The sequence below is a fragment of the Ovis canadensis genome, chromosome 18 (assembly GCF_042477335.2).
Source record: "Ovis canadensis isolate MfBH-ARS-UI-01 breed Bighorn chromosome 18, ARS-UI_OviCan_v2, whole genome shotgun sequence".
In the NCBI taxonomy this organism is placed as follows: domain Eukaryota; kingdom Metazoa; phylum Chordata; class Mammalia; order Artiodactyla; family Bovidae; genus Ovis; species Ovis canadensis.
Genome location: NC_091262.1, coordinates 73,410,932 through 73,699,289, shown reverse-complemented (window position 1 = coordinate 73,699,289; position 288,358 = coordinate 73,410,932). Strand labels below are relative to the sequence as shown.

At 46.3% G+C, this 288,358-nt stretch overlaps 2 protein-coding genes across 7 annotated transcripts; both read left to right on the top strand.

Annotated features, from left to right (window-relative positions):
• The first annotated feature begins 51,587 nt into the window (after nucleotides 1-51,587).
• CLMN (calmin) lies at nucleotides 51,588-196,001 on the top strand. 4 transcript variants are annotated; one of them, XM_069559711.1, is made up of 14 exons: nucleotides 51,588-51,926; nucleotides 133,299-133,360; nucleotides 137,098-137,193; nucleotides 139,544-139,627; nucleotides 142,282-142,374; nucleotides 143,255-143,445; nucleotides 145,464-145,657; nucleotides 149,133-149,215; nucleotides 154,030-155,664; nucleotides 159,450-159,646; nucleotides 164,017-164,077; nucleotides 164,690-164,760; nucleotides 165,198-165,294; nucleotides 167,509-167,709. In XM_069559711.1, exons 1-14 carry the CDS (start codon nucleotides 51,845-51,847, stop codon nucleotides 167,671-167,673), a joined length of 3,111 nt encoding a protein of 1,036 aa, XP_069415812.1. In that variant the 5' UTR covers nucleotides 51,588-51,844; the 3' UTR covers nucleotides 167,674-167,709. The 4 variants fall into 4 exon arrangements, with proteins under 4 accessions (XP_069415812.1, XP_069415813.1, XP_069415814.1 ...); XM_069559712.1 differs by lacking the exon at nucleotides 165,198-165,294 and having other exon boundaries at nucleotides 167,505-167,709; XM_069559713.1 differs by lacking the exons at nucleotides 164,017-164,077; nucleotides 164,690-164,760; nucleotides 165,198-165,294; nucleotides 167,509-167,709 and adding an exon at nucleotides 194,194-196,001.
• Nucleotides 196,002-202,917: 6,916 nt separating this feature from the next.
• On the top strand, nucleotides 202,918-275,926 carry DICER1 (dicer 1, ribonuclease III). Of its 3 annotated transcripts, XM_069559391.1 has the most exons (30): nucleotides 202,918-203,268; nucleotides 225,831-225,894; nucleotides 226,934-227,034; nucleotides 227,564-227,591; nucleotides 230,926-231,114; nucleotides 231,918-232,080; nucleotides 233,052-233,182; nucleotides 234,347-234,481; nucleotides 234,930-235,090; nucleotides 237,260-237,428; nucleotides 238,721-239,193; nucleotides 246,274-246,406; nucleotides 247,677-247,919; nucleotides 248,464-248,615; nucleotides 249,500-249,632; nucleotides 250,605-250,680; nucleotides 251,360-251,499; nucleotides 253,380-253,559; nucleotides 253,802-254,015; nucleotides 254,216-254,369; nucleotides 256,110-256,292; nucleotides 256,558-256,663; nucleotides 257,176-257,351; nucleotides 258,314-259,097; nucleotides 261,543-261,698; nucleotides 264,714-265,602; nucleotides 267,284-267,552; nucleotides 270,685-270,847; nucleotides 270,952-271,027; nucleotides 271,373-275,926. In XM_069559391.1, exons 5-30 carry the CDS (start codon nucleotides 230,971-230,973, stop codon nucleotides 271,536-271,538), a joined length of 5,769 nt encoding a protein of 1,922 aa, XP_069415492.1. In that variant the 5' UTR covers nucleotides 202,918-203,268; nucleotides 225,831-225,894; nucleotides 226,934-227,034; nucleotides 227,564-227,591; nucleotides 230,926-230,970; the 3' UTR covers nucleotides 271,539-275,926. The 3 variants fall into 3 exon arrangements, with proteins under 3 accessions (XP_069415492.1, XP_069415493.1, XP_069415494.1); XM_069559393.1 differs by lacking the exon at nucleotides 227,564-227,591 and having other exon boundaries at nucleotides 202,926-203,268; XM_069559392.1 differs by lacking the exons at nucleotides 225,831-225,894; nucleotides 226,934-227,034; nucleotides 227,564-227,591 and having other exon boundaries at nucleotides 202,923-203,268.
• The last annotated feature ends 12,432 nt before the right edge of the window (nucleotides 275,927-288,358 follow it).

The following is a 288,358-nucleotide window of genomic DNA, read 5'->3' as shown; positions in this document are numbered from 1 at the left end:
CAGCAATGAAGACCCAGCGCAGCCCAAACAAAATTCATTAAAACAAACAAACACATCCGTCGTCCTGCCCTTTGATGCTGAAATACAAGCCAGCTCCTTCATTCTCAGCTTGCCATAGGTACAGACACTTCTTTGGAGCGAAACGGGAAAAACTGAGCTGCATCCCTATTCAGTCCCACAGAAACTTGTGGAAACCAGCCAGAATTATGCCCATTTTACTACATAAAGAAACTGAGGCTTCAAGGAGGAGGAAAGTGCCTCAGAGGAGCAAACACAGACAGTCTCATTCTTCGGCGATCTTGTCAGCAGAAAAGAAGAGGGGAAAGAGTGATTAGCATTATCTTGTAGAAGAAACCAGCAAATTCCTTCCACGCTGGCTGAAACAGGAAATAAAGCGGACTGCTGATTTGTAGCTGTTAGAAATCCAAATACATCACTTGGAATAGAATTCTAGCAATTAATAGGGTCAAACAAGCAAAATAACCGAAGACACACACATGTAGTTTCTTAGGTGATGGTATCGATAAAACAGATACTAATCCAAATCACATCTGTTATTTTAGTTTTTAATTATCCTGATGAATAGTTCCAAGCGATAACTTCCCACACTGTTGATTAAGCTGACATGGCTCCAGTTTCAATGTGAATTGTGTTAGCTATAATTGTTTAGTCGCTAAGTCGTGTCAGACTCTTCTGCAGCCCCATGGACCATAGCCTGCTAAGCTCCTCTGTCCATGGAAATTTCTCAGAATACTGGAGTGGGTTTCCATTCCCTTCTCCAGAGGATCTTCCCAACCTAGGGATCCAACCCATGTCTCCTGCACTGGCAGGCAAATTCTTTACCACTTAGCCACCAGGGAAGCCCTAGCTACAGTCTTTTGCATTTTATTTTAAATTACACTTAATTAGAGCTTCCCTGGTGGCTCAGACAGTCAAGTTGACTTGCAACGTGGGAGACCCAGGTTTAATCCATGGATTGGGAAGATCTCAAGAAGGAAATGGCAATCCACTTCAGTAGTCTTGCCTGGAAAATCCCATGGATGGGAGAGACTGGAGGGCTACAGTCCATGGGGTTGCAAAGAGTCGGACACGCCTGAGCACAGACATGACTAACATACACAATCGCACTTGCATTTTATTCTGTTATTAATAAAATGGTATTATTTATTGAGGATCACCTACTATATATCAGCTGTATAGTCTTTGGTAAATCTTGCATCACCTGTATGAGATAGTTACTGTCATTATGCCCATTTTAGAGATGAGGAGACGGGAGTCAAAGGCATTCTTCAGCCAGAAACCAGAAAGTTGGGATCTGAGCCCAGCATTGCAAAGCCAGGGTTTCTTCCAGAACACAAGTGCCCAGAGCAGCACATGTGCTGAACTTAGCAGGAAATGTTAAAGGGGGTGTAGGAAAGAGTCTTCACCGCCTCCTCTATCCCAAGGGTGTGTACAGAGGTCAAGGGCAAGTCCAGGCACAGAAGGAGATCCCAGTGACGTGCTAAGTCCTGACCTGTGGTCTGGCTGGTGACTCTGACTCTGACCCTGACCCTCGGCTCACTGTCTGCTCATTGTGATCACAGTGGTCAGGGTCGGGGGCAGGCCGCCGGCCCCTCAGGGGGCTCTGATGAGAAAAACACAGGCAAACAGAGCTCCATCTGAAGCCTGACTTTACTACTCACCAGCTGTGTAGCCTTCAAGCTGGGACCACCTCTCCCTAAACCACAGAAGCCTCGTTATAAAGTGTGGATCAGTAAGACCTTCCTGGCAGATAACACTGTGAGATGAAATGCTAGTTCCCTTCCACGCCCCAGCCCTGAGGAGCAGGTAAGCACAAAGCTGCAGCCCTTCTCCCCGAGACAGGGGACTGACTGCACAGAGGTGGTCACAGGTGTGTAGTGACAAGGGATCAGGGCAGGCTCCTGCCCCGCGCTGCTGGATTACTGGCCATCTTCATCGCAGGAGGGAAGAGATTGCTCTTCCTCCCTTCTCAGGAGGAAGCTGAGCTGCCACTGAGGGACTGAGCACAGCACCTCCTCCTCTGACAGCTCCAAACCCCAGGCCTTCCTGGACACTTGGCATGAACTCGCCACTTCTGTGTGCCCCCCAGGCTGCTATTTACTAAATACTTTCCTTTAGGTCGATTTGGTATCTTTACTGAAACTCTCATTCAGAAGAACTTGTATTGCTGTGAATAGACTATAGCGCCAACAAAGCATTGGATTGATACCAACCAGGGTTCTCAGCCTTCCCCAATCAATAGGAATTGATGAGAAGCCAGACGAGAAATTCAGGTAGGGCTTTGCTGGGGCTCCTGTGGCTGCAGGAGGAAGAGAAAGCAGGTAAAGGGTTCCCTTGCTCCTCCCCATGGGGGGTGAGCTAGTTCCTTACATGGGGTGAGGGTAGGGGTGTGTGTAGGGGTCAGGCCGGAGGGCTGGCTTAGGTGGTCTTGTGTGTAGGGGGCGTGTGCAGAATGCTGCTTTTATTCCCAACCTACTGTTTGTGCTCCAGCTCTTCAGAAGTGGCAGTTGGTCTTTCTGGTCTTTTTGAATCTTTTGTCCAGAATTTGCCCCAACTTCACATGCATGCAGTGGTTCCTTATAGTTTCTTAGTATTTTGCTGCAATCCAGGAGCAGTTTGTCCAGGTTCAAGCACTGCAGCAAAGGGTCCCAGGTCCCAGCCTGTCTCAGGATGACAGGAAGTCCAGGTTAATAAATTCCAGCCGGACAAGCCACCGCCTGCCCATGGCTCTGAACTTGGGCCTCCCCACTCCAGGTTTGAACCCAGAGGGAGATGAGTGAAGGTCAAAGGAGCGTTCAGGACAGAGCAGCACTAACAGACTTTCTCCTCGACTCAACCAGAGGTTTGGACGCAAACTCAAAAGGGAACAATTACATCCTGGTGTGGTCCCCTGTTATTTAAAGCGACGGTCCCCGAGTCACCAAAATCATGATTGGGCTTCCAGAACCAGCCCACTCTTTAGGAGCCACTGATGGACAGGACCCTCCTTAGGATTGGGATGTTGAGCGGCCTGCCCAGTGGCACACAGGAGGAAAACAGAGAACCAGCTTTTGCTGCTGGCCTCCGGTGCTAAGTCCAGCTAAGCCCTGCTGCCCACAGGGTCCAGAAACGCTCAGGGAAGGACTCAGAAGGCTTCGCTTGGCCAGGAATTCTGTTTCTGGATGTGGCAGATACAAATTTTCTTCCACGGATCATCCCCAAAGTGGGGCAATCTGGAGCCCTGGTGGGTTAGAAGCAGCTGTCTCCTACATGGAGATGCTTCATCCCTCATGTCTGCTAATTTAGACCAGCATTTCTCAACCTCAGCATTTGAGGCCAGATAGTTCTTTGTTGTTGAGAGGCCTTCCTGTGCACAGGGGGATGTTAAACAGCAACCCTGTGGCCTCGATCCACTTGATGCCCATAGCACCCCTCCAACTGGGACAGTAATAAATGCCTCCTGGGGGGCACACACTCCCCACCCCATTTGAGAATACTGCTGTCTATCGAATGAATATGGTCTTTAGCTCCAGGGGGGAAATTCTCATATTAGTGAGGTTTTAAAAAACCTTTTAAGAAAAAGGATGAGAAATGTGTAAGTAATGTTTATTATTCTTGCTACCTGAAAGTCATCTGTGTAAAGATTGATAAGCATGCAGGGTGCAGTCATGTATTACTTATGTCACTTGAGGCAAACTAAAAGCTAAAGAGAATGGACCAGAGGGTGGGGGAGGAAGGAAGGAAGGAAGGAAGGAAAGGAACAGACATTTAGGAGCATCCACTATGTGCCAGCTGCTTGACACACCTGCTCTCCTTTAACTCTTGTGAAAATCTTCAGGGAAAGGATGAGGAAGGGAGATTGGAAAGGTGGAATCTTCTGCTGCTGGGAAGCCCACGCTCCCTGCCCCAAAGGACAGAGAGGAAGACAGTGTTGGTCCCCATACTTGGAAGGACTTGGAGCCTGGCTGGTCCAAGCTCCCCAAGCTCAGAACAGTGATGGGATGTCCCGGAGGCCATCAGCTGATGTGACTAGAACCCAGTCTGTCATCAAGAGAGCAGAGAGGTTCATTCGTGATCGTTCTCCACTCCCCTAAAGCCTCACACAACCCCATGAAGCAGACACTCTCCTTACTCAATTAAGGGAAGGGGAAGTCTTTGTCCACACAGCTCGTCACAGCGCTGGAGGAGGCAGAACATTACTACCTAGACGGTCCATCTCGTTGTCCTCTGCACCAGACTCGGCTCAACCAGATAGCCCTTCCTACAATTATGCACAGATGGGGATGCACCTGGACGGAAGGCATATGAAACCACTCGATCCCTCATCTTCTCTCCGTCTCCTTTCAACTTAGCAACTCACTGCTTGATGGCAGAAACTGATGTCTGATGGAGAAAACCTTTGCATCTGGAAAGCCAGAGCCCACACACGGGTCACTCCTCGGGTCAGGAGAGCCCTCCGCATTTTTAGCCAGGTTAGGAGATAAAGTCCGGCTGCCAGAGTGAGGACCGCATTTGCTCGTTAAACAGCAGGAGAGGAGTCAAAGCTACTTCCCACCTGGCCATCCTGACATCAGAGTGAGTGTGCCGGGAACCTCATCACTGCCCTCAGCTTCTATGGAAACACTCAGCGGACTAAAAGGGGTCATCATTTCTAGTGAAGTTCTACCCAAGAGACACTCACCCTCCTCCAGGATTCTCTGAGTGCTAGGTGCCCAGCTTCACACTTGCTCCATGGCAAGCTATTAAATATTAGCTGAAAAGGACTTGGAGAAAGAGGAACACTATCTCCTTCCTGTGATGGGAGACCTTCTCAGCAGAGGAACTTGCTCCGGGGCCCAGAGCCCTGCCCAATGCTCATGGAGGCCACGAGCAGACTCTGCCTGCTACATGGAGCCCCACTCATTTGTGAAGATTTCTGTCTACTTTTGTTCTCTAGAGGAGAGATGCTGGCGTTAACTTAGAGAAATGGGAGAATGAACCGGGGTGAATCAAGGAAGGCAGTCCTTGGCAGGATGCGGCTCCTCCGGCCAACACAAAAGGATTCACCTGGGAAAGGGGCCAGCTCAGGAAGGGCTTTGTGAGCGGCTCCTTGGCCGGAAGCTTCTGCCAAGCCGGCCAGTGGAGTGCCAGCCAGGCCATAGGTCACTCCTGCAGGAGCATTGGCCGAGCAAGGTGGCCGGTCCCTTCTCCAACTTGGCCAGCTGTCCAGTAGGGGGTGCTGTGGCCTCCACACTGGCAGAGCTCAAACATCTGCCTCTGATGGACCCTGCACTCCCCAGGACTAGGGGCCAGTTGCCAGCCCTGCAGCTGGCAAAAGGAGCTGATGCTTACAGGCTGCCCAGGCCAGGCCTCCCTGGCAGTCCTGCATCCTTAGGGATGATACATTACATGATACATAGTCATCATTATAGCGGCTGTTTACTGAGTACCTAATGTGTGCCAGGTGCTTTAACTCTGTTACTTCGCCAAAATTTCACATGAAGCTCCTGGATTAAGTATAATTATGCCCACTTTACAGATATGAAAGGCAAGGCTCAGAAGCCACATGGTCAGTGAGCAACAGAGCTGGGGCTTTATGGACAGGTCCAGGCTCCTTCCACTACCCACAGAATCTCACATCTTGTCATTCCAGCTAGGTTGCCTCTCCTCTGGGATCCAGGATTTCCTCTACTGGCTAGCGCAGCCTTCAAGGGTACCACAAAAGGGAGTCAAATAGATTCTGGGCCCCAGAGGGGAGAGATCAGGTTCTAAGTGGCCGCATGAGATTGGGCAAGTCATGTCCCATTTCTGATGGAACTTCAGATCTCTCATCTGTAAACATCATCTCCAAGGGCTATTGCAAGGCCAAGGGAGATGATGTCTGGAAGGGCTTTAACTTAGCCTGGAGAATCTTGAGGGGTTCTTGGAGGTGGTGATGCCTCATCTTGAACCTTAGGTCCCACTAGGGTCTGGCCTGGAGAAGCCACCTGGTGAATCCCTGCAGAACTTGTTTCTTGTGTGAATGCTTATTGAGTGTTGCAAGCTCTGGGAGTTGGTATGGACAGGGAAGCCTGGTGTGCTGCAGTCCATGGGGTCACAAAGAGTCAGACACGACTGAGCAACTGAACTGAATGGAACAGAACCTGAAGATGAGGTCCCTGTGGTCATGCTGCCTGCAGTCCCCAGCAGAGCCTTGGGCACAGGTAGGTGTTGCCTGCTCCTCATCTGCTCTATAGGCAGAAATGGAACATCACCTTACTCCAGGGAACACTTGGCAAGGTCTGGGCATATTTTTCTCATCGCAAACAGCAGAGGTAGAGGGTGCTACTGGCACCGAGTGGGCAGAGACCAAGGGATGCTGTTCAGTAACCTCTGATGCACAAGACAGTCCCCACCGCAAAGACTGACCCAACTTTGAACTTGAACTAAAGTGTCCATCTTGTTGATGGTGAGAAGCCCATTTGAGTCCAGGTTTACTGCCTTCTAGTATTTTACCGAGGGGGCAACTGAAGTCCAGAGGGGGCATCGGCTGACTGGGCTATGTTGAGGCCCACGTGTCACAGTTCTGAAGGTCCCTTTGTGAATCCTCATGACCAGATGCCCATGAGCTTGGCTCTGTGTACAGGTTGGGCATGTGTTATCTCACTGAATCCTCACAAGCAGCTTGTGAGGCTGGTACTATTATAAACCAAGCACAGAGAGGTTAGACAACCTTCCCAGAGTCACACAGCTGTAGCAAACAAAGCAGGGATTTGAACCTAGGAGTACTGGGATCCAAAGCCCATATTTTTTGCTTCACCTGGCCCACCTGTGGCAGAGTCCCCATCAGAAACACAGCAGCCTTGTTTTCCAAAATAAACAGAAGAATCCTAGAAAGGTTCTTAGGATCTTCATCCCCATTGCTCTCAGGGTCATTAATCACTGGGCTCCTGCTGTTTGGGGACTTTCTGGTCCTTTTCAGGATCAGCCACCCTCATGTGGCCTTGGCCAAATGCTCTGGCCTCTCTGAGCCTCAATTTCCCCACCTGAAAACAGACTCCAGGGCCAGTGCCTACTGGGTGCTCTCTGGAATGAGATCACACATGCCTGGTCCAGCCCCCTGCAGAGGACAAGCCAGCTCTGTCCCTCTTCAAAGCCCCTCTCCTTCCTGGTAGCAGCAGTTCTGGTTCCGGCTTTGGAGTGACCTGGTGGGCTTTTCCATGGCCAGGATTAAGGAGTCTTTACATATTTGTGTGGGCGGCTGGGTAGCTGCCCTGCTTTGCTCCTGAACAAAGATGCCTCATAGCACTTTCTTCTGCTCCCGCCTCCAGGGTGCTGGGAGCTGGCTCAATGGAGTGCTTGTGCCCTTGTGAGCAGCATTGTGCATTGTCAGAGGCCAGACCCAGCTGCCTGGGGGTCCGCGATCAAGGTCACATGGGGCGGGGCGTGCTGTGCACAAATCACGTGGGCTGCCTCCCAGGCAGCCTCCCAGGGCTGTGGATTGGTCCCAGCCTCTGGGCCGCGGGGACTTCCACCAAGCACGCCTTCCCCAGCCCCTCTCTGAACCTAATTAAGGCACCCTTTGCTGGCTGACTGCAACCCTGCCCAGCTCAGGCGAAACCCCGCATTCCTTAACGTAGCCATGGACTGAAATGACCCAGGAAGCCAAGGGGGAATGAACCCCTAGCTGAAGCCAAATGTTTGTTTTTCACTGAACTGGAACAGCACTTGTGCGCTTTCTAAAGTCATTCACTCGGAACGGTCGTGCATTTGTTTATTCATGGAACACACACTTAACTGGCCACTGTCCTGTGGATCAGACCCGGTTGAAAAGCACAGGGGATATGCAAGCGGGGAGGAAGGCATGGCGTCTGCCTCAAGTTGTGGAAACAGATAAGGGGAAACATTTCGAGACATGGCAGGCGCGTCCACCCTTAATGCAAGGGTAGCAGCTGCTTCTTGGAGCTCAGTAGGGAAAGGCAGGTAGAGGAAGCTGGGAGAAAAGTGGGGAGCAGGTGCCCCTATAGAGTGTGACCAAGGGCTAGAGGAGCAGAAAGGGGAGGCGATCTCAACCTGAAGCAAACCGGAATTTCACCTCCCTGAAGGGCAGGAGGAGCTTCCCTGATGGCTCAGCGGGTAAAGAATCTGCCTGCATTGCAGGAGACACGAGAAACGTGGGATGTGACCCCATGGGCTGTATAGTCCATGGAATTCTCCAGGCCAGAATACTGGAGTGGGGAGCCTTTCCCTTCTCCAGGGGATCTTCCCAACCCTGGAGCCAAACCCAGATCTCCCACATTGAAGGAGGATTCTTTCCCAGCTGAGCCACCAGGGAAGCCCAAGAATACCAGAGTGGGAAGCCTATTCCTTCTCCAGCGGATCTTCCGAATTGGGGTCTCGTGCATTGCAGGCAGATTCTTTACCAACTGAGCTATCAGGGAAGCCCTGTGGATCCCTGCGTAGGAAAATCACCCAGAGGAGGAAATAGCAACCCACTCCAGTATTCTTGCCTGAAAAATCCCAGGGACAGAGGAGCTATAGCGCAAAGGGTTGCAAAGAGCGGACCAGGACTGAGCAACAGAGCACACACGCGGGAACTGCAGGAAACTGTGCAACACGAGCAGGATAAGGGATGCAGGTGAAACTTTAAAGGTCTGGAAGGTATCCTGAGCAGAATGCTGGGCTACTCACTCATTCATCCCCCATTCTTTCATTCAAGCAGCATTTATGGAGCACCCACCCTAAGCCAAAACCTGCCCAGTCTTAACCCCATGCCCTTCCAGTTTCCATAGCAATGCAAAAGCATCTTCTAGGCAAGCCATTCAGTCAGTGGGGCTCGCAGACCTGGGTTCAAATCTCACAACAAATTACTGGAATAAAAATTTTATTTTATTTATTTTTTATTTTTACTTTATTTTACTTTACAATACTGTATTGGTTTTGCCTTACATAAAAATTTTAATTTGAGGTTTTGTCCTCATTTGTAATTCAACCTGCCTGACGGCAATGTTGGGAGAGTAAAGTGTGAAAAAGAGCATAGATCTAGAATCTTGAAGTTTGACCTGATGCTGTTACCAAGCTTCATGATGATGCTGGGAGGCTCTGAGGATTGATACTAAAGTGATGAGTCACACCTGACATCTGAGAGAGACTTGGGACCAAATATCACGCATCCCACTCATTAATGGCATGTTAGTGGCTAAGGAATGTTCTAGGAGGACTGCCTGGTGAGACAGATTTTATTTTCCAAGGGTGATCACAGCAGTATCTCCTTGTCTGCATTCTCTGCTGTAATGTGACTTTTCCAATCTCCCATCATGACATGGAATCTAATTCCTCTCTCAGAATCTGGCCTGGCCTTACCGACTTGCTTGACTGTAGAAAGTGGCTAGGCTGTAGGGCTAGGTCATAAGAAACTCTGCAGCACCCACTGGGGTTTCCTGAATTGATCTGGGAGTGATCTCAGGACCCAGTCTCCATGCAGGAAGAAGTCCTCTCATGGACAGCCCATACTGGGATGTGCTTGCTGCTGTCCCACTTGACAACCAGCCTGCCATCATGCTGTATAAGCTCTCTCAGATATCTGCAAGGTAAAGTCTGCAGATAATTTCAGCCCCAGCCAAATTCTGATATGCAAACAGCATGAGAGCCTATAAGCAAGAACCACCCAGTTGAGCTCAGTCAAATCACTGAATCACGAGAGATGCTTCATTATTTTAAACTAAAAAGTTGTGGGTTTTTTTTTTTTTTTAACATACATGGTGATGGCTAACTGGAACACCTAGGGGTAACTTTCAGGACATTTTGATTAAAGAGAATTAAGGACAAGATGTTAATCAGGGCTTCTCCTCTAGGCTCCCAGAGATCACAATCAGAGTACCCCGAACCCAAATCATTTGTTTACTTGTCTTTCTCACTAGACTGTGGGATCCTGGAGGGCAGGGAAGATGTTAGGATTCTGGGGTTGCTAACAACAGAAATTTTTGGCTCCAAAAATTTGGGGCTCCAAAATCACTATAGATGGTGACTGCAGCCATGAAATTAAAAGATGCTTGCTCCTTGGAAGAAAAGTTATGACCAACCTAGATAGCTTATTAAAAATCAGAGACATTACTTTGCCAACAAAGGTTCATCTAGTCAAAGCTATGGTTTTTCCTGTAGTCATGTATGGATGTGAAAGTTGGACTATGAAGAGAGCTGAGCGCCGAAGAATTGATGCTTTTGAACTGTGATGTTGAAGACTCTTGAGTCCCTTGGACAGCAAGGAGATCCAACCAGTCCATCCTAAAGGAAATCAGTCCTGAATCTTCTTTGGAAGGACTGATGCTGAAGCTGAAACTCCAATGCTTTGGCCGCCTGGTGCAAAAGACTGACTCATTTGAAAAGACTCTGATGCTGGGAAAGACTGAAGGCGGGAGGAGAAGGGGACAACAGAGGATGAGATGATTGGATGGCATCACCGACTCAATGGACATGAGTTTGAGTAAACTCCGGGAGTTGCTGATGGACAGGGCGGGCCTGGTGTGCTGCAGTCCATGGGGTCGCAAAGAGGTGGACACGACTGAGCAACTGAACTGAACGACAGAAACAAACAGTGGTTTATACATGTGAAAACAGAACTGATCAGGAGAATCTGGGAGAACTGGAAGAGTCTCAGTAAAAATCTAAAACTGGGTTCAGAAAGGAGTGGGGGAGCTCTAGGCAACAGAGGTATCAAGAGAGACCTTCAGGTGCCAGCACCATAAATGAATAGCCCTTTGTCATCCTCATGTCGCTCTGTGTGCGTGTGTGCTAAGTCGCTTCAGTCGTGTCCGACTCTTTGTGACCCTATAGGCTGTAGCCCTCCAGGCTCCTCTGTCCATGGGATTCTCCAGGTAAGAATACTGGAGTGGGTTGCTGTCCTGGAGGATCCTCCAGGGGATCTTCCCAACCCAGGAATCGAACCTGCGTCTCTTATGTTTCCTGCATTGGCAGGCAGCTTCTTTATCACTAGAGCCACCTGGGAAGCCCTCCTGTCTCTCTGCTCAATATGCAGATTCCAGGGGAAGACTCTTGGTTCACAGAAAAACAGGCCCAGCTGGACGACAGTCCCACCGAGGCTGTATCTGTTAGATGGAGCTGCTTCCTAGACAAAAGGCTGGGGAGTGGGTACTGAGCAGGCAAAGCTGAGTCCCCCATCATTTACCTTAGAGACCCCATTACTTGGCTTGATGTCTGGCACATAGTAGGTGCTCAAGAAATATTTGTTTAATGAGTGAACAATTGAATGAATAAATCTGCATGAATGAATGAATGGAAAAATAACTGAGTGAATGTGGGCGGGCAGTGTGCTGGCCTGTGAAGATACTGGCCAGATATTACAGCAGGCCTTTCTCCTCCACCCAGCCAGACTTTTCTCCTCTCAGGAGAGTTCCCAAGGCTGGATTCTAGAACAAATAGAATTTTAATCCCCTTATCCTCTCTTAAGAACATTACACACTTGGAACAGTGTGATAATTCCCGATAACACTCCAGGAGCAGCAACTTCCTAGCCTTGCTTGATTTTAAGTTAAGTTTTCAGGGGAAGGACAGTGATGGAGACAGATGTGAGGAAGAGTAGACTCTGAGGCTGGAAACTGGAATGTCTGATGTTTCTTTTGTGGAACCAAGCAGCTGTTAAGCAGAAGGCAGGTGTATGATGCCTGGTCTGTTGGAGGCTACACTTCACCCAAGACAGGTGGGTCATCCACACATCTGCCCAAGATCTGCCCATAAAGGACGTCAGATGGTGCCTCAGCCTTTACACGGTCTCCTGAGAATAAATGGATGGATTTCATTAGCCCCTAAACAAGATCCTGCAACTTCTGTTTATTTTGTATGCTCTCAGACTCCTCCTAAGTGTATAACACAAAGTGGACACACAAGAAGTGTTTGCAATATGAAATGAGTCTTTGATGCCTTCACAATTCCTTACAGCATACACAATGGAAGAAAAATTAAAAAGCAATTTGGCTCAAATGCTGGGGGAAAAAAATTTGAAAGCAAAAGGAGAAGGGGGTGGAAGAGGATGAGCTAGTTTGATAGCATCACCGACTCAATGGACATCTGAGCAAACTCCAGGAGATAGTAAAGGACAGGGGAGCCTGGTGTGCTGTAGTCCATGGGGTTGCAAAGAATCCGGCAGGACTTTGTGACTGAATAACAGCAACAATGTATCAATATTTAGAAACATCCTAAATTAATATACCTAGAGGTAAGTTGATGGGCTTCCCAGGGGGTGCTAGTGGTAAACATGCCTGCCAATGCAGGATGGGTTGGATCCCTGGGTTGGGAATATGCCCTGGAGGAGGGCTTGGCCACCCACTGCAATATCCTTGCCTGGAGAATCCCCATGGCCAAAAGACCCTGGATGGCTATAGTCCATAGGGTCGCAAAGAATCGGATATGACTGAAGCAACTTAGCACACACCCACATGCACTGTAAGTTGACAGCTCTTCTCCAGACAGGAGGAAAAGAATGAAAGGAGGGAAAGTCAATCATGGCGGCACCTACCATGCCAGCAGCTGTGCAGGGCACTTTCACTGTCTTATGTCCTTTTATCCCTACAGTAATCTGGAGATTCCTGTTAACCGCATTCCATGAGTGGGGAAACTGTCCAGAGAGGTTAGGTACATTACTCAAGGTCATGAAGCTGCTAAGGGGCAGAGCCAGGATTTCGACTTGGATCCAGTCAGATTCTGTGGCCTGCTCCATTTCATTACATCACACTGCCTCCAAGAAGTAAACAAATGAGGCTTTTGAGCTGAAACTCAGGGACCTTATTCATGAGTGAGTCTGCCAGAGCCATTTAGCCTTGCTTTTACACAACTCTCACGAGTGTGATCATCTGATCCCTTAGTTCACAGACTTTCTGAGACAGCAAATAAGAAACAGGAGAGAAGGCTACAGAAGAAGACACTCTGGTAATGACAAATAGTGAAGCAGGGCTTACATTACAGCAAATGAATTGGTTGAATGAGAGTAACTCTCCCGATTGTAACAACTAAAACCTCTGGACAGCGTATTTAAAAAAAAAAAAAAAATTTGAAGGCACTGAAAAGAAAAAAATAGAATACAACTCTTGGGAAGAAAAGAAAACACACAATTTTATTAATCTCAAAGATAAAGCTTTTGGTTTCATTCTTTGCTTTTCAATTTCATTGGTTTCTAATTTTACTTTATTACTTCCTTTCTTCTTCTTTCTTTGACTTTAATTTGCTCTCCCTTTTCTTGTTTTCAATGTGAAAGTGTGGGTCATTGCTTTGAGAACTTTTCTCTTTCCTCCTGGCAATTAGTGCTATAAATTTTCCTCTAAGCCCCCCTTTAGCTGCGTCTTGTGAATGATTTCATTTTCATTCAGTTCAAATTACTTTCTGGTCTCCCATTTGATTTTTTCTTTGGCCTATGTGTTAGAAATGTTATTTAGTTTCCAATACTATGGGACTTTGCAGATATCTTTGGAGTATTGATTTCTAATTTAATTCCTTTACCACAGAACATACTTTGTGTAATTGGAATCCTTAGACATGTATTGAGACTTGGTCTGTAGTCCAGGCCTTGGTCTACTTAGGTATATGTTTATTGTGCTTGAAAGAAGCCTGTATTTTACGGTCCTTGGGGGAAGTGGTCTATAAATGTTGACTAAGCCATGTTGGTTGATAGCATCCCATTTGGCTTTTTGTTCCCTTTTTTCTCTTTTTCTGCCTTCTTTGGATTATATATTTTTTAACTCATGAAGTATTTATTTCTAGGTTTATTCAGTGCTATTAAAGTTCAATCAAAATGTAAAGCTTAAGGACTTCCCTGGGGATCCAATGACTAAGATGCCACACTCCCAACACAGGGGGCCTGGGTTCAATCCCTGGTCAAGGAACTAGATCCCACAGCCACAACTAAGAATTAAGACGCCACAACTAAAAAAAATTCCACACGCTGCAACTAACCTGGCACAGCCAAATAAATATATATTTATTTTAAAAAATGTAAAACCTAGCAGACAGCCCCCAGTAGTTAGGATTATCTCGAGGGACATCGAGTTGGATATTGCAAGTCAACATAACCTGAAACGAGCTGGACTTAAGCTGTTGGGTCAGCCTCTCCAACCAAGAGTCCCTGCTTTGTTCCACCTGGAGTGTTCCCAGGCCAGCCCCTCAGTGAGAGCTCTGGGCAGCAGCAGTGGGGTGGGGTGGGGTGGGGGTAGGGGGTTGGAAGCTATTGGTATTGACATTTGCTTCCAGATGGATTGTACTTTTTATGATTCCATTTTATCTTTTTTGTTAGTTTCTTAACAACAAAGTTAGTTTCTTTCTCTTTGATTTAGTGCTTGCTTTAGGGTTGAGGTACACGTTTTTAACTTATCACAGTCTTACCTTCAAATGATATTCTATCACTTCAGGTACTGTATAAAACCTTAAAACAGAGTATCCCATTTCCTCCTTCCTGGCCTTTGTGCTAATGTGCCATACAATTTTACTTCTATATATTATAAACCTTAGAATAAATTGTTAGTATTTTCACTTTAGTCAATTATCTTTTAAGCACATTCTTTAAAAAAGAAAATACATATTTTACATTTACCTACATATACATCATTTCCAGTATTCTTCACTCTTCCAAAAGAACTAACTAAATCAAGTATTGTCAGCAATGTGAAGCGACTAGAACTTCCATGCACTGTTGATGGGGAAATCATATTGTGTAACCATTTTGGAAAATGATTTGGTGGTTTCATGCTAAACACACACCTACATATCTAGATATTCTCATAAGAATTTATACAAAAGAAATATAAGCATATTTCCACACAAAGACAAGTAGATGAATATTCACACCTGTTTTTTCTATAACTGCCCCCAGCTGGAAGCAACCCAAGTGTTCATCAACAGGTGAATGAATAAACAGATTGTGGACATCCATACAACAGAATACTACCCAGCAATAATAATAAATGCATGAGGTCACCTATGGCAGTATAGATGAAGTGCAAAATAATTATGATCTAAGAAAAAAAAATCCAGAAAGGAAAAAAAATGCATGTCATACAATTCCAATTATATATAATTCTAGAAAATGCAAACTAATTGGTAGTAGCAGAAAGCAAATCAGTAGCTGCTTGGGAAGGAGAGTGAGAATGGGGGATAGATTTCAAAGAAGCACAAAGAAAGTTTTAGGGGTGATGGGTAAATCCATTATCTTAATTGTGGTGATATTTTATGGTTGTTCCATATCTCAAATTTCATCAAAGTTTACACTTTAAATATGTGTAATTTACTGTATGTCGATTATACATCAACAGAGCTGTAAAAATTTATTGGATGGCTTTAAAGCCAATTGGACACAGCAGAAGAAATGATCAGTTAACTTAAGGAAAACATATTGCTTCCACTGAAGAAAAATGAGAGACTAATATTGAAAAACAAAGAAGAGATCCTAAATGATGAGTGGGACAGATCCAGCAGATTAACAGATGTTCAGCTAAAGTCTTGTAAGAGGAGAAAGATAAGGAGAGGGAAAAAACCAGAGCAAAACAGGAAGAGATAAGGGCCACATTTCTCCTTTTCAAACTTGCAGTACATTAGAGGTCCAAAAAAGATCAACAAACCTCAAGCAGGAAAAAGATAAAGAAATCCACATCGTGGTCAAATGTCTGAAAACTAAAGATAAAGAGAAAACCTTTAAAACATGTAGCATAAAAAAGGATCCATTCGGTACAGGAAAAGACCAACAGGAGTGACAGGTACATTCTGTTCTCTATAGAAACACGGGAGAGACAGAAGACAATGGAATTACAGCTTTAAAAGTGTTGAAAGGAAACAACTGCCAACCTAGAATTCTATATCCAACAAGAACTTTCTTCAAAAATACAGGGAAATAAAGACATTTTCTGATAAACAAACACTGAGAGAATTTACTGCCAGCAGATTCACACTGCAAGAGATGTTACATAAAAGGCCTCTGGTTAAAGGGGAACTGACAGATATGGAAAAACAGATCTAAAGGGGAAAAAGAAGTGTCCTGAAAATGTTGACGATGTGGGTGAACGTAAATGACTAGTTTAAAAAAGATTTCTTTAAAATATGATTAAGCATTTCAAGCAAAAAATATTTAAATGTGTAAAAGTTTATAACGTAGAAATAAAGTGGATGACAAGAAAAGCACAGAAGAATAAGAAAATAAATGAATTTATGCCATTGTAGTTCTTACATTTTACATGAAGTGGTAAAATATTAATTTAAGGTCAACTGCAAAAGTTCAGAGTACATACTGTAATAACTGAAGTAACCACTAAAAAATAATACAGATGCCAAAGTGTCAATGAGAAGGGAGAAAACTGGAACACTGAAAAATACTCAAGAAATTACCCCCAAAGAAAACCTGAAAGGAGTAAGAAAGAAAGAGGAAAAGAGACAAAAAGAAAACCAGTAGAAAATGAAGGCTTACACCCAACCATATCAGTAATTATTTTACATGCATAATAAACACTCCAATTAAAAGATAGCAGCTATCGGACTGGATTAAAGAGTAAAGAATAAAAAATTAATGCAAGACACAACTCTATGCTGTTGACAAGACAGAACTTTTGATATAATGAAGAAAACAGACCTGAAGTTCCAGTGACAGAAAAAGTATGTAACATGAAACCATTAAGCACAGAAAAGCTAGTGTGGATACAATAGCAAAGTCAAGCTTACGACACGATGTGTTGCCAGAGAAAAAGAGGAACATCTCATGTTAAAATCTTTGATTAATAAAAACATCATAGCAACCTTCAGTATATATGTATGGATAATAGAGTTTCAAAACAGGTGAAGCAAACATTCAGAGAATGAAGGGGGACAGTAGGCAGCTGCAGTCACAGTTGGAGGTTTTAACAATTACTTTACCAATAACTCATTGAAACAGGGCCAGGACCAGGGAAAGACAAATGAAGCATTCACCTTGGGTACAAAATTTAAGGGGCATCAAGAAACCTTGTAATCAAAGAAAATGATATTTTAAGATAGTATTTAAGAAAATCGAAATTAGTTCAAGAACTTCATAAGGAACAAAACGTCAAAATTTTAAATAATGCCAGCGTCAGTGTTCGTGCATTTTTTGAGCAAAGAGTCAGACACGACTGAGTGTACACACACCAGTGTTCCAGATGTTTCCCTTTTGCTCCAGGCTACAGTACAGATCAGAAGAGCGTCATCACTGGCTCTCCTTTAATAGTTTTATTTTTCCTCTCTCCATGATTCAGAAGAAATTACAAAGAGAATTAGAAAGTATTTCAAACTGGTTGATGATGACATATATCATAGTAAGATATGAGGGATGCTGCTAAACCACTTCTTATGGGAAAACATACATCTTTAAATGGCGATATTTGTGTGACTCAGGGAACTCAAACAACAACCTAGAGGGGTGGGAAGGGGTGGGAGGGGGGAGGAGGGTTCAAGAAGGCGGGGACAAATGTATGCAAGTATGCTTGGTGGCTTCAGTAGTGTCTGACTGTAGCCTGCAAGGATCCCCTGTCCATGGGGATTCTCCAGGCAAGAATACTGGAGCGGGTTGCCATGCCCTTCTCCAGGGGATTTTCCCAACCCAGGGATCCAACTGGCGTCTCTTATGTCTCCTGCACTGGCAGGCATGTTCTTTACCACTAGAGTCAACTGGACCTGTGGCTCTTTCATGTTGATGTATGGCAGAAACCAATACAATATGGTAAAGCAATTATCCTTCAACTAAATAAATTTTTTAAAAAAGAATAAAGTTGTAAAGTCCATGACCTATGCTTTCAAGTTAACAATACAGGGAGAAAAAGAACAGATTAAACTTTAGCTAGCAGAAATTTATTCTAAAAATGAGTCAAAAGCAATGAAATAGACAGCAAGCAAAAAAATAGCAAAAATCAACAAGGTCGAAAGTTGTTTCCATGAAAAATTAATAAAGTATATAAATCCCAAGCTAGGTTGACAAAAGAGTGGGAGAAAACACATTTATCAATATCAAGAATAAAAAGGGGAATATTGCTACAGATACTATAAACATTAAATGGATAATAATGAATAACTTTGGGCCAATGAATTGGACAATGTAGATGAAATGGATAATTACTCAAAAAGTGAAACCTATTAAAACTGATCAAGAAAAAAATAGAAAATCTGAAATTATTTTCTTCTGCTCTTGCACACAACTCCCTTTCCCTCCGGCTCCAGGATTCAGATAAACTTTTCTAGACCCTGGGAATTTTATATCTCAGGGTTCCCTGGCCCTCAGCCCCTCCTCTGGGAGATATAGTAAATAAATGTTTTTATTGATTGTGTTTTATAGCTCTATGTCATCTATATTATTCCGTCATTAATTCAGCAAAAAGTTTACTGAGCATCTTCTGTCAGACACTATGCTAGGTATTGGAATTACAATAGCTAATTGCATTAATTAGTGTGAATTGAATGTGATCATTTGTTCATCTTATTAAAAAGTGGGCCTTGGCTCCTTGGTGAGGGATGTAGCCCATCATTATGACATTGTTTCCATAGAGAAATCAGACTCTTATTTCCATAGAAAAATCAGACTCAGTGGATGTTATTTCAAGGCAGTATCTTTGTATTGGAAATGAAGCTTATTCTAAACATGAGGGTTGACTGCATTCTATTGAGGCAGTAGATACATGCATGATACTATTTAGAAAGCTTTTTAACCAAAAACACTTGCAAGGTGGTCAAGGCTTTAAAGGAACTGTCAGTTACCTGAAAAATAAATATCTCTGATTCTCCAACAAGATGCTTCTAGATTGCCAGCATCGTGTGATCCACCTGCTGTGGTGGCATCTCAGGTTCCACAGGTGTGTGGGTGCTGGTGAGGCTGGGAAAGGGGGTGGGTGAGGAAGGAACCTGGGCTGAAGGGGAGCAGGACTGAAATCCCAGCTCTGCTACTCAGCAGCTGCCTGTGTCTGAACAAGGCATTTCCCGTGTAACAGCCGGCTCAGGGTGGATTGGAGGAGTATGGGCAGGTCTCCGTGCAGGCTCAGAGGTGCCTCAGCAGATCTGCCCTGTGTGTGACCCAGCCACCTTTTATCACCTGTCCCCTGGGAACCAGAACAGCTAGCCAGGAGGGTCCCAAGAACTCCTCCTTTTTGCGTTGTATCCCCACACCCGCACCTGTGCGGGACCCAGTCACACGCAAACCCCAGGACCTCCATCAACCATTAAGAGGGAGGTACTTGTAAGTTTAGAACAATATCCACGTCTTTACCTGGTCATGCCCTCCACCGCATGTAAAGCCCTAGCTCTTCTCTCATTTAACTTTCAAAACCACCTCCTAAGACTCCAGGATGAGAATCACTTGCTCATTTCACAAAAGGAAAAATTGCTTGTCAGAAGGAAGTCGCGTCTTCCCCAAGGACCCACAGTCATGGATACAGCTGGGACTCCACGCCTTCCCCAATCTTTGTCCCCCGTGACCTTGGGCTGCAGGAGATTCCACTGTCTCCCTCTGATGTGCAATATTATTATAGATGCTAGAGGCTTAATTGGTTTTTTTTAAGCCATATAATGAACACTTGTAAATATCTCTGGAGCCAGGTGGAGCCATTAAAATGTTAAACAAATAAGGGCTATCTTTTAGAATCCATAGGTTATTTCCTGGAGTCCGGGCCAAGCAGACACGATGGCGGTAAGTTTACCCCTTCTGCTGTGAAGGAGCTCAAAGCAGCTCTTGGGGATGGTGAGCTTCTATGATGGGCCTGTGGTTTCCCTCTTCAAACCTGTGTAAACCTCTGAAGGGTGTTCTAAGGCCAGAGTGGTGTTTCTTAGAGTGATGCTGCTATACAAAGAGGGAGCTGTGAGGCAACTAGTTCCATGAAGACGGGGTGCTATGAGAAAGGGGGTGCTGATGAGAAGGGGTGCTATTGAGAAGGGGTGCTGAGCAGCTACTCCGGGCTGACATTTGCCCACTGTGTGCCATCTCCCCAGCTCCCGCCTCTTTCCCTGGGACCATGCAGATGACAAAGGCACCCAGTCTCCATTTCCCAGGGGCTTCTGTTTCTAGATACTTTGTTAGTTTCCCCTCTATTTCTCTAAGGCTGCTGAACACGTGGTTGTTTGACTTTTCTCTGTGCCTACATCAAACTTGCTTCTTTTCAGAAGCAGTGATCTCTGGATCTTCCTATAACCTCTCTTCTCTCCAACCCTACTCCAGGGTAAATTTCTAGCCTTTTGCTTCTGTTTAGGGTCTGAGTCTTCAGACCCACCCAGGATGGCTGCACTGCCCTGGATCTCACCCAGTGGGAGTCCCAATGCCAACATTGTGGGGGTACTTCACCGTCTCCACTCCTAATCTCCACCAGCCTCCTCGCTCCACAGAGCCACCCTTCAGAGGTTTTCACAGGTTTGAAGAGGAAACCACAGGCCCATCGTAGAAGCTCACCACCCTCAAGAGCTGCTTTGAGATCCTTCACCAAGTCACGCCACAGAGACATCCATCCAGGAGGAGAAGAGCCTGCTTGTCACGAGAACAGCTTCAGTATGAGTACAGTAAGCCCTCTACATACGAACGTTCAAGCTGTGAACTTTCAAAGATGCAAATGTGCGTGCCAGCCCCTGTATGCTATAATGCTGTACTTTTTAGTACAAGGTAATGGACTATCAGATTAAAGATGTTTTCTTTGTTTCTTGTGTTTGTTTGTTTTTTAGTGGCGTAATAGTGAAAGTTGCTTAGTCATGTCTGACTCTTTGTAATCCCCATGGACTTGTAGCCTGCCAGGCTCCTCTGTCCTCGGGCTTTTCCAGGCAAGAATACTGGAGTGGTTTGTCATGCCCTCCTCCAGGAGATCCTCCCAATCCAGGGATCAAGCCCATGCCTCTTACATCTCCTGTACTGGCAGGCAGGTTCTTTACCACTAGCACCACCGAGGAAGCCTCTCTTGGATAATACCAATACTGATAGCAATCCTAGGGTCACAGGGGTCTCCTGGCCTCATTTTTGTAAAGACTATGTTCAGTCAATGTAATAACCAATGCTTTTATCTTCATTCAAAGTTAAAGCTCCTCCCTCCCTAGGCTAGCACCTGACGCAGGGAACAAAGGCCCGGGAGCACTGTGGTCCCTGTGGAACACTTATGCATCCCTTGTCCTGTTATCAACACAAGTACAGTTGTACTGTCCCCTCCTCTGCTGACAAAGCCACTTCAAGTAGCCTCTTAAAGCCCTTGAGATTTCACAAGGGCGGGTCACACGCCAGTCCATGGTGTCTCTGAAGCTGTGAATGACACGTGTCATTCGCTCTGAGATCTTCTCAAAGCCCCTCCCAGCTAGCCTCAGACAAGAGGAAAGCACCCCCTACTCCTCCTAATTGGAGAAGGGATTAGGGGTGTGGAGGTGGGAAGGGGCTCCACGCATATGGACCACCCCAATGCGGTTCATTGAACAACTCCTCCAATCTCCCGGCTTTTCCTTTATGTTCTGGGGCAGATGGTTGCTCAGTCGTGTTCAGCTCTTTGAGACTCCATGGGCTGTACAGTCCATGAATTTCTCCAGGCCAGAATACTGAAGTGGGTAACCATTCCCTTCTCCAAAGGATCTTCCCAACCCAGGGATCGAACCCAGGTCTCCCACATTGCAGGTGGATTCTTTACCAACTGAGCTACCAGGAAATCCCAGGTGAGCCTACAGAGGTCACAAAATCAGTTTCTACCAGCTCCTTGGCAAGTTTGACCTAGGTAGTTTGGAATCCATTCTAGAACATGGGAGTCTATTCCTTGAAGCCATCATTTCAGGGCCTTGATAAAAATGAAGAATAAAATAGTTCTGCCTAAACACTCCAGGATATAATGCTCTCTTCATTTAAAAAGGCCTAGCGCACAGCAACCATGCAATAAGTGTTGCTGTTCGACTAAGTGAATAAATGTTAAGCAGAGCTGTTATTACCACTAATGATTACTATTAGGACCTGGCCGGGCTTAGCACTTGCAAAGCTTCTTTCCACTTATGGTCTAAACTTTCCAGATGCCTTGCAGTTTCTTGCCTTTGCCCATGCTGTTTCACCTCCCCTGGATGCTTTCTCATCCCACTCACAGCCTGGAGAATTAACCTCTTCCTTCTAGCCCTTGTCACCTCATAGTCACACTGGCGGACGATTCAACTTCCCCAGACAAACCTGGCCCTTCTCTTATTCTGATGCTCACAGCAACTAATCTGCCTTCATCCTGGCACTGATCCCACCCACTGCATGACCTTCGGCTGATATCTCACTCCCCACATCTACACACACACACACACACACACACACACACACACACACACACAGGATTTCGAACCATGGCTTATGTATTTACATAGCTCTAGTGGACCTGTACTTAGCAAGGATTCTTGAATGATTGTGTGATGAGTGAATGCAGAATGGATATGTCAAGGAAGCAAAAAAAAAAAAAAAAAAATCCATCCATCCATCCATCAGTGAACTAGGAGAAGTGAAATTTTCCTCAATGAATTTTGCCCAAAGTTACCACCCCTACTGAGTATTTGTTTTTGTTTTTTCAATGTTTGTTTATTTATTTGGCTGCACTGGGTCTTCGTGGCAGCACACAAGATCTTTGCTGAAGATGAAGGACCTTTAGTTGTGGCAGATGGGATCTAGTTCCCTGACCAGGGATGGAACCAAGGCCCCCCTGTGTTTGGAGAGTGGAGTTTTAGCCATTGGACCACCAGGGAATTCCTCCTGCCAAGCATTTGAGTGGTGATTTTGTGGCTTAAGTAAAGCTTGGGGATTTTCTCTGCATAAAATTGTATCTAGATTTCACTATGCCGTTCACCTGGAAGTGTAGACTGGTGGGAGCAAGGGTGTGGTTCATCTCAGGTCCTCAAAGCAAGGCAGCCAATTGCCTAGACTCTGGCAAATCCCCAGGTCCTGAGACTAGTATAGTCGGTGCTTTGAGTGGTGATGGTCATTCCTTCGCTTTTCACTGAGATTGCCATTCTCATGATTCAAGAGATGGGAGGGACCTATTCTCTGTGGAGTAACAGTGATTGTGATCTGTGAGTTCTGCATCGGACACTGATCCTTGACAGTTTGACAAGGAAATTCACTTACCCAGTCTCACTTTTAGTCAAGTCTTTACACTTCCAATTTGCCAAATCCAGTGATCAATATTCACTCCCATCTTCCTGGCAGCATTTAATAATAACACTGTTGATCACTGTTTCCTCTGCCTTGAGTCACTTTCTTGGACACCACGTTTTCCTGGGTTTTCCTCCTACTTAGCTGGCTTCTAATTCCAGATTCTGTCCTCCTCTGGACTTTTCCCTTCCCTCCCTCTACTCTTTTCCCCTCTCTTCTCTCTTTTCCTCTCCTCTTCCTACAACCACACCTTTAGTGACCTTGTCCATTCTCAAGGCATTAAATATCTTTTTATACTGGTGACTCTAAAATATTTATCTCCAGCCAGGCCAGCTCTTTTGAGCTTCACAAAGCCAACTGCCTATTTGATATTGCCTCGCCTTGGATGGGCTTCCCTGGTAGCTCAGCTGGTAAAGAATCTGCCTGCAATGAGGGAGACCTGGATTTGACCTCTGGGTTGGGAAGATCCCCTGGAGGAGGGCATGGCAACCCACTCTAGTATGCTTGCCTAGAGAATCCCACGGACCGAGGAGCCTGGAGAGCTCCTCTGTTGTTGCAAAGAGTCAGACATTACTGAAGTGACTCAACACACACACACCTTGGATAGCTCAGACTTTGGATTCTTGATTCCCACTCCTCATCTAACCACATTAAGTTCTCCTGGCCTTGTTCATCTCAGTAAACAACAGCATCATTCATCCAGACCAACAACTTCACATGGTCGTTCTTACCTTTTTTCTTCCCCCTTATACTCATATTCTCATAAGAGATGGTTAGATGCCATCTCTGACTTTGTGTACATGAATTTGAGCAAGCACCAGGGATTGGTGATGGACAGGGAAGCCTGGCATGCTGCAGTCCATGGGGTTGCAAAGAGTTGGACACAACTGAGCAACTGAACTGAACTGAACTGATACTCATATTGGCAAATTCTATTGGCAATTAGCTGCTTTATTCTATTAGCTGCTTTAATGGCAGTTGACTGCTTGTCTCCTTTTTGTTCCTGCCCTGGTCCATGTCACTGTGATTTCTCACCTGGTTTATTGCAAAACTCTAACTTGTCCCCTTACTGCCACACCCTGTCCCATTTGTTCTCCATAGAGCACCCAGAAATATCTTTTAGAACAAGTCATAACATGCCTTTCCTTTGCTTGCAACTCTCAGGTTATGTCCTAGCTGATGCAATAAATCAAGAAAAATAATAAGATTGTAAAAAAAAAAAAGAAGAAGAAGCAAAAATGGCACGATAGAGTCTGGTCATAAGAAGCCTCAAGGTGCGTTTGGTTGTCATTTCTTTTCAGGCTCCTCTGGTGTGAAATGGGCTCTCGTTCTTTCCCTGCCTGTCACATCCACAACAGTTATGTGGGATGATCCTCAGCCTGCGCCTGCATGATGAATTTATCACTGACATATACAGTATGTTCAGTTTTAGTAGAAACAGTCAAAAAGTTTTCCAAAGTGGCTGCACTTACCTTGCATTCCCACCAATAGTTTGCTGCACATCTTCACAAACACTTAGTATTTTCTGTTTTGCTTAATTTCAGTCATCCTGGTGGATGTGTAATAAAATCTCAGATAATTTGGACTGGCATTCCCCTCATGACTAATGAGGTTGAACATCTTTTCACGTGCCTACTGGCCATTTGGAGGTCCTCTTTTGTGAAGATCCTATTCAATAATTTTATTCACTTAAGAAGTAGATTTGTCTGTACTTTTTTTTTAAAAAAAAGCTTTTTATTTTGTATTGAAGTATAGCTGCAGGTGAACACCTGAATAGTGTCAGGTGAACAGCAAAGGGACTCAGCCATATGTATAAATGCAACCTTTCTCCCCCAAACTCCCCTCCCATCCAGGCTGCCACATAAACATTGAGCAGAGTTCCATGTGCTATACAGTAAGTCTTTGTTAGTTATCCACTTCAAATATGACAGTGTATACATGTCCATCCCCAAATCCTAACTGTCCCTGCCCCTCATCCTTCCCCTCATCCTTCCCCCCAGCAACCATAAGTTTGTTCTCTAAGTCTGTGAGTCTCTTTCTGTTTTGTAAGTAAGGTTATTTGTAAATCATTTCTTTTTAGATTCCAGATAAAAGGGATGCCGTATGATACTTCTCCTCCTCTGTCTGACTTGCTTCACTCAGTGTGACAATCCCTAGGTCCATCTGTGTTGCTGCAAATGGCATTACTTTGTCCTTTTCGATGGCTGAGTAATATCCCTTTGTATATACAAAGTATATACGTACCACATCTTCTTTATCCATTCCTCTATCAATGGACATTTAAATTTCGTCCCTGTCTTGGCTATTGTAAAGAGTGCTACAATGATCACTGGGGTGCGTGTATCCTTTCAGACCTTTTTCTTATTGATTTGCATGAGTTCATTATATATTTTCAATATGCCTTGAAATGTTGAAAATAATACAATAATGTTTCTAGAAGAAGCAATATTTTTATGTAGGCAAAATTTTATTCAAATTGTTTAGGCAAAGATTTCTTTAAATCAATATCGAAAGCTCTAACCATAAAGGAAAAGATTGATAAATTGAGTTACACTAAAATCAAGAACTTTTGTTCACTGAAAGATATTACTGAGAGTCTAAAGGCAAGCCATAAAATGGGAGAAGATACTTATAATACATACATCCAATAATGACATTTGGGGGCCATATTTACTAAAATTGATCATTTCTATATACTACGAACTTGTACTAAACATTCCTGAGTACATATGTAACAGAAATGCTTACATATGTGTAACAAAAGCAGGAATAAAAATGTTATTAGCAGAATTATTCTTTTTTAATTTTTAATTTTTAAAAAACTCTTTATATTATACTGAAGAATAGCCAATTAACAAGTGGACAGCAAAGGGATTCAGCCACATATATGCATGTATCAGCAGTATTACTCTTAATAGCTGCAAAGTAGAAACCACCCAAATGACTAGCAATGATAGAATGGATAAATAAATCAAGGTATGATTATATAAGGGAAAAAATATATAGTTATGGGGGAAGAAAGATCTAATTGCTGCATGTACAGATAAGGATGAAATCTCATAGACAAGGTTGGTCAAAGAAAGACAGGCACAAAGAAATATGTACAAAGTATTTGCATTTATATGAAGTTTAAAAGTAGGCAAAACTGCTTTTTACTTTGTAGAAACTTATCACTGATGTGTTGTATATGAATTGTATAATTCATAGTACATGAAGTATTTTGATTAAAATTAAAAGAATGACAGTGCTCTAGCGGCTTCCTATCACACTCAGAAGAAGTCCACATTCTTAGCAAGACTGTATATTATTGGATGCCCTGGTCACTCACCTCTTTGCACCTCATTCACTCCACTCTAGCCATACTGACCTTGTGGCTGACCCTTAGGCACATAAAGCTCGCTTCTGCTTGTGATAAATAGCACCACTGTTCCCAAGTCTGCACCTTCTCTGTATCTGTGCACTTTGCCACGTGACTTTGCAATTGCTTTCACTATAAATAAAGTATATCTAGTATATTTCTCTGCCCCACGGATGTTAGCCTCAACATGGGATGTACTCTGCTCAATGAAATATGTTTAGAAGCCACAGTGTGCCAGTACTAAGCCTAGACTGTAAGAGAACTCATCTCTTTCTGCTCACCCCCTTGCTCTTCTACCGCCATCTTGAGAATATATCCTCCTTAGCCTACTGATCCAAAAAGGATGAGAAACACAGATATGTACCCTGGAGCCAAGCCCAGCTGAGGCCGCCCTAGATCAGCTACCTACTAGTGGATCTGCCAAGGCGTCATCAAGAATAAATAGTTGTTGTCTTAAGCCACCTCATTTGGGGATGTTTGTAGCAACAGTTGACGAATACATCACTTCAGGGTCATTACCTTCTGCCAGAAAAGCTTGTTCTCCAAATACTCACATGGTTCACATCCTTATTCTAGTCTTTGCTCAAATGCCACTTCTGCAAAGGTACCTTCCCTAACTATTCTATCGTAAATATCCCCATTCCATCCCTTCATTCCTCTCCAGCTTCCTACCGTGCTTTGTATTGCTACCTAACATTTTATTGCACAGAAAATGCAAAGTGATCAGATGTTAGGTTAGTAGAAGAAAAAAACAGTAGAAGAAAAAAAAATACTAAAGCAAAAAAAATCTGCAAAATCCACAAACTGTCATACCAGCCCCTGGGAAAACAGTTCCATCATAATGATTGGATATGAGCTACTGGGTGCCCAGGGAGTCCAGTCCCTCAGTCCATTCTTCCCAGAGCCCTTTCTGGGCTTCGCTGCAAGAGAACATGCCCCAGGCAGGAAACAGCTACCCATCAGTGTGGCGTTGTGCATTTGCCAAACACCACCCACATGCCCAATCTTTCCAGAGTCCAACCGCTGGCCATAAAGAGGAGTGAGTGCCAACTATGTGTCTAGCCCTATGCCAGGTTCTTTGTGGGCTTTATGACACAATATTCCCAAGATCTCACCAGGTAAACAGCATCAGCGTTACTATTTACCAAGGAAACCACAGCCAGGGTGGTTAAAGAGCTCGTCAAAACTGGCAGAGCCAGGATTTGAACCTCAACCTGGACAGGGCTGAAGCCCAGGTGACCACCACATTGTCAAGCCCCTCTGCACAGAGAGAGACAAGGGTGGCTGCGCCAGAGCTGGTTGAGTCTCAGGGCTGGGATTTGAGCCCCTACAGTTTCAGAATCAGGACTTTGATTTTTACATGTTCCTGGTTCTGGAATTCAGTGTTGTGACAGCATCATCTTGAACCTGACCTGCTCATTGTGAAATATTTTCGAGGTCTTAGGCGGATAAACAGACAGTTCTCAGTTGTAGCTTCAGATCCCAGCCTCCTCTTGAAACGCTTAAATAAAGGCAAGGGAATAGCACGTTCATAGCACCTATAAAGGTTGGTGCAGGCATAGTTAGAAAGATGTACAATGGTTGAAAAGAAAGGAGGAAGTGGCCGTGGACATATTGAGGGGGAATTGACATAGAAGGAAGGGAGAGAATAAAAATTGCCTTGGCTTCTACAAGGAAATAGCACAGCAGTGTGCAGAGTTATGTATGCCGAAGCCTAGGGCAAGAGGAAAAGGAAAAATGCAAAAAGTTTCTCATCAAATAACTTTCCCAAGTATGGTACAAAGGTCTCTGGGTGTGTGCCCAGCATACCTCAGCCCAGAGGGCAGCAGTGGGAGCTGGAGGGGGACCAGGACAAACTCGCGAGAACAGGCAGTTCCGGTCAGTGCTCACCAGCCTGGGAGGCAAGAGACAGTGGGTCCTGAATCAGCCCTGGAAGAAGGAAATCCCATATAACTTCTTTGCGGCTCCATAAACCTCCCATGTTGGTGGCCCCGTTTAGTGGCTGAGAGCTGGTGCAGATATTTATTACTGCATGTAAATTGTCGTAATCTTTGTGGTACTCCCAAAGAACCTTCCTATTTGCAAATTGTTCATATCGTTCGCTATTTGTCTGTAGGAGACCCAGGTTCAATCCCTGGGTAAGGAAGATCTCCTGGAGCAGGGAATGGGTAACCCATTCTGGTATTCTTGCCTGGGAAATCCCATGGACAGAGGAGCCTGGTGGGCTACAGTCCATGGGGTCGCAAAGAGTCAGATATGACGGAGTGTCTAAACCACCACCACCACCATCTGTCTATCCCGGTGGAATACCAGCTCATCATTCTGAGGAGTGAGGATGTTGAGTCCTGGGCTGCATGCTGAGAACCTGCCCAGGGCCGCACACAGCAGGCATACAGGAAGGGCTTGGGGGTGGTGGTGAACATGTGTACCCTCAGGAGCTAGGACAGGCCCTTTGATGGGATCAACCCCCAGTGGACACTGGCCAGCTTGCAGCCCCGAGAGCTCTGCTACCTGCCAGTTGTAAACTCCTGACAGCACTATCGATAGATTCAAGGTTCAGCCTCCTGGAAGCTTTCCCATCCCCCTGTCCCCAGTCAGAATGAATCCTCCTGCCCAAGGCTCCGGCCATGGCCTTTATCAGATTGCACTTGCCTTTCACAGATGCCAGGCGCTTGGTCAGTGACCTCCATGAATCTCCCCCTGGCGGAGCTGGGAGCCACAAGGTTGAAGCAGAAAAGCGTCCACTTCTGAATGAAGTCTTAACAGGATCTGTCCGGCTGCTGGGCTGAGCTTAGTCTGCGGCGGGCCGGCAAGGACAGACACAAGGAGGCTAATTCAGAAGCAACCGCAATAATCTCATTGTGAGAGGATGCAGCCAGCGGAGGGGGGCGGGGGGAAGAAATGATTGGATTATGGATTGTTAATTTTAAGGTAAAATCAATAGAGCGTCTTAGGCACAGAGAGAGTACCCAAATACTAAGATCTGGAAGATGCGGGGGAGCTAGTTTTGGAAGAAAAATAAGGAAGTCAGTTTGGGATGTGTTGAATTTGAGATGTCTGTAAGGCATCAAAGTAGAAATATCAAGTAGGCAGTTGGATCTATGAGACATAAGTGTGGGCGCTGTCAGGGTGGAGTTAATGTAATAAAGCCAGGAGCCTGCTTGGGATCACTGAGAAGTGAGGGTGAAGGAAAAAAGGAAACCAAGGAACTGATCCCAGGGCTTGACTACACCTCGCTGAGCCCAGCTCTGTACTAGGAGCCAGGGGGGTGCACAGATTTAAATGAGATGCAGTTTCTGCCTTCAAGGAGCTCACGGCCTGGCTGGGAAGATGGAGTTTGCGTCTCACCCACAGATCTAATGAGCTGGGCAACATGGAAAGAACTCCAGCCCCAAGCCAGGCAAATCTGGGCTGGACGTCTCCCTCCACCATCCCCTCCCCACCCACTGGCCTGCCTTATCCCTGCTCTACAAGGATCTCTGAGCCTCAGGCTCTTCCTCTAAAAGCAGGGATAATTATACATCTTGCAGAGAAGACGCTGAGAGATGTAAAGGAAAGAGAGGTGCTTGGCACAAAGAGGGCCTCAGCATCCTGTGTTTTATGATTTGCTAGCATGTTCCCCTCCCTTAACCCTCCTCTCCAGAACCCCTTCTTAGCTCATAGTCTCAGTTGGGTTTCCACGGGGCCTGGTCCCCAGGAATGGGCCCTGGGACTCCCCTTGCCTGCTGCCCACCCTTCCTCCATGGCTGCTGCTGCCCTGTGCAGGCTGGGGACGTCTGGTGGCAAGGTCAAGGCCACAGCTGCCCCTTGGAGTAATTGAAGATGACAACAATATTTCGTGTCTCAGGGAGACTGGTAGAGATCAAAGGCATTGCAAACGAGCTGCTGCGACAGGCAGGAATTCCCTGGCAAAAGCCACCAATTACCCCAAATTGGCTGCAGTTATTACTATTACCATTAAGGGCTGCCTGACTTCCCCCAAACTGCCGCCGAAGCGCCCTTTTGATGGTCTGTGTAAGAACATCCCGGCCGGGCTGGAGTGGGAGGGTCAGAGAGAATCCCAAGGGTGTCCACCTGCCACACCTCAGGCTTCAACATGGATTATGGGCCAGAGACAAGCAAAAGGGAATCTGGAAATGTTCTCTGAGCAAATAGGATTCGGGGGTCCTAGAAGAATGTGTGGGGAGAGAGGCTGAGCTCTTGTGCCCAGCAACAAAAATAACTGTGGGCTCTGGACTTTATCTCCATGAGCTGTGGCTGTGCCTCACCAGAGGGCTGGGTATCAGTCCTCGGCCCAGGGTCCTGACCAGAGGGCAGGGCTCTAAATGTTGCGGCAGGATGTGGCCTCACTCTGGACCTGAGAACAAAGCAAAGGGCACCTTGACAGGATGCAGAAACCTGAACAGAGCTACAGGGCTCTACTGGCATCTGACGCTGCTTCACTGCCTTGTGGGCCTGGCAGTGGCTTTGGAGAGAGGGTCCTGAAGACGATGGGCAGCCAGAGAGTGATATCTAGGCCATTGACCTCTAGGCCAGCATATCAGAATTCCAGCAGGTGCCAGGGATGAGGGAATAGTACAGAAGCAAATAGTTCCTTCAAGGCTTTCTTCATTCTAGCCATGAAATATCATGGATCTGATCTCTGCCTCTAACACCCATGAGCTGTGTGACCTTAAGCAAGTTCCCTGACCTCTCTGAACCTCTGATTCCATGTGTGAAAAGTGAGCAAAATAATACTGACATCAGAATCATACAAGATGGCACCATAATATGAATCATGAAATTATTATCGCTGCTAAGAAAAGGTCCAAGACTAGCTGCTGCTTGGTGATCTGAGAGGGGTCCTTGCTATCCACAAGAAACACATAGACCACTGTTTCTTGTGCTATCAATCAGCTAGTCAACGGGGATTGAATGCATCATCCTGAGAGTAAAAAGCAAAATGACTTTGTGTTAGGATGCTTTGGGGTGCAAGTAACAAGACGCCTAATTGACAGGGGCTTAAACAATGAAGATTATCTCGGCCAGCAGCTGAGGGGGTGGGTTTAACAGCTTGACAAATCAAGAATCCAGTTCCTTTCTCTCTTTAGTCTCTGCTATCTCCAATTAGTAGTCTCAGCTAGCACCAGCTATATAATTCATAGAGCTCGGGGCAATGGAAAAGAAGGACCCCTTATTATAAAACAGGAAGAGAAGCTCTGTAAAGGGTACTAAAACATAAAACATATTCCTTTCTTCCACAGTCTCTTTCTTGACATATGGTGTTTTTATTTGCTATATGCTGCCATGCTTCATCATGAGGGCCTGGGGGTGGTAGGGGTCCTGCCCTGCCACTGGACACTGTCGGGCTCCTCGCCCCCAACCTTGGATTGACATTTGGTGGCCAGATGGGACCTGGAGCAGCAGGGGAGCAGGGAGCCAAGAGACCCCTTGGGAAGGCAGTGGGGAAAATCAAAGATCCACTCCTCCAGGACATGCTACATTGTCCCAAGAGACTTCACTTACGAAACAAGAACTCAAAGATAAAATGATTCAGAATTTTAATACAGCAACTACAGAGCAAGAAAACACAAGCACAGTTCAGTTCAGTCGCTCAGTTGTGTCTGACTCTTTGCGACCCCATGAATTGGAGCACGCCAGGCCTTGCTGTCCATCACCAGCTCCCGGAGTTCACCCTAACTCATGTCCATTGAGTCCGTGATGCCATCCAGTCATCTCATCCTCTGTCGCCCCCTTCTCCTGCCCCCAATCCCTCCCAGCATCAGAGTCTTTTCCAATGAGTCAACTCTTCGCATGAGGTGGCAAAACTATTGGAGTTTCAGCTATAGCATCAGTCCTTCCAAAGAACACCCAGGACTGATCTCCTTCAGAATGGACTGGTCAGGGCCCTTTAAAATGACTGCACTGGCCACACACCCTTGAAGCCAGCCCTGGCCTGGGCTCTGCCCCCAGTGTCTTCACTTGAAGACATCCACAGGTAAGGAGAAAATCGGCTTTCTCTACAGCCTCTCACTTTTGCAAGGGGGAAATAAATATTTCCCTGAAGCCTCCCATGGGCCAGCAAGATGAAAGAGGATCTTCTGTCATCTCATTGGCTAAACTAGGTCATGTGACCCCCCTGGTAGCCACAAAGCAGTCTGGGAAAAGGAGTATTTAGGATTTTCAGCTCTTGGAGGAGGAAGTGGTCAGGGAAGAAAAAGCCTGGCAACAGCTGCTGCCTAGACAATCAACAGTGTAGACCACAGGCAGGTGTGGGAATTGTTCCTCAAACCCAGCTCCTGTGACCTAGATCCGCTTCTGGCTGATGGGTCATCAGCTGTATGGAGTTCAGGTCCACTGACCAGAGGGAGGGGCGCCAGAGACTGAGCAGGCAAACCTCACGTGCTAGGTTCCTGGACACAACGCGTCTTTCTCGCCCCAGCCTGGGGGACAGATGGTGTTAGTCTCACTTTCTGCAGATTGGAAAACTTGAGACTCACAGCTTCAAGTAAATTGTCCTAAATTCACAACAAGTGAATTAAGTGAGAGGTTGATAACACGAGCAGACATTTCTCTGACTCTGAAGCCTCTGGCGCCTCCCCTGGCTGGTCCAAGGCCAAGCCCCCGAGGACAAGAAAGTTCCAGTGACTTGTCTGAGAGATGGGGACAGGGCAGGGCTCCAAACCAGGAAGGGTGTGAGGGAACGTTCTCCAGAATGCCACAGCTTAGTCAATATTTACTGCCCCATTGTTAAGTGAAATGAGGAAACCTGACTCAGGATGCTCTCCACTTTTGCTTTTAAAAATATGTGACAAGCTGAGGACTTAAATAGCGAAATAGTTTGCTGGAGGGAGCAGTAAAGACAGTCTGTGAAAAGGCCACAGGAGAGGGTGTGGTGACAGGAACTCTCAGGCTTCCCAAACCTGCCTCCTGTGGCCGCTGTCAAAGTTCGCCTGCCACACGTTGGCCTCACGACAGCTCTGTGACCCTGAGGGCACGTGCGTTCCCATCACCGGCCTTTGCTGATGCCGCTCCCCCAACCCCTCACTGAAGGCTCTCCCCAAGGCCACTCATGTGGCATGGTGGGAAGAGCACTGGCCTGGCAGCCTGGTGACGTGGGCCTTGTCTTGACTCTGCCACGCATCCATTTGTGACCCTGAGGACTCACTTCCTGTGTCAGTCAGAATTTGGGGGCTGCAAGCAACAGAAACCCACCTGGCGGACTTGGGCAGTAAAGGGCAGGCCATAGATGGTTTCAGAATTAAGAGGAAAGTGAAAGGACCAGATTCTGAAGGCAGGATAACGCTTCCCAGGGTGGGGCTCTAAGCAGCAGGAACTGACAAGGGGGTCTCCTTCACACACTACCGCACCCTTCTCTTCCGGCTGTATCAGCTCCAGCCGTCTTCAGAGCTTGAAACTCTGGGGTTTGAGAGACAGAGCTTCTAATGAGTTGAGCTGGGCCCCACACCCATTCCTTGGCCAGAAGATGTGGGCACCTTGATAATTCCACTGGCCAGCCAATCACGAGGAGGAGGTAACTCCTCCCAAAGAAGTCAGAGTACTATTTTCAGAAGAAGCGGGAAGCGATATTGGTCAGAAGAAAGTCAACACATGTCTACTACAAATCCTGCTTCTGGAGTCTCAGTTTCCCCATCTGTACAATGGAGACAGGCTTCCCAGGTGGTGCTGGTGGTAAAGAATCCACCTACCATTGCACGAGACATAAGAGATGTGGGTTCGATCCCTGGGTCAATAAGATCCCCCTGGAGGAGGGCGTGGCAACCCACTCCAGTTATTCTTGCTTGGAGAATCTCATGGGCAGAGGAGCCTGGCAGGCTGCAGTCCATAGGTTCGCAAAGAGCTGGACACGACCGAAGCGACTTATAGCACACACACAAAGTGGAGGCAGTGATACCCATCTGACCTGAAGGCGGAGCTGATCTGGAGTAGCTGTGCGTGCCCCACGCCAAGTAAATAGTGACTATTCATACAGTAGCCAAAGGGGTGTCATGAGATACCAAGACCATCCTTCACGGGGATCTCAGCTGGATGCCCGTGCAGTTGGGACTGGATAAGGACTCGGTGTTCAAGCCCGCTTATTTGGGTCCAGAAGGTGTTTCCTTCCAGGAAGAAAGAGGTGAGCCATGTGGATATTTATGCTCACGTGCTCATCATGTCCAGCCCATTTTCCAGATGGGACCCAAGTCTCAGAGGACCTAAATAGCTTGTTAGCGTTAAGCGCTACTGAACCCAACTCAGGTCTACATGACTCCAGCGCAGCGATGGCAGTCACAGCTCAGGGTCTCACTGGCGCCTCTGGGGCCACCGCCTCCCTCCAGAAGGACCTTGTGTGGAATTTCTCACTGAGGCTCCCTGGGCTCTGCAGATGGTTCTGCTTATTCTCTAAGGGAGTATTATGTGGATTCACTTGCAGTCATTTTCTGGGGGCAGGCAAGTTACCAGATGCTGGTACGCGGCCTCCCCCACACTCTTCCTGAGAGGTATGAAGCTTTAATTTTTGCTTTTTTTAAAAAAATAATGGTTCTGGGGGCAGGAGGACACATAAAATCAAAAGGAAATTGCAGGCAACGCGCAGACGATTCTTGGTTTCCAGATGCCTATCAGCCACCTCAGGAAATGGGCCCTCCTTGCAGGTAGGAGCTGCCAGAAACCCTTTTCTGTGGCGCAACACCCTGGTGGAGAATTAACGAGAACTCTGCCTTCTCACCAGGGACCCTTCTTCGTAGTGGCATTTAAGAAACAATTCCCCATCACTGCTGATTAAAAGGGACATTAATTTTACTGGAGAGGTGATACCAATGTTTGGCCACCTGCCCTTGCTGGAAGAGGTCACCCCCTTCTCTGAGTGTCTGAATTTCTTTCCTTTCCAAATTAGGACCGAGTGTGTGAGGAGGCAGCCTGTCACTTCATGGGACCTGGGATCCTCCTGGCAAAGATACCCAGTGGCAAGAAGGGTCCATTCATCTGTACAGGGCTGTGGGTCGGGAGACGGGTTACAGATTTTTCTGGCCCTGAGGTGTCACCTAGAAACTCTGGGAAACATGATCACCCCTCCTCCAACCACAAATACTCCTTGTGTGATGCTCTCTCTTGGGTTATGTCACGCCCACATGCATTTCCAGCAATCAGGCAAAGCTGAAGGCATGCAGATTGCAACTTTCCCAATTTTGAGCCAGTCAGTTGTTCCATGTACAGCTCTAACTGTTGCTTCTTGACCCGCATAGTGATTCCAAATTGGGAAAGGAAAACAGCAAGGCTATATATTGTCACCCTGCTTTTTTAACTTTTATGCAGAGTACATTATGCAAAATGCCAAGCTGGATGAATCACAAGCTGGAATCAAGATGGCCAGGAGAAATATCAACAACCTCAGCTATGCAGATGATATTTAATGGCAGAAGGTGAAGAGGAACTAAAGAGCCTCTTGATAATGGTAGAAGAGCAGAGTGTAAAAGCTGGCTTGAAATTCAACATTTAAAAAACTAAGATCATGGGATCTGGTCCCATCACTTCCTGGTAAATAGAAGGGGAAAAAGTGGAAGCAGTGACAGATTTTATTTTCTTGGGCTCCAAAATCATTGCACATGATGACTGCAGCCAATAAATGAAAAGACACTTGCTCCTTGGAAGGAAAGCTATGGTAAACCTAGACAGCATATTAAAAAGCAGAGACATCATTTTGCCAACAAAGGCCCATATGGTTTTTCCTATAGTCGTGTACAGATGTGAGAGTTGGACCACAAAAATGGCTAAGTGCCAAAGAATTGATGCTTTTGAATTGTGGTGCTAGAGAAAACTCTTCAGAGTCCCTTGGACTACAAGAAGATCAAACCAGTCAAAACAAATCAACCTTGAATATTCATTGGAAGGACTGATGCTGAAGCTGAAGCTCCAATACTTTGGCTGCCTGATGGGAAGAGCCGATTCACTGGAAAAGACCCTGATGCTGGGAAAGACAGAAGGCCAAAGGAGAAGGGTGTGGCAGAGGATGAGATGATTTGATATCACCATCGACTCAATGGACATGAATCTGGGCAAACTCTGGGAGATAGCAGAGAACAGAGGAGCCTGGTGTACTGCAGTCCATGGAGTCACAAAGAGTTGAACGTGGCTTAGTGACTAAACCAGGACCTGGCTTCCTTGGTGGCTCAGATAGTAAAGCATCTGCCTGCAATACAGGATACCCAGGTTTGATTCCTGGGTCGGGAAGATCCCCTGGAGAAGGAAATGGCAATCTACTCCAGCACTTTTGCCTGGAAAATCCCATGGATGGAGCAGCCTGATAGGCTACAGTCCATGGGGTTGCAAAGAGTTGGACATGACTGAGTGACTTCACTTTAGTGACTAAACAATGACAACAAATTGCAACTTGTAAATCGAAGAGAAGTTGAATAATTGAATGGAAACCCAGTCTTATGCTGCAAGTTTCCCGCTATTCTCTTTACCAAAAATTTGCTGAGGCCCAGTGAAGGTATGGATGGGTTTATAGCAAGCAAGAAATGGAGAAAGAGAATGGACACCCTGTGGCCATCAGTCCTGTTTAAGTTCTGTGAAAGGCTTCATTCATGCTAATCAGATGCATTGGTTATACTGTTGTAGTTCATAAATCCAAAAAATAAGTATTGATAAGAAAAGGTCATTCTACATTTACGGTAGAACATCCATGCTAGCTATGATGCCAAGACCTAGGGATGGATTGAGAAACTAAACAAATGCAGGAGATGAGCCTGGAGTCGTTTCTTCATTCATTCATTCGTTGTGACTCATTCATTTCCCCAACCAACTTGGAGGGCTTCCCAAGTGCCAGTCAATTTTCTAAACAATGGGATCCAGAGATGAGTAAGGCAGACAAGATCCCTGACCCCGTGGAGCTGTAGCTCTGGGGTTGCAGCACCAGGGCCATGGAGGAGAGAGAAAACAAAAAGAAGCAAATATTCACATCTTATGGAAAAACCTTAACAAACTTCTTGGCACACTAGCCCGTGAAAACTGCTAACAAAGACCCAGGATAGTATGATAATGGATTTCTTACTGCAGGTTAATGCATATGGATGTTACGGGTATAGAGATACACGTGCATGGAGTCTAATTCTCCATACTGGGGAAAAGAAATTGGGCAGAAAAAGCTTCCCAAAGATAAGTACCATTTTTGGAATGTTTATTATGCAGCAGAATTTGTATCAGGTGTTTAACATGTATTTTCTCTAACCTGTACAGTTACCATCATCGTCCTACTTTGCAGATGCAAAACACTGAGGTTCAGAGAAGTTGAGTCACTTGTCTAAGGTCACACAGCAATATGAAGCCAAGTGAGGGAGGACCCTAGGCCAGTCTGTGTCAAAGGGCACAGGCTGTTGAGTCTCGCTCTTTTTGCAGAGGTTGTAAGGCCTGAGTAGGTGTTAACCTACTGGGCTGTGACTGCAGGGGTGGGAAAAGCATAGTGAGTGAGTCAGGTAAGCAAAGATGGTGGTGTGTAATTGTCTTGGTATATCTTTCCTTTTCTCCTTGGCCTTTAACTTCTCTTCTGGGGAAACAATGGACACAGTGACAGACTTTATTTTCTCGGGCTCCAAAATCACTGCAGATTGTGACTGCAGCCATGAAATTAAAAGACGCTTGCTCCTTGGACGAAAAGCTATGACCAACCTAGACAGCATATTAAAAAACAGAGACATTACTTTGCAGACAAAGGTCCGTCTAGTCAAAGCTATGGTTTTTCTAGTAGTCATGTAAGGATGTGAGTTGCACCATAAAGAAAGCTGAGCACTGAAGAATTGATGCTTTTGAACTATGGTGCTGGAGAAGACTCTTGAGAATCCCTTGGACTGCAAGGAGATACAACCAGTCTATCCTAAAGGAAATCAGTCCTGAAAATTCATTGGAAGGACTGATGCTGAAACTGAAACTCCAATACTTTGGCTACCTGATGCGAAGAACTGACTCATTGGAAAAGACCCTGATGCTGGGAAAGATTGAAGATGAGAGGAGAAGGGGACAACAGAGGATGAGATGGTTGGATGGCATCATCAACTTGATAGACATGAGTTTGAGTAAGCTCCGGGAGTTGGTGATGGACAGGGAAGCCTGGTGTGTTGCAGTCCATGGGGTTGCAAAGAGTCAGACACGACTGAGTAACTGAACTGAATTGCCTGGTGTGATCCAGGAGCCCAGTGTGGCAGGGAACAGGCATGTGAGATGAGGGGCAAGGCTGGAGGGCCTGGTGAGAGCAGGAACCAGTGTTCAGCACCAGAACCATGGAGGGTATGAAGCCAGGAAGGGACATTTGTAGGTCTTTTCCTATCTTAGCCTCCTAAGCCTGTTTTTTGCACAGGTCCCTGGTGCCCAGCTGCAGGATGGAGGCTGCCCCATGTCTGCAGCCTGTATGGACAGGATGCGCAGACAGATAGCAGTTCAGTTCAGTTCAGTTAAGTTGCTTAGTCGTGTCCGACTCTTTGCGACTCCATGAATCGCAGCACGACAGGCCTCCCTGTCCATCACCAACTCCGGGAGTTCACTCAGACTCACGTTCATCGAGTCAGTGATGCCATCCAGCCATCTCATCCTCTGTTGTCCCCTTTTTCTCCTGCCCCCAACCCCTCCCAGCATCAGAGTCTTTCCCAATGAATCAACTCTTCGCATGAGGTGGCCAAAGTACTGGAGTTTCAGCTTTAGCATCATTCCTTCCAAAGAAATCCCAGGGCTGATCTCCTTTAGAATGGACTGGTTGGATCTCCTTGCAGTCCAAGGGACTCTCAAGAGTCTTCTCCAACACCACAGTTCAAAACCATCAATTCTTCATTGCTCAGCCTTCTTCACAGTCCAACTCTCACATCCATACATGACCACTGGAAAAACTGTAGACAGACAGCAGGGCCAGGTTCAAATCCCAGCTCCAGCCCCTCCTTACCATGATGCCTTAGGAAAGGACTTACTCACTCCGGGCCTTGACTTCTCCCTTTGTGATCTGGGTGGTCATAGGGTCACAATGAGTTGTTGTTGTCTTTAAATAGCCTTTCATTTTCTTTAAGCAGTTTTAGATACAGAGCAAAACTGAGTGGAAAGTACAGAGATTTACTGTGTACCTCTGACCTTACACATGCACAGCCTACCCTATTATCAGCAGCCTCCCCAAAGATTGGCACATTTATTTTAATCATTGAACCCACATTGACAAGTCATCGTCATTCAAAATAGATACTTTACATCAGAATTTACTCTTGGTGTTGTACACTCTATGGGTTTAATGTTAATGTATGTAGCCATCATTATTGTAGTATCATACAGACTAGTTTCACTGCCCTAAAAATCCCCAGTACTTCCCATGTTTATCTCTCCCTGTCCCTAACCCCTGGCAACCACTGATCTTTCTCTTGGCTCCATAATTTTGCCTTTTCCAGAAAGTCACATAGTTAAAACCCTACCGTGTGTGGCCTTTTCAGATTGGCTTCTTTCACCTAGTAAAACGAATTTGAGTTTCCGCACGTCTTTTCATGGCCTGGTAGCTCATTTCTTTCTTAGTGCTGAATAACATTCCGTTGTCTGGAGGGACCACAGTTTATCCATCACCATGGTGAATCTTCGACAAAGTAACACATAAACATGGAGAATGGTTCCTGAATGTAGGAGCCACATGTAGGCAGACTGAGGACAGCTTGCTGTCATTTAAGGCACCTGTCAAGTGCCCTATAGAGTGGAATGGCTTGGTGGCAAGTTTGACCCTCTTCTGAGAACCGGACACCAAGTGAAGGTAGGGTCTGAGGTTCTCAGTGATCTCAGAGTCCCTGCCTAGCAGGTGGTGCAGCCCCAGTTAGAGCCATAGGCTGAGTGCTCCTCTGAAGGTGTAAGGCTGCTGGGTGCATAGTATCCTTGAGCTCAGTTCATTCAGAGAGACAGGGCCTGTGCCGTATTCATCACCAAACAGAATTCTTGTGTACGGATAATCTCATCAATGGAAAGTATTTGCAATATCGCCCCTGCTAATTAGCTAAAAATTTTTGGTATCAATTCTGGGCTTCCCAGTTGGCGCTAGTGGTAAAGAACCCACCTGCCAATGCAGGAGACGCAGGACACGTGGGTTTGATCCCTGGGTAGGGAAGATTCCCCTGGAGGCATCCCACTCCAGTGTTCTTGCCTAGAGAATCCCATGAATAGAGGAGCCTGGTGGGCTACAGTCTACAGGATTGCAAAGAGCTGGACATGACTGAAGTGACTTAATCTCACATGCATGCACCAGTTCAACAAACTGTTTTTAAGGCTTACTGTTCCGTGGAGGGTGATTCCTAAATATATTACTTTGAAGACGTGCCCTAGGGTGTAGGTTCTAGTTAACCAGCGCACCTAACATGCATCCAGCAGCTTAAACCAAAGCTCAGTTCTAAAGATAGTCACAGGGGTGTCACAGAGGCTGATTATGGAGTCCACCCCAGACAGTATCTGCCTGCTCCCTCTGCCTCTCCCCTCCCTCCCTGACCTTGGGAACTGGCTCTCTCAACAACTCATTCCCCTGGACCGGTCACCAGCCAGGCTGAAAGCTGGGTGTGGAGGCGGGCAGATGGGAGTTGTGAAGGCAGTAAGGAAGGACAGGGCGTGAGAGAAAAGCCCCGGCCTCCGTCATGGGCCCCTGGGGTTGCCCTAATTTGCTGTGTGTCCTTGGAAACCCCTTCCCCTCTTGAGAATCACTTCTTCTCTGAACGAGGCGCGGGGCTCTCTGATGGCCCACAGAGTCGCAGAGGCACTCCACCCACAGGGCATCGCCTGGGGAGCTGTAGGTGTGGCCCGGGGCCCGTCATCCCAGGACCACCTCTGGCTGGCCAGGAGATGGCAGGTGCCTCCTTCTCCCTGTTGGCTCTCTCTCTCACCTGCTCTCACCCAGAGGGAGGGGAGAACCCAGGTCCTCAGGCTCTGGCATCCATGAAGGCAAACTGCTCGTGCCTCCCGCCTGCAGTTCCCTCTGCCCTCAGTGAACCCACTCCCATCCAGACAGAGGAGAGAGCCTCTTCCTTCGGGGGTGTGGAGTCTGACTCTGGGCATCAGAGTTTGGGGATCTTTGAGCCAAGCGGACCAACACTGGATCCCAACACCACCTCTTCCTGGCAGGTGACAATAGACACAGAGATTCCCTGAACCCCCTGTTCTTACCCATTTAATAGAAATATTGACATACCCAGCCCAGATTTCTCCTGGGGCTGGGAGGGTGTTGAATTGAGATTATGAAGAGCCATGTGTTCGTGACAGCGTGGGCAGTTAATTCTGGGGATCCCTTGAGCCACGATGATGATCAGGAGGAAGGCAGGAAGGGGAATGAATGTTGCTTGGGTTAGATGAGGAACCTTCAGCTGCCCACTGAAAAAGCCAAGGGCTGAACACGCAGAAGAAAGAAGCAGGAGGGCAGCCAGGAGGAGGAACAGGGTGAACCAAGACGCAGTGGCTGACCTGCGAAGAGTGAGTTGGAAGGATACAAAGCATGCCCAGCCTCCCAGAGATGGCCAGTCTGTCCCCTACCAAAGAAATGCCTCCATTTTCCCAGGACTTCCTCCCTCTTTCCCTCTTACGCATTTCTCCTCCCTTCTCCTCCTTTTCTTCTTTTGTGCTTCCTTGTCCAAATATTTATTGGCACCTAACATGTCCCAGCCACTGTGCTGGCCACAGTGACCACATACCAGCCCCTGCTTGTTCAGAGTTAAAGGCAAATGGGAGGAGCTCTTTTCATGAACAACGCACTTTTCAGATAGTCAATATAGTCAATTACAGGGGGCTGAGTGCCCTGCAGGGCAAGTTCAGGGAGTGTGAGAGCATGTAATAGGGAAGCTGTCCTCTCTGTGGGTTGAGGGCAGGGTGGATGGTTTAGAAGACATGGCCGTGACTTCTCCCATCCAGAGGTGGAGTTTATTTCTTCACCTCCTGAATCTGAGCTTGGTTATGTACCTTGCTTTGGCCAATGGACACTAGCAAGTGCAACACAAGCAGAGGCTTAAGAAGCTCTTGTGTGTTGAGACTTGCCCTCTTTTTGTGGCTCCTGGGATCCTGAGATGATAATGTGATGAGCCAAAGCTGGCCTGCTGACCACATGGAGGAAGACTGAGGTGACCCCATCAACAGTGTGCCAACTGCCATGCATAGGTGGTCACGCTAGGGCATCTAGCCCAGCCAAGGTGCCAGCTCACTGTGGATACCTGAGAGAGCCCAAGGGAGACCAGTGCAAGGCCCACCCAAACTGGCAACTATCGAGTCACTGGCTCATTACTGATTGTCGCTTTAAGTCACCACATTTTGGGGGTGCTTTGTTACACAGTCAGGACTGACTGATACAATAGGAAAAGAGTTTCCTACTGATGAAAGGTCTGGGTTAGATCTGAGCATCTGGTAAGAATTAACCAGGGAAAGACTAAAAGAGGGCAGAGAATTCCAAGTAGAGCAAGAGCTATGCAAAAGTGGCTTGGCAGGAGGCAGAGCAGAGCTCTTACTTTTGAACACTTTACGGAACTTGCACTCTGAAAATGCACACATTAACGAGCTATCAAGGAGTGAAGAAACGCTTGTACAACATGACAAGCACCCCCAGAGGACCCCTCAAGGTCCCTTCCCATTCGCCACCTCCCTCCAGAGCTGTTCACTATCCTGACTTCCTTCATAGAAAGAAGTGCTTTTGAACTAGTTATTTTTAAACCTCACAGATTGTTTCTGAACTTCTTTTTAAACTGAAGTGATTTATAATATTGTGTTAGTTTCCAGTACAGTGATTCAGTTTTTTCAGATTGTATTGCATTACAGGTTATTATAACGTAGTGGGTATAATTCCCTGTGCCACAGAGTAAATCCTTGTTGCTTATCTATTTTATGTAGAGTCATTTGTATCTCTTAATCCCATAGCCCTAATTCATCCCTCCCCTCCTCCCTCTCTCCTTTGGTAACCAGGAGTTTAGACTGTGAGTCTGTTTGTATGTACGTTTGTGTTGATTTTTAGCTATCACACATAAATGATACCATACAGTGTTTGTATTCTGTAGAGCACTGCAGATGTGGGAAGGAGGCAGTTTTTCATGAAAAGTGTGATGGGAAGCCGGGAAATCCTGATGCCATCCAAGATTGCTCTGGGGACTTGTGGGGAATACACATTGGGATGTGAGGTTGGGCACAGCTGGGGAGCAAGGAACCCAGCACAGGAGGGGTGGAGGTTGTGGAAGGGAGGGATGCTTTGGCCTGAGTCAGGATGCCTGGGGAGGTGGAGCGCCTGGCGCTTTGGTTATCTAATGCCGCACAACACAACTTAATGACTTAAGACAGCAACAGTGATGCTTTTTCTCCAACAAGGTTGGGGTTGACGTGGCTCTCTGCTTGGAGGTTCTCACTTAAGGTCTCTCATGCGGTTACTGGCAGACGGTATCCAGGGTAATCAAGAGTTCAGCTGGACTGAAGGTGAGCATCTGTTCAAGACGGCTTTTTCACTCTGGTGCCTGATGGCTGGAGCAGCTGAGAGCTCTTAAGGCCTCTCTCTTCCTCTCTCTCTCTCCTCCTGGCTGCCCGTGACTAGCTTGGCTTCCTTACAGCATGGCAGTTTCAGATTAAAGGACACCTGGCTCCTCCTGGAGTTAGTGTCTAAGAGGCCAAGACCGGAACTGCAAGGCTTCTTATGACTCAGCCTCAGACGTCCTAGAATATTGCTTCTACCGTATTGTCCTGGTCTAGCAAGTCATTAGGTCCATCCTAGGTTTTAGGGAAGGGAAATTAGACTCTACCTCTCCATGTGGGAGCAGCCCACACATGCATGGAGGGAAGGGTTGAGAGCAGCCATCCTTGGACGCTAGCAACCAAGAAAAGATTGGGGAGACCAGATAAAATCAATAAGACTTATATCACTGGTTTAGATCAAGGCTTTTGTCCTTACTCCTTAAGACTCTATCTGTTAAAATCCATGTCAACTACCCGAAACATACATCTTTCCCAGCAAAGCTACACTAAGTGTTCTTTGCAACGAAATGCTGCCCTTTGAGATGCTTAGGGGTCAGAAGTAGAAATGCCGCTCAGCATTTTACACAAACACAAGAAACCTCCCTACAGAGGGCAATGGACAGAGTTTTTCTACTCCTGACCTAGCAGGAAAATCTCACCCCCGGTGGTCTTGTTTACCTAAGGCCAACACTTAGCTGACAGATTTTATTTTCTTGGGCTCCAAAATCATTGTGGACGGTGACAGCAGCCATGAAACTAAACGACATCTGCTCCTTGGAAGGAAAGCTATAGACAGTGTATTAAAAAGTAGAGACATCATTTTGCCAACAAAGGTCTGTGGTTTTCCAGTACTCATGTACAGGTGTGAGATTTGGACCATAAGGAAGACTGAGCACCAAAGAATTGATGCTTTCGAATTGTGGTGCTAAAGACAACTCTTGAAAGTCCCTTGGATTGCAAGGAGATCAAACCAGGCAATTCTAAAGAAACTCAACCCTGAATATTCATTGGAAGGACTGATGCTGAAGCTGAAGCTCCAATACTTTGGCCACCTGATGGGAAGAATCTACTCATTGGAAAAGAGCCTGATGCTGGGAAAGACTGAGGGCAAAGGGAGAAGGCGGCAGAGGATGAGATGGCTAGATAGCATCACTGACTTAATGGACATGAATTTGAGCAAACTCTGGGAGATAGTGGAGGACAGGGAAGCCTGGCGTGCTGTAGTCCGTGGGGTTACAAAGAATTGGGTGTGACTTAGCGACTGAAAACCAACAACAAAAAAAACGGTTAGCTAAACTCATTTCCCAGTGAATCTCCAACATGAACCATTCCACTTAGTAAGCTGGGCCAGTTCAAAAGATTCTAAAGCTGCAGCCATAGAGAAGAAAGATCAAACTGGTTTTGGCACAGTATCTGGGGTTGAGTACTTTCTGTACTAACCTATGACATGTGTGACCTTGGGGACATTCCTGAATTTCTTTTTGTCCTTAGTTTCCTCATCAATAAAGCCAGGATGATAATCATACTTCCTTCAAAGGGTTGTTGAGTGGATTAAATGAGATAAAGCAAGACGTCTGATAAATTCCCCCGCTCAAGACTGATTTTGTGGTTAATCTCAGCTGCACAGCAGGTAAGAGAGGCAATAAATTTGTTGAAATTGATTTGTCTGTGCTGGGACAGGGGCTGATCCAGGGACTTTTATTTGCACTAACTTTTGGCGTCTAAACCACCCTTCCTGAGCTTATCATCAGGGAAGTTTTCTTTTGATTTCAAAATGTTAAATTCTATATATTTCCCCAATGTTGTTGCAAGTACCTCATACAGGGTGTTTATTCTTCCTCGCTGCATCCTGTCCCTCCCCACACCATCACATTGCCAGCATCTCACACTCTGGGGGGAGAAAAAGTTTCATTATTTGCTTTACTGGAAAATGCATACTCCTTAAATAGTGTTCTAATGCCTGCAAAAAAAAAAAAAAAAAAATTAGCAGAGCTGTCTCCAGGGAAGCAGCCTTTGACTATTTAAACCTGGAAGAAATGAAGGGTTTTATTTGTGGAAATTGGGACATCCGGTGGTGTCTACTTAGGGAAGCAAGATTTTTTTTTTTTTTTAACCACCCATCAACACCTCCACACTCTAAAAAGTAATAAAATCCCAGAGAATACATTAATATTTTATATTATGGGGAATCTCCCAAATTCAAGGGCAGTTCATTTTATGCCACAGAAATGATCTGAATCTTACTAAAGCATCTCTTCTCTATATGCATATCTTTGAGCTCACAGTAACTTTGCCAGGTAGCGACTCTGGGTCCCATTTTACAGATGAAACCCCCAAAGGCCCAGAGAGGTTAAAAACTTGCCCCAGGTCACACAGCCTGAGCCTTCACTGTCTGCTTACACACACATATCTTCCATGCTTTTGCTTAAACCTGAATTCCTTCTGTTTTTCAGTGTCTCTCTCTGCTACCAGCCCTTGTATAATGCCCTTCAATATTCCTGGAGGCAGGTAGCAATCAACATGGAGAATTTAATTTAGCAGCAAAAAATTAGCAAACAGCAGACACTTCACATTCTGTGGGGTCGCAAAGCGGAGAAGGCAATGGCACCCCACTCCAGTACTCTTGCCTGGAAAATCCCATGGATAGCGGAGCCTGGTGGGCTGCAGTCCATGGGTCGCTACGAGTCGGACATGACTGGGCAACTTCACTTGCACTTTTCACTTTCATGCACTGAAGAAGGAAATGGCAGCCCATTCCAGTGTTCTTGCCTGGAGAATCCCAGGGACCGGGGAGCCTGGCGAGCTGCTGTCTATGCGGTCACACAGAGTAGGATAGGACTGAGCGACTGACACTTTCAGTTTCACTAGCATTCCCAAGGCATAGAAGACACCCCCTTTTATGGCCACGCTGCATGGCATGTGGGCTCTTAGTTCCTAGATGATGTTGTTTAGCTGCTAAGTTGTATCCAACTCTTTTGCGACCCCATGGAGTGTAGTCTGCCAGGCTCCTCTGTCCATGTTATTTCCAAGGCAAGGAACCTAGAGTGGGTTGCCATTTCCTTCTCCAGGGGATTTTCCTGACCCAGGGATCGAACCTGCGTCTCCTGCATTGGCAAGCAGATTCTTTACTACTGAGCCACTGGGAAGCCTCATAGTTTTCAGACCAGATATCAAACCTGCATTGAAAGTTTGGAGTCTGAACCCCTGGATTGCCAGGGAAGTCCCAGATCCCGATTAGAGGAGCCCAGGGCTCCAAGAGATTTTAGAGTTACTGCTTCACGGAGTTAAATACACATTTCTTCATTCACACATGCAGCTGAGCTTTACCAACCGGCCGCTATGTGCTCAGGATGGTATCGGGTTCTGGTAAGGCAGAGATGAAGTAGGCAGTCCTGCCTGCACAGCACTTCTGAGAAATGTGCAATAAAGTGGATTTAAGAGACATGCACAAGGACGTGGACAGACGCTTCAAAGTCAGGTACTGTCAACTCCACTATCTGAACAGCCAGAGAATCTGTCTCTGCAGGAGTTGCTCTGGTGTGGGCCATCACCATCTCGCACCTGTGTCACTGAGACCAACAGGGCCTCCCAAGCTGTGATCCCTTCCCATGCCACAACAAAAGGGAAAATCTGACCCCTTCTCATCCTACAAAGGCTCCTCTCTGCCCTTAAAACAACAAAGTCCAAACGCCTGTGCTGGAACACCTGCTCACAGGCGGAGTCTTGGTTTTGTCCTCTGTTGGGTCCTCCTGCAGGGCCAGGCCATGGGCATTGAACCAATGTTTTTTACATGAATAAACGAGGTCAGGAAGTGGGTGTCTACCCTACAATGCAGCCTTATGACATCACAATGCAGACTCCTTGCCCAGAAGATGTTCTTGGTCTAGTTGAAGCATGATTAGATAGGATTCACCACAATTTTTAAACTGGACTTGATATGAAATTGCTAACAGTTTTATATGCTGATGAGTGCTCTGATTTTAATGGAGCTATGATTTTTCAAGTGTTATATAAACATGACAAGGCATAGGTATGTGGGATTGATGTGGGTGGGCAGAGAGGACAAAGTCTGGCTTTGGCATACTCTGAATTTGGACAGGTTACTAAGCAGTTTTAAGCCTCGTCTAAAAGTGATGTCTGCCTAGCTGGCCTAACAAGGTCATGGTGAAGACCAGATTAGCTCTGACTGAGAAAGGACCAGCCAAACCCTAAAGAACTGTGCACACAAGCAGGGCGATGGCAGTGACCAGAGAAAATGATTTCCTGATGGGACGCCCCCATCACACTCCTCTCCTGGAAGTGGGTGGGAGGGTCCACTGGGATTATCTTTGTTGTTTGTCTTCTCTGCCAGTGGGGGTGTGGATGGGGTGATATAAACCTCTGTCCAGATGACCTGCCTGAAGTCATCAGTCTCTGTTAGCAGAGGCAGGAAGACTTGACGTTTCAAAGTCCTTCTGTGGGCAGGGATGTTGGGTTTGAGGCTCTCTGAGGTTCAGACCAGGGATTCTCTACAACTCCTTTCACTTGGCAGAAATCAGTTTTAAACAATGACAAGGATTCTAGCAGAATTGGACAATTTCTAGAAAATTAGTTTCTGGAAAGTCCCGAGAAGTCAAGCCTTCAGGCAGAGTACTTTTCCTCCTCTGAAATGAAAGTGCAAAAGAAAAACAACATTGTTAATTCATGCTAGAGGGCAAATAACCTAATCCCCCTTGCAAGTCACATGGCCCTCCCTCTCAGCCAGAATTCCAGACCCCGGAGGCTGCCTGGACCCGAGAAGGCAGGGACCTTTCACAACGTGGTGCTTCCCTGGTACCCAGCAGCATGGGTTTTACCCACTGCCAATGCACAAACATTTTTTGATGGCCTCCCCAGAAGTTTACTTGGGCCCAAGACCTAGGGATCAACTGTTTGCCATTTGATCCCTGTTTTCTGAGTTCCAGCCAATAAAAAAAGTCATTTATTCATCCATTCACTCAGTATTGAGACCTGTCTCTAAGCCTAGCATTGTGCTAACTGCTCAGATAGAGAAATTAATGAAACATGGCCCTTATTCTCAAGTTGTTCACAGTTAAAGTGGGGGGAACCTTCAAGGAAAGCTGATTATAATGCAATGTGGAAACCCAACAGCAGGGTCCACGGGACATCGTGAGATTCTACTGAGTACTATGGGAATTGTATAAGATGGGCACTCAGCTGGGTCTAAAGGTTTTGGAAGAGGTTCTCTTATGGTAGACATGATAGAGCAGGAATTAAGCCAGGTGAAGGTGAAGGGCAGGGAACAGGGAAGGGATCGGGCATTTCAGAGGGAGCAGAAGGAATCAAAGCCTGGAGGTGATTGGACAGGACCTGAACTTGATCAAAAAAGTGGAAAATCAGGATGGATGGAAAAGGAGGTGGCATAGGGACCAATCAGGGAGGGCCAGAGTCCAGAGACCCTGAAGGGAGGAGGGAGTGATATGGACATATGAGTTCAGGGACTCTTCTTGGGCCTTGTTGAGGCCAGCATCATGCTCAGTGCTGAGTCAGGCTTCCAGCCCACTTTAAAAAACCATCTAAAAGTTTCTTTCCACTTGGATACAAAGAAAGAACTTCTTTGGGCTGGCAATCCAACATCTGGTACACAGTTGGTTCTCCACCAATGGTGACTGAGGCCCCTCCTCGCCAGGGAGGGGCTGCTGCCTATGCAATGGCTGCCAAAAGATGAGGTGTTCCCTTCACAGGAAGAGACATCTTTTTATCATGAAAGATGGCCCATCCCTGCAGCTAACATCCACGACGCTTGTTTAAAGCCCTCTGTTTCCTGAGATCTTGATGTCAAGGAAGGCTGATTCTCTTGGCTCTCGACTGGGGAAATAAAATGACTTTCGGCCTAACTTAGCCCATGACAATTATGAAAAATAAATTGAAGTGTAAAAACAGGTGATGGCTAGCAGATGGGGCAAAATTTAGGTGAGGCCTGGCTTCTTGCACCCTGCTCTGCAGGACACAGACACAGACCCTGCTCCCTGGAGTGTGAAATGACCATGCATTTTCTAATCAAATCAGGAAGAAGGCAGCACCAACCTCAGCCTGGGGGCATGTGCCCGGACACCAATGGGCTCCCGTTGGCAACATAGGGCCTCCATTGGGCTTCTAGACCCTCAGAGGAGGAGAGCCAGGGCAGGCTGGGAACTCCTGGGAAGGGCCTCGAGAGGTCAGAAAAGAACTTATTGGTTTTCTGTCTGATTGTAAAAATATATGCTCGTGGTGGGGAACTTGGCAAATGGAGAACAAGGAGAAAGAGAAAGCAAGCTAGAGCGGTGGACTGGACAGTTGGCTTCTCATTCATCTCCAGATGAAGTCCCCCCATGGGAGTGGTAGTGCATTCGGGCAGTCACCTCTGCCCCTGGCTGTGCCCCGGGGCTGCCTCCACTGACCTCCTGCCCCCGAAGCTGGCTCCTTTCATGTTTTAGGCTCAGCTCCAGTTCAGTCCTCGGAGACCTCCCTGACCCCTGTCTGCACCCCAGTTACTTAGCCTGGGTGGATTTTTTTTTTTTTTTTCCTGGAACTCACTTCTGTTTGTAATTGTCTCATTTCCTTGTTTGTTGGCTGGCCACCATTCCCAGGAATCTACCTGAGGGCCCTGCCTCAAGGGCAGAGGGTCTGTGCATGGGTAGGGCTTCATTGTTATTTCTTAATTAGGGAGTAGCCCACCGAGGTTTCTAGTATTTCAACCACATGAATGTGGCAATGATGAACATGGCCCATATGTATAAATATTCACTGAGCCCGGCCTGTTTTTTTTCCTCTCTTGGAATATCTCATATATACGCCATTCTCCTCCCCTCTCTTTCTCTTTGTGTCTGTTTGTTTTCTGGAAAGGGTCAGAGTACTGAGCTGGGGGCAGGGACCTCACGTCCCTAACTCCCTCTCCAGTCTTTGGCAAATTTCAGGACTCCAGTGCCTCTTTTTTCTTTTCTGTGTTTGAAAAGCCAATAAAGTATTCTGCCTAAGGTATGAGTTGTGCGCCCCAAATAAGATCCTGGAACTCTCAAGACTCAAAAGAAACAGGGAAGAAACACACACACACCCCACGGAAAAGTCCATACTCTTTCGTTTTCAGTAAAGCCCCAGAGAGGGTCGCTTGGAGACTGAGGTGCCCTAGTGTTGGCCGCTTTTCCCTCCTTCCTAGAATCTGGGGTTACTTCTGTACTGGATCCCCGCGGAACAGGTTCCCAATATCCAAACCCAGAAAAGAAATCTGGAGAGAGAACCCCCAGACTCCATCTGCACACTCGGCTGGCCCCTTTCCCAGGCCCTGGCCAGTGCCCGAGCGTCCCAGGGGCGGATGGGCACGGCTTGGGGCGCCCCCACTCCGTCGGGGGCTGCCTCCCCGAACTGAGCGGGGGCAAGGGGCCTGGGATACAAGGGTGTGCCTGTCAGGGTCCTAGGTGGGACGGGAGCGGGGTGGGGGGAGGCGCTGGGAGTCAGGGTGGAGGGCGTATCAGGGACCCGCGGGGTGGCGTCACGCGACTCGCCGCCCGCTGAAACATCACAATCTGGGGGCAGGGACCCCGCGCCTCATCACCAACCCTTTTGCAACCACACAATCCCAGCCACAAACACCCCGGAAAAAAAAAAAAAAAGGAAAGAAACCGGCCGGAGTCCAGCCTCCCTCCCCGCCCCGCCCCGCCCCTCCCCTCGGCCCCCCGGGCCCCCGCCCCCGGATGGGGGAGTGAGCGCTCGCCCGGCGCCCCGCACCCGCCGCCCCGCGCCCGCCCGCTGCCCGCCCGCGGCGGGGGCGGCCCGCCGCGCGCTCGCCCGCCCCGCCCGCGCCCCGCCCGCGCCCCGCCCGCGCCCGCGCTCCTCCGGCTCCGCGGCGCCCTCGCCGGGTGCGTGCCGCTCGCACGCCCGCCCGCCCGGCTCTCCGCGCCCGCCGCCCGCGCCCGGCCGCGGCGCCCCGGCCCTCCCGCCCGCGCTTCATGGCTGCGCAGGAATGGGACTGGTTCCAGCGCGAGGAGCTCATCGGACAGATCAGCGACATCCGAGTCCAGAACCTGCAAGGTAGCGCGCCCCCGCCTCCCCGGAGAGGGGCGCCGATCGGGGGGAGCCCGGCGCCCCAGGGGCCGCTCCCCGCCCCCACCGACCGAGCTCCGACCCGCGCCGCCCCCAGCCCGCTCCTGTCTCCGTCCTGTCACTTACTGGGGGCCCTGGCGGGGGGCGGGGGTATGGCGGCGAGACACCGGCCCTCAAACCCGGGCATTGCCGCCCCCGGGCCAGATGAACAGGGACCCGGGAGTGGGGTGGCACACGTGTGTGTGTGTGTGTGTGTGTGTGTGTGTGTGTGTGTGTGTGTGGTGGGGGGCATCCCATTTGCTTTGTGGAGGGGACGTCACGACTCCCCCTCCAGCCACAGCTGCGAGTTTGGAGAAGTTTGTACTTGGGCTCTTGGGGGTGGTGGCCCAGGTCAGGGAGGGGAGGAGAAAGTGCGTTTGCGTGTGTGTGTGTGTGTGTGTGTGTGTGTGTGTGTGTGTGTGTGTGTGTTCGAACACAGTTCCTAAGTACCTCCAGGGCTAGGGGAATTGAATGGGGGGCGGCGCCTCGCTGTAGCCGAGGAGAAGGAGGTCAGAGGCACGGATCCGTGGGGTCAAGATACCGCTTTGTTCCGGGAGCTGCGGCGGGGGGTGGGATAAGGGCGAGAGGCCCGCCCGCGGCGCGGGACGCTGGGACCTGTGTGTATCTTGGGACAAGGTGAAAGAGAAGCTTGGGAGCCAGCAAGTCTGACCTGGGCTGGGAGGGGGGCGGGGGGCGGTGGGGCGTCTCCCGCCACAGATGAAGAGTCTTTATCTTCCCGAGGAGTCTGTCCTTTGTGGAAACTTAGAAAGCACAAACATATTTAAAGGAAAAACTTCACCCACAGTCTCCTCCTGGTAACCCATTCATGCACCACACATCCAAAGAAAGCTGCTTTTTGTGGAGGTGTACTTCCAGCCTATCTCTTTTCACATATGAACTCTGCCGAACTGGACCGAGTTTCACCTCTGGGCTCTCTTCACTCATATAGACCCTGGCAGGGAAGTTTAGCAGCTTCCTCTTCAGGCTTGGATTTCTAGAGATTCTGTGGTTAGGGGGTGACTCAGAGAGAGCTGGGAGGCCTGGACAGAGAGGTAATGGGGTGGGGTGGTGGGTCCCCCCTCTCATTCCAAGTGGGCAGGGTGCAGTCTTGAAAGGGGTGACCAGGCAGTCAAGTTTAATTAAACATTACACCTGGTAGAATATTTCCTGGGAGCCCACATGGTCTGCTCCACCCCTAGGCTGGGCAGGGACAGTGTAGGCAGAGGTGACTTGAAGTGGGGAGGAAGGGAGCCCTGTGCACTGGACACTGGAAATCGAGTTTGTTCTGGGCTCCCCTGAACCTTTTCTGCTGTGATTGGTGTAAAACAAGGAGGATTGAGCTGGAGATACTGAAAATCATCTTTTTCGATAAGTCTCACATCTGGGTCCTGTTGCCTGAGAACAGACATCCTGTTTTGGGGATGGGCGTTAGTATCTTTTGCTGAGATGGCATCTAGTTTGGGCTGTCGGGAGTGTGTGTGTGTGTGTGAGGCAATCAGTGGATGTTTAATAAGCACATACCAACCAAATCTTGGTGCAACAGTTCCCTGCACTCCTCAACTGTCAATGTGAAGGATATCAATTTGTGAAGGGATGTTCAACAATATGAGCAGCTAGTTACACTGGGAACGGTGAGAGAGGGCTTTGCTGAATGGGGGCAATTTGAAATGGATCTTGAGGGTTGAGTAGGAGCTCACTGAGTGGACTCTTCTCTCTCAGTTCCCAGTGAACTGCCCTCACTTCTACTGAATTGCCAATTACAGTTTGAGCATCAGTGGGCTTTGCTGTTTTAAAAAAACAAACTTTTAATGTTGTGTGTGTTATTTATGTTTATTATGTGTATACGAAATATGCATTAATCTCAAGGACAAGCCCAACATATTTTCATGAGTGGATACACACGTGTAACCATTACTAAGATCATGGTGTAGAAATTTTCTAGTACCCAGATGGATGTTTTGTCTCCCTTCCCACCACCCCCACCTCAATAAAGCAACTACTATTTTAATCTTTATTGCTATAGTTTTGCCTCTAGAATTTCTTACAAAATTGAAGAGTACAGTGTATGTACTCTTTTGAAATGGCCTTTTTTGTTGTTCCGCATTATATTGGGTACTTGTATCACTTTCTTGCTTGTATCAGTAGTTCCTTTCTTAAAGTTTTTTAAAAAACTACTTCATTGAAGTATGATTTACATATCATAAAATTCAAACTAAGTTTATAAGTCAGTGATTTTTAGTAAATCTGCAGGGTTTTGCAAACATCCTAACAACGCAGCTGGGGAACCCTTTCATTACCTGCTAAAGGTCCCCAGTGCCCAGCCATCTCGCTGTGTCAGTCGCGCTCCTAGCCCGAGATCAGGCAGAATGTACTTCCTTGTTTTTGCCGAGGACTCATCCACTGTATGGATGTACCACAGTTTGTTGATGTGTTCTTCAGTGAGGCACCTTTGGGTTGTTTGCAGTTCAGGCTGTCCTGGAGGGCTGGAGCTGTCAGTCCTGGGGGCTGCTGTGGAGTTGCTGGCCTATAGTTGTGCAGCTCTGCCCAGCCCTGCCCAGCATCTCTGAGAAGAGGCTGGAAGAGGAGGTGGGGACAGGAATCTGTCTTGTCTCTCTCCATCTTTCTCTTGGCATCCCTATCTCTTGAGGATGCTAAACGGCTGTTTTCTCTCCTCGTCTCTCTGGTGCTCAGGAAGTCCAGCCAAAGGGCCAGGTCTGGAAGGCAGCCTTCACCGCGCTTAGAGCATCTGCCCAAACCAGCTGGTGGGTGTCGGCCAGCCCTGGACGTGTCTGGGTGACATGTAGGCCATAGGTGGGGGCCTCGATCATCTGAACTTGGTTCTAGTCCAGAGAGGCAGGAGTCCAGGCAGAAGGGTTATTTTCCAAATTCTGTGCTTCCTTCGAGCACAGGTGGGCAGCAGTTGTCGTGGTGATGGGATGCCGGGTACAGTGGCATTTCACAGATCTGCATCACAGGGACTGAGGCGGATCCTCAGCCTCCAACAAGCTTTTCTCTATGTCCTCAAACTGTGGAATTCTGGAATCCATGCAAATATGATTGTAATGTCACCAGACCATCCCCCCTGGAATGCTGGAATGAAGACTTCCTGACCTGTCTCTGGAGGTCAGGGTGAGCAGGGCAGGAAGCATAGCCTCTCTCAGGAGGGCTGCGACGACTCCCTGTACCTGACACATGAAGTCCTTTCGATGTGCTCGCATCCATGGGCTCTTAAAAGTGTCTGCAAATGAAGAACTCTCTGGCCGAGAGCGCAGAGGTCCATCTGGGCGAGAAGCTGCCAGTGTCACCCCCACAGGGTCCGTCGCAAGGAAGCGGGGGCGGCCCAAGCTGTTGACCTTTTCAGAGGGGAGAACATGGAATTGCAGGATGTGGGCAGCTGCCACCTGGTGGCCCCCAGTTCCCAGGAGCCGCGTGGGGTGGAGTGGAGGTTGGAGGCGGCCGGTTCAGGTCTGCGCCTTAATTCTCAGCCCAGCTTCCGGCAGCCATGGGCTGGGTGCCTTTCCGATGACAAGGCTGCCCTGACTGCCCCGCTTTTGGACTTAGCCTCAGGGTCCAGCTGAATGCTGGACCAGTTCTGAGGTCCCCTGACTGTTGGTCCAAGGCTGGTGTCAGGCCAGGATTTGAAAGATGCCCCCGTTTATATAGGGAGCCTCCACCACCCCCAAGATTCACAGCCCTTTTCCTGTTGAGTTTAGCAAACATGTGCCAAGAGGATCGCGTCATGCAGACTCCAGGGAGCGCGGAGTTGGTTCCTGTCCCTGCTTTGAAGGAGCGTAACACCATCATGGCACTCAGCCAGACTGGGACTCCAGTTTTCTGCTTCTGGCAGCAAAGTCATCCGTTCAGTGCGGGACCGTCTCCTATTGCACGGGTGCCTGTTGGGTCTAATGCTGTGAAGCTTGGCCTCATTATTCCTGAGTGACCTGGCCAAGACCTGGCACCCAGAGTTGGAGGTGGATGGAGTTAGGTAGGGCTGGGCTTCCTAGGGGGCGCAGAGGTGAAGAATCCGCCTGCCAGTGCAGGAGAGGTGAGAGTTGCGGGTTCCATCCCTGGATTGGGAAGATCTGCTGGAGTAGGAAATGGCAACCCACTCCAGTATCCTTGCCTGGAAAAATCCCATGGACAGAGCAGTCTGGCGGGCTTGCAAAGAGTCGGGCACAGCTGAGCATGTACGCTGTGCAGCAGCGGGCATATGTAAGCTTTCCTCACTGCATCTAGGGGAGCCTGCTAGGTAGGGGTGTCCAGCACTGCCAACTGGGCCCTGCTAACTGGGGTTCCCTAAGCAGCATCCCCGGCTTTGCTTCAGTGTCTCTCTCAGCCAGGATTTATCGGAGAGCAGTATCACCCAGGGTTAGCAAAACAAACTGTGTCTCGGGACCCTTGGATTGACTGCCAAACAGAGGTGGTGACAGTTCACTCAACTTTGAGCAGCCTGCTTGCCAGGCAAGGCACAAACCGCTCTTTAGAACTCTTTCCACAAGCCTTGGAGGCTGTTTGGGAAGTGGAGAGCTAGAATGACTTGCCTCCAAGCTCATGGGCTCGTAAGTGGGGCTGAGATCTGAACGCAGGTCAGACTAAGCCACGTTTCCCATCTCAGTGGCTCTGTAAACCTTGGGCAAAGGCCGCCTGGGTGAAGGAGCTGGTAGCCTCAGGGTGGGGAGCCGGGAGGGCCTCTGGGGGGAGTCGACACTGAAACCAGACCTTGAGTGTGTGTGCTAAGTCGTTTCAGTTGTGTCTGACTCTTTGCGACCGTATGGACTGTAGCCCGCCAGGCTCCTCTGTCCATGGGATTCTTCAGGCAAGAGTACTGCAGTGGGTTGCCAGGCCCTCCTCCAGGCAATCTTTCCGACCCAGAGATTGAACCCACGTCTCTTAAGTCTCCTGTATTGGCAAGTGAGTTCTTTACCACTAGTGCCACCTGAGAACCCAGACCTTGAGGGCAGAGCAGTAACTTGACAGCATGAATTCCGTTGTGTTACGCAACGCGGAAGGCAGGAAAGTGGCCCAGGATTGCCTGAAGGCAGGCTCAGGGGCAGGACTGTGCCTGTGTGCTCAGGAAGATCGGCCCTGGCCTTTATAGCTGCTTCCTCCTCTCCTCCCGTTGGCCCATGCCCAGGCCCTCCTCACGCCAGCCCAGACTCCATAGTGACCTCCTCCAAGTCACCCACCACCCGGCCACCAACACACGTCCCTGCTAATGCCTTCCGCGGGTCTCCACGGCCAACTTGAGGGCGCAGGGCAGCTCCCATCCACCCTAGGATAAGCATCCTTATCCATGAGTGCTGGGGTGTGGAAAAGGTCAGGCTGCGCTGGTTTACAAGGTTAAGTTCAAGTCCCTTCCCTGGTGGACGAGGCCCTGTGGGGTCCGGTTCAGGTTGCCTCATCAGCCTCCCCTCCCGCTCCTCGCACCTGGCACCCTCCCGAGGGCAGGAGGAGAAGGGGACGACAGAGAACGAGATGGTTGGATGGCATCATCGATTCCATGGACATGAGTTTGAGCCAGCTCTGGGAGACAGTGAAGAACAGAAAAGCCTGGTGTGCTGCAGTCCATGGGGTAGCAGAGAGTCAGACATGACTGAGCTACTGAACAGCAAAGACCTCTTGCGCAGACAGCCATGGGATCAGGAAATAACGCCATGGCCCAAGCTGGTCAGCACCCAGAGAAGCCAAATTACAGTCAGGGAATCTCTCCTGCTTCTGCCATCCTCAGCTCTCAGAGGGCGCAGCAAGCGTGCTGGAGGTTTGTCTACAAAAAAACCACCAAGTAAATCAAATTCAGATGCTTCGCATCCTTCAGTAACTTGCTGCCCATTAAGGCTCTGCCCCCCGGGGCTGTGTGCTTGGTTCTAAAGGATGAGTCAGTATGTAGAACATGGCTTTCGGCCCCCCAGCTGGAGTCATGCCACCGGCTTTGAGTTAACTCTGGATTTTGTCCACGAAAGGCTGTGTTCCAGCCCTGGCTGCCTGCCTCCCTCCGGGTGCGGATTCTTCTCGAACAGCCTTTCCAGGTGGAGCAGGTGTGCAACTGGGGAAGCCACAGCCAGGACAGGGCAGCTGCAGGCCCGGGTCTGGGTCCTGGCTTTGCCCGCTCGCTTGCTGTGGGATCCTGGGAAATCTCTTTCCCCTCCCTGTGCCTTAGTCTCCTCATCTGCCGAAGGAGAGGGTAGGACTGTCAGGGGCTCACATGGGGCCCCAAAGGTGGTGCAGGGCGGCGGGGCGGGCCCTGGACACGGTGGGTGTGCATGCCAAGTTGCTTCAGTCATGTCTGACTTTGTGCGACCCTATGGATTATATATAGCCCACTAGGTTCCTCTGTCCATGGAATTCTCCAGGCAAGAGTGCTGGAGTGGGTTGCCATGCCCTCCTCCAGGAGATCTTCCCCACCCAGAAATTGCACCCAAGTCTCCTGTGTCTCCTGCACTGCAGGCAGGTTCTTTGCTGCTGAGCCCCCAGGGAAGCCCCCTGGACAGAGCATCCCCACGTAAAGCCATCCTGGTTCCAGCCCATGGCACACATGGGTGGGTGGCCATCCTGAAGCTCTTGGCACCGCTGAGCACAGCTGGCTGCGTTCCTGAATTCTTCTCACTGTCAGGAGCGGGAGACTCACTCCCATTTAGGGTCCTGTGTAGAAGAGGTCACAGGTCATGAGCTCTGTTAGAAACACACACGTGGGTAAATGAGGTGCCTTCTTGGTTTATTCTTGGGCTGCTTAATCATGGTTCCTAGAAGAGCCCAGGAAAGATCTGGGACACATACTCTGAATTAGCTGGGCAGAATTGAAGGTTGACCCCGGGGAGGTTCAGGGACCAGCTCACGCATGGTCCCTGCCCTACACATGGGCGTTTGTACTGAGGAATGTTCCAGACCATGTGGAGCAGAAGCCCATCACTGAAAGGGCGGGTCCACAGTGAGACGGAAGCCCTCCATCCAGATGGCGACCCCAGAAGAGCTTTCTCCCAGAATCCCTTGTTAGTAATTGGCCTTGACTCCATCAGAGCAGTTCCAAGGTGTGGGGGAGGCTTCTGAGCAGATCCAGTGCTCTGAGGAGCCAGCCCTTTGCCCAAGAGGCCCAGGTTACATTAACTGCCCTCCCGGAGCCAGGGAACACTCTGGCATTTAATTTTTGACCGAAACAGCTGAGACAGTGGGCAGAGTCCTGTCTGACCAGCCAGAGGTCATGCCTGCCCTGCCTCAGAGGGGAAGAGAGAAGAGGAAAGTAATTGTCTTTGTAGTGGTTGAAGCATTAGAAACCTTTTCTTACTCCCCCCACCCTGTCCCTGCACCTCTTAATTTTTTAAACAGTGGTGGATTGTCTCAGTCACAGAAGGAATTAGAGGCAGCGTCAAAAATCACAAAGGGTGGTTTTAAAGGATCTTTCACAGTTTTTCCCTGAGTAGTCTGTCTGCTTTTCTTTCATTAATTTTTTTTTTTTTTCGTATCAAGGCAGGGATTAGTGAACTATGGTCTGAAGGCTGGATACAGCCTGCTGCCTGTTTGGGGGGAATCAAGTTTTATTGGAACACCGCTCTGCCCATTCAAGTGTATCACAGGGACAACTGAGAAGCTGTGGCAGCAGAGACCCACAAACCCCAAATGGTTGCTCTCTGGCCCCTTCGGAGTGTGGGAATCCCGGGAGCTTCCTGTGGGGTGGTAGGGTCCTTTTGTTTTCTCAACCTAGACCCAGGTCACATGGCAAGTCAGAGATGCTTGTGAAGGGTTGTTGCATGTACGCAGCCCAGCCTTATTCGCAGAAGGTTGACACGTGCCTGGGGTGGGTTCTATGCCTGCTTTAGTAATGGACTTCCCCCTGGAAGCCCAGCCGTTTGTTCAAATAATCGTTGTTGAGTCCGCCCTGGAATGTGGGAACTGGGATGCAGGGATGGATGGATGCTCAGGACACCGTGGACAAGGGCATCTTGAGGCTAAGATGAGCACTTTAGGACTGAGGATGCTAAGGTGGGTGCTACCAGGAGTAAAGGGCCAGGGGAAGCCTGATCCAGCCTTGAGGATGTGGGCCTGAAAATATCTGTGGTCCCAGAGGCAGACAGTGTGGGACTACGGGGTAGGGGAGTGTGGTTGAGGGTGGGAGAGGACTCTCTGGTGGGGTTGCAGGCAGGGTTGGGGGGGGGTTTGCAGTGTAGGGGGTGGACTCCAGAGGTGGCCCATTCAGCTGCATTCTGCTTGCCCTTCCTGAGCACCAGGATCCACTGCTGCTTGGAGGTTATAGTCCAGAGCTCTGAGGACCAGGAAAAGCCAGGGAGGGATTACGGAATTTTGTAGAGGCCTTGGAATCGTTCTGGTGTCAACCAATGAGACCTTCTGCTCCTGCAGAACTTGGGGGGGTTTAAGTGGAAGGCATTAGGGCTCAATGATGTCATGCCCCACCACGCTTACCCCTCCTAGGGGGGTGCACTCCATGTAGGCAGGAGCCTTTGCAGTATTTATATCCCTTTTGATATCTTTTTTAAACTATTTTTAATCTTCTACGGTATGACATACTTAAAAAGCAGCGTTCTGTGGCCTTCTTGCTGGGAACTGGGGCAGGGGGTGGGGAGGGGGCGTGGAGGTGACCTAACAGTTTGGTGGTGAAATGACTGGGCTCTCAGATAGGGCCCTCTCTCACCTCCCGCAGCTGTCAGTCCTGACCCTCAAACACCTCTCTTGTCTACGCCTTTGTTTGCCTCTCTTGCCTGCTTTTGCAAACATCTTCCTTGTCAGTTGCCAGGACCACTGTTTTCTTGCTTCTTGCTTGGTCCCACTTGAGCCCTGCCATCCGGAGGTCTGGCTCTCTCTGTCTTGTCTGTCTCTCTTGCCAAGTCAGTCCTCTACCAAAACTTTTTGCCCTCGGGCAGAAACCCTGCCGTGTCCTCTGGGCACCCTCACTTCTGTGTTTGATGGAATCAACCAGCTGCATCCAGAATAGCTGGGTCCTATTTCTCCTTTCTCATCTCTGTACCTTGGTTTGCACGTCTCCTTCTGCAGAGAATGGCCGTGGCTATATCTAGGGCAGCACCCTGCCTGCGCCCGCCTGGGGAGGAATTCACAGCCACCTCCCCTGGACTCCCAGCCACCAGCCCTGAGTAGGTCCCCAGAGGAGCGCATGCATCTTTGGGCTGCCAGCTCTCAACTGCAGAACTGTTTGCCGCAATGCTATAGGCTGAACGATGGCCCCCAACATGTTGCCAGAACCAGGGACTGTGTTCCCTTGCTTGGTAAAAGGGACTTTGAAGATATGATTAAGTACAGGATCTTGGGATGATCACGGGTTACCTGGCTGGGTCCCCCTAATCAAAAGCATGCTTGTAAGAGGGAAGCAGGGGGGTTGGAGAGGAGCTGTGTGAAGCAGAGGCTGAAATGATGCCATTGCTGGAAGGAGCCGTGAGCCAGCAAGAAAAGGATTCTCCCCTAGGGTCTCCAGGAGGAGCACAGTCCTGCTGACAACTTTGATGTTAGTCTGTCACACCTGTTGCAGACCCCTGACTTCTGGAACTTTCAGATAATACAATTGTGTTGTTTTAATCCTCCGTGTATATGGTATTCGGTCACAGCAGCAACAGGAAACTCACACATGAATGAACTACAGGTGGCTTATCAAGCCTTCTCCTCTTTCCTGGAAGAGACACTCCTGGGGAACATGTGCACACCTGGAATACCCTTTCATTTCCAGGGGAGTGTGATGGACACCCAGGGTGGTGGTGCTGAGCCTGAGTCAGGAGTGCAGAGGCCTGGGCTCTAGTCACAGGGCTGGCCCCCCTCGGCTGTGGAATCTGGTGGGCAGGCTGCCTGGCCAAGGGCAACAGGGCAGGACTTAAGGGGACAGGAGATGGGGGCCTGCCTAGGCCTACAGAGACTCTTTGCCCAGAGGTCCGCGTGCAGTAGTGGTGCGATCCGAGATGCACGCAGGGCTGTGAATGACTGGGGGACGATGCTCCGGGTGGCCCTGGCAACGTGCGTGGTGAGGCAGGAAGAGGGTGACGTCACAGCAGCCTCTAGGTACCCCCTGTTACGTGGACCCTGCGATTCAACATGCTTTGACAGCCATACTGTCTCCATTCTAATCCTTGTGTTCCTTTAGAGTTGAGATACAAGAACTCCGGAAATGCTGATAACCCTGAGTGAGTCAAGTCTTGGATATTCTGAATAAACACTCTTCTATTTCATGGGAAATATCAAAGTCTATTTAGAAAACCTGAGAGCATCATTAGAGGATTGGCTTATATGCAGTTCGTGATTTTTGGCAACTTTACATCGAGCTTTAAAAGTTCAAACATAAACATACAATTATGAGGAACCTAAATTCCCAGAGAAGGGAAGGAAAGCCCTAATCACTCTTCACTGTTTAAGCATGGTTCAATGACATCATGCTGTATTTCTGTTATCTCATTTATGTCCCTGAACTTCCCCTCTCTGCTTACTTGAAGGTCACCCCATTATCTTCTTTGCTCTGGTTCCATCGGCTCCACAGTTAAGTTTATGAAACCAGTACTGCTCACTGATAATGACACTTTTATTGTTTTCTATTCCTGCTTATGTTTATAAAACAAGCAGGAATTGCAATCGGATGTTCCAGGAATTCCCCAAACATGCAGGACAATGAGGATGGCAGTGTAGCTCAAAGGCTCCCCTGTGCTGTAGCTTGTCCCCATCCTTGTCAGGCTGATTTAGCTGAGACCCAGCTTGCGTGACTAAGGATGATTTCAGGCATCGATGTTGTAAAAATGTATAATGTAGAGTACAGGCTGTGTAAAAATCAGTCAAGTCAGGGATACATAGGGCTTTGATGTGATTATGGGGAGTGTGGGGATGGAGGGTCGACTCCTTGCTGGACCCTGAACCTCATCTTCGAAATAACCCGTGTGATGGGCATTATTAGCTATCACCCCCAAACTAAGGCTGAGCAAGAACATCATGAATGCCAAGGTCTACTGAGCTAGTAAGTGGTAGAACCAAGAAATAGAACCAAGTCTGGGCAGATGGAGTAAGTTGAGGGGAGGGGATGTTAATAGGGGAGACTGATGGGACTTGGATTTGGCGGAAGGGGGAAGACTTGGTGAGCCCTGGGTCAAGGCTGGCTGTAGAGAGGGCAGTTGATTTGGAACCCAGGAAGAAAACGGCCAGGCTAAAGGCTGTTTGGCCAGCTGTCAGCCAGCCTTGGGTACTGCTTCTTATCAGAGTGGGCTCAGTGACTCAGCTGTTTTATAAGTCACATACACACCAAGCTCCTCACACTGTGACAAAGTCAAGTCTGAATTCCCAACTGATGGTTCCTGACTAGTGGGTCCCAGGGGCAGCTCTGAGAAGAGCCGGGACCAGGATCCCCTTTCAGAGGCTGACAAGATGAAATCCCTATAACCTTGAATTATGGCTGAAGCGGCTAGAGGCAGCCATGGGAAATCAACCTGTCAGCCTCACCCTGCGCTGTATTGTGGTCACGGCAGATTATAAAGCACAGTCAGAACCCTCTGAGGTTGGTGGTGTATCCCCACTCTACAGATGTGGACACTGAGGCCCGGCGAAGTTTGGCTACTTTGCCCCGTCCTGCAGCTAGTGACATGATTTTAAGTCAACTCTGGGAGATAGTAAAGGACAGGGAAGCCTGGTGTGCTGCAGTCCATGGGGTCACAAAGAGTCGGACACGACTGAGTGACTGACCCTCCCCACTCTGGTGTCTGAGCCTTACACTGGCGCTGCATGCCTGTCAGTGCCCGCCGAGGCCCGTCTGCACAAGGGACTGTGTCTGTGGACCTCTCCCTCGGAGAACTGGTCTGGCCTTTGAGCTTGACTCTAATCTAAAACAAAACAAAACGTGATACCTTCCAAATCGAAGCCGAAGGCCGTGGACCTGGGTGGCAGCAGATTGGCAGGCCTGCTGATGGCCTGTTGAGTTCCCGAAGTGTTGTGGGCAAGTGCGAGGATGAGGCATGTGATGACTCCCCTGTGCAGGGGGTTGGGGAGGACAAGGTGCCATGATGCTGTGGGACTGATGGTGGGCTGGCAGAGGAGAAGGCCAGGAACCAGATGAGCAAAACCCTTGATAAACTGTAACCACCCAGGGTGGGCACTTCCAGGCTTGGATTTGGTATTAGTTGTGGCTTGTTGACTGTTGGTTTGCCTTGGTAGACCAGAAGGCTCAGTGCGTCAAGCACTGGGACCTGTCTCATCCACTGCTCTATCCCAGGGCCTCGCCTTCTGTCCCAGGCTCAGTGTATGCTCAGTTCATACTGGTTGAATATATGAATGAAGACTCAGAAGGAAAGTATAGATTCTGGGGTCTGGCAAAACTAAGATTTAGGCTTCAGCTACCTTTAAAAATTGCCTAGCTGTAGATGTCTGGGCCTGACTATCTTTTTGGTGAAAGAGGGATAATGCCAACTTCTCTTAGCTGTGAGAACATTCAGTGATGTCACCCGTCTTCATCCATGTCTGTTAATCCCTCTCCCTTTGCAAGGCATCTGAGACTGTAGTGTTCCCCAAGATTGACACGCAAACCGGTGGTGTCCCTTGTCACTTTTCCTAGAGGCAATCGCTCATAGATTCTCCCAGCTGATCATTATGCTCTTTTCTTCCGTGTCTGTAAATAACATGCATGTGTTCCTTCATCTTGATATTTTGGTTCCAGGCTCTGATTTCATACTATGGAAAAGAAGGAGGTAGGTCTCCTTTATACCTCTTTTAACCACAGATCTTTCCTGTCTTCCTCACTCTCTGATATATTGGCATCATCATTTTGGTAAGATGGGTAATTGAAGTTACCAGTGATCCTACTAGGCTGGTGCAGTTCAGAGCTTTGTCATGAAGTAAATTATAGTCACCGTTCCTGCTTTGCTTTCTGACTTCCTGGAGTTGCCTGGTGGTGTTGGCGTATGTGTTTAAATTATCCTCAAACTGGGTTAGTGTTCTCAAGAGTCCCTGACATCGTTTGGATGCAGCAGGTAAATTCCCTCAGTTTCCTGTTCTTCAGCACTTCAGGATCCTCTGACCTGTCCCCCGTCTGGACTCATTTCCCCCACCCCTGGGACCTGGTTGTCACCAGAGGTCTCGTCACCATCGCCCGTGGCTCCCTTCTGTCCTGGGTCAGATCTACCATTTCCTGTCTGCCTCTAAGGCTTTGCCCGTTGACTATAGGAGCACATCCTTCCTGAGAAAGAGTGATCAGAGGGGTGAATTTTCTGAGAATTTGCATGTGGGAAAATTGGGTTTCTGCTCCTCTAATTCTTGATTTGCTAGATTAGCTGGACATCAAATTCAAGGTTGGAAATAATTTTCCTTCAAATTATTGAAAACCGTGCCCCACTGTCTCCTGGCTTCCAGGGTTGCAGTTTTTTGATTCTTGGTGTGGCCTGTTTTTGTTCTCCCTGAAAGTTGATAGAATCCTCTTTTAGTCCCCAGTTCCCTGAGACTTCCAGGTCACTTGTCCCTGGTGCTGGCCTCTTTTCCTCTGTCATGCCGAGCTCTTATGAGATCCTTCCATCTGGAATTATGTCTTTCAGTTCTAGGACATTTTCTGGAATTCTGTCATGGTTTTTGCTTTTTGGTTTTCTCTAATCTGCTAGAACTTTCTTTTATTTGGATATTGGTCCTCCTGAATGAATCTTCCAATTTTCCTATCGTTTTCTGTTTTCCATCCATTTTGCTTTTTGCTCTACTTTCTGCGAGACTGCACCAGTTTAATGCACCACATTTTAATCTATCACATTCTTAATTTGCTACAGTTCTTTCTTATTCTTAAGAGGAGTTCAGTGCCTTCTCTTTCCCACCGAGAATTGTAACGATGGACCGTTGGTGGCTGGGGTGATGCTTTGAAAGGTAGTGGTTGAAAGCACAGAGCCACACGGCCCGGTTTGAATCTCACTTCTGCCACTTCAGTTTGTGACTTTGGGAGAGTTATTTAACCTCATCATTCTTCAAATGCCTCATCTGTAAAACGAGAATAATCAGCCTGGTATCTGTCTCAAGAGCTACAGTGATTACAAGAACGGCCAGAGGTGAAGGGTTGAGAGCTGACCGTGCACACTGGGTGTGCTGACACGTGTGTGTGCTTTCTGCTTCTCCCTCTGTTTACTGTGTCTGTTTGATCTGGAGCTTTCACTTTAGAAACTTCTTTCTTTAGCTGACTCATTCACAGTCCTTGGTTGGCTTCTCAAATTTAAGAGTTGGGGACTAAAAAGTGTCCTCTGAGCACAGGGGCCAGGGCTCCTCGACCAGAACTCCTCTGGTGGGTGACCTGTGGGTTGTGTCGTGGGGAACCCCAATGCCACTATGTTTGAGTCTTTCCTTCTGTCTGAGCAGACCCCTCATGGAAGGGTCTTGCAGTCTCCTGTCTGGAGGGTCAAAATCAGACTGCTAGGGGTAAGGGCTGGAGGTCTGGGAGCTGAAAGGAGGAAGAAGGCTTAGGACAGGGTGGTCTTCTGCATCCAATATGTGTAAACTCATTTAATCTGCCTGTTTTTGAGTACAATTTGCATTGAGACCTCTCTTTCCCTTTTTAGAGAATAAACTTCCAGTCTTATGCCTGGTGGAGGAGGGACAGTCACCCAGCTAGATGTGGGGAGAGGGTACCAGGACACACCTGGTTCTTTCCTTTCATCCTCTTTTTTTGTTCTTCAACCCCAACCTGTTTCCAGAGGTACCTGTCAGCACTCTTTTCTGAGCCTTTGACATGTCCATCTTATACATGGAATTGGTTTTTGTCCCTTCTCACTGCCATTTGATTTTGTAAAAATTTTTTCTTGGAGTCCAGTTGCTTTACAATGTTGTGTTAGCTTCCGCTGTGCAGCAGAGTGAGTCAGCTGTACATACACATCCTCTCTTTTTGATTTCCTTCCCATTTAGGTCATCGCAGAGCACTCAGTAGAGTTCCCCGCGCTGTGCAGTAGGTTCTCATTAGTTGCCTGTTTTATACATAGTAACGTGTGTATGTCAATGCCAGTCTCCCGGTTCACCACCAGCCCTGCCCTTTGATTTCTTGAATCTAGTAAACCGGGTATCAGAGGTCAGTCTTTTCCCTGACCAGAATTTGTCACTGTGTCGTCTTCTGTCCTTCCCATCCTGGAGGGTTTCTGTTCTCTGTATGTAATACATCCACCAGGCAAGATCCCTTTACTCTACGTTTTATAGCATTTCCAGATGAACTGGATTAGAGTCCATGTTCTGTCTGTCCTTTTTTTCCAAGAAGGCACTCCCTCACTTTTCCAAGAGTCTCAGGACAGCCTCGGAGGAAATTGGCAGGCAGGTGCTGCATTCACCTTAGCCTGGAAGATTCCAAGCATGAAGATGCTTGCTTGGCGATGTTCCCTTCCCTTTTGACTGTTCTCCAGAGCCCACTGCCGAATACTCATTCCAGGCGACCTCGGGGAAGTCAACGGTGCGGGGGGCGGGGGGCGAGGTGGGGGGAGGTGGGCATGCCCACCTGATGGCTGTTTTCCTAGCCACACACGATGGATACCTGGGGCTGGGGACCCAAGGGAGTCAGGGGTCTGCACAGGCTGCATCTGTTCAGGCGGAAGGACTTTCTCCCTTGAACTTGCCACCGAGGTCCCCCCAGGCATCAGCACCCTGATCAGTGGGCTGAAAACTCCTCTCAGCTTGGCAGGTGGGGTTTTAATTGGACCCCTGTGCTAACCTTTATGTGCTTGTTTTGCTGTTTTTGTTTGAAAGCAGCTGCCTCTGCTGCCCACGAGTTGCCTTGGTTCCTTGGAAGAGAAAATCCAAACTGCTGAAGGAACAGGTTGTTTGGTTTCTACGTTGTTTGATGTTGGAACCCTGCCTGCTTTTACAAAAGCTTCCCAAGCCCAAAGCCACAGGCTACCTGGGGGAGAATTGGCTGGGGCTCGGCTTTGAAAGTTAAGCTATTCTTCATGGCGTGATTAAAGATTATCCTGCCTGAGCCTCCATCAGACACTGCCAGGCTGACTTGACTTGACTGTCCAGATTTGTGAGTGGGTCGGATTACAGTGGAGAAGGAGCGCAGGGGAAACATTCTTTGGCGAGTCCAGTAAAGACCAGAGCAGTACATGACCCCCCAGGACCCCTGAAATCATGCCTCTTTGTCCTGCAACCCTTATCAAGTAAGCACATTTGATAAATATGAACAAAACCAGAGAAAGAAGAGCCTGTCTGGTCATGGCAGAATGAGGCGTTGGAAGCCAGGAGTGAACTTGAGTTTCAGTTCCTTCGCTTTGTAGCTGTAGAACATTAGCCAGATTACGTGTTCCTGTGGAGTTTTGATCTCTTTCACCTGTAACGTCTCTTTGATCGCAGGAAGGCCCTCCCAGGGTTGTTTGGAGGATTCCAAGAAGTTGTGAATGCTGAGTGCTTGCCACTAACCAGGACCTTTGAATAAATGTTTCCTTCTTTATTTTAAGAAAAAGAGGAGTTGTGTTGATATGGTGGTCGATGTTTTGGTAGGGGTTCAACTGAACAGCCATGAATGAATCCATCACTTAGTATCTTGAGGTCAGATTTGGTGTCTGTACTAGGTGATTACATTGTGGAGACCACGGGGCAGTAGGCAAGCACTAAGTGAGTTGTCTAGCTGGAGGCTGGAATCCCTTGGAGATGGGCAGGATGATGGGGGCCAAGCCATCCAGCAAGGTGCCGCGTAGCAGGACCATGTGTTGGGTGGGCACTGTGGATGGTTAGGTGGTGAGGCAGAGCGTTGGTACAAGCCTAGGTGCAGAGGCAGGAATGTGCTGGAGTGTTCAGAAGGAGACTGGTCCAGCCTGGGTCGGAAAAGGGTCCAGAGGGTGTTAGTGGATCCTCATGAATAGCGAAGTGATTTTTGGACTCATTTTTCCCCTTGCCACTGTGTCACCTGGAGACATGGTCTGGGCTGGGTTTTGGCCAGAATTCCACAATGTGTTGGTATTGGGGGGTTGCTGTTGGGTTTTGGAGCAGATGGTCTTCCTTGGTGAGTTGTTCCACGTGTTACAGGAGATTTAGCATCCTTGGTTGCACCCACAAGATGCTAATCATGTGATGATCAAAATCTCCTTCTACTTGGGGGAATTGATGCTTTTGAACTGTGGTGTTGGAGAAGACTCTTGACAGTCCCTTGGACTGCAAGGAGATCAAACCAGTCAATCCTAACAGAAATCAGTCCTGAATATTCATTGTGGAAGAACTGATGCTGAAGCTGAAACTCCCATACTTTGGCCAACTGATGTGAAGAACTAACTCATGCTGGGAAAGGTTGAAGGCAGGAGGAGAAGGGGACGACAGAGGATGAGATGTTGGATGGCATCACCAACTCAATGGATATGAATTTGAGCAAGCTCTGGGAGTTGGTAATGGACAGGGAAGCCTGGTGTGCTGCAGTCCATGGGGTCACAAAGAGGTGGACATGACTAAGCAACTGAACTGAACTGAACTTGGGGGAGTGTTACCACCCATCTGAGAACTAACAGGGCACCATGTATGCAGATGAAAGGGGGAATGTTGTGTTTTTCTAAAGAGCCATCTCCACTCTCGGACACAGAGGAGCTGTGGTGACTACGTGTGCCCCTCACTCAAAAGACTCTTTGATAGGACACCCCAGCTTTGAGGCTCTTGGAAAATCAATAGTTGATGTAATACTTGTTCTGTGAATTGTGTCCATTATAACCAGAGTGCTCTCCAGTTCTTGCAAGTGTCCAGAAAAGTGATGTAACAACGCACCACCCTTTGGACTATTCACGGAAAATGGCTTAATGCCACGGGTGCAGATGCTCCAACTTTTATTTATTTTCCAAAGTACTGCCTCTTCTCACCAAATCAAACCAACCAGAATTCTTCTGGTTCCTGAGTGAACTTCATGCCACAACGACTTGCAACAGGTACTTGTTGAGTATCTGCTTGATGCCAGGTGCTCTCCCAGGTGCCAGGGAGAGACAGCCCTCATCTCTGGTCCACGGCAGGGAGTCAGTCCCCAGGGTCCCACCAGGATATAATGACGAGTGTGACAGTGGACAGGTATGAGAGCGTCCAGCAAGGGAAGCCTGCGGCAGGTGCTGTGAAGGACTTTCAGACGAGGTGACGTTTTAAGTTGATGTGAGAAGGATAAGTGGGAATTAGCCAGATGGAAGGGGAGAGTGACATTCCAGGCAGAGGAGACATCTCACCCACAGGCTGAGGTAGGCAGGTGCATGGCTCTACCGACTGGAGGGGCTGGAGGTGGCCTTGGGGGCTGTATTCGATCTGGAACACGTTATGCACAGAGCTCTGGGCGAAGGTGGGCATGTTGAGGCAGGGCTTTGGAGTTGAGGCAGGGCTTCTGGATTTTTACCATTCAGCGAAGCGCTAGACTGGGGCGCTGTGCTATTATCACAGGGGCCAAAAGGTCTGTGATTTGCTTGCATGCAAATAGGCTCAGCTCTGGGACTTCCCTGGTGGTCCAGTGGTTAAGAATTCGAGTTTCCACTGTAGGGGCACAGGTTCGAGCCCTGGTCAGGGAACTAAGATCCTACATGCTGCACAGTGTAGTGAAAATAAAAGAAACTGACAAATGGGCTCAGCTCTGAGGAGGGGCTCCCTGCCGTTGGTAGAACATGGGTTGGCTCTCGTCCCTGGAGTTGTGGTGCCTTGGGCACAGCAGGCACTGTGGTTCTGGTGTCCTGTGGGTATGTCCTCTCTTCCCATGCCCATCTCTCTCATTTCCTTTCCCTGCACTGTCCTAGGTCAGGCAGATCTGCCCCTGCTAGGATGGGAGAGGCTGCTCCCTTCAAGCGTCATTTTTCTGGGTTGGGGATGATGAAAATGTAAATGATGAAGGCAATGTATTCACCACCTATATAACCGTCCTGTCCCCATATTGAATGCCTACAGTGTGCCAAGAACTCTGTTGGGTATTTCCTATTTAATTCTCACTGCTGCTGTATGAGGAGGGGAATTACCTCACTTTTCATGTAGGAAATTGAGGCTCAGAGAGGTCAAGAGTGAGGTTCATGGTCACACAGCTGGAGAGCAGCCGGATTGGAATTTGGCTTCGGGTATCTCTTTCTCTAAAACCTGTGCTCGTTCGTCTAAGCCACACTCATGCCAAGATCGTGTCGGGCACTGCAGTTAACATGGCTCTGGCCTCATTCAGCCGCCTCTGTGGACCTTAGTATCCTCAGTGCAAACTGAGGGATGAGACTCACACTACCTGTTGTGGTAGCCACCAGTCACCTGTGCCTACAAGTGCGTGTCCGACTGAGATGTGGTGTGAGTGTAACATCTGAAGACTTTTGGAGAAATGTGAAACATGAGTAGTTTGACAATATTTTGTTTTCATGTTGAGATGAAGATACTTTGGATATAGTAGGTTAAAAAAAGTATACTATTAAAATGAAGTTCACCTGTTTCATGGGACTTTCTACAACATGGCTACTAAAAACTGTAACTTCACACGTGTGGCTTGCACTATATCTTGACTTGGCAGGACTGGGGTAGACTATGATTCTGGAGGGCCTTTTCATGCTTAAATGTGCAGACTCGGAGGCTTGTATTGCTCTTCTTCCTCTGTGGGGTCTTTGAGCCCCAAGCCGTTTGACTTCCTTACTCTGTGGTTGACTCTCCAAGTGAGGGCTCTTAGCCTTGACTCCTGCCTGACTTCTGCCTCCATTGCGGGAAAGAAATTTACCTGCTCCAGCAACATCTGCTGCTCTGGAGAGGTTGTTTCACCTTTCTGAGTCTCAAATGCCTCACCCATCAAGTGGAGGTGGATCTTGTCCTCCTTATAGGGTTGTTCTGATAAAACAATGTCTGTAAAGCCCCGCACCTAGTAGGAGCTCTGCACACACCCACCCCCACTCACAGTCTGCAGCTGATGTTTGTCACCCTCGCAACAGAGTCCAGTTGCGGTTGGCATCGTCCCTGCTGTCACAGGTGTTCATTTCTCTAGCAAATTTGTTGGTGATGGGATGCGGCAGAATCAAATGAGCCTCCTGCCCTGCTGGACCAGGAGTCAAGAGTTGGGGGAGGAGGGCGTTGCCCCACCCTGTGCCCTGGAGGCCAGGATGGAGTCTCGATTTGACTTTGCATCTGATGCGGGGAACTGAGCAAATGGGTCAAGTACCCACCAAGAATCCTGTCTCCAGAGACCATAGATCCCAACTCTGGTCCATCTCTTTGGGCTTCATGGGCTCAGATCTAGAAGCCCCAGGGTTAAAGAGTTAAAGTGGGTCATTAGGGTGCTGGTGGGGGGATTCTGGTGGGCACAGATGGTGGTGATGAGGGGGCAGGTATAGGAGAGGGGACTGTGCTATCTGAAACAGAGCCCTCATGTGCCACTGAAGCCGTGGGCTGCAGGATGAGCCCCCTGACCTTCTGGGCTCTGTTCCCCAAAGTACCTAGAGGAAACCAAGTCCTGATTTACTGACAATGTATGCGAAGCACTTGGCACCACCCCGGTGGCATAAATCTGCTGTGTTATCTTCTGTGGCAATGACTGGTTTCGGTTTCACAGGGTTGTCAAAGTCAGGCAATCACATTTGGGGCCACTGTCCTGTCACACCTGCCGCTGTTAGTTTTGTGTGACCCCTCCTGGTCTTTTTCACATAAGTTTGTGTTTTCCTCACTTGTATCAGTTACCTGTTTGAGTCCTGCTTTTTTCTGCTCCCTGTCCTGTCTGATCCAGCACCTTCTTCCGTGCTGTTGGGTGGCCGCCCTGGTGCCCCGTGCTGGGTGAGGCCCCCTCTGCCCTTGGCATCAGGTCTCAGCTTTTGTCCCTTCGTTGTCACTCTGCTATGACTTGTCCCCTCCTTCATCAGACACGAGCCCTTTGCGGGAGGGTCTGGTCTGAGCCGCCCCCGTGGGCTGGTCCAGCAGTGCCCAGAGAATAGACACACCACGTCCCACCAAGCGCCCAGGCTGGACTTCTTGAACCAGCTCTGTCCTGGGAGGCGTGAGGCTGCGCTCCAAGCAGAGTTGCCTTCTTGAGCCTCTTGCGCTCTGCAGGCATCTCCACTTTGGGTGATGTATCAGGATGCGTGCTCAGTCGCTTCAGTCACGTCCGACTCTTTGCGACCCTCAGAACTGTAGCCTGCCAGGCTCCTCTGTCCATGGGCTTCTCCAGGTAAAAAAATACTGGAGTGGATTGCCATGCCCTCCTCCAGGGGATCTTCATGACCCAGGGATCGAACCTGGGTCTCCTGCTTCTCCTGCACTGCCGGTGGATCCATTACTGCTGAGCCACTGGGAAAGCCCATTCTCAGAATAGGGCCCCTGAAAAACGATGACCGGGTCAGACATGATGTGGCTCTTTGTTCACCTTGATGGTGAGAGGAGCCTGGCGGGGCTACAGTCCATAGGGTCGCAAAGAATCGGACACGTTGAGGGGGAGTCACATTCCTGTCACTAAGGTTACCATCTTTTTGCACGACTGACCCCTTCCTCCCTGAGGTCCCTGGGCTAGTGACTCTGTGGCCCCTTGAACAGTCTCTTGTCTTCTTGATGCAGTTGGTCTCCAAGAGTGGCAGACGGCACGAGAGAAGGCTGTGGTGGCTAAAAGGGGAGAGCCCTTGTCAGGCAGCGAAGGGTGACCTGGGACGGGACGAGCTGAATCCATCACGACCCCTCAGGCAGATAGATCTTTCTGTCCCTAATGACAAGAGAGAACAAGGCTCCCCGAGATGCTTTGTGGTTCACTGGGGCACAAAACTTGGGGAGAAGTGGGAGAGGAGAGGGGGTGCTGCAGGCAGGAACCAGTTGGGAAACAGGTGCGGCAGGGGTGGTCAGGTGGGCTGAGTCTGGGCGGTAACTGACCTTGCAGTTGGAAGGATTGTCTAGAATACTGTCCTGGACCATGGTCCTGTCTCTGCAGGGGCTGGCCTGGCTGTGGCGCAGCTGGACTGCTCCTCCCCTGCTGGTGGGAATGCCAAATAGCACAGCCGCTTTGGCAAAGTTCGGTTGTTTCTTATTTTTTTTGTTGTTTCATATTTATTTATTTATTTAGATGCATCGGGTCTTAGTTGTGGGACACAGGATCTTTCATTGCAGGGCAGACACTCTACTTGTGGCGTGGGTTTAGTAGTCACAGTGCTTAGGCTTACTTTCTCCAAGGCACGTGGGATCTTGGTTCCCAGACGAGGGATCGAACCCAAGTCCCCAGCATTGTAAGTGAATTCTCAACCACTGGACCAGGGAATCCTGGTAGTTTCTTAAGTGAAACATATACTTTTTCCTATTTGACCCGGCAATTCCCCACCTTGAGGAATGCGTGTGCATGTAGTGTATATGTGTATGCTCAGTCGTGCCCAACTCTTTGCCACCCCATGCACTGTGGCCCGTCAGGCTCCTCTGTCCATGGGATTCTCCAGGCAAGAATACTGGAATGCGTTGCCATTTCCTTCACCAGGGGATCTTCCCAACCCAGGGATCAAACCTGCGTCTCTTGCGTCTCCTGCACTGGCAGGCAGGTTCTTCACGACTAATACCACTTGGGAAACTCTGTGAAAATAGTTATAGCTGCTTTAATCCCAAGAGCCAAAAGCTGGACATGATGCGAATGTGCCTCAGTTGGTGAACAGTGGAACAACGCTGAGAAGGAGAAAGTTCCTGCACACGTGACATACCTGGGTCTCCAAATCAGAATTTTTAAATGGCCCTGTGGTTATCAGCTGCCAAGAACCAGGCAGGGGAAGAAGACTGGCTACTGTGGGGCACGGAGGAGCTTTGTGGGTGGGTGGGGTGATAGAAGAGTCTATATCTTGAATGTGCTGGCTCCATGATTTCATTCACTGAAACTTAGAACATTGTACACGAGAGGGTACATTTTACTCTATGTAAATTGTACGTCAATAAACCTGACTTCCAAAAGAGACAAAGAGTGAGAAACCACTGACAAGCCGATAATCTCTGTATCGTTTTTTTTTTTTTTTCTTGATTCTGGTGTGCTCATTTATTCAGGATGGCATAAGAGTGGTCTTTTATGGTCCTGTGACCACTGGTGTAAGTAAGCACTTTCTGGGCTGATCTTTGAAATCTCTTTCTTGTAAAAACCACAGAACCCCACTGAGCCCCAGGCATAGATTTACCTTGTAAATGAGACTTTACAGACTTCTTTCACATCTAGTAAAGTGAGACCCGCAGGGAGGGACACAGGTAGGAGTCTGACAGCACCTTTCCACTCTGGGCCCCACAGGCACCAAGCCCAGAGCCCTCCCTGGGAGTATGTTAGCTGGCCTGCCTTTGCTTTCTCTGCCTCAGAGAGAGACAGACCTGGGGGTGACTCTGGATCTGTCTTGATTAGGCTTGGCTGTAAGTTACTGAAAAACCCAGATAACAGTGTTGTAAACAGATATTTGCTTCCTTGAGGGCAGTCCAAAGCTGTTAGGCAACTATCTGCCACAAATATCTTGGTGACCCAGGTATCCTCTGGCCCATTCCACTGCCATCTTCCAGGGTAGCTTTGACCTCACAGTCCAAGATGGCTGCTAGAGCGCCAGCCATTGCATTAGTGTTTCAGGCAGCAGGATGGAGGAAGGGGCAATAAAGAATGGTCAAGGGGTGGATTCTAGCTCTTTGTTAGTGGAAGTTTCAAGAAACTGCCTCTTGGTGTTTCTGCTTTCATCTCATTGGCCAGCACTTGGTCACATGGTTATGATTTACTGCAAAGGAGGCTGGGAAAAAGTCTGTGGTGCCCACTTAAGAACAGGCAGTCTATTTTTATGGAAGAAAGAGAGAAGGGATATTTGAGGTGGGGAGCAACCAATAGTCTCTATGACGCCTCTCAGTTTTGCTGTGTCTTAACAGTGTCAGACTTTATTTTTTGGGGCTCCAAAATAACCGCAGATGGTGACTGCAGCCATGAAATTAAAAGACGCTTACTCCTTGGAAGAAAAGTTATGACCAACCTAAATAGCATATTCAAAAGCAGGGACATTACTTTGCCAACTAAGGTCCGTCTAGTCAAGGCTATGGTTTTTCCTGTGGTCGTGTATGGATGTGAGAGTTGGACTGTGAAGAAGGCTGAGCGCCAAAGAATTGATGCTTTTGAAGTGTGGTGTTGGAGAAGACTCTTGAGAGTTCCTTGGGCTGCAAGGAGACCCAACCAGTCCATTCTGAAGGAGATCAGCCCTGGGATTTCTTTGGAGGGAATGTTGCTGAAGCTGAAACTCCAGTACTTTGGCCACCTCATGCGAAGAGTTGACTCATTGGAAAAGACTCTGATGCTGGGAGGGATTGGGGGCAGGAGGAGAAAGGGACGACCGAGGATGAGATGGCTGGATGGCATCATGGACTCGATGGACATGAGTCTGAGTGAACTCCGGGAGTTGATGATGGACAGGGAGGCCTGGCGTGCTGCGATTCATGGGGTCGCAAAGAGTCGGATATGACTGAGCGACTGAACTGAACTGAACTTGTAGTGAGGCATTGAACCAATCTCTAAACTCTTGAGGTCTTAGTTTCCCCCCCCCATAAAATGGGCACATAACTGCTACGTGACAAGACAATGTATATATAATCCTTGGGACACAGTTTCCCCATGGTGACTAGTTTTATTATTTCCACTGTGTTTCCTGTGAATGGTCTCTGGTTATTAACTTCTGGGCTGAAAGGGCACAGCGGAAAACAACATAAAGAGGGGACACACTTCGCAGTTACCATAGTCAGTCATCCAGTCAGATTTACTCCGCAGTTAACTCTGATAGGCCCTGGGGACCAGGCTGCTGCATACTAGTGTCTCCACTAACTTATCCTGTAGCGGGCGCACTCTGCACAAGGATGCTCTTGACATCCCTGTTGGGCAGAGGGGAAGCCGGAAGCACTGAAAGGCTCAGGGACTTGTGTGAAGTCACATGGCCAGTGAACGGTGGGGCATTTGCGCTCAGGCCAATGCGGGATGGGGTCCCGAAGTGTGTCGTGGTTGCCCACGGCTTTGTGCTGGGACAGACTGCACAGCAGGGCAGGACAGTGGTGCAGGGTGAGCAGGTGCATTACATGGGACCCCCAAGATCGATGTCCCCCTTGAAAGCAGCTGAGTAGAGAGGTGGTGTAGGTGGAGGGTGGAGGGCATCTCAGACAGGGGGAGAAGGTGGCAGTGATGGAGTGAGGGGGGTGTGCCATCGGGGTGGGCTGGATGAGGTCATGGCAATGTACTCCATTTCCCACTGAGCTGCTGGTCTTCATGATTCCTGCATGTGGAGGCGTGTCATCAAGACTTGTTTACTGGGTCATGTGTATCCCAGCTCCGCCACTTGCTGGCTGTGTGACCTGTCTGAGTTTCTGATGTATTTCTACCCCCATATCTTGGGCCCTACACTAAGCCTGGGTGAGAAGGCAGGCCATAGGCCCTCAGGAGGCACCTGGCACTTCTTGGCAGGGGCCTGTCCTCATCTGGACCCAGCTGGCCGTGGCCCTCCCCTGCACTGTGACCTCCTCTGCGCCCAACTGGGGATCTGCTCTGTGGACAAGCCCCCTGATGTGTCAGGATCCACAGTGCCCATTTCCTTGGTTCCAGAGTCAGACCCTTATCCTTCCTCTGAACAGGCCCCTGCCTCCAGGTGGTCAGCCAGGACATCAAGGTGGGAAGAGGGGCCCCCAAGCCCCCACATAGCCACATCAAGGACAGTCCGGTCACATGGCCTTCAGTGCCTTTTCTCTGCAGTTCCCTCCCTTAGAGACAGCAGGGGAGGAGCAGTTTGCTGCATTTGAAAGCCCGAGGATGGGGGCTTCCCTGGCGGTCTGGTGGCTTAGACTCTGCGCCTCCACTGCAGTGGGTGTGGGTTTGATCCCTGGTTGGGAAACTAAGATCATATGCTGTGCGACCAAATAAATAAATCAATTGTAAACAAATAAACAAAAAACATTCTTTATTTTTAAAAAAATAATTTAATTAAAAAACAAAATAAAAGCCCAAGATGAACCACAGGCCATTCACAGCAGCCCTCTCTGTGTGCTGGACCAGTGGGTATCTGACACTTTCCTTTTTCACTATGTGCTCCCTAATTTTTCTACAAACAATATGTTTTAAGTTTTGACTAATAAGATAAACAAAGGTTTTGAAGGATGAGCTTCCAGCATTCTGCCTGGTACATGGGAGACAAACCTTTTTCTGAGCCCTGCCCCAAGACCTGCCTTCTCACAGACACTTCCACCCAACTAGAGTTTCTGTCTCCATTTTAACCCACTCAGTGAAAGGGGAATGTATGAAAACTCATCAGTAATTCACATTACAAAAGGAATGTTGGCTTTACAGCAGTTTACTTTCAGAGTTCACTGACAAAGGCTGCCTGGAAAACCTAAGACATTTGCAGCCAGAGAGTGGAGACACCTACTCTGCTCACTTGTCAGCGGGTCATTCTCTCCTGGGCCTGTTTCCTCACCCAGAAAATACAGGGTTGGATGTTGCTGTGAGGTCTGTCAGTTGTGCCTGCCTGGATAAAGGATGGGTTTCTTGGGTGGCTCGGATGGTAAAGAATCCGCCTGCAATGCAGGAGACCGGAGTTCAATCCTTGGGTTCAATCTTGGGAAGATCCCCCTGGAGGAGGGCATGGCAACCCACTCCAGTATTCTTGCCTGGAGCATCCCATGGACAGAGGAGCCTGGAGGGCTGCGGTCCATGGGGTCACAAAGAGTCAGGCACAACTGAGTAACTAAAACATAACACACACACACACACACACACACACACACACACACACAGGTAAGGGATAGGGCCAAGTCTTGGCTCCATGGAATGGCGTGCTGGATTTGATTAGCAATGTCTGCTGTGATGCTCTTTGAGAGGACTTAACATGAGTGAAGAATTGACTGTCCCAGGGCTAGATTACCTCAGAAATCTCTTAGACACTCTGTGTATCTATGAGCCGTCCCCAGGGCCAGCTACATAATTGGTGGCTGCTGCTGCTGCTAAGTTGCTGCAGTCGTGTCCAACTCTGTGCGACCCCCTAGATGGGGGCCCACCAGGCTCCCCTGTCCCTGGGATTCTCCAGGCAAGAATACCAGAGTGAGTTGCCATTTCCTCCTCCAATGCATGCATGCATGCATGCTAAGTCTCTTGAGTCGTGTCTGACTCTATGTGACTTTATGGACAGCAGCCCACCAGGCTCCTCCGTCCATTGGATTCTCTAGGCAAGAATACTGGAGTGGGCTGCCCTTTCCACATAATTGGTGACTGCTGCTGCTGCTGCTGCTGCTGCTGCTGCTAAGTCACTTCAGTCATAGGCAGTAGCCCACCAGGCTCCCCCATCCCTGGGATTCTCCAGGCAAGAACACTGGAATGGGTTGCCATTTCTTTCTCCAATGCATGAAAGTGAAAAGTGAAATTGAAGTTGCTTCGTCGTGTCTGACTGTTAGCGACCCCATGGACTGCAGCCCAACAGGCTCCTCCGTCTGTGGGATTTTCCAGGCATGAATACTGGAGTGGGCTACCATTGCCTTCTCCATAATTGGTGGAATTCAATACAAAAAAAAAAAAAAGTAGGCTCGGGCTGGGAGAGCGGGGCTGGCAGTCTCCTCCCCGGGAGCTCGCTGCCCCAGGCCCTCCGGTGCAAGCTGGGGGCCTGGGCCATGCTTCCTGCGGGCGGCGGGCCGCTCCTCCTGTGTCTTCAGATGTCCAGGTCTCTGGCCTCCCAGCCCCACGCTTGGGATCGCTCTCCCCCTCCTTCTCCCCCTTCCATTAGGTCCGTTGCCACCTTGTCCTTGGCACCCGCCGCCTCACCGTGAACCCTCCTCCATTGGCCCTCCTGTGACTGCTCTTTCTAGCCCGCGAACTTTGGCAGCTCCGTGAGGAAGCTTTGCAGACTCAGTGCCTGTGACCTACCTGAGTCAAGAGCCCGGCTTTGGAAAACGCTGCATCCCAGGGGCAGGGACAGGGTGGGAGGCTTGCCAGGGCTTGACTGACATGTGGCCCTCACTTGCCCGCCCCCCTCTCTCCTCCCAGCGCATCTTAGTTTGGGCATCTCCTGTGTGCCAGACACTGTTTTCAGTGCTGGGAACACGAGGTGGACAAGACAGGCTAGACCTCACTCCCCTCGAGCTTCACGTCCTAGTGGGGGAGATGAGCCGTACACAAGTGCACAAGCAATCAAAATCTGGATGTTAGAAATGCCGGTGGGGACATCCCTGGTGGTACAGTGGATAAGAATCTGCCCGCCAGTACAGGGCACACGGATTCGATCCCTGGCCTGGGCAGATCCCACATGCGGCAGAGCAACTAAGCCTGTGAGCCACAACTACTGAGCCTGTGTGCTGCAACTGCTGAAGCCTGTGCGCCTAGAACCCGTGCTTTGCAACAAGAGAAGCCGCTGCAATGAGCAGCTCGTGCCCCACAACTAGAGAGTAGGCCCTGCTCGCTGCAACTAGAGAAAGCCCGCATGAACCAACAAAGACCCAGGGCAGCCAAAAATAAATAACTTATTTTAAAAAAAGAAGTGCCTGGCGGAAAATCAAGATGCTTTAGGGACAGAGGGTGATGGGTGGGGAAGGAGGAGATGTGGGAGCCAGAATTTTGGTCCCCAGAGAGGCCCACGTTCTAACTCCTGGAACGTGCAGATGTGTGCCTTCCCAGGACAAAAAGGCCTTTGCAAATGTAATTAAGTGAAGGATCTTGAGGTGAGAGATTATCCCGGATTATCCGAGTGGGCTCAGGGTAATCACAAGGGTCCCTCCAAATGAAAGAGGGCGGCGAGAGGTCAGTCAGAGAGAGGCAGCTTGAGAAGGACTTGACCAGCTGTTGCCGGCTTTGAAGAGGGAAGAAGACCGCAAGCCAGGGAATGTGGGTGGCCTCTCAAAGCTGGAGAAGGAAAATGGATTTTCCCCTAGAATCTCCAGACCGAACAACGCCTTGATTTTGGCTCAGTGAGACCCCTTTCAGGGTTTGACCTCTAGAACTCTGAGATGAATTTCTGTGGTTTTATATCGCTGCGTTTGTGTTGATTTACAGCAGCCAGATGAAGCTCATACAGGAGACTCTTTGCAGTCAGGGGAAGCCTCTGAGGAGGTGAGTGATGACCAGCAGCAACTCTGCAAAGATGGAGTGAAAAGTACTCCAGGCAGAGGAAGCTGCAAGTGCAAAGGGCCTGGGGTAGGATTGGTTTGTGTGGCTCTTCTGACCTGGCCAGCGGTCATGTGGACTGACCTGGTCCTTTGGTCAACATGAGAACTCTGTCTTAAGTCCTTGTCTTTGCTCATGTTTTGCCCTCTGCCCTGTGTGCTCCTTTAGCCAGCAAACTTCTATACATCCAAAGAGGCCCAACCCAGTGTCTCTGAAGCCCCTCCTGACATCAGGGCCGTACAGACTGGCAGTTCCGCTCTTCGCTGTCTCGGCTCTCATCACCCTTATTCTGTGCACACCAGTCACTTGTTTACACATCTGTCCCCTCAGCTGGGCCATTCCCCAGGAGGAAAATCTGTCTCTTATGCTGCTATCTTTAGCACTTGGCACAATGCCTGGGGTGTTTGTTGAGTGCCTGCGAGCTTTGACCTCTGAACGGGTTTTTTGTCTGCAGCCTCTCACTTACTCTTTCCGGCTACCAACCTCTGGGATTAGCCAGCTTGTGGGCGTGGCAGCCTGAACACGTTTTCCCGAGGGACAATGTCCTCCACCCCGTCATCAGCACTCAAATGCCTTGAGCTTATCCTGAGGCCTTATCAGCCGGGAGCCCAGCAGGAAACTCACAGGGGAGAGTCTGCAGGGTTTGCTGAAGGGCTGTTCACAGTGGTGGGGGTGGGAGAAGGGCCCAGGCAAGGGAGATGCCGCCCTGGGGACTCAAGGAGACGGGGTGGAGCTGTGGGGACCACCCCTCCTCACCGCGCAAAGCACCCTTTACAGCCTGGTGAGGGGTCCCTGGCAGGAACTGTGGGTCAAGGAGAATGAATGAAACACTGGCATGAGAAGAAGTGAAGTGGAAGTTGCTCAGTCATATCCGATTCTTTGCGACCCCATGGACTGTAGCCCACCAGGCTCTTCTGTCCATGGGATTCTCCAGGCAAGAATACTGGAGTGGGTTGCCATTCCCTTCTCCAGGGGACCGTCCCAATCCAGGGATCTGAACCCAGGTCTCCCGCATTGCCGGCCGATCCTTTACCATCTGAGCCACCAGGGGAGCCCGTGAGTGCCGGGGCTGAATCATCAGACCCCTCTCCATCCCCACCTGGTCCTGCCAGGAGGTGGCCAGAGGATAGGGGTGCCCAGTGCTGCAACCTGGGGAGGGTCAGTCTCCAAGATGGGCATGAACTGGGGAGAAGGGGAGGGAGGGCACTGCCTGGGGAAACCACACGCCACCACGCCACGTCCTGATCCTCAACCCGGCGCTTTAACATGTGTCCTTTCTGCACGTTATTCGAGACCAAGAGTCACTTGTCCAGGATGGAGCCGCTGGGAAGGGCTAGGCGAGGGCAGGAGCTGGACTGTGGATGTGGGTCTGTCTCCCAGCTCTTTCTGCTCCACCTCATCCTTCCACCCAGATGCCAGTGGGTGTGGGTCCCTGAGCACCGACTATATGCAAGGTGCATGCCCGACAAGCACCCCAGCCCACCTCCTTCCTGACGGACCCCGGGGTTCCATCTCTTAGAGCCTAACTTTCTTCATTCATCCTTGCAACAATCCCTCTTAGTGATTCTATGGCTGGCTGTGTTTTCTAGACTAATGTCTGTCTTCCCTTGGCAAGCAGGACCCAGGCATCTTGCTCATCACTGTGGCCTCATTCAGTGGCTGGCATATAGTAGATGCTTAGTAAATACCTCTAGATGGAAGAATGCGTCCTACCCGTTCATTGCAGGTCCTTCAGCAGGCGGGCTGCCCTGCAGTCCTGGCTGCTTGGGGTGTAGTGAGTTGGTTGGGTGGTGGGGGGTGGTTGCCTAGGGCGGTAGGGCAGCTCTTCAGGGCCAGACTTCATACCTCAAGTCCCCCACCTTCACCCTCCCCCCTGCTGCATCCCATTGGTCTGTTCTCAGTGAGGGTGTGGACCTCTCCCACTTCCTCCATTGGCAGCCCACACCCACCCCCAGCCAGGCAGGGGACTGGCACCCTCCCTGCTGGCATTCAGCAAGCTTTGGCTGCAGCATTAAGTGAGAGACGAGTGGGAGGGATTTGTTTTTTCCCTCTTCCTTTCTTTATGTTGCCTTCTTCCTTACCATGTGGAAGTCTAGGCCTGGTTTCTAGAGATCGCAGGTTTGTCTCGTGGCCCCAATGTGGGAAGGAAGGAGCCCAGGCTGTCATTCTCTTTCAGGGACAACTCCGCCTGGAGATGTGTTGTTGCCATGAATGTCTTTTTTCATTTCATGAACGAGAGAGGGCTTCCTGGGGGCGGTGCACCAGCATGGTTCTGCCCTTCCCTGCTGCCCCTGACACAGAGCCAGTTCCAAACCTCTCCTGGGCATGGGCCAAAGGGAGCGGTGCAGACCGGAGCCTGGCGGACTTCCCAGGAGAGTTTCAAAAAATATCTGTTTATTTGATTTGATTTCAAAATAAATTAGGGAAAGCTTAGAAGGCAGAGGGGGAAAGAAAGGAAAGTACATTCAGGCCCATTCACTCTGATATAATTAGTGTCATTAAAAAAATTTTGTTTTCATTTCTAATCCTTTCCCAAATACATTTTTATTTGTTCTCACAGTCACGAACAAAAAATGAAAAGTGTTAGTTGCTCAGTCGTGTCCGACTCTTTTGCGACCCCATGGACTGTGGCCCACCCGGCTCCTGTGTCCATGGGATTTTCCAGGCATGAATACTGGAGTGGGTTACCATTCCCTTCTCCAGGGGGTCTTTCCCACTCAGGGATTGGACCTGGGTCTCCTAGACTGCAGGCAGATCCTTTGCCTTCTGAGCCGCCAGGGAAGGCTACGTGTAAACTTTCCTTCTGCTCTGTGTCTCTTGTAGATTTCTTCTTCCTGGTACTTAGTTGCCTCCATCTGATCACCTCTGATGGCTGGTTGGGTGTGCTGGGATTGAATTAGCTGTGACCTTGGAGAGGCACAGACTCAGGGCCTCTGGTCCCCACGCCCCCATAAGCATCCATCCTGAGCTCTCACAGGCCTGACCTTCCGAGCCTTATCTTGCCCTCCCAAGCTTGTCTGTGCTAATCCTCCATGATTTTTCTCTTGCTCCCAGCAAATCCTGGCTCCTGGGAAAGCTGGTGTTTTTGCAGGGTCGGGGGTGCAAATGGAGTCCTCCCCACCCCCCTACCTCCATCACTGGCCTGGGAACCTGGAGACTGGGTGAAACCAGAGGGCTCCCCTCTGCCCCCGGACTGTAGAAGGGAAGCACTGTTGTCAGGCTTCTGACTTGAAGCTCTTCAAAGTCAAGGGCATCTCCTGGGAAGGAAAATCAATGGGTAAGACAGTACGGCTTTTGCCTGTTCCAAGGTGGGGGCAAGGGGAGTCAGTCCTGGGAGGGCAGATCTCTCATTACTGGTCTTTGTGTCATTGTTATTTAAGCCATTCTAGGGGACATTATGACATCTCTGGAGGCCTTTAAAAATAGCAGAGTTTCTAGGTTTAAAAGTAGCACATGTCCGCTGTATAAAATTTGAAAAATACCCAAAGTATAAAGAAGATAAAAATCATTTCAAATGGCACCACGCAGAAATGACTGCAGTTAATATTTCAATACATCTGCTTTTCTGGCTTTTTTTCCCCTTAAATCTATTGATGGTTTGAGGATAAATGGTTTAACATACAGTCATTTGGACCTGCATTCTGGTTACAGTGTCATCACCTCCAGGCCAAGGAATAATTGAACTAAAGATTTCTCTCCATGTCTCAGTCCCTTAGTCTGTGAAATGGACCTAAGGTGGAACCTTCTTTGGAGAGTTGCAGTGAGGCTAAATGATGTCGTATAAACACATGTTGAGCTCCAGCCCAGTGCCAGGCACACAGTAGTGCTGAGTTGCTTCAGTCGTGTCTGACTCTGCGACCCTATGGACTGCAGCCTGCCAGGCTCCTCTGTCCTTGGGATTCTCATAGTAAGGCACACAGTGAGTGCTCAATAAATGCTTGTCGTCCTTTGGTCAATCCTGTACACAACTTTGTGTGCTTATCAGGTGGCACTAGTGGTAAAGAACCCTCCTGCCAATGTAAGAGATGTGGGTTCAATGCCTGAGTCAGGAAGATGCCCTGGAAGAGGGCATGGCAACCGCCTCCAGTATTCTTGCCTGGAGAATCCCATGGACAGAGGAGCCTGGCGGGCTATGGCCCATAGGGTCGACAGATAGTCAGACACGACTGAAGTGATTTAGCACACACAGACACAATATTGAACCCTGCTCCTTTTCGTCTTGTATTAGGATCTCAGAATTTTCCCATGTCTTAAAAGCTGGATAAACACCATTTCCATGGCTGCATGAGACTTCTCCCTATGACTTTTTAACCACTGTTTACCATTCAGGGCTCCTCCAGCTTTTCACTGTTTTTGATACATCCTGCTGTGATGAAGTTCTGTGTCCGTTCATTCATTCTCCTGGTTTCTGATGATCTTTAGGATAATTAAAGAGATGTAAACATATTGGGTTGCTGGATTTAGGAATTTCTTTCTGGAGCTCCAGATAATGCAAGACCTGATTACTTTTTTGGGAGGGCAATACCACTTTACATTCCTTCGATGCCTTTGCTAGGACCAATCTCTCCTTCCCTTCACCAGCATTCTGGGGGGGTTGATGTTTATTTGCAAAAGTGACCATCCCCAGCCATGCCTGTAACCAGGAACCTCTGGGATGAGAGGCAGACACTCCGGCCAGGGGCATTTTCAGACAGGATGAGGGTGTCTGGTTTCCGTGTGTGTGTGTGTGTGTGTGTTTTGTTCTGTTGGCATCGGTACTCTGCAGCAGAGGTATTAGCTCCCAGAAGGGCAGGAGCTGTGGGAACAGGAGGATGCAGACTGGCGTGGGTGGGAGGAGGCATCTGTTTACAGAGCATTGCTAGGCAGCTGGGCTCCCATTGAACGCGGCGGTCCCAACAGGTGGTTTCCTGGAGGGCGAGCCAAGTCCCAGGCAGTCTGGAGGCGCCACGCCTGCCGCTCGGTGCGTGGATGTTGTCATCAGTAACCAGGGACATGGAAACGTCCCCGGTTCCGCTCCAGCCAGCTAAAACCCATTCCAAGGTGGTTTCTTTTTTGGTTGTTCTGTTCTTTTGGAAATGAAGAATTCAACACAACAGCTTGGTCAGGCCGGAGCCTAGCAGATAGCTAGGAGGCTATTAATAATAATTAAACTAACACAATGACCATTTCAGAGAGCTGGGCCCTTTCCAGCCGTGTTTTCCTGTGACCTGCTCCGCAACCACGTGGGATGCACGCATGCCCTCTCGTATCCTGGCTTTTGTGCATCGTGATTCCTGGACTGCTAAAACTTACTGGCCCTGTACTGAACACCAGCACTCACCCCACCCTACCCTCACCCCCAACTGCCAGTGAACTCTTGGAATCTGAGCAATACAGACAAAACAAAACAGACATAGAATAACACAGCACCCATTTTTTAGGTGAGACTCAGGTTAGCTTGTCCCAGCTCACCCAGCTGAGAAAGGACAGAATTAGGATCTTATCGAGGTCTACCTTCAAGCTCTGCTCTTTCAATGTCCTCTGTATACTCCCTTCATTCAACTGGTGTGGGTTTTTGTTTTAAATTTTTTTTTTTAATGTGGATCATTTTTCAAGTCTTTGTTGAATCTGTTACCACGACGTTTCTATTTTATGTTTTGGGTTTTTTGTCTGCAAGGCATTCAATCAGGGATTGAGCCCATGTTCCCCACATTGGAAGGTGAAGTCTTCACCACTGGGCCTCCAGGGACGTCCCACAACTGGGGTTGATGGGGCACCCGCGGCTGTTCCACTGGGTGAGGTTGAGAAATTCAGAGAACAGCAAAGCTGATCTGACATTCAGCTCCTCACAGCATCGTAAGGAGGCTTGTGAGTTTCCTGTGGACGCTGTCTCAAATTGCCACACTTCCTGGTTTCAAAGAACATGGCTTTATTTTTTCATTAATTCTTATTTTAGCTGCTCTACGCTGTTCTGTTGGTTTCTGCCGTACAGCAAAGGGAACCAGCTCTACGTTTACACGTATCCCCTCTCTTTTTGGATTTCCTTTCCATTTGGGTCACCGTGGAGCGCCGTGTCTGGGCTTCCCAGGTGGCACAGTGGCGAAGAATCTGCCAATGCAGGAGACACGCATTCTGTCCCTGGGTCGGGAAGATCCCCTGGAGTAGGACATGGTGACCCACTGCGGTACTCTTGCCTGGAAAATCACATAGAGGAGCTTGGTGGGCTGCAGTCCGTGGGGTTGCCAAGAGTTGGACACGACTGAGCAGAGCACAGAAGCACAGCAGGGCCCTGGGTAGGATCTCCTGTGCTGTCCGGCAGGTTCTTATTCGTTATCTGTTTTATACTCAGTAATGTACGTGTATCAATTCCAGTCTCCCAGTTCATCCCACCCCCTGCCCCGCTTCCCCCTGTGGTGTCCATAGGTTTGTTCTCTATGTCTGTTTGTCAAATAAGATCTATATCATTTTTCTAGATTCTACATGTATGCATTAATATATAATATCGGAGAACATAGCTTTATTATCTGATGGTTCTGGAGGTGATGTGGTCTCTCTTCCAGGGACCAGCAGGACGGTATTCCTTCCAGAGACTCCAGGAGAAAATCTGTCTCTTTGCCTTTTCTTGCTTCTGGAAACCACCTGGGCTCCTTGGCTCGTGGCCCCTTCCTCCAGCCTCACAGCCAGCAGGGTCTCGCCTTCTGTTGCTGACTCGGTTAGTGGCTTTCTCTTCCGTCTTCTGTCAAATCCTTCTCTGCCCCTCTCTCATAAGGACCTTTGTGACTCCACTGGGCCTAGCCAGAACATCCAGGATCTCTCCACATCCAGATCCTTAATTTAGTGGTCATGGGATAGGGGAAGAGATAAAGTAAGAGTTAGGAATTAATATTTAACACTGCTGTTTATAAAATAGGTCAACAACAAGGACCTGCTGGATAGCACAGGGAAATCTACTCAATATCTTGTAATAACCTATAATGAGAAAGAATCTGAAAAAGAATATAAATATATATGTATAGGTAGACATATGTATATATGTGTGCATTACTGAATCCGTCTGCTTCACACTGGAAAATAACGCAGCATTGCGCGCTAACTGTGGTGGTGGTTTAGTTGCTAAGTCATATCCGACTGTTTGCTACCCCATGGACTGGAACCCACCCGGCTCCTCTGTCTATGGAATTTCCCAGGCAAGAATTCTGGAGTGGGTTGCCATTTCCTTCTCCAGGGGATCTTCCCAACCCATGGACTGAACCCATGTCTCCTGCTTGACAGGCAGATTCTTTCCCACTGAGCCACCTGGGAAACCCCAAGGGTTGCATGTCAGGATTCTAAATAACCATACGTGGGTCTGACTGCTGCAGAAATCCATCCCTCTGATTTTAACTTAGTGCTGTTCTCTCTGTAATTTCTCCTATTGGTAGGGGGAAAAAATCAAGGTGTAATATGGATACAGTAAGAATATCACTCAATAGGTTTCTTTTATCGAGTGTAATATGTATACAATATGATGTACAGATTGTTCAATTCTTCAGCTTGTGTGTGCTCGGTTGCTCAATTGTGTCTGACTCGTTTGCGACTCCATGGACTGTAGCCTACCAGGCTGCTCTGTATGTGGAATTTTCCAGGCAAGAATACTGGAGTGGGTTGCCATTTCCTCCTCCGGGGGAATCTTCCTGACCCAGGGATTGAACCTGTGTCTCTTGTGCCTTCTGCATCGGCAGGCGGATGCTTTACCACCTTGCCACTTGGGAAGCCCAACTTTCAGCTTACAAATTGGTGAATTTTAACAAGTGCACCATCTGTGCAACTACTGCTCAGAATCACAGAAAGGAACTTGTAGAACCCCAGGAGCTTCCCCCCTGTGCCCCTTCCCTGTGAACACCAGCCTCCAGCAGTAACCTCTGTTCTGAGTCCTTTCACCATGATGAGCAGTCCTTGTTCTTGAACTTTATATAAATGGAATCATGCAGCCTTCATTCTATGTGTACACGCGTGGCTTCCGCTTGATCTGTGTCTGTGAGACTCATTCAGGTTGAAGGGAGCAGTCATTCGTTTTCTTCACGTCTGTATATCTCTTTGTGTTAAAGCAGCACTTTTTTCCTTTTTTCTTGTGGATGGACAGTTAGATTGTTTCTGATGTGGGGCTTCTACGAATGCTATGATTAAGAACATTTCTTGGGCATGCCTTTTGGTGAACTTTAGCACTTGTTCTGGGTTATACTCAGAGGTGGACTTGCTAAATTGAAAGGTTTGACGTGTTTCATTTTTGTAGAGGTGTCCAAACAGCTTTCTAAAGAGTACTCACTCATACTGCTGCCCGTGATGGATAAGATGAGCCCAGACTCCATCGTGTTCCTCGTGAGAGCCCCAAGCACAGAATCCACCTGTCCCTTCGACCTCGCCCTTACTCACCTGGGAGAACCGGTGCTCCGGCTGCTCGAGTTTCCGTTGCTCTCTCTTGCCTCTCATCCTTTGCATCTCCTATCCCCTCTGCTGGAGCACTGTTCTTTGCAGCCCTGCCGCCTCATTCTGCCTAACTTCCCTTCATCTTACCTCTTTCGAGACACCTCCTCTGATCCCCAGCCTTCATTCAGGGCCCTTCATGGGCTCCCTTGCCACCAGAACTGGCCAGGTCATACCTGTGGCCACTCTGGGCTGTATTGCCCAGGTTAGTCCTCTCCAGGTGGGGGATCTGGTGTGAGTGAGGCCTTTGAATACAGGACTTCTAGGGGGATGTTGCTATGGTGATGTTGAAATCCTACAGGGTTTAGAGGCCGAGGCTAGAGACCTCTCTCAGGCCCCTCTGTTCTTCAGCTGTGAGATCTTAGGCTAGTCACTACCTTCCTGAGGCTGTTTTATGAGCTGCAAAATTGGCATCAAACCTGCCTTGAGTCAGACACACTGAAAAGACCCACCAGCTAATGGTCAGGAAATGCTTTTGTAAACTGGTAAGTGGCATTTAAGCACGCACACAGAATCTTGATATTCACTAATTGTTTTGGGGTTGATTGAGAAGGGAAACTGCAGAGAGCTGGCCAGGAACCCCTCTGTCCCCTCAAAACACAGGAGGATGTGGAGATAGAAGAGAATGGGTGGTTTTGGTCTTGAGTGGTGAGCTATGGGATCCCACCAAAGACCCAGAATCCCAGAACTTCTCGGGCGCCTGAGTCCTGTTGAAGGTTTAGTTTATGGAAATCTTACCTGCTAAGCTGTTGGAGCAGAGGTTCTTAAAGTGTGATTTCTGGGCGCCAGCTTCATCATCACCTGGGGATGGATTAGAAATGCTGGTTATCAGGCCCCACCCCAGGCTGCTATATCAGAGACCCTAGGCATGGGGCCAGACAGGGTTGGCAAACCTAGCACTCCAGGAAGGGAAACTCACAGACCCTCCTCTCACTCTTGGAATCATTGGAAATTATGGATCCAGTTACTGCCGGCTGATTCACCTGGCTCCCCTGAGATTCTCTGGGCTCCAGACCTGTGCTGAGGAGGCCTGCAGGTTTAGGCAGGCCCCGCACACCCGGCCGTCTGGTTTGTGTGAGGCACTGGGCTTTGGTGGAGACTGACCACAGGCTGAGCTAGGAGAGATGCTGCTATCAGACCCAGGGTTTGTGGGCAAAGGACCGACGTGAGTGGAGAGGTTTTTATTTATTCACGTAGGCACAGATGTGATGCTCAGATCCGTGCTGGTTTGCACAGTCAGCTCATCAGAATCACTTCTCACTGCTTCCGCAGATTCGCAGGAGAGGAGTGTCAGAGGGGAGGTGCAGGGACCGGCTAAGGCGGGGACTGGGATTCGGGGAAGGTCTTGGAAGCAAAGTGCAGTGGCCTGGGAGACGCGGCCTGAGAAGCCGCTTAAAGTGTGACCAGTTCCTGCTCTTGTCCAAGCTCCCATCACTTGGGCCTGGACTGAGACAACTTCCTAAATGCCTTCTTGACTTGTTCTTGCTTCCCGTCCCATCCTCCTCTCCATAGGCCGCCAGAGTGATGTTCTTAAATCTGATTTGGCCATCTCCCATAGTTGTGTTGAAATCCAGATCTTAGTGCAACAAAGACCATTCAACATCTGGCACTTGCCTTCTGCCCATCCTCTGCTCCTGCAAAACCAAACTGCTCAGGTGTTTTGTACACACTGTTCCCTGGTCATTCTCTTCTCTGGCTACTGTGGCTGGTGAACTCCTATTCACCCTTCAGAACCCAATTTCACATATTCTCACCTCCTCATGCAGCTGCTGCTCTGAGGAAAATTACTACCCTTGACCAGAGACACACAACCACGTCCAGAGGGTGTGGCCCATCGCAGACAAAAGTGGAGAGTTCTCTGGTGGATCAAGGGATGGAGAAACACACCCACACCTGCTCCCCTGTCTACTTCCATCTCTCAGTGTTGGAGTAGCCCGTTTCTGTGCAAGGAAACATCATGTTGTCACAAACCATCATCGAGGGTTGAAAGTCACAATTTCTAAAACCTGCTTCCAAGTGTCCAGATAGGAAGATTTCAGCTAAGAATGGCTTTGAATAGGGCCATCTTAATTTCAAGCCAACATATGCTGCCATAGCAGATTCCAAGAAGTCTCACAAGCGTTTCCCAGTATAGACTTAATTCTGGTCCTGTGTAGTAGTTTACTTGTTTGTAAGCATGAAATACCTGTTACTGATTTCCCCGAGGCCTAATGGAGCATCTCTGAGCAGAGAGACTGCTTTGCCTTTGCCAGGCCAAGAGGTTGCTGCATCCAGAAGTCTCCTGATGCTGGCAATTTCAGACTGACCCAGAGCACTGTTTGGGAGAGCACCTATGTAGCCTTTAAAGCTTAGCTTCTCCAGACATCACCTCCTCTGGGAACCTTCCTTGATTTTCCCCCAGTCAAGGGAATGAGGAGCTTACTGCTGCCAGAGATGGTAGCTTGGACTTCCTTGCTTTTAGACCATGAGCTCCTGGAGGGTGGGGATGCTGAGTTTTCATCCTGTGAGTTCTTGTGTCTAACACAGTGCCGGGCACAGAGTTAATATTCATAGTTTGTTGAATGAATGAAAAATTCCTCATTGATTGATTAGTCTGGATTTGTGGGAGTCCCTGACCCCCACCTGATTCTCTGTGCTTTGCACTCATCTTTCCATTTCATGTTTTCATTTCCTGTTTCTCTTCTGTTCTTGACTAGCCCAACTAATCTCTAAGCACTGCCGTGAACTGCTTAACCCAAGTGACTGTTACTTTCTATTTGAAACACCAGGAGGAAAATTATTGAGCTCACCAAAATTTCCATCAGGAGACGTTCGGATCATCAGGAGATAAGCTTTGGTTATCTAGGACTTGTGTAACTTGGGATAGCTTTGTCCTGATGACCTCTCTATATGCTGTTCTTTGAATTGATTCACTGAGGTTGCAGGTGGGACATGAACTCGCATCTAAGACTTCCGGTCCTCATTTGTTTGCATCTCCAGCGTGTCAGTTAATCAGAAGTCTGACATCTAAGCTTGATTCTTCATCTTTGACCTGGACCAGGTCCCCATCCGTAAGATGCTGTTGGTGGCCTGGGATTGGGAGTGGGTCCTTGGCAAAGGCTTCTTGGCACATACAAGCTCCACTTTATTCTGAGAGCACCTTGAGATGGTCTATCCAAAATGCTGGCCTCTTATTAAGGCCTCACTCATCCAGGAAATTAGTGAAGGGGGTCCCGGCAGCAGGGGCACGTGACAAGACCCTCCCTTCTTCTCTCCCTGTGCTCACGGCACCAGGAAGCACCAGTTCAGGACCCCAGGGTAGACTCCCGCACCCACGTCTGCCTACCGGGAGGGGATGACGAAATTGATTCCCCAAACCTTTTCCCTCAAGTCTCTTACGTCTCCTGAATTGGCAGGCAGTTTCTTTACCACTGGCACCACCTGGGAAGCCCACCATATATTTTAATTCCTATTAATTAAAAAAAATGTGATTATAGAGTATTTCAAGCATTCACCAAAGTAGAAAGAATAGGAAGTGCACCCTTCGCCCTTTAGCTTCAGCACTAAAACAGCTGCGACCTCCCGTGTGTCACCCTGTGCCCCGAGCCCGCCTCCCCCCACCTCCCCCCAGACCTCAGATCATTTTATCCACAGATGTTTTAGTCGAGAACTCCAAAAGAAACATTTTTAAACCATAGAATGGCAACATCATCACACCTAACAAGTCAAACAAAATCCTTTTAATATCGTGGAACACCACCAGCACTGAGATTTCCCTGTCTCCGTGGATGACTTCGGTTTTGCCTTCTGCCATTGTTGTTCAAGCTGGGATCCAAACAGGGTCTCCCGCTGCACCTGGTTGCTCTAGCATCCAGGTCTCTTCTAATTAGAGGTGCTTTAAGGCAGAGATGTGAGAACCCTTTTCATTATTATTATTGTTGTTATTTTTATTGGAGTAGATGCTTTACCCCATTGTGTTAGTTTCTGCTGTACAGCAAAGTGAATCTGCTATGCACGGTCCAATATCCCCTCTGGATTTCCTTCCCATTTAGGTCACTACAGAGCGTTGAGAGTTCCTGTGTGGTAGAGTACGTTCTCATTAGTTATCTGTTTTCTACGCAGGAGAGTATATCTGTCAGCTCCAGCCTCCCAGTTCTTCCCACACCTCCCTTCCCCGCCTTATTGTCTGTAGGTTTGTTCTCTGCATCTGGGTCTCTGTGAGATTTGGCCATTCTGCAAGGGTTTAGAGGGGTCAGTCCATCCGGCCCCGCTGACCGCCTTCCCTGCCCCTCCAGCCACAGCCTGGCCCCTGGCACGAGCTCCCTGGCATTTGCTGCACTGCTTCCGTCTGCTTCCATCCGCCCTTCCACCTCCCTCAATGAGCGCCTTCTTCGTCCTGCCTTTATCTCCCTGTGTCCTCAACATACCCCAGGTGTCTGCGGTACTGACCTTGATACATGAATAACAGTGATGGATCTCACCGAAAAGATACTACATGCCCAACCTCTGTCAGAATCCGTGTGCACCAGTGTGTGCGTATGCATGCGGGTGTGTGTGTGATCACATACATTTGCTACCCTCTGTTGCCCTCAGGTCTGAACTGAGATGTCACCTTTTCCGCAAGCCTTCCCTAGCCAGGGTTTCTGGAACTCAGCACTTGGGATATCTTGGAACGGATCACTCTGTCATGAGGGGCCGTGCTGTGCATCAGAGGAGGTTTAACATCCTCCCTGGTCTCTGCCTGCCAGATGCCTGTGGCACCCTCCCCCGAATTGTGATGATCAAAAACTAGGAATTGCCAAATGTCCCCTGGGGTCAGAATTGTGCCAGAGTGAGGACTACTGATTGAAATTTTAATTGGAAGAATTAAAATACCACCACTTTTCACCTATTTCACTCACAGACTCCTTCTCCCTTCCTCTTTTGTGTTTTATTTTTCTCTTTGGCCCTTATACCCTGCTAATAGACTAGGCATTTTGTGTATTTATTCCCTTGGTTGTTAACCTCTCCATATCAGACTTGCAAGTGTCATGCATCTGGGGCTTTTGTTGGCATCATTTGCAAGATATCCACTTAGGCTGTTTCCCCAGGGCCTGGAGCACTGTCTGGCCCATAGGAGGGGTCAGTGATTGTTTGTTGAATGAATAAGTGACTGTCTTATAAAAATACTGTGAGACACACCCAGTCAGGGGCTCCCCCACCAGTAGTCACAGGTTTGGAGGAGTCCTTCCGAGGCAGCATGCTGGGACCAGCTCCCTGGGGCTCAGGACACGCTTCCCTCCTAACCAGTGACCAGGGCCATGTGCCCTGGTGTCCAGGAACCAACAGGAAATGGCATGTGGCAGCCGCTGCCGAACAGAAAATGCAGGCAGCTCCCCAGGGGGTATGTTTGCTGACCATGTGATGGCATGATGACAGCTAATCACGGCCCATGCCTGCCAAGCATGGGCAGGGGTGGCAATTAAAATACCGGCTGATTTCAGTGTCCAAGATGCCACGTAGCCTTGGGAAGCTTTTTAAAAGGTGTGGTTAGTGCAGTGTGGGTCTGATGGGCGGGCAGGGAGGAGAGAAAAAAACAACAACAGGCGTTTCCAAGCAGAGCAATGGGGAGGAAAAGACCAGAGGAGGGAGAGGGGACTGGGGGTGTGCAGAGCTCTGAGAGCTAAGCAGTTATAGGAGGAAGCAAGCTCGAGCCAAAAGCAGGGGGCAGGGACTACACTGCAGATGCGGGGATGAGAAATGACCATAACTGGGAAATAGGAAGACTGCAGTCATGCATGGAGTGAAACCGATCGCCAAGCCAGAGCCCGGGTCTTGAACCTAAGAAGATAACAGGGCAAAACTCTTCCTTGTCTTTCTCTGCCACAAACACACACACAGAGAAAAAGAAGTAAAACAACTGTCGAACCACATGGGCAAAGAATCTGTGTTTTATTTATCAACCAAAGTAGGGGAAAGGTTCAAGACTGGTCAGCTGAGCTGGGTTCAGAGTGAGAGTCTTGAGTGCAGGCTGGGTTGGATGGAAGATGGCTCCGTAGAAAGCCTTTGAAAGGGCTACGCAGTCACTAATTGTCAGGCTGGCTCTGGCGAACAGAGCTTTGTAGCTGTTGGTATTATTGTTGACCTAAGGTGTGTAGTTAGAGTGGAGACCAGGTAGGTGAGAGCAGAGGCAGTGTTTGTAGAACTGCAGGTCAAATGTCCACTCACGGTTATCCATCCTGTCCCAGGCTGATAGTCAAAATTATTAAATTCCCTGGATGCAGCCATGAGTGTATAGACGCACCGAGTGTGTGATTGTTACTGATCCATCCCAAACACCACTGAGCCTTTCGGAGCCTTTCTTGAATGCTCTTGTAGTTTGTGGACTCTTATTTATTTAGTAATGAGCCAAGGCTCAGTGGTAAAGAATTTGCCTGCCAATGCAGGAGATGTGGGTTCAAACCCTGTGTTGGGAAGATCCCCTGGAGGAGGAGATGGCAACCCACTCCAGTATTCTTGCCTGGTAAATCCCATAGACAGAGTAGCCTGGTGGGCTACAGTCCACAGGGTCTCAAAAGAGTCAGACATAATTTAGCTACTAAACAACAGCAACAACATATCTGATAAGGGACTTGCGTCAAAATGTACACTTGTATGTCAATAGTAAAATGACAAACAACCCAATTAAAAATAGGCAAAGAATTGGAATAGACATCATTAGTCCCTAGGGAAATGAAATAGAAAGCACAGTGAAATACCACTTCACAAGCACTAGATGGCTTAAACCAGTAAGACAGACAATAACAAGTGTTGACAAGAATGTGGAAAAACTAGAACCTTCATACGCTGCCGTGGGAATGTAGGGGATGGAGCAGCTGCTTTAGAAAGCATCTGGCAATCCCTCAAAATATCAGTTACTATATAATCCAGCAATTCCACTCATAGCTGTATATCCAAGATAAATGAAGACATCCATCCACACAGAAACTTGTACACGGATGTTCATAGCAGCATTGCAGAATTATTCAAACACTGGAAACAGGCCAACTGTCCATCAATGTGGAATGGATAAACAAAATGGTGTATATCTGTACTATGGAATATTATTCAGCAGTAAAAAAGGAATGAAGCCCTGATTCATGCTGTAACATGAATGAACCTCAAAAACATTATACTAAGCCAAAGAAGCAAGTCACAAGTATAAGACTTGCTAAGTCTTATAAGTCACAAATATAAGACTCCATTTATGTGAAATGTCTCAAATTAAGGGAGGTAGAGAGTAGATTAAAGTTTGCCTGAGGCTGGAGAGGAAGGTGGGGAGTTTAGTAGTAGTAGTAGTTGTTTGGTTGCTAAGTTTTGTCCGACTCTTTTGCAGCCCCATGGAATGTAGTATGCTAGCCTCCTCTGTCCATAGGATTTCCCAGGCAAGGATACTGGAGTGGGTTGCCGTTTCCTTCTCTAGAGAATCTTCCTGACCCGGGGATTGAGCTTACATCTCCTGTATTGGCAGGCGGATTCTTTACCACTCATTACCGTTCTAATGAGTATGGGATTTCTTTTGAAGCAAGTGTTCTGAAATTAAATTGTGGCAACATTTACACAACTCTGCACACATTCTAAAACCCACAGACCTGTACTTTAAATAGGAATATAGTATGTAAATTGTGTCTTGGAAAAAAAAAAGTGATGATTTGGCAAGTATAAGGGGGAATTAATTATTTTTCATTGACTTACCTGGGAAACACTGAGTTAGGTGTCAGTGATAGTGAGATGGTCAGTTAAGATAGCATTTGACTGGACTGTGGTTTGGCAAAGAGATGTGGTAGTTTGTTGAGGGGAGGTCCCCACTGATGGCCTGAATCCTGGGCTTTGGCCCTCCCGGCTGGCTGTTTGACCCTGCCCAAGTCAGCCTCCTCCTTAGGCTTTGTTTTCTTCTTCATAGAATAGGAACCTGCGTTAGGAGAATGTGAGCTGCTCTTACAGATCAGACCGTGCATCACAGTGGTTTCATGTAGCAGAAGTTAATTTCTCACTCATGCCAAGTCATACAGCCCTCCAGCCAGTAGATGGGATGGGAGAGCTGGGGTAGGAGTACATGACAGGGTGGAAGACCAAGCCAGAAAGTGACATGCACACTTCCACCCCATCCCTTGACTAGACCTCTTCACATGACCCCAGCTAGATGCAGGGGTCGGAGGATGCAGTCACCTCCCAGGAGTGTCTTCACATTTTGGGGCGGGAGCCTGAACCTTGGTGGGCAGGCAGCTGGGCTTAGGGCTGCAGGAGGGGAGCCTAGGAGTCAAGAGGCTATGTCATCGTCCAGTGGGACCATGAGTACAGACTGTGCGCTGAGTTAAAAGGCACCGTATGAACACAAAGTACTATAGGCTTTATCACGAGTCACAGGCTGGGATGAAGACCTGTCAGTTCTGCCATGGGTCAGGCCATCTGATCATCTTTCAGGAGATCTGGGAATTGGGGAAGCGTATGTTTATACGAACACCTGTGAACCCCCAAATCAAAAGACGGTAGCGCTGCTCACTTCCTCCACTTCATTCAGGTCCGAAGCCAAGGAGTAGCTCTGACCCTCCATCCCACACGGTCCTGCTATCTCAGGCCCTGATGGCAGCTTCTTCTCTGGCCTGCCTGTGAGCTGGGTTTCACTGGAAGATGGCTTGCAGCTGCCGAGAGGATTGTGTTGTGAGACTGTTGCTATAGAGAGAAATCTGATTATATTCAAACTTAAGTTCATTCAACCAGAATGTTCTTTTTCCTCAAGGCTGGAGAATGTCACCAGGAGGCCCTCCTTCCCTCTATCTGCTTCAGGCTACTGGAAGGCCAGTATTCCACAGGGTTGTGTCTGAGCATGAAAAGAATGCCTTGTTCCTTCTGATCCCAGCCAGCTGCTTGACATATGATTCACTGGAAGCAAAAAATGAGAAACTGAGATGGTAGGAGTGGTGGCAGATGGCTGCAGGCAGGAGGTCTGATTTGCAGGTAGTGACTTTCTCCTCTTACCCACACTCGCAGGGGCCACAGCTCAGCCCAGTGTGTTTCAGTGAGGGTCCTCTAGAGAAACAGAACCCACAGGTTGCTGTCACTTCAGTCGTGTCCAGCTCTTTGTGACCCCATGGACTGTAGCCCGCCAGGCTCCTCTGTCCATGGGATTCTCCAGGCAAAAATACTGGAGTGGGTTGCCATGCCTTTCTTCAAGGGATTTCTTCCTGACTCAGGGATCAAACCTGTCTGTTATGTCTCCTTCATTGGCACCTGGGTTCTTCACCTCTAGCACCACCTGGGAATCCCATGTGAATACGCAGATTTATTTCAAGGAATTGGCTCATGTGCTTATGGAGGCTGGCAAGTCCAAAATCTCCATCAGGCTGGAGGCATGCAGAAGAGTCCCAGCTCAAGTCCAAAGGCCATCTGTTGGCAGAATCCCTTCTTACTCAGGGGAGGTCAGTTTCTGTTCTAGCCCAGCCTGCAACTTATTGGGTGAGGCCCACCCACCTTATGGAGGGCAATCTGTTTTATTCACAGTCTACTGGTTTAAATGTTAATCTCATTCCCAAAAAACAAGCCTTCACAGAAACATCCAGAATGATGTTTGAGTAAATATCTGGGTACATGGCCCAGTCAAGTTGACACATAAAATTAACCATCACACCAGCTTTATTACAAACATGCTCACAGAGGTGGTGAGCTGACCTGCCAAAGTATATTGACACTGGGAACCTTGGTTGTGAATCTTGCCTCCTGAGTATTCTAAGAATGCAACTGTCACCTCTTTGAGCCTCTGTGATCTTGTAAAAATACCAGCCACTTATTGAACCACTTCTTTAACTGAGGATGGTGGACTCATGATTCTCCCCAAGTTTAAAGACAGGGTATTTAGGGGGCCGGCCCAAGGCTGTACAGCTGCTTAGTGAGGGGTGGAGCCCGCCAGGTCTGGCCTTCCAGCTCACAGTCTGCCCACCATTGGGCACCAGGCTGGGGAAAAGGATCAATTAAGTAAGGTGCAGGTATATCAAGCACAAAGCTGGCCCCTGCCTGGCTGGAGCTCGGTAAGTAACAGGTTTCTTTTCAGAAGGCCCCTTTAGGGGTGGTGATATTCAGTCTGGACTTGGAGAGTCTACGGCTGTACTGGTGAGGGTGACAACCTTCTTGCTGGGTGTCTGCTGTGCCTGCCATTTGTCTCCACTCTTCCCAGACACTCGCTCATTCAGTTCTCATGACAACCCCACAAGGTGACTGTGGAGATGATCCCTCGGTCTGCATCCCACCTCCCAGAAGGAGCAGCCATGTGGCCTGGGTCACATCCCCTGACTTCCTAATTCTGACTTCCTCCTCCAGAAAATGATGAGAAAATCTCGAAAACAGCCCCTACCTGGAACCTAGTGAGGTTGGATAGATCATATCTCTAAAACCTGTAGCACAGGGCCTGCCTGGCACACAGCAAGAGCTTGAGAGACTGTTTTCTATTTTTACGAGCCATGTAATGAATGCCAAGTGGATGCCTCTTGGCTGATTCTCTGCTTGTTCTAGATCATTTTTCAGGTCATAGCTTGCTGAGCTGTCCTACGATCACCGGAATATATTTGTCTTTTGTGGAGGGAGATAGGGTGGCCCGTCCAGTGAGCAGAACAGCTGGGGAAAGGCTAGATAGATGTTTGGTAGCCAGGCTGAAAACTGGATCAACTGCAGGGCTGATACAAACTCTGAGAAAACGGTCAACAGAGCCCCCAGAGTTGGCTGTGAGAGTGGCTTTAATGCTTTTGAACAGGTGATGACACTCGATGGCTGGCGCCCCGCTCAAGGTGGGGAGACACGTGGAGAGTTCAGCTTGACTTCCCAGGATGATCAGGAATGCAGATGCAGACGCTGGCCCTGCCCCAGTGCCTGCCATCCTCTCCTGGGCCCTGAGCTGAGCTATGGCTTGGAGGAGGAGTTCCCAGGGAAGGCATCTGAGAGAGGGAGCTTCTTGCAAGTTGTCAGGATTCGTTGCCTATCAGAACACAGCTGATGGTTGCTTTCGGAGGCCCAAGCAGTGAGGGGACGCTGATGGCTTCCAGGTTCTTGCTGTGGGTGGGAGATGGGCTATTGGTCATATCCCCTGGGAGGTGGAGGAGTCAGCATACCTGCCATCAGCCTTGGATGGCCAGGGGTGGGAGAGCGACCCTGCCCAACAGCAATGATGTGGTTTGCGGTGTCCCGTTGCTCAGGCCTCAAGACCCTGGTGACTCTCAGACTGTAGAGTAACAGATGGTGCGGTGGTCCACAGTGAAAGGGGATGCTGTTAAGTACAGTCCGCGCTCATTACCCGCGGAGTCCGTATTTGCAGCTCGCCTGGTCGCGCATGTTATTTGTAATCCCCGAATCAGTTCTTACACAGTCATTTGCAGACATGTACAGAGTGACAGAAGATTTGAGTATCTAACTCACAAGTTCCAGCTGAGACGGAACAAAGTGATGCCTGTCTTCTTGTTTCACGCCTCTCACTGTCCACAAGCGTTCTTTCGAGGTCTTGTTGCTGCTGCTGCTGCTAAGTCGCTTCAGTCGTGCCCGACTCTGTGCGACCCCAGAGACGGCAGCCCACCAGGCTCCGCCGTCCCTGGGATTCTCCAGGCAAGAACACTGGAGTGGGTTGCCATTTCCTTCTCCAGTGCATGAAAGTGGAAAGTGAAAGTGAAGTCGCTCAGTCGTGTCTGACTCTTGGCGACCCCCTGGACTGCAGCCTACCAGGCTCCTCCGTCCATGGGATTTCCCAGGCAAGGGTACTGGAGTGGGGTGCCATTGCCTTCTCCGGGGGTCTTGCTGGTGCCACACTTTTAGCATTTTTCTGCTTTTTCTTGGTAATCTCACTGTTTAAAATGGCCCCTGCACACAGTACTAAAGTTCAAGAAGGCTGTGATGTGCCCTACAGAGAAAGCACATACATTAGATAAGGTTTGTTCAGGCTTGAGTTACAGTGCTATTGGCCCAAAGTTCGATGTTAATGCGTCAATGATATATATTAACTATAGGGTCTTTAAGACAGAAACACACATAAAACAAGGTATCTGTTGATCAGTTGACAAAAAATGCGTCAAACTCATGTTTCCCGTAGGAGGAGTAATTAAACTTTTGCTAATTCAATGTTTGTGGTGACTTTCTAGAATGGGACCACTGTGAATAATGAGAATCAACTATATTGCCTTTGATCAATAGGAATAAGCCTAGTGACGTCATCACTCAAGATCTAATGCAGTCACCTCTTCCAGGAAGCCTCCCATGGTCTCTCCAGCCTCCAGAGATCCTTTTCCGACCCATCTTGCCCCACAATATGTATTAGGTTTACTGTGGATTTGACATGCGACATCGACTGCAAGATGTTAGTCATTTTCCCCACATTTATTTTACTGAGTGACAGTGGCATGAACTCCTTGAAAGCTGGCACTGCGTCTGTTATAACTCTTTGGACTCTACTCATAGTACTGTGTGTTTGATTCTTTCTGCAAATATTTGATTGATTGGTTTGATTTGCGTGTTGGATTTTTATGGACAAGTAAATGCAAGGTTGACTGAAGGAAGCAAGGAGTGATGTGCACACTGAATGCCAGGCGCCCGTGGGAGGCAGTGATAATGAGAGTCACAGGACACAGAGGCCCGGGTGCTGCAGTCATGGGGAGCAAAGGCGAGGCTTCCCCCATTCTAGGGTGGGCAGGGCGGGCCAGGGGAATTGGACGAGTGGGTGGAGGAGGGCAGGAAGGGTGTTCCAAGCAGTGCAAAAACCATATGTGCAAAGGCCCAGAGGCAGGTGAGCAGGCCTGTTAGGGCGCAGCGAGAGGAGAGAGAGACAGGGAGGAGAGGAGGGGACAGGTGGGTGGGCCAGGCCCCCGCGGCCTTGGGTCTGCACGCTGAGGAGTCCTGTGTTAGGAAGGGCCACTGGGAGGTCAAGCACTCAGGGGGTTGTGGTTAAATGTGACGCTTTCCATCCTCCATTCTCTCAGCAGCACACACACGGAATTAGGAACGGGTGTCTGCCCTGTGCTGGTCAGTTCGTCAGAGGACGGAGGCCCTGTCTTCTGGGTCAGTGCCGGGGCCCTAGGGAGCTCAGGTGCAGGAGGGCGAGACGCAGACACGTCAGCTCCTTCCGCAGCCCCACCAGCGGGGCCTAAGCCAGGCCTTCAAGCAGGTCAAGATTGTGCCTTTCTGTCCGCTCCCAGCAGCTCCGTGGGAACTGCGGCCCTGCCCTCTCGCTTCCTCCCAGATGGTTCTTGAAACCCCGGAGGGCCCTGGCAGAGGTGGGCGTGGGGCGGGCTCCCAGGTCCTGCGAAGGACACGCTCTGGCAGCCCCCAGGCTGGCCCACACTGCGCTCCCTCCCCGCTCTGAAGTCAAGCCCGGGTGCAGACAGCCAGGGGACGCCCAGCGTCCGAGCTCCCAGCCTGGGCCTGCGTCACAGCCACACAGGGTCACCTCCCTCCATCCTGCCCCAGGAGGAGCTCTCTGGGTCCAGCTCCTCTCCCAGCCCCATGGGCCTGTGTCTGTGCTTCTGGGTCCAGCAGCGACCCCTGAACACACCTGCACACACACCCACCACAGACACATACAGACACCATAGACACACACATGCAGACACACTCACAGACACACACACACATGCATACACACTCACAGACACACACCACAGACACACGCATGCAGACACACTCACAGACACACACCACACAAACACACACACATGCAGACACACACACACACACCACACACACACACGCATGCAGACACACTCACAGACACACACCACAGACACACTCACAGACACACACCACAGACACACGCAGACACACTCACAGACACACACGCACATGCATACACACTCACAGACACACACCACAGACACACTCACAGACACACACCACAGACACACGCAGACACACTCACAGACACACACGCACATGCATACACACAGACACACACCACAGACACACTCACAGACACACACCACAGACACACGCAGACACACTCACAGACACACACGCACATGCATACACACTCACAGACACACACCACAGACACACTCACAGACACACACCACAGACACACGCATGCAGACACACTCACAGACACACACACATGCATACACACTCACAGACACACAGCACAGACACACGCACACACGCAGACACACTCACAGACACACACACAGACACACATGCAGACACACAGACACACACGCACATGCATACACACTCACAGACACACACACATGCATACACACAGACACACACCACAGACACACGCACACGCAGACACACTCACAGACACACACCACACAAACACACACACACATGCAGACACACTCACAGACACACACGCACATGCATACACACTCACAGGCACACACACACATGCATACACACTCACAGACACACACCACAGACACATGCATGCAGACACACTCACAGACACACACACGCAGACACACTCACAGACACACACGCACATGCATACACACTCACAGACACACAAACACACACACACACGCAGACACACTCACAGACACACACCACACAAACACACACACATGCAGACACACTCACAGACACACACACATGCATACACACTCACAGACACACACCACAGACACACGCACACGCAGACACACTCACAGACACACACCACAGACACACACACGCAGACACACTCACAGACACACACCACAGACACACACACACGCAGACACACTCACAGACACACACCACACAAACACACACACATGCAGACACACTCACAGACACACACCACACACACACACATGCAGACACACAGACACACACACCACACAAACACATGTGCATACACACTCACAGACACACACCCACCACACACACATATACACATAGACACACACACCACATATACACACATATGCATACACGCTCACAGACACATCACACACACACACATGTGTACACACTCACAGACACACATACCACAGACACACACACCACAGACACACACATCAGAGACACACATACATACATTCACAGACACACATCATAGACATACACACATACATACACACTCACAGATACACACCACAGACACACACACATGCATACATAGACACATGTCAGAAACACACACACATGCATACACACTCACACAGACACACACCACAGACACACACACCACAGACACACACATCAGAGACACAAACACATACATTCACAGACACACACCATAGACATACACACATACATACACACTCACAGATACACACCACAGACACACACACATGCATACACACTCACACAGACACACACCACAGACACACACACGTGCACACACACTCACAGACACAGTCACACACCACAGATACACATACAGACATAGACACTCACAGACAGACACACATACCATAGATACACACACATGCATACACACTCACAGACACACAGCATAGACACACACATACATACACAATCACAGACACAGACACACACACATACATACACACTCACAGACACACACACCACAGACACACACACATACACACTCACAGACATAGACACACGTCATAGACACACACATGATACACACACACATACATATACACTCACAAACACACATCACACAGGCCCCTACATGTACTGTTAATACATAAACCATACACACAAATACATACATACTGCACACACCACCCAAACACGTTACCACCTCCCACGCACATACTACACACACATCATATACAACACACACACTGTACACAAGCATCCACACACATCACATACCCTACACTACCTGTACACAGCCAGCATACCACACACACTGCATGTACACACATACAGGCACACCACATGTATTACACAACCAGACACACAAAACACCCACACGTGGCATATCCACACATGCCACACATGTACTGCACACACAGCCCACATCACACACCCGCACACCACACACACATTACCACTCCCCCACACTACATACCACACACATCCTATACAAACACACACGCTCTACACAAACACCCACACATATCACATACCCCACACACACCTGTACACACACACCCCACACATACCACACTGCATACTTGTACACACCGCACACCCCTTACACACATCATACGCCCATACAAACACACGTGCCCCTACACCACACCCGCACACCATGCACAAATACATACATACTACACACACCATCCCCGCACAGCACATACACGCATATACACACACATGCGCACGCGTGAGATGCTCTGTTACCTGGTGCTCGGGGCCAGGCCCCACATGCTCCCTGTCTGCCCAGACGTGCTTCCTCCCAGCGCTGTCAGTTTTGTCTCTCGGGTCTTCATTCCAGGTCCCTTGGCCGGAGGTCCCATCAGCACTTGTCAAGATCAGCCGCACGGGCACGCCCCATGCCAGGCTTGACATCACCTTCCCTCCACAGGAGACTCTTTGCAGGCATCCAGTGAGCCTTGCATGCTTCCTTCCCTCTTCTCTGGGCATGAGCCCATCCCCAGAATCTTCCTTATCCCACAGACATAGAGACCAGGCTGGCTTTCCCCCAGCCCTTCATCTTAGAGCCTTCTGTTCAGGAAAGATGGAAACGTGGCTCCTCCTGTCGGAACATGGTTGTCAAGGAAACACCAGGCTTCCTTGGAGTTCTAGCAAAAGAGGGAGGATCTTCTGTAGCTCTTGGGGCAGCGTGACTATTAGAACAGGAGACACAGCTACAGTTGAAGGCATGCCCACGGCACGACTGCCGTGTGCCGGCTTTATAATTCTCACCTTGACATGCCCCACACGCCAGGGCCACTGGTATTACTTCAGTCATTGCACAGGTGGGAAGGAAGCATCTCAGAGTGTCTCTTAGTTTGTTAGCGCTGCCTAACAGCAGCACTAGTCTTCTGGGAGAGGCCTGTCTTCTGGTTTTGTGGGATTGGCTAAGGGTGGGGTGGGGGAAAGGATGGAGCAGAATAGAACCTCCCCAGCCCCCGATGATGCCTTTATATCCTTAACTCTGGGAGTCTCCCACATTTCAACAGGAAGCGTCAGGCATGGAGACTGTTCTTTGTACTGCACATACCCACAGGTACATGGAAAACAGGAAGTGACTTGGGGGCCAAATTCTAGTTCTGAAACTCTTGTATGCGTCCAAGCCTCATTTCTTCATTTGTGAGATAGTGATGATAAGACCTGCCTGTTAGGACTGTTGGTGGCAAGTGACAGAAGCCTAACTGGAATGAATCTGTGCACAAAAAGGAGGGAAGCTGCTTTTGGATTTCAAGAAAGAGGAATCCAACATGCCACTGGCAGGGTCGGGGTGAGGCTGAGCCCCAGGAGGAAGGGAATCCAGGACTTAAACGCCACCAACTGTTTTGTTCTTCTCTGCATTTTGACTAAGTCTCTCTTCTGCTCTAGACCAGATTTCTCCACTGAGTGGGAAATGTGCTCTCCATGAGCCCCCAAGTTTATGGCATTCAACTCCGATCCATTCCCTGAGGCCTAAGCACCCTGAACCTCTGCACCCAGCCCCTGCTGGCTGCGGGTGGATATGAGCATGTTAGCCACTTCTTGGCTGGTAATTGCCATTTGGTGCAGTCACTGTGGTGAATTTTCTCAGTTTTGCTTTTTTATGCTTCCCTCGGGCTTCCTAAGCTCCCCCTCATCCCACCTTTGAGAGGGTTTCCTGTTGTGTGGAAACTTCTCCTTCACGACTCCCACCCCACAACAGGCCCCCATCCCCAAATCCTTTGTCCCCCTTTTCGTCTTTATCCTTTGCCCTGCGTCCTTCCGAGGAGATTGGTTTGCCTTTCTGGATGTCTGGGGTCCAGAAAGTTGTTGGCCGGCCTTCAGAAGTTGTTCTGTGGGAGTTGTTCCATGTGCAGATGGTCTTTTGATGTGTTCGTGAGGAATAAAGTGGTCTCCCTGTCCTGCTCCTCCACCACCTTGGGACATCTCCTCAATCCCCCAAGTTCACACCTCACCACTTCAGTCATGGGAGCAACAGGCCCAGTGTGCTCTGTAGCCCCAAGTCCAGAGTCCCCAGGGAAGTAGCTCATGGGCTCAGCTGGGCTCCCATGGCCTCTAAGCCCATCTGTTGGCCAAAGAGTTTGCTTGCTGAGCACCGAAGAATTGATGCTTTTGATCTGTGGTGTTGGAGAAGACTCTTGAGACTCCCTTGGACTGCAAGGAGATCCAACCAGTCCATCCTAAAGGAAATCAGTCCTGAATGTTCATTGGAAGGACTGGTGTTGAAGCTGAAACTCCAGTACTTTGGCCACTTGATACGAAGAACTGACTCATTGGAAAAGACCCTGATGCTGGGAAAGATTGAAGGCTGGAGGAGAAGGGACAACAGAGGATGAGATAGTTGGATCGCATCACCGACTCAATGAACATGAGTCTTAGTCAACTCCAGGAGCTGGTGATGGACAGGGAGGCCTGGCGTGCTGCAGTCCACGGGGTCACAAAGAGTCAGACACGACTGAACGACTGAACTGAACTGAACTGACAAACTCTTTGGCCAGCTCAAAAGCTGTGACCAGACAGGGTCAGAACAAGGTGGCTCCACAGCCCTTATAGCTATGTGGCAGGGGCAGGGGCAGGGGGAGTGAGAGGCAGTCTCCGAAAGACAGTTTGAAGGCACCATCGTTGAGAAAATTAAACAAGATGATGGTGAAGGCTCAGCCAACTGCCGGACTCCAGAAATGTTAGCTCTTTTCTCCCTCACCCGCCCATGAAGTGATGCCAGTGAATTGGAAGAGAGTAATTTGAATTAATGAGGTGTGTTCCAATATTTTAAACACTTAAGCACATAGTTACTCTATTAGCAAAACATTTTCAGTGGCTCCTGCTGAGTCTTTGTCAATGAATGGATGCCTTATTTACAGCTGGCATCCTTTGCAACCAAGAGAATGACTTAGAATCTATTACTTGAGTAAGATAGAGAGGGAAAAATGAATAAAAGCGGTAACGAACAGCTCCTCGTCTAGACACAGCTGGCAGCAGGTCCCCGACAATTGTTTCATTGGGTGAGCAAAGTATAAATCATCCATTTTCCTCTTGCCTCTGCCTTGGTTTACTTCTCAGGTTCTAATTGGCATCCTTCAACCCAGGATGAAAGAGCGCATGTTCTAATTCAAGGAAACCCACAGGAATAATGGCCTTGTTGTGTGTTTGGTCCAAAGGAACCCCTTGGGTGGCATTCATGGCTCTCTCCCCAAGCCCTCCCCCGACTTTGTAAAATAATTTATTTGTTTTTTTTGGCTGTGCTGGGTCTTCGTTGCTGCGCAGGCTTTTCTCTAGTTGCGGCAGTGGGGGCTGCTCTCTAGTTGTGATGGGAGGGCTTCTCCTTGCTGGGACTTCTCTTGTTGTGGAGCGGGGGCTCCGTAGTTGCTGTTCCTGGGCTCTAGAGCACAAGCTCAGTAGTTGAGGTGCACAGGCTTAGTTGCTCCGCTGCACATGGGATCTTCTTCGACCAAGGATGGAATCTGTGTCTCCTGCGCTGGCAGGCGGGTTCTCCGCCACTGAGCCACCAGGGAAGCCCGCCGTCTCCGGTTTTGCCCCGCTTCCCCCCGCTAAGGAGCTGGGGGCTGACGGGTCTCAGAACCTACCCTTTGTTATGAGTCAGGCTCTAGTCTTCTCCGTCCTCCTGCAGGCAAGGCCCCTCCTCCCCCTTCTCTTTCTGCTGACCTTGGACCTCCAAGTTCCTGCTTCAGCTCCACTCCTACTTGGGAAGTTTCTGAGTGGATGCTGCCTCCAGCGCAAGAGCCCTTCTGCTGGCATTGAGTTTTTCCTGTGCCTGCGTGCTCGGTGGGGTGCTGGCCAAGCCCTGTCTGTTTTCCCTGCTGTCGACACAGACGCCCATTATGCGTCCAGTGCGTTGTTCAGTTTCATTCTGAAGTGAATACGTGAAGGAGCGTCTAGCCAGGAGCCACTGGTCATTTCAGTGTCGTGAGTGAGTGACATTTAAATGAGATGGATGGGAAGAGAGGTGTTGGGTCCTCATTGGGTACATGCCGCCACATGCCACATGCCTGCCTGGGAGCATGGCAGGTGAGGTGTGCTCTAGGGCTTTCCCAGGGAGTCACTGAATTCATCAAGAAAATGTTTTCTAAGCATGAAGCCCGGCAGTACTCTGTTGAATCACAAAGACCCCGGTTGCCATTTCCTCAGGCAAGATTCTCTGTGGCTGACCGCACTAGGAGAGAGCTCCTTCTCGCGAAGGACTCATGAACCAGATTATGCTCTTTTGTCAGTCGGATTTGGTTTAATATGGTCGGGGAGCTCCGTGAGGACCTTCCTGACCGGTGTGGAGAAGTAGGTGGCGGGGACTCAGTGGAGGGTGCCTGTGGGAAGGAAGGTCTGGGGGCCTCGCTCCCCTGAAGTCCATCCTTGTAACCGCTGTACGTCCCTTGGTCCAGAACCTGGGCTCTGGAGCCTGACCTCCGGGGCCCAGATTGCAGTTCTGCCCACTTGTCAGCTGTGTGACTGAAGGCAACTTAGTTACCCTCTCTGTGCCTCAGTTTTCTCATTTGTAAAATGGGGATAGTTGTAGTTTACCTGTTTGCCTCAGGCTTCCCTTGTGGCTCAGCTGGTAAAGAATCTGCCTGCAGTGCGAGACCTGGCTTTGATCCCTGGTTTGGGAAGATCCCCTGGAGAAGGGAAAAGCTACCCACTCCAGTATTTTGGCCTAGAGAACTCCATGGACTTGTATAATCCATGGGGTCGCAAACAGCTGGACATGATTGAGCGACTTTCACTTACTTACTTACTTACTTACTTGCCTCATGGGATTAAAAGACTTGAGGTTAAAATAAGTCATTTAGGTGCAGAGAATAGTATAATCAATCCTGCTATAACATATGTACTCCTAAACAACAATGTCCTAATGCATAGCACAAGGAACTATATTCAATATCCTGAGATAAACCATAATGGAAAATAATATAAAAAATAGAATGTATATGTATGTATAACTGAGTCACTTTGCTGTATGGCAGAAAATAACACAACATTGGTAGTCAAATATGCTTTAGTTTAAAAAAACACTGAAAGAATCGGCCATAATATACATTCATCCCCTCTGGTTTGGGCATTCTTCCCATTTAGATCACCACAGTGCATTGGGAAGAGTTCTCTGTGCTACACAATAGGTTCCCGTCAGTTGTCTATTTTGCTGTACAGTAGAAAGTAATGCAACATTGTAAAGCGAATATACTCCAGTAAAAATTAATTTTTTAAAAGATACACCAGAAAAACCACTAAAATACATAAGTGCTCCTAAAAGTCTCCAACTAATAGGAAACTGGAAATGAGGGGAAATAGGACTAGAGGCATGTCTTGGAAAGTCTGGGCTGCTGGAGCAAAATGCCAGAGGCTGGGTGACTTATAAACAACAGGGATTTGTTTCTCACGGATCTGGAGGCCGGAAGTCTGAGGTCAGGATGCCAGCAGATTGGGCGTCTGGTGAGGCCTCTTCCTCCTGCTGCTCGGATGGCCGTCTTCTCACCGTGTCCTCACAGGGCCTCGCCCTATGAACGTGCTCCCTTTGTCTCTGGGTGTCCAAACCTCCTGTTCTTAGCACACCAGTCAGATTGGATCAGGGTCCCCCCTTCTGGCCTCCTTTTAATTTAATCACCTCTTGAAGGACCCCGTCTTCAAATATGGTCACATTTGGAGTTATGGAGGGGGTAGGACTTCAATATATGAATTTTGTGGGGGGACCCAAGTCAGCCCATCTCAAGTTGTAGCGTTAGAGGTGATCAGCGTGGCTCATGACACACTTGGTGGCCCAAGGGAGCTGGTAGATGTTTGAAGTATGCACACAAGAACGTGTGTGTGTGTGTTGTGTGGTCGTATGTGGCTCTATTTGGCTCCAATGAACTGGTTGTAGCTTTCTCTATACATCCAGCATTTCTCAAAGACAAAATTATGCATCAGCAAATGCAGAATTCCGATTGTGCTCAGATTGTCCCCTAACACGTCCCCTGCACTGGCACTGCGTTGTGTTTGTAGCAAGCCCTGTAGCAGAACCGTCTGTCCCGCGGCACGGTGTGTGCTATAGGCTGCTCCTCTCTGGGGGTGGCTGTGGCTCCTGGGTCTCAGCGCCAGGGCTATCCAAGCATGGCGTCCTCACAGCTGTTCCACAAGTGGGAAAGGACAGCTGTGACCATCATCCCCACTGTGTAGATGGAAAAACTGAGACCCAGAACTTGAGACCTGCCCAGTGGCAGTGCTGCCAGAGGCAGGAATCCAAGTCCTCTCTGTCTCGACAGCAGTTCTCAAATCTGCCCCTGTGAGAGCGTCAGCCTGCAGCGGGGATGTTCTGTGTGCAGACGCCAGGCTCCTGCATTGCCATCTGGGTCCTGTCCATCAGAGCCTGGGCCTGGGCAGCTGTGTTAACAGAATCGTGATCGTGACTTGACCATGCAAGTCAGGTGATACTGTCCTACATCTCCCAGCATGCAGATGAGACTTGATCCATATTTATAGTAGTGATTATTAAAAAAAAAAAAGTGTAGAAACTGGCATTTTCCATATGTGTGGGACCTCCTTCTGAAGGTGGGCCTGGCTCATCTCCACGCTGACCTCTGCCCCTGAGAGGTATGGTGGCCCAGTGCAGAGGGCTCGGGCCATGGAGTTGAAGCCTGGGTTCTTTACAGATGTGGAAACTGAGGTGCCCATGAGATTGTATCTGAAACGCCCTATACTTCGTTGTTTCCAGTTTGGGTGGTTGAAAGTCCCAGAGGACATGAAACTCAGGAGGGGTGGTATTGGGGAAGTTGCCTGGAGAGCACCCTTATTTCTGTCACTAACTGCAAGTTGGAGGGGTTCTCAGACCACCCTCAGGTTTGATCATGTCTTAGAAAGACACAGAGTTCCCATGAAAGTGTTTCCACCCACATCCCCCTCCTGGCGCTGATGTGCAGCCATACACACAGACGTCACCCACTAGGGGAGCTCGTGGCAGCTTCAGTGCCTGGAGTTTTTATTGGGGCTTGGTTCATCGGCATGATCAATTGATTGATAGATTAATGGATGGCCCACGTGTTTGCACTCAGTCTCCAGGCCCACTGATACTGTCTGACCCACAGCCCCTATCCCAGGTCACACTAGTGGTCTCTCTGGCTTGGTCAGCCCCAGCCTAAACAAAGACACTCCTGCTGAATGGCACAGGTCACCTCCCAGAAGCCAAGGGCAAAGGCCAGACCTGTCTTTGGCCAAAGCCAGATTTCTATGCTTCTCAGAAGTGATGGCAGGAACTGGCTTTGACTGACCTGATGGATGTAGACGTGCTCACCCTGTCCCAGGGCTGGGCTGTCCCATCTGATGTCACTGCCACCTGTCAAGTTCTAGTGAAAGTTGCTCAGTCATGTCTGACTCTTTGGGACCCTGTGGACCGTAGCCCACCAGGCTCCTCTGTCCATGGGATTCTCTAGGCAAGAATACTGCAGTGGGTTGCCATTTCCTTCTCCAGGGGATCTTCCCGACTCAGAGATCGAACCCAGGTCTCCTGCACTGCAGGCGAAGACTTTACCATCTGAGCCACCAGGGAAGCTGCCTTTGTCAGGCTTTGGCTGACCTGATGGATGTAAAAGCGCTCACCCTGTCCCAGGGCTGCGCTGTACCGTCTATGTCACTGCCATGTGTCAAGTTCTAAGTATTCTGTAAATGCCTGCTCTCACTGCTTCCTCATGCCAACCCCACGGTGTTGGGGACTGCCCCCTACTTTGCAGATGGGACCCATGAGGGGAGGGGCACCTTGCTCAGCAGTGCAGAGCTGGTACATGGTGGAACCAAAATGCCTTGGGCCCTGCATGTTCACTGCCTTAGTCTTTAACCTTTTTTTAAAAAAACATGAGTAAGTTGCTGCCCGACTTCATGTAGTCCGCTCAGCAGCCCTCCGGTGCTCCTTTAGTAATTTCCGGTCCCTTGGAGAAGGAAGGACCACCCTGAGTCCAGCGGTCTTGGGGCCAGACTCAGCCAGAGCTGAGAGGAAGGGGCGCGAAGCCATAAAGCGGCCGGGAGGGGAGTTATTTTTCAATCAAGTTGGACTTTGCCTGCTAATCCTTCCCCTCGGCAGGGGCCGAGGGCAGAAACTCTTCTCTGCGTGAAGACCCCGTGGTCTGGCCCCAGTCCTTGGACCTGCATTTAGAACGTGGCCTGCAGCTTTTGAGAATAAGCAAAATGAAAGGAATGTCTCGGAAAACCACCAGGCCCGGAAGAGTTCCAACTGCTCCTTTTATGAAAGAAGCAATTGGAAGGAGGGAGGAGGCGACACCTCCCCAACAAAGAGCCAGCAATTTTCTGTGTGACAACCCTTACTCTAGAAATCAGAGCGCATTAGCTTAAGACATTTAAAAGTCCTTTTCCCCCCTTCCTGTGTGACCCTGAACACAGAATTCCCCCACCTCTCTGAGCCTCAGTTTCCTCATTTGTAAAATGGAGATATTAGCACTCACAACACTCACACCTCACAGGTGGCCAGCGCAGAGTCCAGAACCTAATACACGTAGGGTTCTGGTTCTCACAGTCGAGGGTAAGAGAGGATCTTTGTGATTTTATTCCCAGGGTGTTGAGTCCTTGTTCTGTAATAAATGAGATCTATTATATCAAGTTGAAGACATTCTGGATTGGATACGTAGGGAACAAATGTGCTGTAAAAAGTGCAAAGACCACTTGATTGGGAGATGAGTTACTGCACCTCTGATTTTATAGGGCTGGTCCGTGAGGATACAGGGATTCACTTTACAGCCAGAGTGACTGGACCTCATCCACAAAACTGACATCAAGGGCAGAGGTGCCAAGCTTTTTCCAAATGCAAGATGGCAGGTGGTGGTTTTATGATCATCATCTAAGAACGAAGACGGACGTTGTCTTTGGCCCTGCAGTACTTCCCCCTCCCCCACCACCCCCATCACATGGGACGGCTGTGTGCAGACGCCAAATGCGTGTACCACATGGGAAATAAAAAGTGCCTCAGGAAAGCTCGAGGTTAGAGGGGGTGATGGTTCCAGGTGGTCCCTGGAGCAGATTTCCTGTATTTTTAAGAACCAGCCCTCTCCTAATGCCTTTTCAAGATCTCACAGTCTTTGCCACCTTTTCTAATACCTCCCCAGTCCCCGCCCACCCCCACCCCCCCAACCTGCTGCTCCTCCAGCCCACACGACATGCAAACATTGGTTATCATCTCTGGGTTTTTTGTCCCACCCCTCAGTGTTGTTCAGAGGCCCCAAGCAATATACAATATTCCTGAGCCACCTGCATGCCTTAATTTGTTGTGGTCATTGGTTGTTTGCACCCTGCAGTTAGAGACAGACTTCCTGGCTTCACAGGGTGACCTCCAATAGGGTTAATCTGAGGGTTTTAGAACCTGGACAGCTCACCCCTAGCTCTTCAGAGTTTGTACTTGTTTCTCATTTCTCACTTGGACTCAGCAGCCACTATTCAGCGAGGTTGGATGGCTCTTTGAACAAAACTTGGATCCTGAGGGAAACGTAAAAGAGAGAGAAGACATCATGGGAATTCCGGTGCCTGTCACTTGCCCCTGAGTCATCCTGTCTTGAATCACTTGTCTCTGGCTTCATGAGAGAATGGACATGAAGGAGTTTTGCAGGTTGTAAAGTGCTATAGAAATGTGAGGACCCACAGGTGCTTATGCATAGATGTGCTTTTTACTGAAATATTTATAGCAGCCCCCCAAAATTGGAACTAGCCTCACTCTCCAACCATAGGGATATAGTCAAGTAAGTGTTGAAGAGTTTATGTTGGATTTATCATATCATGCAAGAGGGTGTGTATTGTGTCAGTTAAGATTGCGTTGAGCTGCAAGTAACAAACCAACTGAGAGTGATTCATTCAAATAGGATTTATTTATCTCATACAGTGAAGCCTGGAGATAAGCAGCTTGGAGCCATTTCTGGGACCCAGTAGAGGATCAAGGAACCAGCTGCTTCTATTCACTGCTCAGTCACTCTGAGCAGTGGCTGTTATGTTTTTCAGCTTCACAGCTTCATGACTGGAAGCCAGAGGATTAAAGGAAAAGTAAACTCCAGCCCTCTCTGCTCCTTCTTACAGAGCACTCCTGGAAAGCCCACCTGCTAACTTTCTCTTCCACCTCATTGGCCAAGCTTTGTCACATGACTCTTCTGGACTGCAAGGGACACTGGGAAATGATCATCCATGCATACCTGATTTCTAGCTCAGGACTCATGTAAATATTCCTTATCAGAGCATTCCCAAGGAAAAGCCAGAAAGTTTCACCCTGTCTGAAGTGAGTGAAAGTTGCTCAGTCATGTCCAGCTCTTTGCGACCCCATGGACTATACAGTTCATGGAACTGTCCAGGCCGGAATACTGGAGTGGGTTCCCGTTCCCTTCTCTAAGGGATCTTCCCAACCCAGGGATCGAACTCAGGTCTCCCACACTGCAGACAGATTCTTTACCAACTGACCAAAATCCAGGGTCATGAAGAGCTGTGCCAGTTACCCATCAGATTTGACTGTGTCTGTCTGGATCCTTACTAAAAGACAAGCTCTTTGCCCTCTCTCCCAACACAGCCAATACGCAGTGATGGAGACGGAGCAAGCCTAATGGTAATAACAAAAATGACAGCTTCTACTACAGACATTCAGGAAAGGTTAGAAAAGATACTGGGCAGGGAACCTGCAAGTGCCCACCCCACAAAATACCATATTGCAAATATAACATGGTCAGCATTATGTTAAAACAAGCAAGCAAAATTTAAAAATACATAGAGGAAGAATAAAAGGAAATAAGCTTGCCTTGGAATAACTGAATCCATGATTTTTTTTTTCTTTCTATTATATTTTCTAATTTTTTTCCCTGTTATAGGCATCTATTCATTTTACAAACAGAACCCTCTTTTGTTAGGCAGGACATTGGTGAACATTTCTTCCAGTGATATTAGGGACAAAAGATGAAAAAAGATTGCGCTATCCCCAGAGTTGGGTGCATAGCAAATTTTTTAAAGTAAAGCTTAAAATGTCTGTTGCAAGTATGCACATCATTTTAAAAATTCAATATACAGAACAACCTTGTAATAATATTCGTAGTCTCCTTCCCCAGCTCTCTCCACTTCCAGGCTTACTTCTCCAGGGAAACTCTTTGATAGGTTTTAGGCTTTGAAAATAGGGTTCTTCTCTGGCTGAAGCTGTGGTTTAACGTGGGAAAACTGATAAAATATATGAAACCGCTAATAGCACAGCCTCAGAAAGTAGGCATCCCTGTGCAGAGGAAACCGCCAAGGTGGCCCACGGTGCAGCAGGAATTAGTGACCTAAATTGGAAGGACTTAGAATAGTTCTGCTAATGAGTTCTGTCCTGGTTTACTGTGAAGTCTGGGAGTGGCGGTGCTGGCTGGTGTCCTGGTCAAGGTTGAGGTCAGAGGCAGTGTGCCCAGTGTGCTGGGTGGGACACAGGTTCTGGGGCCAGAACTGGGTGTGAAAACTGGCTCTGTTACTGACTAGTTTTGTCCCTGCCTCAGTTAGTGCATCAACAAAGCCTTTGACTGTGTGGATCACAATAAACTGTAGAAAATTCTGAAGGAGATGGGAATACCAGACCACCTAACCTGCCTCTTGAGAAATCTGTATGCAAGTCAGGAAGCACCAGTTAGAACTGGACATGGAACAACAGACTGGTTCCAAATAGGAAAAGGGGTACATCAAGGCTGTATATTGTCATCCTGCTTATTTAACTTATGTGAAGAGTACATCATGAGAAATGCTGGGCTGGAGGAAGCACAAGCTGGAATCAAGATTGCCGGGAGAAATATCAACAACCTCAGGTATGTGGATGACACCACCCTTAATGGCAGAAAGTGAAGAAGAACTAAAGAGCCTCTTGATGAAAGTGAAAGAGGAGAGTGAAAAAGTTGGCTTAAAGCTCAACATTCAGGAAACTAAGATCATGGCATCTGGTCCCATCACTTCATGGCAAATAGATGGGGAAACAGTGGACACAGTGGCTGACTTTATTTTTGGGGGGCTCCCAAATCACTGCAGATGGTGATTGCAGCCATGAAATTAAAAGATGCTTGCTCCTTGGAAGGAAAGTTATGACCAACCTAGACAGCATATTAAAAAACAGAGACATTACTTTGTCAACAAAGGTCTGGCTAGTCAAAGCTATGGTTTTTCCAGTGGTCCTGTATGGATGTGGGATTTGGACTATAAAGAAGGTTGAGCGCCAAAGAATTGATGCTTTTGAACTGTGGTGTTGGAGAAGAGTCTTGAGAGTCCCATGGACTGCAAGGAGATCCAACCAGTCCATTCTAAAGGAGATCAGTCCTGGGTGTTCATTGGAAGGACTGATGTTGAAGCTGACTCGTTTGAAAAGACCCTGATGCTGGGTCAGGGTCAGATTGAGGGCAGGAGGCGAAGGGGACGACAGAGGATGAGATGGTTGGATGGCATTACCGACTCGATGGACATGGATTTGGGTAGACGTGCTGCAGTTCATGGGGTTGCAAAGAGTCGGACACGACTGAGCGACTGAACTGAGCTGAAAGTGGGAATTGGGAATGTTCGAGTTAAGGACTGGTTGTTGTTGATTTTGTTTTTAAACATTAAAAACAATATTTTGTTGATGTGGACCATTTTAAAATTCTTTATTGAATTGGTTGCACTATTGCTTCTGTTTTGTGCTTTCTGGCTGCTAGTCATGTGGGATCTTAGCTTCCTGACCAGGGATTAAACCTGCACCCCCTGCACTGGACTCTCAGGGAAGTCCTCTAATATCTGTTGGTTTATTTAAATTCTCTATTTCTTCTTGCCTTAATTTTGGCCTTTTTATAATCTTTGAAGAATTTGTCTTAGTTATGTGTTTGAACTTTCAGAATACAATTATTTTATCTTTAAAGCTATTTATTTGAATCAGGATCTGAATAAAGGCCACACACGGTGATCAGTGGGTATCCCTTAAGCTTTGCTTCATCTGGTTTTCCCTTCATCTCTCTCTTTGAATTTGTAGTTTGCTTGTTGAAGAAATTAAGGGCGATGCTTTCATTGCGATCAACAGAAACCCATGAGAACTTAATTAAGCTAAAAAGCTGCGTTTGCTTCAAGAAGTAAGTGCAGGAGTCCCACTGAATCCAGAGGCCAGTGAGTGTGTAGCAGGGCCTTGGGCACAGGCCAGGCCAGAGCTCTCCTTTGCGTGCTTCCTGCCTCTCCATTTTTCCCCCCATCTCTCATCTCTGTCTCTCTTTCTTCCCGATTGCTCTGTCAGCTCTCCAGTCCAAGTGGCAGTGACTGGCCCCCATGCCACTTGCTGCATTCAGGGGGCCAATCAGACGGCAATCAGACCCATTCTGGTCCCTAAGAAGCAGCTCGGGCCCAACCCTGATCCAGTAGCTGTGTTGTTGGCTTCTAGAGTCCCTCTGCCTTTACCACCTGGACTGATGACCAGGGAGGGGCATCTTCCTATCAGGGGGTGCCCTGCAGAGCACTCTGGAGTGTCTTCCACAATGATGGTACCTGTCCCTTAGGGTCACAGGTCATCAGTGAGCCTGGAAAAGGTAGCAGTTTCAGTAATAAAAAGCAGATACCGGAAATTTTTAAGGTTAGGAAGATGAGTTCATACACAAGCAGTGTCATGTGGCAGAGTGCCCCTTTTCTTCCTGAGTGGCAGTTAGATGCAGGATTTTGTCATCATTGTTGTTGTTTTTATTTGAAAACATTCTTCAATGCAGCATCTTGATTGGCCATTCATTTAAGCTAAGTGCAGAGGTGCTTAGTCTGGGCCAGATGTGGCTCTTGACCGCTGTGTGCAGGTGGTGGCCCTTTTGCAGTCAAGCTGGTCCTCTTAATACCTGAACCCGGGAGAAATCAGAATCCAACTCTCACTGGTGAGCCATGGTAACGTGTCCCATCAGAGACGGATGGTCACAAGTTCCTTGGGCCAGCACACGCCCGAATTGGTTCCCATACTGACTCCTGGGTATCTTTATCCAGGCTTTCTGGGTTCCATCCCATAGATTCTACCGGGAGACTGTAGCTTACGTCAACGGCCTGGCCATACTATGAGCAGGAATGGCAGGTACGAAAAAAGAGATGACCTACTATTTGTTCCTAGAGCCGCACTGGTGAGGTTAGATGAACAGATTGGAGAGGTCACAGCTGAGAAGCGAGTGATCCAGGCTGTGGCAGGATGAGCCTGGTAGTTTCAGAGGCCAGATGTAATGAGCAGACTAGTAGGTGGGTTTTCCACTGATGGACTGATTCACTCATTTATTCATTCATTCAAGAAGCATCTCTACTTACACACCAGGCATGGCTGGGGTGAGGAGGTAGCAATCATGTAGCAACCACTCCATTTACTTATGAATTCAATCCTGCACGTGTCTGTCCATTCACTTATTATACTCTGCTTTCTTGAGCAAAAACATGTAAGGTAGTTTATACAAGCCACAAAATAAAGTTTAAAAGTTTATAAACAGAAGAATCTGTATCAAATTCAGCTGGCCCTGAGTATCTACAAGTTCTGCATCTGTGGATTTAGATAAAAAATATTCTGAAGAAATTTCCAGCAAGTTTCAAAAAGTAAAACTTGAGTTTGCCATGGGGGCAACTATTTGCATAGCATTTACATTAGGTCTTATAGGTAACTTAGAGATGATTTAAACTACATGGGAGGGTGTGTTTAGATTATCTGCAAATTCTGCAGTGTTTTATATAAGGGACTTGAGTATCCATGAATTTTCTTATGCACTGGGGTCCTGGAATCAATTCCTTGAAGATACCAAGGACAACTGCAATATTTTGTGGAAACTGAAGCCCAGGGGAAAGTTAATATCCAGATATGCAGGCCACGGTTCCATTCATTTGTTAAACTTGGGCTTCACATTTAAGGATTAGGGCTTCCCTGGTGGTCCAGTGGCTAAGAATCCACCTGCCAATGCAAGGGACATGAGTTCGATCCCTGGTCTGGGAAAACTCCACAGGGCATGTAGCAGCTAAGCCTGTGCACCACAACCACGGGGCCTGAGCTCTAGAGCCCTCAAGCTGCAGCTGAAGTCTGCCCGCCCTGAAGCCCATGCTCTGCAACAAGAGAAGCTGCCTCAACGAGGAGCTCACGCATCATAACTGGAGAAAGCTGACGTGCAGCAACAGAGATCCAGCGCAGCCAAAATTCAGTTCAGTTCAGTCGCTCAGTCGTGTCTGACTCTTTGCGACCCCGTGAACTGCAGCACGCCAGGCCTCCCTGTCCATCACCAACTCCTGGAGTTCACCCAAACTCATGTCCATTGAGTCGGTGATGCCATCCAACCATCTCATCCTCTGTCGTCCCCTTCTCCTCCTGCCTTCAATCTTTCCTAGAATCAGTGTCTTTTCAAATGAGTCAGCTCTTCTCATCAGGTGGCCAAAATATTGGAGTTTCAGCTTCAGCATCAGTCCTTCCAGTGAACACCCAGGACTGATTTCCTTTAGAATGGACTGGTTGGATATCCTTGCAGTCCAAGGGACTCTCAAGCAGCCAAAATTAACTCCCTGATTTTTAGGGTGTAAGGAAGAATTTCCCAACAGAAACGTGGAGAAGTGAACTGGTTATGAGAGTCCTGTCCCTCGCCCCCGCCCCACTGAAGAGGAAACCCTGAATATTTGCTGTGGCGCCTGCCCCTTTGTATAAGAACCTGTTCAAAATCTGTTAGTGATAGGATACGGCTCCTCTTTTAGTGGCCCCTCTTTTAGCTGTTTGCCTCCCCTGCATAAATGTACAAATTCATTTTCAAATAAAAATTCACCCCCTAAGCAACCTGTGCCAAGGACTGGTCTTCATGGCGTATCTGGTTGGAGGAATCGCAGTAGTTTTCAGGCGAGGTGGCAAAACCTTCCTCCAGCTCATCAGATTTTCCAAGACCCTGAAAATACGTTTACCAGGGCTTCCTGGCCAGAATCTCAGAATATCTGTGTGTTTTTAGTTTTTCTCCAAAAAGTTAAGATGTGAAGAACTGGGAGTGTTTGGCCTCTCTAGGTGTCCCGTCCCATGGTTGGTGAGCTCTGATGGCCTCGCTTCCTGACACCGAATTGAAACCTGACATCCTGTAGCTCCTCACTTGTACCCACTGAACTTTCCCCTTTTCCATAAGACAAGCTTTGGGATCATGGAAACCAGATCTTGGAGTGGTACTGAGTGCCTTGTCCTGAGAGGCATTCAAGTAGATGCTGGATAACTGCCTCGATGGCAAGATTGAATGAGAAGCTGCTCTTGGTATTTTTTAAAAAATTTTTACTTATTTGTTTTATTTTGGGCGCCCTGGGTCTTCGTTGCCGCAGGTGCTTTTTCTAGCTGTGGTGAGTAGCAGCTACTCTCTAGTTGTGATGTACGGGCTTCTCACTGCCGGGACTTCTCTTGTTACAGAACATGGGCTTTAGGGCACACAGGCTCAGGAGTTGTGGCTCATGGGCTCAGTAGTTGTGACTGAGCTTGGTTGGTTGGTTGGGCTTGGTTGCTCCTTGGCATGTAGAATCTTCCCAGACCAGGGATAGAACCTGTGTCCCCTGCAGGTGGATTAACCACTGGACCATTAGGGAAGTCCTATTCTTGGTATTTAATGGCCTCTCTATGCAGAACATGGGCTGCCAAATGTGCTGATGGGCAAAATAATTCTGGGTTCCTTGTGATGTTAAGAAAATGGGTGGGTGGGGGATTGTTCACCTTGGACAAAATTTAATCTACTAAGAAATTTTACCTGCAGGTAGCTCTGTTTGATTTCTTTAAACCTGTTATTGTTTAAGCCTATTGATTTCTTTAAACCTGTTCCCATTTAAACTTCACAAAAGAAGAGGAAAAAAAATGATTGTGTGGAGTTGTTTTTCTGCTCCATGCTTGCTCCTTTGGATTCTTCAGACAGAATGGCTATTTAGCAGGGGATGAGGAGGGAGAGGCAAGGTGATGGAACCTGATTTGTAAAAGGCCAGCTGCTGAAGAAGGAAAATAAGAGCAAGCATGACTTTACAGTCTGGTTGCCCCACATGTGATTTTCCTTGTTGGTTTTGGTGATGGGAGGAGAAAATCCAATTGGCTTTCTCTGATGTATAGGGACCAAATACTTGTTTGTTTGTTTTTTGTAACTGCTTTTATTTCCCATCCATTTTCTGTCCCATCCACACTGCCACTGCTGTTTGCTTTTTCTTATGACAGTAAAGTAAAAGTGTTAGTCACTTAGTCATGTCCACCTCTTAGTGACTCCATGAAATATAACCTGCCAGGCTTCTCTTCTATGGGATTGCCCAGGCAAGAATACTGGAATGGGTTGCCATTTTCTTCTCCAGGGGATTTTCCTGACTCAGGAATTGAACCCAGATTTCCTACATTGCAGGCAGATCCTTTACCTGAATCTGAGCCACCAGAAAAGCCATTTTAACAGTAAACAGAATGCAAACAACTCCCTGCTCCTGAAGCCCAAAACTGACTTAAACATCGGGCCATGAAGGGTATGGGCTTCCTAGGTGCCTCAGTGGTAAAAGAATCTGCCTGCCAATACCAGGAGACGCAGGAGACGTGGGTTTGATCCCCAGGTCAGGAAGATCCCCTGGAGGAGGAAATGGCAACCCACTCCAGTATTCTTGCCTGGAGAATCCCATGGACAGAGGAGCCTGACGGGCTACAGTCGCAGAGTCGGACACGGCTGAGTTACTGAGCACTCACACATATGAGCGGTGTGGCCACCAGCAAGGTCTAGAATGGCTGCTTAAATCAGGCAAATCTTGCCGAGGCTTGTGAAGTCTCAAGCAGGGCTTGGCAAGCGGCAGCCCACCGGCTGTTCTTATAAATAAAGTTTTATTGGAACACAGCCATGACCATTTGTGTATCACCTTGGCTGGTTTCCAGCACCACCGCAGAGCTGACTAGTTGCTGAAGACCATATGGCCTGAAAAGTCTAAAACATTTACTATCTGGCCCTTGACAAGAAAAATTTGCCAACTCCTGGCAGGGAGCAATGGTTCTCAGCCTTGGCTCAGCATCAGGATCACCTTGGGAGCTTTAAAAATGCAGATGCCTGGGCTCACCCCCAGGGATTCTGATTCAGTTAGTCTGGAGTAGAGCCCAGGCATCCAGATCCCCAGGTGATTGCCCTGTATAGCCAGGATTGAGCATCAGGAGTCTATTCTCAGCGGGGTTTTGTAAGATTAGTGAAAGGGAAAATGTTAGTTGCTCGGTTGTGTCTGACTCTTTGCAACCTCATGGATTGTGGCCTGCCAGGCTCCTCTGTCCATGGGATTTCCTAGGCAAGAATACTGGAGTGGGCTGCCATTCCCTTCTCCAGCGAATCTCCCTGACCCAGGAATTGAATCTGGGTCTCCCACATTGCAGCCAGATTCTTTACTGTCCAAGCCACCGGGAAGCCGTCTGTCAGATTACAGAACTGGAATTTGCTGCTCCACAGGGTTTCTACCCAGTGGCAATGATCTGACCTTGACCTCAGTGTCAGAGTGTAGTCCTCGAGCGCTGGGCCATCATGGCTGTGCCATAAGGGAGACCATGTAATGCCGAAATTCCTCCAGTGACCCTGGGAACTGAAAGTCCCTGAAGAAGGTTGAGGGTGATCCAGATTACCTTAAGGTATGTGTGTGTGTATACACACTCAAGCACACACTCTTTAGATGGTTTGTATATGTAGGTAACTTTTGTGTGTTTTCAAGCACATGCATTTCAAAAAGGAACCCGTGGTGTGTGAAGCATTCTTATTTGTCACCTTGGTAACCTCTCGACTCTCAGGCTAATAATTAATGTGAAGTGCTGGGGACACTTCAAGCTCCGGGAGAAGCTGACACTCCTTGTCTTTCTCCATCGTCGTTTCCAGTGTTACCTCTTCTGCTCAGGATAGGAATTTAAATTCATGCCAGTATCAGTTTTCATTGGCAGGTGAAGTTGTAAATGGGCATTTCAGGGTTTCTTCTGCCCCTGGCGTTTTTGGGGCGGTGCTGGGCTTTTCTCTCGTTGTGGTGCACAGGCTTCTCTGTGCAGTGGCTTCTCTGCTGCAGACCGTGGGCTCCAGGGCACATGGGCAGTAGCTGTGGCCCCCGGGCTCCAGAGCACAGGTTGGATTATGGAATATGGTTGTGGCTGCTGCTGCTGCTGCTAAGTCGCTTCAGTCGTGTCCGACTCTGTGCGACCCTATAGACGGCAGCCCACCGGGCTCCCCCGTCCCTGGGATTCTCCAGGCAAGAACACTGGAGTGGGTTGCCGTTTCCTCCTCCAATGCATGCATGCACACTCAGTCGCTCCAATTGTATCTGACTCTCTGCGACCCTATGGACAGCAGCCCACCAGGTTCCTCCGTCCACAGGATTCTCCAGGCAAGAACACTGGAGTGGGCTGCCGTTTCCTCCTCCACAGTTGTGGAGTATAGGCTTAGCTGCTCCGGTGCATGTGGGATCTTTCCCGATCAGGGACTGAACCCATGTCCCATGCATTGGCAAGCAGATTCTTACCCACTGTGCCACCAGGGAAACCCCTGTCCCTGGCATTTAAAGCAAATGTTAATCACCTTGCGTTACACTGTCTTTGCCTCCCATGTGGCTCCCAGGGCCTTCTGTCCCTCCCAGCAGCTGTCCCCTCCCCGCCCTGCTGTCCAAACACAACACCATGGCTACTGCCTGGAATGACCAGCTCCTCCTGGTTTGCCTTGGACTTCCCCAGTCTTAGCGCTGTTGATCCTGGGTCCCCGGATCTCCCTCAGTCCAGGGCAAACCAGGATATCTAGTCACCCTAACTCTAGAGAATCGCCCTGAACTCTAGAGGCCAATTCACATGATTGGCCTTTGCATGGACGTAAAAACATTGGCATTTGAAGGGTGAGTGTGGGGCTTGATTAAAGATAGGTGTGCTTCAAAATACAATCAAGGTCATGTGTATGGATATTTTAATCTCTTTTTTAAAAAAATAGCTGAACCTGAGAAGTTAAGCTAATTCTTATTGCTAAATTGCTTCAGTCATGTCTGACTCTTTGCAACCCTATGGACTGTAGCCCAGCAGGCTCCTCTGCCCATGGGATTCTCCAGGCAAGAATACTGGAGTGGGTTGCCATGCCCTCCTCCAGGGGATCTTCCAGGGATCAAACCCGAGTCTCCTGTGGCTCCTCAGGCAGATTCTTTGCCACTGATCCCATTAAACTCAGTTTGGGAGCAAAGCACCAGGTCAGCCTGTATTCTGCTGTGAAGCTCACCCGGGTGTGAAATGGATTCTTCCTGAAGATTCTTCAACAAGATGTTTGCTTGGAAGGGGATCTGCCAGACCAGAGAGGTGCCATAGAGAGGGTGCTGGCTCATGCCACCAGGCTAGCCTCTTCCTCAGCTGTGCCCCCAAGATCTGGGGCAGGTCATTTCCTCTCGTCCAAGACTCAGTTTCCGCATCTACACCAGAAGCACCATTACTTGCCTGTCAAGGTTGCTGTGAGGATTCAGTAATGGATGCAGAGTGTGTCTCACTGTACTTGGAAGAGGCTGCAGAGGCTGCAGAAATGTTAGCCACAGAGGCGAGCTCAGGTCCCTAGGAATCACCGTCTCTGTAGAATGGGCAAAGAATATGGTTCCCTCTTTCTTCCCTTCCTTAACCTCCTCCCCCCTCTCTTTCTCCAGCTTTCTTTGTGGGCTCTGGCAAAGGAAGCCCGTGAGGATGGGGTCTGCTTTCTTATTGTCCATGGTTGGGTGTAAGCATCAACCCTTTTGCTTCCTGGATAGATGTGTAGTGTGTAAACAATCTAAGGTGTTGATACCACTTAAACCTCCGTCTCCGTTTCAGCTGGATGCATCCAGGCAGTCTGCCTGGCTTGGTCTTGTCACCTGGTCTGCCCATCTGGGTGGGTGTTAAAATCCTTTTTCCCAGGCTTGGTTTTTATGACGGGCTGGCGTCATCTATCATAAATCAAGGTGGACCAAGGTTGAGCACTGAGGTTAGACAGAATCACTCACAGACAAAGCTAGAGTGGGTTTATTTTTTTTTTATTTCAGTTACAGGCACCAGGCCTGTATATATATATATATATATATATATATATATATATATATACACGCACATATAGCTTAAAACTTAATTTGGTGTGTAATTGGGCCTAGCTCTTTGGAGCCCTGGGTTATGTGTTTTAGAGCAGCTGAGAAGCAGGGGCATGGCAGGGCAGGACGTGGTATGTTAATTGGTGGCCTCTGGGACCTGTGAGAGAATTGGATTTAAGTCCCTGGTTCGAATGAGCTTGGCAGTTTTATTGGGAGTCTCTCCGGGCACAGACTGGGGAGACCACTGGTTTGCACCAGCTGGAGCCAGGAGTTGCTCTTGGGCCCGATGCCCATCGGAGCATCGCTGGCCGCACCAGGGACAAAGGTGATGGAGGAGCCAGAGAGACAGTGAGGGGGCCCCCACCCACTCAGCCAGCCACCCGCTGCATACTGTTCAGTAGGAGTTGCAGGCTTCCTCGGCCTGTGGTCCCAAGGAGGGTTTTGCATTTTATTACCAAAGTCTCGATAAAAGGGACCTGGGTCAGAGCAAACATTGGGGGAGGGAAAACAAAGGAAATTAAATGCAAAATCACTGCTGGCGGGGCAAACCACATGGAGGCCGTGGCTTTACCACCGCCAGAGCCGATGAGGGAAGTGGCCCCCAGGAGTCGGAACCCAAGGCTGCTGGCCTGGTATTCCTGAAGCCTGGCTCCTCTGCTGTTTGAAAAGAAATTGCCGTTTAATTTGTTTCTGAGTTTTATTTCTCAAGTGAAGCAGCATGGGGCCATGTAATGAGGTTGTGTTTCTGGGAGGTGTTGAAAGACGGGGGAAGGAGGGAAACCACGGTTGGCGGGGGGCTCCCCTTCTAGGGGCGGCCGGGGGCTCCCGGGGGTCCTTGCTGGGCAGGGGGGCAGGCTGGGGCCCCCGAGAGCTGCCTTTTCTGTGTGATGTCCGTGGGGCAGCAGGTGCCCTTGGGTAGTGTTGTGGCAGTCCAGCTGAGGGAGAGAGGGATGTGTCCGAATTCCAGGTTTAAGATTCCCAGCTGATGGAGAGAACTGGCACAGCTGCAGGGAGCCTAGGTGGGGGGCGGGGGGGGGTGGGTGGGAGGGCAGGGATGGTTCCTTAGAATGAGAAGGGGTCTGAGCCATGGAGAAAAAGAAGGATATTTGGCAGCGAGAGTGGGTTTCCCACCCAGTGAAGGAAGTCAGCTCAGACCAAAATGGGATAGTGAATGGAAGTGTCTTAGGATGTCACTCATTTGAGGTTGGACAAGAGGTTTCTGGACCTGTCTGCCATCGGAAGAACCCCTCGAGACTGTCACCCAATGGGGCTGTGACTTCCCCTGGAGCTGAGATGGCCCTCTGGACAGACCTGGGCTTTGCGGCAAACAAGGCCTGGGATGTGGGAGCCGATGCATGCCAGGGTCCTGCCCAGTGGCCTCCAATCCAACAGGAGTAAAGCTTGAAAAGCACAGGGCCTCCAGCTGCCTTGCCTGCCCCAGCCTATGGGACAGAGAGGGGTGAGTGGGACCCTCAGTGACCTTCCCACTCTGGGGAAAAAAAGGCCCCCACCTGTCACAAGGGCAATCACTCCGTCTCTGTAGCAAGCTGCCTGTGGGGTCCGTGTATGTGTCCCTGGGGTGCTATGAATGATGCGAAGGGAAGAGTCTGTTCACTGAGCTCCTCTGTGTTCCTAGCACACACACACACACACACACACACACACACACACACACATTGGCATCATCATTTCATTTGGTCAGGGTAAGGGGAGTGGTGGTGGCATAGTCTCTATTGTACAGAAAACAAACTCAACTTCGGAAGAGTTCAGCAGCTTGTCAGAGGTGAGCAGTAACACCCGCAGCTGCATTTGTTCAGCACACATGCTGTGCCCAGCCCTGGGTGAGGGCTTTGAGCTCCTGGAGATGCGGCCACAGCTCGCCCATCCCAGCCGCCTCCCTCCTCCCGCCTGGGCAGCGCTCCTGAAGCTGGAAACAAGGGCCCCCCAGCTGCCTCTTCGGGATGGACGTCAAAGGATCAGCCTCCCCTGTGGGATTCCGGTCTGCGGTCCTCCTAGGCGAGCTCCAGTTCATCTCTCAGGCGTATCAGAGCAGCTGTATGAAATTAGCAACTTAAAGTATCATCAGGAAGAGCATTTTTGACAAAGCAGGAAAGGACTCTCGTTGCTGCTGCTGTTGTAAACTTTATTGCACTTAGAGTCTCCATCTTAGAGTCTGGGGTGGTGGGCTCCAGAATGCTGGCTCCTTCTCCTCCACAGGAAATGTCCCATTGCTGCCTCTACTCTGCCCCAAGATGATCAAGGAATTGTGTCACTTGTCTCTTCCCAGGAAGGCCCCAGTTCTCCAGCTGTGTCCTGTCATCACCCTCGAGCTGATTCAATTCAGATGCCCAGGCCCCAGTCCCAGAGAGTGTGACCCAGTAGGTCTTGGCTCAGGTCCAGGAACTAGCATGCTGACTCTCACATGCTCTTGATATCAGAAGCTCTTGATATTAGGGATCCCTGAGCCGTGCTTTGACAAATACTGAGTCTTTAGGTGAGCACGTTGCAATTGTGTACAAGAGCACCCACATGGATTAACTGAGCGTGTGTGTGTGTGTGTGTGTGTGTGTGTATAGTTCTAAGAGAATGGTCATTAAAAAATCCATAGTATCCCTGGGTGTAATGAGATTTCAAGAGGTTTGAGATCTATTTCTCTGTGCTTTTCTATATTTAAAAAAATTTCTTTTATAATGGGCATATAATTTTCCTCAACAGATAAAGTCATCAAGTCTTTCCCATGGGCAGGGAAGAGCAGACTATTATAGAGGAAATATTTACCGTGTGGGAAGTAGACTTGGGGGAAATGTGGGCCTACGGCAAGAAGGCCACAAGTGCGAATGACTCTGTTTTAGTTCCCAGAGCCTGCATCCCTCTTTCTGTGGCGTCCAACTCCTGAGCCTGCCATGAGAAGGAAGGAATGTCACACCTCCCGTTTTCAAATGGCCTGTTCTTGGCAAAGCCGGGGCCAGAGTCATGCCTGGGAATTTGGGACAGTGGGCTTGAGAGAGAAGACTGAGCCGCCCCTCCTGTCCCTGTCTCTGGAGCCCCACCCTTCCCCTCCGCCCTGCTCTGCGCACGGGCACCCTGGCCGGCCAGGCAGAACCGAGATGGCGATTTTACAGCGCTGTTACGACTCTGTTGTTGTCCAGTAAACCCACACCGGGCCCCACAAACACTCCTCGAGAAGGCCAGACCCTTCTTGAGAAACGGTTTCCTACACCTTTACAACGTGATAGGTGCCGTGGAAAAAAGGGGCCGTTGGATTTATGGAAACTATATAAAGTTTATAGAGTCTTGGCAAGCCAGAGGAGAAAAAGCCTATGGGATGGGGGTGGGTACTTGGAAATGGAGAAGGCCCTGAAAGGGCGTCAGACCTCTGTGTCCAGACACCAGATGAAATACCTCGAGGGCATGCGGTGGGGGGAGGGTGGCAGCCCTTCTGGAACAGCTCTTGGGGGCGCCCTTCAGGCAGACCCCATTTGGTCTTCACGTCCAGTGGGGGAGGCACGGTTGCCCCCATCCTGCAGAGGGGAAGCTGAGACAGAGGTGCTCGGAAAGTTCTGACCTTGCCCAGGGTCACGCAGCGAATGGTCTGAGGGCATGTGGCTCTCAGGTGGGCCTTCTGGGGCAGGCTCAATGCTCACACTCCGTCTCCCGTGTACCGAGTGGCGTGTCCTAGTTTCAGGTACAGAAAGTATGGTCTCTGTGCCCTGTTTCGGGTTGGGACCGTTCGCTATTTGTGGCTGAGTTTCTTGGTCCCCTGCTGTCTTCAGTCTTCCCTGTGCTGTCCTGTGACTCCACTTTGCCCTGAAATTTGATTTGTGCCTGCATCACCCACGGGCCTTGGCTGGAACCAGAGTGAAGCCACCCAGAGGTTGGCTGTGGATCGGGGTGGGGCTGAAATGCTGTCTTTGCCTTTCGGGATCCCCTCCTTATCCCACTTCTATGGGGGATCCTCTTAGGGCCCCCAGAGGAGTCCCCCATGGAGTCTGAAATTACCTCCTCCAAACCCGTCAGCCCGTGAAATTTCTAATTCATTTTTCCTTGCTTATGTGCCTTGCGGCATCCGTGTTTTCTCTCCTCCTTGGCTGTAATTCTTGGAGCACAGATTCCATGAATGCTTAATTCTTCATCTGTGATTTTGCCAACAGGGTTGGGCATGGTTCCCAGCAAGTAGTAATCACTGAATAAGTATCAGCTGGGAGGCTGGCTGGCTGGATGAATAGATGGATGAGTGGATGGATGGCTGGCTGGCCTGGTGGGTGGGTGGGTGGGTGGATGGAGGGATGGATGGACAGACCAACTGATGGGTGGATGGGTGAATGGATGGACAGATAGGTGGGTGGGCGAGCAGAATGATGAGCCGTATATATAGACTAACAGACACCCACTTCCTCATTTGCACCCTTCCGCACAGTTAAACTAACAGCCTACGCCTGGTTCTCTTAGGCTTTCACTGAATGCACTTCTGTTTCAGGAGACAGACTTTGCTCTCTCTGAAGCCATATGGAGAAACCAGCCTGAGTGTTTGAATGTGTGTGTAAATACTTTACAGTCCCCATAAACTTGTTTAAAGACAGGTGGGGGTGAAGGTATAAACTGGGGCAGCCTTTTGGGAGGGCCATTTGGAAGTAGCTATTAAATTTTTAAATGTGCCTACTACTAAGACCCAGCAGTTCCACTTGGAGTCGTCAAGCATAAGGAATATATTCACACGTTTGTGCACAGAGACTCACATAGCAGGGTGCTTGTGCCCGGTGCTGGCTACAGCTCTGCTCCACACAGTGAAAAGCCGGAAACCACCCATTTTCATCCACAGCGAGACAGACGCGAAACCATGGGAGACCCACACTGTGGGAAAACCTGCAGTGGCAGAAAGCTCTCCCGTATTCTGGAAAGTTCTGAGACTCTATAACTCATGACCCTTCCTGCCTCATTGCCATCAGCTCCTTTTCCTTTCTCCCTCCTCTCTCCACCCACAAAACACAGTTTGCTGGAAGGAGATCTTTCAACCTGATGCATGCCTGCTAGCCAGTGACCTTCCCTTACAGAAAAGAAGGAACAAGAGAGAGAAGCAGTTATGTGTATAATTACTGTCTGCTGGCTCTTCAATTAAAAAAATTGAAAGGCACAATATTAAAATTTGATTTACGGGCACCACTATCTACCTAATAATGAGGCTTGGAGGAAAAAAAGAACCACAGTCGTTAGAGAAAACCGTAGCCTTTTTTTTTCTCCGCCAGGAGATAAATTGCCTCTCTTTTTCTTATTGCTAAAGAAATGTGAAATGGTTTTAAGCATATGTGATATGTTCTTCCAATATGTTGAAATCCAGAACTTAGTAATTTAGGAGTCATCTGGCTCCGACATTTCCAGGAAGCTTCCTGAGAGACGTAGCAGCTTCAGCAGCGGGGGCTGCTGACACGGTCCATGGGGCTCCCAGACCCAGACTGAGGCACAGGTACCACTGCTGGTCACGGAAACTTCCTCCAGGTTCTCGGGGCATCAAGCTGGCTGATGCCACAGAACCCGGGAGAGAATGGGAAAAGCACCGACTCTAGTTCCAAGTCCCAATTTTGTGGCCTATTCGTTCTCTGATCCTTGGTTTCTTCATCTGTAAAATGGGAGCAATACCCTTACTAATTGCCTGATGCTGGGCAAGTGCCCCAGTTTTCCCACGTTGAAGGTATTATAGACCCTCCCTGAGAGGGTTGTAGGAAGGATTAAGTCAGTGAATCTGTATAAAGTGCACAGTTGGGTACCTACCCTGTAGCAAGTGCTCAGAAAATATTTTTTACAATCATCATCATCACCACTGCAGATGCCTTTGTCGTAGTTTTTGGAAGGGTTGGGATTCAAACCCAGGTCTTCCATTTCTAGGGTGCTGGCTGATGAGGGGTGGATAGACAGATGCTTGGCACTGTCTCTCTCCAACTGATGCCCAAGGCAAGTTAGGGTACTTCTCTGAGCCCCGTGGTGTTTATCTCTAAGATACTAGTTTCTACTTTGCAAGGTGATGTTGTCAGATTTAAAGATTATTGGAAACAAAGTGTTCAGGACACAATTAGTTCTGGGCAGACAGATGGTAATAACCTTTGGATAGGAAAGATCTTTCCTTGAAACCTATATGGTGGGGCGGTTGCTGTCCCCCTGGAGGAGAGATCTGTGTCTAGTTTGCACTCTCCCACCTCACTGGGGCTGTGCAGAACTCCCCTGCCCCAGGAGTGGAGAGGGGAGGGTGCACAGTATTCCCTGGCTCTAAAAATAATAGCCGCAAAGGAAAAAGGAACAGCCACTGTGCCAGGAACTGTGTCGAGCTTCACCTGCAGGGTCACAGGTCAGTCTCAGGGCAGCCTGATGGTGAACTGGCCTTATCTTCAGGGGACAGATCAGATACAGGGACAGGCGACTGGCCCGAGGACACAAAGCTGGAGGTGACTAGGCTGAGAGTCCAAGCCAGGACTGTCAAATTCTTTCCGCTACACCTTCCCCTAGTCCTCTCCCAGTTCCTAGTCCCTGACCTCCCCTCCTCGCCTCCATCCCAGCTCTTCTGACCCATTTCTGCCACCTGGAAGGTGTGTGGCACCATCAGCCGGTGCTTTAAATTTGTATCTTCCCACCAGCACTTGTGCTGGAGAGTCAAACGCCCCAATGCTCATGTTAGCTTGTGCTGACCATTTTGTTCTGTGTGTCTGAATTTGTGGGTGCTTAACCTGTTTAAGGTGCTCGGGGTTGGGCTGGAGAAAATGGATTCTAGGTGCTGCCAATGCCTTGCCAACCCTGTTCCGGGAAGGTTTCCAAACCTTTCCGTACCGGGAAGGTTTCCATTTCTGGGCTCTCCATCCTGCAGAGATTCTGTAGACTCTCCCCCTTGGGAAGAGGAGGGCAGGGTTTTGCACGTATTTCTTTTCACCCAGCTAATGGCATCTCTTTATTTTCAGTTGAGAGGGAGAATGTGCAGAAGCGGACTTTTACTCGATGGATAAATCTCCATCTGGAGAAGGTAAGCAAGGCGCTTGGGCTGTTAAGTGATCGATGCTTCCATAACTGGGTCCACAGTTCAGTAGAGCAGTAAGGAGGGGAAGGGGATGCTCTGTGTTCTCGTTGTGTTGGTGTTTTTCATTCATTCATTTAAACGTTTGTTGAGTGCGTTCTCATTGCCGAGAATCAAGTTCAGTGCTGGGAACAATCCCTTGGACAGAGGAGCCTGGCAGAGCCTGGCAGGCTACAGTCCATAGGGTCACAAAGAGTTGGACATGACTGAAGCAACTTAGCACTCACACACGCACGCACAGTTGGAGCACAAAGACGCATAAGACATGAGGTTCTGGCCTTGTGAGGTTATCAGCCTAGCTGGGGGAGGAGAGAGTCCGTCTTTAAATGGGAATCGATGCACAGAAGTTAGGAAACATTCATTGTTGAATAACCCAAACGTGGGATTGAGGGGGCATCTTGACTTCTAATCTGGAGAGGTCGGGGAGGCTCTCATTAAGACCCATGTATAGGTATTTGGGTTGATTTAAGCAAGAACTCCTGACACTTTTTCACCAAGCCAGATTGCCTGGTTCATCACATAAGGTTCAACACTGATCAACAGTGCCATCTGCTCGTTTTGGTGCATCGGGCACTCAACTCCTCTAATCCTCAAGATAGCCTTCCTCACCTCCCACCCCCATGCTGTTCCAGAAGCCTGGAGATAGTGAATTGTGTCCCTGTAATCCCACAACTCTTCCTTTGGCCTCCCTTGCATATTCAATTTGGTGACCCCTCTTCTTGGCCCCTCCTTTTTTTTTTTTGCTAACATTCTCTGGCCAAGCAACGTCCGACCGCATTTTGTCTGCCAGCCTCTCAGGTACACAAACCCTAAAACAAAAGCGTCTGAACCAGACAGAAGGATGAGCAGCGGAGGAGGGGCAGGATGTGAAAAGGATAAATGAACGGTTCAGAGGCATAGAAATCCAAACCCTCCTCACCACTAGCTTAGCCTCTGGAGGGAGAACATTCTAAATTGCCCTAGGGCTAGGGAAGGAGGGATTCTTTTTCTTTTACAAGAAAGCTGATTTATGAGGATTCATTTTACTCACTTCGCATCTTAAATTCCACGATCTGGTTCTCCCAATAGACCCCAGCAGTAGTCTTGTGTGTTTCAAAGCTGGTGGTGGTACTCAAGGATTCCTCTTCAGTGACATTTCTTCTTTTTTCTCCTCTTAAAAGGCACAAGAGTAATGTTGATTGCTCTTAAGAATTTGCCCCAAAGAAAGGTTCATAGAGGAAAATCACTAAAATGATTAGAAAGCAGAGAAAACAAATGTGGCGTTTTAGGAAGTGGCGCTCTTGACCAACATTCTAATTCACATAGTGTGAGCTTTAGGCCTATAGTATTTCCCCAGTAGCTGCCTGACCACCCACACTTCTGCTCCCCACCTGTAGAATGGGCTCCACTCAGCCCAGGAGGTTCCTCAAATCTCCAGGGCAAAAACTCGCTACATCATGGATGAAGCATTATAAATCATTTGCGCGTTGTTTTGACTATTGGTGCATTTTCGGCAGCGCTCATAAAGTGAAGTGTTATTTTTGGAAAAAAAGGAAAACTGTTCCCAAAACTTGAGTTCCCCGAACTCCTAAATTAATGCCTGATGTGTGTCAGGGTAACTAAAAATTCCTCCTGGTGGAAGGAGCTTAGCCAGGGCATATTTCTTTCTTTCTTCCCTTTTATAAATTAAAAAATAAATACAGAAAAGCACGGAGGGTAATAGAGCAAATGCTCATGCCCCAACTCAACCCTCAAACGAATCTCTGTTAGCCTTGATCACATCCAGAATTTTCTCTCCGGCCACGCTTCTGCCCCTGTTTCGAGGCAGGTGGGTAGCACCCACTCTGAAGATAAATCAGACAGCACTTAAAACTGATGCCTGACACACAGGGCAAAATTCACAGCCGTGTTTCCAACCTTGAGGCTTTCAAGAACAGCCTTTCATGTAAAGGAAACCGAGGAACTCCTCGGGGAAGTGGGCTTAGCTGCAATTTGAAGGCTGTCAGAAATATTTACGGACTCTCGGGCTTCTGGAAAAAATCCTTAATTTACCGAAGGAGTTAGATCATGAAGAAACCCCTGGGGGTGCTGTTTACTTGGCCATACCAACCTCATGAAGCCCACGGAACGTCTGGAGCCCCGAGGAGTGTTTTCACTGGAGTGGGTTCAATTTCTCCTCCTGCCATCACGCAGATGGCTGCCGGCCAAGGCCCTGCTTGCCGCTGCCGGGCTGGGGGCTCCTACAGACAGTCAGTGGGAATGGCCCCCCTGGTTCAGCTCCAAGGCATGGCTCGGCCACGGTTGGGGCTGGTAACTGGAAATGCTGTGAGTCCATCTATCAGGGGCTGTTTCTATTTGGGTCTTGTGCCGTTGCTGCCCCGCGTTAGCAGGAATAACGTTCCCCTATGAGTCTTGGTAACCTGATGCCCTCGTGCTCCATGTGGAATGTTCCTGAGGAGCAGCGGGGAGTTTGCAAAGAAAATAATTTGCCTCTGGGTTCAAAGTCGCTCTTGCCCTTGAAGCAGAACCCTCTTCTGTGCGCCTGTGGGTGGAATTGCCCTGTTTTGACTACCTAGGGGTGTGGGTGGGGGGCTTGCATAAGAGGCCAGGAAATGCCACCTTCCTGAATAGAAAAAGAAAACACAGGCCCTCCGAGGCTTTCACGAGGTGGGAGTTCCCCGAGGAAAGGGTGCCCGGGCCACAGCTCCAAGAGTTCCCTGGCTCTCTGGCTGGTGACAGCAGCCACCCCCTGCTCCAATCCCATTAATCCCATCTCCAGTGGGAACCCCGCTTTCCTTGTACCCAAAAGCAGAGAGAGTGAGTACCCAGCTGAAATGTTGTAATGCTTCCAAAGATTCCAATACCAAAAAGTAAAGAATCCACGCTGGTGGTTGTTGTTTAGTTGCGTCCAACACTCCATGACCCCGTGGACTGTAGCCCGCCAGACTCCTCTGTCCATGAGATTTCCCAGGCAAGAATACTGGAGTGGGTTGCCATTTCCTCCTCCAGGGATCTTCCCAACCCGGGGATTGAACCTGCGTCTCTTGCATTGCAAGTGGATTCTTTACCACTAAACCACCAGGGGAGCTCCATTCATGCTAGTGGGGCGGGAGGGAGGTGGTAATTAAGAATGCAGGTTCCTGGCCCTTGGCCCCTTGCCCCCAAGATTCAGTAAGTCCTAACCATCCTGCATTAAAATGTTTATCAAGTTTGTTTAATCAACAGAAGCCTTTCTGCAAGCATAGAGTTCTTACCTGGAACTCTAAATAAAGGCCAGTAAGAGCTGATGGCAGAGAAATGCAGTGGGTTAGTCTCCTTTTGGAACCGCCTGCCCCAATAGGGGTCCCTGAAGCTGCTGTGCTGAAGCCTAGGGTGCGGGGAGCATGGTTTGCAAAGCCCTGTGCTGGGACAGCTGGCCAACAGGCTCCTGCTGGCCCCATGGACTCCAGGCCACACCTAGACAAGCTCTGGGTGCACAGGACGCGGTGTCCCTCAGACCTCCCCAGGTCAGAGAGGAAAGCAGTGGGCTTCTGGCTTTTTCCACCCGGAGCCTCCTCGGGGGCTCCCCAGCACAACCCCTGCCTATGCAGTGCCATCTCCAGGGAGAGAGGGTTACTACCTCCTCAGATGCCCGTAGGCAGCTCTGGATGTTGCAGGTTTTTTCTTCAGATCACTGATCTGCCACTTTCTTTCCCCCTCTTCCGCAGTGCAACCCACCTCTAGAAGTTAAAGATTTATTTGTCGATATACAAGATGGCAAAATCCTAATGGCTTTGTTGGAAGTCCTGTCTGGGCGGAATCTGGTACGTATGTTCCAGAAGGGTTGGGAGGAGGTAAAAATTAAACGAAAACACTGTCCGTAGTTCTTTTCCATACAGTTCTCTATGTCTGTACATATATCTGGCCATCCATAAGTTCCTGTGACGGGACACTTAGGAGGGCGACATTCCTTTCTCAGCGACTAAGGCTGATATAATCATGTATAACTAAGTAAATATACCTTAGCAAGTCAACAAATACCCCATGTTTTCTGTGAGTCCAAAGCTGAAGATGTTAACTGGATCAGGAGTGTTTAGCTGGCCAGCCATTCAGTTAATTAGAATGAGAGCTAAGATTCAGGAATATGGACAAGAAAGACATCTTATCAACCAGATTCTATAAATTCACCCCGTGGCTAAAGCTAGATATACAGAATTCTAGAACCTTCTTGTGACTATGGCTGAAACTGAATTGAACCAGCTGGTCTTGAGGTTCATTCCAACTTGGATCTTTGCCAAAGTGCTCCACGTTGCCTTGTCTGATTTGTGCACGTCAGTCCTCTTGCCCGGATTCACCGTGCAGTGTTTTACAGCTTCGGCGCTGTTGGCATTTCGTTCTGTTTCATTTTGAATTTATAATTTAGTTGATTGCACTGAGTGCTCGTTGCTGCACGCAGGCTTTCTCTAGTTGCGGTACTCGGGCTTCTGATCGCGGTGGCTTCTTTTACTGTGGGCACAGGCTCTAGGGCACGTCGGCTCCAGGAGTTGCAGCTCAGGGGTTCTAGAGCATGGGCTCAGCAGCTGTGGTGCATGGACTTAGTTGCTCCGAGGCACGTGGAAGCCTCCCGGACCAGGGAATGAACCCGTGTCCCCTGCATTGGCTGACCTGGTCAGTGCCGGATGTGTGACAGCATCCTTGGTTTCTATCCACTGGATACCAGTAGCACCACAGGTGTGACAACCAAAAATGTCCCCAGGCACTGCCAGATATTCCTTGATGGCGGAGGGGGGTCCAAGGATCTGGTTAGAGTACCAGAGGTGTCAATTTTGAGAAACGGGCTCTAGAGTCCAGTGTTTGATTGGCCTACATGACCCAGTGTGGCTGATATGAAAGTGTCTCTGTAGGGCCCCAGCTCTACCAAACCACAGTTCAGCCAATGCAGACCTCTCTGGGTTTGCTCTTAACTCTGGGTTTAAAATCAAGAGCTCCAGCTTCAGTTCTCAGTTCTAAGGCAGCTGGAGTCTTACGCAACCCCTCACCTCTTTCTTGCCTTTCTTTTTCCAGTAGCCACCCCCAAGGGGGCTGTACCAAGTGACATGAATGAATTCTCATGAATGGTAGACCCACTGTGGTAGAAAGAGTACTTGGTTTCTTGACAGATCTCACTGTGGGCTGGCAGCATAGTCCTCAAAGGCTTCCTGAAAAAGCATATTCTAGTCCCTGGTTCTGTGTTGCCAGTAGCCCAGGCTCCCACTTTGTTGCCTGCGCACTGATTGGGAGCTGCTATAGCCTCAGTGGGAAGGGAGGCTCTGTTGGGAGTGTTTGATCCAGGAGTCCAGCCGAGAACAGCCAAGACCTCACCTGTGAGCTCACCTGGCAGTTCATACCGTGTACAGGGGATTCCCACTGGCTTGCCTGTTAGTGTGAAGCACTCACCCAAAGGGGCAGGGGCGGGCTTCCGTTTCAGGATGAGTTTCCTCTGCCGGTGCTCCTAGCGTGTGCAACGAGCATCGTCAGAGTTCTTGCTTCTGCAAGCCGCTTTCTCTCTTCCTCTTTGGGTTTCTCTGTGTCTCTCTGTGTCTGTCTCTTTCCTGGTGTCTCTGTCTCTCTGTGTTTCTGTCTCTGTCCCTATCTTTCTCTCCCTCTGTCTCTCTGATGTGGGACACATGTCCACCAAGCCCTTGGCCAGAAAACAGAAACATCTGTGGCCGCCGGGGAGGGTTTGCTGGATGATTTAGCAGCTGTGGGTGACGCTTCCGGCTGGCGCTCTCTGCCTTGACAAACAGCATCAGCGCAGAGAGGAGAGCATGTCACCGATGGTCTCTGGGGGAGGGAGGTGTATCAAAAGCCAGGAGCTGGGTCAGAGAGGGAAATCTGACAAATCTGCTCCCTATTTAATCCCTGGGTTCCCCTCCCTCACTAACACAAGTGAGTTTGGTCCCAGAAACCATAAATAAGGCGAACCTTGGGGACCCCTGAGACTACGGTTGTGTGTCCCAGGGCCCCGTGCATGGGTTTGGATGTGGTCCATGCAGGCTCTGCTGTGAGCACCATCCTTCTCTTGAGATTCATGTGAAAAAGGTAAAGAAAAAGACAAGCGCGTCCAGTGTTACCGCCGGGACCCGAGTGCCTGTCTGGGCTTAACTGCTTGTGTTGTCCTGTTCTGTGTTACAGCTGCACGAGTACAAATCCTCATCCCATCGTATTTTTCGGTTAAACAACATAGCGAAAGCACTTAAGTTTTTGGAAGATAGCAATGTAAGTATGTGAAACACATCTTGTTCACAGAGCCTTCCCTGAGACAAAAAAAAAGACATGATTTGAAGTCTAGTGCTGGTCACAAGAGACACTGGCAAAGGGGTCCTTGCTAAGACAGTCAGATGGAACAAGTTGAAATGTTAACGGAGCTCCATCAGTCGAGATACAGCTAATCCATCAGGCGAGATGCAGTCCCTGATTCCTTGCCCACCAGCCCCTCCAGCTCCATCAGGATGAAAACTCCGGTGGATGCCTGGGCGTGGGAAGGGAGGAAATGCTGAGTGGCTCTCAGGTGTTCAGAATTTAGTTGACGTTTTCCTTTTCACTTTGGGGGACAAGAGTACAGTGAAGAGCCAGGGCCCTGTGACTCCTAGAGGGGTGGGATGTGGTGGGAGGTGGGGCATGGTTCAAGAGCGAGGGAACATATGTATACCTATGGCAGATTCAGGTTGATGTATGGCAGAAACCATCACGATATGGTAAAGCAATTACCCTCTAATTTTAAAAAGAGTACAGTGAGCATGTCAGGGTGTAAAACTTGTTCTTAGCACTCAGAATATGGCAGAAGCAAGGAAGGGAAGGGGGCTAACTGAGCCAGAGGAAAATCACGTAATTCTGTCCTCTTTGATAGAATTTTCCAGACTTAAATTAGCCTTTTTTGTGTGTTTTGAACTCTGCTTTGTGTCCTTCAAAAATGGGAGGGAATGGCCCCAGAGAGATACAATTTCCAAAGTTCCCCTTTCATTAAGTTTCATCAGTTACTCTGGGTGAAAAGCCCTCAGCTCACCTGCCACGTCGGCCTGTACAGTAGAACGTCATCACAAAGTGCTGTTTGTTTGGCGTTCCTGGGTCATAAGGGGATCTAATCTGGGCTGATTTATGCAGCAAAGGAATGTATTGAAAGGATGCCAAGAAGTCACAGGGTGACTTCAAAGACCGGGGAATCAGGGATGGAGCCCAAGACTGCTAAACGCCAGGACCACTGCAGAGCCCTGCCCCCTCTGAACGCAAGGACCCACGTGGGCACGGCTGTCACTACCCTGTCCCTCTGCCCCCATTCCCACAGCCCCTGGAAGGAACTCTCAGCGTCACTTATTCAAGTTCAAAGGCCTGGGCTGATAAGCCTGCATCCTCACCCATGTCCTGGCTGCCAAGTGCAGAGAAAAGCTGTTTTGGCTTTTGAAGAGGGAGGTGGGCTCTGCCTCCCATACTGTGGGGAAAGACCCAACCTAGGAGGCGGTTCAGATGGTGGTGACCAAAGGGCATGGCCCAGTTCACAGCACCATCATTCGTAGTAGCCCAAAGGTGGGAGCAACCCACAAAGGCATGAATAAAGCACGGTCTGCCCATGCAGTGGAATATTATTCCACCATGAGAAAGAATGGAGTGTTGATACAAGCCTCAGTGTGGATGGAACTTGAAAACATTATGGCAGATGCTGGACCGCAAGGACCACTTCTTCTAAAACATTCCTGTGATACGTCTGGCACAGGGAAATCGCTCGAGTCAGAAGACGGATGAGTGTATGCTCACGGTTGAGAGGAATTGGGAGATTAGACAGGTGACAGTTAAAAGGTACAGGATTTCTTTCTGAGGTGATGAGAGTGCACTAAAATTATGGTAATGCTAAAAAACCATGGAATTGTGTGCTTTAAACGGGTGAGTTGGTTCAGTTCAGTTTAGTCGCTCAGTTGTGTCCAGCTCTTTGAGACCCCATGGACTGCAGCATGCCAGGCTTCCCTGTCCATCACCAACTCCAACTTCCCTGTCAGAGTTGGACGATAAAGAAAGCTGAGTGCCAAAGAATTGATGCTTTTGAACTGTGGTGTTGGAGAAGACTCTTGAGAGTCCCTTGGACTGCAAGGAGATCCAACCAGTCAATCTTAAAGGAAATCAGTCCTGAATATTCATCAGAAGGACTGATGCTGAAGCTGAAGCTTCAATACTGGGGCCACCTGATGTGAAGAACTGACTCATTGGAAAAGATCCTGATGCTGCGCAAGATTGAAGGCAGGAGAAGGGGATGACAGAGGATGAGATGGCTGGATGGCATCACCGACTCGATGGACATGGGTTTGAGTAAGCTCTAGGAGTTGGTGATAGACAGGGAAGTCTGGTGTGCTGCAGTCCATGGGGTCGCAAAAAGTCAGACACAACTGAACGACTGAACTGAACTGTCTTAGCCATCATGGCCATGATCGTTGCTGTCAGTACTCTGTGTTTGTCCAAAGACATGTTAAATCTGGAAGTTTGGTGGTGTTTGGTAGTGTAGCATGCAGACAGACCCTGGGCATGTACCATCTGTTCTTGGAAAAAGATGTCTCTCTTACTAGCTGTGTGTCCTGGGCACTTTCTATTGACCTCTCTGGAATTTCTTCACCTGAAATACAGAGATAATAGAAGAATCTGTGTTGTGGGGTTGTTGTGAAAATAAACAGAGCTAGTACTCCAAGAATAGTGTCTGACAATGGGAAGTACTATATACTGTTTATTAGACACACTTATGTACACTTTTGCATGTTGGGGTCCCCAAGAGGTATCCTGTGGCATCACAGGTAAGGTAAGAAAGAAACAGGCCCACAAGGGCATCAGGAAATAATATGTTGCAACCTAATTGGACCCCATCTTTAAGCTCATACATTGCTTCTCTCCAGGTAAAGCTGGTTAGCATTGATGCAGCAGAAATAGCAGATGGCAACCCCTCTTTGGTTCTTGGGCTGATTTGGAACATAATCCTCTTCTTCCAGGTAAAATCACTTCTTTCCCATAACATAATATCAGTCATCTCCACCAATACAGGAGTGGGGCCTGGATCACGGGAGACAGTGAGATTTCATTTCTGACAGATTTTGCCTTTTCTCTTTCCTAGAAAAGAACCAGAGAAGTCTTGGTTGCTAAAGATTTTGAGTCCCTTTGATTCTAAAAGTCATGTGAGCTCTGTTCTTCTCTTGGGACTTGAAGAATTAAATATTTCCTTGGAAAAGTAGTTTTCTTCTAAAGGGTCCCAAGAGCCAGGGAAATACTTCCAGCCAAAAATTGAACTAGGTAGAGTTACTCTCCTAACATGACAAGTGTTCATAAGAGACGGTTAGAAAGCCTCTACAAAGACAGCTCTAGGAAGAGGCGTATGTAACAGGGGAGACCTTGCAGCCTTCACACCCTCAGCATCTGTCTGAAAATGCAGATTTTATAGAAGAAGGACGGGGTCTGGGGCTGGAGTGTGAAGGGGTTACTTCAAGTTGCGCTCAAGTTCTTTTCCCTGAATAGGAGGGAGCAAGCTGACAGTTCATCTTCTAAAATCCCCCTCTTTTGAAAGAGAAAATTATGGCTCACTATTTAATAGCTCTCCCAAGAGTAAAAATGATGTACACCATGGAACCAGGTCAGGAGGCCCTCATCAGCAGCTTCTGCCCAGAGCTAGACAGACTCCAGGAAGAGATGATTCTGCCTGCTAAGCACCCTTGCATGCACCACAAGCCACACAGAACAGCCTGGCCATCATGAGTACCAACACACAGCCCTCAGGAAGGAGTAATCAGTTCTGCGTGAGCTGATCCCTCCAGCCGGGGTCCAAGAGAGCCTATGCTGGGTCTGCCTCCTGGGTCTGAAATGTCATTTCCCTTCCAGATTAAAGAGCTCACGGGCAACCTCAGCAGAAACTCTCCATCCTCCAGCCTGTCACCCGGCTCAGGGGGCACAGACTCAGACTCCTCCTTCCCACCCACACCCACCGCAGAGAGGAGCGTGGCAATCTCGGTGAAGGACCAGAGGAAAGCCATCAGGACGCTGTTGGCCTGGGTGCAGAGAAAAACGAGGAAGTAAGCCCCATGCCCTGCTCCCCAGCACCCCGTGCTGCTACCAGGCAGAGGGAGGAGGGCAGAGGAAGGGGGCATCACCATGTATTCTGTTCTGCGTCCATTACGTGCCAGCGCTTCATGTAGACTCTCAGAACAGGGAATTCTGTCCTTTCCGTGTCTGCACACAAAACTGTACTCGCTCAGTGTTTGGTTTGCAGAAATCTGATGAGAGAATTTGGATAGAAATCCAAGGGGCCTTCACCACTTTAAATCCCTAAGTGGGATTGGTCCTTGGATCCTAGTAACATGGACATGTTTATTATTATGGGTTTCCAGGTGGTACTAGTGGTAAAGAACCCACCTTTCAATGCAGAAGACCATAAGAGATGCCGGTTTGATCCCTGGGTCAGGAAGATCCCTTGGAGAAGGGCATGGCAACCCACTCCAGTGTTCATGCATAGAGAATCCCAAGGACAGAGGAGCCTGGCGGGCTACAGTTCATGGGGTCACAAAGAGTCGGACACGACTGAAGCAACTTAGCACCCTTATTATTAAGCTTCTGGGTATCTTTCAGGGTCTAAACCTACTTAAAAGCAAGTAGCAATCAAGGCTGCAACCTATCAGAGTCAGGTCTGGCCCTCCCAGCACCGAGACAGGTGAACTGGAACCAAATCCTTGGACTTGTGTTTAACCCCTGCCAGACTGGGAAGACACGCTGCGTCAGTTTCCTCTCTATGCTGCACCTATAAGATGGTGACTTACTACTCACCCCCTTATGGGGTAGTTAGGGTTAAATGAAATAAACTCTGTGAAGGCAGAGTACCAGCACTTCATAAGCACTTAGCATCAGATCCCATCTTCCCCATATATGGAGATAAAAGGTGGCAGGAAAAATAACAGATGGGAGGGAGGTTAGATCTTAGGGGTTTTGATTAAGGAGTTAAACATGATAGAGTTGATTAATGTGAACAACCATTAAATGTTTTAAAATAAATCAGAAGTGAGCTTGTCGCCAGGAGTTAGGGTGACTGTAACGGAGAAGAAGGGTATTTCAGGGGAGACAGTCTGTATGACCGCTGTGGCAGGGATCACAGGAATGGGTGCTTGAGACAAAGTGCCCTGGTGCTTCTGCCACATCTGTGACAGTGAAACCGATGGAATCCTAGTACGTGGCTATAGCCCTGGCTCATCTGTGGCTCGTAGCCCTGGACCCACATCAGTGTCTGGTTCTGATGACACTCGCCTGTAACATAAGACTCTGTGTGGAGGGAAGCAGATGATGCGTACCAAGGGCTCTTTGTACTGCTTTTGCAACTTCTTATGAATCTCCATAAATATCTAAATAAAAAGATATTTGTGTTTTTTTTTAAGAGCGTTCAGTGACCCCAGGAGGGAAATTGGCAGCAGGAAGAGGGGCTCTCGAGGGATGGAGTCTAAAGGAAATTAATACAGGAAGACCTCTCCTTGTCATTTTTAAAGTTGTAATTTTATTTCTACTAATCATGACATTAGCTAGCACTTACTGAGCGGCTTCTGTGGGGCACCTACATCACACGTGGTCCACATGGTATAGCCACTCTGGGGGCGGGTTCAACCTAATACTGCCCCATGACAGCTCTGTTTTATAGATTTGAGGCTAAGAAGGTACGTGATCTGCCCAAGGCCACAGTGCTGGAAGCACAGAGGGGCAGCCGGGGTGTGAACATGAACTTTCTGGCTCCATTTTATGACATGACACACCCGTGTTTGCTGCATTTCAAAGATCACTGATAAAAGGAATCATGTGTTAAATGAAGGCTTTATGTATCTATCTGGGAGGGGGAACTCAAGTTCCTGTTATGTCTCCTTGTGCGACATAACCTTCCTGTTCGGTTTGTCCGGAAATGGAAACACAGATGGGTCAGTGCAGCTGTCCTGATACTCAGGGCCCGGGGCATCTAGTCCTCGCCAGGTCAGCAGCTCCCGGCCCCACTCGGAGGCCAGCGAGGCATCCCTAAGTCTATTTACCCACCTGCCCTGCGGCTGCTGCTTCCCTTCAGGTATGGCGTGGCGGTGCAGGACTTTGCAGGCAGCTGGCGGAGCGGGCTGGCTTTCCTGGCTGTGATCAAGGCCATCGACCCCAGCCTGGTGGACATGAAGCAGGCGCTGGAAGACTCCATGCGGGAGAATCTGGAGAAGGCTTTCAGCATCGCTCACGATGCCCTTCACATCCCCAGGCTCCTGGAGCCAGAAGGTAGCTGTGGTCCTCTCTCTTCTCTTTCTTCATAGTTTATTTTTAACCTGTAACACCTTCTGTCCACGTGGAAATTCTGGAGAATACAGAAACATCTAATGAAGTCATTTTTATATCTCCTATATTCCTGCCGCTGACATAATTTCCCCAGTGTTTTTCCTTATATCTCAATACAATTTTTTTAACGTAATTGAGATCATTCAGGGTATGTATGACTTTGTCTCTTCCTTTTTTTTTTTTCTTTAAGGCTTTTAGAACTTTTTTTTATTGTGAAATATAACAGATATGTACAAAAATGCATGAAACAAACATGCATCTTTGTGATTCTATGATAATCACATGTGAACATCTGCATGGCTACCAACCAAGTTCACAGCCTGCAGGCCCCTGTGCTTCTTCCCATTACTACCCATTTTGCTATTTAATTGTCAAGATGTCTCATATAATTTTGATTTTTTTATGTTCCACCTCTACTACTTTCTTTTGTATTAAACAAGCATTTCTACTTTTTTTTTAAAAAAAAAGGTTTTTAAAAAAACCTTTATTTTGTACTGGTTAGCAAATAATTAACAAATAATGTTGTGATAGTTTCAGCTGCACACAGCAAAGGGACTCAGCCATACATATACATGTATCCGTTCTCTCCCGAACTCCCCTCCCATCCAGGGTACCACATAATGTATATCTTCCTTTTTTTAACTTAAACATTATAATTGTGGCATAAATATTTTGCATGCTGCTGGGATGTCTTCACTATGTTTTTATTGGCTGCATAATGGTTCATCTAGTGGGCATACCAAAGTGTACTTAACTCTTTACCACTGGAAGATGTTGAGGTTGTTTTGGAATAGTCTTGTATATAATGCTGTAGTGAACATCTTATAAGATAGAGTTCCGTGTGCATCTCAGATCATTTCCTCCAGGACCATGTCTCATCTGTGGAATGATGCAGCTAGAAAGTCCACACCTTTTTAAGGCACTTGGTTATCTCTATCAAAAGGGGCTTCCCTGGTGGCTCAGAGGGTAAGGTGTCTGCCTGCAATGCAGGAGACCTGGGTTTGATCCCTGGGTCAGGAAGATCCCCTGGAGAAGGGAGTGGCAACCTACTCCAGTACTCTTGCCTGGAAAATCCCATGGACAGAGAAGCCTGGTAGACTACAGTCCATGGGATCGCAAAGAGTCGGACACGACTGAGCGACTTCACTTTCACTTTCTATCTTTATCAAATCATATTCCACATAGGTCAGGCTTATTTAGTATTCTCTCCGGCAGTGTGGAAGGGTCTCAGCTCAACAGACTCACTGATGGGATGGGCCGGGAACCGACCGCTCACAGGGAGGGACTTGGCCAGCAGGGAATAACAGAATCTTGGGTGCAAGGAGTCTTGGATTCTCCATCCCAGCTTCTCTGCTCATCAGCCAAGTGTGAGGCTTCACTACTCAAATCATCCCCCTTCACTTAAAAGGCTTAAATTTCCTGACATGTGAAATAAAGAGAAAAAACCTCCCTGGTCTGTGGGATCCCTCACTGTCAAGCATCCCAAGATCCCATGTGAAAACTCTGTTCTTGTTGTGGAAATGTGAACTGGTTCAGCTCTTATGGAAAACTGCATGGAGAGCCCTCAAAAAATTAAAAAAGGCAATCATGTGATCCAGCAAACTCTCTGTTGTTGTTCAGTCACTCAGTCATGTCCGACTCTTTGCAACCCTATTGACTGCAGCACGCCAGGCTTCCCTGTCCCTCGCTGTCTCCCAGAGTTTGCTCAAGTTCATATCCATTGAGTCATGAACATGACTATCCAACCATCTCATCTCTGCCACCTTCTCCTTTTGCCTTCAGTCTTTCCCAGCATCAAGGTCTTTTCTAGTGAGTAGGCTGTTTGCATCAGGTGGCCAAAGTATTGGCAAACCTTCTGCTGAACATATATTCAAAGGAAATTAAATTTAAAGGAGACAAGCTTGTGAATTCCCTGGTGGCCCAATGGTTAAGACTGGGTGCTTTCCCTGCTGTGGACCAGTTCAATCCCTGGTTAGGGAACTAAAACCCCATAAGCTGCACAGTGCAGCCAGAAAAAACCCAGACAACCCCCCAGACAAACAAACAAAACCAAAGGAAAGGAAATTGCAGTCTTGAAGAAATATCTGCACACTAGTGTTCATTGCAGCTTTATTCACAGTAGCTAAAGCATCTGGTCCCATCACTTCATGGGAAATAGATGGGGAAACAGTAGAAACAGTGTCAGACTTTATTTTGGGGGGCTCCAAAATCACTGCAGATGGTGACTGCAGCCATGAAATTAAAAGATGCTTACTCCTTGGAAGGAAAGTTATGACCAACCTAGATAGTATATTCAAAAGCAGAGACATTACTTTGCCGACTAAGGTCCCTCTAGTCAAGGCTGTGGTTTTTCCTGTGGTCATGTATGGATGTGAGAGTTGGACTGTGAAGAAGGCTGAGTGCCGAAGAATTGATGCGTTTGAACTGTGGTGTTGGAGAAGACTCTTGAGGGTCCCTTGGACTGCAAGGAGATCCAACCAGTCCATTCTGAAGGAGATCAGTCCTGGGTGTTCTTTGGAAGGAATGATGCTAAAGCTGAAGCTCTAGTACTTTGGCCACCTCATGTGAAGAGTTGACTCACTGGAAAAGACTCTGATGCTGGGAGGGATTGGGGGCAGGAGGAGAAGGGGACGACCCAGGATGAGATGGCTGGCTGGCATCACGGAGTCGATGGACGTGAGTCTGAGTGAACTCCGGGAGATGGTGATGGACAGGGAGGCCTGGCGTGCTGCGATTCATGGGGTCGCAAAGAGCGACTGAGCGACTGAACTGAACTGAACTGAAAGCATAGTAACAACCTAAGTGTCCATCAGTGGATGAATAGATCAAGAAAATGCCATGTATATACAATGAGATATCATTCAGCCATGAAAAGAAGAAAATTCTGCCATTTGTAACAACACGAATGAACCTGGAGAACATTATGCTGAAATAGGCCAGACACAGAAAAACAAATACTACATGATCTCACTTATATGTAGGACCTAAAAGAGTCAAACTCATAGAACCAGAGAGTATGATGGTGGTTACCAGGAGCTGGGGGTTGATAGTGGAGTGGAAAAAATAGGGAAAGGTACAAACTTTCATAAGTTCTGGCAAGTCTAACATACAGTATAGTGGCTATAGTTAATAACACTGTATTGTCTACTAGAAATTTGCTAAAAGAGTAGCTCTTAAGTTTTCTCAGCACGTCAAAATAAGGTAACTATGTGAGATGATGGATGTGTGAATTATCTCAATTGTGAGAATCGTTTTGCACTGCCTATGTATGTCAAACGATCATGTTGTACACCTTAAATATATACAATTTTTATTTGTCAATTATACCTTGATAAAGCTGGAAAAATTTTTTTAAAGTAAAAATAAATAAACACCTGTGGTTTGCATGTCCTTCTAACTCCTTTGTTTCTCTTAACAGACATCATGGTTGACACACCAGATGAACAGTCCATCGTGACTTACGTGGCTCAGTTTCTAGAACATTTCCCGGAGTTGGAAGCCGTATGTCTGTTTTCTTACCTATAATTCAGAAACTGTACAATTCCATCAGCTGACCATGAGATGAAGCTGATGTTTGAGCTGTGCGGCAGCTGTAATAATTGAATCTCGATCTCATGTGCCTTGCCACATTTTCATTTCAAAATCATAGCCAACGTGTGCGCCATTAAAAAGCAGAATGGGAAGTCAGGCACACCTCTCATAAACCTCTCCCCATCCCAAACTTTTAGGATTAGAAGAGATGCCCACTTGTTATATGAATCAGCTACTTGACTTTTTAGATGTCAGGTGGGACATTTAGCAGTCTATCAGATTTTATCGGAGTGTGAAAAAATTTTAAAGACAATGACCAAGCACACGTTTTTAATTTTTAGAATCTGAGCATACTTGGTGACTGATTTTTTGGAGCAGAATCAGACCGTTTAGAAGTTGTCAAGACTCTGTTGAACCTCTAGGAAACCCATGCACAAGCCTGGGATTATAATGATAATGATCACAACAGTAACAATAGTCCTTTATTGATTTTATTGGAAAATTACTTTATTGGAACACCCATGGCTGGCTCAGGGAAGCTTAACAGTAAATGAGGTCCCCGACCTTGTGTAGCTTTGTTGAGAAAACAGGTTACAAGTCAACAAACACACTGTTGTTTCAGGTAGTTAGAAATACTAGACTCCCCCCACGCCAAAAAAACACAAAATCGTACAGAACTAATACTCACAGGAGGGACAGGCTGCTCTTTTAGCCAGAGGCTTGTCAGGTCAGCATCCTGTGCGTCTCTGGGCTGACTGCCACCCCTGCAATCCCACTTGACTCTATATCATTATTTTCATTTTGCAGAAGAGAAAATTGATGCTCAAAGAGGATTAAAGACCTCTCCAGGGTTACCCAGCTGCCAAGCGCAGAGCTGGGGTTTGATCTCAGTTCTCTGTGGTTCCAAAGCTCAGGCCTTTAGATTCTTTACAACATATGGCTAAAACTGAGACCCCATTTTGCACAACTCAGAAGAGCCAGGCTGGACCCTCTCCAGGCTTCCTATGTGTGTGTTTCCCATCTGTTTCTGGACCACAGTTCACTTTCCAGGGTGCTTTAGAAGCAGGCATTCCATGGGCTGGAATGTCAGTTCTGCCACTTGAAGCTTTGTGACCTTGAGCTGTTTACTTAATCTCTCTGATACCTGTCTGTATGAGATGCCATCTGTAAAATGGAAATATGATCCACATTTTCAGGGTTATGTGAAGAGTAAATAGATATTGTAAAGTCCTGTTGGCACAACAGCTGATGCTCAGAAAATGGTGATATTAATGTCATTCTTTAATTTAATCTTTATTATGAAATTCGGAAATACTAGGGACCGGGGCTTTTATTAGCTCTGAGCTCTTCAGCCTAGGCAGAGTTTGAAATCAACTAAAATTTATGATGTGTGTGTGAGTCAAGGTCATAGCTTGGATTCAGCAAATCTGACACTTGAATCTCCCCAGTGCTGGGATCAGAGACTGGGGCTGGGGAAGGAGGGGTCAAGCAAGATAGAACACATGGGGAAAGTGTATTTTTTGCCCATTTACATGGGGAAAGTCCCCCTGACCCACACAGCACGGGGCGTCACCTCAGGACAGTCTGTTTGTGTCCCTAGGGGATAGAGATGAGGCATCCCAGCTGATCTAGACTCCTGTTGAACCATTGTTTTTTAAGTTTAATAATTCAGCTGACTGTAGTACACTTTAATAAATGTTCATTAAGCCCTGGTCATGTGCCAGACCCTGTGCCTGGCTTTATGCCCTGACATATGGTTTATTAGGGTAAATGTTCCATATGCATTTGAAAAAATGTGTCTTGTACAGTGAAAGCATCAGGAGTCCAATTAGGTTGAGTTGGTTAATATGCTGTTCTAATACTCTAGGGAGGTGCCCATTTTTTTTTTTTCTTTTCCTATCAATGAGCGTGACGGAGAGAAGTTAAAAATCTCCGACTTATGATTTTGACATTATCGTTCTCAATTGTGTCAGATTTTGCTTTGTGTGTGGGGAAGCTATGCCATAAATGCATATACATTAAGGATTGTTGTTTCTTTTTGAGGTCATCATTTTATTTTTGTTTTATTTCATCATGGAGTAAATTTGATAGGAATATAGAAACTGTCATAAGTTGGTATTTGTATGATTTATCATTTTCTATTAATATCTTTCTCCTTTCAGTGTGCGTGTGCTTATATTTAAAGCATGTTTCTTGTAAAAATACTATAGTGTTGGCTCTCATTTTTTATCCATTTTGACAAGAATTATTAGCGTGTCACTTTATTAGTGTATTTTCTGCCCATTTACATAGAGGTAACTGTCTTATTGTTTTCCGCTGGTCCTGTCTGTTCTGTGCTGCTTTGTTCTTCCTTTCTCATTTTTTTGGGATTGTTCAGTTATTTTTTGGTTTCCATTTTATCTCCTCTGTTGGCTTTTTAGCCACATCTGTTTGTTTAGCCACATCTTTCTAGTAGTTTGCCTAGGGATTATGATACTCTTCTTGAACATACCTCAGTCTACCTTGGATTACCATTAGGTAACTTGTTTGTTAATTGGCTGCATCAGGACCTTCCCTGCATCACGTGGGATCCTTTGTTGCGGTGCACGGACTCTAGTGGTGATGTGCACGCTCGGTAGTTGTGGCACACAGGCTCCAGAGCACACCGGCTCAGTAGTTCTGGCTTGCACGCTTAGTTGCCCCTCAGCCTGTGGGATCTTAGTTGCTTGACCAGGGATTGAACTCATATCCCCTGCATTGTAAGGCAGATTCTTAACCTCTGGATCCCCAGAGAAGTCCCTCATTGCACAATTTTAAATAGGTTCGTATTTTATATATGTTTGTATATGCAGCTGTTTGATCCCACTCACTCTTCTTCTCCCTTCCTGTTGCCGTTATTGTCATTTGTCAAAGTATTGTATACGTTAATTCCCCATGGTTTGTTATTATTTTTGCTTTGAGCAGGAGACTTTTTAAGAAAACTTTTAAGATCATCTTTTATATCAGTCATACATGTACTGTTTTCAGTACGTCTCATTCCCTCATTCCAGATCCAGGCTTTCATCTGTGACTATTTCCTTTTAGCCTGAAGAATGACCTTTGTGTTTCTTGTAGTGTAGGTTAAACAGTTGTTTTACAATCTTTATGCTAATTCTAACCCTGGGTTATCTTTGGGTCTGCTTCTAATGACTAATGTTTCTCTTGATTATAGAGCTCTTTGTTTGCTTCTTTGTATCTTAACAATTTTAGTTTTATGCCATATCTGATATGTTATGAGGTACATGATATTTCCCCCACCCCCACCCCCAGAGAATGTAACCTTTTCCCAAACAAGGACCTATGACCAGGAGCTGACCATTTTGACCTTCTCAGAACTTGATAAGGGCTCTGTTGCAGTTTTATTTAATTTCAACCCTCTGGTTTCAGCTAGTTTTAGAATGAGGTCAGTCCACTCTCCCCACCAGTACATTGGGAGCCAAGCACTGCAAAACCGCCAAGCTTGCTCTCTACTTTCAGCCCTGTTCTAAGCTGCATCTTTTTTTTTTTAAATTGAAATATAGCTGCTTTACAGTGATATGTTAGTTTCTGCTATACAGCAAAGTGATTCAGTTATATATGTATATGGATCTCTGTACATACATATTCTTTTTTATATTCTTTTCCATTATGGTTTATTACAAGATACTGGCAACCCACTCCAGTACTCTTGCCTAGAAAAATCCCATGGATGGAGGAGCCTGGTAGGCTGCAGTCCATGGGGTTGCTGAGGGTCAGACATGACTGAGCGACTTCACTTTCACTTTTCACTTTCATGCATTGGAGAAGGAAATGGCAACCCACTCCAGTGTTCTTGCCTGGAGAATCCCAGGGATGGAGGAGCCTGGTGGGCTGCCGTCTCTGGGATCGCACAGAGTCGGACACAGCTGAAGCGACTTAGCCACAGCAGCAGCATAGGTCCCTATATTAAGTGTTATAAAGTAGATCCTGTTGCGTGTCTATTTTATATACAGTAGTTTGTATCTGCTAATCCTAAATTCCTAATTTATCCCTCCCCCACTTTCCTCTTTGGAAACCATGAGTTTGTTTTCTGTGGCTGTGGGTCTGTTTCTGTTTTGTAAATAAGTCCATTTGTGTAACATCTGAGATTACATATATAAGTCATATCATATGGTATTTGTCCTTCTGTGCTTTTGCTTAGTATGATAACGTCTAGGTCCATTCATGTTGCTGCAAATAGCATTACTTCATTCGTTTTTATCTTCTTTATCCATTCATCTGTCTATGGACACTTACGTTGCTTCTGTGTCTTGGCTTCTGTAAATAGTTCAGCAGCACCGTGCTTAACAAGAGTCCCTGTGTGGGAAAACTAGTATATGAAGAGAAGTGGTTTTTCATGTTTGAGGCCCTTCCAGACTCAATCTCTCACACCAGCCCAACAATCAGTAAAGATTTAGCTGCTCTTTCCTTATCTTAGGTGGGTTCACTTCTCTGTACCCAGACCAGGCAGTGGCCCACAGGTATGAGGTCACTGACCACCTCCTCGCTTAGAAAGGGCCCATCCTTCTCCAGAGTTCAGTACATTGAGATGTCTTTGCAGCCATAGCTTCGAAAATGACCCTCTCTTTAACTTATCTGATGGTTTCACATTTCAGCAGGAACAATACTCATTTGCCCATCTACAACGGTATCAGAACACTTCCATTTATTCTGAAGTGCTCTTGCTGGTTTGTTTTTGTGTTTTGAGAGGGGACTCTATGTGGCACTTAAACACTGCTAATTTCATGGTGCCCTGTGTTTCTTGGCAGGAGGATTTTGTGGATTCCGACAAAGAAGCCCCTATCGAATCTACCTTCGTTCGCATCAAAGAAACCCCTTCGGAACAGGAGAGCGCCATCTTCCTTCTGACCGAGGACAGGGAGCGAGCCTACACCATCAACCACGAGGCCAGCCACCCACCTCCCTCCAAAGTCTTCGTCTGTGACAAGCCTGAGGATGTGAAGGAACCCTGCCTGGGTGGCGTTTCCAGCCAGGAGCTGGAGGACAGCTCCTCTGAGCTCATGAACCAGATCATTGAGCAGGTTCTCCAAGGGATCCCCGGGAAGCTCAACAGCACCAGTGAACCGGCTCCAGAATCTTCCATTCTATCACCCCGAAAGGACAGCCGGAGGTCCAACTCTCTGCCAATCAAGAAGACGGTGCACTTTGAGGCCGACACCTACAAGGATGCCTCCTGCAGTCAGGACCCTTTCTACAGTGCAGACCTGCGCTTCGAAGGGAGCCCCGGAGAGACCAGGGACTTGTCCGAGGAGGATGAACAGGTCTTGGCGGCTGACATTGCTGAAGAAATGCCGAAACGGGAGGCGCCAGAGATCCTGGAAGCAGCCTCCGACGAGGCCCCTGGCGACGTGTCCTCAGTGGATGGTGAGATCAGTCATCCTCTGACTTCCTGGACCTCTGCCCCGTGGAATGGGGCATCGGAGAGGGCATCCAGCCCTGGGGATGAAGGCCATCTCCCCTCACCCTTGGGAGAGAACACCGTTATGGCTGATGCCTTGGAGATCAAGGTGAAGCTGCTGACGGTAGAAGCGATGGATAAAGAAGACTATTTTGAAGCCATACCATTAAAAGCCTCAAAGTTTAACAGCGACCTCATTGATTTTGCCTCCACCAGCCAGGCTTTCAATGAGGTTCCTTCGCCTCATGAGAAAAAGCCTGCAGAGGAGGAGCTGTCAGAGGATCACCCTGAGAGGCTGGAAAAACAGAGAGGGAAATCCGCCTGTAAGAAGACAGATTCGGATGAGGCCCCAGTGAAGCTCGACCAACCTGACCCTCACAAGGACCCTGGAGACCAAGACCAAGGCTATTCTTTGGCTCCTGAGGAGGCCCCGGTGGATAAAAAGCCAGAGGTGTATGAGAAGGCCAAGCGCAAATCCTTCCGACGCCGCCGTCGGGGCGAGGAGGAAGGGGAAGCCGAGTGCCTCCGGGGGCTCGGGGGAGAATTACCTTCCAACCCGCCGAGCAGCAGCGTCAGCTTGGAGACCCTCCGCAGCCCCAGCGAGGAGGGCCTGGACTTCAAGCCATCTCCCCCGCTCTCCAAGATTTCCGTCATCCCCCATGACCTTTTCTACTACCCACATTATGAGGTGCCCCTGGCCGCGGTTTTGGAGGCTTACGCGGAAGGCTCGGAGGATTTGAAAAACGAAGAGATGGACCTGGAAGAACCGGAGGGCTATCTGCTGGACCTGGGGGCCAGGGAAGACGAGGCCGACGATGCCGAGGCCTCCCAGAGCAGCTTCAGCTTCTCTGGGCTGGGCGAGGACCTCCCCCAGGCCAGCATCGTGGAAGATGCCAGTCCCGCCTCAGAACCCTCTCCCCAACCCTCGCCTGAGGACCACCAGCAAAGGGAGGCCAAAAACAGTGTCCCCGTGCAGGGCCATCAGGTACGTGACTATGGAGTTGGGAACCCTGCATGGGGAATTCTGTGCTTCTTCCAAAATCCCCTTGTGCGTGCGTGCTAAGTTGCTTCAGTCGGGTCCGACCCTGTGTGACCCTATGGACTGTAGCCTGCCAGGCTTCTCTGTCCATGGGATTCTCCAGGGAAGAATACTGGAGTGGGTTGCCATTTCCTTCTCCTAAACTTTCCTTCTTCCTCCATAAAATAGAGAAATGCAGCTTCCCGCACAGGCATCCCAGGTCCAGAATTTAGGGAGAAATTCACTCCAGGCTCAGGCAAAGGGCCAGGTGAACGCCTGAGAGGGACACAGGTCCAGTTTGGCACCCTGGGCACCTTGCTGGCCTCCCCGTAGTCCTGGCCCTGCCCACAGGCTGCCCGGGAGATCAGCCACGGTCATGCTTGGTGGCGGTGGGGGCTTTCCATCGTAGTGATAGCAGAAATCATTTTCATTAGTGATCAGAGCTCTGCCTCTCCTGCACCGAGTCAACTGCAGGCCCTCCTCCTCCAGCAGCCGGGAAAACCAAGCCAGACCTCACACTGGACCCCAGCCGTGATGTTTCAAGGCCTGTTATCTGTTTGGCACCATAGTTTGGCTCCTGCTGTTAGAAGTGAGTTGTATAAACAGGGCCGGGGGGGACATGCACGTCTGAGCTGGAGCAGCTGGGCATACGCTGTCTGCCACCTCGAGTCTGCCTTCACCTGGCCCAGCAGCTCTAGAGGGGCCCCCAGAGTGAGCGGTGAGAGGGTGCAGGGGACCCTTCCCCTGCCTCTTCCCCGCCTCCCAGATGCTCCTTTGCCTCCAGGTTTTGCTGGAGTTGCTCCCCTATCTGGAGGCCTTTGCCTACCACCTGTTTGTGTGTGTTTGTGTGTGTGTGTGTGTTTGCATGCTCAGTTGCTCAGTCATGTTGGACTCTTTTCGAGTCTCATGGATCTTGATTTTCTCTCCCAGTAAAGAGGGAGCATTTGTGTATTCATCTCTGGGCTCCAGAGGCCAGCCCGACAGGGCCTGCAAAGCCACAGTCAATGTACACTGAATGGCAGTTTGGGGTGTCCTGTGAGGACAGGTAAATTAAATCCTGAGGTGATGGAGAGTCAACACAGGATCCAGTGAGGGCCCAGAGGTGTTCGAAGGAACAAGAAAGCCTTGCTGTCTGGAGAGGCTGCAGTAGGGGAATCTGAGTAACCTTAAAACACGTTTAGGAGTTTTCCCTGTTGGCTTAGCAGTAAAGAACCTGCCTGCAATGCAGGAGACCCGGGTTCGATCCCTGGGTCAGGAAGATCTCCTGGAGAAGGACACACAGCTCACCCCAGTATTCTTGCCTGGAGAATCCCATGGACAGAGAAGAGCCTCGTGGGCTACAGTCCATAGGGTTGCACAGAGTCGAACACCACTGAAGTGACTGAGCACGCGCGCGTGCAAAAGACATTTAGGGGACTCTCCTGGTGGTCCAGTGGCTGGAACTCTGAGCTCCCAATGCAAGGGGCCCAGTTTCCATCCCTGGTCAGGGAACTAGATCCCACATGCCATAACTAAAAGGTCGTACGGTGCAACTAAAGGTCTCGTGTTCCAAAGCTAAGGCCCAGAGCAGCCAAATCGATGCATTAATTAATTTTTAAAAACCAGACATTTAGGGTTTAGATGGGCCAAAGTGATAGCATCAATTGTGGCTTTGCCAACTCCAGACAGTGGAGGAGAGCCCCTGCCTGAGCGCTGGGGGTGGAGCAGGGTTCTCTGGCCCTGATGGCATAGAAGCCAAGCATGGCCCGACCGGTTCTTTGGGGCCGAGCACCCATTCTCTGGCTTTGGCTGGAGAAGAGGGCTGGGTGGCTCACAGGTGCCAGTGACCTGCCTGTCACTGTTCTGCCCCAGGGAGAGGAGCCTAGTCCTGCCTTCTGCCCCTCCCTGGCCGTCTGCTGTCTGTCAGAGCAGGCTTGTCCTGTGGGAGACCCCAAAAATCCTGTGGGGTAGGAAATGTCCCTCAGTAGGTCTCAGGGTCCCCAGGTTGGAGATGACAACAGCAACTGGGATGATTCTCTGAACTGTTAGAGGCTGAAAATTTCTTTTAGGGCAAAAGAAAGGGGACCAAGTGGGTGGTGAGGAGAGGGCCTGAGTTGCCTCTCTGCCCCTCTGTGTGACTTAAAATGGCTAATGAGGGGACATCCCTGGCGGTCCAGTGGTTAAGAATCTGAGTTTCCAGTGCAAGGGGCGTGTGTTCAGTCTCTGGTGGGGAAGATCCCACAGCCTTGCTGCACAGCCAAGAAAATTAAAAAAAAAAAAAAGAAGGCTGGAAAATGACTAATGAGCGCCTCAGTCTCCCCCAGTGACTGAGTGTGGACACGCAGATGAGGCCCTTGGCTATCTTCTGCTTCCAAAGGCAGGCTTTGCGCCTGTGTGTGTGGCCAGCATGTGGACAGATGGTTTGGGACAAGGTTGGAAGAGCCCTGGACTGGGAAGGGCTTCGGGAGATCTAGGTTTGCATCTGTTTTTTGCTGAGCTGCAGGAGAGCTTGGGGAGAGCTTGCATTTCTGGGTTCCGGGGTGAGCGCCTGCCCCGCGTTGCTCATCACTGGGCTGCTTCCTCCGGTGCTCACCCGTCCAACCAGCAGGTGCCCACTCTTCCCAAACACACCTTGTAATTGGCTCCCAAGAGTATGTAGCCCAGGCCTTGATCCCAGTGAGTGAGCAGGGCTGGGGGAGGGGAAGTGGTGAGGCCCAGGATGACAGGTGAGGTCTGGGAGTCTTGTTTCCGGACAAAGAGGATGACATGGATGGAGAATTTCTCCCATACCTGGCCTTCCTTTAAAAAGAAAAGAAGAAAACTCTCTTCTAAACTGACTGGCAAATGGCAAGTTCTGGCTTCTAGTCTTTAAGAAAATCAGTCCTCTCCTCATCTCACCTTTCAGAAAGGAAGCATCTGCTCACTGATGATGGAGGAGGAACTGGCGTTTCAGCTTGCTGAGAGCGGGTTTAATTTCTGCAGGGAGCTTTGTTCTCCTGGGCCGCACAGGTCTGGCCACTTTGATCCTCTTATTAGAATACCTGTTGAGCAAGTTTTTCCAGCCCCTGTCAGAATTCTTGAGAGGTATCGCCAACAATTCCCACGCTTCTTAATTTCATGCGAGAGCATTCCTCACGGGTTTCAGAGAGCTTGGTGGGGTCGATGGTCAAAGAATCTTCCTTATTATGTAAATGCAACGGAGGTTGCGCTGCCATCCACCTTTGGCTAAAAGCACAGTGAAGACTCATCTCCTCAAACACAGGGGCCACCTTTCCAGCCCTCGGCTCACGTGGCCTCCAGTAACCGTTCTTCTGTTTAAGTGGATGACAGTTGTGTGAAGGGTCTAATCATTGCCCGCTGTGGGGGACATCATTTATAGGAACTGCAGTAGTATAAGCACTTTATCAGAGGCTGATAATTATTATACCCATTTGACAGAGAAACTGAGGATCAAAGGGATCAAGTCAGTTACTCAAGGTCAGATAACTGACTTAGCCAAGATTTGAAACCAGGTCTTAACTGACTGGAAAACCCATGTGGTTTTGATCCATCAGTCTGGAGCATTTGAAACTCTGCACAGGGAGCAGGAATTCTGGCGGGCTTCTCCTCCACACCGGGCTGTGCTGGAAGGACCCCACGGGAGCGGCAGGATTGGAGGGGACACTTTAGCTGGGCCTTGGAGTGAAGGTGGAGCGGGTTGCTGCTGGGTGGTGTCACGCACTCCATGTCGCGACATAAAATGCTGACTTGTATTTGGTTGTCTTGTTGTTCAGTCCCAGGAATCCCCAAACTCAGAAAACTTAGCCAGCCCCTTAGAGGAAAAGGTAATGGAAGAATCGATCAGCAGCAAAAAAAAGGAGAAAAGGAAACATGTGGACCACGTAGAAAGCTCAATATTTGTAGCACCTGGAACTGTTCGCTCCTCAGATGACCTGGAGGAAGACACTGGTGACCACAAAGTCCTTTCCAGGTATTTTATTAACATCTTCTCACCCCAGAGCCCCTGCCTGGGGAGCTACTCTCTAATCTCATCCCATTTCCGGTTTCTGATTGGATGGGGATATGGGGGCAGGGCTGGACAGCAAGGGAAACAGATTCAGATGAAGTGCTCCTTCCCCACACCTGGGCTTCCCCAAGGACCTCCCCACAAAACCAGGAGGACCTGCACCTCACCTTCTCTTCTCACCCCCAGCTGCTCTGAGTGGAAATGGGCAGCAAGCAGAGAGATGGCTGAACCATAGGTAGGGGTGGGGATGAGAGGTAATAGACTTGACCCTGCCACCCTTAGTCCATGATAACTACCAGTCAGTGTAGGTAGAGACCAAACTTAGTCGTTTAGGAGCATCTTACAGAATCGGAAGGGATGTACTGCATATGCGTGGAGGGAACCATTTATCAGTGTTGCATGGAAGCTGGACTTTAATATGACAGCTTCACCCACGAGTTTGGGTCCAAGGCAGTAAGGATGGTCGATTCACCCGAGGGGAGGAGGAGGCAGGGAGCATAATAAACTTAAACTGCTAGGAAGCCTGTAGCACACATCTGCTCTGTCACTCCGAGGCTGCTGGATGGTCTGGATTATTCCCAGGGAAAATATTTAACTACTGAATGTCAGAAGACCCTGGTCTCTCGCCATCATCACTCATCATCACAGTTACTATCACCTTGTACCAGCCCTTGTGTATTCAGGCATTTCCGTTACATTGGTTCATCAATTCTTGTGGGCACCTCGATAGGCAGGCAGGTGTGATTGTGCATCATTGGGAAGCTTGGGGGGTACCTCCCAGCTTAGGAGATGCCAGAGCTGGGGGTCTTGGACTCAGACCTGTCAGAAGTCCTCACTCCTTCTGTGACCCCATGTTGCCTGTGCTGGGTGAGCCATGCTGGCCACAGAGGGAAATGACTGAGATAATCACTGGGGGAGTGAGGGGGTCTTGAAGCCCATACAGGGAGAGCCAGGGGGTGGGGCTGTCCAATGCCTTGCTTCCCACCTCCCCTCCACCTGGCTCCCATGTTGGGTTTTGGAGGACAAAGAGCAGTTGGGAGCCCAGGGGAGGAGACATAAGGCACAATGGGAGCTAGCTGCCAACTTAGCCTATGACTCTAAGTCCTTCTCGGAGAAGGCAATGGCACCCCATTCCAGTACTCTTGCCTGGAAAATCCCATGGATGGAGAAGCCTGGTAAGCTGCAGTCCATGGGGTCGCTAACAGTCAGACACGACTGAGCGACTTCACTTTCACTTTTCACTTTCATGCATTGGAGAAGGAAATGGCAACCCACTCCAGTGTTCTTGCCTGGAGAATCCCAGGGACGGGGGAACCTGGTGGGCTGCTGTCTCTGGGGTCGCACAGAGTCGGACACGACTGAAGCAACTTAGCAGCAGCAGCAGCTAAGTCCTTCTCCCTGCCCTTGGCCGTGACTGGCCAGCAGACGTCTATGTCTCCTGTGCAGCGGGACCTGACCCTGCTCTAAATGCAGATGAGCACTCCCGGGCAGGTGGTCCAGGGCTGTCATCTACTCCACCCCAACTCGGGACCAGACTGCCCCCCTTCTCCCTAAGCGGGTCAGGCCCTAGCAGTCTTCTAGCCGTCATGTATGTGTGATGGAGCCCGCTAGACTTGGGGACTCTGGAAGAGGCCGGCCACAGCTCTGCCCTCCAGGAGCCCCCAGCCGGAAGGAGACAGGGAGTGCTCCATCTATCCTGCTGGGACTGGGTGGGCACCTTGGGTGTGAGAGGCAAGTAGGGATTTATGATGAGACCTCAGAGGGGCCAGAGGGGGTCAGGGCAGCCTAGGTGCTGAGAGATCATTTGAATTCAGCATCAAGGGATGAGCAGGACCTGCATTTGGGAGAGGGAGAGAGATGTTCCAGGTGGGACAGACAGCCTGAGCAACAACTGGCACATAGTAGGCATCTCAGGAAGTATTCATTGAATGGGAGGGGGCGGGAGGAGAAACAAGGGAGCATGGGGGTGGGGAAGAAGCAAGCACCTTGGGTTCGTCCCTCTTCATCAGAAGGACCAGCAAAACCCACCCTGTGGAGATGGGACGGGGGGAGGGATAGAGAAAAGTAAACCGATGTTCAGTGTCTGTGAGCGTGAGGCCGCACTGACCTTTTCGTGCAAAGGTTTCACTCTGATCTCTCAGCTCCTCCATCCCATCTTACTTAAGCAAAGCTGTAACTGTGATGCAGCGTTTTAGCCAAGGTGGAAGCTAAATACCTAATGTCATCAGATAACGTGGAGGGGCGTTCATGCGCATGAATGAACTTGGACCCCGACGCCTGTCCTGTGCTCAGGGCCATCTCACCTGCCCCCCCGCCCCACACCCCCCCGAGCCTGACTCCAGAGCACTGACCTGGGAGGTCATTGCCTGGCTGAGGCTTAGGAAAGGGACAGAGCCCTGGGCATCTCTCTCTCTCTGCGCAGGGACGGCGCAGGGTGTATTCCTGGCTGTCGGTCACCCCCGTGGCTTCTCGCTGGTCTAGGCAGAAAGGCCGCTCGCGCAGAGCCTGCAGGATCCCTCATTGCCTCATCTCTGTCCCCCTTGGTCACCCTCTTCCCCATCCCCAGCGCACCAAGCACCCTGGCCTTAGTTGAGGTCCTGGAATGCCCCCAGCCAATCTCCTTCACCTTTCAGAATCTTCTGTCCCCTGCCTGTCTCCTGTCTGGCTCCGCTGAGTCTCAGCTCCACTACCACTTTCTCCAGGCAGCCCTCTTGGATTCCTCCAGGCTATTTTTGATACCCCTTTATATGTTCTCTTAGCTTCTATTCTTTCTTCGCAGCATTGATCAAAGCAGTCATTTCTATAATAATACGTGGAAGGACATATTTATCATCTACTCTCCCCCTAGATTGTCAGCCCGCTCCAGCCAGCTAGGACCAGTATGGTCTTAGCGTTTAGTGCAGCACCTGGCTTGTGTTCGGCATTCAAGGAATAAAAGTTCTTTGTTGGGGGGCAGGAGGTAGGGAATGATAAGGAGTGGGCGTGCTCTCTCAGTCCAATGTGGGCTCCTGGAGGAGCGGGTTCTTTGTTTTTGATTTTTTTTTTCTGTTGGTGTGTTTTGTTTCATTTCTGTGCTGTGATACCAGCCAGGAAAAACTAACACAGACTTTGAATTGAGGACGAAGACTGAAGTTTCTCTAGGCCTAGCCCCGCACCTGGGACATAGAAGGTGCTCAAAACCTGTTAGCTGGAAACGTGCCACCCGCAGAAAGGGAAGAGCTTGGTGATGTTTAGGGGACAGCTGTGAGCGGTAATAGCAAGGCTGACAATAATGGGAATAAACTCTTCCCTGGACCCCACAATGCCATATAGTAGGTCTGCCTTGAGGAAACTGATGTGATGGTCTCTATATCAGGCCAGTCCACATCCAACACCTCATTCTTCTGTTGAGCAGCGAGACAGGACCACTTTGACCTACGGAATGCTAGTATCCCTGACAGCTCCAAGAAGCAGATGGAGTAAGAATGATGATCCATTTCACAGATGAGGAAAACTGATCAGAGGTGTAACTATTTGACTACGGTTAATCAGCTATTTGACTATGGTCAATCAGCCAGGATGAAAACTGAGACCTCTGGCTGGGTGTCTTTTTTGCCTTAGCCCTGAGTGAACCATAAGGGTGGTGTCATCTGCATATCTGAGGTTATTGATATTTCTCCCAGCAGTCTTGATTCCAGCTTGTGCTTCCTCCAGCCCAGCGTTTCTCATGATGTACTCTGCATGTAAGTTAAATAAGCAGGGTGACGATATATAGCATTGACGTACTCCTTTCCCTATTTGGAACCAGTCTGTTGTTCCATGTCCAGTTCTAACTGTAGTGGAGCAGCTTCATTAGAAGATCAGAGATACTTCCCACATCAGCCTCACAGATATAGCTAGAAAAGCCGCCACCTCCTGTATGAAAGGAAACGAGGTGGTCCAGACCTGGGAATCCTCAGCATCGTGCATGGAGCACTGCAGAGGGAGTCTAGGTCCCAGGACCCAGTCCCGGTCTGACTTTAGCTTGCAGACGACATCTGGTGAGTCCCACAATTGGGGGATATTTGGGGAAAAAAAATCTTCCTCCTGCTCTGAAATCCTATGATTTTTAAGAATATGTGGTCTGCTTTCTATTTGAAATTATCTCTCACTTTTTCTTTTCTTGTCAATGAGGGCTCAGTGTGTCTCTTTCATATCATCCTGCTGTTTTTAAGCACACATACTGGATAATGGGTCTCATTTCCGTCACTAGGTCTGAAGTCAGAGCTTGCCTAAATCCACATGTGGCAGCCTCGGGAAGGGGGCAATGAGGAGTTCTTGGTGGCATCAATTCAAAACATGTGTTTATTTTTCAGGACGAGTCATAGTGACTCCAGCATTTACATTCGACGACATACTAATAGGTCTTTGGAATCGGTTAGTATGTGAATTTCTTCTTCTCGCATCCGGCCCCTGCTAATCAATTCCTTTCCCTCCTTCCTTCCCCCCAGCCCAGAGCTTTGAAATTACTGACGTGCAACAGCTATGCTTTTGGATAGAAGACAAGCAAATTGAAACCTTGTCATTAAGCACAGTCCAATCAGATGTCCAGTTTGGGCATTAGGGGATGTAAATAAAGTGATGATTTTAAAGCCCAAAGGCCTCTTTGTCATAACAGTCGTATTCAAGACCTCCCACCCCACCCCTACACACACATCCAGAAAGATCATGTTCAAAGACAGAGATGCAGCCTAAGCAGAGGGTTCCCTTTGTCTTTACAACCACTCAGCTCTGCATGTGTTGGGCCCCCAAAAGCCAGGGGATCCATAGCTTGCCCCAGTTGCGGGGGGCAGGGCCTCATCCGTCCACCCATGGGAATAATGTGTAGATCACTACATAGTAGTTTTATTTTGGAATTAGATGTTTACAAGATTGAGAAAAGCACGGCATGCTCGACTTTGTATATTTAAAATCATCTTATTTTCTGTTTCAGAGATTTCATCTTTACTAATTGGGTTGCGGGGGTTTTGTTTATAAATTTCACTGTAGGATCATTTTAGCTATGTTCAGTTGAGGAACGCAGCGGATGTGGATGACAGAAGAACCCGAATGTTAACCAGGTGGGTGGCTGGGCTCCAGGCTCAGTAGGGTTTAAGGGATTTTTTTTTTTCTTTAATCACGCAGTCTACGTTCTGGGGTGGCTATTCTCCAACTAGGGCTTTGTTGGATAATAATATTAATCGTCTAGAAACATGCAAGAAAATACCTGTTCCAGAGAAAGTGAATGGAAATTGAATGTGAGTTGGGAGGGCAACGGAGATATGAATCCAGGTTGACAAACAAGGCACGGTTTAGAAAAATGACTTGGTTTAAAGACACTGGGTCATGAGACCTAGGTCATGAGACCTGGGTGTGAATCTTCATTGAGATAATGCAGTGGCATCAGCTGGCCCTCTGAACAGAGCCAGGCAGAGGAGGTAGGCATGGGATTACTGTGCGTGCTTTTAAAAATGCTGTAGCCCCTGACAACCGTGTTCCTTCTGTGTCGCCACTGCAGGTACACTACTCAGAAGCTCACTGAGCTGATTTTACAGTTTTATGGCATCAGAGCAGACATGAAGAGGGAGTACAAACATGCCAGGATGTCTATGAAAGTATTTCTTACTGTCGGAGAACTAGATGACCCAGACTGAGTGTCGAATGGTTGTAACACCGCCTGTTTAGAACATAGGCAGGCAGACAAATCTGAAACTCTGACAATCCTGAGATGTCCCTATCCCTGTTAAAGTTATTGAAGCACTTAATTTTATTTATATATTGTATTTGCCGTGGATTTGAACTGACTTGGAAGGACTTGAAAAGTGTTAGTCACTCAGCGTGTCCAACTCTTTGTGACCCCATGGACTGTAGCCTGCCAGGCTCCTCTGCTCATGGGGTTCTCCAGGCAAGAATACTGGAGTGGGTTGCCATTCCCTTCTCCAGGGGCTCTTCCCGACCCAGAGATCAAACCCAGGTCTCCTGCATTTACAGGCAGATTCTTTACCTTCTGAGCCACCAGGGAAGCCTGAAAAGACTTAGATTATTCAAATGGAAAGACTCTGAAAGTTTCCCAACAGCCAGGAGTGTGATCTTTAGACATCCACCTCTCCGGTTCTTAAAGAAAGAGAGGCAAGATTTGTTTCCCTCTCCTGCCATAAAATGGAAATATTAATTCACATTTTCCACTGGGCTTGACATCCTCATAGGAAAATAGTACTTTTAGCTTTTATGAGATAGAGTCTTTGAAAATTGAACCTGCAAGGTTGAGAAATGCCGTCGCATTTTCCATGCTTTTGTGCATTTATTACCTATGTGATTAAAAAAAGGTAGTTTAAAATTTCTCTAAAAACAGTTTTAAGAAGGAGAAAGAAATTCTGCCCCTTATCTGCGTGAGAATCACTCAGTTTCCAGACCAGGGCAAAGGTTTAATCCCCTCTTGGCCTGGCTTCTTGCTGTATCGGGAGATGATTCAGGGAAGAGGTGATTTTTGCTTCTCATAATCTATCACGTGCCTCAGATTGACCCCAAGGAGCTTACACACAGGTTCTGTAAACGCAGCTGCAAGCAGAGACCCCCAGCCCCGACTGCAATCAGATAATGTCTTCTGAGCCTTTTCTGTCACCACCACACAGCCCCCTTCTAGACCCTCCCTACCAGGCAACAGTAAAATGTCATTTTAGTGCTACCTTAGGGCTTCCCTAATAGCTCAGTTGGTAAAGAATCCATCTGCAATGTGGGAAACCTGGGTTCGATCCCTGGGTTGGGAAGATCCCCTGGAGTAAGGGATAGGCTACCCACTCCAGTATTTTTGAGCTTCCTTGGTGGCTCAGCTGGTAAAGAATCCGCCTGCAATGCAGGAGGCCTGGGTTCAATCCCTGGGTTGGGAAGATCCCCTGGAGAAGGGAAAGGCTACCCACTCCAGTATTCTGGCCTGGATAATTCCATACAGTCCATGGGGTCGCAAAGAGTTGAACACGACTGAGCGACTTTCACTTTCACTTTCTGTTAAAATAAGATAAAAATAAGAGAAGAGGGACTTGCCTGGAGAGTGAGTGGCTAAGACTCGATGCTTCCAACACAGAGTGTCCCAGGTTCGATCCCTGGTCAGGGAACTAGATCCTGCATGCCACAACAGAGATTCCACATGCTGCAACTAAGACCTGGTGCAGCCAGATAAATAAAAATAGATATTATATATATATATATAACTACTCTCTTCTCTTAAAAAAAAAAAAAAGGAAAGATACCTCTCACCAATATGGAACCTGGTAATCATGTTCAAGGTTAGATTCCAAAGCCAAGAACAAAAACTAGATGGTAGAGAGGTATGTTTTTGTTGCTAATGGCTGTTTTTAAATGATCGGTCAGCAGGGAACGCCTCATTTCTCTCCTTAGATTCCTTAGGAAGCCCCTCTGTTCCTGGGAGCATAAAAAAGAGCTGTCAGCCTTGAACTCTGCATTCAGGGCACTGCTGTATAACGGGACACATCCTGGAGGAGGGTGCGGAGCTGGCCCAGGTCCCAGCTTTGTCACGAAAGTCATTGTGTGGGCTGGAGAAAGCCCCTCCACCCACCCCACAAGATTCAGCAGGCCCATCTGCAGAATGGGGCTAACGGCCCTTCTGTTGTGGTGTCATGGAGATGAACTGAGAGAGTCTGAGAGCTCAGAGCGTCCCGGGACCCCGCCCTCCACCTGGGTCTGCCCCTCGCTGGGAAGCTGTTGGCTCTCCAGTTGGGCAGTGAGGCTGGAGTTCAGGGAGGGAATGGGGGTCCCCTGGGTGGGGGAACCCCGCTTGTGACCGCTTTGGTGTGTCTCCCTCCTGCAGGAAGGCCAACCACTCGGGCAAAGCCAGGCTGCGGGAGATCCAGAGCTCCCAGAGCGACTCACTGACACAGCTGGTCCAGCAGCCGGACGTGATGTACTTTATCCTCTTCCTCTGGCTCCTGGTTTACTGCCTGCTGCTCTTCCCCCAGCTGGACGTCAACAGACTCTGATGCGTGCGTCTGTGTAATAAAAGAGACAGGACCCTGGCCGTGGGGTGGGCATTCTCCTTCCTTCCTCTTCTTGCCTATTCTGGACGGCGCACTTCTGCAGATAGTGGAAGACCTCCAAGGAAACTTAGACCACCACGCCCCCCCCCCCACCGCCTTCCCCACTATTTTTTTTCATGTTTCCTTTCGTTTTCTTTTCTTGTAAGTCCTAAGCATGCTTTTCTCTTAGGCTGTGAACAGAACACTCAGGTGTGTGGCCGGATCCTTGGGTGGGGTTTGTTTGTGTGCCTTGTTCTGTCAGGTATTACTGTTAAGCTTCGTGGCTGAGATTTATGGGGCTTCCCAGGTGGCTCCGTGGTAAAGAATCTGCCTGCCAGTGCTGGAGACACAAGAGATGCGGGTTCGATCTCTGAGTCGGGAAGATCCCCTGGAGAAGGAAATGGCAACCCACTCCAGTATTCTTGCCTGGAGAATCCCATGGACAGAGCAGCCTGGCGGACTACAGTCCCTGGGGTTGCAGAGTCGGAGACGACTCATCGGCTGAGCACAAGCACTGATTCTTAGCTCGCTCAGCTTTTAAGGTCCCAGATGGACTTGAGTTTGTCACCTCCTGATGACAAAGGGGATGAATACCCCCGGGAGAGCCCCTATGGGAAGAAAACTGCCTCACTTTCCTCCGCGAGGGGCATCTGGGTGAAGGCGCTGGGGGCCCCGTGGTGGTCTGGTGGTTGGTCGTGGTCTTTGCGGGGCGGGAGAGGGGATTATCCAAAGAACAGCACAAAACTGCTGGCCCTAGGAAAGTACGTCCACAATCAGCAGAACTCACAGAAAGTAAAGGCTGGGTCGTGAGCTGCAGTGCACACTTGTTCACACTAGGGTGTTCTTCTAGTGAGGGGATGCATTTTCATTTTGCTTTTGCGCTGACTGAATTGAGATAAAGCTGTGATTTTTCAAACCTTTTCCACCCATGGAATCCTCCGTTCAAGAGAATTCTCAGGGGGTGGTCTAGTCGAAACATGAAAAGCAGAGCTTTGGCTGACTCGGGGCAAGGCGTGGGATCCCTCTTGCTTTGTCTGGGCAGTCCCGCACCCATACCCCCCACCTCTGGCTTCCATCTGTGGCTCCTGAGGCTGGTACCCAAGGCCTCCCAGAGCACTGTAAACACCAAGAGCCTCCCAAAGCCCCAGGAGGAGGGCAGGGGTGACCTGGCTGAGAATGAGCTCTGGTTGGTGTTAGAGCATGTAGTAGCCCAGCAGGTTCCTGCTCCGAGAACACCTGTGTACACAATACCACACAGTGTGAGTCTCAGCACCGCCTTCCTTTGTGGTCCATTATAATGGGTTTCTTGAAAAGGAGAGAGGTTTCCGGAAGGCATCTTGAGAAGTAGCCAGAACTGGCAGGTGGTAGAGGAAGGGCATCCAGCCGCCCTTTGGTCTTCCATCTTCCTTCTACCCTGGGCTCTCTGCTTCCTTTCAAGACACAGGCCCTACCTCCCTGGGTATCGCTTCCTTCTCCCCTTGTCCTCCCCTGCTCAGAAAGCATATCGAGTGAGACTTATAAACCCACAGACTATGAGGTCAAGAGGGGTGTTCAGACAGCATCTTTGCTGCTGAACCCAGAGAGGCTGAGGCGTTTGGCCAAGTTCACACAGCCAACCAGGAGCAGACTTGCAAGTGTACCCAGGCCACCCGACATCCCCCCTGGAGCTGTCCCCTCTCTTAGGGAACTTCTCTTGGGCCCAGGGATGTCCTGAAAAAAAAAATAAATAAAACAATGAATAGATAAGAATGTCCTCATTTAAAACAAAACCAAAATTTTTAGGTCAACAGCCAACCTTTGTTTTTCTCTCATATTTTTCCCACGAAGTTTTGTTCACTTCCAGGCTTGTCACCCATTTCTTCTGGAATATCCTTCATGGCTCTAACAGTCTGTCAGCTGACACACCAGTGTTGTTCTTACTCTAAGAATCATGCTTCTCTCTCTGCAAGCCAAGGGCTTGCTTATTTCGAGCAGTGGGTCTCCAGTTTACAGAATTCCAGCATAGCCAAAAGAATTTACCTAGCACATTTGAGTTGATGACAGCCAAAACCTGAATTCTATCCCACTCTGGTTATAGCCTGCCTTCTCTCCATGAACGAATCTAAGCCTTCCAAGCTGAAAGCTGTTGGGAGCTTGGAGCAATTCCATCTAGAGGGCCAAGTGTCCCATGGAAAATGAGCTAATTAATGAGCTCCCTAGCATCATTGAACGCTCAAAGGTACAGATACTAAAGATTATGTGTGTGATATTTTATAACTCTGGACACCAAGCAGTCCTCACCTAAATTAGACGCTTGAAGAGCCAAGGAAGAGCTGACCCAAACGTTAATCATTTCATTTTACGGATCTAGACCTTGTTCAGAAAAGTCTGCAGGTTTTCTCTCTCACCCATTACAAAGTGTAATATTGTTTAAAACCATCTACTGGCAAGATGCCTGAAAGTCATTTAGTTCAAGTTGGCAGCAAACGGATTTTTTTTTTTTTTAAGAAAAAAAGATTCTCAATTGAGGATAGGCTCATGTGAATGAAGTCAGTTATAGAAGGTGAGTAAGAAGAAGCCAGCAGAGCAAACCACCCCATGGTTTGTTTTTTTTTTAAGAATTTATTTTTAATTCTTATCCAAGTAATACATATTCATAGTTTAAAAAGAAACAAATACAAGAAGGCTTTTAATGGAAACTAGCAATCTCCTGTGTCTTGCTTCCTGCAAGCAACCCTTTCAACTCTTCCTATTTTTTCTAGTATTTACCTTTGCATTTCTATATAACATGCTTATATTTCTTTTTATGTTTAGAATTTAGAATAGCAAGATATCTACTGGCTTGCTACCATGGTAGAGAAGGATCTTGCTCTTAGCCTAACCCCACTTTGTTTTTCCAGCATAGTTAGATTTTGTTGTTTGGTACATCTCTCTTCATTGTGAGCCTATGAGGTCTGTTTACTTCTGAACCAAGTGGTGTACTATAGTTGCTTGTCTTTTCTCGTCAAATATTTTCTCCTTGATGATGATTTTGGTGTGCCACCTTCCTTAGTAACTTCCTGAGAAAAGAACATGGGAAGCAAATATTTTGAGATTTTGCATAACTTAGAACGTCCTTATTCTGCCCTTACCCAGGGGTAGCTGGATATAGAATTGTGGGTGGAAAATAATACTCTCCCACCACTCCTACCTCCAACGTGGTTGTTGAGATTCTTAATGTCATTCTGATTCCCAGGCCTTTGGCTGTGACCTGGGTTTCTCTGCCTTCCCAGGAAACACTTCAGAGCCCTTCTTTCTTAGTGTTCTGAACAGTCCCAGTGACGGTGTGCCCTTGAAGGCATACCTCGTTCTGGGCTCTCATGGGAAATTTATTAAGTTTTCTTGTAATTGTTCACGTTTTTTCTTTCTGGACCACCTGTTGTTCCAATGTTGGACCTCCCAGGCTAATCCTCTAATATTGTTTTTTCTATTTCTCATCTCTTAATTTTTTATCTACTTGCAAAGACAGTTAACTTTATCTTGTCAGTGTTCCTGGTGAATGGTTTTTAATTTCCAAAACATTTTGTGGCGGTTCTCTTGTTTCTGTTTTATAGTGTCCTGTACTTGTTTTGTGGCTGCAGAACTTATCTCTCTGGATGTTCATGATAGTGGGGTTTTGAGGAACTTCTTTTCTGCTGTTTTGCTTTTATTTCCTCTGAGTTCCCTTTCTTTAGGTTAGTCTCAGCCTCTGCCTTTCATGTTACATGTTTTCTTGAGATATCTAGTGATCCTGTGGATCTGCTCTTGTGTGAGAGTGATATTTCAAAAAATGGACCAGAAACTCTATGTGTCAATTTGTGGATTTTCCTGTAGGGTCACCAGGTGGGCACCTGAACTCTTCAGGGGAGGACCACACATATCAATAGTTGCAGGTCGTTTCTCATTGTGTTTCTTTAGAGATATTTCCACTTCTCTCTGAGCATACACAGGGCTGCTACTAGCCTATGCAGAGCCCTCATGCAGTTTCAAAAGGGCATTCCCTCTGAGTGGATGACTTCGAGATAGGTGCCCCTCTGGGGCAGAAGCCCACCATGGGCGTGTGGCCAAACTGGCAGGCGCACCGTTTACCTCTTTCTCCAGGGAAAGGCTTGAGGAGCAGAGCAAGGGCTAGGGTTAACTCCCAGTTGCCCCCTAGCCTTGCCCCTTTGTGCAGTGCACAGACGGGAGGGCCATACCCAGAGATGCTGGCGCACACCTGAGTGCCCGCATCCTGACCTCTGAGCGTGTGTCTCATCACCATCTCTATGTAGATACAATGAGTCAGTCCCGCCGCATTGTGCCTGGTGTCCCTGGGTGGGAACTCCTCTGCTTCCCCCTAGGAGTGGCTGCAGCTCAGTACCACACCTCTCCTCTGCACTTACGAGGCACTGGGATTCCTTGGCCCTGCCCGTCTGCCTCCACTCTGCCCCTGCCACTAATGGGTTGGCATCTCTCACATGCTGTCACCTCCTCTCCATCGCTCTGTCTTCATGATGCCATCACTTCCATTCCTTTGCTCTTGTTTCTCTGGGCTCTCGCCAGGGAAGACATGAGCCCATGTGCTCAGGTCACCATCTTGAACACATGGGCCCTCTCTATGCAGTCCCCTGCGTGCTCTCTCCCTGCTGGTTAGGCAAGCTCACTGCTACGTGGACACACTTGTGAGCTTGCCCTGAGTCCTGCTGAGCCAGTGGTCTTCGGGCGCCTTCAGTTCGCACTGGGCCAAGTTGCGGGGGTTGAGGAGGGAACACAGTGCTCCCCTCAATGCCACAGTGCAGATAAGGGTTCTCCTTCCTCCCTCTTTCACCTCCTGCCCCCACACAACCATCTTAGACCTCCCGCTGTCCCCAAGCTCCATGGAGTCATGCAGTTTTTAGGTTTTCCTTGTCTTGCTTCATTGGGAAACCAGTAGCCCACACTGGTGTCGGCCAGTGAACAATACAGCTGCTCCCTCTGTTGGGTGGCTGTTTGGAACTGGGTGAGCAGTTTATCCCAGTCAAGCCGGGACTATCTGGGGAGATGGGTTCCCACCAGGACTGAAATCGGAGTACCCTCTTCTCTGCCCCTTAGACAACCACTCCAAATACAGGCTTCTTCTCTCTTTCTGGGATTCAGCAGAATTCTCCCCAACTCTCCTCTCATCCCTGTGCAGTCCTAACCTGCTCTGTGTGAGGGTTGATCTCATAGAAGGCAGAAGATTTGGAGGCTGCCTCCCTGTATAGCCGATCTCAATAGATTGTAGATTGTTTGCTAGCCTTAGGGATCACGTAGGGATCACAGTGCCTCATTTAAGAAATGAAAAGGGCGAGGATCAGGAAGGAGAAATGACTAGTCCCAGTGTTGCTTAGTGCCCTCAGGAGGGACATCTTGACACCCAAGTGAGTTTTCTGCAAGCCTCCAGCCTCCGGTCCTGGGAGCTCACTTGCACCTCCTTTCCCATCGAGGACTCAGAACATCCAAGAGCTGATCTCAGACACAAGCCCAAGGAAACAAGGAAGGAATGTATCTCCCTGAATACCAGAACCCACGGTGGCTTCCTTGTTAAGGACTCGCCTGTCTCCATGGCCGTGTCGTTGAAGGGCAGTCCTGTGACGCACTCTCTTTCATGTGACCTTGGCTTTTCTTAACTCTCCGGAATGCCACTCAGCTTGTAGCTGTGGCCTCTCTCTCCTTTCTGCTTGGAGACCTCCCCAGCCATCTCCATTGACGTCCTGAAGTCCCCGAGGTGGGCTGTGTGCAAGTTTCAAGCCAGCATGGCTCTTCAGAACCTTCTTGGTGATGCTCTGGCCAGGAAACAAGAGCCCATGATGCCCTTCAGGTCCAGAGGTGTTATTTCTCTCACCCCAACATTGCATCCTCTCTGCTGAAACCACCTTTGGGGGCAGATTTAGTGCCTGGGGCCACAGCTGCCGTCCCGGAGCCCCCACTGAATGGCTGGCTCTTCGTCCAGTCTGTCCAGCTGCTGAGCGGGGCTGCGCTCAGGACGAGGGCCAGGACCTGGCTGAGCAGCTGAAGGCTGAGAGCCAGCATGAGTGATAACATGCTCATTTGCTGGAAATGGCTGCAGAGTTTGCCTTAACGGTTAGCCAGCGTCAGGGAGCCAAGAAATGAGATATGGCTTCTTCGCTGGACATGAAATCCCACGGATCTTTTTTTGCGCTGTCTCTTGTCAGGCACCTCGTTGAGGAAAAACAGCGAAGGGAAGTGAACCTGAGGCAGGCAGAGCCAGGACTCAGTTTGTTTTGCATCCAGAATTTTCCATCTCCATGGCGAGCATGCAGATGCTGTGGCCTCAGGCCCCAGGTGAGCCCTGGCCCTCCGTTCTCTGGTGTATGGCAGCTCTACAGTGGCCCGCGGGTCTTCACTGTCCTTCACTCTCGTGGGCTCTGCCAGCTTGGGAAGGGAGAAGGGCCTGGAGACTCTGAGCCCCTACTTCCCAAGGGTCAGCAGAGATCATCAGAGTTCCGGAACCCCTCTGATTTTTCTGGAATTGTCAAGTCCTCCTGCACAGGGAAGATCAACTTCAGTTCAGTTCAGTTCAGTTACTCAGTCATGTCCGGCTCTTTGCGACCCCATGAATAGCAGCACACCAGGCCTCCCTGTCCATCACCAACTCCCGGAGTTCACTCAGACTCACATCCATCAAGTCAGTGATGCCATCCAGCCATCTCATCGTCTGTCGTCCCCTTCTCCTCCTGCCCCCAATCCCTCCCAGCATCAGAGTCTTTTCCAATGAGTCAACTCTTCGCATGAGGTGGCCAAAGTACTGGAGTTTCAGCTTCAGTATCATTCCTTCCAGAGAAATCCCAGGGTTGATCTCCTTCAGAATGGACTGGTTGGATCTCCTTGCAGTCCAAGGGACTCTCAAGAGTCTTCTCCAACACCACAGTTCAAAAGCATCAATTCTTTGGCACTCAGCCTTCTTCACAGTCCAACTCTCACATCCATACATGACCACAGGAAAAACCATAGCCTTGACTAGAAGGACCTTAGTCGGCAAAGTAATGTGTAGTTTGTTCTGAGAACCTTGATGAAAACCCATCCGATAAGCAGTCACCTCTAGCCCAGGGGTATAACACCAACAAGCCGAATATCATCCTCGTCTGTGGGAAGAAGACAGCCAGTGTTTTATGCTGTTTGACCACTTGGTGTTAAATGCACAAGAGTCTGGCCCTGATCCCACTGGAAACTTTAACATCCCTGACTCTTAGGTGTCAAGGCCAGCTTTCATCTGGCAGAAACCTCTCTAACTGAAGCCGCCTGCCCACTCATTTTATAGTCACACCCTTCCCCAGGAGGTTTTATGGATTAGGGAGGAGGGCAGGTTTGGGAATCAGCCAGATTTAGGTTCTAGTTCCAGCTCTGTCTCTAGATACCTGGATGACCTTGGGCAAATAACCTCTCTGACCATCTTCTGTGCAGAGTAGATACTCAGCACATGTTTGTTGAGTGAATGATAGTTTACTTGTGGACTTGCCCAGTGGTCTAGTGGTTAAGACTCCATGCTTCCACTGCAGGCAACACAGGTTCGATTCTTGGTTGGGAAAGTTCCACGTGCGGCCAAAAATATTAATAGCTTCCTTGTGAGCTTGTTACAACATTGTATGCTGCTCAGCAGGTCCTTGTCTGCCTGTCCCTCCTCACCAAGCTTTGACTAGACCTCCTTTCATTATTTTCAGTTACCATAGCTTTCCCCAGCTTCTTTCCAACCCACTTCCCTCTTGCCAGCTGCTCTGTCTCAAACCTAACTCATACCTTTTATAAGAGGAAGTCTACCCATGAACTCACTGGACCCTTAACAATCGCAGGAGGTGGTTCTTTCACCACAGGAGGTGGTGCTTTTAGCTTTAAAGGAAGCTCAAACACAAGAAGGAAAAATAACAAGATCATAGAGCTGGCAGGTGGCAGAAGTGCAAATATAGGACTTCCTTCCAAACGTTGATTTCCACCCTAGACTTCACTGCTTAGGAAATAAGCTTTGCCCCAAGGTGATTCTGATTCTTACTGACTTCAGTCTAGTTGGCAAGAGTGGATGAGGACCTCAGAGCTGGGCAGGTGGTGAACTTTATCCGTCACTTGCAACCCCCCACCTTGCGTTCTTTCCCTTTCTAGGTTTCTACACACTTTGACCCTTCCCTGGTGACCCAGTGATAAAGAATCCACCTGCAATGCGGGAGACCCAGGTTCTATCCCTGGGTCAGGAAGAGATCCCCTGGAGGAGGGCATGGCAACCCACTCCAGTATTCTTGCCTGGAGAGTCCCATGGACAGAGGAGCCTGGTGGGCTACAGTCCATGGGGTTGCCAAGAGTTGGACACAACTGAGTGACTAACACTTTCACTTTCCACACGAACACTGCTTAAATATTTCCTTCATCCTCAGTTTGTAAAAGTGACTGAGTAATATTGTACATCAATTATACTTCAATTAAAAATAAGTTTAAAAAATTTTAATAACTGAGGACACCCCAAATTCAAGTTTTAGCCTAAGGTTGCAAATTTATAACCAAAATGACTGCTTTTAAAGGGCCTTTAGCAGCATAAACTCAGTGTCTAACATTCAAGAGTGAGTGACTTTCATTAACTGCCCCCAGCTCTTCACTCAGCTCTTCTAACATGCTTTTCAGAGTGGAAGAGAGGCCCCTCCTTTGAAAAGCAAATTTCATTGTCCTGGAAAGAACACAATTAAAATAAGGATGAGAACATGAATTCCTGGAAGACAACTGGTTGGTCTGTGAGATAGGAATCACCATTTTTTTCCTTTGTTCTGCCTTTAAAAAGTTGTGGGTTTTGCATTGTTGCAAAAACAAATAGAAAAGTGTCTTTTGATAGTTTTTTTTTTTTTCCTATTTGCAATAATTCCCACTTCTCTTAGCCCCACCAGAAGTCAGTAGACTCTGCTGTGAGGATAGCCACAACATGCCTGTATTCCTAAGGGTTGAAACACTTTTAAAAGGAAACTCTTAAGAGTGTCTGTAACCTAGAGAGTTGACAGTGTTCCAGAGTAGGACAGCGCTGGCCTGACTGTTAGGAACGCATGTCCTAGCTCGGGCCCACCTGCTGCGACACCTTGAATAATTCATTTACCTTTCTGGGTTGGAAGTTGGAAGACCTCTTTTTAGAAGTTTGTCCTAAATTTAAAAATCCAAAGGTTAGCAAGTTTGTGTTTGTGTGTGTGTTTTTTAAACATCTCAGTAAGTGGCCTATTTGCTTAGAATAAATGTGCCTCTGTATTTGTGAGTGAATTCCAAAGCTTAGAGCACAGCTTCCGGCTTTAGTATTTAGAAAGGTGCCTTTGAAAAGGGTTTGGTGGAATAAAAGGTAGTCTGTCTGTGGAAGGTGTGGGGGTGGAAGCTTGTAGAACGTGCAAGATCTGCTTCCTGGGCTCCCAGAACTAAACTGGTCTCCTTAAATTAAATCAGCATCTGACGCAGCACTTTTCTCAGATTCGTTGAAATTCACAAGTTCAGCCGCAGGAATACACAGATGTAAACACCGGGACCTTTCTATTCTCCCCTTTTCGCCCCTGGTCCCTCTGAGCATCGACACGCATAGTGTTAGCCACTCGGTTGTGTCCGACTCTCTGCAACCCCATGGACAGTGGCCCACCAGGCTCCTCTGTCCAGGCACAGAAATTCCACTTGAATCAGAAGCTGCTTGCATTCTAGCATTGGATCCTTGAAGCCAAAGGTTGGCACGTTTGTGTAGAATGTCCCTGGGGTGGGTGTGGCACTTGGGGAATGGGTACCATGAAACAGAGGCCCTTTGTCCTTGGATTGCACCCTAAATTAGCTGCCGGCGTCACTTACATTGATGCTGGTAACGTCAGCCAAAGACAAAGAGTAAATACCGAAGGATGTTTGGTCCCTGCCGTGGAGCAGGTTCATGGTCGGGACCAATTAGTAAGGCTGACACAGGAGCTGTTCAAAGTGTGTAGTACTGAGTGATGATGGGTTTATTTTTTCAAGGTCTGTGGTATGTTTAAGAGATTCACTGCTACCATTTCTTTTAATATCATGGCAGGACTTAATTGATAATGTCTGAATATTTTTACTGAGAGGACTAAGAGAACTATTGGAAAAAAGTGAAATGCTATTTTGTAGTACAAGAATTATTTTGTCTATTTAGTATATACATAGCTGTAGTTTTGTTTTAAAAAAAGGTATCTTTGTAAAAAAAATTGTATGAACGTGCACTCTTATTTATTAATTATTGTAAATGAAGATATAAATGATTATTTGCATAATTTATACCTGTGGGAAATTAACTGGAGTATTTGTTATTTGACTGTTTTCTATTAAGGAGTATTAGGCTTGGTGCTATGATGAATGGTCTTGTAAAATTACATGTATTCTTAAGAAAAATTTTGAGTATAAATCTCATGAATCAACCAGCTCATTGATCATTCTCATTTCCATGTGTATCCGTGCCTTTCCCAACCAGAAATGACACTGTCTTTCCTTCATCCCAACAAAGAGAACTGTTGCCAGGGTAAAAGTGAAGCTAACTGACTATAGAACCGTAGAGATTGTAAGAAATCCATCTTTTTTTTTAAACCATTAACTTGCCTTGCGCCTTTGCAGGTGCAGCTCTAAGAAGGGACAATAATGGTGGTGGTGATGGCACTTCCTGTGGGGTTGGTAGTGGCCCTGTGATTCTGGAGTCAGGCTGGTTGCCTAGGTTTGAATCCTGGGTCTGTCTCTTACCAACTGTGTGATCTGTAACAAGTTACTGTAGTTATTACTAGGCTAGGTCCCTCAGAAAACAGAGCCTGAGTTAAACCTCATGTGCTTATGTATCACTGGGGAGTGGTGCGATCCCAGGACAGCAAGAGTGAAGCAAGGAGGAAGGAAAAGCAAATCAGAGGTGATACAGCAGGTATCTATCACACACCTACCTAGCATCAGGCACTATTGTGGTCGCTCAGAATAGAGTAATAAATGAAACCAAATCGTTGTGCTCACAGAGCTTACATTCTAGCAGGGGAGACAGACAAATGAAATAGGCAAAGTATATAGCATGTCAGATACCTATCAAGATGTGATGCAAGAAAGATCAGGTCAGGAGCATCATGTGATGCAAGAAAGATCAGGTCAGGAGCCTCGGTTTGGAGGTAGATGGGGAGGTGATACAATGTTAATAGGGAGGCCTCATTGAGAGGGAGACATTAGACCAAAGACTTGCAGAAGATGCAAGAAAAACTCGCTTGAATAACTAGGAAAGAGCTTTTCAAGCTAAGGGAAAAGCAGGTGCAAAGGCACTGTGGTGGGTCATGGCTGGTGCTTTTAGGGGACACCCAAGAGCCTGGCATGGCTAAAGCACAGATGATGGAGGCGGGAGAGAAGCAGGAGAGGACTTCACTGGGGTGCGGTGGGTAGGGCCGTGCTGGGTGTTTTAAGGACTTTGGCCTTCACCCTGAGTGACCTGGACTTCCTGGAGGACTTCCTGGCCAGGCTTACCTGGGCCGCCGTGATGGCAATAGACTTGGGAACAAGGGCAGAACCCGGAGGCCAGCTAGGAGGCCATTGCAACAAGGCAGGAAAGAGGACGATGGTGCAGACCAAGATGGGCCCCGGGAGTGATGAGCGGTGATGAGCTTTGTATTATCAGAGCAGACTCTCTGGGTTTGCTTATGGATTGGGTGTAGAATGTGAGAGAAAGGGGATCTAGAAAGCTCTAAGGGGACTTCCCTGGTGGTTCAGTGGCTAAGACTGTGCTCCCAATGCAGGGGGCCTGGGTTCCATCCCTGGTTGGGGAACTAGATCCCATATGCCACAGCTAAGACCCTGCACAGCCAAATAATTTATATTTTTTTCTTTTTGGTAAAAAAAGAAAGGCTCCAAGTTTTTATCGGAGCAGCAGGAAGGGTGGAGGCGCTCTGGGCTGAGATGGGGGAGTCGTGCAGGGAGGAGGTTTGGAGTGCGAATGAGCACACTAAGCTGAGATGCTGGGTGCATTTCTCCTTGCCCTCTCCTTGCCCAAGTGTGCCAACCCTGGGATGGCCCAGCCCCGATAGCCCTTAGCTGCTCTGCTGCTGTGTCACGTTGGAGGCTTGGGAATCTCTGATAGGTTTTGGGAGCCCAGGTCCCCAGTGCATCAGGAGGCTGCTCCCTCAAGCTGGTCCCTCTGTCCTTCCCTTCCCTTCCCTCCTCTCCCCCTGTTTCTTCATGTGTTTAATCTTTTCAACACAGATGAAACTTTCCTTGACATGTGTGGAGGCTGCTCCTGCTTGAATGGAGGAACTGGGTGGAAACACATCAAACCATCTGAACCACATTAAAAGAGGGGCGGGAGGGTAACAGGATAGCAAGGGAGACCATGCGCTTGGACCACCGAAGCCTGAAACCAGCTGTGTGCAATCACGTTTGAACCTAGGGGCTTGAGTTTTCATTTGGACAAGGTGGTGATACCGCTAAGCGTGCAAAGAAAGACGGGGGTGATATTTTTCTTGCCAGGACTGCCTTAACATTTAGCTTGGGTTTCAGCTGCCTCTGACAGAAACCCACAAAAAACAATGGCTTAAACACGATGGAGGGTTTCAGTCTTGTCTCTGTTGAGAGAGAGGCCATCGACCCGGGTTGGTTGGGCAGCTTCAGCCATTCTTGCTGCCCCAAGTGTTCTTTTAGTCGCATGGTGCCCAGACCACTGAACTCATCTGCATGGTCCACGATGGCATCTGTCCACCCAGAGCACGCATCCGTGTCCTCGGCGGCAGAATGGAAGGAAAGGAGAACTGGGCTGCCCCCTCCTATAAGACTTCCGAGAAGAACCACGAGGCACATCAGCTTTCATCCCGTCGTTCATGCTGAGTCACTGAGCGCAGGTGCCAGGGAGACAGGAAGCAGGTCCTTTGGCTGAATGCTCTGCTCAGTTAATTGCCAACAGGAAGAGACTGTAAGTCGGGATGGGCAATTAGCAGCATTGGTGACACTTGGCTCACTCCTGGTGGTCAGATTGGGCCAGATGTGGGCAGTTTCTTCATTAAACAGTCTTGTACAGAGGGCCTCCTGGGTTTCATGGGGGCTCAGCATCACTGATAAAGACAGGAATGAGATCAAATCCATCCTCGGTAACGGCTCATGGAGGAACTGGAGAGGCGAGCAATGCTTATGGAGTCCAGCTACCATTTCTTGAGCGATCGCCCCGGTGCTGGACTAGGGCCTCACTGAATGATTATAAAACATCCCATGGGGAGGTCGCCACGTTCCACCCATGAGAAGAGGCAGGAAAAAATGAAGGTGGGGACAATGAGTTCCTTCACGTGCTGCCCAGCAGAATTAGAATAAGAACCTGGGGCCACCAGCCTTTCCCCATCATATCAGCCTGCCTTCTGTGGTCCTGAAAGTGACCCTCCCAAGAGAACATGGACTGGGGCACAGGGTCCACGGCTGCTCCAGACAGAGCTCACAGAGGCCTAGGGGGAGAGAGATCACCCATTCCCATCTGAGATTCACATCCTACCGTGGGAAGGAAAACAACAGGGGAGCTTCCCTGGGCACTCTGAATCAGGGGTCACCTCTCCCAGGGACCCTAAGCAAGTCTCAACTCTCCCAGGCCTCAGTTCCTTCAAATGTGAAATAGAAATAATAACAACCCCAGTGTGAGGCCTGAGATGACCTACTGTCTGTGAAAATACCCAAGAAATAACCCTAAATAAATGTTCACGTTTTATCAGAAGAACATCCTCCTTCCTTTCTCTTTTTAAACAACAGAATCCTAAAGGTTCAATTATTGATTTCTTTTAGAACTCGGCCCACTCCTACCCAATATTTATCATCAGCAGACTCTTTGGTGCCACTGCTGTAATCCTCGCGATGTTCCGACAGCCTCGAATGTTCTAGATGGAGCAGCATTGCTATACTACAGCTCTCTCTGGCCCTGGGCAGCAGTGTCCCAACCACTGAGATTAGGCACGAAGGGGCAGAATTAATTCCATGAGAGCTGCACCTCTGCCGACAGAATCCTTGTGTTAGGTCGGTCCTACTGGGTTATAGCGGCCCATCTGTAGTAACCACACACACACACGCGCACGCGCGCACACGTGCACACACACCCCTAAAGTTTGAGTGTAGTATTTAATCTCATTCCTGTTGATTGATTGTCTATTCGGGGGCAGGGGGTAGGCCTTCCGTACAAGACTGTTCAATGAAGAAACTGCCCATATCCGGCCCAACATGACAACCAAGACTGGGCCAAGTGTCACCAAAAGATCACGTTGCTGTGCAGTCACTAAGTTGTGTCCGACTCTGCGGTGCCGTGCACTGCAGCACACCAGGCTCCTCTGTCCTTCACCGTCTCCCAGAGTTTGCTCAAACTCATGTCCATTGAGTGGGTGATGCTATCTACCCGTCTCATCCTCTGTTGCCTCCTTCTCCTCCTGCCTTTATTCTTTCCCAGCATCAGGGTCTTTTCCAGTGAGTCAGCTCTTTGCATCAGGTGGCCAAAGTATTGGAGCTTCAGCTTCAGCATCAGTCCTTCCAGTGAACATTCAGGGTGGACTTCCTTTAGGACTGACTGGTTTGATCACTTAGGCGCCGTTTTATGGGAAATTACTCACTACGAAGTATTAGCTCAGTCTCTGGAGACTCTGGGAAGGGCCCAGACGACGCCCCTTGCACGAATGTGCACTTGCAGGTGGAGATTGGGTAGGAGTGTGGACAGAGTTCCCTAAGTCAGAATCTATGGGGAGAAACTCGAGGCTTTCCCAAGCTATCTGGATGAAGGACCTTTTAAAAAAATGTATTTATTTCTAGTTTCTCATAGACCAAGTTTTGTAAAATACATTGCACGTTAAGTACCTCAGAACTGATATTAAAAATGACATGAATAATACAAATCATGATTTTTTTTTTTTTGCCATGCCATGTGGCTTTTGGGGTCTTTAGTTCCCCACCAGAGATTGAACCTGGGCTGTTGGCAGTGAAAGCCCGGAGTCTTAACCACTGGACCACCAGGGGATTTCCCCTAATTTTTCATTATCAAATGTAATAGACATAAAATTGTCCTGTAACATCCCTCAAAGATGAATTTACTTCTTTGAGGCTCAGGAACCTACAGGAAGCCAGAGACGAACCCCTGAGTAGCATTGCCTGAACCCAATTGCACCTCCAGCCTTCTAAAAGGAAATGATCATCTTTGTCTTAAGGCAACCACAGTAATTTTTCATTAATAGGCACTGCTTATCTAAACTTCTGGGTCACAGCTGACTGGTTTATTTTCTAATAATTTTCCATTTCTTTGCAAGGAGTATAAGGTCCTCACAGATATGTGGTCTAAATTTTGTTTTGAGGGTAGCTCGCCAAGTTTCATAAAGGCATGTGGTATTTCTTATTTGACTGATACAGCTGGACTGAGAAAGGTCATCTGAGTTGATGAGGAGGCAGGAGGAGAGGCAGTCCCACTGGATCACACACTTGAAGTGGCCATCAGAACCAGCCCAGCCCCACCAGGGCTGCCTGGAGCTGCCCATCCACTGCCAGACATGGATGATGAAAGACTCGTGGCAGTTTCATCCCAACAAGCCTTAATGGGTCTGGTTCTGAGCCTCCACTGAATTCAGGTCTGGCAAGCAGACTTGTCCGCCACTAGAAGAATTATGCCTGCCAGGGCAAGGCACTTTCTAGGGCCTGTGGTTATCAGAGATGTGGGAGATTTTGTCCCAACTGTCACCCTTGGGACCCAGGTGAATGCCTGGCTTCAGTAAGCCTGCGTCCTCCAACATCGTCAAAGCACCAGACATGACCAAATCAGGTTTCTCCCCTCCTCTTAAACACTCAGGGATTCCCTGGACACCAGTTGGGAAGGGGGTCAAGTTCCAAAATGTCCTGTGTACAGCAGGTGAAACGGTAGCTGGCATTGCACTCCAGGGACCAGTGAAGCCTATAACCAGAGACAGACCATTGCATAGATGCTATGGGAAAATATTTAGTTTTTCTAAATCTATCCAAAAATGATGTCTTTCACTTTTACCATCTATGTGATAAGCAGGATAAAAATCTAGGCTGCCCTCTCCTAGCACATTCTGTAACTCGTGTTTCAAGGTCGTTAGTAGTAGTAGCGTTAGTTGCTCGGTCACGTCCGACTCTTTGTGACCCCATGGACTGTAGCCTGCAGGGTTCCTCCGTCCATGGCATTCTCCGGGCAGGAATACTGGAGTGGGTTGCTGTTCCCTTCTCCAGGGGATTGAACCTGGGCCTCCTGCATACCATTTGAGTTACAGGGAAGCTCTTCTTCAAGATGACTGCAAGGAGCTGATTCATCGGGTCCACGGCCCGATAGCTGTGGTCTTCACATCAGTTAGGGATTACATTCGGCGGCACGTTACAGAACTCTGACGTCGATGCTTTCACCGCACAGGGTCTGTTTTTCACACCGGACATTGAAGCAGGTGGTCCCAAGGTGTAGTGGCTCCACGAGGCCACCAAAGGCTCAGATTGCTCCGTCTTCCGTTCTGCCGTCTTAGCATGGTCTCTTCTGGTGGTGAGATGGCCTTTGCAGCCCCAGCCTCACATTCCTGTGCTAGGAAGGCAGAAGGCAACTACACAGAGAGTATAAAATAGTTCCCATAGACGTTCACGTAAGAACCGTTGACCAACACTGAAACAGGAAGCCCTGTGCTGCAAGGGAGGTTGGGAAATGTAGTTCTGTAGCTAGGAATTTTGCGGCCCCATGAGAAAGAAAAATCTGTTAAAAAGGGAAGAACAAATCTTGGGGAGGCAGCCAGTCCTGTCTGCTCCAGCCTCCTCTTCACCATCTTGGGAAGTGGATTTAGCTTGTTATTTTCCCAATGGAACAGCTGATAAAAATGACCATTAGTTAAATATCTATTATATATATATATATATATATTTTTTTTTTTTTTCAGAAAAAAAAACCACTTTTGTCTGTTCATGTCTGATTTTTCTTTAGAATTTTTGGTCTTCTGCTCAATTAAAAAAATTTTTTTTGACCTCATCCCCCAGTATTGTGGGACCCTAGTTCCCCTAGGAGGGATTGAACCCACGTCCCCTGCATTGGAAGGCATAGTCTTAACCACTGGCTCACCAAGAAAGTCCCTAAGTATCTATTACAAACCAGAAAGTTTGTCAGAGCCTTTATGTCCATTTCTTCCTTCAACCTTCACAATAATAACCTGGGAGGTAACTTATTATCATTTCCATTTTATAGACAAAGAAACAAATGGAGGCTGAGAAGTATCAAGTACCTCATCCAAGGTGTCACACAGGAAACTGATGGCAAAATCTAAATTTTAATCCTGATGTCTCTGTCCCTAAAATCTAACTTCCCACTATAGCTCAGCATACATCTTAATAGTTGTCTCAGAGGAAGGGCTGGGGCTGAGAGATTTTCTTGCTGAAGTGTATTCTAAATTCAGCATATTTTGTATCCTGGCTATTTTCCTCTGCTGCTTGTGTCATGGGTTAGCCTCACTAACATTAATATAAATAATCTGGTACCCAGTCTCAAATGGACACCTGCATTATTTTGGTTTCCACAGACATTTTTGTAGCAAAACTCCTGTAAATACAAGCGCTCAAAAATTCACCTGTCTCTTGGAGTCCAGTGAAACCTGAGTCTTAAATAAACTGATCAGTCAAGAGTCTTAGTTCCAAGCAAGAGAGATTTATTCTGGATGATTAAGGAGAAATAATTGAGATGATAGGGACAGAGTAGTTCATAATGCTGGGGAGGGGGCAGAAACAGTGTTGTTTGTTTATTCCATTTGTATAATTAGCTATAAACTATTCCAAAGTAAACTAAATAAGTAAATAAAAGGACATGGACTTGTTCATAGAATTGTTCATAGAACCAGATTCGGGAGGCTAAAGCTTGGCAAACAATACCCAAATCCGATGAGAAAATCCTGCAGGGGTCCTGTTCCACCAAGTCCTGGGGAAAGGTGCAAGGACCCACCTTGTCCCTCTTCTCTCCTCTCCTTTCTCTCCCTTCTCCTCATCTCCCTCACTGCCTGTTCAACACCAAGAGCTCACCTTTGCAAGCCCCCACCACGGCTGCCTCTCTCAAAGCCAGATATCCCCATCACCACCAAGCCAGAAACACAAGAGCCTGTTTTCTCACTTTGCCGACTTCCAAATCAATGTTCCATGGATGTGCCCATGTACTAACTTTAGTCTAAGTTCTCATTCTTATAGTGGGAGGCAGAACTCTAAAGGCAGGAATTTCCCTAGGTGTAGAAAGACCATTCAAAAGGTGATGGATCAGTAACATAAGGGATCCTTGCAGTGATTGAAATTTTCTGTATCTTAACATGTCAATGCTAATATCCTGGTTGTGATCTTGCACCACAGGTATGCAGGATGTTACCACTGGGAGAAACTGAGTTAAGGGTACAGAGGACCTCTCTGTATGACATCTTACAACTGCATGTGAATGTACAGTGATCTCAAAATAGAAGTTTAACTGTAAAAGACATTAAGAGAATGAAAAGACAAGCCATAGACTCGGGGTGGGGGTGGGGGAATGTTTGAAAAACATATCTGATAAAGGGTTTGTATGCAAAATATACAAAGAACTCTTCATATTTAGTAAGAAAAAACAACTGAAACAAACAAAAAAAGATCAGAATGGACACCACAAATGAAGGTGTGTAGACGGTAAATAAGCACATGAAAAGATGCTCAACATCATGTGTCATTGTGAATTGCAAATTAGAACAACATGAGATACCATATATACCCTTTAGAGTGGTTGAGATCCAGAACACTGACATCACCAAATGCTGGCAAGGATGTGGAGCAACAGGAATGCTCATTTGTTCTGGTGGGAATGCAAAATAGTGCAGCCACTTTGAAAGACAGTGTGGCAGTCTCTTACAAAATTAAACATAGTCTTACCATAAGATCCCCAAACCATGCTTCTTGGTACTTACCCAAGTGAGCTGAAAACTCTTGTTCACCAAAAAAAAAAAAAAAAAAGTACCTGTTCATGAATGCTTATAGCAGCCTCATTCATAATTGCCAAAACTTGGAAGCAGCCAAGATGTCCTTCAAGAGGTGAATGGATGAGGGAACTGTGGTACATCTAGCCAATGAAATACTATTCAGCAATACGTAGACATGGGTGGGAATTCCCTGGTGGCCCAGTAGTTAGGACTCTGCACTTTCACTGCTGAGAGCCTGAGTTCAATCACCAGTTGAGGAACTAAGACTCCAAGATCCCACAGACCAAGAGGCATGACCAAATAGGGAAGAAATGAGCTATCAAGTCATGAAAACATAGGGAGGATTCTTAAGTGCATATTGCTAAGTGAAAGTTGCCAGAGTAAATAGGCCACGTACTGTAGGATTCCAACTACTATTTGACATTCTGAAAAAGCCAAAACTACGGAGACAGTAAAAATATCAGTGGTTGCCAGGGTTCACGGGGAAGGGTGGGAGGGACAAATAGAGGGAATATGGGATTTTTAGGGCAGTGAAATTATTCTGCACAATACTGTAATGGTGAATATCTGACAATATCCATTTATCAAGACCCATTGAATTATATAACACAAAGAGCGAACCTAATATAAACTATGGCTCCTGGACTGTAACAAATGAAAGCAAGATGTCAATAACAGGCGAAACTGTGGAAGAAAGTAGGGTATATGGGAACTCTTTGTACTTGTCCCTCAGTATTTCCTTAACCCAAGACCTGCACTACAAAATAAAGTTTACTAAGTTTTAAAAAAGTTTAATTACAAAAAAGATGAGAGATGGCCATGATTATAACAGGGAGTTATTACAGAATTACCTAGAGAGGTTAGAGGGGTTCAGCATTAAAGGCTTAGACATTCTTAACAATCAAGCCACATAAGAGAAAGCATGAATTGTAAATAAATACCCGGGTGGAAATGGCAACCAAAGAAATGTAAGTTACAAGTATTTAATACTATTTTAAGCACAGTAAATGAACAGAATGTAAATAAAGGTACTATTTCACACTTGCTAAACTAGCATACAGCTTCAAATATGCCCTGGTGCTCGCCAAGCTCTGAGGAATGGGACAGGGTAGTACCTAACCAGTGGCAGTTAGGTAGGTACTGGAGAAACACTTCTGCTTGTCAGTAGTGAGCAAAGGCCATACAGATAGATGCTCATGCCCTTTAACCAGAAAATTCTAGAAGTTTATTTTAAAGAATGTTTCCTGAGGACCTATTTCAACAGAAGTTAAAAATCTATTGTGGTATATTACTACTCAGGAAAAATGACCTAGTCTCTTTAAAAAATTGATGGTATTTTAAAAAGCAGGTATTGGAGAGATGTTACGGAATAAAGGAGATAAGATAAGATATAACACCCAAATGCAGTCTATGGTGTTTGGACTCCATTTGAACGAACAACTATAAAAAGCCTGTGGGTATTTTTGGGATATTGTTGCTGTTATTGTTGTTTAGTTTCTCACTTGTGTCTGGCTCTTTGCAACCCCATGGACTGTAGTCTGCCAAGACTACAGGGTCCTATAGTAGGACCTGTCCATGGGATTTTGTGGGGAAGATTACTGGAGTGGGTTGCCATTTCCTCCTCCAGGAGATCTTCCCGACCCAGGGATAGAACCCACCTCTCCTTGTCTTCTGCACCTCAGGTGGATTCTTTACCACTGAGCCACAGGGGAAATTTCAGTATGGACTGGAAATTAGGTGATATTAACAAACTATTAGTATTGTTCTGTATATAAATGGCAGACTATTAGATTTTAAAAAGTCAGCATCAGAGAGCATTGTGAAGTATTTATGGCTAAGATGTCATGCTAAAAATAACCCAGCTTTTATGTATGTACACAGTTGGCCTTCTGTGCCTGCAGACAACCAAATGTAGGCTGAATTCCATCTGGGGTTGGTTGAATCTACAGATGCAGAATCCATGGATACAAAGGACCACTGCACTACACCATTTATACAAGGGATTTGAGCATCTGTGAATTTTAGTATCCATGGGCGTCCTAAAACCAGTCCCTGGCAGATACCACAGACTGCATTTTACCACAATTTTTTTTTTTTTTAAACCCGGGGCGGGGGGTTGGCGGGAAGTGCAGGCTGTGGGGAAGCGAGCAGTATGAAGCAAGGATGGCTAATGTTGATAATGGTTGAAGATTTATAATGTAAATTCATTATACAATTTTATATGGTTGAAAATTTCCATAATAAAAATTTTAAAGCATCATATTGTGGCAGGATACTAGCAGTACCTTAGTATCTGTTGCAGATATTTAGCTCAGCACGTCGCCTCCTAGCAAAGGCGATTTCCCAGCCTTCCTGGCAACTACATGTATCCTTTGCTATTATCAAAATCCTTCTTTACCAGTGGTGCATTTGTTACAGCTGATGAACCTACGCTGACATGTCATGATTACTCAAGTCCATAGCTTAGGAATTAAGGTTTATCTCTGGCGTTTAATAATGTCTATTACTTGTTCCGATTACTTTTAATCGTAGTACGGTTTTTAGGGAAACTCTTCAATAACATTTTAAACCAGTTTTTAGGTAGCAAGGATAAAGAGGGCAAAGTGAATCCCATGGCTTTTAATTCACTTAATCAAAAAGAACTGACAGCTGCTGAAATGTTTTTTTTTTTTTTGCTGAAATGTTAATAATTTCACATGATATATGACATACAGAGTAGATCACAGTGGAAATATATAGCTCCATCTACTGTAAATACTTTGAATTGGCTATCCCTGAGTTTTGCACTTGATGGATCTTAGGTTGCTTTCATGATGAACTTAGGAGTTTTGCAAGTGATGTCATGCGGAGAGCATTTTGCAGGACTCTGAGTGATACAATGAACAGGAGGGTGCAGCCTTCAGGAACACTGACCAGTGGGACAGCTTTCAGGCAGCCTCCAGCCCCAGCTGACATTTGGTGACCTACTGAGCCTGTGTTACCCAAGACGGGCTGAGGTTTGAGCATATAAAAGGAGCCACACTGCTTTCCCTCAAGCCACAGTCATGGGGATGGGCTGAAACAAAATGACCCTTGAGAGGGGAAAGGATTTTTGGAAAGTGTTGGAGAGATGAGAGGGAAATGTCAGTCCAGGGGTGAGGGTAAGGTAAGGTCATGATATTCTCACTTAACCCTGGCTGATCAGAATTTCAGGGTAACAAAATGACATGGTCAGAGGTGATTGTTGCACGTGGGGTCAGGTCACTCATTCACAGCAGTTATGCCCAGCATGGACCAGATAGCACATTCTGAACTGAGAGAACACCCAAGCAACCACTGTCTAGTAGAGTAAAAAGATACTCCTTGTAACCTGTAATAAGCGCTGCTGCTACTGCTAAGTCACTTCAGTCGTGTCCGACTCTGTGTGACCCCATAGACAGAAGCCCACCAGGCTCCACCGTCCCTGGGATTCTCCAGGCAAGAACACTGGAGTGGGTTGCCATTTCCTTCTCTAATGCATGAAAGTGAAAAGTGAAAGTGAAGTCGCTCAGTCGCTAGGATAAAAGTATATTTGATGTGCCTTAAAAGGAGGGAGAAGGAAGATCTTCATTCTGTTTCAAGGATAGGGGTTGAGCAGAGTTGGCTTCAGGTCTCAGAATGGGGTGGCCTCACAAAGAAGGAGACAGTTGAGACAGACACTGAAGAGCAGGAGGCTTTCAAAGGGTACAGGAAGAGAGGAAGGGCATTTCGGGCAAGAGGAACAGCATGGACTACTGCACAAAGGTGTGAAATTTCATCGTGCATTGAAGCAGGGAACAGGGTAGGCTTCTTGGCTGAAACTCAGTAAGACGGTGGGGCAAGAAGGACTGAGAACTTAAGTAGGGACCAGCTTCTCCGGGACCTTGAACTCCAGGCTGAAAAGTGTGGAAACACTGGGGAGCATTGAGAGCGTCGAACAAGGCAGAGACGAGGGAACAGCCATCTGGAAGCAAAGCAGAGGGTGGATTGTAGCCAGTTAAGACTGGAGGTCAGAGATGCTGGTTAGGAAGCTACTGGAACGAGTTCAGAAGAGAAACAGAGGATCAGAACCAGGGCGGGGACGTATAAGGACAAAACAGAATCTCAGAGGGAGTTCAAATTCACTGGGCCACTGACTGGACTTGAGTGACAACTTAAACAGGACAGGACATTCAGCGGAGTAGCCAGGCATCTGAGGAAGATCCCCCTGTTGGCACAGTAAATGACACATAAAAGGTGTTCTATGCATGAAATCTGTTATTATTGCCACTATTATTACTATTCTTATTTATCTCAAATACTACGTCATCTCTTGTTGATTTTTTCAGATACTAATTTTCATAGCTATCCTGTAGGAAAGTTACATGATTGGGTTTCCGCATATAGAACAAAATACGACCCATAGAATCACAGAGCTCATTGGTTTTACTGTGTGTAAGGTCATTAAACCTTCAAGCAGAGTTTTCCTATCTTAGTCTATTCAGTGTTGTCCCATAAAGCAACTGCAAAGCATTAGGGAATTTAATTTAGTCTGCCTTCATCTCCTGCCCTCACACTGGACGGAGAGCTTCCCAAGGTGAGACCCTAGCACTTATTGCCATTGTGTCCCCAGTCTTTAGGAGAACATTAGAATATGGCCACTGCTCCAAAGACCTTTGTTGAAGAGGGAATAAATAAATGGATGGATGGATGAATGGAACAATTTTAAAAATTAACTCTTAAAAAAAACCCTTCTTTTGGATTGAGTGTAATGTGTATCATCCTTGAAATTGGTCAGATGACCAGCCAAAGGGAGGAGGAGAATGAATCCTTGACAGATGCTTAGACACGGTGGACTCTGCAGTGAACAAAGGCCAGTCAGCTGGCCACCCAGAAGTAGCTCAAGTAAAGCCACCCACATACCCCATCTCCATCGTGAGATTCATCAAAGACGGCAGGTTTCAGCCCAAATAATTTGGATTCATTGCCCAGTATTGCTCAGATTTTCTGCAGACTTCACAGATTTTTTGTACTGGGATGCTGATTCTTCTACCAGAACAAAACCCAAAATGTCAGTGATTCAAACAGTACAGAAGGTTATGTTTAGGCTCTTAATGCTGGCTCCAGTATACTGTATATTGAGATTCCAGGTTTTTTCCATCTTGAAGCTGTGTCACCGTCAACGTGCAGCTTCTATCATCTCACTGAAAAACGACAGATCTGGTCCCCCACCACTGTATGCCCCACCTGATTCTAGTCCCAAAAAGGGAAAAAAGAGGAGGTATGTGTAAGGCTCACGCCTTAAGCTCTGAACCTTAAGGCAGTGGTCCCTGACCTTTTTGGCACCGTGGACCGGTTTCATGGCAAACAGTTTTTCCACGGACTGGAGCAGGGGGATGGCCTTGGGCCTATTCAAGCACATTCCATTTATTGCGCAGTTTTTTTCTATTATCATTACATCAGTTCCATCTCAGATCACCAGGCATTAGATCCCAGAGACTGGGGACCCCTGTCTTAAGGCATAACCAAGAAGTTGCACACATTATTTCCTGTTCATATCTTATGAATCAAAACCTGATCACTTGGCCACAAGTGGCTTCCAGCAACGCTGGGAAGTGAAGAATTTAGCCTCCCTAAAATTTCTATCATTCTAGAGGAGGAGTCCTTAACCTTTCCCATGCCATTGACACCCTTGTCCATCTGATGAAACTGCTTCACAGAATTCTCAAGCAAAAGTTTTAATTAAAAAAGTTTAAAATAATTAAAGATAATTATGGGAGCTTCCCTGGTGGTTCAGTGGTTAAGATCCACCTGCCATTGCAGGGGACATGGGTTTGGTACCTGCTCCAGGAAGATGCCGTGGAACAACTATGCCTAAGCATCACAACAGCAGAAGCCCACGTGCCTAGAACCTGTGCTCTACAACAAGAGTAGCCCCCGCTCTCTGCAAGTGGAGGAAGTCCGCGTGCAGCAAAGAAGACCCAGCAGAGCCAAAGATAAAACAAAGAAATAAATCTTAAATAAATAATTGTAAGAATAGTTGCAACCATGATTATTATTGCAAGAGCAACAAATATGGCAGCTGGTCTAATCACTACTATAACTCCAAAGTTAAGATGAACATAAGCAAAATTTCAAGGTCTCTGCCATCATAATGTGATATAAAAGTATCTGTGATTCCTTCTGGTAACAAAGTTACATACAATATTAATCCTACTATGACCATCACTTACATTCACAACTGAAGGAAATGCTGAATTTCAATTAGAGGGCAGTCAAAACAAAGAGGTAATTTTTTTTTCCTCAACCTGATGCATGGACACCCTGAATTCTATTCAAAGGCTTTTGGGGTCTATGAGCCTAGTTTAAACACTGCCCCCCAGACACACACAAATAGAAGAAGAGAATGGAGACTGAGTTGCAGTAACAGTGCTGGTTACACGCCCCCACTGAAGTAGATGCTCAGGCTTTGTGATCAGTGCTCTGTGTTAATCATGGTGCAGTGAAGAAACAGACTCTTTGCCACCCCATGGACTGTAGCCCGCCAGGCTCCTCTGTCCATGGGATTCTCCAGGCAAGAATACTGGAGTGGGTGGCCATGCCCTTCTCCTGGGGACCTTCCCAACCCAAGGATAGAACCCAGGTCTCCCCCATTGCAGGCAGATTCTTTACTGTCTGAGTCACCAGGGAAGCCCAAAGAAATGGAAAGTACAGAGAAATTTGAAAGGGAAACTTTCATATAAAAATTATTAAATGAAGCAGGCTTTGGTGTCATGAGGGATTGATGAGTAAGAAGAGATGCTAAAGAACACAGGAACTGCAGATTAAAAAGAAAAAAAAAGGCTGAGAGCTGATATCTGGAAATTGTCAGAGGGCAGGGCAAGCTTCCTGAATGGCAGAGCAGTTGCTGCGGTGTCACGCTGGGGGAACTTGCTGGAAATTCATCTGCTAGATGCTTGGGAAAGCTGTTCTTGGAGTGGTTTCTCCTGGAGGCACTATAAAAGCCCCAGTGGAAGATGGTGGGTGCAAGACGCCAGGTGCTGCTGACCACTGGGTCCTGAAGAAGCCAGGCTCTGGGGAAGATACATACACTGAGAAGGAAACCAGAATGTGTCCCCCCTAAATAGGCCACTTTGGCAAATTGATTATTTTGAATTAAAGGCATGTGAGAAACAGCAAATACTAGGACACTCTGACCCTCTTCTTGCTTCCTAAAAGGAGATAAATCTCCAGTGTGAAAGGTACCCTCCCCGGATGAGGAGGAAAGACCTTCTTATCAGCACAGAGAGAGCACCAGAGGAAACTGCAAATGAACCTCAGTCCCTTTCTTTCCTCCTACGTATTTACTTTCCCACCTTCCAAGTTTGCCTTCCTTGGGAGCCTGAAGCTGCTCTCCTTTGTTCCGTCATTTCTCTACAAATTATTTTTTATTGAAGTTGTCGAATCTCTGGAATTTTAAATCACAGTCTGAGTTACTTTTGGTTTAATCGTCTCCCACATGACCCATGTTGCACGTTTTAACTGTTTTTCTCTTGCTAATGTGCGTTTTAGTACAGAGGTGTCAGCAAAGAACTCAGAAAGTAAAAAGAACATTATTCTTCCTTCCCTACAGCTGCAAGGCGGGGCCCTGAGGGGCTGGGAACTGGATGCTAGGAGAGCTGCCTGCCCTGAGGTAACTGGAGATGCTCTAAGCTGGATGGCTTGTCAACAGTCCTCGTTGGATCACTAATTTGAAAATTTCCTCCAGATTCCAGCCTTGTTTGCCCCTAGTCTATGGTTCCGGGCCTCTGCCCAAGTTCTTGGTTTGTCTCCTGGTTCTCTAAGCAAAGGTTCAAAAACAGCCCTGAATCCTGCCGACTGGGCTAGAACTTGAATACTTTGCTCAGCCTTTTCTATCTCATTTCCTAGAGCCCCAAACTATTATCCAAATGTCCTCACTTATCAGTTGGATCCTAGTCACAATCTAGAAAATTAAGTGAGGCTGTAATGCTGTCTGAGAACCTCATCAGATACCGGGCCCCAACCTGTAACTGATTAAGTCCTCTTGGACCACGCCCAGGCCTGTTAACGACTTTCGGATCCTGGGAATCTCTCCGACTCCAGTTTACAGGTGCCCTGTGTGCAGCCAAGTCACTTCAGTCACATCTGACTGTTTGTGACGCTATGGACTCAAGCCTGCCCGGCAACTCTGTCCATGGGATTCTCCAGGCAAGAATACTGGAGAGGGTTGCCACACACTCCTCCAGGGGGATCTTCCCAACCCCGGGGTTGAATTGGTGTACTACTTTGCAGGTGGATTCTTTACCACTGAGCCACTAGAGGAGGCTTCCCAGACTTCTTTTTATAAGGGCACTAATATTGTTCATGAGGACTCTGCCCTCATGACCTAATAACCCCCAAAGGTCCACCTCCTAAATACCAGTAACCTGGATTTCAACGTACACATTTTGGGGAACACAAATGTTCAGATCACAGCAGGGAGCTACCCTGGTAGCATTTTTATTCTGATCTGCTTTGCTCATGTCACATGGGGAAGATGTCAGAGAACTGCATGGAAGAAAATCTGTGAAAATGAGAAATAAGGGGAAAAACCATAGTAAATTTAATTTGTCTAAGAAAATGGTTTGGTAAGTGGTAGTGAAGAGAGGATAAATGATAAAGTTACTAAAAATCAATTTTAAAATCTGTAGTTCTGTTTAACCACATTAAAAATAAATCTGGGCAAACTTGGTTTTGTAATTCTAAGGTCCTTTAGAAAGTCATTTATCAGAAGTACTAACACTGCATGAATGTGGTTTACTAAGTAATAATTCAACATAAATTAAGATTACATGTTTCCAAACAAAAAAGAGCGGAAGCTGAGAATATAGGAAAAGTTTTATTCCAGTTGGTGGGAAAAGTCAATCCAATATTGTGACGCTGATATGAGTACCACATGCTGTAATTTTTCTGTTGTTTTATTTTTCCCTGTAGGATTGAAAAGATACTGAAACTCTGTAGAATTATTCTGGGTACTGGGAAAAGCAGAAAGTGGTTTTAGATAACTTCTGGTAAAAGATTGCATACTCTGAAGGTCAAGGTTCTTTAGCTGTAAATTAAAACAGTCCTCAGGGATTCAATACTGATGTGAAGGCAAAAGACATCACTAAAATAAATGCCAACGCGCCCCCCCCCACCCCCCGCCAAAAAAGAGGACAAGAAATATTTAGTTAATTTCACTGAAGTCAAAAGAGAGGCATGGTTTAACTATAATCTGGGACAATGAAAAAGGTATTGAAGGTGCCCAACTGGTGTATTTTTTCCATTTTATTCTAGCTGAAGATGCTGTTTGAGTAGGTTAAGATTTGTGTTTTGCTGTTTTAAGTATTTTGTTAAAAACAAAGCAAAATAACAACAATAAAAGTTTAACCCTGTGACAAAGACTGTTAATCACAGTTAACAAAGCTCTCTGGTGAGGCGGAAAAGCTCTACTGCCTGGCAGTGTGTTATCCTAACTGCACCTTCAACTTTCTAGAAAATAGAGGCTTGGTTACTTTGAAACCACAACTATAAAATGGAGAATGAAACACTCATATTTTACCTCCCAAATATCTCTAATTCAGCTACACCTCACTCCCCCGAAGCCTAACCTCATCAAAGCCACCACATATTTTACACTATTGTGAACAAACACTTCAGTTGTTCTCTTCTCCATTTCCTACACTCGGGGAAATTAACTTTTAAAATGTGTATCTGGGGTGGCGGGAGGGAAGCTCAAGAGGGAGGGGACACATGTATAGTTATGGCTGATTCATGTTGCTGTATGGCAGAAACCAACACAACACTGCAGAACAATTATCCTTCAATTAAAAATGCTTAAAAAATCTGATCATATCACCTTTGATTTAAAAACGTTTCTACAGTTTCTATAAAGCAGTAAATCCTTAAATAATACACACATGCTTTTGCGTTCTGGTGCCATTTTTCTCTCTCTCATCTCTGGCTCTCTGTTTGGGTCAGCACTGGACTCTCAGATCCTCGAATGGGCCATACCTCTTTGCCTCTAGGTTTTGAGGTTATGCTGTTCCTGCTACCTGGACTGCTCCCTATCCTTTATGTGACTACCAGTATTCCAGTTTCCTGGTGTCTTTCGGTGGTCAATTCCCTCCTCCTCGTCTTTGCCCCCATCAACCACAGATTTCCTTTCTTTCCCTCTAGTTTTGCCTTTTCCAGAAGGTCACATAAGCGGAATTCTACAGGATGTAACCTTTGGTCTGGCTTCTTTCATGTGGCATAATTTTCTTGAGATTCAACAGTGTTGTTGCGTGTATCAGTAGTTCTTTCCCTTTTTATTGTTTCATACTATTTCATTCTCTGGATGAACCACAATCTGTTTCCTTATTCACCAACTGAGAGACATGTGGGTCCTTTCCAGTTTTTGGCTACTGTGAAGAAGGTTGCTATAAACATTCACAAAGAAGTTTGTAAGTGGACATTTGTTTTTCATTTCTTTTAGGTCAACAGCTAGGAATGAGATTCCCAAGTTATGTGCAAAGCATGTATTTAACCTTATAAGAAACTGCCATACTGTCTTCCAAAGTGGTTATTTGCATTCCCATCAGTAATGTATGAGAGTTCCATTAATAATTGTCCTATATTCTCATAGACACAGGAGATGTGGGTTTGAGCTGTAGGTCGGGAAGAGCCCGTGAAGGAGGAAATGGCAACCTACTCTAGTGCTTTTGCCTGGAAAATTCTATGGCCAGAGGAGTCTGGCAGGCTGCAGTCCACGTGGGCAGGCTGCAGTCCACACGGTCAGCCAGCAGTCGGATACTATGCATTAGTCAGTTTGTTTAGCCACAAGGCTATTTTTTTTTTAACCCATTCTAGTAGGTATGCAGTGTAGTTTTAACCTGAATTTCTCTAAGGACTAATGATGTTGAGAATCTTTTTATGTTTTTTCTATCTGTATATTTCCACAGGTAACGCTTCTGTTCAAACATTTTGCCCATTTTTTTAGTTGCGTTGTATTCATTATTGAGTTGTAAGAATTCTTTATATATACTGCATGCAAATAATTTATCAGATATATATTTCAGAAACATCTTTCCCAGTATGTGCTTGTCTTTCATTTTCTTACCAATATCTTCCAAAGGGCAGAAATTTAAATGATCAATTTTTAAATTAGTCTAATTTATCAATTTAGAAGATTTCCTGGTTCATAGTTATTTTTTTCGTATCAAACAAACCTTGACTTAACCCAATGTTACAAAGATTTTCTCCCATGGTTTGTTCTAGAAATCTTACACTTTGAGGTTTATGTTTAAGTCAACGATATATTTGCATACCTCCTTCTCCTTACAGAAAACAGTACAATGGGAAAGACTAGAGATTTCTTTAAGAAAATTAGATATACCAAGGGAACGTTTCATGCAAAGATGGGCTCGATAAAGGACAGAAATGGTATGGACCTAACAGAAGCAGAAGATATTAAAAGGTGGCAAGAATACACAGAAGACCTATACAAAAAAGATCTTCATGACCCAGATAATCACGATGGTGTGATCACTTACCTAGAGCCAGATATCCTGGATTGTGAAGTCAAGCAGGCCTTAGGAAGCATCACTACAAACAAAGCTAGGGGAGGTGATGGAATTCCAGTTGAGCTATTTCAACTCCTAAAAGATGATCCTGTGAACGTGCTGCACTCAATATGCCAGCAAATTTGGAAAACTCAGCAGTGGCCACAGGACTGGAAAAGGTCAGTTTTCATTCCAATCCCAAAGAAAGGCAATGCCAAAGAATGCTCAAACTACTGCACAATTGCACTCATCTCACATGCTAGCAAAGTAATGCTCAAAATTCTCCAAGCCAGGCTTCAGCAATACATGAACCATGAACTTCCTGATGTTCAAGCTGATTTTAGAAAACGCAGAGGAACCAGAGATCAAATTGCCAACATCTGCTGGATCATCAAAAAAGCAAGAGTGCTTCAGAAAAATAGCGATTTCTGCTTAAGCCTTTGACTATATGGATCACAAGAAACTGTGGAAAATCCTGAAAGAGACGGGAATACCAGATCACCTGACCTGCCTCACGAGAAATCTGTATGCAGGTCAAGAAGCAACAGTTAGAACTAGACATGAAACAACTGACTGTTTTCAAATAGGAAAATGAGTATGTCAAGGCTGCATACTGTCATCCTGCTTATTTAACTTATATGCAGAGTACATCATGAGAAACGCTGGGCCAGATGAAGCACAAGCTGGAATCAAGATTGCTGGGAGAAATATCAACAACCTCAGATATGCAGATGACACCACTCTTATGGCAGAAAGTGAAGAACTAAAGAGCCTCTTGATGAAAATGAAAGAGGAGAGTGAAAAAGTTAGCTTAAATCTCAACATTCAGAAAACTAAGATCATGGCATCTGGTCCCATCACTTCATGGGAAATGGATGGAGAAACAGTGGAAACAGTGGCAGACTTTATTTTGGGGGGCACCAAAATCACTGCAGATGGTGACTGTAGCCATGAAATTAAAAAACGCTAACTCCTTGGAAGGAAAGTTATGACCAACCTAGATAGCATATTCAAAAGCAGAGACATTACTTTGCCAACAAAGGTCCATCTTGCTAAAGCTATGGTTTTTCGAGTATCGTGTATGGATGTGAGAGTTGGACTATAAAGAAAGCTGAGTGCTGAAGAAGTAATGCTTTTGAACTCTTGTGTTGGAGAAGACTCTTGAGAGTCCCTTGGACTGCGAAAGGAGATCAAACCAGTCATTTCTAAAGGATATCAGTCCTGAATATTCATTGGAAGGACTGATGCTGAAGCTGAAGCTCCAATACTTTGGCCACCTGATGTGAAGAACTGACTCATTTGAAAAGACTCTGATACTGGGAAAGATTGAAGGCAGGAGGAGAAGGGGACGACAGAAGATAAAATGGTTGGATGGCATCACTGACTCAATGGACATGAGTTTGAGTAGGCTCCAGGAGTTGGTGATGGACCAGGAAGCCTGGCTTGCTGCAGTCCGTGGGGGCCGAAAGAGTAGGATATGACTGAGCGACTGAACTGAGCATGTGTTGTTGTTCAGTCAGCTAAATTGTGACTGACTCTTTGTGACCCCACGAACTGCAGCATGCCAGGCTTCCCTGTCTTTCTAGTATCTCCCAGGGAAACCTGGTATGCTGCAGTCCGTGGGGTTGCAAAGAGTCAGACACAACTGAGCGACTAAATTGAAATGAAATATTGTCTATATATTGAAAACATTGAATTCACATCAGTACTTTCCAATTCCGATCCAACCTGTCAAGCTTTCTTGCTTTTCCCCTTTCTGTATCTTAATCCCTTTCTCCAACAGTGAGAAATCTGGCTCCCCTCATCCTTTACATAGTATTCCTTTGGGAAGTTCCCTCGTACATGATAAGTCACCTGACTTTGCAGGACCCCCTACCTTCTTTGTTGGGCTCTGATCCTGACTCTGAGCTGACTTCCTAGCTGAATATAGGGGTGCCTATATTCTCCTATGAAGGTGGAAAAGCAGGGGGGGATCAGTCAGGAGAGTGAGATGCACAGATGAGACAGAGACACAGAAAATTAACCACAGAATAAACACACAGAGAGTAACTTCTGGGTCCCTGAAAGCTTTCCAACTCCTGGATCTAGTCTTTTGTTAAGATGTAGCTGAATGCCTGCTCTGGGCTTTTGTGAGTTCCTGTGTCCTTCTGATAAATTCTTCCCCTTTTAAACTACTTCAGGTTGGTTTCTTTACATGCAAACAGAGAATCTTAAACAAAGCTATATTTATATCCTGGCTTGTTCTACAGAATATGAAACAAATTGTGGAAATAATCAGGGCAAAGGGAAAATAAAAAATTAGCCCACAGAAAATGCATACCACATGGTACTGTACCATTGCTTACCGTGGGCTGAAATATTAGCTCTGAGATTTCTAGTGATCCAAACAAAGTGCGAAACACTATCCCTTATAAGATTTTATGTCTCCAGATTTAAAACAAACCAGCAATTGGAGCATGAATAGGTAGACCAGTGGAACAAAACACAGAATCTAGAAGTGAACTCTTCAGCAAATGGCTGATAAATGGCAAACTCTGTAGCCATCTGGGAAAAATATTTTGATTCATACCTTGTCCCATATACTCAATCAATTTTAAACGGATCAGTGTTCAATTACAAAAGACTGGAAGTCTAAATGTCCATCAATAAAGAACTGGTTAAATTATGTGCACATCCCTGCAATAAATGTTATGGGGATTTGAAAAAAATAGCAATTCTGTATCTATTGCTATAGACCTATATTCTTGATATATTGTTAAAGAAAAGCAAGGTATAGTTAACGTGTATGGCATACTACCATTTTTGTAAATGAGGAACGTCTTGGCTTCTACTGTATAAAAAAATCATCTGGGAGAATGTGCAAGAAACAGTGTTTACCTGTTTGGAGCATGGGGACGGGTGCGGGAGAGTCTTTTTACTCTATATCTTTTTATGCTTTCTAATGAATGAACCGTATATCTAATACTCTTTTTTAAAGTTAAAAAAAAAAAAACCTGATGAAAATCAGACAAAGCTGGTGAAGGAGAAGCTCAGCTAGTCTTGACAGACTGAGAGGACAATAGCAGAGAATGAAAATTTTACCTGCCCACAAATTTCCACTATTAGTGAACCCCAGTGCCTATCCCCACCCAGAGATGTCATTCTTCTTACAAAGGATCATCTCCAAAAAGGCTTTACTTAGCAACCTGGGGAGGCCTTCTGCCTATAGTGCAGTATAAATGCTTGACACATATAAGAAAAGCTATTTCTATGGACCCCTGACAAAGAGTGTTCTGACTACCTCCTAATTTTGCCCATGAACATTCTATGTTTTTGTGAAACATTTTGCCAACTGACGGTATATATAACGATCAAAATGTGAGCACTGTAGTACCAGCCCCGAAGCCAGATCCCCAGGGTTCAAATCTCAGTTGTTCACTTGTTAGCAGCTTACTTGCTAGAGGTTATGAATTTCTTTCCTCTGTTATTATAAAATGGAGGGCAAGCAACAGCCTCTGCTTTACAGGATCCACATGAAAATCAAAGTTTACAAGAGCCCGTCCAATACCAACATAATGCTAGCCACAAAAGACATTAAATACTTCCTAGAATTTAAAAAAAAAACTATTTATCCCAACATGTCAAAAACATTATCACTTTAACATGTAATGAATATAACAAATAATAGTGTGATTTCACATTCTTCTTTGGTAAGGAACACATACATCTGATTTTCAGGTCTCCTATCTCTGTTAAGACTGTGCTGTGCTTAGTCGCTCAGCCGTGTTCGACTCTTTGTAACCCCATGGACTGTATGTAACCTGCCAGGCCGCTCTGTCTACGGGGATTCTCTAGGCAAGAATACTAGCGGGTTGCCATGCCCTCCTCCAGGGAAATCTTCCCAACTCAGGGATCGAACCCTGGTCTCCCAAATTGCAGGCAGATTCTTTACCGTCTGAGCCACCAGGGAGACCCCCAGTCAACACTAGCGGTATTTTAAATGTTCGACGGCCCCCTTTGCATCAGCGCAGCCCTAGACAAGACTAGCACGCGGTAGGTGCTACGTGCTCCTAGCAGAAGCATGGTTGCGGTTATGCTACCTCTTTTGGGGTAAACCAGTCTATCAGGTGAGCCGTCTGGAAGACATGCATATGTTTGGAATAAACTAATGCGATTTTCTTTTAGCCAGTCACTTACTGGCCCTCCATATTAATTCACAGCTACAAGATAAGGTGCAAGGTTCCGATCTATGCAAATAGACTATTCACAGAAGTGGGGCCGCTGCCCTAATCTCATTTTCTGATCATCCTAGTTCCGGGTTGGGGGAAGGATGTGGGGTTAATTGTCTCCCCTAATGCGGAGGGCCCTGGACCACTAACCCTGGGGAAATGCAGGCGAGTGGGACGGTCCTTTAAAAAGGGGATGGGGCAGTGAAAAAGAGCGCCGAGCTCTCGGGAGAACAATTAACAACGGCCACGGCAAAGGGCCACGTTTAGGGGGCGGTCGGTGCCAGAAGGGGCAACCATGAAGGCGGACGAATTCCGAGCGCCAGCAGAATTCTCGCCGAGCCAAGCGAGCGTCCGCAGGCCGGGCGCGCGGACACCCGGCGGGCGGCGAAGGTTCCCGGCCCCCGCGCGGGCCCGCGGAACGTCCGCGTCCAGCCCCGGCTCCTCTGGGCCGCAAACGCCGCCAGGGGCCTCTGCCGCTCGCGTCCACTGTCTCCCGGCTCCTGAATGGCTGGGGGGCCGGGATTAACCTTTCACCGCCGCGCGCTGTCCAATCACAGGCTCTCTCTCATGCCGGCGCGGCGCGAGGGGGAGCGCGGGGGCGCGGGCGCCGGGGAGATTCTCCAAGCCGCCGTGCGCCGTTGCCGCGGGGCCGTGCGCGGGCCTCGAGCGAGCCGGGCGCTGCGCAGTCTCCGCAGGCGCCGGCGGGAGGGGTCGAGGCGGAGGCGCGGCGCGGCGCGGGCTGCTCCAGGCCCCAGGTTGGATGGAGTGACCTGACAGCGGGGACGAGGCGACGGCGAGCGGGAGGACATGGCGGCGGCGGCGGCGGCGCCGGGCGGCACCGGGAGGCCTGGGCTGTGACGCGCGCGCCGGAGCGGGGGTCCGATGGTTCTCGAAGGCCCGCGGCGCCCCGTGCTGCAGGTGAGGCGGGCTTCCCCGGCCGCGGAGCCGCTTTTGTGTCCCGGGAGTAGGGGGCGGAGCGGGGAGCGGCTCCGCGCGCCGCCGAGGCCCGCGTGGGCTCCGGACTCAGGTGGGGAGACCGGCGCGGGGCAGATGGCGCGGCCTCCTCGCTCGGTCCTGGGCGGGGCGGGAACCCGCGCCGCCGGGCTCGGCGCAGCCCCGACTCGCTGGCGCGCGTCCTGACTCGGCGCTCCCGGGGACTTTGTGCGCGGGGTCGCCTGCGCACCCGGTGGGCACGCGGGCGCCTCCGCACCCGGAGTGGAGCGCGCGGGGGAGTCCTCGCCGCTCGCCCACCCACCCCCGGCCCGCGGATAGCTGGGCTTTGACAGGTCCGGCTGCGCGCACCAGGGTGGCGCGGGGTCCGCCGCCGCCGCGTCTCGGGAGCATCCCCGGGAGGCTGCGCGGTGGCTGGCGCTGGCCTCCTGGGTGGACACCTTCGAGGGGCCCGGGAGGGAAGGCAGGCCGGGCCCTCCTGCGCTGGCAGGAAAGCACGAGCCTTCGGGGGCGCGCCCGGGCGAGGATTGTTCGTGTTTATTGGCAGGTGACCAGCTCTCTGGGTCCCCAGGGGGCGGGTGGCCGAGGCCATCTTTTCGCCCCTCCTCTCCGATTTTTTTTTTTTTTTTTTCGGTGCCAGCACGCCCCTGGATCCCTGCAAAGCGAGGCTTTCGCAAAGGGTTTTTCAGTCCTTGGCAAATCAGTGTAATGTTTTAAGTTAGCACTGCAGATTTTTGGCGGGGGGGGGGGGGGAGTGGGGGTAGACTTTCCAGAAAAGCTGAGTTCCTCCAGGGCTTTGCCCGCAGTGTAGAGCTAGCAGGCCACTTAATGTGGCTTGTTAATGGCCTGAAGATGTGCAAAGACAGATGAGCCGGGAGTATTTACTGTAGAGTGTTCAGTCCATGCTTTTGTGGAGAAAGTCATGCTTACAGGGACACCTCATTTACAGATGATCAGTCTTAAGTATTGAGGTGACTATCATGATTTACAAATGTTCAGGTGGTGAAAGAGTTTTAATTTGAAGTCTTTGCTTGTTTGGTGCTTTGGATTTTGCTGCTGCTGCTGCTTAGTCGCCTCAGTCGTGTCCAACTCTTGTGCTGTGGATTGTAGCCTGTCAGGCTTCTCTCTCTGTCCGTGGGATTGTCCAGGCAAGAATACTGGAGCGGGTTGCCATGCCCTCCTCCAGGGCGTCTTCCCAACCCAGGGATCGAACCCGGATCTCCTGCATTGCAGGCAGAGTCTTTATCTCTGAGCCACCAGGGAAGCCCCTTGAATTTTTCTGGATCTTCACAATCCTGATGTTCAGGTCTTTTCCTGTTGCTTGGTTTTCAAGTGCAGCAGACTCAGTGAATGGAAAAGGGCACAGATTAGGAATTAAGTAACTCGAGGCGGGGGTGGGGGGAATATATAGATAGTGTGTTAGTAAAGGTCAACTACATTGAAAATATATTGGTATTAACATTAAATTTTCTAAATACCCATTTTAGCCAAGGACTCCAATAATTTATTAGAGGATGGATGATGGTACAAGGTTCTGAATAAGGGTGCTAGTGAATAGTAATTTTAGTATTAATATCTTTGGGAACTAGGTGGGCATAATCAGTTTATTTTGCAAAACTTTGTTAGTAGCTCTCTGTGGCAAATCATATTACATGTAATATATGCTGTATATACTTACATATAGTTTTTCAAATTTTCATTGTGGGACATAGTTTGTAATACTGTAGATTAGAAACACTACGAAGAGTGCTTTTAACATGATTGCTGTGAACATTGATTCAGAGCATCAAAATGCTGTTTTAAGAAAAGATGTACACATTTAATTTGGGGAGAAAAGACCTTCATTTCCTACAATTATTGTAATAAGGGTTTGCTTTACCTTTTATGCTGTCATCTCATCATTAAAGGTTAAGTTCTGTCTACTGTGTTATACCTGTGGCACTGTGAATGAGTTGTAAAGTGTGGTGGTTTTGCCATTTCTGAATTTTATTGGCTTGGTTTTAGAAAACATTTTATTTTAATGTGGCTCAAATGATTCTTATTTGATAGTGATTTCGTGGCAGTATATATAGTGGGTTGTACTTTTAGTGTAGTGCTACCTTTGAGGAAGGGTGACTTTTTGACATTGAGAGATTTATACCCTGCCACTGTCTGACGTATGAGATGCTGGTTTCGTTTGAGAAAGTAGGTATTTCTTTGACATTCTCTCACTTGTGACCTTAGCATCCTGTGGTCATTGCTTGTGGCTAAAGAGTAAAGGGAAACATTTATTAATAAGAAGTTCCTGGTAATATATGCCAAGATATTTCAGGTTTTTTAATCTCTGTTTTTATTTAATCCTCACTGTGACCCTGAGACAGATTTCATATTGTCTTACTGTGTGTACATGCAAGGAAGCTAAGTCTCAGAGAGCTGTGGATCTAGAAGGGACTGAGTCATGGCTTGATTTCTAAATCTTTGCATGTGGGCTCTTTTCCCAACATTACATTGCTGTTCCAAGCGAATTTTAGGGGAACAACCTGCATAAGTTGCAGGTAAGCCCTTAATTAGTACTTGTTAGAAGAATGAAACTCTTGTCTTAAATGTTCAGGGGGCCTTTGATTATCTGAATAAGATTCTTTCCCCCCCTTTTTTTTGGTCGTAAAATACAGCAAAACATACCGTTTTAACCGTTTTTGATTGTACAGTTCTGTGGCGTTAAGTACATTCACATTGTTTTGCTCCCATCCCCACCGTCCATCTCCAGAACTTTCTCATCTTCCTCAACTGAAACTCTGTACCCATTAAACACTAACTCCCCATTCCACCCTCCTCCTAGGCCCAGGCAACCACCATTTTCTGTTCTGTCTCTGTGAATCTCCTGCTCATGGATATGTAGGTATGTGTCTGCTTATCCATTAATCCCCCCATGGACTCTTGGGTAGTTTGTATCTTTTGGCCTTGTGAGCGATGCTCCTATGAACAAATAGCAAAAATAACAAAACATATTTGTACAAAGGTGAACAAATAACTGTTGGAACCCTAGCTTCTACTTCTTTGGAGTATCTCCCCAGAAGCGGTCCAGTTGTTTCTTGATCATCAGCACATTTGACTCAGAACTTACTGCTGAATTTTCTAAGTGTTGTTCAGGTGGTTGTACTGTATTAAGTGAAGTTGCTCAGTCGTGTCCAACCCTTAGCGACCCCATGAACTGCAGCCTACCAGGCTCCTCTGTCCATGGGATTTTCCAGGCAAGAGTACTGGAGTGGGGTGCCATTGCCTTCTCCGGTATTACAAATAGGAACTGTTTGTTAATAGAAGACTTTAATTTTCTTGAAACCCAGGATTTACTTATTTTTATGATCTCAGTTCCTACCAGCGTTTGGCAAGTAACTGCATTCATTCATTTGGTCCATCATGGAGCTCTGTTGGATGGCAAAGGAAGGTACCGCTCAGGTCCGTGTTTAACTTGCGTAAATATTAAGTTGGGGCTGAGTGACTTGTCCTTGTGCTCCGCATTGTGGATATTCCAGCGTTCAGCTCATTTTCAAAGCCCAATGGGTGTATGTGCTTTATTATTTATCTACTTTGAGAAAGGATTTGAGGTGGTCTTATGATAGATGTTTGAGAGAACAGTGACAGTAATGGTGACGGTTGAAGGAGGGGTAGAGTGTGGAGGGAGCTGGAGAGAATTAGAAGAGAAGCTTAGGACAAGGATAATTAGCGTCTGCATGTTACTAAAGGTTTTCGTTTTTTAAATATTAATCGAAGAAGAGGAAGGAGGACTAATTGTAGTTGATATTGATTAATGAAAGGAAGTATACCAGTTAAGCAGGAAAAAGCAGACTTTTCTCTTGTATGATGAATACGCATCTGAATTCTTATGTACAATGACATTAACAATATGTGGAGAAACCATTTTACATTTTACAAATGATGGAGAAATATTTCTCACATGCCATTTTAGAGAAACTGGATATAGGCCTCAGGCATAATGGAAAGCTTTAGTAACGTAGATGTAGACATTCTGGTGATTTGATTCACTAGAGTTTAGTTAATTTATCTTTCAGACGATCCCCTCGTATGTCGGTTGTGTCATTCAGGCTTTTGACAGATGCTGAATAATAATTCATTCACAAATGTACTCTTTTCCAGATCACATAGGCAGTCAGAATTTTCAGGATTCTCTCTGCCAGTCTTTGGGGATGTGTGTCCGCCTAAAAAGTAGGATTGCTTGTATGGAGGTATATACTCTGTGAATGAATACAGAGAGAAAAGCCTTATTTTTGAGGTCCAGTTGATGAAATTGAAATTTTCAGTCATGTAAGAAGGTCTTTGTTAAAAAAATTTTGAGTATTGGTGGTTCTTTTTAAGTATTCAAGGCTGCTATCCATTTTAAGTAGGTGACTAAGAAGATGCCCCAAGAAAACTTGTGTGAGGATCTCAGTAAGAGTTACTAGATTCAAGACATGGAAGACTTGAATTTTGGCCTTAGTATTCTGATTTTTGAAGCTCATGGTAACATTAAGTATCATGCTCTGTTAAATGTACTATCCTTTCAAACAAATAGCATTCTAAGGATAGTAAGGGTAGAACAGAACGTGCTGACATAAACAAGGTGCTCAGATTTGCTGAGTGAATAAATTAGTTTATTTTATATTAGTTTTTAAAAGACTTAGAAGCTAACAGTTCTGTGTAAAGTAATATTGCTTACATCATTACTGTTCTGATTTTGGACAGATTATGCTGCCTGGTTCTTCAAGTGGGGACACATGATTAGGTGTATGGAAGCATTATGGACAGAGAGAATTAAGAATTTCATAGAAGAAAATTGCTATTAAATTGGGAGTTTTCCTGGCGGTGTAGGCTTTCTTACTGCTGAAGCTGGCTAACCCTGAAAGTTGTCGTGGTGGTTCTTTTTTAGGTGACAGCTCAATGTGTGCAATAAAGTAGGAATTTAGAAAACACGTTTGGAAATTCTCTTGGAGATTAGAACATGTCAGCGAACCAGAATTTTAAAATAAAGTGTTTAAAGAGCTCAGATAATGAGAGAAGGATCTCAGTTTAAGAGCTGATCTTTGACATGATGTAGAAAGGTTCTTTGGTTAAGGAGTTAGGTCAGTAATCCTGTTTGAAGGGAAAGAGAAAGGCAGTGGCAGAGACTTTTGAGAGGGTAAGTTTAACATGATGAGCCAGAGCTTTAAATGGTGTCCCCTCATGCCTGTCCCGATGTTTGGCCGTCACTCAAGAGTAGCTCCTATTAGTTGTATCTTCAGCTATTTTCCTTTTGCAAAATTAAATCTATTAATATTTTATCGAAGCATTATAAGAATGTTTAAGAGCAAGTCTTTGGTGTCAGAGGGGTTCAAATTCTGCTTCCTTCAGTTTATCCTTGAGGAGCACAGGGTGTCTGGTGGTCTTTCTGAGTCAGCTCTCTCATCTGAAATCCGGTCTTGATAGTAGTACATACTTCTTGAGGTTGTAAGGAAAAATTGAGTTTCTTAAACTTAAACTAGCCCAGTTCTAGCCCACGATCAGCATTTCATAAAATTTAGCTGATATTGCTTCAAATATGTACATTAGAGGAAATATTTTCTTACTGTGATTTGATTATGTTGTGATTTCTCCCCAAATATTTGAATGTTGAGGTGTATGTTTAGTTTTATAATGGAAGATGAAAAAGAAAAAGGGCTTGAGAGCAGTATTTCACAACTAAGGCTTCTGTGTGAGGGCTTCCCTTGTGGCTCAGCTAGTAAAGAATCCGCCTGCAATGTGGGAGACCTAGGTTTGATCCCTGGGTTGGAAAGATCCCCTGGAGGAGGGAAAGGCTACCCACTCCAGTACTCTGGCCTGGAGAGCTCCATGGACTGTAGTTCGTGGGGTCCCAAAGGGTTGGATGTGACTGAGTGGCTTCCACTTCACTTCATTCTATGCCAGGCTTGTCTGTAGTGCATCAGACGGTTCAGCTTAGTTGGGTCCCTGTAGTAGTGAGACCAAGCATAATAGAGCCTTAAATATTGCTGACTTTCCTATATAACCATCATTGCTCTATTGTGTATGAGTAAGCGCATTATCCTTGAATCTATATTTTGAAGCAGCATAAACTTTTTCTATATGTCATATGTACTTGATCTAGCCCTATGGGTCTTATTCTTTGGAGATTCCTGATTTGACAAAAGATATGAATCTTATCCCCAGAAAAAAAGTACACGTGCATATTCAGAATTTTGTATACATTTATAGGAGGTACAGGGACCCCTGTGGGACCCCGTCCATGGATGCCAATTTAGACTATATCTACACAAAGAGAAGTAATTGGTTAACCAAGGAACAACACAATTCCAGAAAACTGAGGCAGACATGATCAGTGGAATGAATGATCAGGGTAAAATAATGAGTGGTTAGGAAACCTGTGTTCTAGTTTGGCTTTACTTCTAAATAACTAGATGTGTCTTTAAGGGCAGGTCGCCCTGGCCTTTCTATACTTAGTTTTGGTTTTCTCGCTTTTAAACTGAGAACATTTGTAAGCCTCCAGAGTCTTGTGGTTGGTAATCTCTGAAGCACTCATGTAATTCAGAGACTTCTCCGTTTCATGCTGAATCTAGATCAAATGTGAGACCTGGAAAAGAGAGGCTGTATTTGTTAAGCATGGAGGTTGTATATAGCGACCGTAAGAAAGTAGTGGTGGAATCATGAGATGTTCTGAGCGGGAAACTGAAGGTGAAAACCTCGGGAAGTAAAGCTTGGAAAGTAGATCAGGTCTGATATTGCCTTCAGTTCAGTCGCTAAGTCGTGTCCGACTCTTTGCGACCCCATGAATTGCAGCACCCCAGGCCTCCCTGTCCATCACCAACTCCGGGAGTTCACTCAGACTCACATCCATCGAGTCAGTGATGCCATCCAGCCATCTCATCCTCTGTCATCCCCTTCTCCTTCTGCCCCCAATCCCTCCCAGCATCAGAGTCTTTTCCAATGAGTCAACTCTTCGCATGAGGTGGCCAAAGTACTGGAGTTTCAGCTTTAGCATCATTCCTTCCAGAGAAATCCCAGGGCTGATCTTCAGAATGGACTGGTTGGATCTCCTTGCAGTCTAAGGGACTCTCAAGACTCTTCTCCAGTACCACAGTTCAAATGCATCAATTCTTCAGCGCTCAGCCTTCTTCACAGCCCAACTCTCACATCCATACATGACTACTGGGAAAACCATAGGATGGCAAAATCTTTCAGAGAGAATTGAGTCTTTTCATCTTTTGTCTCTGCGTCTAGTACAGCTTTGTTGTTATTCGGTCGCTCAGTCGTGTCCGACTCTTTGCGACCCCATAGACTGCAGCCCACCAGGCTTCCCTGTCCTACACCATCTCCCAGAGCTTGCTCAAACTCATATCCATGATTTGGTGATGCCATCCACCCATCTCATCCTCTGTCACCCCCTTCTCCTCCTGCCAGCATTCTTGCCATGAACTGTATGAGAGGTACAGCTTCGTAAATGATTATTAATGAATGAGAATCTGATAGGAGCTGTTTAACTTTTGATCTGATCCTTATGATGAAGAGCAAGTAGCCCACTGAGAGGCCTCTGATACTATGAATGAGGAAAAGTATTTGATAGGCACTCTTGTATTTTAATTTTAAAAGCTTATTCAATTTTGTATATAACACAATACTGGGATTACTTGCCTTTGTCCATAGACTTGTATATTGTATAGCTGAACATTAAAAAGAAAAAAAAAACCCTAATAAAAAAATCTTTATAAGTACCTCTCACATATAATAAACTCAAGTAATTTATGTTAGATCAAACATAATTTTGGTGTTTGGAGGAAAATACATAATTTTGTTGATCTCTGAACAAATAATAGAATAAACTAAATTAGACATTTAAATGCAGTGTGTATATTCTGCTGGAGTTTAGACAAGCTATAATTTCCACATGCTATTAGTACTTAAAAAGATTAATTCTTTATTGCTTATGTAATATATGGACTTCAGTTTCCAACTCTTCTTCAGTAAAATATATGAAATGAAGCATTGTTAGAGGGTGCTTTCTTTTGGGGATAATTTGTTAAAAAATAGTTTTCATTGACATATGACATAGTTCTGAGGAAGAATACTATTATTATTCATAATCAATCTTATAAATCTCTACCTTTTTTGTTGCTGAACATTAGGAGAATTCGGGGAAGCTTTTTACATATGAGTTGGGTGCATATTTTGGCCCGGAGTAGGGAAATAAATAATTTTCCTAAGGCCTCTTTAGCACCCACACACTTAAACATATATATGCATGTGTGAAATCTGTCTTGCCTTAGCAGCAAATGCTCTGGCAAAATGCTTACCTGTGTTGTCTATACTGAGTGGCGAAAAAGTTACATAGTACATAGTTACATAGTTACAAAGTCACAAAGTTACATAGTTACATAGTACATTGCATACTACATTCTATAATATTAATTTACCTAATTATTTCACTATGTCTGAACCCCCTTTATGTTAATCATCTGTCTTAAAGTAGCACTTATTTATTCCACTGGAGAAAAGAAGTCATTAGGTAGCGTTTGTATCAAGGAGTTTAGTCTTCAGCTAAATGTGATAAAGATACTGAAAAAAAATGGAGAGATGTAGTCTGTTAGTGTGTATTTATTGAGTACCTATGTTCCTAGACTCGAAAGGCCAGGAGAACTATCCATCGACAGGGCTGATTTAAGTTGCTACAGCTTCACAATACAGGATTGGGAACTCATGTACACCCGTGGCGGATTCATGTCAATGTATGGCAAAACCAATACAGTATAGTAAAATATAAATAAATTAATTAATTAATTAAAAAAACCACAATGTTTACTTATCTGTGTTTGTGCAGATTCAGTTAAAATATTCATTGGGCAAATGTTAATCTTAAATTGGGTCCATTCTTTTTCAACCCCCTGGAGAGATCAAAAGGAACATATCCACATAGATATTTTGATTGGTAAGTCAGTGTAAACTGACACTTCCTTTGAGACCATGGTGTTTGTATATTGTGGAAATAAAAGTTGGGAGTCAACCAAATTCTAAGTAGAATCCCACCTCTCCTATTTATTAGTCAAATGGTCTTGGGCAAGTTATTTCAAATCCTTGTAAAGTGGAGTTAATGCTTGCTTCGTGTTGCTTTGTGGATTAGACCAAATGATAGACTGTAAATGCTTAATAAAAGTCATTTTTCTCATTTTCCTTCTTTGCTCTGATACTATACTTAACCATGGTAAATGAAGAATTTTTTACACATTGTATTGAGGATTGTTTACTTCTTTAAAATTAACTTTAAATGAAATCACTTTCAGTTGATACACAGGAAAGCACATAAATCACAAGGACACACAAAGTGAACACGCTTGTAACCAGTGCCCAGAAGGAACACGTATGACCCGTATCTTATAAGGTTTTCTAAATGCCCCCTCTCAGGCACTTCCCTCTCCCCTCACCAGCCTCTTCCAAAAAAGAGCAGACATCATCCCGACTTAATTACTTTTCCTTATTTTTAACTTTCTATCATGGAAATTAAGGTTTTGTGTTCAGTTTTTTTTTTTTTTACTTAAGACTTTAAATGTGTGAGTCTCAGAGGGAGAGGGAGAGGGTGGGATGATTTTTGAGAATGGCATTCTAACATGTATACTATCATGTAAGAATTGAATCGTCAGTCTAAGTCTGACGCAGGATACAGCATGCTTGGGGCTGGTGCATGGGGATGACCCAGAGAGATGTTATGGGGAGGGAGGTGGGAGGGGGGTTCATGTTTGGGAACGCATGTAAGAATTAAAGATTTTAAAATTTAAAAAAAAACTAAAAAAAAAAATGTGTGAGTCATTCTCTGTTGCATCATCAAGTTACAGCATTTAATCACGTGATATGTCAGTATTTACTTGTCTTTTATATTGTTTTTAAATTTAATTAATTTATGGCTGTGCTGGGTCCTCATTGCTGCGTGGGCTGCTCTCTAGTTAATGTGTGTGGGCTTCTCGTCGTGGTGGCCTTCATTTATTCAAGAAGGTTGTGCTTGTGCCTGGAACTTGGACTGGTTCTGGATATAGGGATTATATGTTTTACATTTCCTAAGGCCTCTTTAGCATCACACATTTAAACACATATGCATGTATGAAATCTGTCTTGCCTTAGCAGGAAATGCTCTAGCAAAATGCTTACCTGTGTTGTCTATACTGAGTGCCAAAAATCTTTTTAAACTGTGTTTTAACTGAAGGTGCTGACTTTGTGAAAACTGAAGATTGGGGAGCAGATAGCAGGGGATGGTGTGTGCGAAGGCTCTGAGCTGGGAAGGAGCTTGACAGAGGGTCTGAGGTCCTATGACCAGCGGGACCTGGGGGAGCTAGCCCAGTGGGGGAGAGGGAGGTGCAGGACAGCATAGCAAGGGTTTTAGATCTTATCCTAAGTGCAGAGGGGCTCCAATGAAGCTTTTGAGCTGTCTCGCTGTCCTGATTTGATTCATCACATTTCCCCCACCTGACAGATCCATCTTCTGCTCTTGGTGGTGGATACCGTGTGTCAGTCACGTCGTCTGTCTGAATTGCCATTCAGGTAATTTACTGAGGAGATCCCTTGGAGATGCCAGACTTTCATCTTTGCAGTCACGTGTAAGCAGGTCCTTATTGGGTGTCCTCGAAGCTTTGCTCCTGTTCAAACAGTACAGGATTATCAACTTGAGCTTGTGGGTACGGTAGCTGCCAGTTTTGTCCTTTGGTCCGGGGTGGGTAACTGGCCTGTTTTTTTTTTTAAAGAGGAGAACAAAAATCCTGAAAGATGAGAGCAGCTGTAGTTTCGGTTCTCTCTCTTCTTCCCATTCTCTGTAGTCCCAAGATGTGTAAACCCCGTAGCTTGCTCTTGATTGACCTCCAAGGAGGGTCAAAGGGCTTGGAGAGCCTTCTCGAGTGTGGCTCCTGCAGTCTCTCACCACCTCTCCCTAGTATGTGCAGTTTGTTTTTCCACACCAAACATCTTACCTGTTTTTTTTTAAAAATATAATTGGCATGGTTGACTTAGCTAATAATTAAATGTTTGTGTTGTGAATTATGCAGGGGAGAAGGAGTGAGCCGGGGGGTGCCACCTGTGTCGGTCCTGCTATAGAAATGAGCCTGAGTGAGAGACGAGTTGCTTACTTGCAGTCTTAGAGCTAACAGATGGGTTCATTCACCACCCTGTCTTTGGAGCCTACTTCCTTTCCTGTCTTATCTGGATTTTTCCTGTAATATGATGTGTATTGGGTTTAACTGTAACATAATTGAGTGAAATAAATGTTATTACCTTGTGTGTGTGTGCGTGCTCAGTCTTGTCCGACTCTGTGATGGCATGGACTGTAGCCCGCCAGGCCTCTCTGTCCACAGTCTTAATATTTCCCAGGCAAGAATACTGGAGTAGGTTGCCATTCCCTTCTCCAGGGGATCATCCCAGCCCAGGGATCGAACACATGTCTCTTGCATCTCCTTCATTAGCAGGCAGACTCTTTACCACTGAGCCACCACGGAAGCCCCTTAGGAGACTGCATTTATTCTGATGCTGCTTTTCTTTCTTGAAACATCTCTGGAATTCCTGTACGGGAAATCGTGTGTGTGTGTTTGGTGGTGGTCTTTTGTTTTGTTTTTTTTTTTTTTTTTAAATTGTATTTAGCAGCAGCAGATCTTCAGCTTTCTTTTTAGATCAATTGTACTTGAGGAATTTTTGGAAAGGCTCCATTGAGAGTCAAGTGAGGATCTCCAAGTGGAAATGTGCTGCAGGCGGGCAGGGATAGTGAATTGGCGCTGGAGATAGGGTGACTGACTCCGTGGTTCTTCCGTGGTTAGAGTGAGTGGGTGGGTGGTTCCTGGGATAAGGGATTGCAGTGCTCCAGCAGGGGCGGTTCCAGGCAAACCAGTATGTGTAAAGGCAGTGATTGCAGCCAGGAGAAGGAGTGTCCCCTCTGAAGGAAAGAGGCAAGCTGAGGAGCCTCTTGCCTTGTGTTTAGATGTTCTTGTCAGCGGGCCTTGATAGAGGCTTAGGCTGAGATTAAGTCGGCGACAACCCTTGGTGTGTAGGGAGACTAAAAAGGCTCACGGGATGAGCTTCTGACCCTGTAGAGCTGCGTGTAAGGCCCTTCACGCTCTCACTCCTGCTCAGGTGTCACAGTCTTGCCGTTCCCCTGCGGGCGCACACGGTGCCACGTGGTTTGTTGTTCGGCCCTCGCCTGTTTCTGTTCAGGCGCTTCTGCGCACGCTGTCCGCCGGTCCCCATGGTGTCCTGTGTGCACTTCTCCTCGAGCAGTGCCCTTCCCCCACGTTCTTCAAAACTCAGCTCAGGTTCTCACATCCTACAGAATACAAGTCTGCATTAGGGATGTCTTACTTAATAAATATTTGTTGAGTGAGTGAACAAATAATTTAAGGGTCAGAAGGTACGATGAGAGTTTTGTTTTGTGTTTTTAAGTGGCGCAGACTGAATACTGCTTTTTAAACTGTTCTGAAATAAAATCAGATGTGTTCTGTTTTTCTGTGTCCTGCTAGTAGCCGGACATACAGGTCAGTATTTGGCAGAGTTTTGTTTTTAACTTTTATGTTTTAAAATAGTTTTCAAGTTTATGAGTGGTAGGAGTGGTATAGAGAGTCCCCTATTGTTGCCCGCGTTTACTCGTAGCTGTCATCTTAGGCGGGGTTGGAGGGACAGAGAGCTCCGCCCGAGTCTGCTCTCTCTCTGTTGCCTTCGTGCCAGATCGGCACGTTCAGGGCTGGCATCTTCTGATCCTGCTTCGTCCCCAGAACGTCCAGCGTAGCAGTTTCCTTTCCCTGATACAAGACTCCGTACAGGAACGTATATTGTGTTTAGTTGTCCTGTCTCTTTTCTTTTTTAATCTGGAATAGTTTCTCAGGGGTGTGTGTGTGTGTGTGTGTGTGTGTGTGTGTGATAGTGACATTTTTGAAGAGCACAAGCCAGCTGTTATGTAAAATGAGCCTCAGATTTGGTTTTCATGTTTCCTCAGGATTAGATTGAGGTTTTGCACTTCTGACAAATGATATTTCTTTTCTCAGTTCATCACATTAGGAGGTACATATTGTCAGTTTGTCCCAATATTGGTAATATTAACTTTGTCCCTTTCACTTTCACTTTCTTTGGAGAAGGAAATGGCAACCCACTCCAGTATTCTTGCCTGGAGAATCTCATGGATGGAAGAGCCTGGTGGGCTACAGGCCGTGGGGTTGCAAAGAGTCGGACACGACTGAGCGACTTCACTTTCAGTTTCAACTTTGTCCCTTGAGTTAAGGAGGTATTATTTGTCAGGTTTAAGCATCCAAGCAGTAGTGAACAAAAACCCCTCATTTTTACCATGTCTTCTAGCCACCTTCCCTGGTGGCGCAGATGGTAAAGAATCCACCTGCAGTGCCGGAGACCTGGATTTGATCCCTGTGTCAGGAAGATCCCCTGGAGAAGGGAATGGCCAGAGAATTCTATGGACAGAGAGGGCTGGGGGTCTATAGTGCATGGGATCACAAAGAGTCAGACATGACTGAGTGACTCACACTTTCACTTTTCCAGTGTAAAAAGAACAGTTTTTCATTTGAATTCAGTTCAGTTCAGTCGCTCAGTCGTGTCCAACTCATTGACCCCATGAACCACAGCACACCAGGCCTCCCTGTCCATCACCAACTCCTGGAGTCCACCCAAACCCATGTCCACTGAGGCAGTGATGCCATCCAACCATCTCATCCTCTGTCGTCCCCTTCTCCTCCTGCCCTCAATCTTTCCCAGCATCAGGGTCTCTTCAAATGAGTCAGTTCTTCGCATCAGGTGGCCAAAGTATTGGAGTTTCAGCTTCAACATCAGTCCTTCCAATGAATACCCAAGACTGATCTCCTTTAGGATGGACTAGTTGGATCTCCTTACAGTCCAAGGGACTCTCAAGAGTCTTCTCCAACACCACAGTTCAAAAGCATCAGTTCTTTGGTACTCAGCCTTCTTTATAGTCCAACTCTCACATCCATACAGGACCACTGTAAAAAACATAGCTTTGACTAGACGGATCTTTGTTGACAAAGTAATGTCTCTGTTTTTTAATATGCTCTCTAGGTTGGTTATCAGAGAAGGCAATGGCACCGCACTCCAGTACTCTTGCCTGGAAAATCCCATGAATGGAGGAGCTTGGTGGGCTGCAGTCCATGGGGTAACTGAGAGTTGGACACGAGTCAGTGACTTCACTTTCACATTTCACTTTCATGCATCGGAGAAGGAAATGGCAACCCACTCCAGTGTTCTTGCCTGGAGAATCCCAGGGACAGTGGAGCCTGGTGGGCTGCCGTCTGTGGGGTCGCACAAAGTCGGACTCGACTTAAGGGACTTAGCAGCAGGTTGGTCATAACTTTCCTTCCAAGGAGCAAGTGTCTTTTAATTTCATGGCTGCAGTCACCATCTGCAGTGATTTTGGAGCCCAGAAAAATAAAGTCAGCCACTGTTTCCACTATTTCCCCATCTACTTGCCATGAAGTGATGGGACCAGATGCCATGATCTTAGTTTTCTGAATGTTGAGCTTTAAGCCAACTTTTTCACTCTCCACTTTGACTTTCATCAAGAGGCTTTTTAGTTCCTCTTCACTTTCTGCCATAAGGGTGGTGTCATCTGCATATCTGAGGTTATTGATATTTCTCCCAGCAATCTTGATTCCAGCTTGTGCTTCCTCCAGCCCAGCATTTCTTATGATATACTCTGTATTTAAGCTAAGTAAGCAGGGTGACAATATACAGCCTTGACATACTCCTTTTCCTATTTGGAACCAGTCTGTTGTTCCATGTCCAGTTCTAACTGTTGCTTCCTGACCTGCATATAGATTTCTTAAGAGGCAGGTCAGGTGGTCTGGTATTCCCATCTCTTTCAGAATTTTCCAACGTTTATTGTGATCCACGCAGTCAAAGGCTTTGGCATAGTCAATAAAGCAGAAATAGATGTTTTTCTGGAACTCTCTGGCTTTTTCATTTGAATTAGTAGGTAGTATATACAGAGAGACTTTGAAACTTTCACCCAATAGATTTGTCATTCTTTAATTATTCTTAATGAAAACACTAAATGTTGTCACCGTGCTTATTTAACTTATATGCAGAGTAATCATGCAAAATGCCAGGCTGGATGAATCACAAGCTGGAATCAAGATTGCCAGGGAAAATATAAATAACCTCAGATATGCAGATGATACCACTGTAATGGCAGAAAGTGAAGAGGAATTAAAGAACCAGTTGATGAGGGTGAAAGAGGAGAGGGAAAAAGCAGGTTTGAAACTCAACAATAAAAGAAACTTAGATAAGCTCATCTGGTCACATCAGTTCAGTTCAGTCACTAAGTCTGACTCTGTGACCCCATGGACTGTAGCACACCAGGCCTCCCTGTCCATCACCAACTCCCAGAGTTTACTCAAACTCATGTCCATTGAGTCAGTGATGCCATCCAGCCATCTCATACTCTGTTGTCCCCTTCTCCTCCAGCCTTCAATCTTTCCCAACATCAGGGTCTTTTCAGATGAGTCAGTTCTTTGCATCAGATGGCCAAAGTATCGGAGCTTTAGCTTTAGCGTCAGTCGTTCCAATGAATATTCAGGACCGATTGCCTTTAGGATGGACTGGTTGGATCTTCTTGCAGTCCATGGGACTCTCAAGAGTCTTTTCCAACACCGTAGTTCAAAAGCATCAATTCTTCATCACTCAGCTTTCTTTATGGTCCAACTTTCACATTCATACATGAGTACTGGAAAACCATAGCTTTGACTAGACGGAGCTTTGTTGGCAAAGTTATGTCTGTGCTTTTTAATATGCTGTCTAGGTTGGTCATAACTTTTCTCCCAAGGAGCAAGCGTCTTTTAATTTTGTGGCTGCAGTCACCATCTGCAGTGATTTTGGAGCCCAAGAAAATAAAGTCTGTCACTGTTTCATTGCTTCCCCATCTATTTGCCATGAAGTGATGGGCCCAGATGCCATAATCTTCATTTTTCGAATGTTGAGTTTTAAGCCAACTTTTTCACTCTCCTCTTTCACTTTTATCAAGAAGCTCTGGTCCCATCACTTCATGGCAAATAGAAGGAGAAAAAGTGGAAGGCAGTGGTTTTTGCAGTAGTCTTATATGGATGTAAGAGTTGGACCATAAAGAAGGCTGAGTGCCAAAGAACTGATGATTTCAAATTGTGGTGCTGGAGAAGACTCTTGAGAGTTCCTTTGACTGCAAGGAGATCAAACCAGTCAATCCCAAAGGAAATCAACCGTGACTATTCATTGGAAGAACTTATTGAAGCTGAATCTCTAATACCTTGGCCACCTGAGATGAAGAGCCGACTCGTTGGAAAAGACCCTGATACTGGGCAAGATTGAAGGCAAAAGGAGAAGGGGGCGTCAGAGGATGAGATGATTAGGTAGCATCACTCACTCAATGGATGTAAATTTGAGCAAACTCCAGGAGATAGTGGAGGACAGAGGAGTCCGGCGTGCTGCAGTCCATGGGGTTGCAAAGAGTCGGGCATGACACAGTGACTGCACGGCAACAGTGATTCTTGCCTTAATTACTAATGTGATGGTTAAAAGTGGTGATTTTCCTGTCATTTTCCCCTACATTTATTAGTTGACATTAAATAGTTTTATCTGAATTTTAAACCTAATAAAGTAAATTCTAAAATGAAACATTCATGAGAATTTTATAGGTTGGGAGTTACATGAAAAGAACTAGGGTGGGAGAATGGATATAGTTGGATGATGTAAAAATGATCATTGTATGAATTGATGCATCTCTTGCTTTGATAGTTTGAGGTCAGCCGTGAACTATTCTTTGTTGGGAGAGGGGGCAAGGGTAGGTGTATTAAACTTGCTGGAACCATTTGGGTTGTTTAAAATCTTTTAAAAGTAGGAAGTATCTAAACTGAACTTTTTATTTGGCCACAAAAAGATTCAGGTTAATTTAGGTTTAGATCAATAAGGTTCATTTTCAACATAGAATTAATGAATGAAAATATTTTTTATGGACATTGTCAGCTTTCCTCTATGTTAGTCAAGTGTGAGATTATCTTTCCTTTCAAAGGTCTTGGAATTTTGGGGGGAAGGAGCGATGGCAGTAACACCCAGTGTGGAGCAGATGTAATGAAGCCCTGATTTGGGTGGTGCAGGGAGCCCCCACTGTGCTGGAAGAGAGGGGAGCGTGATGATGGGGGTGATGAGGGAAAGCTTAGGGGTGGGGCTCCAGAAATAGAGACTCTTCCTTGGAGAGTGTGGTACACCCGTGTTGGAGTCACAGGGAAAGCAGAGCGCATGCGTGGGTGCATGTGGCTGTGATGTGGGCTTTGCCTCTCACCTGAAACTTTAACACATTTGCTTCCTGACTCAACACTGACTAAGCATTTGTACACTTAGCAGTTTCTTAGGCTCCTTTTGTCTCAGAACTGACTTGACCTCTCTTTAGTAGTGAAATCTTCGCTTTATGTAGTGTCTTAAAACAGCCTGTTAGAACTGTGACCCTTTTTCTCCTCCTGGACATTCTAAGATGATGTAAGAGGGAAGATGGCATAACATTCTAGCACTTATTTTTTATTGAGTGAAGTACAGAAACTTCGAACCAAATATTAACCTAAAAACTCACCTTGAAAGTTAGTGATGTATTAAATGTTCACCTCTCTGAAAACAAAATTGCAGAGGAAAGGTCATTGTAGGTGACCTGAAGGGCAGAGGTGGGTACCTGTGCCATTTTGATGTGTTGGAATGTTGTCTTTTTAAGAAGTATTCCAAGTAAGTGCGCCATTGGCTGGCAGCCTAGAGTTACTTTCTATATGGAGATTTTGGTGGATGGAATTTGTTAAAATGATATTTGACCTATATTCAACTTCAGTTTTGGACAAATTTAATTTTAGGCTTAATTGCTTTGAAATGTAAACATAATATGTTTATGTTACAGATTTTAGAGAAATGCAGAAATTTGTTTGGTTCATAGAGTAGTGCAGGAAAAGAAAGCTGGTGAATTTGTGGTGTCAGTTATAGAAACGGGGGGAAATCTTCAGCCACATTCAGTGGCTTAAGAACGGAGTCCTCCTCGCCAATACTTAAGACAGAGTCATATATGTTTATTGTCTTCATCCTCAGTTTAAGACTTTGTTTAATTCTAAATGTAATAAAGTGTCCGAATCATAGGGAATTTTAAAATGCAGAAAAGCCTTAAGGAAGAGGAAATGACTTTCGGTAGTAATCCCATTCTCAATTGTGGGGGGAGTTTTCTTTCCCTCTGTTTCTCCCTTCTTCCCTTTCTTCTTTTCTTCAGTTTCTAACTTGACACAACCAGATCTTCCTGTAAATAAAAATATTTTTTTTCCACTGAATCCCGTAACATAAGCATTTTTGTTTATTACAAACTGACATCATTTTAATAGCTCAGTTGAACTGCGTCATGTAAAGTGAGCCATCTGTGGTTTACCAGAGTTCTCCCTCATTTGTTGTTAGACATTTAGTTTTTTGGAAAGGTGGGAGGGACACTTTTTGCTCTCATAAAAGATAATGCTGAGAAAGCATATCTGAATGTAGCTTGTGTAATGCTGTATGCTAGATTAAATATCCAAGGATTTCTGATGAATAATGATAGTTATGACAGAAGTGAAAATAGAAATATTCCTGTTGTGCTGTGTATTTACCTAAGACTGAAAATTATAGTGTTTAAATTCTTGAAATTTATTATCCTTTTTTCTCTTTGGTCTCTCAGTCTTTGATTTGACCTTAGTCTTTCCGTAATCTGTATTCACCAAATAATGGTTGGTAAATCCTTGAAATCTTTATTTCATGTATCATGGGTATTTTGGATATTTCCTGTCTTTTTGTTTTCTCATTTCTTGCATTTTATATTTTCCAAGCTTATCTACTGGATGGTAACGGTGAGGATGATTACTTGCCCAAGCATGTGAGCCATTTCATTGCCTCAAAAACAGTTAAGTAATGTTTTCAGTGAAGTTTGGGGAGCCAAACAGATGGAGCACATAGTATTTTTTGGATTTTGCTTTTAAAGAGATCTAGTGGGCAGAAAGCTGTTTAATTTTATTTTACATTATATACCATGCTTTGCGATTTAAATTGATTTTCATTTTATTGTAAATTCATAGTGACTAGTAGTTTGGAGTCTGTGGTTTTTCAAGTTCATCTGATTAAAAATGCTGTATAAAATCTTGTATAGTTCTTCAGCTTTGAGGATGCTTTTTTTTATACTATATCTTAAGATTAATAAAACATTTTGGGTTCTTTAAAGGAGTTCCTTAAAGTCTTAAGAGTTCTATGAAAACAGTGGTTATAGATAGAGATGGGAGTGTGGCTTCTTTCAGTTCAGTCGCTCAGTCGTGTCCGACTCTTTGTGAACCCATGGACTGCAGCATGCCAGGCCTCCCTGTCCATCACCAACTCCCAGAGCTTGCTCAAACTCATGTCTGTCGAGTCGGTGATGCCATCCAACTGTAGGATCCTGTCGTCCCCTTTTTCTCTTGCTTTCAATCTTTCCCAGCATCAGGGTCTTTTCCAATGAGTCAGTTCTTTGCATCAGGTGGCCAAAGTATTGGAGCTTCAGCCTCAGAATCAGTCCTTCCAATGAATATTCAGGATTGATTTCCTTTAGGATTGACTGGTTAGATCTCCTTGCAGTCCAAGGGACTCTCAAGAGTTTTCTCCAACACCACAATTCAAAAGCATCAATTCTTCAGTGCTCAGCTTTCTTTATAGTCCAACTCGCACATCCATATGACTACTTGAAAAACCATAGCCTTGACTAGACGGACCTTTGTTGGCAAAGAAATGTCTCTGCTTTTTAACATGCTGTCAGGTTGGTCATAGCTTTTCTTCCATGGAGCAAGCGTCCTTTAATTTTGTGGCTGCAGTCACCATCTGCAGTGATTTTGGAGCCCAAGAAAATAAGGTCTGTCACCTGTTTCCATTGTTTCCCCATCTATTTCCCATGAAGTGATGGGACCAGATGCCATGATCTTCGTTTTTCAAATGTTGAGTTTTAAGTCAGTTTTCCCCTCTCCTCTTTCACTTTCATCAAGAGGCCCTTTAGTTCCTCTTCGCTTTCTGCCATAAGGGTGGTGTCATCTGCATTTCTGGGTAAGCACTTTTTCTCTACCAAGATTAATATGCGTTTAATTACTTAATCCTCATACTAGTCAAGTGTTCTATTTTATAGGAGGGAAACAAACTTAGAGAGAGGTGGTGGAGTTGGATGGGCCTTGGTTTTCCTAACACAGATGGTCATCTGCTAGCATTCAGATGATTTTAGTAAAATATTCTTAGAAAACACTGCTTTCTACATCCCCAGAGGCTTTGCCCAGTGTCCTGCCTTATCAGAGGGCCTCTGTGAGGAGGGAGTGACTGTATGCCCCAGAGTATTAAGATGGGAGCTCATCGCCTTTACTTATGAATTAGCTTAAAACAGCCGACTCTCTTTCTCCTCTAACTTTAATTTTGAAAAGGGAGGTTGGTGGGAGTTATTTGTAAACACTTTGGATCCTCCCTGTGTGCAGATTCATTTTTAGGGATAAGAGAAGGTGTTTGCCAACTTCTTCCAGATCTTTCTTCGTTTTGAAAACCGTTCTCTCTAGTGCCATTAGGCAGCATAGTTTAGGATTTCTTTATGGTTTTAAGTTTTAAGAAAGGGGTTTTGTTATTTATCATGTATACCTCTTGAGAGTTGAACATTTTTTTTAAGCTGATGCCGGGGAAATATAATTAAAAATGACTTCTTCCCAACCAGAAAATCTCTCCAAGAATGAAGAAGGGGAGGAAACAATTTTATTGAGTAAGCATTAAACCAGACTGTGATGTGTATCTAGGCTATCCACTAAAGAGATTGCAAAGAAGTCTTATTCTTTTGTATAGCTAAGTGGTTACAACACTTTACATTTGTGTTTTCAAGATAAAATTTCCAATTCTCTCATATCTTTACGACTGGAGGTAGGTTTTGCAATTTGGAGTCGGTTGACAAGTGAGGCCATCCTGGGAAACTGGGAGATTGGGCATATCTTTCTTGGTGATTACATATCTTAAGGAAACATTCCTGAGAAGTGAGACTGGCTAGAGGCTTACTTAGCTTTTAGAAAGATTCAAGTACAACCGAAAAGGACTGAAAAGAGTTCTGAAAAAGAGGGAGGGGGAAGGGATGCCTTTCCCTTTGTTTTCAAATGGGAGAATTAACCCACTTATTTTTAATTTGTGCTTATACGAGCAACCTGTATTCTAAACCTGTTATTTTATATCCATAGCCAGGGATGCTTTTAGCATTTAGGCTTGGTTGGAGTTAAAATTAATGTCTTGGATCTCCATAGCATAGTTGTCACTAAGGACTAAAAGCTTGTCAAGACATTTTTAGCTTTATATGTTAGCTTCCAGAAGTACTTTCGACAGCGTCTTAATGTCACGGTACTGATACTGTGTGTGTGTTTTCTTTTGTTCACTCTGGGACTTCATGGTAGTTGCGCGTTTTGGGCTTCATGAGTGTAGAGATGAAATCGGGACAGTGATATTCGTAAAGTTAGCAGTATCAGCCTCTTGGTACATAATAAAATGAGTGAGTTGGAAGTTTTCTGTTACCAGTTTTGAAAATACGCAGCAGGAAGCTCTAGATGCCTTTGATTTAAGACTAGGAGGGTTTAGCCATTGTTACAGCTTTTGTCTGAAAGGGTACAGCCATATAGGGGATTTAGATGCTAATTAGATTAAATTTGTTGGTTTATACTAGAACTTGACTGAGCCTGTGGTCTGTGGTGTGTCTTTTGCAGAGTTATCTTAAAGACCCCTATCAAACACTTTTTTTTTTTTTTTGGTAATTTAAATCATGTTAAAATTAGAAAACTTGACCTATTAACTGTGTAATATGAACATAAAATAAATTATCACTGTGCTTGGCATATTAACTTTCTAATGTCTCTTTATACAGAATTGTTTAGGGAAGTAATTTGGATAACTCAACAGTAATTTTGCAATAGTGCAGTTGCATTGAATTTTCAAGGGTTATCAGCTTATTATTTTGGTGTTTCTAGTATAGAGGTGAAATTACTTGAAAAGATGTCTAGTGTGACATATCAGGCCAAGTTGGTGTATTGAATTTGTTTGCATCATATTAGGTGGCAGTGTAGAATGGCATGAGGTAATTTTAGAAAACATAAACTGACTCCTTAAAAGAGGGGTTATAAGTTCATGAAAGCACGATATTGACTTAGTGGAGTCTTTACATATTTTTAAAATCAAGATTTTACTGGAGGAAAATGTAATTTACTTCCAGAAATTCTCCCTTATGTATCTGATTGGATTGTGCTAACAGCTTTTAAAATTTTTCAATTGTAATAGAACATCATAAATACTAATTTTAAAGGGCAACTCTTTCATACATATACTGTTTTCTTGACTCCCAATAAATAAATATAAGAATTGTTTTTATTAGAGATCTTATTCAGATAAGTAAATTATGAAAATCTTGTCAAATAGGAAATTTCTTAAAGGTGTTTTTTAAAATGAGTTGTATGTTCTAAAATATTCTCTCTGATTGCTTTTAGGTTACCTAGGGTATGAATTAATACAGACTTGGAAACTGAAAGAACTTAGAATCAGCATTTTGAGGTAAATATGTAAATACTAAAGTAGTGTTAAGGTTCCCCCATTCTGCTTTGTTAACTTATTAGCAAAACCAATTTGTGTATGAAATGAGAAAGTTTAACCTCTACATGAATGTCCTTTAAACTGCTGTAGACTAGACCAGACGCAAATAAGTGAGAAGAGACCGCTGCCAGTTCATTTTTTCCTGAGCTTGTGGAAATAGAGTCCTTAAGTTAAGGAGCATACATTAAATCTGGTACCAGATATAGGAAAATCAACATTTGTTAATCGAATTAAGCTCTTCACGTCAATGCTTTATGCTTCCTTTTTGATATATGGTCTCTTTCAGGATTCTTTGGGACCACCCTTAACTTTAAATTTCTCCACAGTATTAATATTCTTGAACTGTCTTCCTGAATTCTTTTATTCATACATGAATTTAATGAAAGTTTATAGTTAGATTAATTGTTCTTTAAGATCATGTTTTAAATTTTCTTTGAGAAATTTAAATTGCTGATAAGACTTCATACATGTGGTGAAGACTTACACCAGCTGATTTGGATTACTCAGACAAGTACCTCTTCTGGTGACCTCCTGTACTTCTCTTGTGTATATGAACTTAGGAAATAACACATCTGGGTTGCAGCCCATGGGGTCGCAGAGAGTCAGGCATGACTGAACAGCTGTGTGCACATGTGCGTGCGCACACACATTTATTTATTTATTTTTTCCATTTTCCTAGTCATTCTCTTTAGAATTTTATGTACTTTGATTTCGTTGTATTCATTTTAAATCTTTCCCGGAACTTTTCTTTAACCCCACCTCCTCCCCACCCCTGATCTCTGGAAATTAGGCATGCTGTTGTTACAGCTTTCTCTTGTTCTTTGTTTTAGAATAAGACTTAGTATCCTAAAATAACCCAGATGTCTTTTGTTTAAAGTTTAATACAAAATAATGGCCTTTTATTCAACTTTTCTTATCAATGGGACTTTCTTGTAGATGTGTTTATATTCAGTTTAAGTACAAGAATCTTAAACTTGGCTATTTTTGCCTTTATTTTTAGAGCAGAAGCTTGGGTATGCTGTGATTTTCCAATAAACTGCTATCACAATGTCAAAATGCAGTTCAGACAACAGCAACACAGAGATCTCAAACATTAAGACGGTAAATCTGGGCTTTATCCTGTGTGGAAAAAGGAAGAGAGTTTATTCATGTGTCTAAGTTGTTTCTAAACAAATCATCCAAAACTATGAAAATCTCACCACTTTGATGAGTTTTAATTGTTAAAATCTGTGATCGGAAAATAGTCACGTGGATTATCCTGTTGGCTCTGCTGAGGCAGTTAACTATAGTCAGTTAATCTATGAAACTCTAGAACTTTTACTTACCAGTAGGGATTCAGAGCTTTTCATTAAGGCCAAGTTAAGAGAGAGAGAGAGAGAGAGAGAGAGAGAGAGAGAGAAACTATTTAAACATGCCAAAGAAAGTAAAAATTGGCAAAATTATAGCCTTTTTTAGTTTTCACGTTATTGGATTACTTGTTGAGTTTTCAATGTTGGGTTTGCTTTCCCCAAATACATAGTATATTACTGGGGCCGGTCATTGTGCGAAGTGAATGAAAATTAGTTTAAATATTGTGACCTAATGGGAATGTAATGGGAGGGTTCAATTCCTGTTCTCCATTTCCTTGCAGATTTTCTCTCCTGTATCCGCCCTTCAGGGTGAGTAGGAGTGGGGTGGGTGTGCATTTCCAAACCAAGTAATATAGAAATATCTTTTAAGCTGTCTGTGCTTCTGTTCTGTATGTTATTGTGTAGACATTCATAAATCTCTGATTGAGTTCATCACGTTTTTATTTAGATGTATATATATGACACGTATGGAAATTTAAGAGCTGCAGAGAACGAGACACACATCCTGTTCTCATGGAACGTGTGTGCCAGTCACAGAGTGAGCCGTGTCCGTCTGTGTCTCTCAGAATGTGTGCAATGTGACGTAACTAACAAAGGGGCAAGAGACGCTGTGTGGAGGCGTTTGCCGTGCACATAGGCAGGGTCTTCACTCTACAAATCTGTATTGTTTGTTTGTTATGTCTGGGGTGTGATTTGGTCTGGTGGGTGATAGAAGTATGTGTGAGATATACAGCTCCTATACTCAAGGAGATCCTGGTCTCATGGGTCACATTTAACTATTTACTTTTTAAAACTCTTTCTTTGGAAGTGATTTCAAACTTACAGAAAAGAGTAAGACTAGGACAAGGACTGTGTGCTCTACCTGTTTTGCTCCATTTGGTTTATCAGTCACATCCGTTCTCTCTATTTCTGTGTGTAGTTTCTGGTTCTGAGCCATTTGAGAATAAGTTGCATGCATTTTGGCCCTTTTACTCCTAAGTACATCACTGTGTATTTGCCAAGAATAAGGATGCTCCCCTACGTCATCATGGTGCAGTCCTCATCTCAGTGAGTGTAACAGTGTGTTGTCTACAGCCTTATCGCTGGACTCCATAATGGCCCTTAGAGCCTTTGTTCTATAACAGGAAAGATCTAGTCTGAGGTCAGTTACTGCGCTTAGTTGTCATGTTTAATTTGTCTTCTTTAATACAGTGTTTAATACAGTGTTTAATTTGTCTTCTTTAATACAGTGTTTAATACAGTCTTCTTTAATTTGGAACATTTTTAGTTTTTCTTTGTATTTTATGATACTGACAATTTTGAAGAATATCATGTGCCCTTAAAAAAAATAGAGCATCGTTGTATTTTTTAGACTATTGTAAGCCTATTCTAAAAATCAATTTTTATTTTTTAGACTACTTTTATATAGTCTGTAATAAAATTTTAAGTATTTATAAGTAGATTTTTAAATACTATTCTAAAAATAGCACATTCATTTGTGTTTTAGACCATTTTCTGGCTCTATTATTACTACTAACGTCTACATCAGCAGAAACGGTGACAGTGGTAAGAAGGAGGGTTCCTGGAGGTGGAGGAAGTGTGTCTGAGGATTTACATCGCTGCCCTCTTTTCTCCTTTGAAAATTTCCATCCACCAGCAGGATTTGGGCTTTTTTCCTGATCCCTCCACCATTTATTTGTTTGGTCTTGGATTGACATTTGGGTTGGGTGGAAAGCGAAGCATCAGGCTTAAATAACCCTACTGGTGAGCAGCCTAGAGTAGTGAAGAATACAGTTGTCCCTTGGTGCCTGTGGTGATTGGCATCAGGACCCTCTGATGCCCAAATCCCTGGATGCTCATATCCCTTGCATAGTACAGTTGACCCTCTGCATCCGTGGATTCATCCAACCAAGGATAGATTGACCTGTGGAAGTGGAACCTGCGGATAAGGAGCACCGTATAGAGACACCCCAAGAATGGGTAGCCATGTGGGAAGTGCCTGCAGGTCTCAGCCTTGGGCCTTCAGCATGACCTGCTGGGTCTCAGGCTGTTGGGTAAAATAGCCTTCCACTTCAGGTTCTCTGCAGCCGGGTTGAGTAAGAAGCTTGACTGACCAACCTGAGACTGTTTATCCTGTGGGCCTGCAGAATTGAGAAAAGTGAATGCTGAGTACAAAGGAGGTCGCAGGAAAGGCTGTTGGGACTTTGGTTCAGTAGAGAATGAGCACATTATTTCTCGTGGAAAATGTAGTTCTGTTTGACCCCGGCAAAAGAAGGCCTTGATAGTTTTTCACAGTGTATCTGGAATACTCTGCTTGCCTTCTTCCTCTGAGAGGGATACTGAGAATGGTCGTGCTCTCTGGTCCACGAACACACCGCCTTGCTGAGGCCTGAGGCCCTGCGGCCATTTACTGGAGGTGCTACTTGTATTAACTGGATGTTGAATTCTTGTCAGCTGAACTAAGCTTTGAAATCAAAGTTTTGGTGTTAAGCCTATGCATACAAGAGACTGTACTCTTGAGGCTTCTTGGTGGATTAGACACAACAGTTAAGTCAGTGTGTTGTACCATGGTTATAAATTTAACAGGTCAGGAGATTCAAAGTTTTTGTTGTCAGGGAACAAAGAGTGGGGATTCTTTCTTCCCAGTTTCATAGAGTAATCACAGTGAACACTGCAAAGCAGTACAAGGGGAAATTGCCTTCTACAGGGCAAGTCAGTTCCGCGCCGGTGGACTTTCTCATAGAGATTTGAAACCCTGACCCTTTATCTGCAGGTTAGGAATTTTTAAAAGCCTGAATTTCTGTTTTGTCCTTTTACATAATCAAATTTATCTTCAGGGAAGAATATGTGAAATATAGAAGAGTGCTTAGACACCGTGAAGTAGCTCTTATTGCACAAAGTGGTGTTGCCTTGTTTTAATTTATCTAGGATATGCATAATTTCAAAAATACTTACACAAATAGTCCATCAGCTGTGCAGTTGTGATAGGGTGTCAATTAAGAAAAATGACCTTCGTCTATGTTTATGGTCCTTTGATAAAATGACCAAATGTTGGTGGCATTTGACTCCTTCCTGTGTGTACGTGGTGTGAAATGCCTTTCATACAGTTTTCTTATTATTTTATCAATAATAGCATCATAGAATTTACAGATGTTTGAAATATATTTACATATATATTTACATGTTTTGTATGTAAACACGTTTATTTTAAAGAGCATCATAGTGTACAAATTTTCTTTTAAAGGTATTTTATGGACATGGTTCTATGTCAGTAAATATTAGATCTGTATTATCTTAATGGATTTAAAGTTTTCCACTTAAGACTAGGCCATAATTTACTTAGATAATTTTTGATTAATTCATTTTAAGGTTATTTCTTGTTCTTAAGTAATAATGTGACAATAAATATTCATGTGTTTACATCTTTGTGCATCTGCCTGATCCTTTCAGGCAGGTTTCTGGGTATAGAATTGCTGGGTTGGCGAGTGTAGAATGCTTGACTTTTAAAACAGATCCTCTTAGATCAAGAAAAAGCTAAAACAATTACAGGAAGAATTTGAAAAGGCCCATAGGAACGATATTCTGACGTTTCTCTTGTTTCTGTGCTTTCTTTTGTTTGTAACCTTGCATGGTTGTGTAATGGTATTCTTTTTCCCTTTTGTAGTAAGCTGTGCTAGAGCAAAAATGCAATGAAAGAGACACTGGATGAATGAAAAGCCCTGCTTTGCAGCCCCTCAGCATGGCAGGCCTGCAGCTCATGACCCCTGCTTCCTCACCAATGGGTCCTTTCTTTGGACTGCCATGGCAACAAGAAGCAATTCATGATAACATTTATACGCCAAGAAAATATCAGGTACTAATGAGAACACTAATACTGGAGCATTTTCACTAAAATGGAATAAATTTGCATATAGTTGACACAACTTCTATAAAACTCCTTTACCTTTTTAAGCTTTCCTCTTCTGATTAATTTTCTCATGCCAAATACTTTTGTTCTTAATAGTCATTTTCTTTTCTAACATCTGCTGGGTAATTGATTTGATAGTTTTATTGATGAAATTTCTTATCTTTTTTACCCTGTGAAAACTTCACTGTTCCTGAGTATCTATTTGGGTGTGTCTGTCCTCATAATCTGGGTAGGAATCGAGATTGGTTTGAACAAACATAGACTGTCAGAACTATGGTTATAGTCTTTTTTTTTTTTTTTTTAAGAAACAGTATATTTTACTACAGTTGGTCTAAAGTGGTAAATAAGAGTAGCTCAGTATAATAAGCAGTAGTAAAATCATTAATTTTCTTCTTTACTTTGACTTTGCTAATGAATTTTAAATAACCACTTATTTTTCACAAAGTTATAGTGTTTCAGTTGTTCATATCATTCTAGAAAAGTTTCTGTCGCTGTGAAAATGATTTTTAAAGAAATTGGAAATGCCATTTCAGCATTTATACAGCACAGCTATGTGTAACCGGCATTTTAATGCCTCTGATTATTATTATTAAATAAACATGTAGACGGTAAGCTTTTTGAAAGGGCAGATTTATTGGAGGGAGATTTTAGAAAACAGTGGAATTTTCTGAATTGAAACAAAATCCAGTTTTTAAAGTTCTGCACTTAGATAAGAAGTGTGTAATCTTTTTTCCCCACTGTGTTTCTAGGTTGAACTGCTTGAAGCAGCTCTGGATCATAATACCATAGTCTGTTTAAACACTGGCTCAGGGAAGACGTTTATTGCAGTGCTGCTCACTAAAGAGCTGTCTTACCAGATCAGGGGAGACTTCAACAGAAGTGGCAGGAGGACGGTGTTCTTGGTCAACTCTGGTAATAAAGCTCTATTTTATCAAATTGTATGGAGGAAATTGGATGAGATCTTATGGTTAAGCAGATTCGCTCTTGGGGTATAAAGTTAAAGTCTTGAAAGAATAGGTTGATGAATAATGTGCTTGTTGAAGCAGAAATATCATTCTGTCTTATTTGTTAACTTTAAATAGTATTTCTCTTAAATGATAGTCATCCTGTTTCATAGATGTTAAAAGTTAGCTTTCTTCCTAAATGGAACCGCATTTAATTCTGGCTCTTCGTTTCTTTTGAAGGATTCCTTTTGGAATATAATCTGATCTCAGTAGTTAGTTATTTTGTTTTTAATGTTTTAGTTTCACAAAATGTATCATAAGGAGCTTGATTATAGGTAACTTTTTGATTTATGATTTTGCTATACCAGTTGTGAAAAGAAAGTCAGAGGCTTTTTGAAAGTTAGATATTCAGTAAGAGTTTAAAATATAGGTTTTTATGTGTTTGGGGTTATATATTAAAATAAAAAGTATAAAATGTGAATATAAACAGCTCAAGTACTAATATAACCATGTCACTCATTTTTTTCTTTTCCTTTTAGATTGTTTCAGCATGTGATGTTCTCATGTGCTTTAAATATATATCAGTCTGTGTTATTTCTTGGTGACACAATCTGATTTTTATTGAAGAAAGCAGGAGGGGTGGATCTGGAGTAGTTGCCTTTCTAGCCTAGAAATTATGTTCTTAGATTGGGGAAAGTCACCTTAAGGAAAGTGATCTAAGACTTTGTAAAGTGAGTGACAGGCGGGGTGGTGAGTATAAGAAGCATATTTTGGAGATAACTGTGAAAGTATGATTTTAAGTTGGCTATGTAAAAAATTGGTGGTTAGATATAATATATAATAATAAGGATTTCCCTTAGCTGTTTAATTAGTAGTTGTCCAGAGAGCCATTTAGGGAAGAGTTCTTGCATTTACGTGGAATATTGTATTTGTAATCAGCAAACCAGGTTGCTCAACAAGTGTCAGCTGTCAGAACTCACTCAGATCTCAAGGTCGGGGAATACTCAAACCTAGAAGTAACTGCATCTTGGACAAAAGAGAAATGGAACCAAGAGTTTACTAAACATCAGGTAAGACTCATAAAGAAATTTCACTTAATAAATCTGTACAAGTCCTTGATTTATAAGATGACCTGAAGCCTTCATTATGTGAATTAGGTTTGAAGTCTCTACTTTCCAAGTACTTTGTCAGCCTAGAAACTACCCCTCATGCATTTTCTTACTATAGTCTCATCCTAAATCCAAATAAGCTACTCCTTTGTGTTGCTGTTACTGAATAGAAAAGAAACAGCTTTACAGTATGATTTTTTGTTTGAAAAATGCAAATTCCTATGACCTATTTCCATCTTGCAGATAACTTGCTTTCAGAAAGTTTACTCTTGAGTTAAATGCCTTGACATTTCTTGGTTGAGATCTTAGTATTTTTGATGGAGACTTACTGTAACTTGGCTTCCCTTGTGGCTCAGCTGGTAGAGAATCTGCCTGTAATGAGGGAGACCTGGGTTCGATCCCTCAATTGGGAAGATCCCCTGGAGAAGGAAAAGGTTACCACTCCAGTGTTCTGGCCCGGAGAATGCCATGACTGTGTATAGTCCATGGGGTCGCAAAGAGTCAGACACGACTGAGTGACTGTCACTTCCTGTAACCTAGACGTTTCCATGCCACCAGGTTGTGTTGAGGGCCTTTCACGTGTTGGTGAATCTGAAATGGTTAAGACATGTTTCCCAACTGACCTCAAGCCGTCCCGGGTCTGCTAGTATGTCTTACATATTGGGTTACGCTGTCTTAATGACGCGTTTAAAATCCACAGAATGATAAGCCATTAAAAAAACTAAGGAGTCCGTGTCTTCTTCCAGAAAACCCTGTCAATTTGACAGGGAAAAATTGTGTGAATTGTTCTGTGATCTGATAAAACTGACAGGTCTCATCAATCAAATTATGAGGAAGCTGAAAACTTGCAGTAGATTGAGTTGATTTATCATGAAAACGTGGTCTCCATTATCAGTATTTTTTTTTCTTATCTCTTTCCATGTTTTCCTTGTTTTACATCTTGATCCTCAAGTACGAGCTTCCATACATTGAGAATTTTTGTAGTAATTTTTTTGTTGTTGTAATTTTTAATGACGAGTTTCTTAATCCTCACCTAAAATACAGTGGTTCCCTAATCTGATTTCATAGAAGTATATCCAGGCAGGTGAATGGCATCTTTGTATACTGATAGCAGTTTTATTTTAGGTTCTCGTTATGACTTGCTATGTCGCCTTGAATGTTTTGAAAAATGGTTACTTATCACTGTCAGACATTAACCTTTTGGTGTTTGATGAGTGTCATCTTGCAATCCTAGACCACCCCTACCGAGAAATTATGAAGGTAAGTTTTTAGATTTTATCAGTGTTAATAATGCAGGTCAGATTACTGAGTAAAAGCAGTGTTTTTATTTACCAAAAGCAATATTAGTTACCACTTTTGGGAACTTGGTTTCAGTGTAGGAATGAGTGACTGAATATTAAACTAATGTTCATTCAAATCTGTAATTTGTAATATTAATACATTTATACTTCTAAATCTATAATAACAGTTTAAACAATAAAAATCAGTAAATCATGTGATCTATCATAAGTGAATTGCATAGTCTATCATAGCATATTTAAATGTTCCTTTTTGATGAATTGATCTTTTAAGTAAGCTACAGTAAATTCCATACGTGACCATTTTGGTATTTGTTAGGTCTTTTTGCCACGTTTAATCAGGATGCTGTCTCTTTGGTTGGGGCCTTGCAAAATGAATTCCTTACTGTCAGTATCTTTTGTTACATTAGCTTTGTGAAAATTGTCCATCATGTCCTCGTATTTTGGGACTAACTGCTTCCATTTTAAATGGGAAATGTGATCCAGAGGAATTGGAAGAAAAGATTCAGAAACTGGAGAAAATTCTTAAGAGTAATGCTGAAACTGCAACTGACTTGGTGGTCTTAGACAGGTAAGCACTTAGGATTAACTAGGCTTCAGTGAAACCTGCTGGGATGGTTTTAGGCCTTTGGTTCCATACCCCTTAGAAGACCTAAGAATTCCTTATCAGGACAGTCATCTTCAGATGCAGGAATTGAACCTTGTTTCCAGAAAGCGTAACAGATGGCGGTGTTTCACCCTTAAGAGGGAATGTTGCATACACGTGGGCCCAGCCTGTCTGCTTGTGTTAATGAGGGCTGGGAACTCAGTAGGCGATCTGTGTCCTTTTCTGTCAGTGTGTGCATTTTTTTGTTCTGACCCAAACATCCTACATGATGGTTTGAAAGAACATTAATTTATTTATAGAATTCAGTATTTTACGGTCTGATTGAAAATAACGGGAAACACCCTCTGATTTTGAAAATGGGTGTGAATTTCTGACCTGTTTCTAGGTTTGTCTCTTTTTGAGGAGGTTGCTATTTTGAGTTTCAAAATAGCCTTTGTAATCTAAGTTGGTAGAAGGGAACCTTTATAAATTAGGTTTTTAAATTACAATGATTAATTCAGTTCGTATTAAATTATCCGTATATCCTTGTTAGGTACAGCCTTTAACAAGGTTAACAATTACCAAGTGGTGGTTCTTGAAACAGTTACATGAGAGAAGACTTATTTCTCAGATTGTGAAGTTAAATCACACTTGGGTTTTGAGAACGGGCTCCACTAATGTGTGACTTCAAGTGAGTCATTAATTGTCCCTGAGCCTATAAAATAGCATTACCAGTGGTTTCAGGGGACTCTTGGGTTATCAGTTACATTGACATGAAAACACCTTGCAGTGTGCCTGTCACTTGGTAGGAGTTTGGAAAGAGTTCTCTTTGTGAAATGAGAAGAAAAGGTAACATTTCGATTCATGGAAGTCAGATGTGATATGAAATACACCTCTGACGGCCTTTAAGGTGTTTAGGTAAAAAACTGATAGATACTCTGTTGTGTTTGGCATCATTACTTAGCTCTCAAAATCTGACTCTTATAAATTCTAGTTGGGAATAATGAACACTGTCATTTTAAACTATATCTTTAATATATTTATTTTCCTTAATTATTACATATGCTTTTAGGAATGTATGTGTTGTTGTCATATTATGAAAGGCATGAAAGATCCAAGGAGTGATACTGTTGTGATTGAAATGTGGGGGAGCTTTCCTTAAGAGGACACGTTAAACTATGACTCAGCCCTAAAAAGGAACACATTTGAGTCAGTTCTAGTGAGGTGGATGAACCTAGAGCCTGATAATACAGAGTGAAACAAGTCAGAAAAAGAGAAAAGCAAATACCATATGTTAACACATATATATGGAATCTAGAAAAATGATTACTGATGAACCTATCTGCAGGGCAGATTTATTTAATAGCAGCTCTGACGGAGAGCACGTAGAGAACAGACTGTGTACACGGCGTGGGAAGGAGAAGGGGGCAGAGCTGAGCAAGCAGCACTGAAGCACACACGTTGCCGTGTGCAGAGGAATTGCCGTGTGCAGAGGAGGCGGCGGCAGTCCCTGTAACTCGGAGCTCCACCCACCGCTCTGTGACAGCCTGGGGCTGGGGGGAGGCTCAGGAGGGAGGGCACGTGCTGATGCGTGTTGCTGTGTGGCAGAGGTCAACACAATATTGTAAAGCAGTTATCCTCCAGTTAAAAATGAATTAAAAGATTTATTTAAAAACTAAGAAAGTTGACCTTTGCAAATGCTAAATGTTTCAAGTAGTTTAGAAACAGATACATTTAATGATAGTACTTCCTCCTTATGATCTCCTCCTGTATTTCCTATTTCTGGGTCTGAGAAGTAATCATTGTTGAGTGTCTTGTCTATTTTGACAAATTTTCTCATTCTGGGTGATGCCTTAGGGGGCAAAAGGTGAAAGTCTAAACCTAAAAATCAGAATGAAAAACCTGTGATTAACAATGAAGCAACAGAATTCTTTTGACTGTTAGCCGTATGCATTTATTGACACTTAGCCGGCAAATAACAGTACAGATGGGAGTGGGTACAGCTTGAGGAAGGCTTGCTGGGAGCCTGTGTGTTCTTCCAGTAGTTACACAGCTGCAAAGAGGGAGTTTCTTTTCTGGCTTGGATATGTAATGGATGGTAATGCTGTGGTGAATTTATTGTGGTATTGACGACTTCTGTTTCTGATGTTAAAGATATACTTCTCAGCCATGTGAGATTGTGGTAGACTGTGGACCATTTACTGACAGAAGTGGGCTTTATGAAAGACTGCTGATGGAGTTAGAAGAAGCACTTAATTTTATCAATGACTGTAACATATCTGTACATTCAAAAGAAAGAGATTCTACTTTAATTTCTAAACAGGTAAGCATATACGAAGTAAGTACAGAGAATATAATAAAAGGCTTCCACACATTTTTAATGTTGAAATGAATTTTCTTTTAATGAGGCTGTTTTATATACATTTTAGTTGAAGGCCTTACCTTCTTGTATCTTTGGACATTTTTCATTGAGTGTATCATATTGGGTTGAGTTTACTGTTACCTGACAGACATTTCTGTTATTAAGTGGAGACCTCCCTGGTTTAAGGACGTGTCATGATTGTTTGAATATAAGAAGTAAGTCCCAGTTGTTGTTTTTTTTTTCTTAGTCAGATGAGTTAGTTCCTGATCAAACCCTGAGCTGAAAGAATTCTTCTGTTGTTTCTTTGTATGTAACTGGACATGAGCCCCTCATCTCCGAGTAGGGCAGCTTTGAGAAGTGATTCCTTAGGACAGTGGTCCTCAAAGTGTGGACCCTGGACGAGCAGCATCAGCTTCCCTCTGGAACTTTCTTGACATGCACGTGAGGGACCCCACCCTTGACCTGCTGAATCTGAAGCTCTGGGGTGGGAGCCAGCTGTCTGAGATTTTAAGCCCTTCAGTGAATCCTGTTGCGGTTAAAACTTGAGAACCATTGTCCCAGGACAATTTGTCAATTGTCCCAGCCAGCTGTGAATGTTACTACCGTGTGGAATCGAATCCTAATTCTTGCTGATTTTCTCTGGAGCAGCAGTGCCTAGACTCTATTCAGCACCTGTCTTCTCATTAAGTCCGTGTTCAACCCAGTGGGTCTTTTATTTGCCTGCAGAACTGGCAGTTACAGCCTCACTATGGAATTATGTTCCAGTCTGCGCTAGGGTTGTAAGTTGTGGCACTCCGGGGCACAGATACAGCTCAAGGAAAATCATCTTGCTTTTCTTTGATCCCTAAAATAAAATGGCATACTCTGCTGCGTATGCACACACAGTTATATATTCTGTTATGTAGTTCCTTGCATATTTACCTGGAAGTAAATGACTTAGTTGTACTTCTGACCACAGCTCTGAGGTTGCTTTATTAACCGTACACAGTTGCATCTTTTAATTTCTGTCATTTGATTCTTTTCACTGGGGAAAACAGAAGGGTGGTTCTTGGCATCTGTATGAAAAAGTAGAGCTTAGAAAGACTGCTGACCCCTCTCCCTAACCTTTTAAGGAATGAACCCCAGTGTTGACATTAGTGGGGTAAATTTATTTTGAAGGGGCAGATTTGAGACAATTGAAATCCCAGTTGGACTCCACGTGAAGATGCTGCAGGAGTATTGTTTCGCATTGGAGTCTTTACCTTTCTTTCTAGATACTCTCAGACTGCCGTGCGGTCCTAGTTGTCCTGGGACCCTGGTGTGCCGATAAAGTAGCTGGAATGATGGTCAGAGAGCTACAGAAACACATCAAACACGAGCAAGAGGAGCTGCACCGGAAGTTTCTGTTGTTCACAGACACTTTCCTAAGGAAAATCCACGCCCTGTGTGAAGAGCACTTCTCACCTGCCTCCCTTGACCTGAAGTTTGTCACTCCTAAAGTAATAAAGCTGCTCGAGATCTTACGCAAGTACAAGCCGTACGAGCGGCAGCAGTTTGAAAGCGTGGAATGGTATAATAATAGGAACCAGGATAATTACGTGTCCTGGAGTGATTCTGAGGATGACGAGGAAGATGAAGAGATTGAAGAGAAAGAGAAGCCAGAGACAAATTTTCCTTCTCCATTTACCAATATTTTGTGTGGAATTATTTTTGTGGAAAGAAGATACACAGCGGTGGTCTTAAACAGGTAACTCTGAGATTAACATGATTTTCCCTGTAGTAGAACAGGTAGCTTTTTGTTCTGTGAAGTGATACCTTGTAATAGCTTTAAGAGCTGGGCAGAAGGCTTAGGGAAGAGTCCTTTACTTGGCACCATCGTCAGAACTCAATGTGTAACACTATCCTGGGATTGGCAGGATGTTTATATATACAATCGCCTGACTGAGGTTTTGTTCCTAAAGGATGCTAATCGTTTCTAATCCATCTGAAATCGAGTGCAAGTACAGAAAAATTAAGTTGACATTAAAGTAAACCTTCCTTGTTTGGTATTCAGTTGTTAGATTTAGTTCAGATATTTATTAACCTGTGACTATGGTGTGTTCGGAGAAGGCAATGGCACCCCACTCCAGTACTCTTGCCTGGAAAATCCCGTGGATGGAGGAGCCTGGAAGGCTGCAGTCCATGGGGTCGCTGAGGGTAGGACACGACTGAGTGACTTCACTTTCACTTTTCACTCTCATGCATTGGAGAAGGCAATGGCAACCCACTCCAGTGTTCTTGCCTGGAGAATCCCAGGGACGGGGGAGCCTGGTGGGCTGCCGTCTGTGGGGTCACACAGAGTCAGACGAGACTGAAGTGGTTTAGCAGCAGCAAGAGCATGGTGTGTTAGTGGAGAAGGAAATGGCAACCCACTCCAGTATTCTTGCCTGGGAAATCCCATGGACAGAGGAGCCTGGCAGGCTATAGTCCACAGGGTCGCAAAGAGTGGGACATGACTCAGCACACACACGTGATGTATTAGGCGTGGTTTTGAGCATTTCACACCACGCTTTCTCCTTCAGGTGATCTTAAGATAAATTTTATCAGGATATTGCTGTGGCTCATTTTTCTGTGTTAGCTTTTTTTCTTAATAAATGCCTATTCAAGTTTGCACATTTGCAGTGAAAAGCATGTAACAACTGGGTTTGAAATTTGAATTGGTTCATAGACTACATATTAAAATTTTCCAAATCAGAAGATAATAAAAATGTTAGGGAGAAATTCAGAGAATACTGACAAAGGTGGCAGTAAATACCAATTAGGCTGTAAATTTCCACCCTGCCTCCTTCTTCAGTAGAAGTGTATTTCTCCTGAATATAGACCCAGCCAAGGAGCTGTACTTCAGATTTGCATCACGTGGTCACTTAATGTATGTTTCTTTTGATTTGTGGATGGATGCTCTATTATTTGTAAGGGCCAAAAAGAGTTCTTATTTTGTACTTCAAATTACTTGTTTCTACAAGATTAATTGGCCAAAGTTGATCCCTAAGAACCTTTTCTGCAAGTATTGATCTCTGAGGAGAAATTAAACTTTGTTTCCTGAGGTAATTTGGGGTTTAAAAAAAAAAAAGAACGGCTCCTGACTTGAGAATGTACTTGGGTAACGAGAAATTGGACTCTGGGGTCGTCATCCAGCGGTTTTCAGTCTGGAAGTTTTCATAGTCATTGGGCCTGATCCTGATGGTGGATACGAAGTAAAATAATTTTAGGTAGTGAATTACATTGAAATCAGAAGTTTAAGATTGGAAAGGAACTTCACTGACTAACCCAACTCACTCACTCTTATGAGCAAAAAAAAAAAAGAGGAAGGTGTCCGGAGGATCAGTGATTTGCTCTGAGTTACATTGCCAGCCAGTGGCAGAGACCATTCAAGAATCCTGATATTCTGCCTCCTCGTTTCCACTTCTTTGTGTAATCATGATGCCCTTGGGTATCAAAGAACGCTAAAAACCAGTGCTTTACAGCGGGAAGACTGCCAGGAGACAGTCCAGGGAGTGCACCACTCCTCGGGTTATTTTTTAGAATGGGGGAAAGGCATTTTTGGGGTCAGAGAAGTTTAATGTTGGCACAGTTCTAAGCCGAGTTCTAGACGGACTCCCTGCCCCACACAGGATGGGTTAAGAATTAAGTACATTTTCTGGGGCTTGGAGAGAAGTGGGGGCTTCATTTTCTTCCTTTTTCCCTCTTTTCTCCATGTGTTTGTAAGTATGGAGATGAGCCAGGAATATTAGCCTGAAAAGGTTTATCAGAAATCAGTGTTACTTCCTGTTGACTTTGAGGATCAGATTAATTGCGATCAACTTTCATAAAATGTGCCTGGAATTTAGTGTTGGATGATGAATCAGGAGTGGTTTGAGGGTTTACTTTATGGGCAGCTAATTAAATGTACAATAGAGGTCTTGTTCCAGTAAGCTTTTTAATAAGCTTAGAAAAACTTCCTGAAATCCAGATTCTTTCCTTCCATCAATTTAATGGGAGGAAAAACCACTCTTCAGCAAACAGTTTCACGGGGGTAGAAGCTATTGTAATACACGGGCAGTTTTCTACTCTCCTAATCAGAAACATAAAAAATAGCTACTTCTGTTGCATGTGTCCAGTCTTGGGTTTACAGTTTTTCCTTTGCCTTATATCCTTAAGGCTTTATCGTCTGTAATTTACCTTTTGTATCAGTCAGTCAGTTCAGTTGCTCAGTCGTGTCTGACTCTTTGCGACCCCATGGACTGCAGCGTGCCAGGCCTCCCTGTCCATCACCAACTCCCGGAGCTTGCTCAAACTCATGTCCATCGAGTTGGTGATGCCATCCAACCATCTCATCCTCTGTCGTCCACTTCTCCTCCCGCCTTCAATCTTTCCCAGCATCAGGGTCTTTTCCAGGGAGTCAGTTCTTTGTATCAGGTGGCCAGAGTATTGGAGTTTCAGCTTTAGCATCAGTCCTTCCAATGAATATTCAGGGCTGATTTCCTTTAGGCCTGACAGGTTTGATCTCCTTGCAGTCCAAGAATCTTCTCCAACACCACAGTTCAAAAGCATCAGTTCTTTGGCGCTCAGCTTTCTTTATGGTCCAACTCTCACATCCATATACATGACTCCTGGAAAAACCATAGCTTTGACTATACAGACCTTGTCAGCAAAGTGAGGTCTCTGCTTTTTAATATGCTTTCTAGGTTGGTCATAGCTTTTCTTCCAAGGAACAAGCATCTTTTAAATTTCATGGTTGCAGTCACCATTTGCAGTGATTCTGGACCCCAAGAAAATAAAGTCTGTCACTGTTTCCTTTTTTTCCCTATCTATTTGCCATGAAGTGATGGGACCAGATGCCATGATCTTAGTTTTTGAATGTTGAATTTTAAGCCAGCTTTTTCACTCTCCTCTTTCACTTTTATCAAGAGGCTGTTTAGTTCTTCTTTGCTTTCTGCCATAAGGGTGGTGTCATCTGCGTATCTGAGGTTATTGATATTTCTCCCTGCAGTCTTGATTCCAACTTGTGCTCTATCCAGCCTGGCGTTTTGCATGATGTACTCTGCATGTAAGTTAAATAAACAGGATGACAGTATAGAGCCTTGATGTACTCCTTTCCCAGTTTGGAACCAGTCCATTGTTCATGTCTGGTACGTTTATATAGTTTTAAAATTTCAGAACACTCCATGAGGGAAGAAGATAGATGTTTTTACTCTATCATAGATGAGTAAGATAACAGTTTGTGACCCCTGAAATAACTCTAGGATCAAGTGGCAGAAAGTGACTTCCACTCTCCAAGTCTCGAGTTCTTTTCACTGTGTGATTTATTAGTATTGTGCGACTTTGGCATTGAACAAACCTGGGTTGACGTCTTCTCTCTATCCCCCATCCCTCCACTCCTTTCTTTTCCCAGTAGCTTTGTCTTCACAGAAGAGTTCCTGGGATGTACTGAGTTCCCCATACCCATTCTGGGTTTCCCCCATGTCTTAGGTCAGTAGCATCTTACCTTATCAGTGTACGTTTGTTGCAACCAGGAAACTAACATCGGTGTATTACTATTAACTAACTTCTAGACTCTATTGGATTTCCCCAGTTTTCCCATTAATGTCTTCTTTTTAATCCAAGGTGTACCAGAGTTCATTTAGTTTTATTTCCCTAATCCCCTTTGGTCTCTTATGGCTTCTTATTCTTTCCCTGTTTTCGACGACCTTGATGTGAGGAGGACGGGTCAGATATTTTGTAGACTGCCCCTCAGTTTGAATTTGTCTGATGTTTTTCTCAGGATTAGACTGGGTTTTATATGAGGTGCCCTTCTTGTTGCTTTATCTGAGGGGGATTCGTGATCTCGACACAGAACATCGTGGGTGATGTTAAACTTCATCACGTGATTATGATTTTCATGCACTTGCCCATTTCCTCCACTGTGAAGTTAATTATTTTTCTTATTTCTTACTTTATTCTTTGGAAGCAGGTCACCGAAGCTAGTTTATCCTGGGGAGAGAGGAATTTAGCTTCTTGCCTGGAGAGGGGCTTCTCTATATGTGTTACTGAAATTCTTCTGTAAGGGAAACATGTCTCTTTTATCCTGTGTATCTGTTTATATTTGTTGACTCATGTTCTTTTATCACTGTGAACTCGTGTCGGTTTATTTTATACCTTGGTTATGATCTGTTGCTGGGTTAGTTTTTTGTATAAGTTATTCCGCCATGGGCCACTGGGGGCTCTTGGAGGTTAGTGCCTGTGTCCTTTTGACGTGCCCTGATCCTTCTGATTTTTGAACCCTGCCTGACTTTCTGGTACGCCAAGGTGTTTCCAGGCTCATCCTGTGTTTTTCTTGCTTCAGCCATGGAATCAGCCATTTCTCCGAGGGGCCCTGGTTCTTTTTATCTTCACTCACTTTTTAGGTGTATATTCTGTGCAAGTTATTTCACTTTTTAGAGCCTCAACATCTTCATCTATAAGATAGTAATAATACCTCCCTTTCTTACTGAGTCATTAGTGAGAGACACTGTAAACACCGCAGTCTTACCGCCTGACGTTGTACTCGGGGAGGCTGTGTGCACGCGCAGGGTGGGCCTGTGCCGGCCACGGTGAGGAAGGTAGAGATGGAGGGTAAGCACCAACTCTTTCAGTTTTTACAGTAAATTATGTCTGCTGAATATGATTGTATTTATAAACTCTTACATTTTTATGTCTGCTGAATATTATACAATTGGCCGTTGAATTTTAATATTTTTAAAGTTGTGTTTTCTTAGTAGTTAATTTTCATGGAATTTTACAGAAATACTGGTTTCAAGTAAATTTGAAAACAGGAAAAAAAAATCACTTCCTTGCTAGAGATTGTTTGAGGTGCTCTAGTGAGTGTCTGCTGCGCTAGAGAGCAGCTTTCTTTATCAGACAGCTTGCTTGTGGAGCAACTCACAGAAACTCAGTGTAAACTTAAAAGGAACAAGATTCCGCCCTAGCAGTTCTGCGGTGCCGTGAAATCTCTGGGCAGATAGTGTAGTCCTGATTAATACAAGTGCCCTGACAACAGTAGACCTCGCTTTGTTTTTCTGGAAGCCCATAGCTTTGTCTGTAGGGATTCCGTAAACGTATCTGATAGAGAAATGTTTGCTTTTTAAACATGGTGAGCATAGGTATGTAGCATTTAATTGCTGCTTACAAGGGACTTTGTCGTTGAATGTGCTCGTTGTTTCTTCCTTTCCCTGCAGTCCTGATGAGAGTCTCATTAAGGAGAAATAAAAGTACTCTTGGTGCTTCCAATTCTCAGCTAGTTGAAGTCTGCCAGATTTATTATTTTAGGCAAATTAAGATACATTCTCTGCCTAATTAGGAGTAACTGGAAATGCATTTTTAAACCTCTGTTTTGTTCAAATTGATGCTTGTTTACATAAACTAAAGTTTGGAAGTACTTATTATTTCTATAATAATTGATTTCATATTTTAGATGTTGGGGCATGCAGTTTGCATGTAACAGTGTTTTCTGTTACTGACATCATAAGTTCATAATAACAAATCTTTGAACATATTAAAGAACTTTCTGATTTTGAACATTTTAAGTACTTAAACTATAGAGCAGACTCTCAAAGTAACCTAGGCATGCCAGTGTTTTACTGATTTGGACGCAGGAAGATATTCTAGATGGCCACTCAAGGTTTCTCCCAGGGCTTTGATATTAGTCTGTTTCATGTACTTATTTAAAAAAAAAAGAAAAGAGTGGTTTGACTTAAAAAATGCAATTTTCTATTAGGAATTTGTGCTACGTTGTATGACTTCAGAGGAACCATGTGGGATCACTTAGGTCAGGTGTGGAACCATTTATCCTGTGCGCTGAGTTTTCCAATGTGGATATTTCCAGAATAGCTGTAATGGTAACACTAACTGTTGACCTTCTGCACCCATGTAATGTGAGCCTGTCCCGTAGCTCTTTTTCCTTTTGTAGCCGAGGGCCCGCTTTCAGGGACAGGCTTTCTGAGTTGTTAGAGAGGAGTAGGCAGGAAGGGGAACAAGCTCAAGATCCTATCCTCTTTCCTGCCTAGATGGGAGGGGAGTTATCTCAGCTTTGCAGGGAGGCAAGCTCTGTCAGCCTTGCAGGACTGAAGCTCAGTGGCCTTTCATGCAGAACTGTGGTCAGTGGCCATCAGCAGGGCCACAGAGTGTTGGGAATGGAGATGCTTATCAGTGGATGGAGGCTTTCCTTGCCCTGGAGCCCTCCTTCCAGGGGGACAGGACACTGGGGTAAACCGAACAGAAACAACACGCGTCTTTCTTTGCACGCACAGCTAGGACTCTTACTACACGGAGAGAGAAGAGAATGAAGTGTCCCTTGGGGTGTTTGGCACTTAACTCTGCGTAAGCTTGGTCACAGAGACGGGCATGACCACTGCAGCAAGCTGTGCGTGCGCTTAGGGAAGCGTGTTTTGGAGAGAGAGTGTGTGGCTTTTTCATTATAAGGCTTGGCCTAAAGCCAGAACACATGAAGAGCCCGTGTTTCTATCTGCCTAGCGCTGTCGCTTCCCAGGCCACGTTTCTGTGAAGGTCATTGCTGCCAAATTAGAAAGTTTGAGGGACTGTGACCATCTCGTTCACCCGTGTCGTGTAAATCAGCCCTGTCTTTGGTGTTCTAAGTATTTGGTGCACAGATTGACACGAAGAGTGACGTGATTTCTTTCTAAGCTAGTTGGGGGGTGGAAATACCAAGACTATTTTGTTAGGTATGTTGGCAAAAAAAAACCTGAATTTCCATTTTAAGAGAGACCTTACAAACAAAAGTTTAAATTTTTTCCCTCAGCAGTGCTTAACTTTCAGATGTGTATAATTTTCTTAGATTGATAAAGGAAGCTGGCAAACAAGATCCAGAGCTGGCTTACATCAGCAGCAATTTTATAACTGGACATGGCATTGGAAAGAATCAGCCTCGGAACAAACAGATGGAAGCGGAATTCAGAAAACAGGAAGAGGTAAGCTAAGTGAAAATAATTGTACAGTAACAGTTTTCAGAACATATATAAACTCTGCCTATAGGAACCCCCTCTCTTTATAGTTCCTCTGCATTTTTTTGGTGATATACAGTACTCATAAACAGAGACTCACTGTTTCCCTTGAGGTAGCCAAACGATGATTCTCATGTGTAGAATTAGAATACCTGTCTGGTAAATCAATTTTGTGTCTTAATTGCCATCAGCCATTTTATTTTCCTTTATGGGGCTGAGGACACACAGCTACGTTTCATAGAAGAAGACAGCTCATGTAAATATAACTCTTGCTGACTTGTTACGATTCTGAAGCAACAAACTGAATTTTTTTTTTTCCTAGAATGTATTTTATTTGCTGTTGAAAGTCCTACCTTGGTTGACTGTTTTAAAAATGGCAATATATTTGAAAGATTTTTGGTTTAATTTTTTTCATGCTTTTTATTCAAGATTTGATATAGGAAATAGCACTATAAAGATGATAAAACCTAACATAGTGTTCCTGGCTTGCAAATAAAAACTTTTTATGTAAAATTTGTTATTGAAGTTAAAAGTAGCAGAATAATTCGTGTCGAAGTCATTTTTCTTTGATAATACTCCAAGTTTGGGGAGTTCAGTAGCCAGAGTCTTGACAGGTCAGTCTAAAACCCAGCTTAATTTCTTATTTAACTTACGCTGAATTGGGAAATGATGTTCCCTTAAATCTAGTATGAAAAAAAATTTCACTTAAAAAAAAAATCATTTCTGATCCCTTAAATTAAGTGTGTCCCAGGATGTCAGAAAATAAGTGATGCTTTGCTTGTAGTTTTTAATTCCAAGTGATTTAGGGATTTTAGTGATGGAGTTTTGACATTTTTGGAGGGATGTTGGCATAGGCTCACAGACACAGGTCCCATAGGGAGGCTTAGCATATCAACAGGATTTCAGAGGTGAATTCACTTGGTCACTCTGTTGGTTATTAAAGAAGCCAGTGTCTTTAGCCGGAAGACTGTGATTTGTCCCTGGGTGCTTCTCTAAAGTAGAAAGGCACTTTGATTTTTTCAAGTCATGTTCAGCTGAAAATGTCTTTAAATCAGAGTTTCTTTGCCCAAATGTTCATGGCATCTCGAGTTTTGTGTGATACTGTCATTGTTTTTAGCCTGGCCTGGATTAAGAGTGCTCAGAGTATTGTCACAAATGACAGCTGTCCCTTTATTTTACTATCCTCTTTTCTTTGGAAAGTTTGTTAGAATTCCTTTTCCTGGTGGATTTTTTTCAGGTCCTTAGGAAATTTCGAGCACATGAAACCAACCTGCTTATTGCAACAAGTATTGTGGAAGAGGGTGTTGACATACCGAAATGCAACTTGGTGGTTCGTTTTGATCTGCCCACAGAGTATCGATCCTATGTTCAGTCTAAGGGAAGAGCGAGGGCACCCATCTCTAATTATGTAATGTTAGCAGATACAGATAAAATAAAGAGTTTTGAAGAAGACCTTAAAACATACAAAGCTATTGAAAAGGTAAGATTCACATGTTATCTGTAAGTTACTCTTATGCATACAGAAATAATAAAAACAGTTGTATCTTCAGAGAATAGTCTCAACAGAGGTGTGCACTGGGTACATTATTAGACAGTTGAGAGTAATTGCATAGAGCCAACAGTATTTTGCAATAAAATGGCAGTGAAAATGGTCATATAGGTTATTGGGGAAGATTAGGAAGTATACTGTTCACATGGACGGTGTCATCCTAGTTGACTTGAGTTGCGGAGTGGTTTGAGAGTGATGACATAGCCCAGATACTCATGTAAGACTGGCGATCACTTGTGTCCTGGTAGGTGGAGGTAGTTCAGGGTCTTGTTCCCTGGATGGGAACATCTCCATCTGACTGGCGCTGGGAAGGATGCATGGGGAAAATTGTCTGCAGCAGGTGACTGTGGAGTATTGAGGTATGTTTAGGAGAGAGAGAGATTTCATGTTGAGAGCTTTTTCGTAGGTTCAGAGGCAGACAGCTAGTGGCAGGAAAGGCATTTGTTCTCATAAATTCTGTTCTGAAACTGTTCAGATCTTGCGAAACAAATGTTCCAAGTCAGTTGATACCGGGGAGGCCGACACGGAGCCCGTGGTGGATGATGACGATGTGTTCCCACCATACGTGCTGAGGCCTGAGGACGGTCCTCGAGTCACGATCAACACGGCCATTGGGCACGTCAACAGGTACGGCCGCAGGCCACGTGGTAGCTAACCTGTGAGAATCGTGAGATTTCGGTCTGACTCTGTAAGCGTTGTGTTGTTCACCATCTGCAAGCAATAACCAATCTCTCCGTTTACGGCCTGTGATGCCTCAGTGACAGAAAGAAAGAGAAGTTGTTTTATTCTGTTCGTGGTTTTTTCGGTCAGAATGCAAAGCTAGTATTGTGCAGAAATAAGTGTTTCTGGCCTTGCAGCATCGCAGCCCATTCCGTTGCCCTCCTCGTATGCATCTGTTCCCCGCCAGGTTGGCTTTGTGTCCCGGCCCCCTCCCTGCTCAGGCTAAGCTTCCTCAGGGCCGGCTTCCTGCCCCGTGTTCCTTGTGCTGTTGTGGGGTGGCCCGGTTGTTCTCCTGCCCTCCTTGGGTGAACACTGGGCCCACTGCTGGTGCCTGCCTTGCACAGGCCCCTGTAATTGTTGGCAATCATTAAGGAACAAACGGCGGTTCGTTCCTTTAATGGATTCTGAACAATACTTTCTACACTGTCCAGTCATAGTACAGAACTATATGGCTGTTGATACTCAAGTATCAATTTTAATAAAAATTAAAGTTGTTTAGTTCCTTAGCTGCCCTTGCTGCAGTTGAAGAGCTCAGTGGCTTCCCTGTTGAACAGCACAGATACAGAACGTCATCTCAGAGTTTTTTTTATATGTATATATATAAACATACATATAGTCCATCTTATTGAAAGTTTGAAGCAGTGATGCTGAAACCACGCATATAAATACCTATTCAGTAGAGGAAGAGGAACATAAAACACCAAACGATAGAATGTGACTATCAGATTTTTTCCTTCTGTTTCTCAGTTGCAGACTTAGCGTCACCATTTCTTTTCTTTTTTCCCCCACAGATACTGTGCTAGATTACCAAGTGATCCGTTTACTCATCTGGCTCCTAAATGTAGAACCCGAGAGTTGCCTGATGGTACATTTTATTCAACTCTTTATCTGCCAATTAACTCACCTCTTCGAGCCTCCATTGTTGTAAGTTTAGAAAAAGAAATGATTGTGCCTTAAAGTTAATGTCGTTAATGGATTTGTTTTCAGCTTCTCTAAGGCTGTGCAAGTTATAGGTAAATTTGGCTTTAAATCTACTTTTAAAAGTACATTTAGAAATCTCTTTTGCAGTCAACTACATGTTCGAGTCTTCAATAGACTATATATATGTAATTTGTAGACTCTCTGAGTTAGGCTAGACGACCTCTGAAGATTCTTCTAAAATCTTAAAATCTTACTCCTCTGAACATTTCTGGCAGCATCATTCACGTACAGCTTTAGATCCTTACAGTGATCCTTACAGTGCTGCTGCTGCTAAGTCGCTTCAGTCGTGTCCGATTCTGTGCGACCCCATAGACGGCAGCCCACCAGGCTCCACCGTCCCTGGGATTCTCCAGGCAAGAACACTGGAGTGGGTTGCCGTTTCCTTCTCCAGTGCATGAAAGTGAAAAGTGAAAGTGAAGTCAGTGAGTCGTGTCCAACTCTCAGCGACCCCATGGACTGCAGCCCACCAGGCTCCTCCGTCCATGGGATTTTCCAGGCAAGAGTACTGGAATGGAGTGCCATTGCCTTCTCCTTACAGCGACACAGAATTCATTAAATATAGTTGGGCTGTTCTAGTTATTTTGTTGTTGATTGGAAAAAATAGACCTTCATACAGTTGCTGTCCTTGGTCTCAATGCTGATATATTAAATTCTTACTGAAATTTAAATTCATCAAGATTGTAAACTCTTTATGATAACTGGTATAGGTTTTACTGGGCAGGATTTTGAAAGATGGCTTTTCAAATATAGACAATAGGATTTTTTAAAACTGGCTGATGCTTTTCACAATGAAGAACTAGTAAACTTCAGCTTTCAAGATACTAGGGCAGAGGTTTCGTCTGTGTTTTATGCGCCAACGGTACTCCAGCTCCATGCATATACTGTGGACATGTTTTTTTTTTTTGTTACTTCCAGGGTCCCCCAATGAGCTGCATTCGATTGGCTGAAAGAGTCGTGGCTCTCATTTGCTGTGAAAAACTGCACAAAATTGGTAAGTGTGTGTGAAAAACACATGTAAATAAAAATTAAGTTAAAAACATTGTGTAACAAAAGCACCTCAGGGGCTTTATGGGCCTCCAGGATTTTGTGGGCTGTGGATGCCTTGCCCTTGGTGCTCTTGGGGAGGATAGATGTAAGTGTGATGTAGCTTGAAGACCCTGTAAGATGGAAGAGCTCTGTTTTTCACAGCTGAGCAGCTGTGATTTATTTGCTCTCATTTCTAACTCCTTTTAAATATATAAATGTAATAAGGTCTTCTGACTGTTGAATCGTGAACATTGATGTTTTGTGTTTTAATGTACTGGTTTCTCAAATTAGTCTATATTTGTGTACAGATGAAAGCTTTTTTAAAAATGGGTGGACTTGTTTTCCGGTGGCATTTGTAAAAGGATGATCTGATACTGTTTTCCTGTTTACATGTTTTTGTTTTTGAGTCTTAAAACAGAGTTTATAATCCTCATCATACTGAATATATGGATGTCACAGTAGACTCAGCCTTCAGTTGTCGCATCTGATTACGCTGTTGTTGTTAAAAGCACAGATGCTTTAGTCTTTGTGATTTGTCCAGTTGTTTCCCAGCACAGAGCTGCTCTGAATGATCCACTAATTAGGCAAAATCAGGATTGAGCATTTTATTACAAAATCACGTTCCTTCTCTTTACATTTCTTAGGTGAACTGGATGACCATTTGATGCCCGTTGGGAAGGAGACTGTTAAATATGAGGAGGAGCTGGATCTGCACGATGAAGAAGAGACTAGTGTTCCAGGAAGACCGGGCTCCACGAAGCGAAGGCAGTGCTACCCGAAAGCAGTTAGTATTGGGTAGAGCCGCACACAAACCTAGCCTTCCTGACCTTCTGTGGCTTGCGGTACCAGGCCCAGACTCCTCTGCCTGGCGTCCCAAGCCCGTGTCGCTCCGCCCAGCCCGTCTCAGCTCGCCTCCCTGCCTCGCGCGCAGCTCCTCTCACGGCAGCCCCTTCTCTGCTGCTTGTGCAGTGTGTGCTCTTTCTCACTTCGGGCATCGCTTCTGTTTTTCTTCTCAAAAGGATCCTTGTGTTTATCACATTCTGTCCGGAATGAGTTAATGTCACTTAAAGAGACGTTCTTTGTTTCATTCACTTTAGTGGCAGGTCCCCGCTCTACCTTACACTGGGGACTAAGATCTCAAGGGTGTGCGTGCTAAAACAGACGCGTGCCCGTACAGGGTGAGGGGCGCGCAGCAGGCGTGAGCGCGGTGGCTTGCCAGGAGTCAGGGCGTGGCCTGACTAGTAATAGCTTTTCCAGCGTGTCGTGTGTAGCTGGATCTGTGGCTTTCTAGCTGTAACCATACGGGGCTGGAGTACTTATTTTAAAAATACTAGTCAATATTTTTACCTTATTAAACCCCCAAACAAAAGCAGAAATTTGCTGTGTACTTTGATCTTAGCTTAAATATGATTCTTTTTATTTATTTTTTTGCAGTTTTATTGAGTTTTTACGTTTTTAAAAAAGTGCACCCAGCTAAGCATTTTCAAGATTCAAAATCATGTCACTTTTTCAAAAATCAGAAATTAAGTTATCTGATTTTCTAAACTGCTTATTTTCTCATATCCAGTTTTCCTATTCTAACATTACCCTAGAGGTTCCTGGGCTAGTTTCATGTGACAAATGTTGCCACTAATAAGTGTTTTGAGAAGCACAGTACGGCTTTGCATCCTGTGTAATTAATAGGTGCATTCTGTACTGTCTGATACTCTAGGAACTATCTCTCTTAGCCAGCATTTCTGCACCTTTTAAGTATAGATGTAATTATTTTTTATATTATTGAGGCTTAGAAACTGTAGACTATTGGGTGGGGTCGTATGACTATTAGAAGTTTAGAAACTTAGTTTAGTTTAAGTCATAGTTTACTCCTTTAATCAGACAGCCATTAAAAATAGTACTGACTTGTATTGACCCTGAAAGATACTCTCATGGTAGTAACTAGAGGTAAAAATCGGTGATACAGTCTTTGTTTTGTGGTTCCGTTTGTAATGAAAAATATGTATGTGTATATATTTATGTGCATTTATTCTGGAATGTATACATTTATTCCAGAAAAGTCTGGAAGATGATATGGTATGTGACAGTGTTGCTAAAGGTTATCTGAGTTTCAGGATTATGTAGGATTTTTAAAAATTTGGCTGCTTTTATTTTCTGATATTCAACAGTGAGTAAAGACTAAGAAACCCAGGGAAGAAAAGAGTTTGTTCTCTAGTCAGAAGAAATAGGTCAAATGAAATGTTGCTGTTTAGTTGCTAAGTTGTGTTCCAACTCTTTTGCAACCCATGGACTTTAACCCATCAGTCTCCTCTGTGGGATTTCCCAGGCAAGAATACTGGAGTGGGTAGCCATTCCCTTCTTCAGGGGATCTTTCTGATCCAGGGATTGAACCTGTGTCTCCTGCATTGGTGGGCGGGTTCTTTACTATTGAGCCACCAGGGAAGCCCACGTCAAATGAATAGTATTGTGTTAGAAGACCCTGCGGCGTTTGATGGTTTTGAATACCTCTCCAGTGAGGTTAAGTAAATGAGGAGGTCTCCTGCCTTGGGTCTTAGTTTCCTCTCATCAGCTTTTAGTAAAGCCAGGAAAAATATTTGTTTTCTTGCCAACATCTGGAAAAGAGGTGAGTATGCTTGCACTTGTTGCCTACATTTTTCTTTCCACTCCCAGATCCCCGAATGTTTGAGGGAGAGCTACCCCAAGCCCGGTCAGCCCTGTTACCTGTACGTGATCGGCATGGTCCTGACGACGCCTTTACCTGATGAGCTCAACTTCAGAAGGCGGAAGCTCTACCCCCCCGAGGACACCACGAGATGCTTTGGAATACTGACAGCCAAGCCCATACCTCAGGTGGACATTTCATAGTGGCCTTTTATGTTGGACTGTCTTTGTTTTTTGTTTTTTTTTTCTTTAAAAGGAAAAGTGACTTTAAAAGTAACTGTCTTTTGTTACCTCAGAATGGTCACTGTTTGACAATTGGAAGTGTCTCTTCTGTTCCCCTGATAGAAAGCATCATTCCTCTTCTGAAGTTAACTATTTATAATGGACTGAAATCTCGGCTAACCCTGGGCTTTATTTTTCTTTCTCCGAAGATCCCACACTTTCCTGTGTACACGCGCTCTGGAGAGGTGACCATATCTATTGAGTTGAAGAAGTCCGGCTTCACGTTATCTCTGCAAATGCTTGAGTTGATTACAAGACTTCACCAGTATATATTCTCGCATATTCTTCGGCTTGAAAAACCTGCCCTAGAATTTAAACCCGCAGACGCGGACTCAGCCTACTGTGTTCTACCTCTTAACGTTGGTAAGAAGGACCCAGACTAAAGCATTGTCTGCCTAGTAGCTAAAAAACGAAAGTGTTGCTTAACAATGAGATTAACTGAATATAGTACAGCAATCTCTTTGATAACTCTGAACTAGGCACATGGAATGAAGGCAGAGCTTGAGGGAGGGTCTAACCTGTATTATATTTTAAAAAGCTAAAAGATCTTTTTCTTCCCTAAGTTAATGACTCCAGCACTTTGGACATTGACTTTAAATTCATGGAAGATATCGAGAAATCTGAAGCTCGCATAGGCATTCCCAGCACAAAGTATTCAAAAGAAACTCCCTTTGTTTTCAAATTAGAAGATTACCAAGATGCAGTTATCATTCCAAGGTAAGGTGTTAAGCGGAAAGCAAGGTGGAGCTGACACTTCGCTTTTGAAGGTTTGCCCCGGGCACATGGGGCACGTGGTGGGCTGTGAGCCTGGTGTCGCTGTGGCCAGTAGGAAATTCACGTATCTCTTAGTGGAAGGCCTGTGCTCCCCAGTCTACGTGCATAAAAACAAAGCCTAAAATGCTGTTGGTGAGAGGATTTTACTTTGTGAAGGTCAGCTCATCTAAATGATATTGATAGGCTTTCTTTGTAAAACCTCCATCCTTTAATCCCCAAAGTCTTAAAGAATTTGATTATAAATAACAGTTTATTAAAATTGTTGAAAGGCATAGTGTTAATTAAGCGCAATGAAAATAGTTAATTACAGTGCTTTGTTGCATGTGTGCTACGTCACTTTAGTCCTGTCTGACGCTCTGTGACGCTATGGACCGTAGCCCGCCAGGCTCCTCTGTCAGTGGGATTCTCTAGGCAAGAATACTGGAGTGGGTGCCATGCCCTTTTCCAGGGACTCTTCCGGACCCGGGGACTGAGCCCGAGTCTCTTAGGTCTCCTGAGTTTACAGGCAGGTTCTTTACCACTAGTGCCACCTTTTTGGTAAAAATTTAGGGGATCAAGTTTTTGAGCATTAAGATTAAATGTCACACTTTTTAAAGAATTAAAATACTGGCTGCAGTTGTCTTTGGATTTTGTTCTGTTTTTGTTTTTTCTTTTTTCACTTTGTACCTCAGTGCCATGTTTTAAATGTTAGTTAACGCCAGCCTGTCAGAAACGGTGCAGTAGCCTGCATCTTGTGGGTCAAGAATCTTTCATGTCTAGCTTTAGTAATGCATAAACTATTTACTTGGTTGCTTGGATATTGAAAGTTTTCTATACTGTTTATATTGATGAAATTAGAGATATTTAGAGGAGCCATTTCAGCTCCAATATTTTGGCCATATGATGTGAAGAGCGCACTCTTTGGAAAAGTGCCTGATGCTGGGAAAGACTGAAGGTGACAGGAGAAGGGACTGGCAGCGTATGAGATGGTTGGACAGCATCACCCACTCAGCAGACATGATTCTGAGCAAATTCCGGGAGGTAGTGATGAACAGGGGAGCCTAACGTGCTGCACCTCATGGGGTCGCAAAGAATCAGACACGACTTAGCGACTGAACAAGAGGAGCCGTTTGGCTTCATGTGTTATCAAAGCATAGATATTTAGAATAAGGTGCTGCTGCTGCTGCTAAGTCGCTTCAGTCATGTCCAACTCTGTGCGACCCCATAGACCGCAGCCCACCAGGCTCCCCCGCCCCTGGGATTCTCCAGGCAAGAACACTGGAGTGGGTTGCCATTTCCTTCTCCAATGCATGAAAGTGAAAAGTGAAAGTGACGTCACTCAGTCGTGTCCAACTCTCAGCAACCCCACGGACTGCAGCCTACCAGGCTCCTCCATCCATGGGATTTTCCAGGCAAGAGTACTGGAGTGGGGTGCCATTGCCTTCTCCAAGAATAAGGATGAGATATTTAGAATAGGAGAGAATGGAGAGTCAGATTTTCACTTGATGTAAATATAGTTTCTCTTGGCTTAAATTCACTTGAAATGTATTAGTTAGAGTTGAAGTGTCATTGCTGTTATATATTTTTAACCTTTTGAACTCTTACTTTAAAATCATAATTTGCATTTCTGTATTAAAAACAGTTTGTGTTTTGAGAATAGGTGATTTAAACCATACAGTCACTGAAACTGTTTTTCTTTTTTAGATACCGCAATTTTGATCAGCCTCATCGATTTTATGTCGCTGACGTGTACACTGATCTTACCCCCCTGAGTAAATTTCCTTCCCCTGAGTATGAAACGTTTGCGGAGTATTATAAAACAAAGTATAACCTTGACCTGACCAATCTCAACCAGCCGCTGCTGGACGTGGACCACACGTCTTCACGGTAAGGCACTCCAGAGATGGCACTTGGATTGTACCTGTGCCAGTTTCCCAAGGTCAGTAGGCAGATGTGGAGGTTTGTGGTCCCCGCGGCCTACCGGTATGTAGACCCTGAACTCAGGAGGTCCTTGGCACACACGGTTGCCCAGAGTCTTGTCCAGGGGTCTGCAGTTTGAATGAGCTCTTCCAGTGAGCTGCCCTGAAGTCATAGAGCCGCTGTCAGAGTGAACTTGTCTTTGTTTGATAAGATTATTTTGAAAATTTTCTAGACTTAATCTTTTGACACCTCGCCATTTGAATCAGAAGGGGAAAGCTCTTCCTCTAAGCAGTGCTGAGAAGAGGAAAGCCAAGTGGGAAAGCCTGCAGAATAAACAGGTAGGAGTTCGCTGTCATTAGTATACCTTAGTATTTTGAAAGATGCTTGAGTTTTATGTTACCAAGTGAACTGAGCAACTTAACGAGTTTTTTGGAAGTTGCCCAACACTTAGGTTTTGTTTTGCTTTAGTTACTGTGGCATATTGACTTCATTTGAATGTCTTTTTAAAAATTAATTATTTTTTTATTGAATGATAGTTGCTTTACAGAATTTTGTTGTTTCTGTCAAACCTTAACACGATGAATGTCTTTTTGGTAAGTGCGAGAGGTTTGGCCTTTATGCTTGGTCCACTGGTAGCAATTATATCATGAAATCCTAGGATAAATCCTGTTTTCCTTAAAGGGTTAGTTTTTAAAACATTTCTAAAAATAAGATTTTTGCTAGTGTTTCTGATTTTTGTCTTTATTCGTCAGTGAGATTGATGTTTAAGTTTTATTTTTATTCTCTTGTGTGCTTGCTTTGTATTTACCTCTCCGCAATTTACACTTACCCACATGATTTGCGCTCTCAGATACTGGTTCCAGAACTCTGTGCTATACATCCAATTCCAGCATCACTGTGGAGAAAAGCCGTCTGTCTCCCCAGCATACTCTACCGCCTTCACTGCCTTCTGACTGCAGAGGAGCTCAGAGCCCAGACAGCCAGCGATGCTGGTGTGGGAGTCAGATCACTTCCTGTGGATTTTAGGTATGCCTGTGCCGTGGGTCAGAAAACATGGCTCATGAAATCCTGCTTGCACTGACTTCAGTTCACAGTTTAATTTTATGTAGAATAATTTTTTAACAGATTGGAAAGAAATTGTGGATATCTATTTAATCCCTGAAATAGAGGCATCATTTGACTCCTAAGTGAACATCTGTGTGTCGAGTCATCCTTTTTGCTGATGCTCAGTAGGAGAGGAGAGCTTAAGGTCAAAACCAATGATTCCCTTTTCAGTGGTGGCAGTTTAAGTAAAAATGAAAAGAGTTGTTTGTCCCAGGGCTGACATTTTAAGGCTCTTCCTCTTTTATAAATCAAATATATGTTAAAGAGGAGCTGCCTCAGTGTGTGGTCTTCAGTTGTTCTCTTCTCACTGGTCAAGTCTCTGCATTCTAAGGAAATTATTGGTTTAATGACTCCGATTTATTTTGCTTATCCAGTTGGCAAGAGCAAGTTGGTTCAGGCACTGAGGAACTTGGTAATAGTACCAATCACTTACTGCAGTGTCAAACACTGGTTTAAGCACTATGGCTTATGTTAGATGATTTCATCTTTAGGGCAGTTCTATGAGATAGGAATTATTGGTTCCTCTTCCAGGGATGGTAGCTAAGGTACAGAGACATTGAGTAAATTACTCGAAATTCCCCAGCTAGTCACTCTGCTGGTCTGGAGTCCCAGTCTGTGGCCCCGGGTCCACTAGGCTGACCCCAGGCTTCATGAACTCAGCCCCACCCAGTGCTGCGGGGTTGCGAATAAACCAGCGCAGAGAACCATGTCCCACTGTGTGGTTTATACTGTGAAGAATTCCCAGTAGTGCTGATGTCTGCCTTGGAACCTTATTTCTCTTTAAGGTAGAAATATATTTATACTGATCTTTATCTAACTTTTACTCAGATTGCACTGGCCTCTTTGAAGGGTCTGATGAAAAGTTATAAAAAATGTCTTTGCAGATACCCTAACTTAGACTTCGGGTGGAAAAAATCTATCGACAGCAAATCTTTCATCTCAGTTGCTAACTCCTCTTCAGCAGAAAATGAGAATTACTGTAAGCATAGCACAATTGTCGTCCCTGAAAATGCTGCACATCAAGGTGCTAATAGAACCTCCTCTCTAGAAAATCATGACCAAATGTCTGTGAACTGCAGAACGCTGTTCAGCGAGTCACCTGGTAAGCTCCAAGTTGAAGTTGCAACAGATCTGACAGCAATTAATGGTCTTTCTTACAATAAAAGTCTTGCCAATGGCAGTTACGATTTAGCTAACAGAGACTTTTGCCAAGGAAACCATCTGAATTACTACAAGCAGGAAATACCTGTACAACCAACTACCTCATATCCCATTCAGAATTTATACAATTACGAGAACCAGCCCAAGCCCAGCGATGAATGTACTCTACTGAGTAATAAATACCTTGATGGAAATGCTAACACATCTACCTCAGATGGAAGTCCCGTGACGGCCGCCGTGCCTGGTACTACAGAGGCTGGGGAGGCGCCCCCGGACAGGACGGCTTCTGAGCGGAGCCCTTCTCCTGGGCACTCCTCGAGGACGCTCGGCCCCAACCCTGGGCTCATTCTTCAGGCTCTGACCCTTTCGAATGCCAGCGACGGATTTAACCTGGAGCGGCTCGAGATGCTTGGCGACTCCTTCCTGAAGCACGCCATCACCACGTATCTCTTCTGCACGTACCCCGACGCGCACGAGGGCCGCCTTTCCTACATGAGAAGCAAAAAGGTAAGGAGCCGTCCTTTAACCCTTGTGCAGTTAGAGGACTTACTCAGCGTGCCTTCCAGCGTCTGTGATCCAGAGGACTAGCAGAGGCCTGCTGCAGAGGCTGCCCCGCCCGGCAGGGCAGCGGGGGGCCTCCAGAGCACATGCACAGGAGAAGGAGAGTGCTGGTTCTCAGTCATGTCCGACTCTGTGTGACCCCACGGCCTGCAGCGCGCCAGGCTCCTCTGTCCATGGGACTCTCCAGGCAAGAGTGCTGGAGCGGGCTGCCATTCCTTTCTCCAGGGGGTCTTCCTGACCCAGGGATCGAACCTGGGTCTCCTGCATTGTAGGCAGATTCTTTACCAGCTGAGCCACCAGGGAAGCCCCGCATAGGAGGGACACTAAATGTGTGGAATTAAGATTCAGAGAAAAGAAATGAAGATACAAGAGAGGGGTTACAAGGTGCCAGGTACCTGCTTGGCACGTAACACACAAAGCTGCTGAGCACTTGGAAGGAGGGACTGTCACTTGTGATCAGGGAAGGCGTTAATGGAAGGACGTACGTTTATAGTGTGTAAACAGGGAACAGATGGCAGAGCGTGTCAGCACTCAGTGAATAAACCGTGGCAGCAGTCAAAAGTGTGGAAATACGTGGCACGGCCTAGACAGTCCGGCTTTCGAGACCTTGCTCTTGACCATTGCACCGACCTCTCCCTGCTGTTGTCCGTGACACTTGGCGCTGCACTGAGTGGTCCACAGACGTTCTCCATCCAGTCTTCTCAGCGAACCCCTGAGAGGTAGATGATAACACGGCCGCATCTTGCAGATGAGAAAACCCTTGCCTAGAGAGTTTTGTCGGCTCGTGCAGTTCACCTGGCTGGTCTGGGATGGTCAGGAGCGTGGCTGAGGCTGGAGCCCCAAGCGTTCCACACTCTTCCCTGCAGCCTCCTTAAGTAAAGAGGGTGCTTGCTGCAGGAGTAACCCCCAGAGCAGCCGGGCTCTGAGGGGCCAGTGCTGGGGGAGGCAGGAATGTTGGAGTCAAAGTGAAGTTAGGGCTTTCGGACTTCACAGACTCCGCGGTGGGATGTTCAGGTAATTAAGAATGTAGGACTTAGATGCGGTCTAGGGGAATTGTCTTTTAAGAGTGCTAATTGAGAGCAAACGAGATTTCCCTGGGGTGGTTGCAGAGGTTGAGAGTGAGTAGAAAGTAACTGCATCCTCTTAGGTAGGAAAGAAATTATTTTCCGTTTTGACAGTCCTTCCATCCCGCTGCTCAGAAAGCTCTGACTTTACTTGCTGCGGAGATCGTTGTCACTCGCACAGCGGGGTGCTGAAGGCCCTTTGGGCGTGCTCGACCCAGCCCTGCCGCAGCCAGTGGCCTCCCCAGCTGTCTTTCCCGGGCCTGCACACACCTGCTGCTGCTACTCTGCTGCTCGGCTCATGTCTCCACGTGAACGCGGCCCGCCCCACCTTGTACCTCCCGTGGGCCCTCTCTGTGCTCTTTCTTCCTCCTCCATCCTGTGGACCATTTCCACTGACTTTGTAATTTCCATCCAAGTGCCTGTCGCATGTTATCCTCTCGTTGGCATCTGCGATGCTGTGGTCCCACGGTGTGGAGAGGGAAACTGGAGTCTACTTACACCATGCGGGTGGTGTGGGAAAGCCCTTCGGCCCGGAGTGAGCCTCATGGGGGCTTCCCCCTCCCCATCCCGCAGGCTTCAGGGACCACTTCTCTGTCACATCCCAGCCAGTGCCTCTCCAGCGTGGGTGCTTGTTCAGGGGCGTTGAGTTACATGGGGGAAAGGGACTCGTGAAGTACTTACATAAAAAGGAGCCCAGTTTTCGGAAAATGAAATTGGCAGTTCTAGACCTTGGTGTTCAAGTAAAAACTAGGCAGAGACATAGCACTTTGAGTAGGTTATGGAGGAGATGAAGGCTGTAGAAAAAAATAGACCAGAGGGAAGACAGTGAAGCTGGCTTATTGATGTCAGTGAACATAGAATTCCTCTTTATTGCCTTTGCTCTGTTTTAAAATAGTTGAAATATCTTGAAATGCCATCCAAAACAAAAGAGTGATATTTGGGAAAGCATTGTAGTTGAAATCATATTTATAGTTTAGGTTCAAGGAACTTAAAAAATTATTTTAGTTCAGTTCAGTGCTGGTTTTTATTTTATAGCTAGAGTTTATGGTACTTCCACCTTTTATTTCATTGAGAATATTGGGACATTTTGGACTTGGTAGATTTCGATTATTTTCTATTTTGATAGCTCCAATCAGCAGCTTGAGTTTTCTATCTTCAGATTACATGAGAATTTAATATTCCTATCATGAATAGGTAGAAAAACTGGAACTGATGACTAGTTATGGAATATGAAGAATCTGTAGATAAAAATTACATTAATGTCTTACATGAGTTTCCACAGTGATCATTTATGGATAAGTATTGCATAAATTTTTTTCTTTTGCAGGTCAGCAACTGTAATCTGTATCGGCTTGGAAAAAAGAAGGGGCTGCCCAGCCGCATGGTGGTGTCCATATTTGACCCCCCTGTGAATTGGCTTCCTCCTGGTTACGTAGTAAATCAAGACAAAAGTAACACAGAGAAATGGGAAAAAGATGAAATGGTAAGTTTCTCGTAACTGGGTGGATTTATTTTCTGGTGAGGGGGTAGAATCTTGTTCTATTAATTTTTTGTTTTTTTTTTTCCCCAGTGTGTTTATAATAGAGTAGAAATTCAATATAGTAAATTAATTTCTTTTCATTGAATTTAGAACAGTGTTGTAACTGTGATAGAGAACAGTTTCTATTATCTTTCCTTGCCAAAGGCAAAAGAGTATCTGGTGTTGTGATTCAAAAAAAAAAAAAGGGCTTAACTCTGTGACATTTCACTTGACTATTACATATTGCGATTTATCATAGATCCTTAGCTCTGTTCAGTGAAATCAGTAGCCTATAATCTCCAATTTGTCTGTGAAATGATTTCAGTAAAATCTTGCTTTTGCAGCTCAGGGCTTCCTCATTTCTCCTCTTGTGACCTTAAAAAAATAAAAATATGTAAAGGTTGTAGTTTCCTGGAAATGGTTTAAATCTTTCCAAAAACTTAAAAGAAGCCTGTGAACGTTAGCTGCTGCTGCGTTTCATCTCATCTGGAGGCCACCAGAGGGCAGCTCGCTGGGCCTGGGAGCCCGGAGCTGTGGAAGCCCGCTGGCCAGGGCGGCTGGCTGGGAGGCCATCTTGCCAAGCAGTGTCATTTTTCAGACATTTATTTTGCATTAATGATGAACTGGTTAATTGTTACTTTATCTCTTTAAAGATCAGCAATGAGAATACGGTTTCTTTCACAAGTTATATTTTCTATATATATATATTTTTTTCTCTCATCTTCTTTCTGACATGTATGCCCTAGATAATCTGTTTTTAAGTATTTCCAGGTAGCATGCTTGGTGACCCTGTTTTGATTTTGTAACCCATTCACTGAGTATATTTTTATACTTGTGCAGTGTTTGACTTATTATAGAAATTGGACTTACCTGGCAGAGCATTGAGTATTTTAATGCAAGTTGGGTTAGAAAAATTATATATGTTATTAATTTAGAAAGAAGCTTAGAGGAAAGTGTGTATGATTTTGAGAACTTCAGAGAAAATCTTGCATGTCTATGACAAAAATTCCAGAAACACTTATCCTGCTTAATAAATAGTCATAGTATCATTGGTGCTTTAAAAACTTTTTTTTTTTAGCATAAAGGTGATATTAGCATGTCCTTTTAATTAAAAAAAATTTTTTTTTTAAAGATGCAACATAAAGTTCGTATTTATTTTCCTTAGCATTTCAAATGGCCTGGTACTTTGATTTTTAGATTGCATTAAAATACTGTTTATGTTTTTATTTAATAATTTCTGTTTCTTGAAATAGACTGTTAGATGATACTGGGAAGCCTATGCTTAACCCACTCCTATTCTGCCTGCTTTGCGGCTCAGCAAGTAGGTTTACAGGAAAGCTTTGCGTACAGATGCCAGAGGTGGGAATAGCTTAGGTGGAAAGTGAACTTAAACTGTGGGAGCAAAGAGTTTCTTGCTAGTGTGTTTTTGTTTATTCTTAAAGAACTGGAAGTGCTCGTGGAAACCATTTAGTAAGGTAGAACCCCACTATTTTGCAGATAGAAAAACCGAAACCCAGAGACATTAAAGAACTTTGCACAAGATCACACAGCTTATTTGTTGATAAAACCCCAGCCTTTTTTGCACTTTGCCAATTTTTGGTTATGGTAGCATCTTACTAAAGATATATAAGGGTTTTTTTAAAAATGAAAATATTATTGTCTTTTTTAAAATAAAAATTTGGCCTTTTTTTCCACCCCCTCCTTACGGACCAGATAGTCAAAAACATCTCATGTTACTCTGGGAAAGTATAAGGTTCTTATTAGGTAATAGTCCCTAGAGGTATCCACCATTATAGCTTTTTGTGTGTGTGTGTGTGTGTTCTTCCTTATTCTTGAAAAGAAATCATAAACTTTTTAATCAAAAAATATAAAGAAAGTTAGTTGTAGATACACGGCTTGGTTCATCGCACTTGTTTCTTTTCAGACAAATGCGCTGTTTGTATCTCTCTTGAAAAAAGTGCTCCACAGAAAGCTTGAAAACCTTTATGTCATAATACTCTGCAAAATTGTCACTATCAAAATTGAAGCACACCCTCCTGCCTTTCTCCCCAAGTAAAGTCTTCTTTCTTTTCCTTTTTTCACTGCACAACAGACATTTGGTGTCTTTCTGGCATTGCAGAAAAGGTCCATGGTTACTGAATCCTGGCCCATTATTAAGATTGTCACTCACAAATAAGCTTTTGCCCGAGAAACTGGAATTAGCAAAGACCTTCTGACAGAAGTTGGATTGTTGTGTTTCATGTTAGTCTAAATTGTCTTCTATTTTTGTCAGTTATGCTATAATCTGTTACCCTGCAGGGAAAAGCATAATTTCTCAAATTCATAGCTTAGTTCATAGTGATCACTTTTAGTTTCCAAGCAAGGCAGTTTAGTTTTACATTGTAGCGAATGTGCTTGGATTTGAAGTGGCAATAGGGACAAAAACTTCATCAGGAAGCCCCACTGTACATTTTTAATGTTATAAAGAAAGTAATTTTATCTGTTTATATATTATACTCTTACTGAATTGCAGAGGTTATGCTTTTTCTACACCTGGAATTTAATTTTGTTAATTTGAAAATCTTTAAAAATTTCTTTTAAAACTTTGTCAGCAAAATTGAAGAGCTCTGTGATCGGCATATGAGAGCTTTCATTGTGTATCTTGCCAGAGTTATAATTCTTAGCTGAAGTTTTGCCTTGTGAGCCTTAATTTTAAACTTTATATCCGTGTATAAAATCCTTAACTTAAAGCTTCATACTAGATAAAGGTCATTTTATAACTTAGAAAATGAACATTCAAAGAACATGTTTTACTTTGTTTATATGATTAAATAACTTATTTTATGTTAATTGAAAACAAATGGCCATGATTTGAAAGTTGCCTTTTAGTATTTGTGGTTGTCATTTGAAATTATCCATAACCCTTGCTTTTATTGAGTCTCAAACCCTTTTAAAAACAGCAGCTATGTCTCCCCTCCTTCCCCATTCCCCCTCTTCCAGACAAAAGACTGCATGTTGGCTAATGGCAAGCTGGACGATGACTTTGAGGAGGAGGAAGAGGAGGAGGAGGACCTGATGTGGAGGGCTCCCAAGGAGGACGCCGACGATGAGGACGACTTCCTGGAGTACGATCAGGAGCACATCAAGTTCATAGATAACATGCTGATGGGGTCAGGGGCTTTCGTCAAGAAAATCTCGCTTTCTCCTTTTTCCGCCACCGATTCTGCATACGAGTGGAAAATGCCCAAAAAGTCCTCCCTGGGTAGTCTGCCATTCTCATCCGATTTTGAGGATTTCGACTACAGCTCGTGGGATGCGATGTGCTATCTGGATCCGAGCAAAGCTGTTGAAGAGGATGACTTTGTGGTGGGGTTCTGGAATCCATCAGAAGAAAACTGTGGCGTCGACACAGGGAAGCAGTCCATCTCTTACGACCTGCACACCGAGCAGTGCATTGCCGACAAGAGCATAGCTGACTGCGTGGAAGCCCTGCTGGGCTGCTATTTAACCAGCTGTGGCGAGCGGGCTGCTCAGCTTTTCCTCTGTTCGCTGGGGCTGAAGGTGCTCCCGGTAATTAAAAGGACTGATCGGGAAAAGGCCATGTGCCCGACCAGGGAGAATTTCACCAGCCAACAAAAGAACCTTTCAGGGAGCCGTATGGCCGCCTCTGGAGCCGGCTACCGAGCCTCTGTGTTGAAAGACTTGGAGTATGGGTGTTTGAAGATCCCCCCGAGGTGTATGTTTGATCACCCCGATGCAGACAGGACACTGCGTCACCTGATCTCGGGTTTTGAAAATTTCGAAAAGAAAATCAACTACAGATTCAAGAATAAGGCTTACCTTCTACAGGCTTTTACACACGCCTCCTACCACTACAATACGATCACGGGTAAGGAGCCCCAGACCACAGCTTGCTGCTCTAAAAATGAGGCCTGGTGTTAATTGGATCAACCCGTAAAATAACGTAAAGAGAATAATCTGTGTATGTACAGACTTAGAGCCTAATATGCACGGTTGGGGGAGGAAGCGCAGGAAAATGAAAGCAGTCCTTTTTTCCCTCATCTTTCTGGGCTGTTCCTAAACTTTGATAGTTGGGAGCAGAGCTGTCTTAGCAGCTCACGTCATTTTCTGTGCAGCATAGTTAGATTTGAGCCTAGTATTGTGATGTGTTTTTGCTGTTTTATCCTGCCCCACTGCCTTTATGGTGTCCGGTCACTGCTGCTTCAGGTTCTTAAATAATTTATTCCTATATCCTGGATGTGTCCCCATGTCTTTTTATTGTTCTTCCTGAACAAAAAGGCCCCTCTCTTAAGGTCTTTTAAAGTCTAAAGAGGAATCGATTAAAAGAAACTCCTGGCACAGGAAGGTTTCATCGCCCTTGCTCTGTTCTTCCCATCGCCTGCTTTGCAGTAAGCTCCATGTTTCTTTCTCTCCTTTATTTAATCGACTCCCAGTCCGTTCGATTAGAAGGGAGAATAGGCGCCTAAAACCAAAACCAGCTTCAGATTGTGAAACAGCGAGAGTCTGGAGTTTTTTTTCTTTTTCCCCTCTATGTCAGAGTCACAAGCGCTTGAATTCAGAAAACCGAAGCTGAGTATAACGTTTGTATAAGACAAACAACGTAGGTTAAGATGATCAGAAGAACGTAAAACCAAAAGTGAAAAATTATCTGGCTTAGACTAGAAACGCTGGTGAAACTGAAGCCTGTTTTTCTTTGTGGAGAAGAAACGAGGCCTGGTTTTCTACCGCACTCTCCTGGAAGGAGCCCTGGACTCTACTTGGTCTCAGCCCTCGCTTCTGAGCTCATTGGGCACGAGGGGGCCGCTCACTTAATCTGTTCCCACCTGGGTTTCTACAGTTGAACGGCTCCTTTTAAATCAGTGTGAGAAAATAGAAGTGTTGGTTAGTGTTGATAAAGTCTCCCATTTTCACATTGATCATTTTTGCTGAAGGTCTCTGCTTGCCCCTGCTATTCTCCTTCTTGATTTGTGTCAAATTCACCATTTTTTATTCAGTTTGAGAAGAAGGTCTTCTTGTACTGTCATCTTGTGTAACAAATGTAACCCAGGAGTGGTGAGGTGTGTATCACCCCCACACTTCGCAGAGTGTGAGTGGACAGTGCCCAGTGGTGGTATCGGAGCGTGGGGAGGGGACACGTGCAGGGTCTGACTTTGCTAGATGCGGATCATGATGGAGGCTTTAGAATGATGCCCCAGCACCTACCTGGCCAGCAGAGAGCCAAAGGAAGAGGCTCAGTGAAATGATGTCACTTGGGAAATGCCTTTTTCTTAATGAGCGTTAGTCTTTTGGCAACTTAAGGGTTTTATGACCCCAATTTATATATCAGAAGTGTGCTTAATTTGCCATTAGAACTTAATTTCCAGAAGCTTCAATAGGATGTCGTTTAGTAATTCTGTCATTGAAGAATATATGTGTAAATGGAACCCCCTTCTCAATAAAGGTCTTTTCAGTGGGTCTTGGGGGAGTCCATCCTTTAACTGAGTTATTATTTGGAAATCGTGTTGGTGGTTTTGCTGGCTCTCATGGCTTCCCTTTGAATCTTCCTTCAGATTGTTACCAGCGCTTAGAATTCCTGGGAGATGCAATTTTGGACTACCTCATAACCAAGCACCTTTATGAAGACCCACGGCAGCACTCCCCAGGGGTCCTGACTGACCTGCGCTCTGCTCTGGTCAACAACACCATCTTCGCGTCGTTGGCTGTGAAATATGACTACCACAAGTACTTTAAGGCCGTTTCTCCCGAGCTCTTCCACGTCATCGACGATTTCGTGCAGTTTCAGCTCGAGAAGAACGAAATGCAAGGAATGGATTCCGAGGTTAGTGCCGTTTTAAGAGACGTTGAGTTCAGTGTTTAAAATAAAGCCTTCCAACTAGGCTTCTCAACACAGCCATCCAAAGAGCCAGCTGAAGGCCAGGGTTGTGGTCCTCAGCACGCTCTGTGTTCTCCAGGAAACCTACATGGGTCATAGTCTTCAGGTAGCCCTTTTAAACTTGGCCACAGGTACTGTGGTCATTCTGGTGAGGAGAAGGAGCCAGGGGCTTCCAGCAGCTTCATCCTCAGTCCTTGATGTGGGCTTCCGGTATTCAGGCATGCCAGAGAGGTGCACCGCGCCCCCCTGACCCCCACCGTGGGCTTCCGGTATTCAGGTACACCAGAGAGGTGTACCTTGCCCCCTCCCCACCCCCCAGTGTGGGCTTCCGGTATTCAGGCACGCCAGAGAGGTGCAGCCCCCCGACCCCAGTCCCCAAAAAAGCTTTAACCTTAGTGAGAGCTCGGCATGGTGGATTCTGCCCTTTCTCTGTTTAAAATAGATCAGAAATATTTGCTCTATCTCAGGTAAGCATCACGAATGTACATCCTGCTTCTCTTGAAATGGGGAAATCTCATTTAAAAAGCAAACTTCTAAAATTTTAGGGGTTGGAATTTGATAGACGTCTATTGTAGGTTCAGCCAAAGGTCCTTTTGGTGATGGAGCTAATTCTCGTTTGTGTGTGTGTGTGTGTGTGTGTGTGTGTGTGTGACCTGTTTTGAAGTTTTATAAGGAAAGATTTTGCTGAGATCTTTCCAGCCTCTGATTCTTCACTAACATCCATCCACATACCTGGGTACCCAGGGGAGCCCTCTCATTTCTTTTCATTCCGACCCCTCTGTTCTTTCCGTAGATTTCTTACGAGAACTCAGGGAATCCATTCGTAACTCTGGTAGCCACTGTAATTATTCTTTCTTGACTGTGTACCTCCCTGTTGTTAGTTACACAAACTTTGTTAAGGAGGAGTGCACTTCCTTGGTGTCCTATGAGAGAAGTGGGGAGCCTGGGTTTGGAGGTGGAGCCACAGGGCGGAGGGTCAGGCGGTGCATTGGGTGTCGGGTGTGCTGAAGGAGGGGCATAGCTGATACCCTTCCTCCCTCTTCCTCCTGGTACACTCTTCCGAATTAGTGGCCTGAGGTGGAGTACAGCCAGCAGTGAGACCAGGAGTCACAGCCACCTCAGGTACATTCAGTATTGCTTCTAGTCTCCTCCTGTAGAAATGCGTAAGCTTCGAAGTTGAGGAATTAGCTAAAACTAACCTTATCTTTTGACTTCCCTGGTGATTTAGTGGTTAAGACTCAGCTTCCAGTGAAGGGGGCACAGGTTCGATTCCCTGCTTGGAAAAATAAGGTCCTTGGTCAAAAAAACCTTTGATGACAGTTGGACTTACTGGCTTTTGCTAGTTTTTGTTCATTCTTTTCCTGCCCTTTGTTTATATAAACATATTTATGGAAGTTACGAAAAAGTGATGGGGAATGTCATGTCTGGCTTCTCTAACTTACTGTTGGATCTTAAGAAAGTCTTCACCTTTCTGGGCCTCAGTTTCCTCATTTGTAAAAGAAGAGAATTAAATTTGGTGAAGAAAAAAAAGTGGGGTCACTCAGTCATGTCTGACTCTTTGAGACCCTGTGGACTGTAGCCTACCAGGCTCCTTTGTCCATGGGATTTTCCAGGCAAGAGTACTGGAGTGAGTTGCTGTTTCCTTCTCCAGGGGATCTTCCCAACCCAGGGATTGAACCGGGGTCTCCCGCTTTGCAGGCAGACGCTTTACCATCTGAGCCACAAGTAGATACTTGTAAACTTGTTAAGTTTTAAAATTCCCATCCACAGCAGTAAGTTGCCTTGTTTTTCCAGTAGTCAGCATTATAAACCCACTGTATAGAATTTTGTGTGGCTAAGCAATCCATTTAGACATGGCTCTCCTCTCTTTTTATTTCTCTTTCACAAGTAATTTGTATTTTATAAAATAAAAGAACCAAAATTATCATTTTGTGATGTTTCATTGTTAATGTATATAAACATAAACTTGCATAACATACGAAATGAAATTCTATCACACATGCTTTGTTCTTCTTCTTTGATATACTGTGGGTGATTTTCTCCAATCATTATTAATTGGGGTTATGACTTTTAGTAGGCTACACGCTAGTGAGTATATGGCTGAAGTGTAATGTGTTCCAACAGCTCCTTCGTGGCTGGATGGTTAACGTATTTTCAGTTAGGGTTTTAATAAACATGTATGTGATAAATACACATAAATATCCAGCTACCCTCTTAAGATGAGCTCCTGGAGACGGAATTGCCACATCAAAGAATTAGGAACTTTTAAAAGGCATTTGCTGCCTATGTAAATTTTTATTCTATTAATTTGAATACCTACTATGTGTCAGGTTCTCTGTCATAGTGATTTATTAAGCGGTTTAATAAAAGGAGAGCTGGGAGGAAAACATCTTCCAAACAGAATTTCCCTGTCAAAAAGTGGCGGTTCGCCCTCCTGCAGCAGCGCGCACCCTTGCTCACACTGTGTGGATGAGGGTTCTGCTGGCTCCTGGCCGAGCTGCCGGCGGGCAGAGCTGTTTCAGCACTCAGTTCTGTGATTGTGCGTGAATGTGAATTTTTTTTTTCATAAATTTATTGACTATTACAGTTTGTGGTAGGGTTGTCTTTGGTTTTATTTGAAAGTCATCTTTTTTCCCCCTTGCTGAATACAGAATGCTAAATAGAGAAGGGCTTTTTTTTTCTTAAGTGAAAACTTTTTTTTAAGATAAGGTAATGTTTGGACTCATTGGGAAAGACCCTGATGCTGGGAAAAACTGAAGGCAAAAGGAGAAGAGGTGGCGAGGATGAGATGGTTAGGTAGCGTCACGGACACAGTGGATATGAATTTGAGGAAACTCTGGGAGCTAGTGGAGGACAGAGGAGCCTGGTGTGCGATAGGGTATGGGGTCTCAGAGTCAGACACAGCGACAGCTTTTATGAAGAGCCTATTACAGTGTAGTTGGCCTGTCATAATTGTTTGGTGGTGTTGCCCTCGTTAAAGAGATGGTAGGAGTCACATCCAAGAAAAGAAAAACATCTCTTGAGACTGCCTTTCTAGGAGGCCTTTCTGCTTACAAGTTTCTTTTCTCACTATAATAGCTTAGGAGATCCGAGGAGGATGAAGAGAAAGAAGAGGATATTGAAGTTCCAAAGGCCATGGGGGATATTTTCGAGTCACTTGCGGGCGCCATTTACATGGACAGTGGGATGTCGCTGGAGACGGTCTGGCAGGTGTACTATCCCATGATGCGGCCGCTGATCGGTATGGCTGGCTCCCCTTCGAAAGAAGCAGGATCACAATTCAAAGCAACTTAAAAAAAAAAAAACAAGCAGATTAAGCACGTTATTCTTTCATTTTGATTACAGAAAAATTTTCTGCAAATGTGCCCCGTTCCCCTGTGCGAGAATTGCTTGAAATGGAACCAGAAACTGCCAAATTCAGGTAAGCAAAAGTGTGCATGGAAGAGCATTAACTCACTGAAAAACAAGGGGGAAAGTCCTCAGAGATGCCATACACTCACGGTTTTGAGGAAATACTCACCCTGGGCCATGCTGTCCCTCGGTTGCCATTTGCAGCCTGATTCACTGGCTCTTTTTGCTCCCGGGAAGTGAGAAGGAAGTGGCAGCACCATCTGTTGGCAGTGGGAGGCTGTCAGAACGCACGTTTCCCCTGTGCGGTGTCAGCTTCTCCAGGGGACTCTCAGCCTGAGAGTACGTACTTGGTGCTGATTGACAATAACAATAAATACTTCTGGCTTCTCATTCAAGCTGCTTGGCTCTTTTGCAGCCCAGCTGAGAGAACCTACGATGGCAAGGTCAGAGTCACCGTGGAAGTGGTCGGGAAGGGCAAGTTCAAAGGCGTTGGCCGAAGTTACAGGATTGCCAAGTCTGCCGCAGCAAGAAGAGCCCTGCGAAGCCTCAAAGCTAATCAACCTCAGGTTCCCAACAGCTGAAAACCCCTTTTTAAATTTAAAAAAAAAAAAAAAAGGAAAGCAGAATTAAGGTGGAAAATATTTAAGTTGAAAAGGATGATTTAAAACTGATAGGGAGTGGAACGAGTTGAAGGCAGAACGTAAAGTTTGTTTGATAACAAGATAGACTACAGAATAAAACATTTAACCTATGTAAAAAATTTTGGAACTAACCGTAGTTTTAGTTTTTTGCGCAAACACAATCTTTCTCGTCTTCTTTCCTCACTTCTGCTTTGTTTAAATCACGAGAGTGCTTTACTGATGACATTTTCGCAAGTGTTCAAAGTGATTCTTGACCGTTTTTGTCTTGTTTCATTTTAGTTTAATTTCTGTCGGTTTTGCTTAGAGTTAGGAGGCCAAGGAGCTTAAACCTGAAACAGCACCCCCCCACCCCAACAACGGGTTCTGTTGAGAGCTCTGGGCACCCATCAGCGTGCGTGGCAGAGCCCGCCCTGCGGCATCGATAAGCCGAGTAGAGGGATGCGGTTCGAGAGAGGAGTGCTCTCTCTCCTTCCACGTTGCATTGCGTAAAGACGATGCTTCCCGGTCGCTATTGCACTTATTAGTAAGGGACAGACTGTTGATCAGCATGGGCCGGCATGTTGGCAGATCACATCCTAGTTTTCTCATGCCATGTTGTCTTGCATAAAAGAGGTTCTTGCCTTAAAAGTAAAATCCTTGTGGATATTCTTTCACTTCTGATCTTTCTGGAACAAACCGTTTCACATTCCCTTCATTCTGTTTATTATGCATTAGACCTCGAGACAGCGTGATACTTCATGACTCACTAGTATAGCTGTAACCTAACTAATGACAGGATTATATGAGAATTTCTGTCAGGTGTACTGAAGACATTTTCAAAATTAGAATATGTAACCTATGGATTTTTTAAAAGATACATCATAAGAATCATCTTTGGCTAAATACCCCACTTTTACTAGAAACCTCCAGCTAGGTAGTTCCACGGATGGAAATTGTCTATGGCAAATAAACCTTGCCCTGTAGGCTGTTGCTCTAACAAAATAAACTTTATACATATCACACCTAAAATATGCTGCAGATCTTATAATGGATTGGTTACTTACGTAAAGAAGCAGAACAGAGCACCTTACCCTTCGTCTTCTCACACACATTTCTTACTCTGCTTTCACAGTGCTGCGTGCTTCACCTACCAAAGCTGCGCTGTTACCGCCATGGAAGTTTAACGTTTGCGATAAACTGCCGTAATTTTGATATGTCTGTGATTTAGGCCATTAATTTAGGCAAACTAGCTCATTGTTTCCATCTTTGGAAAAGGAAGAAAAAAGACACTTTTAGGCATTTGCCTAAGTTTCTTTGATTAGACTTGTAGGCACTCTTCACTTAAATACCTCAGCTCTTTTCTTTTGCATGCATTTTCCCCTCCCCGTTTGGTGCTGTGTTTATGTATTATGCTTGAAATTTTATTTTTTTTTGCACTGTGACTGTAATACCTCTTAATTTACCTTTTTAAAGCTGTGGGTCAGTCTTGCGCTCCCACCAACGTACCAGTAGAGTTTTGCTGCAATTGCCCCTTAATTATGCTTGAAATTCAAGAAAGCTGAGCAGAGGCGTCTCGTAATTTCCAGCACATCATTCTGAACGTGGCGCCTCATATAATGCTGCATTGATATTTTGAATTGCAGTCGAATACTGTACTTCTTGCTTTATCTGCGCCACCCACCCCCAGAGAAACACCTCTGCACGCGTGCACCCAGAAACCTATCCGCTCCGCTTTCTAAGGAGACCTGAGTGAAGGGGGCATTCCGCTTCTCCCACGTGATTTGTCGTCTCCAACCTTAAACTTCCACTGAGATCTCAGTTACTAAACGAGCTTTAGAGCAAATTTATTTGGATGGACATGTTTTTTAAAAATTTAATTCTGATTCGGAACCTTCGATTTCTATTTGATTTTTTTTTTAGGCACCTCCATGTAAGATCTCCTGACAATGTAAAACCAAGCGCTTCTTGAATTACATAACTGTAAATGTGTACACTTAACAAGTAAGGCTGGATATGAATTTTCCTTGTGAGGGTGATTCGTGATAAAGCTGTATCACAAATCTCTTGATAATTATAAACTACCTGCTGCCAGGAGTTTAGGGCCTTGCCTTGTGTCTAATGCACTAATCCCAGTGTCGAGGCGTCCTCTGGCCTCCTGGCACCAAAATCAGATTGTTTCAGAGTTACAATCCCCGTTGGGAGAAAAATGCCTCAATATATTTTGTAACCTTAAGAAGAGTATTTTTTGTTAATACTAAAAAGTTCAGACTTGGATAAGATTAGGTCACACAGTCTCAGGGGTTCAAATTTCCTGCTATCATTCAAAATGTTTTATCAACAGCAGACTTTAGCTATTGCTTTTTTTTTTTTTTTTTCTCCTTTTGGTTGGAGGACAGTAGCTGATTTTAGTTTGTGACTCACACTTTGAAGCAATCTCTGATCCCCTGGTTCTTAAGTTGGAAAATCAAAACTCTGATGTAGATATACAAAATGGTTATGAATGCTGTTGTGCTGCTGATTTTTTAATGCTGTAAACTTCCCCCAAGTTCAGCTTACTGAAATGTTTTGCATCCATTTAATTAAGGGATAAAAAACAAAAACTTGCTCTCTGTCGCCCCACTCGACCACCTTGTCTGTCGTCCTTTTGTTCCTGTGATTGCCATGTGAGACCCGGTGTGATCTGGAGTCCCCGCTGGTGGGCAGTGTGGTTGTACGGCCAGCACACGCGGGAAGGACTGGGCGGGCACGTTTTGAAAAGCAACTGCAGAAATTCCTTACGATGATTGTGTGGAGGTTAGTTGGCATGAACCTTCATTGTAAATGTTTTTTGATTTTTTTTTTTTTAAATAATACTTTCAGCAGTCCTGACTATGCTGCGTTTTGTAATAGCTTTTTCCTTCTCTGTTCTGTTCATGTAGCACAGATAAGCATTGCACTTGGTACCATGCTTTACCTCATTTCAAGGAAAATATGCTTAACCGAGAGGAAAAAATGTGGTTTGGCCTCGCTGCTGTTTTGATAAACCGAATTTGAAAAAGAGATAATTATAACGCCTGCAATGTGTCATATACTTGCACAACTTAAATAGGTCATTTTTGTCTGTGGCATTTTTACTGTTTGTGAAAGTATGACAAAGATTTGTTAACTCTTAATTATGTTTTAAAGATGTTTGTTAACTTTTTCTTTTCTCTTTTACGTTATGTGAAATGATTAAATTTAGAACGACCTCTAACACTCCTGTAATTATCTTTTAAAATGCTAATATTTTTCCTCTCTTCATAATAGCTTGCCCTCAGAAAGATTCAAACTACCCTGCCTACATAGCAAGAGACTGGGAGGCTACTCCGGTTCTGTTGGTTTCGTTCATAAGTACAGTTATTCACACGGCAGTCAGCTCTCTGAGTCATCGCCTGACGTTGGCCGGTGACTGCAGAGTGCAGAGACTAACAGAGATGCAGACCCACCGCAGTTCAGTCTTCAGGCCCCGTTGATTTAAAACTTTCTATCTTGCTCTGTTAGGGCATCTAATCCTTTTACACAACATTTAAGCCACCAGACTGAGACCTTGACATCTTCATTTCACACAGCATCTGAAGTTCTGTTAGCGCCCTGAACCAGTTTGTGTTCGCTGCGGAACTGAAACTCATGTCTTGTTTATTACCTATATGGTTATTTTAATTACATTTAAATAGGTATATTTTTTCAACCACTGATTGCTTTTCAGGAACTTAATTATTTCCAAATAAATTTCTTTATTTTATATTGTACATGAGAAGTTTTTAAGATATGTTTAAGACCAAGAATATTGAAATGATTTTAAAAGTTGTTGGAATTTGCCAGTAGCAATACCTAGGGAATTTGCATTGAGACTATTGTATTTTCCACTAGAGGTGAAAATGATGTTTTGAAACTAACTTGTAAGTATATTTTAATCATCGTGTTTTTGGTTTTTTTCCCCCCTCTAGTCCATTTTTATTTGGACATCACCCACCATTTAAATTTTCTAGATGCACTCAGAATTCACTGCAGCAGCAGGTTACATAGCAAAAATGCAAAGGTGAACAGAAGGTGAAATTTCTGGCTTTTCTGCTGTAAATAGAACGAAAGAAAAATGACTAAAATCAAGTAAGACTAACATATATAATTTGATTGACAAAATACTTACCATCACATGCTGCAGCTGTTTTTAAGCAACATGATGTGATTCATTCATACAGGAGTCACGCTGCAGAAATTCGCAGTCTGCACCTTAAGGGTCACGATTACCTTTAGTCGTTTTTTGTTTTTGGTTTTTTGTTTTTGTAATAATTGTAGCCAAGTAAATTTCCAATAAAGTTATGGTCTGTTCACTTTGTGTCCTTTTGACTTTTTATTTTCTTGTTTTGATTGATTTTGAGTGGATGATAGCACCTAGATAGTTGTAGCAGAAATTTTCTTGAAAATGTTTTGATTCCATGGTCACCTGAAAATGTGTCCTTTAAAAGGGTAAAATGTTTACCAAGTTCTACTTCATGCGCCGGTTGAGTTCTACTTCATCTGCTGGTAGCGTCATCAACTAACACTTGCCTTGTTCTTTTCAGACTTACATACTGTCAGTGTGATTTTCTGAAATTCTGCCACGTTGACTGATGGATTCCAGGTCCTGGATTATTTATGGCACGTTCGACACATTCCTTAAGTAAATTTAGTTATTCTGAAGTCAAGTGGACAAAATGCTCAAGCTTCTAGATTTTTAGGAGTCACTTTCAGTATATTATTGGTTAAGAAAGAATTCTATTATTTCAGGCTTTGAGCTAACCTCTTCGTAACTCAGTAAACCGAGCACTAAAAGGAACGACTCGGCTGGAGGAGCAAGATGACAAGTAGAAGTTTCTTAAAATGAGGAAAAAAAAAATTCCATTTTCTTTCATAAGGGTTTAAATTAATATCTTCCTTTTCTCTCCCGCTGACTTCTCTAAACTGAAGGAGAAAAAGTACGTGTTTTTGAAAATTTTATTTATTTTTAATTGAAGGAGAATGGCTTTATAATACTGTGTTGGTTTCTGCCATACATCGACATGAATCAGCCGTAGGGATATATATATATGTCCCCTCCCTCTTGAACCTACGTCCCACCCCATCCCACCCCCTTAGGGTGTCACAGAGCCCTCGTTTGGGTTCCCTGAGTTGTACAGCAAATTCCCATTGACTGTATTTCACTGATGGTAGTGTATGTGGTCCCACGTTACTCTCTCCATCCATCCCACCCTCTCCTTCCTGCCCCCACCCGTGTCCATAAGTCTGTTCTCTGTGTCTGCATCTCCCCTGCTGCCCTGCAGATAGGTTCATCAGTGCTGTCTTCCTAGATTTCAAATAATATGCATTACTGTGTGATATTTGTCTTTCTGTGTAATAGGCTCTAGGTTCATCCACCGCAGCTTCTTTATCCGTTCATCTGTCGATAGACGTCTAGGTTGCTTCTGTGTCCTAGCGATTGTAAATAGCACTGCAGTGAACGTTGGGGTACGTGTGTCTTTTTCAGTTTTGGTTTTCTCAGGGTATTTGCCTAGTAGTGGGCTCGCTGGGTCATATGGTAGTTTTATTCTTAGTTTTTTAAGGAATCTCCATGGTGTCTTGCAGTATGTGTGTTTCCTCCTGAGGACTTTTGCTCAGCGTTGTGTGCTTGCCCACGTCAGTATTACTGCCTGGGATCCACTGCGTGCTGCAGACCACGCCTGAGACCACAGCCCTCTCCCTTCCCCTGGCTGGCCTCTCCCGTGGCTGGAAGAGGGGACACGGGCCGGCCAGGCAGGTCAGCGTACAGGTCGTGGTGTGCATGGAAAGGATCCAGATAGAAATGAACTTTTCCTTTTCGTGGATCCATGAGCGTGTAATATAGGTGTTGGGTGCAATGGCAGATGCTGGTCATAGCCCCCTGGGGTGGGGACTGAGTTGTGACCCCTGCAGAGATATCAGGAGCAAGGGGTACCTTCGTGGCAGACAGGCAGCCAGGAGCGCTCCTGACCTGTGTGTAAGGCCATGTGGGAACAAATTTAGATCTTTGTTTGTTTGTTTTTTCTGTGGCAAATTACACATAAAACTAACCATAGAGCCATAAGTTTAGAACATATGAACACTGAGTACATTCACATTCATTGTTCTGCAGCCATCAGAACCTGGTTCCAGAACTTTTCTTCATCCCAAACCTGAACCCTGTCCCTATTAAACACTAACTCCCATCCCTTCCTTACCCCAGTCTTGGTATCCACCCATTCTGTGACATCAATACTTTCTGTCTCTGAGTCTGACTGTTCTAGATGATTACATATAAGTGGAATCAGGCAACATTTATCCTCCAGCATCTGGCTTGTTTATTAAGGGCCAGCTGTGTTGTAACGTGCGTCAGCATTTCCTTGTTTTTAGGCCTGAGTACCATTTCTTTGTATGTTTGTGGAGCACAGCCTCCAAGGTGGCTCAGGGGTAAAGAATTCGCCTGCCAGTGCAGGAGATGTGGGTGTGATCCCTGGCCCAGAAAGATCGCTTGGAGAAGCAAATGGTGACCTACCGCAGTATTCTTGCCTGGGAAGTCTCATGGACAGAGGAGCCTGGCGGCCTACAGTTCATCAGGTCGCAAAGAGTTGGACACAACTTCACGAGAACAACAGTATAGAGCAGATTTTGTTGACCCATTTGTCTGCCGCTGGGCGTTTGGGTTGCTTCCGCTTTTTGGGTACTGTGATTATTGCTGCTGTGAACACTGGTGTACACGTGCCTCTTTGAACACCTTACAGTGCTTTAGTGTGTGTATCCAAGAGTGGAATTGCTAGCTCACAGTAATTCTGTGTGGTTTTCTGAGAAGCTGCCATCCTGTTTTCCACAGCACTGCACCGTTTTACGTGCTCACTGCCAGCACACAAGGGTTCCAGTTTCTTCACATCCTCACCAACTCTGGCTTTCATTTCTATTTTTGATCATACTTACCCTGGTGACTCTGAGGTGCTATTTTACTGTAGCTCTGTGCTTTTTGCCCACGTGTGTATCTTTGGAGAACTGCCTCTTCAAGCCCTTTTCCCATTTTTGAATTGGGTTGTTTTTTGTTGTTGAGTTTTAAGGAGTTCTTTATGTATTTTAGATATTAAACCTCTGTCAAGTTTATAATGTAAAAATACATCTTTCCATTCTGTGCATTGCCTTTTTAGTCCCTTGAAAATTCTGAAAAATTCTAAATTGCAAGGTACATTGGCCTCCGGGATTTCAGATTAGGGCTTTCAGACCATTACTAGCTAAGATTTATTGAACGTGTAGTAGGTGCCTGATCTATACTAAATGTTGCACACATGTTGCTCCGCTTACTCCTTGCCGTGATTACAGAAACGGCCGCTTTTGGAGGGAAGTAGAGCATAGACATTCACATGGAGAACACGCGTCAGAATGTCTGGCTTCCAGCACTGTGTGACTTCGGGCAAGTTATTAAACCACTCTGAGCCTCACGTCCTAGCCTTTTCCCTGAGGAAGGGACATTGGGATTCAGTGAGAGTTCATGTAAAATGCTGGGCCCTGTGCCCTGCACATCCTAAAGCCCGCAGGAGATACTCACTTACTGTAACCCTCATTTTACAGATGGGAAAAATGAGGCACAGAGAAGGGAAATAACTTACCTGAGGTCGCAGTAAGACCTTGAACACCTGTTTCCTTAAAAAAGAGTGTTTAACCATCATTCAGTACTTCTCTACCATACATGGCTCCTTTAAGATAAAGATGGAAATACATGATTGTATGTGGATGTCACAGGGTTTTCACATTTGAGGAGAAACCCATAACCATGGCTGGTGACTCATAACCAACACGGGCGCCAACTGCAGGATTTGTTTCTTCGTTTTGTGTGTAACCCTAGTAGCTCCTGAGAAGAAGATTCATGGTCTTTGTTAGAGAGCCAGGGTTAAAACCCACCATTACCCTGTTACTCAACTCACTTTAGTCTGAAAAGCTAGGGACATGCCCAGCGGCCATTTTGGGTCTGTGCACAAGGTCAGTGGTCTTGGTAGGAGAAGCCATTGGTTCCTAGTTTTAAGTAGCACTCTTCCCGGTCCAGCAAGTAGCAGGCGTTTATTTTAATGTCTTGCTTTTTTCCCTCCTGCTTTTGCATTTGCTGTATTTTGAAAAGAAAGCACTTTTCCCTCAGTAAAGCCTCTCCCATTATGCCGTAAGGTGTCCTTGTAATAGAACCAAAAGGTGAGGGAAGCTGGACTTCAGTTCAAAGTGTGTGTTCTCTGTGCGCGCACACACAACACACACACACACACACACACACACACACAGCCTCGCAACAGAAGCATGGCCCGTGATGGGATTTGTGCCCTGCAGAGTGAACAGGATCTTTCCCGAGCTTGGTGACCTCCTCCCCGCTTTGCTTGTTTGGGGGACTGGGGACCAAGACCACTGACCATGTGCACCTGGGTGCGTGCATAACCTCCGAGCTCGCCAGGAAGCTTTCAGATGATGAGGCAGTACTTGAGCCCTGTGTGCTTAGTCACTGTCGTGTCCGACTTTTTGTGACGCCATGGACTGCAGCTTTCCAGGCTCCTCTGTCCATGGGGATTCTCCAGACAAGAATACTGGACCGCCCACCTCCAGATGGTCTTCCCAACCCAGGGATCAGACCCAGGTCTCCCGCACTGAAGGCGGATTCTTTACTGACCGAGCCACCAGGGCATTGAATTTTTTTCTAACAATTTTGGGGAATAATTTTGTTGAGTTGCTGACTAATGTTGGGTGTTGCTGGTTTTTTTGTTGCTATTCTGAGCATTGCCTTTCAACCATCCCCACTTTCCACTCAGTGCCTGACTTGCCCCTTGAGTTCAAGACTTAGATTCCATGGATGATATGACCAAAAAAAAAAAAAAAGATTCCATACTTAACTTTGGGGATGTATGGGTTAAACACAAACATTGTTCTTTGCAGAACTTCTTAGGTCCTTTATTAAGCTGAAGTGCCTTGGGCCTCTCCTAGAGAGGGCTGTGTTTCCCAAACTTATTAGACCACAGATACACTTCGCAGTAAATCTTAGATGGCAGCATGCTGAGCAACACACATGAAGACTTGCCCTGCCAAGGGCCCCCGAGCTTTGGTGAGCCACGTCTCTGATGGTGCGCGGAGTGCCAGGGCACTCTGATGGTGCCCCACCTGTGGTCTGTCACATATGAAGGTGACAAGCAGTCCCTGCGGTTGCTGCACCAGAAGGGACCCTAAGAGTTCTGATCACTGGGTTGCCTTGGCTCCCAGTCATAGGTGAGTCCTGTGGTCCTGGGGACACGTGACTTGCTATGGGCAGTCACAGTAAAGTCCCCTTAGATGTGTTTTCTGGTCCAGAGCTTGTTTACTGACAGTTCCAGAGCAGGACACACTCCAGGACATTCTCCTCCTCCTGCAGTCTGCGCCTTGGCCATCTTAGCACAATGGACCTTGACTTCCCGATAATCCCATCCGCAAGGAGTCCATTCTGTGTGCTCCTGTTGTTGTCCAGTTGCTGAGTCGTGTCTGACTCTTCGCAACCCCATGGACTGCAGCACGCCAGGCTTTCCTGTCCTTCACCATCTCCCGGAGTTTGCTCAAACTCATGTCCATAGAGCCGGTGATGCCATCCAACCATCTCATCCTCTGTCGTCCCCTTCCTCTGCCTTCAATGTTTCCCAGCATCAGGGTCTTTTCTAATGAGTCAGTTCTTCATATCAGGTGGCCAATTATTGGCCTTCAGCTTCAGCATCAGTCCTTCCAATGAATAGTCAGGACTGATTTCCTTTAGAATGGACTGGCTTGATCTCCTTGCTGTCCAAGGGACTCTCGAGTCTTCTCCAACACCAGTTTATAAGCATCAATTCTTTGGTGCTTAGCCTTATTCCATACATCACAACTGTAAAACCCATAGCTTTGACTAGACAGACCTTTGTGTGCTGCTGACTGCCTAAAACCAATCCTGCCTCCTCCACCTCTTTCCTCATCCACTGCTGCCCTTCCTTGCAGACAGAGCTAGCCCCCAGCCCCCTGGGACATAACTTCCCATACCCAGCCCCAGCCTGGGTATCCACCACAGACCCCTACCCTTCTCACAGCACAGCTCACCCCATTGCCCCCGACCTCTCACTGTCTGTGAGCCTCTGGAATGAAAGGACTGCAACCTAGATACACTGGCCACTGGAGAGCCTCAGTGCTGGTCTCAGCTCCATGCTCTGTATCCTGTTTGCAGGTGCTGATTCTCCAGGAGACAGATGACGGGCAGGGTCAGGAGGGGCTGGGGGTGAGGGGGCAGCAGAGTGGAGAGCGGGGAGGATCCCTGTCTTGTCCAGCGTCTTGGCTGAGGGGAACAGGACCTGGTCCTCCTGAACATTGCGTCGTTGCGTTGGGTGGAGAGTGTGTCTCCTGGCCAGTCGGACACAGTTATTTTCACGTAGACCTGAGAGCCCTGTCGAGAAATGCCTGAGAGAGCCTGTGCTTTTTCCTGAAGATCAGGTTTGCAACTGCTTTTCTTTCCTTTTGTGCTTTGTTGTTCAGTTGCTCAGTCATGTCTGCCTCTTTGTGGCCGCGTGGACTGCAGCACACCTGGCCTCCCTGTCCATCACCAACTCCCAGAGTTTGTTCAAACTCATCATGTCCATTGAGTTGGCCGTTTGGCAGCTCAGAGCCAGATTTGCAGCAGGCCTAAGGGTCTCGTGTTCACTGAAATATTTGTGGGGCACCATCTGTTCATGGCACTTTCTAGGCACCGGGGGCAGAGCAGTTGGGGGTGTGAAGGCCTTCTCATAGGCAGTCTCATGCCAGTGGGGAAGACAGGCTGCGGCCAAACCAACGGGTAGTTAACTTTCTGGGAATAAAAGCCTGTGTTTGTATTAGCAGTTTCTCATTTCCCTCTGCCCTGGTTCCCCTCATGCTCCAGCCTGTCCTGTTAAGACATCTCTGCAGTCGTTGCCATGTATCTTGGGAACAGGATGGGCTGTGACAAGCATATCCATACTCCTGAGTCCAGAATATACGTCTTAAAGCAGCTACTAAATATTCCATGTGGAGCTGACCTAGGTGGGGAAGGTGGTTCTTGAGAAGACAGGTAGCACCACTGAATCACAGCTTTGAACCTTGTGTTGGTTTGGCTGCAAGGTCCAGTGGGCCGGCCTGTTAAATGGGTCCAGCCACAATCCACACGCTGTTCCATGAAGACAGGCAAGGCGACAGCCAGCCGTGCTCTCGCCCAAACGGGCATCATGCTCTCTAGGGGACCCCCATCCCGAGCCCAGGCTCGAATTTGGGCAGACACAGTGGGACGCAAGTTACTTTTATGGGAAAGTGTGTTTGAGCTTTACATTCTTTTAAGAGCCTTGAGGCCACTTTGGCTTTTGTTTAGTGGTTAGTTATTTTTACTTGTATTTACCTATTTTGGAATAAAGGGCTGAATCAGTTCTCTTAACAAGCTAGAATTCCAACTTGAGGTTATGTTTATAAATAGAAAATCGAGGCTTTCCAGAACTAAAGCTCACTAAAACCAAGTTTGTTGACAAAGAGGAGGTCCTGTAAGCTAGTGGTCTGAGTGTTTCGAGGCATCTGGAATTCCTGAGTCCCAGGCACGCCCCCAGGGCAATGTAGCTTTAACCCTCCTGTACCAAGGATGCTGCAAGAAGCCAGTCAGCCTATACCCAGGAGCCTGCACCTCGGCCAAGTCATTAACCTCCCGCAGCCTCTCCCTCCTCTCTGTATGCTAAAGGAGTTGGCAGAGGGTCTAACGGCTGATAATACTCAAAGCCACAGAACTTGAACTTGTGAATGCAGAAGTAATAGAGATCTGAGTCATGTCTGGTCAAGACCATGAATTCCTAGAAGCCAGGGTCATGATCCTGTTCTTTCACTCGACTCATCAGCTGTGCATTCATCCACAAATGTCACTTCACCATCCACTATGGTCAGCCCTGTCTGGGCTCCTAGAGTCAGTGGGATTGGGAGTCATTTAGCTCTCACTTTCACAGAAGCTTACATTCCAGTGGAATGTAATGGGAGTGGAAGGGGAGACAGATCTTAAAGCAACCTGATAGTTTTGGAGGCTAATTGCCTGGAAGACAGTTAAACAAGGTAATATAATCAAGTGGCAGGTGGAGTGATGTGGCCACAGATTACAATGATCAATAACGTTTAGTGAGTGCTTACTGTTCTAAGCACTCTCCCTCTGTTTCAAACAAGGGTAGGTAAAGATTTACAGATGGGCAAAGATACAGAGGGGCTTCCCTGGTGATTCAGATGGTAGAGAATATGCCCGCAGCACCAGAGACCCAGGTTCAATCCCTGGATTGGGAAGGTCCCCTGGAGAAGGGAATGGCTACCCACTCCAGTGTTCTTGCCTGGAGAATCCGATGGACAGGGGAGTCTGGTGGGCTACAGTCCCTGGGGCCGCAAAGAGCTGGACATGACTGAATGACTAACACACACAAGGATATGCAGAAATGCTGCTGCCGTTCTTGAAAAGAAAACAGACCCTACATTCAGGGCTCAAATTATGGTGGGAAAAATTGTGTATAACCGAATAGTTTCAATCCAGTGATGCCTGCGATAAAGGGCTGGCCAGGGCAACAAGGAAGAAAACTGGAGAATTAATGGAACATTTATGGAAGGGGATGACACTTGAGCTGGGTTTTGAGGGATGAGTAGCAGTTTCTCACAGAATGTCTCACTGTCTACTGGTCCATGGTTCTACTGACATTCGTAGGCTACTTAACAGACCATGTAATTCTTCTGCATGATTGATCCAGGGAGCCTCCTGAGACGTGGGTCATGTTATATGGTCATTTCAGGGAAGAGATCACTATAAATCTTCAAAATTAACTCACACATTTTAACCCAGATTTATAATGTCAATGTAGATAATGACATCCTTGCAAACATACTGAGAGCAGGCTATATTTTTCTGCCTTGTAGCTTTAAACCTGTGTTTCCTTAAGCAAATCTCACAGAGTCTTGTGTTCCTCGAGTTCCTCACACACTGGGGGAGTTCAGCCACACCACTGAATCTGAGTTAGCATCACTGAAATCAGAATGTCTGGGGTGAGGCCCAGGCATCTGCTTTTTAAAAAACGTTGCCCAGATGATCGCAACATGTAGCCAAGGTGAGGGGCCACGAGAGTAGAAACAGGGTCTCCCCTGTGCCCTGCAGAAGGCGGAGCCATTCCAATAGTATCTGTTCTGTTTACTGAGCTTTCTTACAATGGGGCGTGGGAAGAAAGGGCCCTACTGCCAAAACTAATGTTTGAAAGCCAATGAGCCAGAAGCTGGCTTGGACCCTCTGACTTTACATCTGTGGTTCTCTGCAGGGTTTTTCCCTGAGGCCTGCATCTTGGTACCACTTCTGCGCTCTGTAAAGCAGCTGCCTTCTCTCCCAGCTCTGGCTACTTTTCCTTGATAGGTGAGCTAATCCCCGAATGTGACGGCGGCAGCCTTACAATGAGGGTTTTGATTACCTCGTTATGAATTACGGCACAGTGCCCTGGTGAAGGGTCGAAGGTATTTGAGATCCTTTGGGATCAAATGCGAGATATTACTAAAACGAGACTCCATTTAATAGGTGATAAATCTTGATATTGTAAGTTTAATATAGTTTGATGGTTGTAAATCCAGTGAATCTACGGTAGGAATTTGGTGTGCATTGCATTTATGAAATATTTAGTCAGGTGTTTTTAAAGGTATGATTTTTCTCATAAGGTACTAATTTTTATGGACTTAACAAGCAAATTTCATATTGGTGTCAAATATGCTGCTGTTCACAGGCCTTTGAAATGAAAAAAGGAGAAGGTATTGTAGTCTTTTTTTTTTTTTTGTATTATAAGAAAGCTCTTAGATAATATTCTTTTTGCAACCCCATAGACTGTAGCCCTCCAGTCTTCTCTGTCCATGAAATTCCCCAGGCAAGAATACTGGAGTGGGTTGTCATTTCCATCTCTAGGGGATCTTCCCAACCCAGGGATCAAACCTAGGTCTCCTGCATTGCAGGCAGATTCTTTACCATCTGAGCCACAGAGGAGAAGGGGACAACAGAGGATGAGATGGTTGGATGGCATCACCGACTCAGTGGACATGGGTTTGGGTGGACTCCGGGCATTGGTGATGGACAGGGAGGCCTGGCATGCTGCAGTTCATGAGGTAGCAAAGAGTCAGACACGACCGAGCGACAGAACAGAACTGAACTGAACTGAACCACTGGGGAAGCCCTGATAATATTCACAGCAGTAGCCAAATCAAGAAGTGGATTTTAGTATATTTCAGAGTATATTTTAGGGTGAGAAAATGATTGAATAAGAGCAACTTAAAAATGAGCTTATATTTGATGTGTAGACTGTGAATATGAGGAAGGGGTACATATATGGGGTTGAAATATGACCACAGTGTGAATCTTGGGGCAAATTTACCAGGCTGGTGGACAGGAGAACCTGAGTTCATTACTAGCCAGGCATATTGGTTTCTACTGCTGCAAATAACCATGCCTTTGATGGGTCAAGACAACATGAATTAGTTATCAGTTTCCATGGGTCAGAAGTCTGGGCACCAGTTAGGTGGGTCTTCTGCTCAGGTCTCATGAGGCTGCAATTGAGGTGTTATCTGGGCTCAGGATGCTCCCAGGCTCACATGGTTGTTGGCAACATTCATTTTTTCACTGATGCCAAGCTCCTGGCAGCTTGCATCTTCAAGGCCAGCAGGAGAACTCTCCCGCTTAGATCCTTCTTTTCAGGGTAGGCCACAACCCTGAACACAACACCTAGGATAATACAGCTGACTCAGAGTCAACTGATTAGGGACCTTAATTACATCTGCAAAATCCTTGCACGTCTGCCACGTAATATAACCTGACCGCAACCGTGATGTCTCATCATGTTCCCTGGTCTTGTCCACTCTCAAGATGAGAAATACACAAGGTATTCCTACCAAGGGGTGGGAATCCTGCAGGCAGCTTAGAATCCTGACTGCCACCCCATAGGTGTGACCCCAGAGCTTTCCTTTAGATCACTGTCACAGGGGAATGGTAATTCTACCTGTCGTGGAGGATCGTTGGTGGCCTCAATGAGATAATGTGTAGGAAATCTGGGGGTAAGGTGGGCAGTGCCCAGGCAATTTGCCTCATGCCTTTGCCAAGTGGAAGTGCCTGGTGGAAGAGTAAGATGTAAGGAGTATTAGCTGCTTTGGGCTGCAGATACCACTGAATACATTGAATGGATCTGAGAATGCAGACGGAACGGACACAGCTTCAGTTCCCTTTTGTCTGGTCAGTGGCCTGGACTGAGCACTGAAAGGCTTGTAGTTCACTTTTCAACATCGTTGCTTTTCCAATCCTCACACTCCCATAATAATGACCATGACCTCTTTTCTGGATTAGGAATGGTTGCAGTGTCCAGTTCCTTACTCTGACTCCCTAACCTCCTCGCAGCCATTTGTCAAGTTCGGAAAGATACCATGATCAACAGCCTTTGTGATCTGCCAAATGAGGGGCGTTCAATGGGACACGTTTGCCCTCCACTTCCCCCCACCTACCCTCTGGCTTCCCAATACTCCTCCCGCCAATAGTCCCAGTCCATCACTTTCCATTTCACAACTAATGCAGAGCCCAACTGGAGACAGGGACAAACAAATTTTTACACAATTGCTGCGGGTCACTGGTTAAGTTATTGGTCAAATCATATTTGGCGTCCAGATAGCTGCTTTTGCCATCGCAACCCAGCTCTGCACGGCCGTAATTACAAACGCAGGGAAATGCAGGGAAAATCCATCTTATTTAAAAGTGTTTTAGTGTCAGCAAACACACTGCGATGCCATTAAGAAAGTTTTTGTTAAGGACACGCTCGACTTGAGGTTTTTAATTTGTTTGAAGTATTTTGCTAAAACAGAATTATGTTGGAGTTTACATAAAAGTAGAGAATGACATGAAAAGTTTTAACTTAAGCAGCAAAATATAAAGGCTAATCTTATTTAAAAGTAATATGTATGTCTTGATTGAGTGCCCAGATACGCTCAACTGGGACTTTTTAGTGGAATAGGGTCTAGGCAGTTACACTGAGTTATACGGAGAAGGCTTCCCTGAGCTTATATTGCCAGACCTGAAATACTCTTGTGGCTGCATTTAATAAAGAAACGAAAGTCTTGAGTAAGGGGATATGATTTTTTATGACAGAAGGAATGCAAATAACTTTTAGTCTCATTGCCTTGACCGGGTTTGGTTTGATTTGATGGAGTTTAATAATGACTTATAACCTGTGCTGACAATATGCAGGCCCGCACAACGTCATTTAACTCATTTATTCTGCTTGCTGTAAAAACAAAGAGATGGCAAATAAATATATGGAACATACATTGTTTGTCAGAGGGCCCAAGCCAAGAGTTTTCAGTGACCTTTTAAAATATGGTCCCAGGCTAGTACTAAAATGTCTGTCACTCAGCACACACACTTGCATGCTTTGGCCTTTTAACCCATGCATCTTGTGCTTTTCTCTTTCAAATGGCTGTATGAATTTCCAATCAGCTGCGGCGATGTAGGCTTTTGCATCGGAGGATTACTGTAAATTGCAGCCTGACAATTACAATAGGCAGGGCACCGGCGAGTTATTAATGGGCTCGCCTACTGACGGCCTTTCAGCACAGCCTCGGACCTGCTGAACCTCAGCCTAATTAGATCCAGGGGTAGAGGCCCCGGCGGATGAGGCCAGTAGGGAGGGGGCTCCTCGAGACCCCGCCCCTAGCGGAGGAAGATATCAATTGATTATGGATGGCTCCTGTCCGCCATGTCG

Excerpts from the sequence above, each read along its gene's own strand:
- CLMN (XM_069559711.1), top strand. The coding sequence starts at position 51,845 with ATGGCTGCGCAGGAATGGGACTGGTTCCAGCGCGAGGAGCTCATCGGA. Across the intron at positions 137,194-139,543 it reads TCCTGTCTGGGCGGAATCTG|CTGCACGAGTACAAATCCTC; the intron begins GTACGTATGTTC and ends TCTGTGTTACAG. Across the intron at positions 149,216-154,029 it reads ATTTCCCGGAGTTGGAAGCC|GAGGATTTTGTGGATTCCGA; the intron begins GTATGTCTGTTT and ends GTTTCTTGGCAG.
- DICER1 (XM_069559391.1), top strand. The coding sequence starts at position 230,971 with ATGAAAAGCCCTGCTTTGCAGCCCCTCAGCATGGCAGGCCTGCAGCTC. Across the intron at positions 239,194-246,273 it reads ACAGCGGTGGTCTTAAACAG|ATTGATAAAGGAAGCTGGCA; the intron begins GTAACTCTGAGA and ends TAATTTTCTTAG. Across the intron at positions 254,370-256,109 it reads GATGCAGTTATCATTCCAAG|ATACCGCAATTTTGATCAGC; the intron begins GTAAGGTGTTAA and ends TTTCTTTTTTAG.